Source organism: Colias eurytheme, chromosome 18 (genome assembly GCF_061535395.1).
Source record: "Colias eurytheme isolate Ceu_HAF_F1 chromosome 18, ilColEury1 Martin Lab GWU primary, whole genome shotgun sequence".
NCBI lineage: Eukaryota > Metazoa > Arthropoda > Insecta > Lepidoptera > Pieridae > Colias > Colias eurytheme.
The window spans coordinates 3,899,101-4,110,334 of record NC_142997.1 but is presented as its reverse complement, the minus strand read 5'-3'; the positions used below and the strand labels follow the sequence as shown (position 1 = coordinate 4,110,334).

The following is a 211,234-nucleotide window of genomic DNA, read 5'->3' as shown; positions in this document are numbered from 1 at the left end:
TCTCCAGTGTATGTCGCAGTTTTAGTTAAAAAAATAGATCTGATAATTTAGATTTATTGAATTATTCGTCAGTACGGCTATTAATTATAACTAACTACTGCCCTCGGCTTTGCCTACGTGGTTCAGGTTAATGAAAAAGTGTAAATAAAACTACTTGTATCTTGTGTTGAATGGCACCCAATGTGATTAAGCCATTTTAAGAAGTGACTAGGGAAAGGAAAAGGGATTGATGCATATTAAATAAAATAAAAAACACTATTTCGGGTGTACGTAAACAAATCTATATTTTCTGTTTTATATAATATATATTTTACTACATCTGGCGGTAATATAATAAATTTATCAAATATATTGCTTCGCTAACAATTTTATTTTATTTGCAAAAATACAAAAGTATTCTAGAAAGGCGTTACAAAATCTTTTAAAAAACTACATCTCGTTACATCTAGATGTTCATATTATGCATAAATGTTTTCAACGTATGCTAAAATATAAATTGTCGTATATAAAAGGCAAATCGCACCAGTCATATTGAATTAAGCTTCAAAATACATTTAAAATAAATACTCCGCAGTCATCCGCGTTCTAACCAATAATATAATAATTAATACTTTTCGGAAACGGAGGTTATGACTTAACCTAAAATAACGACGTAAATCAATATTTGGCTTAGATTTTAATTATATCTAAGATAAAGCACATAAAATAATAATTTGGTCTAAGTTATGCGTATAGTTAAACGGTTAAGTGCCCTTAGCCTAATTATTGCCTTAACTAATTATTCAGTATTACGAACCACTCATGCCTTTCCGATGCTAAATTTTGCTAAAAGAGCTATTAATATACCAAATGTACGAAATGTTCGATTATTATAAAAAGGGTTTATTTATCATAAGATATAAATTTGAGCTAACAAAAGCATGAGTGAACTACACAAAGGTACTCAATACAATTCCGTCCTCCCCACGGAGCGCTCACTGGACGTATCACAAATATTCCTTAAAAATAATTTTAACACTACCAGTACCTAATCCAATGGAACGGTAAGACATTACATCGACATTGAGCTAACTTACATTCAATATATTAATTATATATTAAGTATTATTGCTGTTAGTCTACGATTAACTAAATTCCGTTATCATAATTATTGTATTCCTGAGAGTAGACAGTAAATGGCACGAGGTTATTATGACAAGATTGACCGAGGATCATTGGATACATATTGTGCCTAGAGGTGTAAAAGAGATCTTTTACGTTAATATACAATAAATCTATTCTAGCCTCGCTAGATTAAGCACAACTCGAAACGAATCCCTGAAATGCTTCAAATAAAACTCTGTTTTATTTTTACATCACAATTATTATTAATGCAGAAATACAAATGTATCGTATAAAAATATTCTTATTTTAGGATATACTACAGCTCATAGAATTGACTCTAGAGGGCGTCGCCGCGCCGCTTGGGTAAAAATATTTAAATAAAAAGCAATAGTGAGCAAGTTCGCACCTCCGTAAGTGTTCGAAACGAAATAAATAGAGGGAAAGAGACGGCCGATAGACGGAGGTCCGAGAGTATAGAAAGATAGAAAAGGAGAGAATAAATAAGTCGCTTTTACGAACTAAGTTCAGTGCGGTCGCGTTTGACGCGCCGGCAACGAAGGCATTACCTACTTGCGTCCGGGCTCAGCCTGCTGAATACATCGAGATACTAATACATCGCTAAGATACCAATGAATTTTGCTATAGTAGAGCGGATACAATAAAAATACAATTTTAAAGTAGCTGAAAATTTTCATTAAGTTCTCTAAACTTATAAATTCAATTCTAAACTTTTTTCAAAACATAAATTTGTGGATAACAATTATATCATCAATCCGAATAACAACAAGAGTAATTTTGGACAGGAAGCCACGCCTACAAATCTGCGCCAGAACAGTTATACAGTCTACTATCCCCCGGACGCTAACGCTAAGCCCAATCACCGGCAGGCGGTTACATTCCACGATTATACATCTACAGCTCCCTTATACGGGGCCGCCTATAGATCTGCGAGCGGGTCGAACAGACGGTAGGCGGCGTCTAGCTGGTCTCAGAGGCTGACCAGACTGCCGTGGTCGGGAGACGCGAGGTCTGGCGCCGCGCGGGTCTGCTGCGCGCACGGGTGCGGGTGCGGGTGCACCGGCGTCAGACCCGTGCCGCCCTCCATCAGACTGTCGAAGTTGAACGGGATCCCGTTGCTTGGTGTGCTGATCTCGATGCCTGCTATCTTGTTGTTCCCTAGTGCTTTGTTGTTGTGTATCTGGAAAGATAGAGAGAGAAAATTTATGAATGTTTATCTAATATAGGTGATAGTTATTTAGATTCCTCAGTTGGGAAGGTAGATAGGGTATCCATTGTTCATATCTCTACTAGATATAATGACAATTCTCAAAATAAAATCACTATCAAGAGAATATCTAAAGATAAAAATTAATATAGATTGACAGCTCATGTATTCATTGAATTATTATTTAGATATAATAGTAGTCTGTAGAAATATCATTTGACCACCACTTTTTGATGGTTTTATACATCACATGTCAAACCCTAGATCAGAGAATCAGACTGATATGGTCTGATTATTACCTTTATTTATTTTATTATTTAGGGTTTCAAGCAAGTGGTGAACGTTGAATCTATTAGAATGTGTATTCACCTGTGCGGGGGTGACAGTAAGGGGCACTTGCAGGAACTTAGAAGCTATTGAATATACTAGTATCTTAAAGCCCTAAAGCCTATCGTTTGATTGTGTATCTCACCTGTGCGGGTGTGACAGTGAGTGGCACTTGCAGGAAGTTGGGTCTGTTGGGTCTGCTGGGCGCGTGCGCGGGCGGCGTGTCCAGCGACAGCCCCGCCGCGCTCGTCACCACCGCCGGGTTCGCCGCCGACAACATTATCCTGCAAATTTATACTTTATATTAGTATTTATATAACTTTCTTAAGTAGTAGACTAGAAAATATAGTATAAAAAAAGACGGGTTGCACTCCGGGAGTGCCGGCAGAAGTGAAAACTTGATTATTAACGTTGAGCATGTTTGATATTTGGAATGGTATCCGTCTTACGCTTTTTCGATCAGGTCAAGTGTCCTGACGCGAGTTTAAGATTTTATACCCATTATAGAAAAAGTGCTCAACGCCGCTAAAGAAGTTTTCACCTCAAAAATTGAGAAATATTCAATTTGGACCAAGTTTTTGTGAACTAGAAATATGGATGGTTGTGTGAGTAAATTTATGGTAATCATTTAGTAAAACTGTATTTATTATTAGAATGGAGTAGAAAAAAAGTAATGAGTTAAGAGTTGTATAAAAGATAATTAGTGAAATCAGATATATTCAAGTATTAACTGGTAGAAAGATAGAATAGTAGCCTAACTACTGTAAGAATACATGTTGAATTCTGATGTTTTGTATCAAGTTTAAGCGAACTATAGAAATATAGATACATGGTTATGTTAATAACAATGCAATGCTTAAAAGTTTAAAATAACATAGACGTGTAATTATATAATCTTTTATATGGTAGATGACGCTAAAATTACATCATATAATTATAGGTCAGATTCATTAAATCAACTTTTTGCGTCATGTCTCATATCATGCCTTCCGAAATTAATATTAATGATGGTTCTCACCTTTTGTCCGGTGTCGGCGAGGTAAAGATATCATTATCTAAAGCGAGCACGGGGTCGACCGCGGGATCCATAACTTCGACCTTCACTCTGACGCCGTCCTGTGGTATTTCGGGAAGCACGTACGAGTCTTGGAAGGGCTTCACGTCGGGCGGACTGCTCGACCGCTTGTTGAGCCGGCACAGAGGTAAGTGGTTGTGCAATATCGCTTGCAACTGATCTCTATCGGAATTTAGCTTTCTAATTTCATCCTGTAACGCTTGCTTTTTCTCTTCCAGCCTGTCAGTTTCCTCTTGGAGTTCATTTGTGTGATCGAGCCTTCGTTTTCTGCATCGAGCGGCGGCCATTTTGTTTCGTTCACGGCGTATCTTTCTGCGTTCCTCCTCTTCGGGCGATAAGTCCTGTGGGGCTTTTGTCGGTCTCCTGCCCCCCATGTTGCGTCGTTTGGGCGCGGGAAGTCCCGGACTACTGCTGCTATCTCCGCTCGCTGATAATGGGCCCGGCGACACATGGAGAGTCGTCGGACCCGAATCACAGTAGCCCACTGGATTCAGTATGCCTGCAAAAACAATACAGAAACGTTCAATAAACAACGTAGAACACGACGCTCGCACTGTATCGAGAGCGTTTATCAAAATAACGAGACAGATTGTAAAATAGAAAACACGTTTTGTATTTGCAATTGAAACGCGAACCGGTTTCACGTGGGATTTAGTACAATTGACATTTGTATCAACATCGAAATGACACGAGATACCCTGAGCGGAAGATTTAGAATAACTTTAGATGATGTAGGTAACAGACGTACGGTAAATAAATAAAATGTTATTGTAAATAGACGAGTTAACTATTTTGTCACAGTATAGTATGTGTATGTTGCAATCAAACGATACTTTTAACTTGTAAGTTATTAATTGCGTTGTAACTTGTATCTAATAAATCTACAATATTGACTATTGACTAACCAATTAAAAAAGCTATCAGTAACCCGATCGACTGCGCATAAGTTGAGAGTTTGATTCCCATACTAGAAAAAAATATTGTGTTTCGTGATTATGACTTATCGATAATGAATTATCGATTAAATAAAAAAAATCATAATATATGTTGATTTTTCCTTAAATGAAGATCGGCTTGCAATTAATCGTACCAAGAAATATTAAAGGAATAATTTCATGCTTTACAACCAAACGATGCATCGAGGAATCTGCACTTCTCTTATATGGTTATTACTTATGTCACAACCAAATATAGTATTATAAACTTATGAAGTATGCGTATTATATTATGTAATACACTAGCTTTCCGCCCACTTCTTTACCCGCTTTATCTAAAACCTTATAAATGATATACTGAAATCTTTTTCTTGAATCACTATTAAAAAATCCATCAAAATCTGTTGCGTTTAAAGATCTAAGCATACAGACACACAGACAGCGGAAAGAAACTTTATACTTTGTAGTGATTACCAACTCTATTAGGAACTCTGAAGTATATGCATTATGCGTATTATATCATCCATACCGTAATTGGGCTGCGTGACGGACGGGGGGACGAAGCCCGCGTGGTTCGCCTGGTCACCGTGGCAGTTGTTCAGCTCGATGTAGGTCTGCTCGAAGTTGCGCAGCTGCGTGGGCGTGATGGTCGCCGTGGTGCGGGTTGGGACCCCCGACTGGAGGCCCTCGAGGTTTGCCAACTGGAAACAAACATCCTGATTAGCACTTTGAAACATTCTTGCTGATTGGCTGGATGAGTATGAACGCTTGATACGTGGTTTTGTCTCTATATTGTTTGGCGGTTTAAAGGTTAACTTTAAATGTGTCTAAATGATAAAAAGAACGAAGAACTGATACGATTATGTGCATTGGGAGCACCAAATAACATTATTGCAGATTTATGATTTGGACCTGACGATAAAGAAAAAGTTAACATTCCGATTTTTTTAGTTACGGAGTGTTATACTAAAATTCCTATTTATATACACCTATTCAACATTTGCTATTGTGTTCTAGATATCGATTAAAACTCAACAACGACAACTCAATAAAGAACATAATATTAAAAACGTCTTGGACATTACACAATATTTGGTAATCAAACACATCCTTAGAAAAGCACAAATTAATTTCAATTAATTTCATAAGATATTTTTAAACATGCTGATAGTATACCAATCGCCATATTATTATGCAATGTTTGTTGTATTGTAAAATTGCTTTAGCTTCCACATTCCAATGGTACTTTTATCAACAAAACATACATGCAATATATATAAAACAATAACATACTTGATAAAGTAAACATAAATAACTATTTAACCAATATCAATTATTACAAGATTATCTCTTGGAAGTAATAATTTTGATAAAAAATTATTCGTATTTAACAGAATAAAAAACCTGCCGCACGTGCGCATTTAAATGATTATGATTTATGACATTCCTATTTAACTATGTAGTTAGCAGTGTTAGCACTACAATTAATACTAATACCTATAGATCATAATTTTAAAATTTTATTCCGTTTTTCGTGCGTATATTTAGACATTAGCTTTATGTTGGCCGAGGGTGTTTCAATAGGTTGGTACATTTTGAAAGCAAACTCATAAATCTTTCACCTATACGTCATTTGAATACGAAACATAAACATCGCATCGGAGCTAATTTTGTTTATATCTTTTATATAAATTGTATTTACATTTAACGCTTAGACTCTTGCACTTATAGATCAATTTTAAAGAGGTAGAACCGACAGATATAGTTGAAAGATCGACTTCGCAACGTGCGAAATTGCCGAGTAAATTGGTGACCTACTTTTATAGTCAGTAGGAGGATCTAGGTATATCTGCGGCTTATTCATTGGTAAATTAGATGGATGATTCGGTTGCACCGGCAACGTGAGCCGTAGCCCGTACCTGTTGGCACCAAAGCTCGGTGGCCAGGATGTTGGCGAACTCCAGCGGATCAATGTTCTGCATCTTCGCGGTGCTAACTCAACCACGTTTAAAATTAGACGCTTACTCTATTGTGTTGCGCTTTTTGCGACGCGACACCTTCGAGCGGTTCGTGTTTGTTAGTCGATTTATTCGTTATAATCCGCCCTCGCGAATATTAAAGATGGTGCACTATGTAGATTTTTTAGAGTTTAACGGTGCGAAAGAAAAGGGGTTCGTTTAGTTAGGGGCGGATCGGTATCGTTATTTGTTGCGATATATCGCAATGCAATTCGTGCGCGGGAGTGCGGGTCGTTCGTTCGTTGCGCGCGTGCGGCGTACGGCGGCCGGCCGCGGCGGATCGCGCGCTACTGCCTCGGCTCCCGCCGCCCTCGCCAGAACTCTTCGCCCACGAGCGACGTCGAATCATATATTTATAGAACACTCCTCTAACTCCGGAAATATTTCGCATCATTTCGCATCACACGCGGCTCAGCCGGTGCGAGTTATCAAAGATAACGTAGCGAAAACAAAACATCAACTAGATAACGACGCGACGCTTCCTGCTTTCGAGTGACATTAAACTGAGCATATTGGCACCTGAGTCATCCATATGAATTTGTATATTTTTGTTATAAACCTATCAGTTATACGATAAAAAGAAATAAGTCAAATAAGCTTATTAATTATATTGTTTGCGATAAAATTTTGAATCGAATCAAAGTAGGCGGGAGGCACGGCCGGACCTTGGGGCAAGGCCGTTCTTTTTCATCGTGGGCGGCTAAATTTTGATAATGAGCCTTATAAGGTTATGTATAGGCAATCACCAAAATTGGAAACACAATTATTAAGATGCTTATTTAAATGATTTAAATCATATCGATTTTGCATTATTATTTATTAAACTGTTAAAGGTTGGTAGATTCAAATGGTGACCTGTCACGTATTTAAAAAAATCTACTTAAATCAACATCATCTTGTACTAAAAATATTAAAAATGTTGATCTATAACAAATGTAACAGGACAAAGCTGACGAGCGCTCCGGAAGACGCGCACTCCGGCCAATTACTACAATTGCTTAAATGAATTTCGTCTGCGCAAGCGCAGGCTCGGGCCGTGCGTTAATTGGTCACGGTGCTTACCTAGCAATTACCTAAAGTTTGTTTAACGATGTACATTCCTTATGATTATTTCTTAAATCAGTTTCTTTTATCGTCTTATATAAACCTCTAATCAATTATTACGAGGGCATTCACTTTAGGAAAATTTTTATCACGGATCCGACTGAGATATCGTAAAACATGGTACGCATTCATGCATTTGACGTGATACAGTTTACTCGAAGGATGTGGCAGACGCACCTACGTTCAAACGGCACTTCGCCGGTGGTTTTGAAGCGGCAATATTGTTATCGCACCGCGTGGCCCATGAGATCACCGCTAAATCTAGTTGTGACGTACCTTGAGCCACAAGTAGGCGATGTTGACAGAGGCGTCGATTTCATTGCATTAAAATTAATTATACCGCACATATAATGGCTACCTTTATCTTTAAGCATATGAGAAATCGCATAGCGCGCAAAATCTCGAAACTTCCAACTAAAAACCATAAACAACATCATGTACTAATGCATGTCAAGCGTAAGCCGTGGAAAAAATAAATTCGAGACAAAGCATAATAATACGTATAACAGTTTATAATAGAAACTGAAGGGTGGTATGAGGTATCAATAAGTCGTAAACGATGAGCTAATATTTGCAGTATTTGATACACATATGCGAGCGTGTACCGCCTATCAGAGATAAGACCGGTCCGTTAACTGCACGTGTGCTTTGAGCTCACCCATATATCAGAATCGGTTTGAACTCTACATTAGCACAAACTCGTTAAGATACGTAGGTTCTTGGTTATAGAAACAATGGAAACTATCACTTGAATACATCTATAAATATAAATAGATAGCATAGTGATTCCTGTAGGTAAAATAGTCATCTTTTTAATACTGGAATCAATACAGAGTACCTAGTTATAAACTACACATTATGATCAATAACTATTTTTAAAACCAAATTTATCTTGAAAAATAACTATACAATATTAAAGTAAATCCTATTTATAATACCATTAATTTGAATTTTCCTCAATACAAGTCTTATTTTACTCGGTCGCAAGCACTGTCACCGTTTTATTTAGCTACGTATCATGTACCGTGCGTTCCGAGAAGCCAATTGCATCTCGATTGTTCCAAAACAAAATCCAAGCTCACATAATAATATTATACAGTATAAGTACATTCGAATTTATGAATGTTGATAATGTTATAAATCAAATCCAAATGCTAGAAGTAAATAACATTATCACAATACAAGAACATAACAATGATGAAATGCAGTACGATTCACGATTGTCAATAGTTTTTATAAAAAAAACAAAATTGTAATACAAATAAGTAATTAAAATTAGAACGCAATTAGAGGGAGGGCCCCGCAGGCCGCAGTGTTTTCATGTGATGTTTTCAACACCAATATAATGTGTACTTGTTATCATGCCCGCTGCGTCGCGTACTATATTATAGCAAGCACGTGGTGCCCGCGTGATCAGACAGGTGGGCACGCCCACTGGACAATTCGGACTTTTAGGAAACAAAAAATAAGTTCAAAGAATTGCTTTACATAAGGAAAACACGTACGCAGATTTATCATTAGCTGCGATGCTGGTGTGGCACGGCAACAGTCAAGTAGCAAGAATGTTGGGAAACATAAAAACAAAGAAGACTGCAATGCAGTTTTTTAATCCCTACGTAATTAAAGAGTAAAGAAAAAAAGCATCAGTCTGCATTTGAAGAACTATAGACATATTAAATAACACACGGTAAATTGAAAAGGCGTATTTGTTGTGGCCATTGTTAGTCCAAAGATAAGGTGACGTTTTATCTAGACGGAAAAGTTTATTGTTCGAAACATGGAACTGTCGAACTTATCGCTTGTACTGCGTTAGTTACAAGCGACGAATATATCAAGGCTTTTCCTTAGAAAATTTACAACAGCTCTGTCTTCCGTGAAAACGAGAAACAAGGCCAACGACCGTGTTCACCATAAAGTATGTAAATTTCCGAAAACAAATACGGAAAGGTGTGAAACACCTCCTGTGGCGAGGTAAACATTTAATCAAGTCTAACGAACCCGGGAAGGATTGAATACAAAAGAAAACTGCATCGATCTAAAACTTTTAGAACTGAAAATTATTTCACGTCTCTAATTAATCCGAAGGCATTTTGAGAAATTTAACATATTATGGTACCTATCGTATATATAGGCGTACAATTTAGTTTTTTACCAAACATTATACGTATTAGGTACATTCCACTATTCCTGGTAGATGTCAATGGTCATATTGGAACTACCTATATTCGACCTTTGTTCAATACGCGTTTCTGCGCAGTGGCTGGGGAGCTCATTAACAGGGAGCTAATTGCTAACACTTTTAACATTGCTCGAATTGTGAAATAAAACATTCCATTATTTTTATCTAAAGAACGAGGTATCTTCATAAAGTAGGTAGTTGTTTGGTTCCTTCCACGTTCTAGATTCTAGAACGTGGAAGGAACCGAACAACTACTATCTAGAATCTAGATATTCGAATCTAAAAGGAAAGGCGTCAAGGCTAACGTTAATTCAGTCATGGCTAAGGAGTCATTAACAGCTAACAAGGCTTGTCCATTAGGGTTTTTCATTACAAAATTATACAAAATTGTCTGCCTTTGTTATCTCACATCTAACTAACAATTGAGCGTGTACAAAGGAATCTGTTTGAAAATAATGCCTACAAATCAGTATGCGCAAATGGTGCTCGTGTACTAATCCCTACATTAAATGTACTGTTAATGTAAAGCATACGACACATGCAAGCAGTGTGTGGCGCCTGTAGCGACGGAGTGGCGCGACATTGACCGCCACCAAGCGAATAATAAATCGACTGCTGGCACCGAGCCAACAGCCCTTCCTTTACCTTTGTTGCAAACTGCATCCTACTGCACGTTCAAAACGGAAAGTGAACAAATTTGCGAGATATTGATTCAAGATAGTGAATTAAGGGGAAACAATTCGTTGTTTAACTTCGTCTTTGCTGAGTGCATTGTACATTTTCAGATGAGCGGCATGCGGATGCCATTCGGAGTATTTTATCAAAAAAGTTAAATACTATAAAATCTAGTCTTCGTCTAGATTTAAAACGGCATTTATTGTTAATCTTGTCTAGTTAATAGCAATTGATTTGTTCGACAGATTGTTTGTAAACACTCAGTTCAAATAAGTACCTACCTAGTAGTAACGATTAAACAGAATCCATTTGCATGTTCCATATAAATAATCAACGAAATAAATTAGACGTATCGGTACGAAACCATTTTAACAGTGATCGTTAATACACTAACAAGAATCGACCTTCATTTTCATGAAAACCGTAGCATAGTGCGTTTCTCGGAAAACCCGAGTGAGTCACCGTCACTCTCTACCGTGGGTCACTACGAGCCGCGCATTACATTCGTCGTCGGCTCAATTCAAAAACTCGATTACGTCAAGTGATTCATGCGAACTATGAATCAGCGCACGACACTGAAAATTTCACTTATGAAAATCACTACATGGAAACCATAACACGATTTCTATTTGACATGTTGCCAGTTGCGACCTTCAAGGTCGGTGACCAGGAAGCGTTGAACGAGAAAAACTGGTAAAATGACGGAAAATGATTATTACTTAGATATCATAAACATATTTTACATACATTATTGCTACACAACATTTTATGGAATAACTGATTAGTATCATATTTGTGTTCAAGTTTATCTAAAGCCGCAAAGTATGGCGCCATTCGGAGGACCGGATGTCGTCCGGAAATGGCGGGCATTCTTCAAGCCACTGCTCGTGCCAAACCGCGAATAAAAAAAAAACTATACATTCACTGTAGGTTGTATGTAGGATAAACAATTGCGAATTAAGTTTTATGCCGTATTACCTACAATCGTTACTTTGTAATAAACAAATCAATGTTCTGGGTATTTCCGAATGCATTTTATGTGTCTGGTCGAATATTGTCAACTTCCAGGTTCATTTGTATTTTTCAGTAAAAAAAAACTTGGATCAACAAAACAGTAGTATAACGTAGGTACTTACTTATTTCGTAACAATATCACCTACATCGGTAATGCAATCTAAGTTATTACAAGATATAATAATTGATAAGCTTAATTTAATTAAATTTAAATGCAAATTGTAAAGGGCAAGAACAGGTTATCTCTTTCTAAGAAATGTTTTAAATCGCTATTTATTGTTCGCCGACGATAAGAAACCGTTGAACAGCTGTGCGGTGTAACAAAGAATATTATACGCGTTAAAACATTGTGCAAATTCTATTGTCGTTTATTATTTATGCTACTTCACATTATAATTATACATTATGTGCATTATCTCAAATTAATTATCGGGGGATTGTGTCGCAATTATTTTTACTATCTGCTAACACAATGTTAAAAGCACGTCCCTGATAAAGCATTTTGTTTTTGTGCAAAGTCCTTTATAATGCCTTTATCTAAAAATACCCTCGATAATGTTATAGAACGCTACATTTAAACCGGAAAAATATTCATAAACTGATATGAAAGGAAGTTATTTATTTTACCATAACCATGTTGAAAACGTACTTGTTTATCTAATACCATAGTTGTACTTTGTTATCTTATAATAATCTATTATTATGTATTACATATTAATGGACTTATCAATATAATGTTTACAATAACGACATCAACTAGAAATCGATTTGTAAATATTTTTAAATTAATCCAAGTAGGTTACTTATACCTACGACCATAAACCTCAAACAAGATTTTTTACAGTAAAAAAAGATACTAATAAATATAATATTAAAGTAACGATGTAACTCCAGTATGTAAAAAATGTACGTAAGTTTTATAATTATACCGAAGCTTTAGTACAAAGACTCGAGTAACCCACGCACGTGTTCTTGCTTGTTTTATTTTATTTAATTTTTTAATTACGTCGCCCACATGAGCTCAAATAAGTAACACTCGAGTTACGAGGGAAAAGATCTTCATAAAATAATTTCTATTAAAACTTTAGGGTTCAGCATAACTTTTCAATTGAATAAATATAATTTCTTTGTTCATACACTATCCATAGGAGACGTCATTGCGATTAATCTTAATGTTTATACGCACGAAGTATATAATCCTCATTTCAAGGTATTCAGTAATTTGCAGTACGTACATTATGGGCAATAAAAAGTAACAAAGCACACATCATCCAGTTTACGAACGTCGCACTAAACGACAAAGGCTGCGTTTTCGGAATCGCAATGATGAATACATGCTCGGTCTCTTTGGCGGCAACTATTTCAAATTAGCAACTCTATTACAATACATAATGTAAAACAGTTACAACGTCGACGTGTAGACGTTTAAACAGACAAAGCCATTGTCTCCACAGCCGACGTTATGGTGTGGCTACACTGTTTGCTCAAGCCATCAAGCGATGCCTGTACTTATATAGAATTCTTTATTAAACTGTACTTAATGGAAGACCCTTCTATAGCCGAGCTTAATTATAAACAATCAGACAAACTTTAAACTTTAACGATAAAGGAAACAATGAACATACGATAGAATTACGACCAAGCCCGCAGCTTTTGTCTGCGCCTCGCGGACGGGGCGTGTAGCCAAAGCCTAGACAGCATTTATGCTAATTTCTTTTCAAGAACGCCACAACCTTCCTTAGCGGGTATACAAATACATACTTTATTGCGTTTAATATTTTACAAGCCATTGCCGCGAACGGTCGATGACATGCAGTAATAAGGATTTCTTAAATTATCGTCCTTATTCGACGTTTTCAATTTATGTGTGGGTTATTTTTGCACTTCATATATAAATCATTATAACACAGCAAGACTTATCATTAAGATTTATGAGCTTTATACTATTTCAGTGAAGTTTAGTTAGCATATAAGCTGCGCTCCTTAGTTCTTGGTTCTTCTTGGTCATTCTACAAAGTACAAACATCAGAAGAAGTTTAAATGTTATAGGTAATTTATATCAAGTACATATTACATGTAAGATGTCGTTTACACTTCATGAAAATGTAAAATTTAGCCAAGTGTTAGGAATGTAGGTTTAATAAATAATAATTATAAAGTAATTACAATTGAAATTAAACCAATCATAAAACCACCTTGAAATTACATCAGTTTCAATTGATAGTGGATAAAGCAAGGATAACAGGATTTTCCGTGCTATAAATTAGATTGATAATGTAACCACAATAAAACTATTAACTCGACACGTCCGTTTTCATTAATATTAGGTAGGTTTAGTATTTTGTGCTTTGTTCTTATGTGGACTTTGATTAGAATGACTTTGTAAAGGAAATATATACAGTGCAAAGGTAAATATTTTTCCAAATAAATAGGACCACATTATTCGTTCTCACACTTAATGAAATCCTAGAACAGAACCAAAAGCCTGATGCTTCAAAATATTTCGGTAGTATGCACAAACTATGGGAAATAAGTAAATAACTAAAGGACATGGAACGTTATCAGGTGCTGATAGCAGCGACCAAAAGGACTGCTAATACTCCGCACCAGCTTATCGGTTTCCACGAAATCATCGACAAACACTCAAACACTTGCCTTTATTGCGAAATAGTAACTAGTGCGTTAGGAAAGCATGGACAGTCGCATGGAAAAGAAAATTGTATGCCTAAGATAATTTATTTTATTTCCAAATAAGAGATATCACTGACTTTCTCTGATATTAAGTGGTATGGGATAACAATCAAATAGACCTGATTTAAAATAAATAAGCCAACAACGTTTTATTGCAAAAACGGAGCATACGGAAAATTCGTCTCAAGAAATCTACATGACTTGCATAAACGAAACGTAATTTAACTTTTCCCATTGAGTATTTTTCTTTGCACGAGGATAAAGTCACATAATCACGTATACGCTACTCATTAATAAACGATGACGTATGCCCCTTTTCATTAAAATGCAAGGGTATTGCCAGACCTTTTTTAGTCTGTAGCATTAATTGCAAATTGTGTTCTTTGTTTACATTTGGGATCGAAATCTTATTAATTCCCAAAATTATGATTTAGGAACCTAGTTAATCAAACATGTTTTCCAATTGGTAACATAAGGAATATAAGCCAGATAGTTCGTTAAATGTAAATTGGGCAATATAAGCCAGATAGTTCGTTAAATGTAACACGATTGGAGCATTAAATTATTTCTTCGCACTTTATAAATATACACTTTAAAGAGTATAAAGTACTATAAAGGGCACAGGTATTCTTTTGTCATTGGCTCAACGCCCAAGGATTTGTAGACTGTGAATTGTTCACACTCACTTCACACTAAAGGTACGATAAATAATCTTTGAGATATTATTAGAAATTGTAAGTTAGAGAGAGAGAAGAAGAAAGACTAAGAAGTTATTTCTTTAGTGTCTAATATTCTTCAGTTCTTCTGTCCTATACTATAAGCACCTGTATATATGTTTGCGGAAGATACATACAAGTTAATTGAAACGGAGGGCATATGAAGAATAAACACTTTTCTGCGTAAGTGTAAATATATACAAGAGGATAATGAGCATTCCCTTATTTGAGTGACATGGGTTTTTCCCTTCATTATAAATTGAAACGTAGTCTTTAAATTCCCATTAAAACATAACATTAACTTGCATTTCTTTCACTTAAAGTTCAGTTTATTTCTTGGTGCAATTATTCATTTTTCGGTTTCGAATATTGATAAAGTCAGGATGGACTTTTCATTCAAACTAAACGCTTGTTGCATACTATCTTATCAGTCTGATTATCTTTCCATGTAGGTAACCTAGATATTTAAAATATCTGTTTAGTTGACGGATCACGATCCGATTTAATGCTAAACGTAATAAAATTTACAACTTAAAAGATTTAGCGAAAAATAAAATTTTAAATCAAGAAATTCTTTCAATATGCATTTTAGCCTACTACGAACCTGATAATGAGGTACGAGGTAGCTATATTTTGTGAGATAAGAAGTCGGTCATTAGCAAGTGTGGATAACAAATGTACACTAATGACATAACTAGAAGTGTGCAAGTCTCGGTAGGTACGATGATGCAAATAATCTCGATTATGGCAAGGTTGACGTCGGTCGGCTGAGGGTTCGTTCAACTGACCGCGAACGATGACACGGGGCGCGCGCGCAACGTCGCGCCGACACATGCGCAGCGCAGACAACAGCCTTTCCGACCAACCTCGCAGCGCATTCGGGTGCAACACCTCCTGACCCCGCGTCCACATTATGTGCTCTGTGCATTGCAAGTGTCGGCGCAAGGTCAACTAGATGGTCTGACTAGCCTTCGTAAGAGGAAAATACTGATTTCCTCGGTAAACAGCCAATATAATAGAGTTTAATGACACCTCTTTATCTATCACCATAAAGTTGTTTACATAGAATTCACTCACCGAATAATAAGGACGTAAGGCAATCCAATAACATACACTTCACCACACCATAAATATATGAAAAAATTGCAAAAGATACAAAAACTTGTTGCAACTTGATCCGACAAGCACGCACGCGTGCGCGCAACAAAAACAATCGAGTGACAGATGTCGATCGGGCCGGAAAACCCCTCGGAAAGTGCGCGTTGCGAAATGTAAATATTGCTTCGACTGGACAAAGGTTTTGTTATCTAAACCGGTGGCAGCGAGCGTGGTGCACACGAGACGCGCGGTCAGCGGTATATCGTGGAGTGAGGCTCGCGCGCCGGCCCCGCCACCGTCTGATAAGCCTGGCGCGACGCCCCCCGGCGACGCCTACGCCCCACTCGGCGCCGCCATCGGTGCATCGTAAACACTCCACCACCGGCCGCCCCTCGGCACCCGGTGCCGCTACCGCCGCCGTCGACCAGACGGGCCCCCGCGCGACGTGCACCACACCTACGCACAATTTCACAATTGCATGTACCACTGCGCTCCTGCAAAATCGACAACTTTCGACTCCTTAAAAAGGCGTGGAAACAACGAAGCTTGCGAAACCTCGACGGCAGCCCAGATACCGATGCGATGGAACAATGAGGCGCAACGCGAAACCTTTTTAGTATCCTCCTAATTGGGCCGCGGTACTAACAACGGACAAACAGAAATTCAATATGCAACGCGATCCGTTCACTACATAAACAGAATAATTAAATGAGTAAAGTAATATCGAGCGCAGACTAATGATAACACTGACCACCAATGATGTTAAAATTGAATTCTTATTATTGTATTATGCAAGTGTGAAGAATACAAAACATATTGCATACACACAATGAGTTTGCTATTTCTTTAAGCTTTTGTTGTTTGTTTGTTTGTTTGGTCTTGGTTATTATAAAATTAACCTATGCTTATGCATTAAAATTTTAAGCTATAATTATGAAAAAATAATTCTTAAGTTTTATAGAACTTATAAAAACGCAATGTGCATTACAAGTAGGGAAGGCAGACAGAGATGCATTGAGGATAACTCGGTAGGTCATAATTATAGACACGCGGTACAAAAAGTTGGCTAACATAATTCGATCTCAAACGTTTTACCTAAAAACCTCTACATGCTATTATAGCCGCTTGCTGTATATGAATAATAATGGTAAGCACTTTAACTAATAATTGTAACATAATCCAATAAAAAATGTTAAAAGCGGATAAAATAAAAACCAATGCCAAAGTGTGTGGGAGCTGCAAAACGATAAATTGGTTTCAACGAAGTACAGGAATAATCGTGTACTAAAGTGGTAAAATGGTTGCATTTATCAATTTACGCATTAACTTTGTCTCTGAAAAAAGAGCAATCAAAATCCGTCAGTTTTTTATACCCGCATAGTAATAATTTCATAAAACAGTAATAAATTTACAATGATTCTTCAATAAAATCTGAATTGAACTTAAAAATGATTTAAATAACATTGACGCTCAAATGCAGTCATAAACCTTTTATTTACGAGTGCATTACTCTCTACAAACTGACAGTTCGTAAGATCCCTCGGAACAGTGCCCACATACAAGGATTTAATATAAACATTGTATTCATCACATCACAAACGACCTCATTAAATAGTATGATAATATTTCAAGAGCGAGAAGCGAAGGCCACTTTTCTGGTGATCATAAAAAATTTGAGGTCCTTTGAACCATACCACCAATGTCATATAACTCTGTCAGCCGAGAAATCTGGCGAGACGCATTAGGCCCACATAAATTACGAGATTAATCTTTTCAAATAATTTGACCTTTTCATCTGACGAGGGTTCATTAAATAATGGCGTCCGTATTGGAAGTGTGCTTATTGTGCCGTCTATCACGATTTTTGTTGAGGGATTGATCTTCACACAATACAGATTCCTATAACACCAAGGATGAAGTAGTTCATTGTAGTCGAAATTTCGACTACAATGAAATCGAGCGTTCCGGCATCCCATTATCTAATAATATTTCATATCTGAATAGATTAAGATTAAATTGATGCATGAAAACTTTGTTTTGTTTTTAAATGGAACCATTTGCCTCAGATACGTATGTTTTGAAAATATTCCTTGTTAATTTATTGTTCAAACGACGTGGTATTTATCAAACTCTTTAGAACACCTTTTAAATAAATGTGGCCATTGTGTTCCATAATAGGCGTACAATACTATGTAAATAGGGCACATAAATGTAGGACATGGATTTTATAACAATAATCAAATGCACGTGCACTCGATGCAAGTATGACATCCTTTAATAAGGTAGTCGAGGCGGAAATATAGAAAATGTCAGTAATCTATGGAACCTACAAGAGTCATGTCCATAATCGGTATAAGGACTCAGCAGCTGTTGTAAATATCGGTTTCATGCTTATTATTATGACGCAATTGTTACTTTGAACAACAAAGAAATAATAAGTTACGATGGGAATTAATAATCCTTTGTTAGTGAAGTAGTAAACTGATAAGTACTGCAGATAATATTCTACAGCAGTGCTTATATAAAACTATTATTTAATTCGTATCGTAAGCATACACGTGTTTTATTTCAACCTTAACAAGAAACTTATCGAATAAATGATTGACATAAAACAACAATGTGATCAGTAAAATTTGTGGAATGTCAGTCATGTACCGTGCGATCCGAACTTATGAGTCATTCAACACCCGGTCGCTGGGGTAAGTAAAATCTTGTCTTAACGGACCTTCACAATCTCACCGATGCAATTGTTAACACAATTGCCAAATCCCGTTAAAAGTGACATGATATTTCCAAATATTTTAACTGGCTACCATTATGCCCAAATGTAATGGCTTCATTGTATTCTATAGAGCGAGAATAGCTCTAAATAGTAGCTTGTGCTTTGGAATTGCCGCCACTTTAAACGACAAAAGGAAAGTGATAACAATTAGCAGCCTTTGTTATTTCTAAGAAACCTAATAGCTAATAAATAATGGTCCATTTGCGGCTACATTTTCAAAGATAATATTAAATAGAGAGGTAAATAATTGTAAACGATGTAACTTAAATTAAGTGAAAACCTATTTGCATTACCATGTCCAATTGTCAAGACCTGTCAACCTTCATCAGAACAAAAATAGATACATATATGGGAAAACCCGCGCCATCATCATCATCATCATGATATATTTTTAAGTTAATGCCGACAGGTTCCTGTTTTTCCGTGGAAAGAAAATAAAAATTCATATTCCTTGCCATTTGTCTGGTAGGACTTAAATTTCACTTAATCTCTGTAGAAAGTGTAAATCACTAATGCACTGACATGAAATTAAGTTTAATCAAATCATATTACTTAATATTTAATTCCCTTGGCCTTAGGAAACATTTTCACAAACATTGTTTTAAAATGAAGATTAAACGCTATTTCGTGTTACATGTTTTCTTTATATTGCAATTAATTGTTTTGTATATTAATCGAGCAATTTCAGGTTTTTCTTTTAATTTCGAAATATTATCACGAAAATTACCCTTGGTAACATTAAAGAGAAATATAACGACGTGGGAGGTGTGATTCCGACAAGCTCTGCGCAGGCGCAACAAAATGTCTGAATGACATATTGCCCGACCTGTCAAATAACAAAGCCTTAGGAAGTTGGAATCCGTCACAGGCATTATCATAGAGATTAATTATTTTGAGACTTCTTGAAATGTTTTTGTTAAATCAATTTTGAATAAAACGCTAAATATTTAGGCGGCTCATGAATGTTTCCAATTGCAATGTTTCAATTATTTCATAAGTATAATCAATCATCTTGTCATAAATAATTATCAATTAAGTGAATTTATTTTACAGAAAGATTATTATTGTGTGTTGTTTAATGGTAAGTGTGACATCTAGATTAGAACAAATTTAGCGTGGCAGGAGAGTACAACAACCCTCTCAAAACACTGCACCTTTTTTGTAAATATTGACGTCAAACAAAAAGCCTTTGAAACATTTACCATTATCTTTACAGATTTGTTAGAGGAATGTTCGTTACAGCCAAAGAAAGTGGAATGCTGTCAGACAATGGCCAACACTTTGTGTAATGGACCAAAATGGATAACATTGGTCAGGTTATCTCCAACGGAGGCAATAAAGAAGTCACTTTCAAATATTATTGTTTCGGCTTGTGCAACTGAAGTGACCACTTAACTTTATGGTGGCTACCAAGCAAAAGGTTGTACAAAATGTTATACATATTATGTTGCAACATTTTACTATTCAGTCTCTAAAGTCTACTATTCAAAAGTGATTATGACTTCGCATTGTATTAATTAGGTTTTTAAGGTACTTTGGGCCTTGGGGTGATGGCAGATGGTGGGATTATTTCACAACCACAGGTATTATTTTGCATTCCAATCAATAATTATTTGTTCTGGTCATAAACTTCTATGTAAATCTAAAGATACAAGGAGTAAGGACTTAGATCTAGATAGATTTTTTGAGATATTATGTTTAACACATACCTATACGTTTTCTAAGCATATACACAAAATGTAAACAAAAGATCTAAGTAGCATGATCGTTAAATAAAATGACCCATAAGTTACGGTTAAAAGCTTTTTGATTTGACTTTTCTATGGCAGATGGGCTAGTCTCTCGTTATGGTCACGCTTCTATTTTTTTCTTTGTTCATGTTAATGTTATGGAGAAAAATGTTCAATTATACATGATTAACATTGAAGCATATTTTTAAACAGACGCACGCTATATTCATTAGCACCTACTTTTATTGCTCGCTGTAATATGTTAATTACAGTTAAAAGTTCAAAGAACTGGCATGGTGTCCTCTATCGTTTGGTAAATTGAGAGGACTTCGTTTTTCATTATCTATACACGTATTCCCAATCAATCAGTTGTTAGTAACAAATATTTATGTAGTATTATGTTGTCATGCAGATGTAGAATGTTTTGTAGTTAAAGCACTTCCGATTTCGCGACATCTTGGCACATGACTCATACTTCTGAGAAGCGTGACACACAATTTTATTATTTGTATTATCTAACCACATAGTCTGAGACGAAAAATTATAAATTCCCAGCTCTATATTATTACTTCGTTCATTGATGAGTCTTTGTAGTACTATTAAATTATTACAATGTACAAGAATATGTTGATCTGTTTTTTTAAACACATAGGAATACTGCACCACAACGATAATTTTAAACCGATAGCATAGCGTTCACATGGCTCTATACCTTTTGGGAAATTTACAATATAAGTTTCTTAAGAAAATTTATTGCAAAGTATAAATAAAACGCTTTCACTTTTATGATTCTCGCTTCAGATTCGCTAAAAGTTCTTTTTTGTTTTTAGAAGTATGCAACAAAACAATGATAATAAAATGCAAGTAGGTAGGTAGTAGGTACTTAATGAGAATATTCAAGAGTGTGATTATTATCGATCATGGCAGTTACCTGTTATAGCCATATCTTTAAGGAAAAACCGGCGAAAACGTTTTTATATTTCCTTATTAGATAATTATAAAAGGTACTATAAAACATAGTGAGACAGATCCTTAAAACAGTGTATAGTCGTTGATCTTAGTACTGTACAATTAGAACAAATTGTCCACATCCGGCTTTTATTGGTCGCAATATAACCGTTTAATAGGTGTCGGCTAACCGAACACATCTGCTCAGGCACTACTTAAACCACAATCATTTACTGGAGACAAATTGATGGGTCAGTGTTTTCATATCTTTACCATGTTTTTACAGAGATGTTTTAAGCCATGGTCTTATTTTAGTATGTCTGACCTTAAACACTCCAGAAAATTCCCTCTACTTTTGAAGGTATGTAATACCATTTTTAGGTGTTGTACCATCGTAAGTCGTAACTCTTCTTGTAGTATTAAAAAAAAACTACATACATATATAAAAAAATTACGAAAAGCAGGTAAAACAAAAATTACGTCGTCAACGCCAACTATGTGGGAATTCCCAGGCGGACGTGCGTTCTTGGAAGTTAATATACGGCGCAGGAGAAATTTCACAAGCGCAATGTAGGTCAAGACAGCCGGACTTGAAGTTTTCGCCTCGGAAAGGTTAACATTGCTACCGGCGCGCCACCACCCGAGTCCGGTTTGGCTGTTGCGCAATTAATACTCATTTTATCAGATCCTAAAAGATCAGTTGTTCTAGAACAGTCCCTCCAATAATAGCATCCATTTAATAATTATTTTCCAACTACACCAGCATCACTCTACGGATATAATAGTATGACGACATGTCTATCGCCTGTAGGTACTTAACCAAACATTGTACAAATAGAAACCGATAAAGATAAGATAATAATAAAACCGAAGACGTAATTTCCAACAAATTTATACCTGTAAGTAGCCAGGAGAAATTTTGTTGTTATAAAACATGAAAGAAAATTAGTGACGTCAGTATTTGCAGTTTGCACCCTGGTGCCAGTCAATGAATCGTTTAAATGCAACCAGCAAGTTGACTAAACAATTGTTTAATATTCAAAAATTTTAATGAATGCCTTGAAATTGTGCAAATCTAGAACAGTAGGAACTTGATATTTAGGTATGAAATTATGATGTAACAAACTTATTACTATTTTGTAACAATTCATCAAAGTATTGAAGGAAATTTAGATACTATGTACTTGAGATACTAAAAGCTTAAAGGCTTTTTATCAATTAGTATTTAGTTTCCTTATGCTGTATTATCATCGATATTCAGAAAACGAATCCGTGTAAGTGGAACAGCTGCCAGCGAGTTCGTGGAACTCCGTGGAGGGGGGGCCTCATGACGTCAGAGCCGCGAGTGACGTCATCCACTCGTACGATTTATGACGTTTTCAAGGACTAGTTTTTTAACGAAATCGCTATAGGACCGATCGACAAATTTGATTTTGATAATAGAATTAAAACGATATTCAATCAAACTTTAAAATTCTTGGCTAGGTAGGTTGCAAACTAAGGCCCTAAATTATTAACTTTAAAAAATGTTATAACAGACCTATTCTTTCAGGGGAGTATTGTACCAATAATTATTGTTGATTTATCACAACTTATATTACATTAGTATTTAGTATATGTTTAAAAATCTAGGCAGTTAAGAAAAACACTAAACTAGCTAAGGTAACCGGAACTGCAACTTTCCATTCGCTAACCTTGAACACCAGAATTAGTGCTAAATAAAGGCTTTAAACCGATAGCAAAAGTTTTATCATAAACTGTTATCACTTCACAAGTAGCGCCATCTATCTTAAACGGTCAATATCATTTCACACTATCAAAAAAAAATACGGTATTTTCTGAAATACATTACAATTTTCCATGGAAATGGGCTAATAAATTGCGCTTATCATTTCTAGAAGTCTTATAGAATTAACTCCTAAATTTGCAAATGCAAAATTTGTGTAATAACTAGAAGAAAAAACTTTTTTATTGCATTATATTTTTATAAATATCAGAGAAATAAGAGGAATATATTTAAATTCAGTGTTCAGTTCATTCTTGTTGATTCAAAATTGCGGAAATATTTAAAACCTGTTGGCTTGGCATTTGTATACTAAGTGCAAAGGTTAAGAAGGCAGTTGACTGTATATTTGATGGGTTTAATTAATATTTTACAATTATGTTTAATTTTAATTTTAAAGGTTTATAAGTAAACTCACCACTGGTTTTGCATAGTCGTCGTTCTGGTATTCAAACATGGTAGCGAACATCAGACTATCGTCTTGCTCGCCGCTAAGAAGGTGATACGGCACCAGCTGAGACATGAAGACAGTTTTCACAACAAACGTTCCAAATCAATTCACCAATACCATTAATTAAGGAACCAATAAAAAATAGTCCGAATCGTGTAAACGCACTAACTGATAAGACGATGACTCATGAGTATCCAACGCATGTGATTGTATACACGTTCGCGTAGCTAGAATGTTTTATATCAGACTGACTCAACTCTCGCGGTAGCACCTCGTTTTGTGCGATTTCAAGCGGCCAAACCGCGCACGCGCACTACTCTTCAAAACGAAAATGTAGCAAGCGACAACAATTCTAGCAATCCCACTGTTGATGCCAAAATATTCAAACTTTGATAGTTCATGATTCAAGGAATACTTTCAGAATGACAATATCTTGGAATCGTTACAATTAACTACATCTTTCTGCATGCCGTTTTGCCGAAACTTGACAAATTTTGATGTTAACTACGAACTGAAAACGGGATATTCCCAACAATCCCAACAAACATTAGATTTTGATTTCAAAGAAACCATGTCTCCAGTAGTTCCATTTCAGTATATCACCACATATCACATAAACAATAATACATAATGCGCTAACACAATTAATTTGATATGGTAATGTGGGTCATGCGACTCATCCATTTGGTACAATGAATTTATAAACATCGGACTTCATAGTATTAATGCAAAAATGTTGGCAAAAATGTATTTTCCTCAAGTGTATAATGTGATTATTATAAACATCAATTAATTTTAGATTGCAACAAAGAAAGTAAAACCAACAGGAGCGTGATAAGAAAAAGTCGGTTAGAGAAGCGTGGAGCCATTCAGTCTGATTAAATCGTACGATAGTCAAGTTCTTTTCAATAACAATGAGCCAACGTTTTCCACGTAACAGTACTTAGAAAGATAACATACTGTAATAACTGCATATCTTTACCAAGTAAACATCTATTTCCGATAAATGAGGAAGTAAACCCCTGTTAAATTTTTCCTCCTGCAAGCAATTTACTTTAAAGTTTAAACTGTAAATATAATTTTCATAGTAGACATTTTGGCAATAAATGCTTAATGTACTTTGACTTGTATTATTCATCTTCAATCGTTTTAGAAAACAATTAATATTCTAAAAGTCAGGAGCTCTTTTTTATGACAAATCGACAAATCTGATAATCTGGACAAAATTTGTTCACTTTGGACAACTTCTCAATTGTTTGAACAAGGAAGTGTTTTTTTTTTTCATAAAATAACATCCTCATAAAACATTTCTGTCACAATTATAAAATTATGCATCTTGTAAAAAAGTTACCAGAAACCCAAATGTGTATGCCAGTATGTTTCATAGCGCGTTGCTACGATGCTTCTATATGGTTCTTATGATTTTTCTGTCTGGAGATAGATAGAGTGATTTTGGCAAAAGGTCTCAAACCGTTATGGTGCATATTTGAATCATTCCAAATTTTATTAATTGAACTTTAAAACAGCCTAAAGAGTATGGAATTAGGTGAGGTTAGAAAAAAAGGTATATATTGATAAGATATAAGTGCCAAGTCGTGTTCAAAAAAAATAATAGTATTTCCCCACACAAATGAAAACGTGATACATACAAAATTTTATTCACCCACTCATTCTACAGCAAAATTAGGGCTCAAGCACCACTCTAACTACAATTCCCAGAACTTGATATCTAGTTTATGGAATGTAATATCAATAACAAAACCATAGAGTATGTAAACAAAGTCAATAAGTTCAAGGGCAGCTCAGTAGACGGTCACGCGATGTACCCTCGTTTCCAGCTAGCGGTGTGATCATAGGCGATAATAAAACGTGTACTATCCGTAACCATGGCAACCGAGTAGGAGAAATAACAAACTGATGTTGTTAGTTGGTAGCTAGGGAGTAGGGATTTTATAGCATGGGTCACGAGATATTATAAGATTATAATATATTGGATATTGAGTTATACATAAAATATGACGATTCTTTGGGAATAGGTACTATGCACCACATGTTATCCAATAAATTGGTATGTGCATTGAATCTATATCATACCTAGGTATTATGAAAAATAAAATGTCGATTGCTATGAAAAATAACTTAAATAATAGACAAAAATAATACTTACATAATTAATTTTGTCAATAATGCACGCGTTTAAACTTTAAGTACGTAAAGAAGAAAAGTTTATGTGTTGTTTCATGAAACTTTTTCTATTTGCAATATTTCTAAATACAATTTTTTTAGCAAAACACACATTATTCCCATTCACATCACATGTTCATGAGGTTTCAATCTCAGTCCTCAAAATAATATTGTAACATATAAGTACATAAATATCGCAGCTATTATATTATATTCAAAAGGAAAATTATCCTTTAGCATATTATCCTTGTTATTAGCCGCAAATATAAGATAGCGTTGTTTGTATAATGTTCATGTGGTTTGAGCAAGATATTTTAATTTATTTGCTAGGTATAAGTAAACTAATTTTCGTCCCGGAAAATGTCAAGGCGAACGTTAGGGCGCTTGTGCACTACAAGGAATTTTACTGTCCGGCATTCCGATTTTTTACGGTCCGGTTTGGCATGAAAAAACCGATGAATTGCTTGTGCACCTGTCCGTCTTTACTCGGATCAGTGCGGTACAGTTCAAGGAAGTATGGCGGTATAATGCTATCATAAATGATTGTTTTCGCATTTTACAAGAAACGAGTAAAAATATAGAAGGTGAAATATTATATTACTTCGTTATAATAAAAAGTAAAGTTCCGTAAGAGATTTAAAATGCGTGTTTCACTTATTTATTTTAATCGGTGACGAGGAGCTAAATCTATTCCCACTGGAACTTTAACTTACCAACACTTACTTAGATAATAATTGAGGAGCTTCTGTTCAAAAGGAGATAAATCCACTTTACATTTTTATTTTTTTTTATTTTTTTTATTGTTCTCTATGTTCGAATACACCAACTTGTGCACACATTTTGCTTCAAAAAGCTATATTTCCAATACAAAAACGACGTTCAAATTTCAAGTTTCAATCAAAGGGAGATAATTCCGAACGATATTTTTAGAAATAAATGTTTTGAACAAAAAGAGATATATTTCATATAAAATGTCGACTAGACCAAAATTATCGGTACAAAAGGAGATATTTTCGTTTCGTTTCGACTACGATTATTTTAAAATCGATTTGTTATGTCAAAGACGGTTAAAAGAGCTTGTATCCAGAGCTACAAAATGTATCCTTCTGTTTTGACCTACAGCAGGTCCAACCTCTACCGAGAACTCCTATCCAGGATGCCTTTTACTCCCGGCAAGTCAGTCTCTACAATTTTTTGTATAGTTGACTTAAAGTCTAAAAAACCAACTTTTTTTACTTGGAATGAGACTCAAGCCAGTAGGGGGTCAGTGGAAATTGGTTCCGCTCTGTACACTTACTTGAATGGACTCGATATACCTGCTGAAATAACAACATTGAGACTGTTCTGTGATGGCTGTGGTGGCCAGAACAAGAACAACCATATCATTCATATGCTCTTGTTCTGGCTACATAACAATGCACCTCCACATTTAAGACAGATTAACTTAACATTCCCTGTCAGAGGCCACAGCTTCCTCCCAGCTGACCGGGTCTTTGGTCGGTTGGAGAAAGAAATTAGGAAATTTCCTGTAATTACTACACCAAAGGAATACCACAAAATTTTTGAAAACCATGGTAAGGTGCTGATCTTAAATAAACATTGGTCCCTTTATGACATTAAATCGTTAGGAGGCCATTACAAAAATATAACAGGCATTCAAAAAATGAAGCGTATCTTTCTAAAAAGAACAAAACCAAAAAGAGGAAATGTGGCAGACTGCAAGATAAAATCCTTAGAAAACTACAGATTTGAGTGTGACGGTGAAGCATATGAGTCTCTTCTGAAAAGAGGAAAGAGACATGCCTTGAGTTTGGATAACTTGGAAGGGTTTCAGAATGCGTTATCTGCTGCTAAAAAAAAGGATGTTGAAAACCTTCTAAAGAAGCAATTTGGAGATGAATGGCCTGAACTGACAGAATTATCTTGGTATAAAAGAATTTTAGCTAACAATGCTAATACCGCTGTTGATAGTGATGATGAAACTGAACAACACCGAGTCTGTGATGATGATGACAACAGCTGTATATGCCTCGAACCTGATGTGGGGCACGTCCGAGTGTAATTTTTATTTTTTTGTGTCTTTATATAATAATAAGAATAAAAATAAAGAATTAACCATTTTTTAATGTTTTATTTCGGTATTAAAATGTTTACAAGTTATCTGAGTCAAAAGGAGATATTTACAAAGTTATCTGAATCAAAAGGAGATATTTACAAAGCATATGAAACAAAAGGAGTTATAATCTGAAATTCGGACCAAAAAGCGATAATTCCGAATATTTTTATTTTTTTATAAAATACCATGCTATTAAAAAAAAATTTATTGCCATGATTTTGAACTGTTGTGTTGATACTTACCCATCACCTTTTTTTAAATATAACTATAACCTTTACTCAGCTAATTATCAGAAATATTGCTTTTCTGAAAATTCTCTTATGGTGGATTTATCTCCTTTTGAACAGAAGCTCCTCAATTATAGGTCAATGCTTGGTCAATAACAATAACAATACCGACTTCTCAAATCTCATTGCCAGCTAAAAGAAAGTAAAACAAGAGCTTGCTTTCAATTGGCATATGCAATAAAAAGAGTAAAATCCAAGCAAGTGGGCACTCGAAAACAATTATACCTACAGCGACTCGTAAACTCAAAAAACCATCCGGAATAGGGAAAAGTAAAATGTCGGACAGTAAAATTACGTATAGTGCACAAGCTAGTATTTAGATTAATTGCGTGCCATACCGGACCGTAAAAAATCGGAATGCCGGACCGTAAAATTCCTTGTAGTGGACAAACGCCCTTAGGGCGCTTGTGCACTACAAGGAATTTTACTGTCCGGCATTCCGATTTTTTACGGTCCGGTTTGGCATGAAAAAACCGATGAATTGGCTTGTGCACCTGTCCGTCTTTACTCGGATCAGTGCAGTACAGTTCAAGGAAGTTTGGCGGTATAATGCTATCATAAATAATTGTTTTTGCATTTTACAAGAAACGAGTAAAAAATATAGAAGATGAAATATTATATTACTTCGTTATAATAAAAAGTAAAGTTCCGTAGGAGATTTAAAATGCGTGTTTCACTTATTTATTTTAATCGGTGACGAGGAGCTAAAGCTATTCCCACTTGAACTTTAACTTACCAACACTTACTTAGATAATAATTATAGGTCAATGCTTGGTCAATGTATATAAAATAACAATACCGACTTCTCAAATCTCATTGCCAACTAAAAGAAAGTAAAACAAGAGCTTGCTTTTAATTGGCATATGCAGTAAAAACAGTAAAATCCAAGCAAGTGGGCATTCGAAAAAAATTATACCTACAGCGACTCGTAGACACAAAAAACCATCCGGAATAGGGAAAAGTAAAATGTCGGACAGTAAAATTACGTATAGTGCACAAGCTAGTATATAGATTAATGGCGTGCCATACCGGACCGTAAAAAATCGGAATGCCGGACCGTAAAATTCCTTGTAGTGGACAAACGCCCATAGTCTGAAAAAGACATGCGTTTTTTTCATTTATTAGTAATTTTAATATCTCCTTATTGAAAAAATATAATACATAAAAATACTTAGACAACTTAAATATTTTTTTTCAATTTGTTGATTTTTTGTTTTAAATTTAACAACAATGTAGGTACCTATTGCAATAAACAAGAATATGCATTCGAAAAGGAAACTTTTCTTCTTGGTTTAACAATTTACAATGAAAAATACAACAATTGGCGCGGATCCAAACACGAAGTATCGTTTTCTTTATTACTCTGACCTTGATAAAATGATTGTCAGCTAGTGTTGGCTATAAAAACAGTCCACTCATAAAGAGTTAGTGCAAACTGCCAACGTATGAAAATTGAAAAAAAAAAAAACCAAAACTATTTTCAAGTACATACATATTTATAATTTATATGCTTATAAAAAACAAATTATCACCAGCCAATAGGCTTAAAGCTGCGTTTGAAAATGCTGTATGCCCTATGCGCATGCGCACGTCGCGAGTTTTCCACGAATGTGTGACGTCAGTAACCTCGGTCAATGCCTGCTTGTACACATTTTCCTGCTATTAAATTAATGTGAGGTAAATTTTAAGTGCTTTTTTTCATACTGCTTTTACTTAGTCTTTCTGTGTCATGAAATATTAAATAAGTTTACGAAAATATTGCTTATTGACAAAATCGGAGATAGATAGAGCCCATTGTTATTTAGATTTCTATGATAGAGCCCAACAGTAGGAAAGTTAAATTTGATATAGAGTCATCAACATTTATTTACTAGTTACTACTTTGATTTCTCTTTACTGCCATTTAGGTACTGTCGACTTGCTTGCTAGCTTGTCGACTAACAAATTGCTAGATGAATAGAATACCTAAAGATAAATTAACCCTCAGGTCAATTTTTAAATCATGCCTAAGCCATGTAATAATTAAGTAAATATTATGTACTAAAAATATTTCAATACAAAGGTGATATTGACGGTACTTAATGCATTTACTGAAAATTCAAGTACAATAATAAAGAAAAATAAATGTAAACCAACTTTAGTTTGAATAACATACATATTCCCATATCATATTATATGTCTTTACAACATGTACTGCACACCTGTTTCCTTTAACAAAAACATTTACTGTAATTGTTTTAAAAGTTATAATATTATCATAATATTTCAGTTAGTTTGATATTGTTAGGATTATGATGTAATGCTATAGGTACATATACCTTTACCAACTTAATTTTCAATAAAATAAAAAACAATATTTTATAGCATAGTTCTCACACTCGCTAGATTCCTTTTTATTGTAAACTAGCTGTGCACTACGGTTTTACCCGCAGTGCTCCTCTCCTGTTGGTCTTAGCATGATGATATATAGTAAACTAGCTGTGCACTATGGTTTTACCCGCAGTGCTCCTCTCCTGTTGGTCTTAGCGTGATGATATATAGCCTATAGCCTTCCTTGATAAATGGGCCACATAACACGGAAAGTATTTTGAAAATTGAACCAGTAGTTTCTGAGATTAGCATGTTCAAACAAACAAACAAACTCTTCAGCTTTATAATATGTATTATTAGTATAGATTATTATAAGTATGCGTTATTGAGTCACATTTTAACAAAAATGCAAAATATAATAATATTTATTATTTTTGAAGTGTGTGTGAATAGTGAAAATGATTACATCATATCCAATTTTAAGAATAGAATTATTATTGTTCTTAGAATGGAAAGAAATAAACCTTATCAGATAAGATATTACCTACAGGATTTCAACAAAACATATGAGATAATAATTTTATCAACTTTTTACTGCTATATAAATACATATTATATTCACATTGTTTTAAACATAACTCAAAATGTGAACACTCTTTATTCCATACAAAAGGAACTAGAATGTGGTTTGTCTTTTTTTTATTCTTTTCTATATTCCCCTTAAATAAGAAATCAAACTAAAATATCATTAAAAGATTAGTTATTAGTTTTTAAAACTAAGCAATAGTAATTTCAAAGTTTTCACACAACTTGAAGATCCCCGAATGTGTTTAAAATTAAATCATTATGTTGCCAAGATACCTAATGAATAAGGGACATATTATAGAATAAGGATCTTTCGGGAAAGCCAATATTTAGGTCTATGTTAATGCAATAAACTTATATCTTGTTCTGTATATAAAAAAAAACTTTTATTTCCTAACCATAGAATCATACAATGAACAAATGATGGTCCCGTACTAGCTTATATTGTACTTTGTTTGCATAAAAATCCAATATGAACTGCTTTAACGGAGCTGTTATCTCAGAATAAAGAATTGACCTAATATTTAAGGTACTTAAGTATTTTTAGGTAATGGAGATTTAGATATAATATGACCCTACTTAAGTTAAATAAAGATCTTATAAAAATTCAACATTATCAAATAAGTTGCAGCAATACAAAAACTTTAGCAAATTAATCTAAATTACAGCCTACAGGTATTATTGCGTCATATTATTGCGCGATTATAACCAAACTGCAAAACAATAAACTTAAAATAACTTTAAATTTCGAATTCATTCATTTCGAATTCAAAATTTTAAAAGTTGAAGAGTTGATAATATATTATTTTACTGAAATGACAAAAGCAAACTTCAAAATAAAATAATTTCGAACTTACCGTGAGCAGGGATCTCGATGATCGAGCTGATGATATAAATTCATTTGTTGATGATCCTTGGGATGATTGACTATCACTTGAAAAGTCTGAATGGTTAGAATGACTGTCACTCATTTCCAGCTTCATCGTCATAACTTCCTTAATTTCTCTTAAGTTATTAGTACAACATCAACACAATTTACGTAATTTATAATCACTGCGTAGTAGCTTTTAGCTCCTATTATAACAATCTAAATGACAGTTCATTGATGACATAAACATCAAAATATTAAAACTCGCTGAAGAAATCACAAACGAACAAGAACACAACAATGATGAGTCATCAATGCAGTTTGTGCGATGAGTCGATGACGTCGTCGTCTCTTTGGGGATGCCCTTCTCCTGAGAATTTCTTATTGCGGCATAACAAAATGACTTATCCGCCCAAGTTTACTATGAATGTTAACACTTTTTTGTAATGCTATCCAACTTTGGCCTTAACCATTATTTTAAGGGTGATCTCATCGCCTATAAATAGAATATTAGCGTCATTTTAAACCAATGAGAGATTCTCTTCTGCATGACGTCACGTTTACTATTCGCGAAAGGCCGAGATATTGATATGAGATAGTTATAGGGTAATCTATGTGTGAGAGAGCAGGACAAGATTTAAGATAATAAGAGGAGTACATACTTTTCTATGTATTTCATTATTTTATTTAATGATATAATTAATAATCCTAACTTCTTTTCATTATATGTATATAAATAAATATTGTGTCGTCGACATAATATTAAAACATAATATAAGCTCATCAATATTAAATACATGTTTAATAAAATTTCAAAACTATGTTCAGGTATGATTTAAACTATAAAGTTGAAATATAATATAAAAAAATTAATAATAATTTTCATATTGAAATGTTAATTATGGAAGACTAGAATAAAATAATTTTGTGAAATGGAACAGCACGCAATTATTTTATGCCATCTGTCACCACACACCAATGTCAATAGAATCAATGTCATAATATAAAAGTAGGTACCTACCTATAATACGAAAGTTGAAACTGTAAAGCATGTTTATGTTGTTTTACACGTATATTTCAATATATTTATAGGCAAAACATTCATCGATATCTAATAAAGGCATTCGAAAATTATTAATTTACTTTAATATAACATAAAATAATGTATAAATATAGAACATTCTAAAAAGAAGAGTAATAATTCATTAGACAATAAAACTAAGGCTATACTGTACACACTATGTCGTCTGGTAAAAAGTGTAAGCATTGTGGATCGTCTGAAATAGAAGTAGATCCTGCCCGAGGCGATGCAGTATGCACAAATTGCGGTTCTGTGTTGGAAGACAGTATAATTGTCGCCGACATAGAGTTTCAAGAAACAGCACATGGCGGAGCCTCGGTTATTGGACAATTCGTTTCAGCAGATTCTAAAGGAGGAGCATCTGGCTTTGGAAGAGGTAAGTTTTACGAATAATTTCAATTTTATATTTATGATGGCATTCTCGTCTTCAGTAATTGTTTTGTACAAGAATTTAATTACCTTTAAGTTAATTAAAACAAATCGGTCTAGTACTTTGAAATAAATTTTTTTAATCACTGTTTTGACTTTTGAGTATTATACTGTTTTTAACACTATACTGGAATGCTTTCTCATTATGAGAAAAAAATAATAAATGATACTATACTCCTACATGATGGCCCACAATATATTTAAAAAAATATGAACATATTTTAAAATTATATATTTTACTGTGTAATTTAGATATTTTTTTATATATGTTTTATTTCAGCATACAGTTCAGGCATTGGACAAGAGTCAAGAGAAGTTACAATACGTAAAGCGAGAGATGGGATCACAGCTTTAAGCCAACAGCTACGTCTCAATCCACAGTGCATTGACATAGCTTGTAACTTTTTCAAAATGGCTCTGATGCGGCATTTAACAATTGGAAGACCTGCTGCCCACACTCAGGCAGCTTGTGTGTACATGACCTGTAGAACAGAGGGAACTGCACGTATCCTTTTTTTAAATCAGACTATAAATATAATTATTAAAATTTTTAGGTATTAATAATTATAGCTTTTAAATGTATACTTATTCCACTGTTATCATGATTAATTTTTACATTCTGATTGGTATCAATTGTAATAAGTTGATATGTATTTGAAATTATTCAATTTAACTAATAGCAATCTATTTGATTGTGTATATCAAGTTGAATTTAATAGGCAAATTCTAATTTTAATAATGAATGAATGAATTAAGAAAAATACTTTCAAATCTTTGTTTCTCCTGCAAAAAATCTATATCTTATATATAAAATTCTCGTGTCACAATGTTAGTCTGCATACTCCTCCGAAACGGGTGGACCGATTCTCATGAAATTTTCTGTGCATATCGGGTAAGTCTGAGAATCGGCCAACATCTATTTTTCATATGTACCACGGGCGAAGCCGGGGCGGACCGCTAGTAATATTTAAAATTTTGATTCAAGATGTAAGTTTACAGGACATATCCTATATTATATTACAATAGAACGCCGACTATCCCAACGCTGATTAAACAAATCGCCAATTATCCAAATCCTAAGCTTAATAAAAAAAATTTACTTGTTTTGTTTTATTATAACAAGTTGTTGATATATTTCAATGTTTAAGGCCTTTTGCTAAAATGTGCCTTTAAAATTGTATTTGAAGAACTGTGTTTAATCTTAAAAAAAATTGTTTTATGGGTGACAGTTCGTTTTTCTTCAAATCTGATTATCCGAATCGCCCCCGGTCCCAATTAATTCGAATAATCGGCATTTTACTGTATGTATAAAAATCTCATTTCCAGTATGAGTATTATGCTCATGTATGTTTTAATACATAGATTGCTTTAATGCCTTGTGATTAAAAGTCTACAATAATTCTCTTTAACCAACAGTACAGATCTTTTGATAGATATAAGTGACGCACTCCAGATATGCTGTTATCAATTAGGCCGCACTTACTTCAAGTTGTCCAGGGCCTTGTGCATCAACATTCCTCCAACTGGTGAGTAGATAATTTATTTACAGAATATATTTGATACTATTGAAAATATTATTTAACTAGCGTGCCCTTGTGTACCTCACATTTCGCACATGGACCAAAGTAGTGTAAAATAATATATTTCTATAACATGCATTATTCTGGTACATAGGCAACAGCGATGCTAAGTATCATCAAAATCCGTTCAGTGTCAAATAAATAATAATCAATATTTCAATGCAAGTTTATAATTTATAGAGACTATTCTAATGTTTTAAACAAAATTAAAACTTAATATATTATCTCCTTGCATGTAACAATCCATTGAACAAGAGACATTTACTAGTAAAAATTTCAATTATTTGGACAGTTGACTATGGCCATTGTTATGACCAATGGAGTTTAGTTAAACTTAATTATTTTTCAGATATTTAAAAATATGTATTTGTTCATTTTAAAATTTTCGTTCATAAATCTCTAGAGGTATTTTTCCACAAAGGAATGTTCAAAATTAAAACAATCCATAAAGCTACTAATCATTTATTGCAAATAACATTGAGTAATAATAATTAAGATCAATCTAAAATTTATAACATCTAGAGAGCTTTACAACACCCATATCACATTGTTATGGTACTTACACCAATATCTAATTAACAATATACATTAATTTAATATTTAACAAAATAATTTAATATTAGGGGAATGGTTGTGTCTTATGTGCTCTATAGAATTTAGTCCATAGTAAGTTTGAATATTACAAGTCCCATGCCCTACACTGAATAGAAGTTTATAGGACGTTTTTTCCTTGATTGTCAGTCATCGTTTGAACTTGCATTGACCAATGCAGTGTTGACTGTAGGTCCATAGTAGATCAATTCTGGAATTTGACCTCCTTGCACGCCTGTTCCATTTGTACTTTCAGAAGAACAATGAAATTGGAATGTCACTGTCCCCATGTAGACCTCACTCAGGCCTTCTTGTCCAAAATAGCTAAGTTCACTCCCATCAAGCACTGCAGATGCGGTGTATAAACATTCTGGCTCAATCTGTATTGGATGTTCGAAATACACATGGAATGTACTGCTTGAGCCGTCAGAGAAGAATTTCGTATTATTCTCAGCCAACACACGCCCCAACCTTTTCAGTTCAATCTTCACGTTATAATCTGCGGCGCCATTTGATGATCCGTAAAGACCAAAGCCGACAACAAATATCCTTTTATCGACACAGAACTGAATTGAGTCACATCTTCCTCTATACCTCCATTGGTTACTTCTATAAGCACAAGACTGAAATCTGTGGCATATCTGGAAAACAACAATTGTGTTAATTTTAACTGAATTTAAAATATTTTAATGTTAGTACAATGTCAACATCTCAATTAAATTATTTACCTGTGACTTAAGTCCTGCTCTAGTTTTAATTGGATATGAAAGTTGTGGTTTACTAGATGCAGTAAAATGTAAGAAAATATCTATAGTTTCTTGTGGCGTCAATATTCCCAATTGTGCTGCACTATTAGCAAACTCTTCTAAAGTCATTGTCGGAAATCTTATTAAATATATGGCACTGCCCAACATGGCTCTTTTGTTTGTTGGAGTCGGTTCAATTTCACGTCTAACGCATTCAGCTTGAGCCCAAGCTAAGGCAGCCTCAAAAAGATTAATTTCTTTACAATTTAGTGTTTCTCTCGCCAATACTGATTCCAGAGTTGATACGTCAATATCAACAAACCCCTCGGAAGTGAGAGCCATTTCAGCCTAAAAATAATTTTCCATTACTTGAGGTTAGACAATTAAAACTGCAATACAATTTGTTTGAATGTTTTATTTTCATCAATTAATATTAATTACAACATCGACACATTCAGCAAACGCTATCACAACATGCAAGTATGTATTACATATAAACAAAATGTATTGCAGTAAATCTATTTACAATTGACATATAAATTCTAACTCATCTTTGACTAGATAAACACATACAGTATTTTATCAATACTTTGTGCGAATACTTATTTTCTTAAACCTAATTCACAACCAAAAAAATAATGAGTATTACAATACATTAACACTTAAAAGCTCGTAACCTACAGCTAATTACAGCTGTTAATATTTTCATTAGATAAACCATTACTGGTACATTCGAGGATTGAAAGATTCTGACTGGATTCTGAGAGTTCCATTAGTAAGCTACTGTAAGAGGAGGACGATTGCATACCCAATGTCAGGTTTTCGGTAGATTCACATACCTGAGCGTCAATTACTTCCCAACATCGTTGCATTAATTCTGGCTCTTCAAATAATCTAGATTGGCTTAAAAGCAAACAGACATTTTTTGCTGTGAGACTAGTTTCTAAATAATTGACACATGCTCTCGCTACATGCGGTACAATATATTTCTTTGCTACATAAAGCGTTGATAGCACCGTGTCTGCTTCCAACTGAATTTCATCACAGTATAAATACCTGTAAAATTAATATATTTCTTACTATTTTTTGGACCAATAGTTATTGGTTATTGAGATATGTATTTTTGATGATGTTTGATCAATTTAAAATATAAATTTATAAATATTATTTGAATGTGATTAAACCAAAAATATCAAATTCAACAATTTAAAATATTTAAAAGCTTTTGTCTTATGTCTTGAAATTATCTTTTAAAATATATTTTTTTACTTACTTGAGTAATGTGAGAAATGCTGATGGTTCTACGTCAGGTACTTCTATTTCTTTTTTACATTCGGCTAAACCTCCATAGAACATGGCATAAAATACTGAACTGCCAGTAGCCAATACATATTTGTGCGCAGGGATTGCCTGTGTGTGACCTGTAATATGCAAAACATACATAAATTAATATTTTTGAAACACATTACTGTCATTGAGATACATAAAAAAGTGATGGATAAATACATGAACTCCATTACACTGTTTACATTGTTTGTTTGTTGTTTTTATATTACTCACAAGTCAAATAGCTCAAGTTTATAAAAATGTACCTGGTGGCCCAACTATGAATGTGACATCAGCCATCAATTGGTTGTTAAACATAGCCGCGTTTCTCTCACGAATGGTGGCCTTTGTGGCTTGCCAGTTAGGGTCGAGTGTGGCCGTGCCTGGTGGCGGGGTTTGCAACACCGTCGGGGAAGGTGTGGAGCTCGTAGATCCACAGGGCGATGACGGCACACTGTAGCACTGGGACACCTGTGTTCCCGTCTCTCGCTGTGATATCGTGTGAGGCGGAGACAACGATAAACCGCCACCATTGTTAATATTCTCGGCTGGAAAAACACAGAGCGTCTCATTAGCCAAGTGAATAATTCAACGCTTTAGCAACGATTTATCTAGAAAACTAATAGTAGACATTCCTATAATCCTTCTATAACCAGTTTTTAATTCAACTACGTCACATAAATACGAGTCTTATGTGACCCTCACAATAAATCAATATTTGCACAGCGAATCTCACCATTCATCCAAGTATTAGTTTGTGCAACTGACAAATTATCTCTGCCCTCTCGTAATCTTTTGTCTTGTTTTGAAACTATTCTCGAACATAGATTTGACATTTTTGCCGTCTTTTAACTTAAAATTAAAACATAAACAATGCGAGACGCTAGCTTCCACTTAACTTCGTGACGTTAAGTCGCCATCTTGTATAACCAACAGTGTGGCCATCGTGCGTATTTTCTTTCCCTACAAGAGATTCCAAAAGTGCCACCACATAAAATTATAATATCGTTTAAAACAAAAATTTAGTATAAATATATGTTTAAAAAAAAATATTTTTATACTCAATAAATACCTAAACCATTATTGATATGCATTCAGGGTTTTAAGTCGATCAAAATTTATTTTTTAAATTCGAATGGCATTAATGACATTGGACTTCCTAATCGTGATTGGATCACATACTACAACTTATTTAAAAACATTACTTAGCTTGAATATTTTGTAAAATTACTTTGACGATGCAGATGGTTAAATTAATACGCACCTACAAAATATTAAAATATATTTTGTAGTTGTAGTATACGTATTAAATTAATATATGTATTTAATTATAATATATTATGTACTTTATAAATAAGCCGTGATGTTGTCTTTATTTTTATAGAACGCGTTGTTTAATATCACCCGGCACCCCTGGGTTTAGGTTTAAAGTTTAAACGTCTTATTTGGCAACACTGACATACTGTCAAAGTTGAAATCCTGATTCTTGAGGTGTTCTTGAGAGTGAGACCTAATTGCCACATAAGAAAAAGAAGAAGAATGAGACTTGCTATGCGCCATTTTATCTCTGTAGTACAGTCTAAGTATGTATAAACTTTAAACTAGCTGTGCCCCGCGGTTTTACCCGCATTGCTCCGCTTCTGTTGATCTTAGCGTGATGAAGCCTATAAGGCTTCCTCGATAAATGGGCTATCTAACACTGAAAAAATTTTTCAAATCGGACCAGTAGTTCCTGAGATTAGCGCCTTCAAACAAACAAACAAACTCATCAGCTTTATAATATCAGTATAGATTTAATTATATAGACTGTGCCTAAACCTTATGTTTCTCAGATGATTTAGTTTTTCAAATTGGTCCTGTACTTTCAGAGGCTAGGTATTCCATGATAACAAACAAACAATCAAGTTTGCGACCCCATGCCATTTTTTAAATATATATCCTGTACATTGTTAGGAATGTTTAGACTAGTTCTTATACTGGGGATTATGGCAAGATTAATTATTTAAAGAGAAAGTTGATTGCGAAATTATATTTTTTACTGTATGAGACTGTTATAATTGTATTATGTGAGGAGGTCTCACGCTTTCATACATAAGCTCTTTAAAGTTTAAAAATTAAAACAAAATTACCTTGTACTTGTGGCCGTATCCTCTGCACGCTAGGCCGATGTCGCGGCGCGCGCTGTGTCGGCTCTTGGCAGTTTAGCTCCGAAAACCGGCCGTCCTCGTCGATAAGACTTTCGAAAAAATCCACACTGCTATTCATTGATGACCGAGTGTACAGTGCATACCAGACTATACTGAAATTAAATATGTTTACGTATAATAATTATCGTAGACTTTCTATGAGGAGGGGTCAGTGTGGCTCTCTTTAATGAATCTACGATTAGTCATCGCGCAAATGTAGTGTTTTGTAATCAGAGGAATGCTCAATGCAGACGTGATAGTGATAAGTAGAATCAGCGAATTGTGCGTGCATTTTTTTGTCTCATTTTTGAAATGAAACATCTCTAAGCTTCTCGTCCTATCAAAAAATTAAATAACTAATAAGTATGTCACTATTAAAAATTTTGCTGTTCAGACTCAAACTAGAACCACTTCTAACATTTCTCGTGAAGTTATTCGTGAAATCAGTACTATAGTTTCTGAGTTTATTCGTGCGTTACAGACATTCAAAAGCGTAAAATAAAAGTCTTTCCTCTTTATAATACCTATGTATAGGTGAATCAAATGTTTTATATATCGGTGGATTTGATTCGCCTTTTCGCATATACATACCTACATACTATATAAATAACATGCGAATTGAATGAACATACCTACATTGTAAAACTTAAATCACGTTTACCTACTTAACTTGAAATTGGAATAAACTCCAATGCTAACATTATACTTTCAGTTTTATGCAAAAATTATTAATGTAGCTTCCTTGAAATTAGAAAAGAAATTCACTTCAGTAAAGTCATTGTAAATTTGTAATAGAGTAATAAGAAGATTGTGTAAGAAATAATGAAAACCAAAACCAATTATAATATATTCCATAGAGCGCAAATATTTTTTAATTAGTCAGAAACAGTTAGTGCGTATATTCATTTGTCTTGTTTGTGTGTATGCTTAAATGTGGATAAACATAATCTATACTATACTAATGCATATTAAAAAGCTGAAGAGTTTGTTGGTTTGTTTGTTTAGTTGAACGCGCTAATCTCAGAATCTACTGGCACAGAATATATTATTACAATTGTACTACGTAGGTACTACTGCTCCGATTTGAAAATTTCTTTCGGTGTTAGATAGCCCATTTATCGAGGAAGGCTATAGGCTGTATACTATCACGATAAGACCATCAGGAGCGGAGCCACGCGGGTGAAACCGCGGAGCACAGCTAGTAAAAAACATAAGAAGTTACTTTTAGTTAAACGGTTTCCTTATTTATGTCTGACGCAACATTGTGTATTTTAAATAAATTATAATTGTTTTATATAAACGATTCTAGACGCACTAGAATCTAACCTTATAAAATACGATATTCAATATCTAGTGTTTTTAGTTTTTACTTTCAAGCGATGGCTATAATATTTCCAGATAGAATTTATGTTGAAAGTGGTTCAATTTAACCCTCAGTTAATTCGGCGTCTAAATATATGTACATAATTTAATTTTTAGTATAACTGGTAGAGTTCCAGGGATTCCTTTTTAACAAATCTGTATTTTATAAATTAAGAAAGCAATTTTAACAATCATGAAACTAAATTTTTGAATATCCAACCTTACAACAAGCTCTTTTAAATGAGACTGGTTAAACAGTCTGGTGCCAAAAAAATGGCACACCCCGTAGTCGTACATTTTTAATCAACGCTTACTCAGCTGCAGTTATGTAAAGTGGGTCACCGACCTGTGATGTATTGCATCTTCGACCAGATTTCATGCCGATTGTAATACACACAACAATTAGAATTTACAATACGATACAATAATAATGGGATATATTTTGATGTGCATGTGATGTTATTTTTAACAGGCACTGCTACTTGACAAGCGATTTGAGCTTTAAAGTTTATGTTGCAAAATACTAACAATATTTATTTTCTGGCATAATAATCTATTTTTAGAAAGCTTACAATAATTATTTCATGTAATTCAGATCGTTTTTTGAAATGCGGAACATATAAATATGTGCGGTAAAATTGAAAATGTAGAGATAGTTATAGGTACGATTTTTTTGCGCGCGAGTGAAGTTTACATAGGCGTAGCTAGCCATGAAATCAGGGTGGGGCAACAGTATAAAAAAATATGTAACCTGCAAACTATACCTACTACATAGATTTAATAATAACTAGCGGTCCGCCCCGGCTTCGCCCGTGGTACATATTTACGTTTTCTCTACATAAGAACCATCCTCGTACTTCAAGGAATATAATAAAAAAAAAAATTATCGAAATCGGTTCAGCCGTTCTCAAGTTATGCGCTTACCAACACATTTTGGGATTCATTTTTATATTATAGAGACTAGCGGTCCGCCCCGGCTTCGCCCGTGGTACATGTTTACGTTTTCTCTACATAAGAACCATCCTCGTACTTCAAGGAATATAATAAAAAAAGAATTATCGAAATCGGTTCAGCCGTTCTCGAGTTATGCGCTTACCAACACATTTTGCGATTCATTTTTATATATAAGATAGCGGTCCGCCCCGGCTTCGCCCGTGGTACATATTTACGTTTTCTCTACATAAGAACCATCCTCGTACTTCAAGGAATATAATAAAAAAAAAATTATCGAAATCGGTTCAGCCGTTCTCAAGTTATGCGCTTACCAACACATTTTGGGATTCATTTTTATATTATAGACTAGCGGTCCGCCCCGGCTTCGCCCGTGGTACATATTTACGTTTTCTCTACATAAAAACCATCCTCGTAATCAAGGAATATATTAAAAAAAGAATTATCGAAATCGGTTCAGCCGTTCTCGAGTTATGCGCTTACCAACACATTTTGCGATTCATTTTTATATATAAGAAGATTAAAAAAAATAACCGGCCAAGTACGAGTCAGATTCGCGTACCGAAGGCTCTCTATAAACATGTTTTTTTTCTGTTGTAACTTTAAATTTGTTTTTTTGCACTTTTTTCCTTTATTTGTGCTTTAGGGCGTTACTTCGGTGTAGGTTTTGATTCCTTGCAGTTGCGACCCTTGTGAATGTTGAAAATTTTTAGCAAAAACGGCTGTATCTCGTGCTGTATATCGTGATATCTCTGTTCATTCTTTGTATACCCACACAAAAAAATACTTGATTGACCTTTTGCGATAACCCTAACTATGTTGTGTTCTTTGAACTTTGAACGTATTCTTCCCAAAAACCGCAACAGTGCGAAGTGATTTTATTATGAGTGATAGGCCTTATTACGAGCAATATTTCTATACTAGTGCTAAGTCGCACTCTTTAGTTTATATGGAGAAAAAATAAAAACGAAAATTTGAAAAAGAAAATAGTACTCGGTATTCGGAGATGATTTTTTAAAATAAAAACTGAAAAATATGCGCCTAAATATGCGTTATCAGCCTATAATTTTCAAAAATACATTTTCACCTAAAGTTCTTCATTTAATAAAATAAAAAGTATGTTAAATTGGCACGTGGATAATCTACTCGTCTATTTTAAATGCATCCCTTGATCGATAAATACAATAAATAACAGACGGAATTTTTTTGATCAATTGGAACAATGATCTGTAAAACTGGCGATAAAAAATCGACGAAAATTGAAAAAAATACCCAAAATTTGTTGCTTTTTAGTGACGCTTAAATGACGATTTTGTTTCTCAAACCGTCGCTTTTAACTTTAAATTAAGGTAGCGTGAAAAAATCGGAAAAGGGGATAGTTCTTTGGATAAATACAGGTGAATATGTTGCTAATCTATTGTTGCAAAAAATTGTAGATTTTGATTTTTTCAATAGCACTAAAAATAACACTGGCCTCAATGAAAAGCTAGAATTGTTACTGATTTTCAGCGATCGGTTTGAGCAACAAAATCGTTATTTTAGCAACTAAAAAGCAACAAATATTGGTTTTTTTTTTAATTTCGTCGATTTTTTATCGCCAGTTTTATAGACCTAACAATGTGCATTGTCTAGTTTGATTTTTTCATATTAAGACTAGAGTATTCAATACGAATTACAGTAAGATACAGGTAAATTAGCTTGGAGAAATTTTTGCGTTTGTAGTAGTGTATGGTCAGCAAATAAAATAAAACAACATTTTATTTTTAGTTTTTATTTTATACAGGGTTACTTGTAAAACACCAGCAACCTCGCAGGACAAGATAGCTAACATCATAAGTAACAACATTTGTTCTACGACTTTTGGCATAACGCAATAAATTATTTTTAAATGATTTTTTAAACTTTTATTGTACTCTCCTTACATTTGTAAGTCTATGTTCTATTAATTATCGGATGGACGACGCGACGCCCCCTTCCCCCTCTCGTTCGCTTTTTGTTTACGTAATTTTTGGGAGGCGTAGAGTTTATAATATTCAGACGGAAAATTAAATGAATATTTATTTTTGTATGAAAATAAAATCTAACAAATTATCAAAAGTCGTAGAACAAATGTTGTTACTTATGATGTTAGCTATCTTGTCCTGCGAGGTTGCCGGTGTTTTACAAGTAACCCTGTATATATAAGGGATTTTAAATTAAACTATATGTGTTTCTCCTCTGAAAAAGATGAGACTTTATTTTAATATTTGCACATTTAACATACATATAACTTTTACATTAACAATGTTACTAAAATGAAAAATTTACTAACCTGAAAAAGAAACGACATTTAAAGTTTAATTCTTTAGTTTGAGAAGTCAAAGGCTTGCCTCGATCATGTTTTAACACTGGAGCCATATTGAATTAACAATATAAAGTTACAACACTTACACACAAATTAAACACTTGTTATGGCCCTGCCTTCATACAAAACTGCTGAATACGCCGTTCGCACGGGAATAGAATGTGGATGCGATTTCCCTTAGTTAGCATCCAAGCTTACGTCTTTATAATTATTAAACTGTATAAATTCATTCTTTAACTCCGGTCTGCATCGTGCAGACATGGGTGTAAAAGTCTCATTTTAGCTATTAAATGTAGTTTTTAAGTACATCTGAGTTTTCATTTGGGGCCTCCGGCTGCGGGAGATGTAATTCACTTCAACAAATATTATAACAATAATAACAAATAATAACAACAATCAACAAATACAAAATTTATCAATTAAACTACGTACTTATTAATTATAATTTTTGAATGAAATGTGCTTTATGTTCTAACGGTACCAAACGACTGCACGTGGCACCTGCGGACAGCGTAAACTGGTTTATTCTGGTTTTGTGCGTGTTTCCACTTTCCACTATCAAGTGACGATTTATTTATTTGTTTTGTTTCGTAATTATTATGGTCAAATATTAATTATGAAACAAATTATTATGGACACGATATTTTATTGTTTCACGGTAGTCGCCTTGTCGTTTGCTCAAGGACGTAAAATTGAATGATATATTTTTTTTTATAAAGTCAAAACCATTTTCTTTCAAATAAAAACTTGTTTTTATTGAAAACAAAAGTGTTGCTAGGAATAAGTATAAAATTAAATAGTAATGTTAGGATATCGAAACATTTTTGTATAGGCCAGAACGATATAGTGGAAACGCGCTCTAAGATCTGAGTAATATACACACCACTACATATGCAAAAATTTCTCCAAACTAATTTACCTGTACCTCTACGCGATCCTGAAAAAAAAGGGTCTTGACAGACAGACAAACGGACAACAATATGATCCCGGGTTTTCCTTTCGTTTCGTTTTTCAGGAACGGGTGGAGGTCATTCATCAAGCTGAAATTTAATGTACTCAAATCTACGGTCCCTCGTAGCTGTGAAAAAATCAAACTTATAAGCCAACGCAATTAAAAGATATTATAGCCGTTTATGCAATTTTCGACATTTGCAAGGTATTAAAACGTACAGGGTACCTACTTCCCGTGAACACAGCGTTCTGAAATTTGGTAAAAGCAACGTCTTAGGCATAGCACAGGTAAAGGAAAAATTCCCCCCCATCAGTTCCAAGCCTTGTCGTGGCCGGGGGGGCTCAGTAGCTCGGAGTACACTGTGTACTCTGGGTGAAGCTAATTGGACGCGGAGGGGCTGAACGGCCGGTCTGTCGTCTGACGACTCGATTGGCTCGACGGCCAGGGATCCATATAGCTGGCTGGCTGGCTTGAAGGCCGGCTGGCCGGGCTGGCTGGAACCGGCTGGTCACACCGGCTGCCTCGCAGGCTGGCTGAAACCGGCTGCTCCACCGGTTGGCTGGCCGGCTGCCTTGGGCGGCGGCTGGCTGGCTTGCTGTCACCGGCTGGTTGTCCGGCTGGCTGGCTGGCTGGCTGGATGGCCGGCTAGCTAGCTAGGGTCCTCCGGGGGGCCAGGTTTGGCTCAGGTGCCGTTGCGGTACGGTGATGGATGGCGGCCAGCGGTCGCGGCCTGGCGATTTGGCTGGGAAAAAATGAGGTTGGAAGGTCGATCGGGGCTCGTTTGGGACTCGTTCCGACTGACTGGCAGGGGGCCGCGCTTTTGCGGCGTCGGATGGCGGCCAGAGGCCGCGCGTGTGGTGTTGACTACCAACAAAGCAAGGGGCGGGATCCCGACACGTCACTTTGGTGACATGCGGTGACTCCTGTAGGTGGGTGTGGGGCGGCGGCTGTCCTGCGACAGCCGTCTGCCAACTCGTAATCCGGTCCGTGGGGCCGGACCGAGGGCCGCCATCTCTGGTGTGAGGTGGGGGCTGCGAGGGAAACCTCTATAAAAGTGCGCCGGAGGGTCCTTCGACGCGTGAAACACGTTTCGTAGGGCCTTTCGGCGCGCGCCCTCCGGCCGGTCGGTGCTGGGGTCGGGGGTTTGGGGAACGCCGATGATGGAACGGGGAACAATCCATCGTCGGCGAGTGGGTGGCGTGAGCTCGTGTTCCAGCTTGCGCCGCCTCGTGGTGGGTAATTTGGTGGAGGGCCTGGAAAGAGGCAATTCGCGGAGGGCCTGGAAACGGGCAACTGCTGGGCGGGACATGCGGAAGATTGCGATAGTGTCCCCGCATCCCGTCTAAAGCAGCGCGTTGGTACACAGTGGGGTTTTAGTCGGTAGGAATCCGACATAACCCACGGCTCCTTCCCCGGGAGCCGTGGGTATCTTAGGAAAGATTTCCCCACTTAAAAAAAAAAAAAAAAAAAAAAAAAAGGTAAAGGAAAAATTGCTAAAAGCATAAATTTTAAGTTAAAAAATACTTAATAATTAAAAGTCGACTCACGACTTTCGAGTGTGAATTTTCTTACGGATAAAGTATTGTAGTTAGTTCCTAGATAATTTAGTTTTTTAGGTTTGGTTAGGTACCTTGCAGGTCAGAGCCAGGGTGGGGCAAGTGCCCCACCCTGCCCCACCGTGGCTACGCCCATGGAAGTTTATCATTTAGCTTTTTATTAATTGATTCAAAATTACCATCTAAATTAAATCAACGAACAACAGTACCCGCTTCTGCCTTTAAAAAGACATCTAGGCCGAAAGTACCTACCAATAGGTATTTAACTTTTCACCTATGAATCAATGTCAAATGTTGTAAGGAGAGCGTTTCATGAATGAAGTAAAATCGATTATCGAATAAATAATAAGTATCCAAGGTTCATCCAAATACGCATGTTACTGAATTTCTGGATTTTTGATAAAATTGGTTATGCTGTTCGAGAGGTTAATCCGGTCAAACATGTATACTGTTGATTGACCTGCAGATCGTGATAAATTCGTGCCAGTAACTTGGGAAATCGAATTTTTCTTACAAATGATTATCTGATTGTTTTCCGATTTCACTTCTTATCTCCATAATATTTAAATGTTAGAATTTTTATCGGATGAAAACATATCGCAGGTTTATTATATGTTATGTCTAACGAGTTATATGTAGTACGTTATTTTTATACAATGCATTTTATAATGATATGTTTATGTTAATTTGTTCGTATGTTACTTTGACCATTTTAAGGGACATACCTGAAACGAAAATATTTATTTATTCGATTAGACTTCTTCTAGGGGCACTTTTGAATCGTTTACGAAAGCAGTTTCTTTAGGGAAAAGGGCCGGCAAGGAACTTAAATTTCCTATAATATTTATTTATTTGTTTAATTGTGAACTTTAACTAGCTTATCAGTTACCGCCCGCGTCTTCGTCCGCTTTGTATATAACCTAATAAATTATATGTTAAAAATTTCCTTTTGAATCACTCTAGGTATCTGAAAAAAAAATCTCATCAAAATCTGCTTAATTTTTAAGATCTGAGTATACAGACGCTAAGTCGGACGCTATTAATTCGGGATTATTTATATTATTATTTATTTGTAATAGTAGAGTTCAGGGTACTTTGTTTTTTTACCTACTTACTGAAATAATATTTATTTTATGGCCGAGTCAATAGCAAACATACCAAGCTTTTAATTTTTTTATTTTGTTTTACTATATTATTTACAGCTATTTTATTTATAACGTGTCCATATACTTAGTCGAATTATTTATCTATGTAAATTTTCAGGATGGTTTAGTCGACCAAAAATATCAGAAATTGAAACAAAATATATCAACAGTTTAATCTAAGAATTAACATAATACTTTATACCTACTATTACGACCGAGTTATCAAATTTAAATATGTTTTTCTGCTGCTCTACAATTACGATTGTCCTATATAAGTAGTACCTAGTAGTAGTAGTAGTAGTGTAGTATATTTTTTTGAATTTGGAATATTACCCACTAATTTTGTTAAATTTCACTATGCACCCAAAGAAACAACACAGACACAAACACAATTCACTTTCTTGAAACACTGCTATCAAACGACTCCCGTTCGATGCATAAGGCCAATGTGATTGAATACAGTTACATTACTTATTTATTGTATTTAATTCATTACACATACATGGAAATAGCAGGAATGTATGTGCAACTTTATCATATGGTAATCAGATAGTACAATGTCTACCTACGCCTCTTGTCATTAGAAATTAGAATTAAATAGACTGAATTGATTAGTGTTTCAAAACACTGGACACACCTCTATATGGAGCGCTTGTTATTATAATAAATGAATAACACATAAATGATCACAAACCGGTAAACGAAGAACACTAGATCCGCCTTAGTAAAGACCCAACGCAGAAATATCTTTCCCAAAACAACAGGAAATTTGTGCGACACTGCGGTGGCCCTACCCTTCATTTCATGGTTTCGGGGAACTGTGTATTATCATATCCTTAGAGTACACTGCACAGCACAAGATCACACACTTCTCGTCGACTAGAGACACAAGACTAGCACGGATTTGTTTATTGTACGACGTTGAGTGCGCGGTTTGAAATGCGTTGGTTCGAATGCGCCAGAGCGCCCGTCAGCTCTGCGCCACTCGAGCCACACGCTTGCGCAAGCCTCGCTGGGGATACCTGTCTCCCATACGCAGCCGATCGTGAAAGTCTGTGATGTCATTCCCTTATCAGTGCCTTATTTCAATACTTAATTATGTTACTTATCGGCTGTTTGTTGTAAGTTGTAACTCACGTTTGTGTCACCTTTTCGTTAATTGTATACTCCATATTTTGATTGCAGTTTCCTATCGAGACTTTCTTTATACGAGTCTTATAAGTATTAATTTTAGTGTCCAACTGTTGTTGTTTATCAGTTAGATACTTGATTTATTTTGTTTCCCATTCAATTTCCACCTATGCTCTGAGATTTATTATGCACTCAGTGACTACATCATTAACATCTTATTATTATATGCAACGATTGTCTATAGGACTTTGTTTGTATGTTAAATCATCGATATATGACGAATAAATTATTTCCATCCTCGTTCGTTATCAGTATTTACCTAAAAGTAATGTGCAATTCAAACGCAGATCACATCTCTTACGTGCAATACTTGGTGACCCACATGTCAGGGCTTAATGTATGCGCTCGGATATTGATGCATTTCTACTGGCGAATATGTTATGATGTCTTTACATTGGGTACGATTGCCGTTTGCAATTCAGAGCACGCAGGTGCGAGCGATAAACAGACTATCAACATGCAGTCACTTGGCAGGATGATGCTGGTTTTGATTTTTTATTTTCCATTTACACGGGCCGATTGCTCGCTATTGGCAGTGCGTTCAGGGACAGTGTGCCCAAGTTCTAAGAGTACGTGGTATGAATTTGCTCGATAGCTTGGTGATATTTAGCTTAGGAAGCGGAACAATGCTTGCGTATTTATGTGGAACCAGATGATGAAACTTGTTTTGGTTGCCAACAGCCTGTTTAACAATGCAAGTTGTAAAGGTTAAACGTTTTCTTTTTATTTCATGTAGGTATTCTAATACCGAATAATATGATAGTTGAAAAAAACACATTGCAAGATTTTTTTTATATTTCTTCACCACGTATCGTGGTAATTCTGTTGATGGTCACAGTTACCAATATTATTAATTTTAGCAATTTTGCATGGAAATTTTCAAAATGAATAACATTGAAATGATGTTGCATGCCTACATTATTGTCTGCCTCAACGATAGATTGCTCAATTCGTCTGAACTTTAAATCAATAATTTAACGGGTTTGACGCACTTGGTGCACTTCTCAACTTGTACACCATGCTCAAATGGTGAACTTAGCAACTTGTACACTTCTCAAATGGTACACTTCGCGACTGGTACACGTCTCAAATGGTGCACTTCGCAAATGGTGCACTTTTTAAGATTAGTTGAGATTTGTAAAAATTGTGTAAAAATGAAAGAATTTTTAGTTTTGGATGTTTAATTTTTATAATTATGTCAACACAATTATAATAACTAAACTATACAGAATCACCTTAAACACTATAACATTTTGGGTCATTTTTATTTTTTCAATAATAAAAATGTGACTCGGATATAATAAAAATAATATAATTATGTCAAAAAAAAAGTAGATTTACAGTAAAAAAATATCATAATAAAGATATGATATAATATCATATTATACATAGGACATAGGACTACTAATGCCTTGGAAGGATGGCATCGCCGCTTAAATGCTAGAATACCTAAACATCCCACCTTGTACATGTTTGTACACAAATTAAAAATGGAAAGCAAGTATTGGGACAAGTGTGCGCTTAATATCTTATTTCACAATTTCAGAAATAACCGTAAACAGCAGGATGTGATGTTTGATCGAAAATATAAAAAACTATTACGTAAATTAGAAGACAGAAGTATTGCGGTGGAACATTTCATGAAGAAGATCACGTTTCTCCAATTTTTCAAGTAATTTAATTAATAGCTATTTACTTAATTATTAAATAGTAACAATTACAAAGTTTTACTTATTATTACTTTTACTAATTTGTTTTTAAGAAACAGGTTATGATTTAATTTAAAGCTTTTATTTAATTAGTAATAGTTAAAAGTTAAATAATAATATTACAAAGGTTATTGATATAATATGATATTATATCATATCTTTATTATGATATTTTTTTACTGTAAATCTACTTTTTTTTTTGACATAATTATATTATTTTTATTATATCCGAGTCACATTTTTATTTTTGAAAAAATAAAAATGACCCAAAATGTTATAGTGTTTAAGGTGATTCTGTATAGTTTAATTATTATTATTGTGTTGACATAATTATAAAAATTAAACATCCAAAACTAAAAATTCTTTCATTTTTACACAATTTTTCCAAATCTCAACTAATCTTAAAAAGTGCACCATTTGCGAAGTGCACCATTTGAGACGTGTACCAGTCGCGAAGTGTACCATTTGAGAAGTGTACAAGTTGCTAAGTTCACCATTTGAGCATGGTGTACAAGTTGAGAAGTGCACCAAGTGCGTCAAACCCAATTTAACATAGAAGTTTGTGCGGCGGTTTGACCTTGTTAATATTGCAATAGCCACGTGAGGAAAATTTGAATGTGTTTTTATTTGAATTTAAGTTATTTATTTTTATGCAATTGATTACATTTTTGGGAACAAGAATCAAGGCTCAAAATTAATAGAAATATTAATAAAAATGAAATAGGACTTTCTGTATGCAGTTTGTGACTATATTTAGGCAGATTATTATGACTCACACCAACGTAACACACTCATTACACGTTTGACGAAATATAAAGAATATATTATACACTTTTCTCGTTAAAATTAATATTTATTCGTGACCATAACCTAAAAAGTTTAACAGCAGAGTAAAAGCAACCGCTGCACGGCCTTGCCTTGTGTCTCAGGTAATTATGTACATTTGTAATTAGTCCTACCATTATCTTGTATTATGGGAAACACTGGATTACAAATAATAGACTAAATATCTATTATCCACTCTTTCTCGGCATATTACGTAAAACGCAATACAATATTTAATTCTATGATTTAATTATACACTCGGTTATTTCTTGTTACTAGATTGACAATCGAAGTTTTTTGCGGCAGTCTGGAAAATTGGAAATAGGTAATAGGTAAATTGGTAATTACATACTTACTACATAATTAAGTAGGTACTGCAACGTTGTTAATTTTGTATCGGACTAGTGCAGTCTTCATCGTGAATGGTATATAAAATGCTTTTTTATTTATTTCTTATCGTATAGGGAATCTTTATTGCAAGATGCGATAGTACATTTTTATTTTTATTTGCTAAATATCAACATTAAAGTTGCCTTCTTAGTTATTTTATATTTTACTTTTTTGTGCTCAATCATGTTATAAATATTTTTTTTTTATTTCAAAACATGAATGAGAAAATGCTCGTGAATTATTTCCACCTAAATCTTACTGAAATGAAGGTTATTCCATTTTGTTTTTAAAGTTGAATAATAATTGAAATACATATAAAGTTTTATAGAATGATAAACCGTTATTTATGCAGTTTTGTGAAAGTGTATGTGATGTAATAAGTTTCACCATTAACGAAGCCTTCCGCCCCGCGATCACGCTCTGGCGCCGGCGCATTCTTAAAATAATACATTTTTGCACAAAATGAATTAAAATTGCATTGCTCATAAAGGAGGTCGTGCAACGGGACAGAAAGTTATGTAAAAACGAAACTTGTAAAGTGAATGCTCCACAAACTTGTAAACTGTTTCTTAATCTCAAAAAAGTTATATAATTTTACACCCCAGCTCTTATTACATTTGTTTGAATGGAAATTTTCAAATTATTGCACTAGAACAGAGTAATATTTGAAATTATAATTTGCTATTGACATTTTTCTAATATTTTAAATCAAAAATTGTTTGTGGATGAACATTAGAACCAGTTGCTGGTATGGTATGCCGGAAGATTATATTATATGCCCTACAAAATATAAAAGATAAGCTGCTTTTATGATTTATCCGAGTAGGCATCACAAGGCCCATGAAACATTACCTATACCTATTACTTACTTATATATTACACATTCAAAAACCCTTTCCAAAGGGTTTTTTATTGTTGTATTTGTTAGTGATTGGAATGTAAGATTTCGTTTATTTTTGCAATACTGTTTATGAAATATTAATATTAAATTATCACGTTTTATTACGCGTAACAACTTACAATACGATTGCTATATTACAATAATTCCTTATTAATTTAAAGAGTTACCTCATGGCTGACTTTTCTGATTAAATAAAGATATGATAATGTTTAATTAAATTATTTTGATGCGACTCAGTAACCTTGCCTAACTATCAGAAGCGTAGCGTGCCTTGGCGGGGCCCCGTATAAAAATTTGTTTGGGGGCCCTTAGGAAGGGTAAAGATTTCTAACAAAAGCGCACATTGGGGGCCCCCTTGGTGCGGGGGCCCCGTATAATTGATACGGCAGATACGGCGGTAGCTACGCACCTGCTAACTATTAACATAGTATAAAGAGACTTCTCTTTATACTACTTATGCTATTGACGTAGCATGCGAATATTATTTCATTGTTGTCCCATGTATGTCAACTATATCTTAGCTGACCCTTGCTATATCGAAACAGCTTATAGTTTATACAGTAGCTAACATCCGTCATCGTTCTCGTCGATTGAGTTTTATTTCGAACAGTTTGGAGCAATCGTAATCCTTTTTCGAAATAAAATCTTTTATGTTAGGTAAATCTTTCAATGAGTCCCGTAAACTATCCTGCCATTTCGGAAACCAGTCGAAATAAACATTTGTTACGTTTGTTTCGACTAAATAGGTAGTCGATAGGTATGTTCTTACTGTACATATTTGCATACTAAGTACCTTGAGTATATTGGTCGATGCTTAGTACTTGCTGACCGCGTCGTCCTTTGAGCCGTAGCTGTAGGGCGTCCAGTGCTGAACAAAGGAAACCGGGAGGGAGGTCAAAATTGACTTCTAATATTTAAATGTAGTTTTTCCTTGATTTACTTCAGATTCCATCGTCAGATCCTGTCTTGATGGACCACCTCGGTAGCACTTTCAAACTATTTTTTTTTATATAAATGGCAAAATTATCGACGATAACACCCAAAATAATGCATACAGAAGAAAATAGAAATCTTTTTTGCAAATAAATTATAAATAATATAAAATTTTTATTTCGTTACTTACTGGAACAGTTCAAACAGCATAACAAAGACTGCGGTGTGAAAATTAATTTTGGAATTTCTACAGCAATTACCTACTTAATAATTAATGTATGCTAATGTGAATATTTAAATCAAGTTGACCTGATTTAAATTTTCACATATTGATATACATTAGCATCAGAAAGCATACGCGAAACATACCCGTGACATTTTGCTTTAAAAAGTGGTGCTGTTTATTATCTTGGTCGTAAATACTTAATCCCTCTGAAACTAGTTGGAACCAGGTATACGATGTTTATAGTGATTTTATTTTAACGGTTAATTAATATCTGATCTCTATATTTTAAGGAGTGACGTAGGACGCTAGCTTTTCCCTTATTTGAAGGTTTATTTGGGGAATAAAATAATCTTATATATAAAAATGAATCGCAAAATGTGTTGGTAAGCGCATAACTCGAGAACGGCTGAACCGATTTCGATAATTCTTTTTTTATTATATTCCTTGAAGTACGAGGATGGTTTTTATGTAGAGAAAACGTAAATATGTACCACGGGCGAAGCCGGGGCGGACCGCTAGTCAATGATAAATATGCAGTACTAGTTCAAAACAGCTGATATTTCATTACAATTTACACCCCTTTATCTTCTAGCTATATCATATTATGATTACAGTGATTGACTGGTAGAGCTATTTATCGCGCTCGTCCTGTCTTAGCTCGCTCCTCGCAGAGTCGTATGCCTTATAGTATTCAGGGGATAAAAACAAACATAAAAATATCCTATTTCATTTAGCTGATGCAATTTTCAAACCAGCAAATTATATACTTATCTATTTATTATTTTAACATAGAGTGTGTCGATGTACATATGTATTAGGTAAAAAAAGTAAGGCAATTTTCTTAGTTCATTCACCTAAATGTGAAAAACGTGTGATGTTTTTGTTCAGTTTAATAAATTGTTTACAAATACATACCTGTTTTGTTCGTTAAAGGCCGAATAACGGTCTGTCTTTATAAGTATTTGCCAAAAACTGTATTTCTTTGTCAAATATTATACAATATGTATTGTGAACCCTTGTTTGTCCATATCTTGTCATGTTGAAACCCCGTTAACCAATTATTGATGAATTTCAGGAATAGATTAGATAGCATTGTCTCGTAGTAAAAATTTTAATATTGAGCAATTTCTAACAAGCAATCTGTTTAACAGCAATATGGCTTAAAATTTTACATACCTACCTGTGTAAACTTAAATAAATCCATCAACATTATAAACAATAAATAAAAACAAATAAATTGCTTTCTTTCATTCAATTATAGGTACATAATTTTGTTATATACTTATGTAAGTATAATTATTTTGCATAAATTTTGCATTCAAAAATATTATTATTATATTATATAATTGTGAAATTGAAATACAATAACATGCAAAAAGTATAAGTTAAAAACTATATCTATGAATATATTTCACACACAAACAATGTATAGGCCTGCGGCTTCACCTTGACACATAAAAGCCCAATATATCTATCGCATATGACGGTTTCGTAATATTTAGACTCATATCTCTAATTAATATGTCTCGATGTGCTAAGTTGTCCTTTGAAATATTTAAATTTTTATTGAGAATCGAACGGCAAACTATCGTAATAGGTGTGTGGAGATACGGTCCATCTATACGTTTATAGTATTGTTATGCAAAAATATTGTATTCTCCAATCAAAACAATTATAATATGTATACGTGTGGATTTTTTTTTGTTCCTATTATAAAATTACATATATGCATTTCAATAAATGTGTTGATCATCTTAACGGTGCATTTTACATTTACATCAAACGAACATAGAGCTAGAGCAAGAGTATTATTTCGTCATCTTTTAGTGTAAACGAAAACTCGTACCTATTCAGTATTAGAACGCACTAAGAACAACGAAATAATGCTCTACGCCTGTCTACACGAAAATAATTTGACATAGTGCAGTTAGAATGAGCATTCGCTCGTTTGATGTAAATGCACTGTAGATTTATAGAATCTGAGAGATTGGTTTAAAGATTCGGAATAAATTTAAGGACAGAACGATGATCAATATTGAGAAATGTATTTTTGCATATATTGCACAAGTATTGTCATATAAAAGCACTGCAATATATTTCTTTACCTTTTGATCGTATTGGGTGGCATTGGTAAACTTATGCCACCTTTGCCTTTATGCGTTTGCATTTTAATTTAATTTCAAATTGTCAATAGAATTTCATGTACTTTATACCTATCTACATATTAAGTAATTTATCTAAAGCGGTTATAATAGCTTCTTTAATGTTGGAAAAATCCTTGACCGGCCTTTAAAATTACTGTAATAACACACACCAATAATTATGCACAATTTAAATGTTTATGCAGATTCAATAATGAATCTAGAGCAATTGAAATTGATGCCATAAATGGTATAGAGTCAACAATGACTTTATTTAGTATTTATGTACCAAAATAATATACATATTACGGGTCATTTTTATTTGTGTTACAGAAGCTATAATACTATTGCCCAACGTGTTGTAGTCAGTAAACGATTGTTGCGAATTATCAACTATCATTCACAAATTGTATGGATCTATCATGACAAAGCAATTCTTTCTGTTTTTTATTTATCAACTACAGGGTGATCGATGCATCAACTATTTCACACTTGAGAGAGGCATGAATATTTATTGTACATACATAATTTAATGTAATTAATAAAGTATATAATGTATAACTAGCCAATGATACTAATCAGTTCTCGATACATTGTGTAGATAACTATTATCATCAATATTTTTTATTACACAGCGCGTGTATCTGCATTTAATATACTCACCTCCTGTCTCCTATGTATACAGTATATATGTCACGGCTAAAGGTAGGTGAGAACATAAACTTAAGATTAGCCGGCTAAACTTAGGTTTATTTTCGACGAGGTGTTAATGTTAGTTTGTTCTATCTTTAGCCGGCTAAACTTAAGTGTAACCGCAGGCCCGTGGCTAAAAATGTCGGGGTGGGTAGATTTGGTTAGCGCCGGGCCGGTGGAGGGCTTGAGGGGCCCGCACAGTGCCAGAAAACACTCGCCCTGTTCCTTACATGTATTATAGTAACCAAATCTACCCACCCCGACTCAGGGCAGAAAGCTGGTGGCTAGGTTAGGTTAGGTTAGAACTCTTAAGACCCGCACGAGCCGAGCGAGCGCAGCGAGCGTGCTGCGGCAGCAGCCGGCGAAGTGCCAGAAAACACTCGCCCTGTTCCTTACATGTATTATAGTAACCAAATCTACCCACCCCGACATTTTTAGCCACGGGCCTTCGGTTACACTTAAGTTTAGCCGGCTAAAGATAGAACAAACTAACATTAACACCTCGTCGAAAATAAACCTAAGTTTAGCCGGCTAATCTTAAGTTTATGTTCTCACCTACCTTTAGCCGTAACATATACACGTCTCGCGTGAATAATTATGTAAAATATTAAATAATCATTAAAATCTCAAATTGCTAAAATAGGCCGGTCTTGACCTTTAAATACTTAACGTCTAGGTAAATAATTCAATTTGTTCAGTTGATGAGATGGTTTTAAGACAAACAAGTGCACAATATTTTAAAATATTAGATCTTATATATTCCAGCCATATTTTATAGTGAAGAATGCGTTACAATTTACTTATATTACGTTTAAGTATGTCGAAGATATTAAATAACACAGTAATTAGTCCTGTCGTATGTCCTACAGACTACAGTACCACTACTGACTACAGTTTGCAGTAGGTATTACCTAAAACTCGGGCGGTCGTGCCATTTTCAGTGGCGGTGTCACCGATATTGTTAGAATTTATCCCCGAACCCGTAGCATACAGTTATATTATGCAAGGGGCTTTTATAATAGATAATAAAGTTCCCCGACGACTACAATATGGGGGTCTTCAAGCGAAGAGTGAACCGGTACCTTCTAGGGAAGCGCGCTCCATCTTAGACCACATCTCAGCTTACCATCAGGCGAGATCGTGGTCAAGCGCTTCCCTATCGTACAATAAAAAAAAAAATATTGCTATTAATTGTTGGAGTATTTAAAGAAATACATCTTTCTCAATGCAAGTTGCGCAAATTAAATGATGCTGAATGGGGGGATCGTGACCTCTAGTGTTGCTTGTTAGGCCTATTCGTAAAGTAGTTTATAAAAGAAATAATAAATTAAATGAAGTATTACGAAATTAAATAACTAACGCAAATAACGAAATTTTTTGCGTTATTCATGGGGCAATGGCTCTGGTAAAAAAGACGGAGAAAAAATGTTAGAGGGCAATACCTGAAACCGTACTTTTGCATTGCAAAAGAACATTGTACAATTATTTTCTCGTTGTCTTTTAATATGTTCTTCAAGTAATTCTTCAGAAAGTTAGGAGCAGCTTGATCGAATCTTTTTCAAAGCGATTGTCTCATCCAAGACCACATGTTTTAACTATCGTAAAACATAGGTACTCAGGGTATCGGTATATTGACCATTGCAATGATAATTATTAATTTGCATACAATCAAATTTATTACTAGCTTGCAGTCTAGCCAGCGAATACTTAATTTAATTTAAGTAGTAGGTATATATAATATAATGTTATTTACCACATAATGTTAATTACCAAATTACCTTTTCTTTTTCTACTAAAAGTTGACTTTCAACTTAAACAAAAACAATGAAAAAAATGTCTGAGACGCAAAACGAGTTCAATAGTCGTTGTGAAATGAAAATATTTGCATACAATATAACGTATAGTATAACTGTAATTTATGAAGCGATGGTTTCTAAATTACTCAAACTAGCTACTCCTTTCACTCGAAACAGTTAATATAACGTAAATATGCTTAATCTTCTAAACTCTATTCAATATTTGTGGGTTTAACAATTCCTACTAAAACGTGAGCTAATTTTGTCCCAAGCAGAGGTTGATACTCAACTATTTGCTATTTTAAAGGGTCTTAAATCTCATATTATTTGATTTCAGACCCATGTCTGTATATATTGCGTTTTGCGTCGCAATTACAGTTCGAAGACAAGCAGCACGAAGTGAGTATGACAGCGCTGCGTCTGGTGCAGAGGATGAAAAGGGACTCCATACACTCTGGGCGACGGCCGTCGGGTATATGCGGAGCTGGTATGAATCTTTTTGTCTAATAAACGTTATATTGTATTAATATCAAGTAAAAATTCATGTTTGATCATGGGCGTAGCTAGCCATGGGCACAGGGTGGGGCAAAAAAAAACCGGCCAAGTGCGAGTCGGAGTCACGCACCGAGGGCTCTGAACAAACCTACTTTTTATTATGTTGCAACTCTAAAATGTATATTTTAACCAAATTTTAAGACTTTGTGTTCACGGGAAGTACAATGTAGGTTTTGATTCCCTTGCGAATGTCGAAATTTGCGATAATTTGCAGCATAAAACGGCTGAATCTTTAGATTTAGATTTTTTCACAGCTTTAAGAGACCGTAGACTTGAGTATTCGATATAAATTTCAGCTTGATACCTCCATGCGTTCCTGAGAAAAAGGGTGCTGGGCGACAAACAGACAGGCAGACTTTTTTGTCCGTCTGTCTAAAAATACCTTTTTTTTCAAGAACGCGTGGCGGTACCAAGCTAAAATAATAATGAATAAATCAACACAAACAAAAGATACAGCCGTTTATGTTGCAAATTTCATCCCAATATTATTTAGTTTATCTTTCTAAAACAATAATATGATTCCTTTCTATCCTATTAGGTACTAAACATGTCTATGTAAATGGAAAAATAAACCATTTCAAATCTTAGAGCATTAATATGCTCTAAGTTTCAAATGGTAGACATAACTCAGTAAATAAAGCATTTAACTTCGCACTTCCAATTCAATTTCATTTTTTTTAGGTTAAGGGTCACTTATTGACCATTAAAACACAAAATGCTGATAGATCCAGGTGGAGCTTTGCTCGCAATCTTATAGTTTTTAACCGATATCTCGAAAACTATCCACTTTAGGGCAAAAGTTACGAAGACTTTTTTGTAGAAAGTAAAATTTTGCATCTTTTATATTATGTAAACTTTTTTGTAAAACTTACTGCTTACGGTTTATGGCCTATTTAATGAACCGATTTATCGTTTTTGGCTAATAACTCGCAAATATTGGATTAATCAATAAAATGCATGTATGTAGTTTTAGATAACTTTATTCTCTACAACTTTTGTTAGAAATTTTTTCTATTGCCCATATTTTTTGAGTTGTTTTACGTTCAATGTAGAAATGCCGCCACTCGGCGGCCGACGTGGCAGGCCAAAAGTTTTTTTATGGATGTAAGTAATGAAATTTCGAAACGGCAAATTTTTTGATTTTTTTTTACTTATAGAAATATTATTTAGTTGTACGAAATATATACGAAACATACATACCTTGAAATTTTCTATTTTTCACCCGGTAATCCAACATTAAGCGTTAAATAACTCAAAAAGCATTATAAAAAAAGTTTCAAATAAAGTAATCTTAAAAAATGATTATATGCATTTCATTGATTAATCCAACATTTAGAGAGTTACTTGCCAAAAACGATTAACCGGCTCATTAAATAGGCCATACATCGTAAACGGAAAGTTTTACAAAAAAGTTTACAACCTATAAAAGATGTAAAATTTTGCTATCTTCAAAAAAATTAAAATATTTTTTGCCTTAAAGTGGATAGTTTCCGAGATATCGGCCAAAAACTTTTATTTAAGATTGCGAGCGAAGCTCCACCTGGATCTGTCAGTTTTTTGTGCTTTTATGGTCAGTAAGTGACCCTTAACCTAAAACAAAAGTGAAATTGGATGGGAAATTTAGTGCAAATTAAAAAAATAAAAACAGCTTTATTTAATGGGGTAACAGTACTACACTACTTTTCCTGTCACCAAAGGTGATTTGAATTTTGAAGCGCAAGTTTTTTGTTACGACTGACAACTTTCGAGTGAGAATTTTTTAACGGATATTAAGTTTTGTAGTCGGTACTTAGATAATTAAGTTTTTTAGATTTGGTTAGGTACCTTCCAGGTCAGAGCCAGGGTGGGGCAAGCGCCCCACCCTGCCCCACCGTGGCTACGCCCATGTGTTTGATGCACCTTTAGTGATGTATCTCAATTATTATAATTGGCAATCAAATAATTGTGCACTAAGGTTTACCAAATTTTAAAAATAATTTATCGATTTACATGCTCCAATTTTGAAATAAAAGACAACTAAAAATGAGGAACCCAGCAAAATTAACACCTTGTATTATTATAACAACCATCCTTGATAGGTTGCTGTGCAACTTTAGAAACCTGAAATAATGTGTAAAAGTTGTTATTCTTATTATTTATAAATTTCACAATTCCGATCTTCCAGCCCTGCTTATAGCGGCCAGGATACACAATTTCTCCCGAACGCCCGCTGATGTGGTTCGCATAGTTAAAGTCCACGAGTCCACGTTACGGAAAAGGCTAATGGAGTTCGGTGACACGCCATCCAGTGCTCTCACATTGGATGAGTTCATGACAGTGGATCTGGAGGAAGATCAGGACCCACCAGCGTTTAGGGCAGCGAGGAAGAGGGACAAGGAACGTTTACAGAAGGTATGGAGTATGTAGGAACTAGGAACTAGAAGGTGTGATTAGATCTGTGAAGCTTAGGAATAAATTGGTTGTAATGTTTTATATGTTATGTCATTTTAATTGATAAGATATATGGATAAACTGGCAAAAAATCATCTTCAAATTATTAGTGTCAATTTGCATTGTAAGTTTTAATCCAACCAATAGGTTTACCGCAAATACGGCGACATTTTTTACTTGGTTATTCTGTCCGGTTGTTGTGTTAAATCATCATGATCTTAATTAAAAATAATTCATTGGTTGTGAATCAATAAATGACATATTGGATGAAATTAACCTGATAATATTAAGGCTCTTTTTATTTAGTTATTAGAAGAAGAAGACGGTGAAAAAGAACTGACAGAGCTTCAGAAAGAGATAGAGTCGCAGTTAGAAAAGGACAATATGAAACGGAAACGAGGGCCGGCCCCTGCTTCTGCGTCGTTACTACAAAGTGCTGGTAATAAATCATTTCTAGACTATGTATTACATATGTACTTACTAGCTGCGCTCCGCGGTTTCACCCGCGTGGCTCCGCTCCTGTTAGTTTTAGCGTGATGATATATATAACCTATAGCCTTCCTCGATAAATAGGCTACTTAACACCGATATAATTTTTCAAATCGGTCCAGTAGTTCCTGAGATTAGCGCGTTCAAACAAACAAACTCTTCGGCTTTATAATATTAGTAAAGATAATATTTACCATGCTTTTTAAAATTATTATGTGTAGGTATATTCTATAATCATATAATATGTTTTTGGCATTTTACTAAGTTTTTTGCGCTATCCCATTTACTTCTTATATTTCCCTTCCTATGGTCCTACCAGGTTGCCTGGCAGACATTGCTGTATAGCATTAACCCATTGAGCCCCAAGCGGCCCGATCGAACCCAGACACAATAGATTTTCTATTGTGTCTGTGGTTCCGGGGCCTGAGTTATTAGGCCGCCTATAAGCGTTATATAAACACGTAAATAAATTCTGCTACATATTGCATGTTTACAGAAATAATATATGCAATAACCCATTTCAGATAGAGAAGAAAGGGTATGTGAAGATGCGGAAGCGACTCGCTTCGCAGCGGAGAAGACGATCAGCATCATTGATGAGCTGGCCAAGCAGTCCGTGTCTAAGGAGGGCGAGGAAAAAGAATTAGGTTCGATTCTAAATATACACGATTTTATTTCTAACATTTGATGATCACGCTACAAAGCGGTAACACGAAAGTCAGGTAATTGCCCGACTCTTGTTGGCGAGTGAGATGTAATGATGTTGAGGACATCAGTGTACGTAAATTATCAAAGTAGAATTCGTATATTTATTACCGGAATTATAGTGTGAAATTAAATCTTTATTTCAAACTCAAACACCTAACGTAACGGCACCAGTCTTGTACAGATTAAGGAAAAAATTGAAGGTTTTTGCAAATTTCTCGTAGGTTTTTTAACTTTATTGGATATTGTTTAGTTATACCTTTAGTTCAATGTTAGTTTAACGTAACCAATGTTAGAAAAAAGATTACAATGCATAAATAATGAAGTTATTTATAAATTAAAAAACCACTTTTTTGCACCAGTGTTGGACAGTGAAAAATCTAATGATGGACACCCAGTTTTGGACAACATCCAGTTATGAACACCTATTTATGGACTGTACCTAATGTCGTTTCTCCAGTTATTTACACTTGGAGAAGACTTATAGTTATCAATAGAATCTTGAAAATGATGATTGGAATACAATAAATCGGGGATGTATTTATAAAAAATAGTACTTATTAATTATTTTGCATACTTATAATATTTAAAACAGTCTTAATTTCCATTTTCTAGGCAAAAATTGGACAAATGCATCGTTAAATACGAGTTATGTCCGTTAAGAAACACCAATATGGTTTTTTTTCTCAATAAGTCAGGGATGAAAAATATAACTAAAAAAAGTACTGCCATTCCATCCATTTTGGGACTTCTTCTTCTTCGTCATATCACTCTCGTCAGAGCGAACGTGGTCAACATGAGGTTTGGGGGTAGATGTTACCCGCTTCACGATGTTCCGCCATATCTCTCTGTTTCCTGGCATTCCGTTACACTCGTGAAGTGAATCGCCAATCTGAATACAGCCTTAATCTGATTGGTCCATCGATATAGATTCCAAATTGTAGCACGAGGCAAAACGCTTTTTTTAAACTGTTGTCAAGATGGTGTGGATGAAATTTAAGCGTGTGTGCTATATGGTGGTGGAATTTAGCAGCAGACAACGATCCAAACAGTTCATCAGAGAACTCTCTATGATAGATGAGTTATACAATACGCATAAGTATGCGACTTCTCTACGCAGTGATAGAGAATGAAGCCGAGAACGAGTCGCACAGCACATAATGACCCATTGTTCTAATATATATTCTTCATGTTTAGATAGATATTATGTTGTTGGACCCATTAGTGTAATTTTAACAAAAAATATCACTGTCCATTATAGGAACCAAAGCAAATCCAGTCATGGACAATTGTTGTACAATATTGGAACCCTTTGTTTGAAATGGTCGTGATAGGTATATTATTAATCAGAAAGAAAAGACAATACAGAAAAGCGCATGTCATTAATACCTTTAAAAAAAGTTTATTTTCGACATATGTCCATAAATGGATATATCCATAGAATTAAATCCAGTTATGGACACTGATGAATTTTATTTAAACAACATAACCTATCAAGATACTAAATCGTGTAATATTTCGTACACTTAACTACTATAAATAAAAGTAATATCAAATTTTGCTGACATTTATACAAAAATTCTTATAACCAAAATTGTGTCCTCACTTCCTTAAGGATTTTCTTAGTAAAAACGGATTTCTTCGAAACGAGTCGCAGCAACTAAACATAACGTTCTGCCATCTTCAAACATTTTGGCCGAATTAGATGAAATGTCGTATTTTGATAGCTTATGAACCAAACTTTTATTTTAAGTATTGCCAAATTATGTAACGTTAATTTTGGTCTTAATATTTAAATTTAATATTTATTTTGTCCATTACTGGATGCTTGTCCACGACTGGTGCCGTTACCTTAATTACACTCTGCAATTGACCATTAAAGCATTTCAAATTCATAACAAAGCATGTCAAATTGGAATGAAGCATAAATCCGCTTCTAACACACATAATACATTAAAATATCTACGAATTAGAGTAACATATATTTTGTAATATGTAGAGCATATAAAAATGTGTTTATTTTTTGGAATAAAGCGTAAACCTGTGTATAACCCACATTTCAATATCTACGAATTAAACTATGTATGTAATACTTTGCAGGTCCAGAAATAGCAGTAATCGGCATCACACAAGCCGACGAAAAAACAGACACGGATACATTTCTAAAACCGGAACCCAAGAACCAATATAACAGCAACATCCACAACTCAGAGGAGCTGGTGATGAGTGAGCGAGACGAAGAATATATTAGTTCATTGATAATGTCGCAAGAGGAAGCGAGACACAAGACAAGGATGTGGAATATGGTCAATGCGGGTTACTTGAAGGAGCAAAAGAGTGAGATATTACTGTTTTTTGTTAGCTTTTGATTTGTTTGCAGTTAGTTGTATACAATGGTACAGACAGCAAGATGATTTTGAAACTCTTTCAAAAATAGACATTCAATTAGTCTTTTGTATCCGGTTAGCAATTTTTACTATTAGACAGAATGTTGACTTGCTTATAATACATATATCATACTCCAGGATCCCAAGGAAAGCATTTGTTTTGCTTTTCTAAAGATATATTACGTACACGATAGAGCTTTCGTTCTATTTAATATTCCTAATTCTATAAATACACACCAATATTCACACAAAATAGAACAATGCTTATAAAACCTTTTAATAAAGTTTGTATAATTTAGTCAAAGAAGAAATGCGCGCCAGAGAGCGCGAAGAGGGCAAAGACAAAAAGAAAAAAGTTCGCGGTTCATATAAAAAGAAGGTCAATTGTAACGCTGCAACCGCGGGAGAAGCAATCGGCAAAATGTTGGCCGAAAAGAAAATGAGCTCGAAAATTAATTACGATATACTAAAGAGCTTGGACCAACCAGGAGTGTCAATACCGGTGACGTCATCGGCGGTTAGCAATGGCCTGAAGGAATTATGTACGAGTATTGTCACACCGGTGGTTATGGATTCGAATGATAAGTGAGTAGTTTTATAAGTTTTTAAAAATATACACATTTATTAATCAGAATTCACTATGGAACAAATAATGTATCAACAGACTATAGTATTGTGGTTGATGGTATTGTATATGTTTTGTAATACCTCATACCTTTTCATGCTAATTGGATACGTCATATCTAATTTGATTTGCTTCATCGAGAAAGGAATACATATGTATGTGTATTTAATGCAGTACTATATGCTCTAATTAATATACAGTATTGTATACACAAATTAACGTTATCAAAACTTTTCGAAATGATGTGATAGCAGGCGAAATAGATATATCCTTCCATCCCAAATATCAAACAATAAACTAATGGTAATGTGATAAATTTTTTATACAATTTTTAAAACAGGCCAACAAAAGAGCCACCCTTAGACAAAGCGCCCGGTCCCACACCAAAGAAGCGCAAGAAGAAAGCGGCTCCCACGTTACCCACGAACGCGGAAGCAAGCTCGGACTCCGCCCCCGCGACCCCCGCGCCCGCGACCCCCGCGCCCGCGACGCCCGCGCCCTCGACCCCCGCACCCTCGACCCCCGCGCCCGCGACCCCCGCGCCACACACGCCGGGACAGAAGGAAGCTGGTATGTTGAACATCCTTATGATTACTGTTACTAAATAACTACTTAACCTAAGCGCATTCGTACGAATCGTGCCTAGGGGCTCGGATGTTGTTTATACGACGTTTTGATCCAACTATCCTCACTTTGCTAATAGTTTTTGACTTGCTGTGATTTGTTATCAACTGTCTACATCAATTAGGCTAAGAATCGAAGTACATTCTTATTACATTCAAACTAATATTTAACCCGGCCTCCCGTGTAATTTCTTATAATATATGTATTATTATTACTAAATTACTATATTACTTAATAATACATATTATAATTAATGCGTGCGTGTGTTTGTATTTCTTTCACGTCGCATTAAAGACATTTTACAATATTATTTTTATGTCTAGATATAACTCCAGGCATAAAAATCAAATCATATCAACTTTACTTCGTGGATAGACTAACTATATCCACGAAGTGAAGTTCATATAGCGCTCTCTCTGTCACGTAATCCCATACTAATGACAAAGACCATACTAATACTAATGACATAGGCACTGGGCGTAATCCATTCCGAATAATCGTACACACTACGCTACTATTTATTAAACTATTATAGCTTTCTTTCAACAACTAAACTTGCATGTTTTATATAGACCGTAAAAATAAGACTAATAGAAGTTACTTAAAATAAAAAAAGCTTTTATCTGTGTTTAGTTCTATTTTTTTTTATTTCTAGAAGTGGAAGATTATGAAGATGAACTGGAAGCAGATGTGAATGAAGCAGACTCCGAATTGTCGCTGGCGGCCATGTTGCAAACGCAGCAAGAAGACGATTATTACGATTATGAAGAATATTAACATGAACTTCCAGATTTTAAACGTACCTTGTTAATAACGCTTTAGTTTTAGTAGAAATCTTAGAGAAAAAAAACGAATTATGCGTAATGTAGCTGAATTTGTGTTTTGTATTAAAGCCGTAGTTCAAATGTTTGCATGAGATATGTATATGACAATGAGGATTTGTATATATCTTATAGTTTTCGGAAACTTCTATTTTTTTATATACCAAGGCGATTATTAAAGTGAAACTTTTATTACATCGTCTCAAACTTTTTGGTCTGTGTAGCGCATGTCGCGTGTATCGCGGCTGCCGAGTAGGTATACCTACTCGGCAGCCGACCGACACGCGACATGCGCTACACAAAGCAGTGTTCGGAACCGTTCGAACAGTTTCACTTTTACCGTGGTTTCATAAAACCACACAACATTTTTTGTAATTATTGTTTCTTATGTAAATATTGCACTGTTTTCACTTCATTATTTTAAGATTTATTTAAGTACTATGTTTTAGTTAGTCGAGGCACTATTTACTTGTATATACAGATTTTCAGTTTAAAAATAATTCAAGAGCGTGTTATCGTTATTTGTAACATACAAATCAACGTGAAGAAATTAATTGATGGAACAGAAAAATTATAAACCTATAATAAATATGTATAGTAATTTATTTTGTATTTCAATATGCTTTGTTCAGTTAGGAGTAAAACTGAATTTTAGATGAAGTGTGAAAGCCCAGTATTAGCTCTTAAGTAACGCAAACTTTTTCTTAAGAGAAGTGTAAAGTTAAACATACTGTTGAATGTAGTACATTAGTTAGAAGTGGAAAATGTAATATAGTTATTTAGATCCATGTTTATCTAGGTATGTTTAATTTATTACTGGTGGCGGATATTACAAAAAATGAGAAATAGCTGCTCGAATGAAACTGTGGTTGCACTATGCCTTATTATTATGTTGAACCAAGACTTAAGTAAACAATAATGCAGTTTAAAATAATAAGAATTAAGAAAAATCTAGTTCCTCGTGAATGAAGCCATAGTAACGGAATTTTACTACAACTTATCAATTTTTTTCACTGTAAACTTTAAGTGATAGTGCCGTGAACTAAGTTCGACTGATACGTATTTTTAATGAAATTATTTGTAAGAGTAATATTTTATTGTTACATTTTGTACTATAAAGGTAATATTTTCAAAGTGAAAAGAATAAAACACATTGTAATGACTGAAAGCTTTCCGGGTTGTATTGCTTTAAAATTTTATGTTTAACATTGAAAAGATTACTGCTCAAAGGTAAATTAAACCTTTTAATCTCGCCATCAATTTTACAAGGCAAACGGATTTTAGTTAATTTTATAGCTTATTTATAGGTATTGATATTGAATAATTGTACCTAATTAGCATAATTTTACTAAGTTTTATTTTGTCTTATAATACAGGGTTGTATAATGCACACTACGCACGATAAAAAGATTCCGTATTTTTTTGTATTTTTTACGTAATCAGCGTATGAAAATCGTAAACCTGCAAGGTCTATTTAGCATGGTAAGCACATGCGAGACACCCTGTATATATAAGAATGGTAGATCTCGAGCTAGAAGTTATATTAGAATCATAATTTTGAACAACTTTTCAACCGGCATTACATATTGTAAGGTATTGATTTTATCGTTGTTTACTTTTTTATTTTTTCGCATCGTAAAATTATAAAATCTGTTGTTTTAATTTGTACCAATAGTACTAAATACATATTTTGTTTAGAAAAGCTTGTAAAGACTAATATAAAAGGTCTTATATTTTTGGATTTTTATTTATTTTAAGTACTTACCTACATAACTATAATTTTTTTTATTGTTTAGAAGACTATTTTCCTAAGAGCTTCTTAGGAAAATAGTCTTCTAAACAATATTTTATTCAAACGCAAATTGATTTTCTATTTATCTGCACATTATTCTTTACACCACTGTTGCAATATATGATTGGGAAAACATCATCACAAATATCCAAAATAAGATTTGTGATAAGAATGATATAATATACCTAGGTATGTGAATTGTGAAATTATTGTGAATGATCATGCCATTTATTAATTTGTATGACAGTCTACATACTAAAATTAAATAGGTACTTACTTAAATAGGTACGTACACATATATCTCGATGGTACGTACCGATGATTAAACTTTGACTAATATGAAAGAGTACGTAGGTATAAAGTTTACTTTTTAAGGTCAAGTTGAAATTAAAAAAAAAGTATATTATAGAGATAAATAATTATAAAAATGTTACGAAATAATATTCATTTTACTCATATACCTATGAGTAAAATGAATATTATTTCGTATATTTAGTTGATATCAAATTGACTAAGCACAATATTACGTAGCTGCACCAAACGTGTCGCGACATGAATGCTGCGCTAAAAGTCGACAACCTACGTTCGAGTCATGACTTTCAATATAAACTTAGCATCGTCCCAATTCAGACCCCATTTAATCTGCAAGTGAACATTTTAATAGTTTTATAAAAATAAAATTTGACTACGTTAACATCATAAATATTATGGGCTTTATGTGTAAAAAGGATGATAGAAGAAGAAAAAAATTAGTGAGAAATACAATTCTAAAACTCTTAAAAACTGAATTGGTTGTTCGATTTAAATGTGGTCATATTCCCTTTCAAATGATTTATTGCCCTAGTGAAACAATAATTGGAAGTCTAATACATGGGTAAGTTTCAGAAAACATATTAAGTATATTTTGCATGCTTACTAATAAATACACAGTTATTTAAAAAATGAATACTTAAATTAAATTCACGTTTATTTATATACTAGATTTCCGCCAGCGGCTTCGCCCGCGTTTGCAAAGGAAAACCCGCATAGTTCCCGTTCCCGTGGGATTTCCGGGATAAAAACTATCCTATGTGTTAATCCAAGTTACCTTCTATATGTGTGCTAAATTTCATTGTAATCGGTTCAGTAGTTTTTACGTGAAAGAGTAACAAACATCCATACATCCATACATCCATACATCCATACATCCTTACAAACTTTCGCCTTTATAATATATATTAGATCATACATAATATATGTATATGTATATTAATTAAATAACTTAATTTTACCATAACTTTACTCACAGAAAATGGAAGTTAAAAATTTAATTAAATAAACAAATTGAATTTCCCGCCGAGCAGTAAAGAAATATATCCCGCCTTTTTTAAAATGAGTACCCACTTGTAAAGGCGTATCTTCACATTGGTTTCTCTGTCTACGTTCACAATATAATATTAATAAATAGCATCAAATTGGTTCGCCATACCTTTGATAATATAATATGATAGTACTATGTATTAATACTCATATTAATACTACGTATTAATACTAATACAGCTTAATAATAAATTATTAATTTAATTAATGCCTATTCCGTGAAAATTTACATCGAGCCATAGATTATATATGATAAAGTTATATCTCTATGGTATATGTATAGTCTATGGGGATAATGCAGAACCAACTTCATGTCGCTGTTTATGGTCGACGAAAACGATAGACAATACAACTCGACGTCCGACGATCGTTCATTCTACCAGTAAATAGTGAAGTTGTCTGTATCTAAACTCACTCAAACAAAATTTTAATTTCGTTTGTGTTTATGAGTTCGTGATTTGAACAGTTCAATCGGTTTACCAGGCTTAAAGGTGTTTGTGATTTAATTAATGTTGATTGATGAAAATTATAACGAGAACAAAGGATTTTTCTCTCTAAAATACATGTTTTCTGAGGTGAAGTGCGCGTTGTTCAGCCACAGTGGTATTATGAAGAGATGTGTATTTATCGCTTTGTAGCGATGTGTGAATTAAATAAATTGATTTGATGGTGGTTTAATAAAATTCATGGTGTTTCCTAAATTGTTGGTGTTGTTATCAAAGTATAATTCGAAACATAGGGTCCACAAACGAGCAGACGGATTCTATCATGGTCGTAAAACGGTAAGTGTATAAATACAACGTGGTTTATCATGTAAATGTAACTTTTTTGTGTTTGTAGCATGTAGTCTTTGTCGAGGAATAATTTAAAGCATAGATATCGAACTTCTGATAATATTTATTCGAAAAAATGTGTTAATATTGTGTTTACATCGCGTCGTCATAATCTATACGCAGCTCTATGTGTAGGGATGCACTACGTATAAACCTGTTTGTTTACGTTTTTGTATTAAAAAATAAGGTTTCTTAATTAAACTGTTTCTTTAATTATTTTCTAATTACATCTATTGATATGTTTTTCAAGTAATAAGTTTCATTTGCGAACAAAATCTTTTGTTATTTTTTTTCAAAAATAATGTTATTCATTGTGTATTGGATTGGAACTAAACGAGGTTATAAATTATAATATTTAATTGTTTTTAAGTTTAACATTACACTAATAGCCTGCTCTAAATACAAAATAAATGTTTATTCTAGCCTGTAGTAGATTTGATATCACTAAAATCCTTGACATTTGAATCCACTTGTAGAAACAGAAAATATATCAAACTAGCGGTCCGCCCCGGCTTCGCCCGTGGTACATACCTATTTACGTTTTCTCTACATAAAAACCATCCTCGTACTTCAAGGAATATAATAAAAAAAGAATTATCGAAATCGGTTCAGCCGTTCTCGAGTTATGCGCTTACCAACACATTTTGCGATTCATTTTTATATATAAGAAGATAACATATTTTAATGGTCTACTTAGTATACTATCTGTAATAAGTACTATTTTTTTTAATACATTCCATAGTTTTGTTATTGTGTATTATGAATAATGTATGTTTTGTTTAGTTCTACTTTTCATTAAACCTGTGATAGTAGTGAAATCATTAGAGGACAAAAATTATCAAAAACATAATACATATTGTCAATTATTTGAAGCCTCAACTTGAATATATATTTGTGTATCATAACATTTAAACACATTACCAAAGAGAATTCAATTAAATTCAATAAATATCATGCCTTGCTCTGAATGGATCAACCAATATTACAAGCCAATTTTTAATGTTAATATATTAATTCAGTAGAAATAACTTCATACATTTTCAATAGTCTTTGATATAGCAATTCGGTAAGTAATCAAAACTTGCAGAGCCATATAAAATACGACCAACAAATTGTTTGTACACAGTTATTAAAAAAAATTAAATTCTTTTATACATAATATCACATAGTTACTAAAGAAAACAAAAATTATTCTATTGATTTTGAAGTGAATTAACTCTGAATTAACATTATGCTTATTTTATTTTCGTCTTTCTATCCACTTCCAAGTCTTATATACAAAGGCGCTACATGTATGGCAGTAGGAAAGTTTTGCGTAAGGTAAAAATGTATTTTGGTTCAATGCTTATAAAAATTATTGACATTCTTTATTGATCTTTTAGTTAAAGATATGACCCAAGATCTAAATAATATACCTACATATGCCTATGTATGACATTCAGTACAGTTAAAACGTTTTTTAAAGGTCATTTAGTGAGTTAAATCATGACTAAAAAACTGGCCAAGTGCGAGTCGGACTCGCGCACCGAGGGTTCCGTACAAACCTGCAAGGTTTACAATGTTCGTTCATTACGACAATCTAGTCACGCGTTCACGAGGAAAAAAGTAATAAGTTTATATTTATTAAAAAATAAATATATATTTTGTAATGTAACTAAAAATTTAAGGTTTTCGGAATTTTTCCTTTATGTGTGCTATAAAACGTTGCTTCATGCCAAATTTCAAGATTCTAGGTCGACTGGAAGTACCCTTTAGGTTTTGATTCTCTTGCGAGTACTTGCGAGTTTCAAAATATGCAGCTTATAGTAGAGCCATTTTAATAGGCAACATTTGACAGTTCAACATAATTCTACAACGTAACCTAGTAACGACAACATAGAATAACATGATATTTCTTTCTGTTAGATCTGCACATTTGCTTAACTTTTTTCAATAACGATTACATATTTATAATAATAATGACCGATACAAGTAATTTTAAGATTTCATTTTACTGATGAACCATTCTAAACATAATAAACAATTTCTGAATTGAAGAACTGACGTCGCTACAATTTTGTATCAATAAACCTTTTTTCTTTTTAAATACCAGAGATGTTACTCTAAAAATCGAGATCTGACATCTAGAATCGAATGCATTGATTACTTGTGAACAAAAATCATCATAAATTAATAAATTCGATTTACAAATGTTTCAAATCCGTATCGATTAATTCACTTTAATCGATGTTTTTAAGCAGGTTACCTCTCTTCGAAGATAAAATTGATAGACGTCAAATGTTGCCTATTAAATTGGCTCGACAATAAATTGCTGTTTCTTTTGATTGCGTTGACATAGAAGTTTGATTTTGTTACAGCTTAAAGGTATTATAGACCTGAGTATTTGGTATGAATTTCAATTTAATACCTCTACGTGTTTATGAGGAAATGGGTAGTAAGTTTAAAATTATTAAAAAAAAATATATTATGTGATGTAACTAAAAATTTATGGTTTTCGTAATTTTTCCTTTATCTATGCTATAAGACGTTGCTTCGTACCAAATTTCAAGATTCTGAGTTCACGGGAAGCACCCTGTAGGTTTTGATTCCCTTGCAAGTGTCGAAAATTTGCGGCATAAACGGCTGTATCTTTTGATTGCGTTGGCTTAGAAGTTTGATTTTTTCACAGCTTCAAGGAACAGTAGACCTGAGTAATTGATATAAATTTCAGCTTCATACCTCCACGCGTTCCTGAGAAAAAGGGTCTTGACAGACGGACGGACGGACAACAAAGTGATCCTATAAGGGTTCCGTTTTTTCCTTTTGAGGTACGGAACCCTAAAAAATATCTTTCCTCTTATAAGTTTAGATCAAAAGTGAAAATACAAATCCCTTTAATTTTTTTTGTATAATGGCCTTATTTTTTTAGAAATGAGTCGTAGGTTAATTTTTATATATTTCATTCAATTATTTTTTGTAAAATACCAGATTACAATAGATTGTTTTCTTGCAGGAAAGAATTCCTGGGAAGTCTCTATGAGATGTTTTGTTTTACATACATCTTAAACTAACGTAACACTGAGTAATTGTAAAATCCAACTCAATATGGAGTTTGACACGGTGCGGCATGATAAGAAGTGGTTCAACAACCATGTGAAAACCACAATACTTGTATGAAAGAGTAATCTAATAATTAGGGATGTAACGATACATGATTTTGCCGATACGATACCGATACCGATATTTGTAGTAATGTATCGGCGATACCGATACCGATACCGATATCGATGGCTTGGTAGAAAAATAAATAGTGAATTATGCATAAAAAGTTACCAACATTTAACAGAGACAACTGTTAATCGTATTCTTTTAAGGGCCGATTTTTTAATGCTTGGATAAAACTTATTCGTCGAATAATATATAAAACTACCATTTTAAAAACGTATTCTAATTGCCCGTATTTGACAGTTTACGTGACATTTTAATATTATCGTGTAATACTTTATTGGACGGATAACTTTTATCCAAGCATTGAAAAATCGGCCCTAAATAAAAATGCCAAATCAAAAAACAACAAAACCATTTATTTTAGTATTATTATTTTACGAAGTCAGTTAAACTTTAAGTAATACACATACAATCAGTACCTAATAAAAGTTTACTATATTGGTAGAGTTTTTTCAGAAAACAAAGTGCGCACGCGCGGGCGGCCTCCCGCATCGTTCATTGGGCGCGGATTTTTGAATTATTTGATATCAAAAAAATTGGTTGTTTGTAAAGTAGGTTTACGATCGAGATGTTTACGTGATAACATAATGCAGTGGCAGCGCTCGAGATGAAACGGGAGATCGGTCCGTCTCTCTCTCGTTATACCTGCGATCGCGCTCGTGAGGTTTTGGTGTGACACAAGTTTATGAACATGTCACCCGACTAAAACGATTTTAAAAACGTTATCACGTTAAAAATTAAAAAAATTCAAAATTATTTATTTCTTTCCTTTACATACCTAAACAAATTTGTGATTGGAACACTCCTAGTCTATACTATATACTATAATATTATAAAGAGGAAAAGTTTGTAAGTATGTATGTATGTATGTATGTATGGTTTTCACGCATAAACTACTGGACCGATTTCAAAAATTCTTTCACCATTAGAAAGCTGCATCTTTACTGAGCAACATAGGCTATATTGCATTTTCAAAAAAATTTGAGATCCTTACCAAAAATGCAATAATGTAACCCAAGGTGTAAAAAAATCCTCAATAAAACTTCTGTCATCGCGTGCGCTGCGGAATCTATTGAAGATAGAACAAAAAAATGTTCTACGGTATTATAGAATGGATCAATATCTACAAGAAAGTCCGCGATACCATATGTCCATCTTCAGTAGTTATGTTACTACAACAACTTTTTTACGTTTTCAAAGTAAATAGAAGTGCCGACAGTAATCAAACCATGTTATCCATACACATATATTAATCCTTATCCCATTAAATGATGTATTATTATAGACTGTTTTAATACCAGCAAAACACTTTTTAAATTAAAAGAATTGGATATTCCATTCAAAAGATATAACGAATTTTTAAAAGTGTCAATCTACAGAAAATAGTAGGTATACTGTTCGAGCAGGCCGTAGTGCGGGGGTCACGGAGGAATTCTACCAACATGCGTCTTGACGGAACACAGTGGGGTTTTGGTCGGTAGGAATCCGACATAACCCACGGCCCCTCCCCCGGAGACCGTGGGTATCTATGAAAGATTTCCCCACTAAAACAAAAAAAAGTAGGGCCGGAGTGCGGGACGGGGTAAAGGTGATTTTCATGTGATTAAAAATTAAACCTATAGTCCGACCTATAGTAGACTTTTCACTGTAACGATATCGCTATCTATGCGGGTGAAACCGCAGGGCATTGCTAGTAAGGAAATAAAATGCTTGTGTCAGGAGGTTCCGCTCTTCCTTAACACTATTACAGAAACAGAAATAAAACAATATGAATGAATACAATGCAAAAACATAAAAGAAAAGAAAGAATTTAATAAAAAATTATCGGTATCGGTTGATTTATTATCGGCGATACCGATATATCGGCTTGCCGATATATCGGCCGATATATCGGTATCGGTATCGGTATCGTTACATCCCTACTAATAATATAAAGTAATACTAATAACTGAATATTTTTGTCTTGTAGGGGAATTATGTTTTCAGTACTAACTACTGCTTTTAAATTAAATATAATAAAAGTCATTTGACAAAAAACAATACTAAAAATCCTGTTTGTTTTGTGATGAGTCCATAAAGACCCGATAATAATTATAATATGAAGCAGATTTCAAAAATTTCAATTGCCTTGATGTTTTTTTTTTGTTTTAGGTATGCTAGACCCTAGAGTAACATTCCATTCAAGTCTTTTCTTCCAAATGATTATGATTCATTTTTTAAATTCATACCGGCGCAGGCTTCATTCCTCGTAAAAAACGTACATAAACTGAGAAACTTAGCCAGGAAGAGGCAAGTCTACGATCATTATTTTAGCGCGGCGTGTCCCGTAACGATATCCGTTCGCGTGGGCCCCCACACCTGCCTTTCCTTTACGGGACACCTGCTCGGCAGATGTGGCGGCGGCGTTAGCCCCTAATACGATTATGAACAGCCGATCACGTTAGATGTAATAGATTTAAAGGTCTTCTTGGGAATAACGCTCTATCGATTTCTTGTACAAAAATAAACACACCTAAAGTTCAAATGTTGAATTTTGCGTACGAACACAACTCAAATGCTGCATTTTTGCTAACTGCTGTTATAGGGAATTCTTACAATTCAATTTTGTACTATCAGCGAATTTGAGTCATGGTAAAAACCGCCGCAACTTCCCTGCAGCTGCAGTATTATTACTCGAACAAACATGATAATTATTTTTTGCAATCAATATACTTGAATATAAAAGTGTTATTTCGAGACACTATTAAACAAACAAATAAAACTCCCTACATCTCATAAATGTTACAATATGCAATCAAATTCCCCTTCATGGCGCCGACGAACTCAAATTTGACCGCGGGGTTAAGACAGTTCCTTGATTCATATTAAACGGGATCGATTCAGATACATCGAAGGAATTAACCCCCATATGCAGTGCACACGAAAACTTGTGTTCGCGTGCTCAAGTTCACTGACCTCTCCACTGGCCCCGATACCAGCGCGGACTTCCAAATTTTGATACCTACAGACGTATTTTCAGATGTGTCGCCTACATGTTTCCCAGTTTTGTCAGCGGTGGCTGTTTTTCTATTATCTTTTATTTTTATCTCGATTCGATGTTTTATTAGACGAAATAGGTCAACCCATACATGATAAATGAAGGAAAAAGAATATATAATATTATTGCATAAGTATGTTTTTATTAAATCGAATGTTGGATGTCGTCATTATTTCAGTGCTTTTGTTATAAGGGCAAGGTTTGTTAATTGTTATAGTCGCGTGCAAAGGACGCGTCTATTGCAGTAACTAACGCTCGCTTGTTGCGCAGTAGCTATTTTTTATTGCAAAAAATGCTTTAAATACCAGCCCTATATACACATTAGAAAAAATTAAAAAACGTTTCCGCAAAAAATTACCATGGAGTAGAACAAAGGAATATAAAATGTTATACTTTACGTGCGTTAGAAGATTTTTGTATTAATTGTATTCTAATACCTACTCTTTTATTCAGTGCTTATTTCCGCTTGCAAAAAATTGACCGTTGGGCTGCCGAGCGTTGCCATCTACGGAATAACGTTCGTCATAGCATAGCAGGTAGCACGCTATTGGGTATTTTATATTCTTTAAAACACAAGTAGTTAGGTACCCTAGGCATTGTAAAGTCATTGAACCCTGTATGAAACGAAACATGTATAGAAACATTAAATAAATTCAAATTAATGTTTCTATCTTTAACTATAATATTTCTTTACCTACTATGCCAATGTCACACCCCGGACACTCCATACAAAATGATCGTTTTGACAGTCACACTGTAGAGACTGCAAATGTGTGTGTTAACGCTTTATGGTTGGCACATTTGTGACTAGCGTAAAAAAAAAATCGCGTTTTTCTGATGAAATACATCCGTAAACAGTACAATATCTAAACATTTTCTACGAAAAACGATAATCACAAATCCAAAATAATAAAATTACTTTAAGGTGATGAATTAATTTTTCTAACATTTACGGCCCTTTTCAAACCTTCGTAATTTTTATATTATTAAAGTTGTCGTGATGAAAATTCTTGACAAGAAAGTTCAATAGTAACACAATACGTCTACCGTTTTAGAAACATGATTCCATGATATTTTCTCGATAGAAAAAAAATACAAAGTTATCATTGTTATTTTTTTTAAATCTCTGGCATCTTCAAAATAACAAACGTAAAGTTACGACTTTTTGGATATTAACTATAAAATATACAACCTATACGTCTACCGTGTTAGAATTTTGAAATATGCGATGGTTTTGAAATAAACAAGAAATACTTGAAATTAGCGCGCGACCAGCCAATATAGCGAGAGCCGCCCTGTACCTTCCTACCCCGATCGCTGCACGAGTCATTCCCGCTACGGCCGTCACACGGGGAACTTGTGTCGCTCGCACAATCGTAAAAAAGGGTGACAACACGATAAGACAAAATGAGACAAATGGGGACAATAAAGAAAATAAGAAGAAGAAACATAAAGGTTGGAGGAAAAAGAATGCTTACAATTGGAACAAATTAATGAAGTAAGTTGGTTTTATTTTAAATTTGATGATAATTGTATTATAGACGATGTTTGATATGTACCCCTGTTTTAAGTACATAACGAATGTGTAAGATTTTTTCATTTATAGCATAAATAATCTGTTCAGAAATCCGGAATCCAGAAGGAAAATAAACCCACTGATTGTTCACAATGTGAATCCACTCCTTCGTAAGTACCTTTATTCAGTCAAAAATGTATGTTATCAAAGCTCTACTGGTTTTATCGCATGATTCCATTTTTAGCAAAAAGCAACAAAGTGCAAAGAAATAAAAAATCATGGTGAACTTAGTGGAAGTATGGCGGACATAATATGGAACAGGAGCTCATTGGAGTAGTATTATATTTAAAAAAAATACGAAATAATTTCAAGAATTACATTTCTTAGAAGGTGGTAGATAAGTATGTTGTACATATAAAGAATTTGATGTTGATATTTATTTCATTTATACTTACTACACCTGTGCGGGAAATTGCTTAGTAATAAAACAGGTTTATATTCATATTTACATAGTAATGTGAGTTTTCATTTCGAAAAATTTTGTGTAAGTATATTAAATTGAGTTCCTGGGTGATCTGGAAACACAATTGGGCCCGGAAGATGGCGCTGCAGTCACTCCTCCTAATGACATGAACCGATTTGGATGAATATTTGTGTGCACATTTCATTTTTGTGGGATGATTGGTTGATTCGCTTTCACATTAGCTAATATTATGTATTTTTGTTGTTAGAAAGTAAACTTAATTTAATGTTTATAATACATTATTATAGGTATAAATAAGCCAGTGTTCGTCTCACATTGCTGTACCTGCCTACCTACCCTACCAGGGCCTAACGTTGTTCTGGCTATTTTATTTTGATTATTTGTAATGAATAATTACAATTATAATAGAGTGCAAAAAATAAATACATGCGTCAATATATTTTGTGTTTTTTTAAACAATTTTTTTATTTAAAAAAATATCATTCCGACCGCGGCTTTGCCCGCGTGGAATTAGATTATATCGTGAATCCTGTCTTATCCCACAGAAGTGTTCAGTTCGGATAAAAAGTATCCTATGTGTAAATCCAGGCAATTAGCTATATTTTATCAAAATTGGTAATGTAGTCTTGACGTGATTAAGTAACAACTAACAAAAAAAATATACAAATTAACATCCAAAGTTTCGCATCAGTTTTACTGTATTAGTGATATCTTCCACTCTTGACTTTGACTGAGAAGAATTAGGGTTTATAACTTCTTTCAGAAATATTACCTTTCATTTCTGGGCATGACGTAATATCTACGTCAGCATCATATTCTATCTAAATCCATTCAGTAGTCCGCGTTATTGAGTACCATTTCATTTTTTCAGAGTAACAATATTTTTTGTTATTTTAAAGATTATTTATAACCTGTATTATTTTGTAATAAAGTAAACCTTACGAAATAATAATAATTATTAATAATGTCTAAGTAGTTGTTAAAAAGAAGATTATTTGTTTATAAGCAAGAAAATAAAACCAATAAATCAACAATTAAATATATGTATAAGAATATTATACCTAACTAATTAGAATATTATATAACTGTATGACGACTCCATACATGTTTGTCCCGAGTCGGCCAGCGGCAGCGCGGCGAGTATGCAAGAATGACTTCGCGCACACCCGCGTTCGCGATAGCGAGCTATTAGACTCCGCCCGCCAAGCAGTAGATTTTTTTTTGTGTATCGTCTTAAGTCAATTTGATTAATGTTGTCAATCTTCGTTGCGTATCGTCCTTGCAGAAAAATATGGCCCATTTTATGTCTGATCGCGCGGGGGTGAGGTAAGTTTAATTTTGGCGGGAGGCGGAGAGTGTCCGTTCTGTAGCGTTTGGCTACTATTATGTATTCTGTGCCAATGTTTCATGAATGTGAGCACTCCTTTAGTCTTGATATTGTAAAAATTAAATACAAAGTACAAACATAGGCACGTGCAAAATAACTGTTGACAAAAATACGGAGAAATCCCTAAAGATGAACATATTACCTACGATACTCATATACTTGTCTCAGTAGGGAACGACAGGAATATAATATGGCCAACGTAAATATTTAAAAGTCTGCTTAAATCTTGCCTTCATACAACCCCTATGGAAAGTGTCTTGTAAACAATATTGTTTGTTTAAATTATCGTCATTCTATTCGGTCATAGAAATAATAAACAGTAAACACACTTCAAGGCTATTGAATATTTACCTACATCGACTTGCAAATCGTGTAAACAAATTACGATCTAATTAACTCATACGATTTGATGATAAGCCAGTAAATTATAGGTATAAATATTAACAAATCGTTCATTGAAAATTTGTTGTTCTCATAATTATTTGTAAATATCGATATTTCGCCGTAAATGAGTTTGTTCAGCAACCGTAAAATCAATTGACACTGTTTAATCCATCAGTCCTCGGAATCACAGACACAATAGAAAATCTATTGTGTCGCGCCCCGATCGGGCCTTACGGTGGTCAATGGGTTAAGGTCATTTGCGGTGAACTAATCTCAAAGTGAGGCCTTCGTGTGCCAATTGAAGTAGAAAGTACAGCCAGAATGAGCTACCTTATGATCGTGATCGTGGGACCGGGGAAAGTAGTCGAACAATCCCTGTTTACGCACTGTATTGTTTTGGTAAATACGATTTGGTTGATTATTTCGCCCTTGACCTATGTTTTTGGTTATGATACATAAATGTATCGATACCACAATCGATACAATGTGTAGTGTGCGTACAGTTTGGTACATTTAAATTGATGAGCTGATTTTTACTTAAAATTTAAGGCAAAGATTCAGAGGGACAATAAAATTGTGTTGCGATGATAACATTCAATAAAGGGAATCATTATTTACATACCAAAGAGCTATTTAAATACACGTATACCTACGTAGGTACAATCTGCTACTAGTTGAGCAAGTTTATAGTTTGCTAAACTTCCTTCCGTAAGATATTTCATGCGTAGGATGATCCTTTGGTCTTTAATTTTATAATAAATAATTGATTTATAAATATGTTTTCAAATAATAAGTGGTGCGGAGTATATTTAGAAATTAAAACGGCTATATCTCTATAAGGATCGTCTATTTATTTTCTATTAAATAAGGTTAAATTAATTTTAATTTTCGTATAATAGTAGTCCTCAAACCCTTAATATCGTCATCATGGATGAGTCAATCGCAAAGTAGGTGTGACAGCGTAAACTTCCGTTGTACCCGCATTCTACTCATCGGCGTTTTTACGTCAAACCGGATGCTAAGTAGCATATTATCGCCACGTGCTTCGCTTGCTATAACCACACTGCTACAACCAACGCACCGCCGGCGTGACGCGTGAGCTGAATCACCGTCTATACCGTCAAATGATACTTGGAATAACGTCTTGGAGTTTTCCTCGAACTGTATGCAAAGTTTTGGTGATAGTCTGATAGAGGGGGCGTTGAACCGCCCTTTTTATCACTCATTTCCTTCCTATATTATTTTCACTGTTCGCCGGATCTGCGAAATTTCTGAACTATCGAGTAGAATGGACAGATTCTATAGATAATTTAGGGATATTAGAAATTTGATGAAATAAAGGTAACATTGAATTTCATTTCATCTTATCCATCAAATAATTATTTTATAATTTAATTTTCTTCCGTTTGATTTACTTGCACTTGTTACCTATGCGTTTTTAATAATTGAGTTAATTAATCTGCCAGATTTCCGTTCCTAGGTGAATTTGTAGCGTTATTTATGTAAAAGACTGCGGAACTGCCGGGTTTCTAGATTCGCGTGTTAGATCACGGTCCAATCTAAGGTAATCTGCAAAAATAGTTTCGCTAGACAAAGGCGAGACTTGTAAAAGCAACGTACGGAACAATTAGAGGTAGACACTTGAAATTGCTAGCGGTCACGAATATAATGATTGGGTAATATCTGCTAGTTGTAACTTTGTATGTTGAAGGATTGATAAAATAATTATTTATATTGCACGCATTAACGACGCAGTAAATAACGCGGTAATATGAAGACCAATTAAATACGACTGATAAGAGTGTCTTGATGAGATTTTATTACGTTCGTTTAGGATGATGTTTTTCTGAGTTTATACTTTATATGTTAGAATTAATACATTACATGCACGAGCCCCGTGCATGGTGTTTTCACGGAGAGGAATCAAATACATTACTACATTAACGAACAAAGTAACTACTAATGTTTTATATCTTAACGTGGTGTGTGGTGTGGCGATAAAACCCATAATTTGGTACCGTACCTATAAGTAACAATAAGTATCGTACTATTATCCTTTCTACGGCTAACTATGATCATCGGAGCTTGATAGATGGTTCAATAACCGCAATCACCAGTAATTATGGTTGGAAATCGGGCCTTGAGATAAATTTGGGGGGAGGTAAGCGGGCTTTGACCGAACAGAATTCACGGCCACTCGAGACGTCTTGATCTTTTTCCTTTTACGCTGCCTCTGGTACGACATTTTATCTTTTTACCCACATTATTCAATAAAAACGCTCCTTAGTTTTAAGCTTTTCAGCAGCGGCCAGATTAATGACGATGGTAAACTTGGTATACCAATTTAAAAATTCATCACGATCAATATTAAGGACTGGTATTGAGCTCGGGTTCACATGCTAATTTATTAAACACATTTTGGCGAAAACAAAACGGCAAGTTGTTCATGTGAGATACTCATGCGATGAGGAGATAAGTGCTAACTGCCAGTGTGTTTAGAGCTAAAGTGACCCAGATTTGCTTTGTGACCAGAGTGCTGTTGTAAAGGGTCGATAGCTTATCTACGCGATCGATAAACACTCGATGTTAATGACAGAAATGTCAAAAGAACAAATCCGATGTTTGAAGTTAAGATTAATCATTCTTCGTTTAGAATATGAACCAACCAATTTATGCTGAATAATGGTGTATGATTTATGAATATGCTTCATTCGATGATGATAAAATATACACTCATAACTCCTGAATTGAACGATTTAATATGCCAAGATAAAAAGTGTTCCAATGTGTATGTCGTTGCTCGTTTGTAAATTATGGTACTTTTTATCCACTCCCAAATAACTTATTTGTAGATGCTGTCGCGCTAATTACACGAGTCTGTAATTTGTTTGACCCTTTTGTATGTTTGATACACGTAGAAAATTTTAAAATTAAAAATTCTTGTATGTGATTCGTCAACTTTTGAACACGCTTAGATACAATTTACAATTTTGTCTGCTACAAAAATATGTTTCGTTGTTTTAAGTGGGATGTTGTCAAATCGCCAAGACATCACTAGCCCGTGAAAGCGGTCACTAAAATATATCTTAATGTAAAAAATTGCCATGTTCTTTATAGCCCATAAAAATTAAGATACAAATGTTGCCAAGTTTATCATGTTGGCAAGATGTTTTGACTTGCTTGAGAAACGATTAGACTGGGCAATCCTTTGTACGGAACTTTTGGTGTATTTACTTAATAAGGTGCCTACTTATTTAACTCTGAAAGCAAATAATGATTTCTTTAATTTTAATGCATAAATGATATTAATTATTTGTCGAGTAACATAAGTAGCTTGAAGATATAACTCGTTATAAAGGAAGTGACTTAAGAACATTTTATTTTTCTTAATATCTTAGATCCTTTTCGATATCTACAATGACTTACAATACCTATACTACTGCTAATTCCATTTAAAGAAACCCAATGCGATTTGATAGGTCATTAATACTCGACTTATCCGGGAAAATGCCACAAGAATTAAGTTTGTATTGTTATGTACACTTTGAGAAATACCTACAACATTGTCTCCGCTTGCAACTCAGGGTCTCAAACATTTTGTTTGTGAACTTATGAATAAATGTTACGTAAGTAACAACGCAGTGCTCCCAACCGGTTTTCACGGTAATCATAATTTACATCGGTCGCTCTGACCCACAACTTGCTTGAACCAGTTCTGTGGTGTTAGACTTGACCTCGGGTTATCAAAAATCCCTAACGGAAGTCATAAAGTATGGTGCGGTGGGTGGGTGCATGTGCTGCGGCGCTATTGAGATGACGTTTACGTGGCTTATAAATATGGTCATTATTGACTGTACTCCGCATGTGTGCACGTCCGTAATCCGAAAACGTCCATAGGTAGTTAATAGTTTATAGATGTAGAATTAAAGTAAGGCTGCCCGTTAAAGTTCGCTCATCAGGTGTCTCTACATTTTGTTGTTTTGTTCAAAATTCTTCGATTAATTTACTAAATTGACTTGAAATGATCACGGCGCATGATATGAGCTGTATGCTGTTGCGTGATTGATCCGTGGACCGTGAGCCATATTAATTGGCACAAATGGCATGCAAAAAATCCCACTAAATGCAATATTGACCGATCAGTGTCGGCTTTTAAATATAAAGTAGATATTATGTTCAGACACAAGAAATATCTTCTCACATAACATTACAGATTGAATTACTCTGAAGGAAGAATTATAACTGCGTTCGTAAATATAATATGCTTTGTTACAATTTGATTAATTAGTCGTGTAAACTTAATATATCCTCTGCGTGAAATACGCATGCATAAACCAAAGTCCTAATTGTTTCTATTTGTGTAAATTTAGAATGAAATTTAACTCTATTGTTACAGTGCTGCGGACAGTGCGGATTCACCAATACTGGAGGAGGCCGGTGAGAGCGGGTCGGAACAGAAACCAAAACCACTGGTCAAATACGGCGAACTCGTCATACTTGGGTAAGATTACTCATATATTTGATAAAACAACTTACTTAGGATTTAAATTAGAACGAGGGAACTATGAAAGTATTTTCTTATTAAAAGATATTAAATGAAGAGGGTATGAAAGCAAAAAAATATATACAAATCTAGTTGTAGTGTTAGCTGGACACATGGTGCTGTTGCACATTGTAGCTCTGCGGAACAATGTGGCTACAATGTTCCAATATAATATCATCTACATTAGATTTTCCAATGCGATCAATGTAGACTAGATTGAAGTCAGTGGTCGAGTACAAGGTTGAACGCAAGGCCCGGTTGGCGCATTCGTACCTATTCATCCATCGGCTTGCAGCGTGACGTCACAGCCTGGTAATGCGTATGTCGGGATTAGTTACTTTGATTGTGGACAAACGGACGTCATTTATATCCCTATATGGTGTTTACTACTATTAAATTTATGAAGTATGCTATGCGACATCACATTGAAATTTTTTTATATACACTAGTTAAGGAATTAGGAAAGTAAAAATCAGAGCGAATATTTGGTTTTAAATTTAGTGCCTCGTTAAATAATCCTGTATTGTAATTATTACTATGTAACGAAAGCAGTTACGTATTATTGTGAAATAATAACGTGCTTTATTACGCATTTTAAGAAACTAATTGATTACGTCGCACTTAATATTGTTTTAAGTGGCATTTCTTAATTAAAATTTAATAACCTCTTGATGCATTTTGATACCACTACAACGTTATTTCAGAAGTGGTTAAATGTCATATAAATATTATTAGATACTAAAGGTCAAGATCAATTTGCCGGTTTTTTGCGACTTTTCAAAAGAGTCGATTATAACGTTGTTTTTTTCCTTATTGACATACATTTTACAATGTGTTCGTTACTACGCTGTTGTTATTCTAATACAGTTAATGTACCTACCTACATCCCTAAGACCTTAATCGCAATGTCTTAAAGCAAATGCAACAGAATCGTGCCAACGTAATATTTGATTTTATTATCAAGGCGATTGAAATCTTATTATTGGGCTAATTATGGTTTTGTTATAAATTATTATAATATTAGTCGGAATCATAGGACTTTAAATTATCCTTTTTTTTTTAGTCGCTAAACGCTTGGACAATTTTCTAAAAGTTACGTCGTTGTTACCGCGATGCATGCAAGGTCCTCGGATAATTGAAGTGTCGCCAGTAAAATTCAAATGGGATGAATTTATTATAGAAGGTAGATTGTGGTAGTTTTATGAAGATTTCATATACCTACGGGCTTTTTTATAACCATCGTTGTGTAATGTAGGAAATAGAACAAAGGCGCATTTATGACGGGGGAAGTATTAAAATATTCCATAACTAGGTTATGCTATTTTCATGTTAAGGTATTATTGAGCTTTGAAGTTGTTCTTAATTTTGTTGAAGACGCACTGCATTCCTTGAATGTGTATTTCGATAGATAAATTAAAAATTTCATCTTATGTCGTATATATTAATATTTATGACTATATTGCTATACGTATTATAACTAATCGATATGATACGTGATTTTTACACATAATAACAACGACGCTGTTCATCATAAAATCATTACGGAATTCGATGTCTATATTCGGCATTGCCGTACGCGGCGTATGGCGCATCAAACAACAAAGAATGTCAATCAACTGCACAAGTACTCAATAAAATCTTAATGTCCTTCAGTATATACTGATAAAATGCAATTGACGTATGATACTTGAGCCTCATGTAAAAGTTAAAGGATGAGCGAATTATTTGATCGCTCTACATTGTGTTTCAAGTGCCCAAATAACGAGACATTTAGTATTCATGAGTTCGAAGCAGTTCTCTCTTGTTTGATTAGGTACAATTTGGAGTAGGTTTTCGATATGATAGTTTTCAATGGTAAAAGGTTGGATATAAACGCTCTTATTTATCTCAAGTGTCTTTTCGTTCCTATGCCTGCCATAACATTAGCGCTTCTGTAACTACTCACAATTGCGCTGTTTTTATCGTAGCTATTTTTTACTGTATTTTTCGTCTGGAGTCAAATGTGTATGAGTTGTAAGTTCGTTCTTCGATTGAGATTACAGCGAAGTATACCTATATTATAGTATAACTACGTGTAAACTTGTTAAGTCAACGGAGTACCTACTACCTACGTTAAAAAAAATACTCAAGAGTTTTCTTAGAGATAAGCTACACTTTAGTTATATTCTCAGAAAATTTTTGACTAGAAAAATACCATCATAGTGTAACAGGATTTGGGATATTGCCAACGTTTCCTCATAATTCTTGTAATACAATATTAATAAAATCTGTTCTATAATTTAACTGCAACGTATTCTTTACTCTTTGTAAAGTATTTTATCGTAAAGGAAAGGAAAAAATGTAGTGGATACTAGATTCAACTGTAACATTGTTTTATAAATCAACAACAATTGCATAATTAATTTATCAAGGAAAATAAAGACAAATTGTTCGTCAATCGTTATTAAAAATTTCTTCTTGTTTTTATATCAAGCCATTGTTGTCTGAATAATTTGTAAAACGTTAACAACTTTTTATTTTCGTTAGAAGCAAAGTTTTCCCTGTAGCCTATTATTCCTAACTAAATGATTGAGCTCAAAGTGCTAATCGATAGAAACTGAATGCTTTATATTTCTACTTCTTTTGGGTAAAACTAAAAACTGATTGGGTTGTTATTTTTTGGAAAAAATTGCTATCTTATAAATGATCTCAGAGATATGTATCAGTTAAAATATGATATGTATAAACCTGTTCCGCATTGCCAGGTGAAATTTTATACAAACCAAAACACAACACTTCATTATCGCTAATTACCATTTCAAGTTACTTTCACGTCTACCGTGTCAATCTTTAACCTCCCTTTATATTTTGTACTAGCGGTCCGCCCCGGCTTCGCCCGTGGTACACAATATTTACGTTTTATCTACATAAAAACCATCCTCGTACTTCAAGGAATATAATAAAAAAAGAATTATCGAAATCGGTTCAGCCGTTCTCGAGTTATGCGCTTACCAACACATTTTGCGATTCATTTTTATATATAAGATTGGTTAAGTATTTAAATTTTTGTATGTCTAAGCTAATATTATTAAGAGGAATCATTTGTGTTTTTGTTTGTATGTTTTAATGTTTTCACACTAATACTACCGGGTACCCATTCCAAAAATCCACAAGCAGAAAGCTACATTTTTTCTGTGTTCCATAGGCTGTATTTTATTTCTTTTTTATCCCTTGTCAACGTAAGCAACTTGTCCTACTTTCGATTATAAATACGAAAGTTTGGAGGGTGTATGTATGTTTGTCTTTTACGAATTGACTGCTGGATGTCAGAATAACATGAGCTATAGAATTACTTGATTTTGTCCGCGGGTTCGTCGTACCTATAGATATATGTTCAATGTCTCGTCATCGATACTCAGCCCCAGCTCGCGGCGTGGTGGTGGCGTTACGTAATCCTAGCCGCACTAATTCAATTAAACAACAAACTTCTATATTTAACTTGTTTTGTTGTAAAAGTTGAGTAATTGCGCGGTCTCGCTGCGAAGACCTGGTCTGCTGCTCGCTTTTAACGAACCGAGTTTACATGAAACAATATACTTAAACGGAATTTTTAATAAGGTTCGCATAATTTTTGGTAGAATTTTAGCGTAGCGTACTGAACAGTTAGTACCTACTTGTTTTTTTGAAATTATAGTATGAATTTTGAATAATTTTATAGCAATTATCTTTATACTAGTTTTTCTAAACTGTCGTTTATACTAGTTTTTCAAAACTGTCGGAATATTTTTTGACTGATTTTTTTCCAGTAATATTTTTATAGATACCTATCTAAAACAGTTAATTTATTAAACATTACAAACAATAGGCAAGAAAGTATTTCATAAAAGGGCAACTATGAGTTATGAACATGTGACGGTGTGACCAATAAAACCCGTCAACTTTACGAGCTCAACACATGCCACAATTTATGACGTAGCGTAGGTACACGTACGGTGCAAGGAATTAAAGTCTCGTCTTGAACTGCCTACGCATCAATTTTTCGGTGCCATCTGTCCAGACTGCATCACAGACACGTTCTTAAAATTCTCAAATATTTTTAAATTATCGAAATTTAATTTTATCTCCTTTAAGTTAAAAATATTTGTTAAAGTGTAGTTGTTACTTTGTGTAACTAAGTTCATTGCTGTCTATTTATATTTCAATTTCAAGAGAACACTCTGAAGCACATTCATAGAATTTAAAAATTATTATTATGTTGTACCGCACTTAAATAAAGCAACATTTTAACGTCGCTATTCGTAAACATCCAAACAAATGCAAGTAGCAACGTCCTCGTCGCTTACCAGACTTTAAATATCTATTCTTAATCGGAACTCTTGCGAGTGCAGCTGTAAAGGTTGTCTATACGCATTATGTCAGGAGTTACGACGGCTTACACAATAACATACAAAGGCCGCACTTGCTCGGCTTCCCATGAACCGCATCCAGCTCGACATTGTCCAATTTCTTGCTATCTTGTTACAGTAATGCTTCTTCGTACTGTGCATGCGAAATAAAAACAGTGTGAATAATATGAAGCAGTCATTGTCTTTGCCCTCGTTTCGGCCCACACCGTGTGGCGAACGGAGCGGGAAGCGATATTATCGAACTGTAAAGTATACAAAAGTTTCATTATTTTGGTGCGATTGATGGGAAGCGGAAAAGGAAACGTCGGAACTTTGGAACAAGTAGCGCACGTCTCGCATATGCTAAGAATACACAATTACGAAATTTAAGTGTGGGAATATTCTGTACGTCCACCAATTCAACTAGTTCGATAAATATGCATATAGCACGCAATGTCGTTGCGTTAGGCAAGGATCGTAGATGTAAGGATAATCCGACCAAACATGACAAATAGAAGACAGACGTATAAGAGGTTTTAGTCTTCCCATCTGTTGCTCTGGGATCCCACAACATTCATGTTAGTCGTCAATCGTCGTCGCTCATCGCTCTGTAGCTGTATGGATGATGTCTCTGTTATAACAATTTAACACAAACTCGCGGCGAATGACATCACTCCTGCAGGCACAAGCCGGTGCACGAAACTTCCGGAGAATAAGTTATATTGTAATATTATTATAAAATGTTTTATGGTCCATCAACGCCGTTTATATTATAACGGTTGTGGAGTCGTGATGGGAATGTTTATATTGTCCTAGTTTGCAGTACGGTAGTGATATACTACCGCAAGTAGCAACTGGTGCTTGTTTAAACTGTAGCGTAGCTGTAGCTGTAGTTTACGATTTGTTCTTATTATGATATTTTAAATATAAAAAGGAGTTGTAGACTATAGTTTATAGAGCAAGAGCATACATCAAAACTAGCCAGTATACATACCTATGGATTGTATTCTTGAAGTCTAGCATGACACAATTCATATTCAAAGAATCGAGAATGCGGTTGTATACCTAATCCTTTGACTAAGACAAAAAACTTTTAAAATGAAATTAAATACACTCATACAGACAAATGCTTTTTAATAATGGCATGTCTACTCTATTGGCAACTCCTGCTGCAATAATATTGTCAGTCACAGGACGAAAATACATTCTATCATAAGAATAATTTGCTATCAGTAACTTTTACAAACTGTATACTTATTTAATTTCAATAAAAATCCCATCTATTCAATACTTTACAAAGAGCTAACTAGCAAAACTTTTACATAAAAATACCCCAAGTCTATGTTTACACGGAAAAATTTTAATTTGATACATCGTGACGAAAAAAAATGCGCCCATTATACGCGTTTTCTATTTTCACTATACTTTGCTTTGCCGTCTGCTTTGAAGGCGATATTAATAGCATGGGCTATTTCAATTAAGCAAATGGAGCGCATTAAAAGCTTTTGTGCGATGCGGTGCAAGCCGTCATCGTACGGGCTAATGGCTCCAATGATATTATAAGTTAATCTATACTATGATATTATAAAGCTGAAGAGTTTGTTTGTTTGAATGCGCAAATCTCAGGAACGGTCCGATTTGAAAAGTTCTTTCGGTGTTAGATAGCCCATTTATCGAGGAAGGCTTTAGGTTATATATCATCACGCTAAGACGAATAGGAGCGGATCAATGTGGGTTAAACCGCGAGGCACGGCTATTTAAAATAATAAAAAGGTAAAGAACTGAAGGCTGATTATGAAATACTAATTAAATATAGCGGTCTTGCTTTGATAGGAAGTGGATAAGCCGATGATCCTATTGCATAACGCAATGAATACGTTGAAGTTTTGGTAATACGAGATAAAGTGGGATAATCTTACAATTCATTTATATGTGTTATGTATCTGTCCCTAGTTATAGTCATAAAGTGCTTTTATATATTATTTACAGTTAATTTAAATTTTATGTTGAGTTTGAGAATTGGTATTCCTCTATGTACATTTACTTAAATTATCTCGTATTTACAATTGCAGACTGACGATATTGCTTCATTTCTTATTTGTAAGTTCGCGTCTATCTTTCCCTTTGAATGAAATTCAAATGACGTTTATCTGTTGAGTAACTTTTACTTTGACGTTGAGAAACAGGCACTAAGTATCTCATACAAAAAGTAGGTCAAAAGAGTAATAAAATACTGTAAAACTATAAGGAAATTAGATAAATATGTACAAAGTAATTTTGTTTAATGTGTTTGATTGTTTTTCCTTATATGCTTGTGCCATATATGAAGATTTTTTTAAAGATGATTTACTTAAGAATAATTTTTACCTTACTGCATATTGGGTACCTATACAAATTTGTTTGATAAAGCCGTATTCATGTGTGCTATAACGAAAACGTACATAAAAAGCCCCATTACACTAAGCATTTAGTTTCCATAAATAAATTTTCATATCTCCAGTTACAATGGATTCCTTCCCGCCGGCGAGAGGGGCAGGCGCCGCAGCAAATTCGTGCTGTACAGGCGGCCGCAAGCGAACGGCGTGCGCCGCTCGAAGCACTATGTGGTGAAGACGCCGCACAGCAGCAAGGCGATACTCGACGCTAGCCAGCACTCGATATCGTACACGTTGAGCAGGAGCCATGCGGTCATTGTGGAATACACGGAGGACCCAGATACGGATATGTTTCAGGTTAGTGCTGTTGTATTTAAGTGTAATGTTGGTAAATTTGTGGAGGGTTGTGTACTGCAAATAAGTATCGAGGAAGGGATATAGGGTGTACTTCGATAATGTAGTTTAGACGTTGTGTTAGTGTAAGAGCGTATACGCACTATGCGGGTAGCCGCATTGCGGGTAGCCGTCCGGCTGACCGCAAGCACAATTATGTACGTAATATTCATTTCTATGCGCACTGTGCGGTCTGCGGTAGCCGCATCGCAGTGCGCATAGAAATGAATATTACGTACATAATTGTGCTTGCGGTCAGCCGGACGGCTACCCGCATAGTGCGTATACGCTCTAATTGTTTCCTGCTTAATGGTAACCATTTAACATGAATGTCTTAAAAACTTAAAATATTGGGAAGTTCTTTGCAGTGTAATGGTCTATCGTTGGCAGTTACTTGAGTTGTTTTATAAAAACAATGAAGATTACTTAAACGAGATAAGTAAATCTTAGCAGAAAAACGTAACTTATATAACATCTGCGCAGTTGTTACTTTTTGTGATCAGTTCTTAATCTGTGTGAATCGTCTAAACATGGATCATTAGAAGACAGTATATTTTCTTTCTTCGCGCGTAACTTCTTAGAAAAGTAAGGAAATAATGATCTTAACGTTTGTTTGATCATAGCATTGTTTCAATTTCACATCTTAAACTGTTCACATTGTGTAACAATTTACAATTCGAGATGTTACAGAGCAGACAATGCATGTCGTATTTCGAAATAATGTCAACGATCCCTAGAGGTAGTCCCACCCACGCATTCGAGTCGCTTATCATCCACCAGACGCCCCGTGTTTATTCCACAAGGCGCTTGAACAATATGCCACGTGATCGCAAACAATAGACACCCCAGTTGTTAGCTTTTAACTGGGGAGACAGCCATGTTACGATATAATAGCAAATTCCTATGACTTCACATAGAGATACCCTTTCTTCTTCCATTTATTTTTGTACGTTCGAAGCTTTAATTGTTATACGATCTTTAAATAGCCTAAGATTTTTGTTTTGGTGGTTTGCCAGGAAACACGTGTTGTTATATAACAATTATTATTCTCGGAGCAGATGTGAAAATAATTTGTTTTGTTTTAATAGTATCAGTATTAGCTATGAAAATATACAAAAAGTGTTTTGTCGGTTTACGTTACATGTGTTTACGCGGTATCCCAGCATGCATATCTAATCGCGCATGTGGGTTAGTGCCCCCTGGAGTGAGAACAATGCGTTGGTCCTTACTGGCGCGATGCGTCGGCCTTCAAGTGACAACGAACCTATCGTAACATCTCAATGAGTAAACACGCGTGTGCTTGATAAGGATGCAGTCGGCGCCCATTCGACAACTAAATTACTCTCTTTGAAACTAATTAGACGCGCGCTCGTCGACGCGTAACTGTCCGAGATAGCGATAACTTGGTCACTTTGCAGCTTGGCTCAGTCAATTGCATGCGATTCCTATGGGGCGTCGAAGTTCGTTGCCGCCGCGGTCGACGCACCGCTCCACATCCTGTTCATTCGACGCCATTTCATTGTTGTCGCTAACGTTTGCAAACCGCACCAACGAAACTTAATAACGTTCCAAGTCCCATTATTCAAACCTGTAGGCTCGATTGTTTCGAGCGCGTAAAACTGACGTTAAGATGGCTCAGTTGTTCTCCGAGAGAACAAAGTCCTTTGTCTGGTACCATTTCCATTATCTAGATTAAATATAAGCTGCGCTGTTACGCAAACGTAAACACACCTGTGCTATTTAGACTTTCCAGCTATCGGTCTTCCATATCTTGTTGTCTTGCGTATTTTTATCGTTCTTTCGCGACACGATAAGCCATAACCGATTTGAGAATTCCCACGGCGTAGTATCAATATAAACACCAGAATAACCTGTTTGCTTAGCAAACTATTTCTGCGGACATACCTACCAAAAGTATGTGCGTAGTATAATTTGCCAATTTTTTTTCGTATTGTTCAACTTGAATGAACCGACATTTACATGGGCCATGATGAATGGTACTGCCCCGCCCCCGGACGGTCGACTATTTAAATCATGAATTCATGACCCACTAACCTGAAACTAGTTTATGACAAATTCCTTATCAATTCTTATAATTTGTAAAATTTTTGTTCGATTGAGTGAACATTTAACGATGATCATGCATGATATTTATTACAAAATTGGTTGAAACCGACCCCAATCAAAATGTTTATGCTGATCTTATAACTTACCGGCACCAATGTTTGGTTAAATTTTTTCGAAATAAGCAGTGCGTGATGCAGGCGGTAGTATATTTTTTTAAGGGTGGTTAGGCATTTGATCTCTATGTCACCGGATCGTATAATTATAATATAGTTGATGTTTATTGCTTCGCATGTTTGCGCAAGGTATAAAAAATAATATGGATATTGGATATCAATAAACCGAAGATAAAGTTGACATTGACTTTGCTTCAAGAAGGTTGGAAAGATGTGTGGAACGGTCGGTGATAGAACTTTCTTTGAAACTTTGTAGAACCTCTTTGTTTACTTGAAAATTGTCAGATATATGAAGACGTTAAATTGAATAAGCAAATGGAATAGAAGCAGAATCTGAATCAAAACATTTTTTTATTAGAGAATATTCCAAAGCAATCGCACTTGTATCTCGCTCCGCGAAGCCGTCGCGTCGCAAGTCGTTATTGGTAAATGGATGAGACTTGTGACGTCACGGACGATCCGATTCGCATGTCAACAGGGGTGGGGTGTGACGTCAGAGGGGAGGGATAGCGAGACGGCGTGGTCGGGCCAAGGACGTCGCCGGGCCGACGGACCCGCAACATCGCGTTAATCGATACCTATACTTATAACATTAGATTCTAATACATTACAATTTATAATACTAACTATGCATTGTGGGTGGAATGCGGTACCTACATGTGATTTTTTAAAACAATCCATTTGAACTTCTGAATGCTGTCATTAACCTGAAGGTCAGGTTAATGCATTTCTATGAATCAATTTTGACAAAATTTGCACTACTGCCTAAAGTTATCCAACCCTTCTTTCATGCTGGGTTTGCTTCACATAACATGAATTACCAACTTCTTCGCTAAAACTCATAAATTCTAAGTAATAAAAAATACACTTCATAAAAAATTATTACCCAAAAAGAATTCGCTATTGGAATTCTGAATAATAATAATCAGCCGCTGAATTCTAGGCTAACAATATATGTATTGATAGTAAAAGAATATTACTGCTCTTTTATTATGTGCTAAAAAACCAATAGTAACGGTTCCGACGATCGTTAAACCATCAATCAAGACAAGCTATTAGAATTATATGAAAACAAAAGATTTATATCAGTTATATAATGTCTTTGTATTCCTGAATGTTGAACAAAATTTTCAACGGTCCAAGTAAAATTATTCTAACGATAATTTATATTTTGTGTTTATCTTCTTTTGTTTTGAATACGTAATCATTAGAAGTCAAAACAAAAGAAAGACTATTATTTATTACCTAAATGTCAACTTTCCGTAACCTTAATGTACCTTGATGATTTAGGAACCAGATTTAGGCCGAAAATACACATCCATGACAATTTGTTGAACTTTGGCAAATTTAATTTCTGTTTCCTAAATTTAATTAACAAAGAGAGATATGTATTATTACTTTTCCCGAAGTTCGGTTTACAAAGGAATGTAATCGGATAAAAGCATCGCGCTGGATAGGAAAAATAATTCGATATAGTTCCATGTTCCCTGGCCAGCGTCCAGACGGGCGAAAGTGCAGGCAGCAGGACGCATGATAGGAATCTATGAAAGCCAATGTCAGTATTATTTCTTATTAGATGTTTTCAATTCAGCAAACACAGTTTGCAGATAAAAAGTTAAATTCCTGGATAATAGCTTGCGTGTTATTTCATAGAACTAGTTTATAGTTGGTATGTTTTGTGGTTTTGTTCTATTAGTCGATTGTAGAGGAGGAATACTTTTTTCCAGTAAAACTTGTTTTATGTAGATATAGTCGTTAAATTAGCTTATTATTCGCGTGTATTAGCTCGATTTTATCGACTTTAAGGAATAGCAATATTCCTTCGTAAATGTATAAAATGACCCCTGCTATTAACACACACATAAAAAGTCTACAAGATCCTTTGTCCAAACAATACAATTGGATAGAAGACAATGAATTTGCGCGCTGTAAGTACTTTGCCTTAAGATTCACACAGTACATTCAAATTCCACCATAATATCATATTAATTGCACAGTCGCGTCCTTGATGAAACCAGTTAGGGTATATCACCGTTCCGCTATCTCACGGAAATCCACCTTCTCACTATTGTACTTGTCTTCAAAACATACACACACCTAGATGTAAGTAAATGACGCTCATTCATTGTGTGTACATATTCATTCGTATTTGTAGAATCCATTTAACTGTTCTCTTTTTTGCTATCAACGGTACAATTGATCTAGTTTAACGTGGGACACGATGATGAATAGGCATAGTGACATTTTTAAGATTGATTCAGCAGCGATTGTTTTCAATATTTTTATAGACTTGAAATGTCTGCTTTATTTTCCTATAGTGTAATAATAATCCCAAACTACAATGAGAAGGGTGCAATAAATTTCATTAGGGACATTTAATTGCAGTCAATATTGTTCTTTAATTTACGATGATATTGTACTACCAATACAAGGGCGAGACGGTTCATCGGACCTCATCCCTACAGGGGATGATGCGACATTATTCTGTCTAGACGAATCCAACTATTGAAATTATATCAACTAATATGAGGGGAGGTGTTGCGACAAGTTAGTTCTTCAAACAAACATCGTTACAGCTGTATGTATCTTCAACCCTAGCAATATTAAGATTGGACAAGAATTGTAACTTCATATTTCTTATAGAAACTTCAAGTGTTGTTTACAGTTGCAGTACGTTATTACTTATTATATAAGAAGAATTTGCTGTCGCGTATTTCAATTATTTAATAACTTATTTCTTTAATTCCCTGCATGAAACCTTTCAAATGCGCCATGCGATTCATAATACGGGCCGTCATAACTCTCTCGTTATAATACCAATGCACTTAGGGTTGTCACCTACCTAACACTTCTTTTATAAATGTTTTTAAATGTTCACAAAGAAATACTTATTTCAATGTTAAATTTATCTTAGTGTCCATTGTTGTAATCTTGGATGAAAAAATGTTTTGTTTGTTAAGGATTTACTAATAAGTAAAACTACCTTAAATATATATTTAAATGTACAATTGATATCTTTTAAAATATACGTTCGCTAGCCCTAAATGCAGTTGACCTCTCTGTGACTTAACTCAATTTACTACTCAATAGTCAATAGCGCAGCAAGGTTTGACTTCTTCAGATAAGCGAATTATTATTAGTTTACATTTCAATCAACTGCGTATTTTGTGTCTTCCAGAATCCAGACTGATAAGTGATAACAGTCGCGATTAGCGAACGTACTCATTTCATATTTAATCTTACAAACAAAGGCTAATCAGTCAATCTACCTTTATTGCTTTCCTCATTAGATATTCAGGTAAATGAACTATGATAAAAAGTATCTGTTTATGTTTTTAATTTCGTATACAATGTGACGTTATTTATTTTCTTGCGATATAAAAGACATTGCTTTACAATTAATTAAATCAATACATATCAACTCGATAACGACGTAAAAGCCAGTTTCGATAGCTGACAGTTGACACCAAACTTAAGTGTGATTTATATGTATTTATGGAAAAACCTTCACTTTACTTACTAACACATGTGCATATTGTATACCGCAGACAAATCCATTTGAGTCCAAACACGATATTCCATGGTATCTAGTAGAGAAATTCCTATGGCTTTCTTATTTAGCCATGGTTAGATCATCTATATTTAGAAATGTGTAGTCTTGTCTTATAATTCTTAATTATTTACATCAAATAGCAAACGTTACTTAATGACTAACTCAATGGCGTGACTTTTTATTTATTAACTCCATACAAAACAAAAGGTAATCTGTAATTGATACAAAGATTGATGTAGCCACAGCTTTATGTCAAGGGTTTGAAACCTGTCAGGTGGGTAAATAACGGCTTATATGTAATGCTGACAAGGCTTAGAATTATACAGGTAATATGTGTGGAACTCACAAGAGCTAGCTGCTAGACGCACTGGAAGTAACATTATATATTTGAGTGTAGACTGTAGATGGACATTCTTCGGTAATGTTATTGTGGTCGTGTAAACGATTCAGTATTATTGCTAGCATCCTGAAGTAGTTTTTGATATATGTTTTATAATTTGGATGCTTCTGGAATTTAATATATTCAATCTAGAAAAAAGTAATGATTTGAATACAATAATTTTGACTTGGTGCGGTCTTTAGGCTTACTAAAGATAAGACGAACTTGAATTTTGAGAACCACGACTATCAAACCCTATTGAACCAATGTATTTTCGGTAGAAAATACCGGGAATTAATAATTGCAATCTGATTTATAAAAATTGAACCCCAAGGCATGTTTATAGAACGTACGATTTACGTATTTGCCGCATTATTGAGCACGAACGTATTTCAAACGATTCCTTAAAACACTGCCATATAATGAGGTCATACGTGCAATGAATATTTTATGCCGCTTTTCGCACGCGATATATATGTATATATAGACGTATCTAACGTAATATGTGCAACGCGCATAGTGCATTATCATATTAAATTATGGATGTAGAATAACAGTATTTCAGCGGTGTTGTTTCAAGGGGATTAACGCACTTTTATTGGTTGTGAAAGTTATCAAAGGTAAATAGAAATTACTCTCTGATAATAGCATTCAATTATCTACAGGGTTTAACTTAAAGAAATAAATAAAATTGTAACGAAATCATGGCTCACACCGCTCACACAGTGTGCACGTTATTTTATCATATCTTCTTATACATAAAAATGAATCGCAAAATGTGTTGGTAAGCGCATAACTCGAGAACGGCTGAACCGATTTCGATAATTCTTTTTTTATTATATTCCTTGAAGTACGAGGATGGTTCTTATGTAGAGAAAACGTAAACATGTACCACGGGCGAAGCCGGGGCGGACCGCTAGTACTAAATAAATAAGCACTGTTTATATTCGATTCCATTTTCCATGGTTCTTATGTATCATTTTAATTAAAAGATCCTTGTAAAACGTAATTTGTCAACCTCTAACATAATATTATGCAGTCTTTGTTTAGTACACAATGGTGACGAGAATTGGGATAAAACTTCAAGGCAAAGTGATTAGGTACATGTATTCTCAACATTCGACTACACACTGTAAACGCATCAGTTTAATGTTTTATAATTTAACATGCATTAAAATTAACTACATGTATACGAATAAAAAAAGATTTATTGAAGTAAGAACTTCTTTAGCGGCGTTGGGTATAAAATCTTAAACTCGCGTCAGGACACGTGGCCTGATCGAAAAAGCGTAAGACGGATTTTTTTAGCCCTTAATATTCCATGCGTATGACGGATACCATTCCAAAATATCAAACATGCTGAACGTTAATATTCATCGACCCTTATTTAAGAGTTTATAGAAAAACTTAAAGAGAGAGCTTTTTAATTTATAAATCAACTACATTAGAATTTTCCTACAAACACAGATATGATATGATAATAGCACGAGCATTACCTACCGTGATTGTAGTACTTTTTTGTGAAAATTTATTTAGGTCTGTTCTATTTAATTTCCTCAAATAAAGCATTTTGAATTGGGTTTTCCCTATAGCGAATCGTCTATAGTCGGATGAAATGTCGGAACATGTGCCGACGTGATTGGAGGCACATTCTTCTCAAATGATGAATGCATAAGGGTCCTACTTGATGAGATTTTTTGTAATAAAGAGCTTATAAGGTGCGTGACATACAAAAAATAGCTAAGCGATTCATAATTAAAACTTTTTTTCTTTTACATTTATTATTTTCTCGCCATTAAAGCTCTGATAGAAACGCTTATAAATAATCAAGATATTAGATATGGCATGTATCGTCATAAGAATAAAAACTAAAGTATTAAGAGATGTAGAAAAACCCTAGGTACATAAACATTTTTATGTAAGTTGTCATAACAATTAAAACGTAAATGCGTTTCAGATAATAACTTTTCCCCGTAAACGACTTCCGGATGTTTTAATTATCTCAAAACATCGCCTAGTCTAGGTGGTCTATTGTTATGTTTTATCTGCAGCCTTAGTGAAAGTAGGAACGGCAACAACGGTGACGATAAATAAAGATTTCATTAAATACTTTCACTGCAGGTAATCGATTTAGCATTAGAAATAAATCGGCTTTGTACAATTTATCGTATAATTATAAAAACGGTAAGCTGGGACTAGAAAAAAGGTCAGGCATAAAATGCTCGACTTATTTTAATCTTTATTAGTTGTGTTCATACTTGTTTGTTTATATTTTTCTGAGATATATTATACATAGTTAAAATGAAACGTCATTAGTGGTTCGAGGTGTAAATTATTTTATGAAAAATATCATCTAAATTTAGCCCAGAATCCGTCTAATTAAACGAAACTACCAACCGTCGAGTATTCTTAAAAATTCAAGTTATAAAGTAGAGCAAGATGACCCAATTTGCCTCTCGGCGTCATTTATGCGACTCGCTTTACGTCTATTACGTCAGCCTTTTCAATTTACCCGCAGCTTTTCATTGTATTTATTACATTCTCGCAGCGGATGCATATTGACGTTCCCCTGTCAGGTCAGCCGATTCAAAGCGCTTCAACGGCACCTCCATTTCCCTACCTTCATATTTGTGTCACGTCTACCTACTATTCTATGAGACCTGTCTTCTCGGTTTCGAATAACCGTCAGCGGTCGTGTTTGTTAAGTTATTCAATAAAACCCACCCGTGTTCAATAGATGCCATCGCGGTAAGCCCTTCTCGGAAATATTGGGATTGTCATTTGATGTGTATCAGTACTTTTTCTTCTTCTTTATTATCATCATTCATCACCATTAGAAGGTGTCATGTGAATTTTGTGACGCCTTTATTCTTGTCAATGTTTTTTTTATTAATTTTTTTTATTAGTTAAACTCATTAAAACATCAAAATCAGTAAATGTCAGCCAATTTGTGCAACACATCGTACATCACTACAAACTGTACATCGCCTACTATCCACCTACATTACAATGATTAATTCTTCGAGTCTCCCACAATTAAATGTTTAATTTCTAAAGTATTCGTGCTGTTGATGAACTTTTAACATTTCAATGATTAGCTTTATTTCCGGGTCTTGCGTAAATATAACTAATTTTAATAAAATCAAGATATTTATCAATTATATTTTATATTTTATTTTATAATGATCTATCCAAAAAAACTTAAACGAACCTGATATTTTAAACATATCATTTACCTTACGATTCAGTATTATGTTGGGTTGCAAATGCATTTAAAACATTGATATAGCCTTTGTACACAACAATACGAAACGATTTAGGAAGTGAATACAAACACTATAATTAACACCCTTTGTAATTTCCATACGAAGAACTTCCAGCGTAATCTGGCCTCTTTACTCATTGCCCATACAACGATAGTCAGGCCAACTAAGTACATTTCTATTCTTTCTGAACAAAAGGAGCAATACTGTTACGTACAGAAAACTGACTAAAGTTGTAAAAATACTCGGGCCATTTCAATACGAGGTTCATTTGGCAACAGAAAAATGCCATTTGGGAAAGGTATCGAAAAAGTTAATAATGCGTGTCTCATTGGTTTCTCAGAATTTACAGCAGATAACTATACACAAGAGCATGTAACATCTGTTGAGGTTTTTTTCATATTGCACCTTTAGTCGGCTCCGAACTTGTCAAAGAAACATGTCTGGCGCCATTCTTGTAATTCTATCCATTCAATCTATGTTAAAAGCTTTCTATTGATAGGCGAGAGTGACAACGTAACACTATAAAATATGTTAACTGGTCGTTGGAAACATTTTTTTTTTTGTTGTGTATTTTAAAATTATTTTATTCGTCCTACTTTTACATTCTGATCACATAAAATTACAATATAAGCTTCTGAATATACGCTGCAGAATATGAATGTGTTTAAGCTTCATTTAGTACAATATTAACGTAATGCGGTATTATTTCTGCGAGTTAAGAAAACATCAATTTATCATAACGGCACATTTGCAAAAAATCAGGTGGACCGTTAATTTGTAAAGAAAACTTAACGGTCTCGTAAGTCTATGGAAAATTTATTTTCTCCAATTATCTTATTGTAGATGATAGCTTAATCGTATTTACGTTTATTTCACAAGATTTATTGTAATTTGACCTGTCGTTAAGATAATTTGCGTTGAAAATTGTCATTAAGAGGAATACGTATTTAACAAGATGCGATTAGCAAAGATAACTAGTGATGTGGTTATAAATACATTTTGTGTACTTTGAATGTCTCTAACTACTTACGTTAACGGTTGAATGAAGATATTTAATCAATAAATCGAATAGAATGTTTAATATCTTACCTTCAGGCTCGTTGCGAGCATAATGTGATCTAAATTACATAGAAAAAAAAATTGATCAAATAACTTATGGAGTTCAATATTTTGATAGTTATGAGTTTATGACTACCACGATGGCTTCTAAAAATGATTTTATTTTCATAAATTTAACCTCGAATACAAGACACTCGTGGCATGTAATGTTATATGCTATGAATAATATAATATTTATAAAGAATCTGATTTAAAACACGATTTAATATCCTTATCTTCATGCATGTAGCACAGCTGATTGTTTTGGTTATCATGCGTTACATTTGTGCATTAGCTTTGCTCTGGCTACTTTAATTACGTCTTTTAGTTCTAAAGTTTAAATTAGTTTTATTTTATAGTATTGCTATTTCTATGTGTAAGTATATGATTATGGTGTAAGACTCATGTTCCCTTCTTCTCTTTCTGTGTCTTTCACCTACAATTTCGTCGTGTACATTATGGTTTTAGTGATAAATATCTCTATTTATATTTGGATATCCGTTTTTAATGATTCGCTATATTCGCTAGATTCGCTTTATTACATGTAAAAAATGCCTATAACTTGAAATGATTGATGGACAATTTAAACAATTTTTTCCTTATTACATTAGTCAATTCTGCACCGCCGAAAGCTGTTGGGAATTGGGATATGATTAATTTGGATTTCAGGGAATTCATGTGATGCACAGAATTACGATATAATTTTGCCTTCTGGCTTCGATGATTTTAAATAGAATTATGTAGGCTTTGCATGTTGAACGCGCCAATCTTTGCGTCGTCACAATGGTCACGCTTCGTGATCCAATTTTGGGGGCCACGCGAAAACAAGTTTGATATTATAATACTGGTATATCATTTATAGATTCTCAATTGGCAAAACAATCTGTAAATGCTTATTTAGCTCCGAATAATAACGATTTCATAAGTAATCGTTGACGGTTACAAAATGTTTAAAAAAATACTCTTTCGCGGAACCAGTTTTTATTGGTGAGACTTTTTGTGTGGTCATGCCTTTGATTTGCTTATCAGCGCGCCCTTCACGCTTGCTTAGCCTAAATACGTTACAGTTTTTTTATATTCCTGGTTAAAAAGTTATTAATTATATTCTTTACATTGTTGCATATATTTTGCATGGAAAAAGGCAAAATGGATAACGTAGAAAATAAGATGGTTTTCTACGTCATTTTTTGATCCGTAAGTGATTTCATCTGAATCTATCATATTCCTACTAGTTTCGTCTAGAGCAGGTAGAGTTTATTTAAAGATTTATCTGGTAGTTATTACTAAGTCATTGTCGGTGCTCGAAACTATTTGCCTATATATGCCCACAAATAGATGTAAGATTTGAATCGAAATTACGAGGTAGCTATTAGGTGTAGAGCCTTCTTAGTAACCTGATGTCTTTGTGTGAATGTGCCATTACCATCCGTCTGCTAGTGAACTCAGTGAAGTCACGCATTCTATTGATATGCGATTCTATTCGCAATTTACGATTCCATATTAAAATACGAAACAGTCGATTCGTACTGCTATTTTTTGGTCTTTTTTGCTCGCCCTTGTACCTTGTTATGGCTTATGTAATTTATAGCGATATTAAATGGTTAACTTTTGGGGTAAGCCCTTCAGTTTATTTAAGTCTACACGATTACACAATGAAATTTATGATTTTACCGCAAGGTGTATAAAATGGAATTGTCAAAGATTTGCAAATGTCATGTACATAAAAAGAACTTTCTGCATGTCTTAACAATAAGAATAAGAATAGGAATGTCTCTGACATTTCCAAAGAATATATTGGCATATTTGATTAATTATACTGGGAATAAAAAAGGTAAATAGATGATAGAAAAAAAAACAAAACATTACAAATGCCTACGTAACCACGGCACGTTTCAAACGCGAGGCATTTAAACACCCTGGCATATTCATCCAAAGGTCACACGATCGATAGCACAAAATTTCACAAGTGCATTATGCAGGACTGAGCCATTCAACGTGGGTTTGCACCCCACGGCCATCGACGAGCTTTGGAGATTAGCGAGATTAACTATGAGTGATGCTTTCATTTAGTTCAGTCTATTTCTACATGATTTATGTTTATGGGATAGCTGGAAGGGATATTATTTAATTGGTCTCAAAGAACAATTTGACAATTGCAAGGCTATAATTAGGTAGGTAAGTTAGTCTAGGTTTTTCTTAATAATTGATATGAACAAATTATTTTTAATTCAATAAAGCTTTTACCTTAATCTGTACGTCGCGTTCTAATGAAATCATATTTTAGATAAAAAATGCATGAAATACCCACATCGAATATAGCAAACACTCAAAAGTTAAAACATTCGAATCTATTATTTAAATTTTTCAGAATTGCTATTCTTTACACTTTACCTTTAACACATAATATATATCATAATAATCATCAACATTAACTTATAAATCTGTACGACAGTGTTTACAATCATACCGGGAGCTACGTTAACCGTTACTCAACCGCATGCGGCCGGCAATAAATCTCCATTTGAATGATTTGAATAGTAGGAGTTAAAAACCTCGCTATTGACGGCCGGTGATTAACTGCGTTTACACAGATCTAGCAATATCCTATACATATTATATGTATTGTGTTTTGTACTAACTACTGCATACTTGACTACCTTTTCATAAAAGGTTGTCAACATCTTCAAATGTAGTATTTCAAGTGTCAATATAAATATATCTAAGCATGAGTTACACTACTGTGTGAATTACTAGTATGCCGGATTCACTAAGTACATGAAACATACTTATTGATTTAATGAGTATAATGTAATCTTTAAAATATGTTTGATTTATTATTGAAATTGCGATCATATGCAATTCTGTATTCTGTAATGTAGGTACAGCAAAATGTTGGCACACGATCTGGCAATGAATGAAGAATTTAAAACAAGAAATGTTTACGATGATAATCACATCTATTCTATTTTAGGAGTACTGCATAAACTATTGAATTGTTTTTTGTTATGATTGAAGGTTAGTGGATACAAAGAAACGCATATAACAATCAATATTGGTTGGTTATTATTTCGGTCAATGATAAATAACTATTGGGATATGTTATAGTCTGTGGTTATAGTGTATTCCAGTGATCAATTTAGGTACCTACATGTTTATGTTTTTTGTTCCTATGTTTCAGTTCTCTCTCTCTTTAATCACGATATATGTAGGTAGTAACGAAATAGCTTACGGTGCAAACAATTAATGTTACCTTCTTTCTAATTTTTGTTGTAATATTCATGATTTAAATAAACCGGAATAGATAAGACCGGCCTCCATCACCGACGCGTTCAGCTACGACCATGTCTTGAAGGCACAGTCGAGGTTAGTCGAGCTTCAATGCTTCATTCAGATCCAACCTAGATTTAATTAAAACCACAACAAAAGAAATTCTTCAAAATGTGAGCTTAAAAAGTTATGCGCCGAGACAACAACACAAGCTTCCGGTAAAGAAATATGAATTTGCGTAATTATTCCGTTTTAACAGAAGCGCTGCTTCGGCAATGAGCGTGCTGAATGTAAACGTTATCCATTATTCTTTTATGGAATTAAAACTTTTTAAATGGCTTTGTAATGTTGATAAAATTGACGTCCTTCCCTTTATGGAATACTGGACAAAATATAGGCTCTTTGGGCTAATTTTGCTGAAGTTATTGGAAAAGGAATATACATGTAGAGTAGAATTTTATTTATTCATCTTTAATTCTCCTTAATTATTTTTGGATACATCCTTAAAAAGTGGACTGTTATCGAAAGTTTTTAATTATTCCTTTGTGCCCTTCTAATATTCGCCTCTGCTGCGAACTTGAAGCGACATTTGTCGGATATGACGTCGTCGATCATATCAATTACATCGTTACCGTGGTGAGGTGTGAAGCCTCAATGTTACCTCCCCAGGAAACTAGTAGAGCGGCGCATTCGTTCAGCGGAACTTAGTGATGTAACGCAACCTTCACACTCGCCGCTCATGTGAGCCAATTGCCTAAGAATCTGTTAAATTGTTCTTAGCTCGTATACGTTGAGTGTTTTGTTATCACCTTTAATGGTAAACGTGGGAATGCTAGCACTTGTCTGGCCTTTTTGTGGACATTGATTTACATAATTAAAAGTTGGTAATGCTACTTGAAGTATTCATAAACAAGTATGCTCATATACTTATCGAGATGGTATTTGAAATAGCCTTAAACTAGTCTTAGATGTGATTTATGACGTAACTAAAGTCTGCTCAGTGAGGCACAGCTTTGTACTAAGATTTATTATGTGTCCTTTAGCTACATTTGCTCTATGTATAAACCAAGTTGTATAAACATGCATATTGTCCTTCCAGATCGGACGATCCTCCGAGTCCCCCATAGACTTCGTGGTGATGGACACAGTGGCGGGTGACAAGACGGGCGATACCAAGGTCCTGCAGAGCACCATATCGCGGTTCGCCTGCCGCATCATAGCCGACCGCAACGACGTGAATAACTGCCGCATTTACGCTGCCGGCTTTGACTCCTCGAGGAATATATTTCTTGGTGTAAGTAGCACTTTTTCATGAGTATATTGCAGGAAAGTTGGAGGGTTGGAACTATAATTGTAATAAACAGATTAAGATAAGATTACTTTTCCATTGATAAATTGAAGTTTGGGAATTGAGTATTGACTCAAACAGGGAGAATAGATTTCATAAAACAGTTTGCTTACCAAGAAATGCAGTAGGTCAGAATTTAATGTAGCTAGTTTTACATATTATATTCTTCACCAGTTTTACGTATATTATCTTATTGTAAGGAAAATAAATGCATACATTTTGAAATCCCAGATTACGACATGTTTACCTGGACAGGGTAGGCAGTCCTACTTCTCGAGTTTGTATAGTTTTATGTTATCTAGAAGAAAAAAAATTCCTACTCTTTTGTATTTAAAAAAAAACCTGTTATCGTTCAACATAAGTTATAAATTTCTTTCCATTCAAAAGAATGGCGTCATAGATTTTAACTCTTCAAAACTGTTGCTGTTACTTCTAATGATGTTAATTGTAAAACTGAGTCCGCTCTTTAATGTCGCTAACATGTCCCCGTCGCAGCGACTATGATTGCTAATGCTTACCATTACATGACCGGTCGTAATACTTACTCTCACTGTCGTAAAAAAATATTGAAACACCACTTTCGTCGAGTCGTTATCTCAATAGCAGTAAAGACCAAAATGGCAGGGACGTATCCCGTTTCTAAGCAAACGAAGTCCCTCCGAGGCAGGATATCGCGGTCTGTTTGCCGTATCATTGCAAACCACAATTACGCGGTCAGGGTTGGCTCCCTGGAGGTTTTGTTTGTTTATGATTGGATGGAATCGATTTTACAATGGGGAAAACAAACTTTCGGTCGACGAACTTGGTGTTGAAGTTGGTGTAAGAATGTATGAAAAAAAGTATATTTTGAAAGCCCAGAAGTTTTGCTAAGATTGAAATTATTATTATAGGCTATTCAACATACAGAGCTATTTTTACATATATTTTTTATTATTATTTTTGGCGATCGAGTTACATGTAATATAGGCTATTGTTACCCCTTATAACATCAAACATGCCAATTAAAGTCCCGTTATAATCTGTCCAGTCGCTTCGTGGAATTGGAGAAATATTCTGAAGATAAACTCAGCAACGGGTCTGACGATTTTGTCAAAACTTATATTATTATAGGAGCATTTTTTATCTAAATAATTGTATGGAATTTCCAGCAAAATATAATCTCATTTAACGAGAAGTGCCAGGCATTACCCAGTCATTACAGAAAAACCCCGGTTTGTTTCATATTGTATTTTATGTGTTTAAACTTTAGTTGATTGTGATACAAATAAAAAATAACAATTCAATATGTACAATTTTCTCTTTAATTTCCAAAGCTGAACAATGGTTACTTTATTACCTCGCCATATTACTCAAACTAGCGACCCGCCCCGGCTTCGCACGGGTGCAATGCTGATACTAAATACACTACAGAAAAACTGTGAACGTTGTATATAAAAACATAGCGGCCCGCTTCGGCTTCGCACGGGTATAAAATAGATATAGCCGGGCGGCCGGCCGCGCCGGTACCGCCGCAAACGCTACGTCCGGCAATTTTTAAATCTGTAATATCTTCGAAAATATTCACTTAAATCATACGGTGTAAAGGGCCATATAGATCTATATTAAATGAACAATGTATTCAAGGTATTTAATTGGTTAAGGATTATTGCTGTATTGGTTAAAATCGCATCGAAAATTAGCCATTATTTGTCGTAAAAAGTAAATGACAAAAAAAAGTTATTGTGGGTTAGCCATAAGAGATAGACATATACCATCACGGACTTTTCTGTAGACCTTTTCAATGTGTATAATACTTAGTACATTATTTTGATAAAACTCGTAGGGTTCAGCCTGCGTTTTCAATGTAAGCAGAAAAAATGTATTTTTTTACGACATCACATTAGAAACCTCAAAAATAACAGTACTTCTCCACTATTTAATGGATGTTATTATACATATAAACCTTCCTCTTGAATCACTCTATCTATTAAAAAAAACCGCATCAAAATCCGACGCGTAGTTTCAAAGATTTAAGCGTACAAAGGGACATAGGGACAGGGAAAGCGACTTTGTTTTATACTATGAAGTGATATCTAGCCTTGAAAGCAATTTAAGATTTCCTCGTTCGAAATAAACTTATTAAAAAAATTACGTGATATTGTATACGTGTATATCGATACGAGATCTGCAATCACATAATGTGATATCCTATTACGTTAGTGGACATTCATTTTAATTGCAAGGAAAATACCAGATTAGTTATTATGTGAGAGACAATGCGGCGACCCTCCCTTGACAAAGACCTTTGATATAATATACAATGAGACAATAGATTTTTTTTCATAATCCAAATCCACAGCGCTTAGTTACATTGTAGGTTGAATCGTGAAGTTAATTAATGTTGATAGTGGATTTACGTTTTAGAATGCGGCAGTTGCATTTGAGTTATGGGAAGGTTAATGAAAGAGCATTTTAATTAAACGATAGTGGGTCATCGAATCTTATTAAAAAGAGAAATTAATAGTGTTCACTTATTATAGTTCAATTTGTCCTTGACTGAGATTCTTAGTCCTATTTATGTTTTTATTTAACTCTTACTCCTAATATATTTTAGGTATTTTTTTTAATTTAACGATTGCATCTTTCTATGTGTAACTTCTGTTATCCATAAAGTAAAGGACGCGTCAAGTGATTTTTATAATAAATCGCAGTATCTATCAGTGTTTACGTTTTGGAAATCAATGTTGTCACTAAATATAATATTAAACAGTAAATTGAGAAGGTTTTACTTCTACATTATTTAATTTAAATCAACATATTACAGGAGAAAGCGACAAAATGGTCAGAGAACCACGAGATAGACGGTCTGACCACGAACGGTGTGCTCATAATGCACCCGCGTGGAGACTTCTGCGGCGGCAGCGCGACGTGCGGCCCGTGGCGCGAGACCTCAGTGGGTGGGGCTGTGTTCTCGTTACGGGAGAGCCGATCCGCTCAACAGAAGGTAAGGAACTAGTGGCTTTACTTGCAGGGGACATGTGCGAAGGCGAAAAAATGGTCAGAGAACCACGAGAAAGACAGTCTGACCACGAACGGTGTGCTGATAATGCCGGTTGCATTATCGCAGCGACTATTAAAAGTTCATGAAAAAAATGGCCAAACATGCATTGAAATTAACACCTTATTTCATGGCAGTTATGTGGAACGTCTATTATATAGCTTATTTAAAAACTCTGCCTAATACATGCGAAAGCAGAGTTTTGTTTCAGACACTTTGATTTTGACTTTAGTCGTTTATTGTAGGTTAATGTTCTTATAGCTTCATCAACATATTAATAGACCATCCAAAGCTAAAAAAGTATTATTTTTCGTAGCATTTACACTGTTATTAATTTATTTCAGGGCTTACCGTGTCAGGCGGAGACAAATGTACTGAGAGACGGAACAATGATAGATTTGTGTGGAGCTACACTACTATGGAGAAGCGCTGAGGGACTCAAAAATTCACCGGTACTTAATTATTTTTAACTATTTTTATACATTTATCGAAATAATATTTTTTATTTGGTCACTTTATTGTTCAATGACAGTCTCTTATTCAATTAATCTTCCATACTAATTTTTTCTTCGTGATAGAGGAATTTTTTTAAAACTTTATTCCAAGTGAAAACTGCAGAATTTGATAATTGTACTACTTACAGGACCAGTGAAAATTGAAAAAATTGTTTTGGTCCAAGTAAAGTACTTTCCTTATTCCATCTATACTAATATTATAAAGAGGAAAAGTTTGTAATTATGTAAGTATGTATGTACTATGTATGTATGTATGTATGGTTTTCACGCATAAACTACTGGACCGATTTCAAAAATTCTTTCCCCATTAGAAAGCTGCATCTTCACTGAGCAACATAGGCTATATTGCATTTTCAAAAAAATTAGAGATCCTTACCAAAAATGCAATAATGTAACCCAAGGTGTAAAAAATTCCTTAATAAAAATGCTGTCATCGCGTGCGCTGCGGAATCTATTGAAGATAGAACAAAAAAATGTTCTACGGTATTATAGAATGGATCAATATCTACAAGAAAGTCCGCGATACCATATGTCCATCTTCAGTAGTTATGTTACTACAACAACTTTTTTACGTTTTCAAAGTAAATAGAAGTGCCGACAGTAATCAAACCATGTTATCCATACACATATATTAATCCTTATCCCATTAAATGATGTTTTATTATAGACTGTTTCAATACCAGCAAAATACTTTTTAAATAAAAAAAATTGGATATTCCATTCAAAAGATATAACGAATTTTTAAAAGTGTGAATCTTCAGAAAATAGTAGGTATAATGAGCAGGCGTAGTGCGGGACGGGGTGAAGGTGATTTTCATGTGATTAAAAATTAAGCCGACCTATAGTAGACTTTTCACTGTCACGATATCGCTATCTATGCGGGTGAAACCGCAGGGCATTGCTAGTTTGTAATAAATTCATAATCACATCATACAATGAATGTATGTATGAACATGTCATGTTCCACGGGTTGATTTTCTTTTTAGCAAAATTATATTAATTTAGTCTTTGCCATGCCAGATTGAAAAGACCTATTTACTTCCAAATTGCACCTCTTATGTTTTGAATAAACCGAAAATCATGTACTATATACAATCCGTATTAAAAATTTTAGACGAAACGCGACCTAGAAGCGCTAGTGGACGAGCTGAACGCCGGCCGGCCGCAGTGCCCCGTGGGGCTGAACACGCTGGTGATACCGCGCAAGCTGTCCACCGCGCACCAGGACCTCAACCAGCCGTACGTGTACCTCAACTGCGGGCATGTGCAAGGTAAATAGCAAAAAAAATGGAAAAAAAATATGGATTTTTTATAAGTTACCGAAGGTTAAACGGTATCGTGATAAGTAGACAGTTGAAATTTTCACAGATGATCAATTTTTGATGCTGCTATAACAATTATTAATAATGAAAAAATAAACTTAAGCAACGGTTGGCCCGGTCATATATTGGATGGGTGAATTTTTTTTTGCAGAACATTCGATGTTCGTAATCCATACGGCACACCGTCGCGAGTCTGACTCGCACTCGACTGATTTAAAATTTTTATGTGTATTGTATTTTTTTGCAGAATATTCAATGTGCGTACCTAAGTTACATTAGTGTCGCGAATCTGTCTCGCAATTGACCGATGTATACGAAATTTTCATAAGAAAGTTAGATCCACACTTTTTCTTAATACGAAAAAAATTGTTATTTTTTTTAAATCTCTATATATTTATTTGCAGGCGAGCACTCATGGGGCGCGGAGGGCAGCGAGACGGGCGTGCGCCGCTGCCCCATGTGCATGACGGCCGGGCCCGTGGTGCGCGTGTGCATGGGCATCGAGCCCGCGTTCTACGTGGACGCCGGCCCGCCCACTTACGCGTTCAACCCGTGCGGACACATGGCGTCCGAGCGGACTGTCAAGTGAGTGTGTTGTTTGTGTACTAGCTGTGCATGACGGCCGGGCCCGTGGTGCGCGTGTGCATGGGCATCGAGCCCGCGTTCTACGTGGACGCCGGCCCGCCCACCTACGCGTTCAACCCGTGCGGACACATGGCGTCCGAGCGGACTGTCAAGTGAGTGTGTTGTTTGTGTACTAGCTGTGCATGACGGCCGGGCCCGTGGTGCGCGTGTGCATGGGCATCGAGCCCGCGTTCTACGTGGACGCCGGCCCGCCCACCTACGCGTTCAACCCGTGCGGACACATGGCGTCCGAGCGGACTGTCAAGTGAGTGTGTCGTTTGTGTACTAGCTGTGCCTCGCGGTTTTACCTTGGTCTGAAGTATAATAAACTAGCGGTCCGCCCCGGATTCGCCCGTGATACCTACATGTTTAAACTATCCTATCTCTCAAGTTGGATCGAACTACACATGGTGTGCGAATTTTATTATAATCGGTTAAGTGGTTTAGGAGTCCATTAAGGACAAACATTGTGACACGAGATTTATATAAAGATACTATCCTTATCCTATGCAACCTTATCTATATATTAAAAATTCCCATCAAAATCTGTTGCGTAGTTTTAAAGTTTCAAGGACAGCACCTTAGTTTTTTTCTATGTAGTGATAACAATGTGTTTCGTCAAATGTGTTGGTTACCATAAAAGTCTAGAAAAGCTCGATTAGTCAGGTTATTTATTGTAGATTCAAAGACATTGCAATCGAACAAGTTAACGTTTAAAGATATTTTTAAACGTTAACTTGTTCAATTATACAAGAAAAATGGTTTTCCTACATTTTAATTTAATGAACACACGAACGTGTCACCAGATACTGGGCGAGCGTGGACATACCGCACGGCACAAACGGCTTCCACGCGATCTGCCCGTTCTGCGCGGCGCCGCTGCAGGGCACGCCCGGATACGTGCGGCTCATCTTCCAGGACAACCTCGACTGAGTGAAGGTATGTATACCACGCACACATACGCGACCATGTAGCAAATAAGCACGCATAGAGGTACACTCCTATATAACACACGCATACATGCGCGCCTGTTCCACACGTGCACGCACACACGCGCGCCTTTATCACACACACACAAGCGCATAGAGGTACACCGTACATGACTAAATCACACACGCACGTATGGTACATACTTTTGCCACAGACACACCTCTACATACATACGCCCGAGCATATTATGTGCATGCACATATTGAAATACATAAATTAAAGTAATTTTATTTTAATTTGCAGATTCGCAGATGTGCGATACGAACGAATAATGAAGGAAACATCAATGTGTGACGAGACAGCGACGTAGTTCGGTGTAACTATATTTTGTTTCGGTTATGGGGCCCTCCGACTTTTGAGGGCACATTCATGACTGCGTTAGTTCACTAACAGCTAAATTTTGTACCAAATACCGATTCATGTATATGGAATCTCATTTGTTTACTAAATCCTATTTTGACGTTTATATGTATTCAAGTTTATTTTCATTCTCCCCATATACGCCGAAGGATGCTTTGGTAAATGAAGTAAGAAGTGTAACGAATAAAGTACAAACAATACTTGCCTTGTATTTAAAGCGCTTTGCGCCGTTTTCCCGTCGCATTCACCGATAAATGGTACAACATTGTAAATACCAAAAGCATCCCGTTATATCGATACACTTTTTAGTTTTATGAAGTTCGGATGAATATATTTTAGGGCCGATTTTTCAATGTTTGGATAAAACTTATCCGTCCATTAAAGTATTACACGATAATATTAAAATGTCACGTAAACTGTCAAATACGGGCAATTAGAATACGTTTTTAAAATGGTAGTTTTATACATTATTCGACGAATAAGTTTTATCCAAGCATTGAAAAATCGGCCCTAAATAGTATATTTTTTCATGTTAACACGGAACGATTTATGATGTTCCTAATTAGTGTATTTTTTTGTCCCCATATTGAATAATGTAGGTAATGATATCGGCGTGTTCGACTAACGAAATATTTATTTAAGAGTCAACGTTGTAAGATAAAATTTGATAATAAGATAATTTAAAGCTTTGTATATTGCTGTGAAGAATTTATAGGCGATCACATCATATACAATCAATGCTATAAAACTAATCGTGATTTTTTTTTCTTTTCAATGATAGTAATTGCAATCGATTATAATAGATATAGAGAAAAAAAATGGTATAATAATGAAATGTAAATATGACTGTTCATTTAATTTATGTTCGGTTTTCGTAATGTGGCTTCGTCGGTTTAAGTGATGTTAGTTTTAGAATCCTTTAGCATTTGTTTCCATTTAGTTTATGCGATAGTTTCAATACATATTGAACTATAATTTACTAGTTATAAAACAATAATAGTCAATCACATGCAAATACAAAAATATTGATTTACAAAAACATGGATTACACTATAAGACGCTTTTTAACAATTTCTAATCCGTGTTATTTCCATAGCTACTTTCATGTTTTTGTGAATAAAAATATATGTTTGTGCGTTAAAAATGTTTATTTTTGTGTCAGTGATTTAATTACAAATAATGATGAAATGGTCTATGATGTGAAATATGTATGTATAAGAATGTTTCCCATAAAGCGAAGGGAGTTCAAAAGAGGTTATATATTTTTATAATTAAAAAAGCAGCCTCGAATAAACATGCATTGTAATTTTGACAAATTCATAGCACTGTACTGTGATTATAATAATTATATTCTTTATCATACATGATTTTAATAATTTCTATCTATACAGGGTGTCCCACTGTCGGTATTCTAAGCTCAATGGAGGTTTAAGTTTTGCATACGCTGAGTACGTAAAAAATATATATAAGATTCCAGATGCATTTTTTTTTCAAATAGATGAATTCTAAAAACTCTTTGTGTACACCCCTAACAAGCAACCCGCCCAACTTTGCCACCCGCACGTGAGCTATCGTTTAAGATTATGTTTTCATAGACAAAATGCTCACATTAGCGTATCGTTATATATACCGGCTGTGCGAAGCTAGAGAAGAAAACATGAATTTTAAGGAAAAATTTGGCAAAAAAATTTTGGTGTCATTTTGTGGTTTAAGTATTTTTTACGTGATCAGTGTATGCAAAACTACAAGTCCCTTCCCGCTTAGTATACCGATAGTGGGACACTCTGTATTAGTACAGGTATAATTTCTCAATATGTGAGTTGAGAAATACCTACAATAATGCATTAGCAGTTCTCATTATTGTTAAACTTGAAGAATTGTGCCTACATCATTTTGAAATTTATAATTCTCTAATTAATTAATCTTTTATAATAATTTATTTGGATCTCAATTTCAGGTTTACAGTTTGATTTGCGTTAATACATGCCCTAGTTAAAAATTGTAAATTACTGTAAGTTTATAGAGGGTAGACGGTAAAAGTTTACAAAATTGGAAACAATTAGTTTTTGTACAATTTGAATCCACTAGCTGTAGTCGGCAGTTAATATAGAGATCATTCGGTAAGGCTTCATTTTTGGCCGTAATATAATCTGTATGGGTAGTCACTTATATAATTTTTTGTATTTTTCATGTTATAATATGTTAAAATCTGCAATGATGTAATTTTGTAAGGGATCGTAACTATCAGAGCAAACGGGACAATTAGCGTTAGCGGTTATTTATCTACACGTTGGGCGAAGAGATTGAAAACGTGGATATTTTGACAAGTTTTTTGAAAGAAACATCACTTTGATCACATTGAATCTCTTTGCTAGCTTATAGATAACGTGTCTTATACAATAACAATAATAATATGTTTAAAGCAAAAAGTGATAGTAACATTACATTGTACCTTAGTGTATTATATTGACCTTTCCTGAAGTTATAGAATATATTGTCATTAAATCTACCTTCAATTTAGTGTTCATTTAGCTTATAATGAAATACTTTGTCTGTTTTACGCTTCAATGTGTTAAAGATTTCCGTTTGAACATTTAGCATTATCAGTTAAGTGTGGGCTAAGTGTCACTTACGTATAAGTGTATCGGCTTGGATTATGAAATAATTAAAACTTAGTTGTATGTAATAATAATCCCAAGCTTTGGTCGCTTTACGGAAGAATAACAAGGCAAAGTTACAAGTAAACTCAGTATGGCTATTTGACCACGGCTTAACCCACGACAAACCAACTGCTCTGACGTTAGTCTAAAATAAGAACTGAATGCTAGCCTTAATTTTATTTATGATAAGTGCTAAGATACAATAAAACGCTCTTTTGAGTTAGAAAATTGACATGTTGTTTTATTTGCTTCAATAACAAAATACACACTCTGTGCTCTATTACAAAGCTCTATAGTTTATAATAATAAGTCATATAGCTTACATAATTAAACTGTAATTATAATTTAAGGAACATCTTAAAATGTACAAGCGACTCGAGTTTCGTGTATCTGTACCTACTTTAAAAGTAAGCATAAAAATAAACTTAAGTAATTCTCACAATTCGCATTTTAATTTAACAACAATATCCATTTTTTGTAGTCATTTTGCAATGCTATTTAGTGCATTCAAGACAAGGCCACTTAGGAAGACACATTTATATTTTTTTTACTTATCCATCTCAATTGTCAAATATAAAAAAAATTAATGTAAATTCAGCTTCGTAGTGACTAAAACCCTAACATACTGGTCATACGCCGTAGCTACAGCCAGACCGAAGTGATCCCTATTCCAATCCCAAGCGTTTATCGGCTGAGAGCTGATCACCATGCGTTGTAAGCGATTCAATTTACCGGGAACTCCGATAGCCACGCCTTGAGAATCGACGTGGTAGCGTTGCTCTGGATATTCACTAAAATATTATTAATATTAATAAATAAATGACGCAACTTCATTTGCTCTGAAAACATATTTTTTTTCTCGCTTCTGTAATATGTTTTATGTAGTTATCAAATGAAATATTAATATATTTAATAGTGACAAAATCAAATTTCTATAGCTCATGTCTTATTCTAATGTATTAAACTTACATTAGGTACTGTAAAGTTTCATCTAAATCTGTCCAGTAGTTTTTTCGTATGAGAATAGCAAACATACATCCATCCCTCCTCACAAACTTGCATTTATAACATTACGTTTATGTAGAATGACTTATAATATTTTGAAGTCAATACTTACTACTTCCACAATGAAACATGTCCATTACCAGCACAAGTAATAAACAAGTCACGATTTTGTGGTAAATGTCGAGCCACCCATATTGTACCACTCTTGATAGTATTATCTAGCACCTAGAAATTCATTTAATACTATTATTGCGAGTAAAAATAAAAAAAAAACTTAGTATATAGCCATGTTGAGGTTTTAGTTTGTTAAGCTTTTTTTAAAGATTTTTTCCTGATTAGATATATCTAATATAAAATTGAATAGCCAAATGTGTTGCAATTCGTAAAACTCGAGAAATGCTCGACTAATATGACTAATTTTTTAAATGTTTTTCTTGAGGAACAAGGAAGGTTCTTATGGAGAGTAAACACGAAAATGGGACAATAGAGCAGAACAATGACTGCTGGGGCACCTAATTAATTATAAATCTACCTTTTTTAGGGTTCCGTAGCCAAAATGGCAAAAACGGAACCCTTATAGTTTCGTCATGTCCGTCTGTCCGTCTGTCCGTCTGTCCGTCTGTCACAGCCGATTTACTCGGAAACTATAAGTACTACAGTGATGAAATTTGATGGGAATATGTGTTGTATGAACCGCTACAAAAATATGACACTAAATAGTAAAAAAAAGAATTGGGGGTGGGGCCCCCCATACATGTAACTGAGGGATGAAATTTTTTTTTTCGATGTACATACCCGTGTGGGGTATCAATGGAAAGGTCTTTTAAAATGATATAAAGTTTTCTAAAAAACATTTTTCTTAAAGTGAACGGTTTTTGAGATATCAGCTCTCAAAGTCGTAAAAAGTATGTCCCCCCCCCTCTATTTTTATAACTACGGGGTATAAAATTCTAAAAAAAATAGAGGTGATGCATGCTAATTAACTCTTTCAACGATTTTTGGTTTGATCAAAGTATCTCTTATAGTTTTTGAGATAGGTTGATTTAACTGTAATTTATTATATTTGCTGCTACGGAACCCTTTGTGCGCGAGCCCGACTCGCACTTGGCCGGTTTTATTTTATAGTGGGGAAATCTTCCAAAGATACCCACGGCCCCCGGGGAAGGAGCCATGGGTTATGTCGGATTCTTACCGACTAAAACCCCACTGTGTTCCGTCGAGCCGCTTTAATGACGGGGCCGCGGGTATTGGTTAATTCTTCCGCGACCCAATTATAAACCTACCTGTGCAAAACCTTTAGTAGGATTCTGTGTTCTAACATCAAACACATGAAACTTCCCTTCCAAGGTAGTTGCTACTAATTTGTTCATTGGAATGTCCTTACGATCAAATTCTGCACAGCATACCTTTAAAAAATTTCAATGACTGTGTTATACAATTATCTATTTCATTTTAATATCGACAGACAATTTGTAAAAATTAATAAATATTCTTATTAACATGCAAGTAAAAAGTAAATATTATTTGTTTAAAACTCAAAATTTAAATATTTTTTCATTCAACTAGATCTCTTTAGAAGCACTTTAAAATAGTTGAAATATATAATTTAATATTTGCATAGCATGCTTAATCAATTAACATAGGTCTTTACATAGAACTAACCCCATTTCTTAAATTGCATTCCCATCTCAAAGACATTGTGCGCAGGTCAAACATTTTCAAATCACCATTATCATAACCAGCCGTAACAATTCTTTCTGCATCATTGAATGAGTTACCAAATGCCACAGCCCAACAATCTCTTTTTGTCTCCCCTTTTGCTGGTTGCATGTTGGCAACTGGCTTACCCTTTTGCCGAGGATCCCAAACTTTGACAGTTCCTATTTAGAAAAAAAAAATTCATACTGTACCTTCTACTAATTACATTAACAGTAACAAACATACTAAAATGCAAAATTAATTTGATCATTCTACATAGATTAATTTAAATGTTGATACATAATATTATTGACATTTTTTACCATCTCGACTTCCAGTTACAATTTCAGGAGCTCCACAATTAACAATATTGCCACCAATGCCATCTATTGAATTAATTATATCTGAGTGTTCATTTGTTATGTATACTTGGCAAGTTTTTTCAAGATCCCTGTATAAAAATTAAATATATTATGTTAGTTTATGGATAAAAATGTGGTTGTTAGCTAGTAGCTACTTACAGAAGGTTAAGTATTAAAACAAAGCAAGTCCTATAGGAAATGTGACTTTAACTAATGAATTTGAAACAAATTAATATATTACCATATTTCTAAGGTACCCTTGAAGTCACCAGTAGCAAGCCGTCGTTCAACATCACTGCTAGCTCCAAACGTACAGCACTTATAAGAATTTGGACGTTCTATCTCCTTTACTTTCTTTATTTCACCAGATGTTATTTCAAATATTTCAATTGTACCACTTCCTTTAGGTAAAGATCCTATAACAACAAATTTCGCCGAACAAGGAATCCACTTGCAATCGAATAAGGAATGATCAAGATTATGTTCTATGTGAGTAATAATTTGAGGCGTATCTGGGTTCTCCATATTTTTGTATCTCGTAATCTATCGTGTAATCGAACAATTAAAAATTAAATATGAAACATGAAATAACCTAGCAATCACAAACAAATTCATCGTTGCTATGGAAACTGTATTAATTAGTATTAATGAATGACAGTTGAGTTGTCAATGAAAAATCAAAAAAAAGTCGAAAAAGTCTGTCTGGTGATCGTTGGGTAAATGGTAAATTTAATTTTATTAGGGAATATGGTGGGAATATGCACGGAATATGCATGAAACTCGAATTAGTCTCAAATATTTTTTTTAATTAACTTTATTACTTCTTAATGAAGCTCCTGTAAATATTTTTTGGTATAATTTAAAATTAATTGAGAAATTAATTTCTAAAAAGTCCTAAAAAAGTCAGGGAAATTCAAATATATAAAACGCGACACCATTGCAGCATTGGTCAGAGCAAACGCATGAACTATCATTGTGTCATAATATGTCAGTGGTGAAACAACCCATGGTAAACCTAAATTTTTTTTGTATGCAACAGCTTATGCCGAACGAAAAAGTCAACCAATTGATCCAGTTTTTCTCAGTATTTTTCCTAGGCTTTTATTAAAGTAGGCAGTTAGCCAAAGTTTTTATATTGATCGTTACGTGTATGGCGAATTTATTATAAAACTTAAATTTTAAACATCTGTATCATAATATTACTCTGTGTGTCATCTGTCATCTGTATGCAATGCATTGTGTCAAGTGTCAACTGACAGTATGGGACTTTCAACTTAGCACTCGTAAAATATTTGTGTTGTATTATATTCAATAAAAAGTTTAAAAATGTTTTATTCGTCAGAAACTATTTTGTAAATTAGTTCATTGCGTTGAATTCACGATGAGTGATAAAAAGTACAAAAAAAGTGTAAGCATTAGACATAATATTCTCTTTAATATTACTCGAGACCAAAGCTTTTGAGTGATGCATAGGGTATTTGCACAGTTACATTAATTTATAAAATGCTTTTAATTTACAGAAAGCTGATATAGCAAAACAGTTTGATCTACCAGAACGACAGTCGAAGATCACAACTTTACTCAACCAAGCTGGTCAGGCATATTGCATATGTCGTTCGTCAGACAGTTCTCGGTTTATGATGTGCGTATATTTGTCTTTTAAGATATTACATGAATATTCAAACATAGAAACAATAATGTTGATTGAGGTGTATTCATATGTAAAATTTATAATCATACTTGTAAAAAATGTTTACTATAAATATAATTTTGTTTTAGAGCATGTGATGCTTGCGAGGAATGGTATCACGGAGATTGCATAAATATCTCAGAAAGAGAGGCAAAGTACATAAAGAATTATTTCTGTGATCGTTGTCGGGAAGAAGATCCAAGCTTAAAAACAAGGTTTAGACCACAAAAGAGGGAAAATGAAGGTGATTCTGGTAAGTAGAATTTTCTCAATAAAAAAGGTGACATTCACAATATTTGAAATTATAATTTTCTCACTACTTTTTTATATTAAAGTTATTGAAAGTGTTTTGGTTCTAATTAGGGATGTAACGATACATGATTTTGCCGATACGATACCGATACCGATATTTGTAGTAATGTATCGGCGATACCGATACCGATACCGATATCGATGGCTTGGTAGAAAAATAAATAGTGAATTATGCATAAAAAGTTACCAACATTTAACAGAGACAACTGTTAATCGTATTCTTTTAAATAAAAATGCCAAATCAAAAAACAACAAAACCATTTATTTTAGTATTACTATTTTACGAAGTCAGTTAAACGCCGACTTACACACAAGAGTAGGAGATAGACACTGTTATGGCACAAGGAACAGAAATAGAATTGAAATGCCATTTTTCCGATTAGCTAAAGTTAAAAATTCATTTATGGGTCAAGGTATACGCTTTTACAATAGAATTCCTCATAATATTAAAGAGTTTAGTAGTTCTAAAAACTTATATAAAAAATGTACTAGTTCAGAGAGCGTACTACAGTATTCAGGAATATATGGACGATAAAAACCCATGGAGGGTTGTCGCGAAAAAACCACAGGACAGTTCTTTGGCATGTTATTATAATATATTATGATGTTACATATGTATTTTGTAAAATTGTAAAACTGACATGATTTAAAAGAGCAACTATGGAGTTTCATGCCGGTTCTTCTCCGTAGATACTGCTTTCCGAATCGGTGGTAAATTTTAAAATATGTAATGACGTTTCAAAAGTGCTTCTATAAGAAGTCTAATTGAATGAATAAATGTTTGAGTTTGAGTTTGTAAACTTTAAGTAATACACATACAATCAGTACCTAATAAAAGTTTACTATTGGTAGAGTTTTTTTAGAAAACAAAGTGCGCACGCGCGGGCGGCCTCCCGCATCGTTCATTGGGCGCGGGTTTTTGATTTATTTGATATCAAAAAAATTGGTTGTTTGTAAAGTAGGTTTACGATCGAGATGTTTACGTGATAACATAATGCAGTGGCAGCGCTCGAGATGAAACGGGAGATAGGTCCGTCTCTCTCTCGTTATACCTGCGATCGCGCTCGTGAGGTTTTGGTGTGACACAAGTTTATGAACATGTCACCCGACTAAAACGATTTTAAAAACGTTGTCACGTTAAAAATTAAAAAAAAATCAAAATTATTTATTTCTTTCCTTTACATAAACAAATTTGTGATTGGAACACTCCTAGTAAGCAAATAAAATGCTTGTGTCAGAAGGTTCCGCTCTTCCTTAACACTATTACAGAAACAGAAATAAAACAATATGAATGAATACAATGCAAAAACATAAAAGAAAAGAAAGAATTTAATAAAAAAAATATCGGTATCGGTTGATTTATTATCGGCGATACCGATATATCGGCTTGCCGATATATCGGCCGATATATCGGTATCCGTATCGGTATCGTTACATCCCTAGTTCTAATAAATAATATATACTTACTACTTACTGCTATTATTAAAGTAATACTGCTATTTACAATAAAATGTTTCAATAACGTACCAAAAAAGCCTTATTACATTAAGCCATATACCTATCTATTATGTAAGAAAATATTGTTCAAAGGTCGAGATGACAGAAAGAAGAAGAAAGAGAAAGAACATTCAGAAAATAAATCGTCCAAGAGACCAGCTAAGGATGGGTGCGGGGATTGCGCTGGCTGCTTACAAGTCACTGATTGTGGACAGTAAGTATTCATCCGTGTACAAGTGATTTAGATTTCTATAAATATTTTTGTCATTAATATGTAGCGAATAAGTCATTTTATTTAGTTAAGATTAAGTGGCCTTCTGACAATTCTTAAAAAAAAATTGTATATCTCTATTATCATATTGTGATAATTGTTTATAGATCTATGAAAATTTTTAACGTTTAATTGATTTTAATAATGATTTGTATTATTTTATAGTTGTGACGCATGTGAAGACATGTACAAATATGGTGGGAACAATAAACTGAAATTGAAATGCAAACAGAGATTATGTGTGAAGAACAAGAAGAGTTTGAGAGTGTCCAGGTATGATTTTTGATAATTATTTTGTATGTGAAAAAATTTATTTATAATTTTGTAATGTAAGCATATTATGTAGCATGTTTAAATTTTCTAAATTTTTTTGTTTGACATGAAGCGCAGCTTAGTTTGAAGTTGAAAGCTTTTTTTCATTAATATAGTGTAACTTTGATATTGTGTATTTACTATTAGAACGAAGTTCCTTATCGTGCGTTGCGAAGAGGGGCTGGACGGAAGACCAAAGTTGTAAGAACACTGTTTGCTATAGTTGTAAACCATGCGGCTTGCTCGTGTTTTTCTATCCCTTGACACCTCCCAACTTGTAGCTACATAATGGTACTAATTAATGAGTGAAAACCTTAAGTGATGTTTCACCCACAGCAGCAACCGCACGAAGAAGAAGCACCACGAGCGGGAGCCGTACGAGCCGGAGGAGTCGATAGCGCACCTGCAGACGGCGGCGCCGCGCCAGTGCCACGGGCCGCAGTGCACGCGCGCCGCGAACTTCGCCAGCAAGTACTGCTCCACGCAGTGCGGCATGCGCCTCGCCACCGCCAGGATATACCAGGTTCTCACCTGGTATGGGGTCTCCCCCACCGTGCCAGTCGATAGAACTTACTTGTGTTATATTAATTACTAGCCGTGCGGTTTTACCCGCAGTGCTCCACTCCTGTTGGTCTTAGCGTGATGATATATAGCCTGTAGCCTTCCTCGATAAATGGGCTATCTAACACTAAAAGAACTTTTCAAATCGAACCAGTAGTTCCTGAGATTAGCGCGTTCAAACAAACAAACTCTTCAGCTTTATAATATTAGAATAGATTAATGCAATGCGGTCTTGGACTAATTCGTGCTGATGCATAGCCGACTTTCTACTCCAAATATAATTTGATTCAATATTTTTATAAATTTTTAAAGAATAGAAAATAATCGAGCACGAGGCGGGATTCGAACCCGCGTCTTCCGCCAGTGGCACCGCCAGTTCCCTCAATGTCAGAAAACGCAGGTTCGAATCCCGCCTCGTGATCGAATTTTTATATTCTTTAAAAAAAAAATATTTATAAAGTATTTGAATGCTATAAAGTTAAAAAAAAACAATATTTTTCCAACAGGTGCTACCGCAGCGTATCCAAGAGTGGTCGCTGTCGACCTGCGTAGCGGAGCAGCACAACCGCAAAGCGCTTGAAGTGGTCCGCAGCGGGCTGGCCAAAGCGCAGGCAGCGCTGAGGGCGCTGGATAAACAGCACACGGAGCTAGATGCGCTGCTGGAGCGAGCCAAGCACGCTACTATACAGCATAGTGAGGAAAAGGTACATGATCCAGAATTTATTTATTTATTTAATATAGTTGTACGAAAAAACCTTACAACTACTTAGAAAAAGACAGAGCGCTGCTTATTTGGCAGCCTTATAACTAGACATCTTTTCCAGGCAACTACGGTAATAGTAATAATTGTCGTAGATTGTGGGTAGTTGTAAAAAATTAAAGATACTAGAATTGTGGGGTCATTGTTTACTGTAATAATTATTTTCATTTTATATTGTCATAAGACAATAATCTATATTATGAAAATATATGGAAGGTATTAAAACCTATAGAATACCTATAGAATACACATTTCGTGTGCCCCGCCGTTTTACCCGCAGAGCTCCGCTCCTGTTGGTCTTAGTGAAGATATATAGCCTATAGCCTTCCTCGATAAATGGGCTATCGCTGAAAGAATTTTTCAAATCGGACCAGTAGTTTTTGAGATCAGCGTGTTCAAACAAGCAAACAAACTCTTCAGCTTTATAATATTAGTATAGATTTAGTACACTTAAACACATTTAGTGTTTTTTTCTTAACCTTTTTTTTACAGGAAGCGGACGACGAAACATCCATGTACTGTATAACATGCGGGCACGAGATCCACTCTCGGACTGCGGTGAAACATATGGAGAAGTGCTTTATAAAGTACGAGGCTCAGGCGTCGTTCGGGAGCCGACATCGCACAAGGATAGATGGACAGAGCATGTTCTGTGACTATTATAATAGCGCTAATGGGACATACTGCAAGCGGTTGAGGGTAAGATTATGATACAATACAAGTCTTTATTGTTTAGTATATATAGCATTCTATACCTTAAAAAATTTTCATCTTCATTGTTACTAAAACATACATGATTGCATATTTTTTTTTAGTGTAGATTGCGGGTAGTTGTAAAAAATTTAAATTTACGTTGAGGCGATTGTAAAGATGTGCTACAGAGCACGTAGCACCTGTCTTCGTCTAAAATGAATTATTTTGTCAAAATGAGGTTTTGTAAATTTTCATACAATTTTTGCATATCAAATAATGCTTCGTAGTTATATTATGGTGAATTTAATGTGGACTGTCTAGTAATTACGCAGAAATAATTATTAGTTAACTGTTTGGTGTTAATTATTATGTTAATGTCATTGTTTTTGTGTATTTTATTATTTTGTGTCAATCGTAGCTCCGTCTATAAACATTTTTTGGTCCTTCAAGCCGTTTCCATCTATAATTTATATTTTTTTATCAGGTTATGTGTCCCGAGCACTTCAAAGACCCGAAAGTGAGCGACACGGATGTATGCGGTTGTCCCCTAGTGAAGAATGTGTTTGAGTTAACCGGCGAGTTTTGTAGGGCGCCAAAGAAATCCTGCTTGAAGCATTACCAATGGGAGAAATTGCGCAGGGCTGAAATTGATATGGAGAGGGTCAGGCAGTGGCTTAGGATAGATGAACTAGTGGAACAAGAGAGGAGTATACGGCTGGCTATGGCTTCCAGGCAAGTAGAGACGAGAAAGATCTTTAATTAATTGGGTAGATTTAGTAAATGAAGTTTATTGGGAACAGGGGAAACAACTCCAAATTATCTTTTAAACTCCAATTTTTTTTGTCCATTTCACAATTAAGTGAAATATTTTTTTTATGTACAAAATTTTCGTTCGCAATTTCGAAGAAAAATGTATCAATTAAAGGAGATTTTGTAAACTATTATCTTTAGATCAGTAAGAATGAGACAAGCTTTCATTGTTTATAATTGTCGTCCAAAATTAACAAATTCTACTTTTTCCAAATAATAATTTAAAATTATTTTGAATTCTAATATAACTTCCCTCCCAAGATAATATTCAATGTCTTTAAAATATTCAAATTGGTAAACAAATTACTTTTCGTGCTTCGTCTATAAAATTAAGATCATTAATTATCCGACTTCAAAAAAAGAGGATGTTTTCCATTCGTCTGGTATATTTTTTATGTATGTACACCGATTTCATGAGAATTTTATTTAATACTTTTTTATTTATTTACAGAGCTGGAGTATTAGGTCTGATGCTGCATTCAACATACAACCACGAAGTTATGGAGAGAATCACGAAGGCAAACGAGAACGGAAAACTTAAAGAAGCTTCCTGACGTCGACAAAAAACAGCTCTTAAACAAGCTGATAAACAAACAGCTCATAATGCAGCTGATAAACATGATGCTTTATAATTGTGTATAAGTAATAAATATATTTGATTCGAATCCGTATTTTTATTCCTTTTTTATCCGCATTGTACCTTTTTGTTTAGGCCTTACCGAAATGTATATTTCGTTAGATAGAAAGCTAAATTTGAGAAATGTACTAATAATGACAATATTTTATAGTAAATCAGTAAAATCCTATCCTATCCTATCCTACTATCCAAATACTACTGAACTGATTACAATGAAATTTAGCACACATATAGAGGGTAACTTGGATTAACACATAGGATAGGTTTTATCCCGGAAATCCCAAAGGAGCGGGAACTATGCGGGTTTTTCTTGGAATACGCGCGGGGAAAGCTAGTGAGGAATAGATTACAAAAAAATAGTATGACAAATAAATCTCATACAATAACAATTCCAATAGCAGTTCAATTTATAGTGCTATCCTTATAATATTATATCTGAAATAATAATGGGGTGGACAGAGCGTAAGTTATCGAATTAACTTCGGCTTGCTTCGGTTTCGTTTAATCAAAATCATATTATCGCTTTAGCGTCGCTTAGGCAGAAAATCACCGTGACGCCCGACATTTAATTCATTATCCTCCTTTAGATACATAAAATAAGTTTATTTTTATTATGTTTAAATAGTATTACACGATTTAAACTCGTGCCTGACGCTTCTAAGGCAGAAGTCCTGCATTAAATTTAGATTTAAGTGACATGACGGATTGAAAAAGTACTACAAATGGCTCTCAAAAATAAATAAATATTTCAGGACATTTTCACACACGGCACGATCTGATCCCATACCTACTAAGCTTACGCTTGTTTTATAGAAACCCTTAGAGCATTAAACCATTAATGCCTTAAGTAGAAACCAGATGGCTGACAAACATCGATACATAGACCACGTATATAAATTTTTGAAATAAATACACAGAGCAAACATCTATGTTCATCACACAAATATTTGCCCTGGGTGGGAATCGAAACCTGTGATCGAAACACAAAAATGTAAATAACAGAATTGTTGAGAAATACTTTTGTTAAAGATACAAACGTGTCAATAAGTTTCCAAAAGCAATTAGACAACAATACGTTTTCTTCTGTATTATTTATCATATCAAAACATATTTAGGCCTCCCCCTGGCGACACGTGCGGCGTCACCCCATTCATCCCTCGCTTTTAATATGACGACCCTTTCTGTAATTGAAGCGTGTAATACGGATGACATGTTTTGCTAAATCTTTTAATTTGACACAGTTTAAGACCCTCTCGTTATTTTAAGGAATATTCGATGGTCATTGCTAATCCTACTTGGAGTAGGAAAAGATAATTCTGGCTCATAACTCATAAGCCACATTACAACATGCTGCTCCCGGATCACTTTTAGCCTCACCATCCCGGTCACTTTAAGCGACATAAAATATAATTATTGGCCTGTGTGCATGATTATGAATTAACCAATTTTTTGTGAAAATAATTCAGTAAGTAGGTAGATATTATTGCAGTCTTATTTTTTAGTCAGGTAAAATAAAGGGATTTTTTTTAATTTAAGATTGATGATTTGATATCATCATCACCAATTTAACAGCTATTTTTTTATTCCTAATAGACTACTTACGTTTCAAACAATACAATGACGATATATTTTTTGCTCTAATTAGCAGTGCACCCCCATGCGGATTGAATGCGGATTTACTTCACTTCATATTATTATAGTACTCTTTGCTTCACTTGCGCTAATTTTGTGTCAAATGCGTCAAATGTGACAAATATCCAATTTGAACGGAAGCCGTGTCGAATCTCCATCTGTCCCTGCCTGGTCACGCCTCGGATACTAATGCGATTGAGCAATCAATAAGAGATTAATTTACGCGTTTAGATGCATTTTATGTTTGCAGGTGCAGGATGATGATCGTATTTTATTTTTGATATTATAATATCATAAACAAAGTTTCAAATTTTTACCAACCTACGAACCTAAATATTGAGCCCGCATCTATGAGTTATTTAACGAGTTATTTCAAAATTCAAATCTTTCTTCCATTTATGTTTGTTGTGTAATATTATGTAGGTACACTTTAGAATACATAATTATATACAGGTGTGTGTCATCTATACTAATATTATAAAGCTGAAGTTTGTTTGTTTGTTTGAACACGCTAATCTCAGGAACTATTGGTCCGATTAAAAAAAATCTTTCGGTGTTAGTTGGCCATTTATCGAGGAAGGCTAGGCTATAGTCATCACGCTAAGATCAACAGGACTGGAGCAATGCGGGTGAAACCTCGGGGCACAGCTAGTGAGTAGATAACTTGGTTAAACTGGAGATTGAGGACGTTGTGGCGGTTCAGAAAAATGCATATATTGTTCTAAAAGTCCCTCGGTTCTCGAGATATTTGACATTTTTAGGAAATTTTATAAAATCACACCCTGTGCTACTCTTTCTGGTACTGTGTCTCCTAATGATGGAATTTTTCAATTTGTTTTTTGCATAGTATTACTGGATAAATGCACAATTGAATATTTAACCATAATTTCAAAGGGCGCATACATAGTTAATAAAGATATAACTCAATCTAACGCAACGTGTAACAATATAAGAAAAAACATGCCTGTCATTTAATACAAATTAAATTCTTAATATAATTAGCTAAATACAAAAATCCATAAATTTATTGCATTACCTATTTTAAATTAACACAAAAACATTGATTTAAAAAATTTGGAAAGCGAATAAATTCATTTAAAACTATCGTTTTATTCAATTAAATTTAAAAAAAAGTTGTCAAAGCAGCTACCATCATATCATGTCAGGTCTTATGGGTAGGTACAAACTTGAATGATTGCTTCAAGCTGCTTGCTACTTTTAATACCTATTATAGATGAAACAATAAACTTGCAATTCATAAACAATGGAATTGATATTTATATGGAAGAGGCCTACGTAACCAGTGCAGTTTTAACTACATACCTACCTACTTACATTACACGACTTCATATTTTTACCTAGAACTTAATTTCCATTAAAGATCTAGTTGTTGACTCTACTTAGACGGATCTAAAGGAAAATGGAACATTTGGTAAATTAGGTACTCACCAACCTGTACCAATAAATTTAAGCAGACGAAAAATAATCTTATAATATCTATTAATCTTTGCATGTTTGTGGATTTCTGGAACTACAATAATCTAGTAAAACATTTTAGAAGTCAATACTGGCCACGCCCACTGCACCTGCTGTGACCAATGAGCGAGCTGCCCCTTTAACCACCCTATTTTGATCCAATCAGATGTGTAAAATCTGGTGCCAACTCTGGTAAGGGTGAGTTTTTAGCACGCAAAGTAAAATATACCTAAAAGCAACTGCGTAAAGATGAGTTTTGAGTAACAAGTAAAATTAATAAAGGTTCAGAAATAATTCGTTATGGTTCGAGATATGATATTTTGATTTAGTTCAGTTGTGCGGTTGCTATTGTTGAGTGCACCAAGACTTGGTGTTGGTTGTGGCGGTGACAGGCCATAACGTTTTTGCCCAAACGTGTAAAAAACAGGTTTCAAGATTCATTTCCCGCTGATGTCCTACAGTAGCGAGACGCCGCACGTCTGGAGTTCTTCAGTGAGTGTATTTTTTGAGAAAATCTGTTTCTGAATTATTGTGAACTTTGTTATCAGCCTTCTAGAGGCGGTGGTTTAAGGGGGCGCATAAAGCAAAATAACCAATCTTCTATTAGATGATACGTGTAATATGCAAGACCAAATCTAAAAAATAAAATATATATCAAACTAGATGATATGTTCAACGATTCTGTTTAATCAAAAACATAAAATATTAAAATTTACTCGATAAAAAAAAATCACCAAGTTAGCTCTAATTTTCACACTTTTACGTTTTCTACTTGACATGGTAATACTTATTATGTTTTTTTTTCATAAACAATTATATTAAAACATTTGCAAGATATTTGTCAGAGCATTTTGTGTAATTACTTTTAGTTTTGGTTTTATCTGCGATAAACCACTTTTATTGTGACAAAATCAAACGTTTATCTCGAGAAAAAAAGAGCGCCAAAAGTGGTTTATCGCAGATAAAACCAAAACTAAAAGTAATTACACAAAATGCTCTGACAAATATCTTGCAAATGTTTTAATATAATTGTTTATGAAAAAAAAAATCATAATAAGTATTACCATGTCAAGTAGAAAACGTAAAAGTGTGAAAATTAGAGCTAACTTGGTGATTTTTTTTTATCGAGTAAATTTTAATATTTTATGTTTTTGATTAAACAGAATCGTTGAACATATCATCTAGTTTGATATATATTTAATTTTTTAGATTTGGTCTTGCATATTACACGTATCATCTAATAGAAGATTGGTTATTTTGCTTTATGCGCCCCCTTAATAAGAATATTTGAAGACGTTCAGACACGTATACGACCACTACAGAAGTCGATGTTATATTATAGGATCTTAACTTCAGCACGGGTCGATTTTGCGAACTGTGGTAGCAATTTGGTCTAAGTGACTACGATCAAAAACTTTTTATATTATTCAGACAATAAGTTACTAAAGTGAAAAGTGTGCATAAGTTCATTTCACAGTAGAAGTGTTGGGATTCGAGAGAATTTAGTCCATGGCCTGTGTTAAGTTTGTCTTTAAAGCATCGGTTGATAGTGGATTATTTCTGTAGACATGCAATTTCAAGAATAATTCTAGGAGGTTCGCTATCGCTAATTTGAAGTATATAGAAGCCTAAATTAATCGTAGTTACTCTTCGTAAAGAAAGGGGATCAAGCCCATTGGAATGTTTATGGTCATTGTCAATTCAAGCTGCTCTAAAGACTTCATAATGGTTTTTAAATACTGTTTCGTAAGTAATTAAAGTGTTTTATTCGTAGGGCAGCGAAGTGTCCCCATACGGACCCCTGTGGGACGCTCCACCAGCGTCGGTACCGTATCCAGACATCCTGGCCTTCCCACCAGCCGATCTGGGTAAGCAATATACACTATCTATTTGTATCGATTGGTAGGTATAGATGAAGAATTCCAACCAATACCCGCGGTCCCATCATTAAAGCGGCTAGACGGAACACAGTGGGGTTTTAGTCGGTAAGAATCCGACATAACCCACGGCTCCTTCCTCGGGGGCCGTGGGTATCTATGCAAGATTTCCCCACTTAAAAAAAGGTGTAAATTCAATCTTAATTACTTACATGTATTTTTTTCAACTAGACTTCTTTGAGAAGCAGTTTTGAGTATATATATCAGTTTATTAAACAATCTATTCTTTGAATGATAAGGTTTCAATTCAAATTCTGATTGCAAGTATTTGTTTGTATGAATTGTGGTTAAAAAATTACCTATTCAAATGTTGCAATTTAATTTTTGCACCTAATTGCCAATAGATGCATGCAAATATTAAAATTATTACAATACATTATATTATGTACCTACATTAAATTAAAATAGCATATGTTATTCCATCTAACATTTGGCAAGTCATAATAATTAATTATTTTCCTGCTTTGTAATCGTAAAAACATTTCCCGTGTTTTATATCCTTTCCTTTCTACCTTCTTCATCTTCATCTTTTTCGCTTCCAGTGCCATAGGTATTGGTAAAAATTTTACTACGAACGCTTGTTCGTTCCTACGTTACCTACGTTCCTAACTCTATTAAATCTATATTTTACGAAAAAACCCAGCTCGTAAACGACCGGGTTAAAATTAGGACAATTGCAGTCGGGATAACATTTTTATTTGTTTCAAGTTTGATTCTGTGATGAAGCAACTGTTGATGTGATGAAGGGTGTTCCTGGCACTCCAGGTTCTCTTGTTCAAAGCGAATGCCTGTTTTGGAAGCCTTATTCTAATTGGTAGTAACTTTGTTCTATGTATTTTTAAAATGTGATTGTTCATCGGAGCGGTTGAAGTCTGGCGATATTACCTAACATAGGTACCAGCTTTCCACACCGAAAGCTATGTAATTCAATAACCATGTACATGTGGAAGGAAATAAACCATTTATTTATTTATTTAGTATGGTCGGCAGCGGGATGTGGCCGCGGGGCTCGGTCTACTCCCGGCGGCAAGAAGCCGCGGCGGCGAGTCGCATCCGTCGCTCAGCGGCGCGCCGCGAACATTCGAGAACGACGTCGAATGTTCAACTTGAATGAAGCGTTTGATAAATTGCGACGAAAGGTGAGTGCTATTCACTTACTATTAACTATTTAGTAATTTCAATAACTGTTTTATAATAATTATAGTTACGGGTAATACGGTGCATTTAGATCAAACGAACAGAACTACACTAGCTGTAGCTCTATGTTCGTTAGCAAGAGCATTCTTTCGTGATATTTTAGTGTAAACAAAAACTCTGTGTTCTGTGTAATGTTCAGTATTAGAACATTGCACAATCTTTTCGAACGCACTAAGAACATCGAAAGAATTCTCTACGCCTGTTTACACTAAAATAATTTGATATAGTGGTTAGAATGAGCATTCGCTTGTCTGATGTAAATGCACAGTTACACAAACTTAGATATATTAATAACACGATTGTATTAATTATTGTTCACCAGGTACCAACGTTTGCGTATGAAAAGCGGTTGTCTCGCATAGAGACGTTGCGACTGGCCATCACCTACATAAGCTTCATGTGTGAACTGCTCCATGGGTCCCCACAACCACACCACTCCCATTCCACATTACATCCTCCTAGACACGTCTTTGATGCAGAAGTCTCTTGGTGCGCGTAATTTACTTCTCGAGTAGATTGTAGAACCTTAAACCTATGATGGAAAAGGAGGGTAACAAATTACAATGGTCTTATAGCATATTTCCAGTGTAATTAGTTGATCATCCGTTTCACTGATAAATTTTTCTTTAGGTACAAGTAGAGATCAGCCTTCTGTATCCTGCCAGACCGAGACATTTTTTTCTTGGTCTCTAACGGGAATCGAACCCAAGAGCCCTCGGTTCTACGTGAACCAAGGAGGCGGTCTAATCTTAATCTTAATACTATTATAAAGGCGAAAGTTTGCAAGTATGGATGTATGGATGTATGGATGTTTGTTACTCTTTCACGTAAAATAAACTACTGAACCGATTACAATGAAATTTAGCACACATATAGAGGGTAACTTGGATTAACACATAGGATAGGTTTTATCCCGGAAATCCCACGGGAACGGGAACTATGGGTTACGGAAATCCTACGGGTTTTCCTTAGAAAACGCGGGCGAAGCCGCGGGCGGAAATCTAGTGACGCTATATAGCGCTCTTAAGGTATGCGGGCAGGACTATCTTGGAATGTATTTTGGTATGGCTATGTAATTCTACTTTTAATGTATTTTTTTTTTTTATTTTTTTTTTACTCTAAGTGAAAATTAAACTGAAATTTAGATAACAATGTCTCGCTTATTCGATGAACGTTTCCAAATATATAGTTTAGTTCAGCAGGACGAAGGTGTTGAAAAGTGAAATCTAGTCAGTATATTAATAATTAAAATTAAGAACGTATTAATTACTTACATGTACAACTCTCTCATCCTAATGAACTGTTTTATATAAGTAATGAGCGTATCTAAGTTCATAATTCTGACGTTACAAATACGTGAATTAGGTTTATTTAAAATTTGCTCTCAAAATTAATTTAGATTTTATGTATGTAGGTATATGATAAGCTCATCCAATAAATTAAAAGCAATATTTAGAGAATTTGTCGTCACCAAGAGCAGAAACGGATTATAGCTTTCTCAAACTGTGAACTTTACTAGATACAAAAAGCAATTCCTAAATTTTACTTAATTTTGTACTAGATTATGTTTTGTAAGTGATCTTAAACACTTATTTAACTTTTATTTAACAGACTATACTATTTATATTCAACAATAAGTAAATTTTATTTGTATTGTATGTGTTATGTAAGTTATAACATTTTATTGTTAGAACAAGTGGTCAAAGTCTTCCATTTAAATGATATACTGTAAAAATTAGTTATATTAATAATTAAATATAATACATTATAACCTAAAAAATGTTGTTTTATTACCATTTTACTGTATCTATTTAACTCGATAGATTAGGAAATCAACTGGGCTGATTTTTCAATCCTTTTAAATCTTATCTGTCAAATAAAGTATCACAATAATATACAGATATGTCACCTAATATTCTGAATGAATTAAATAAAAATATAGAGTTCATGTCAGATAGAGTTAAAGTGGAGTTAAATTTTTGTACACCGTCTACGTACCTATAGTACATATCTGGTACTAATGAGCTGATTTGATAATGCAGTCAGGAGGATAATGGAAATCCTAAACTTAGGATTGGGTACTGGGTAGCACTTATAATATAAAAGGTTTTGAAAAGGGTTTTGAAATTTGTTTAATTTGTTTAAGTTTTGATAAGGGTTTTGAAATTTGTTTAATTTATTAATTATAGATGTTGGTAGAATCACCATCTGGATTAGGACGAAAATAAAACAAACAAATAATTAAAAATATTTTAATAATACGTAACTACGAGGTATTTTTCAACAGAATCATTTTGTGAAACTTTTAGTAGGTAGGTACATATCTTTCTTATTATCTGTGTCGATATAAATATCTTTAAGTGTACCTTTAATGAGATATACTACAATTTGATATCTGTATGAAAATCAATAATTTTTATTCAGTTTGCGTCACGTTAACGTTCCCTAATTAATCACGGTTCTATTTTTTCGAGAATCCAGTCAACGTATTGTCTAACATCGGTGTATATTGCTACATTGGATCCGCCGCATATTTGGGATCCATAGGATACTATACCGAATTGAACCATACTAATTGAATCGCCATAGCTTTCTTCTAAAACTAGTGGTCCCCCTGAGTCTCCCTTGCAGCTATCTCTGTACCTTTCACCAGCGCAGATGCGTTTACTGTTAATAATACAATGTGCATTAAATATCATTTTTACAAATACTTTAATGTGTAAAGGTAAACAAACATACCTAAATCCTTCCTCGCAGGATACGATAGGTACGGTAACTTTCAATAAGACAGCAGAAGATTCTCGTGCTTCAAATGTTCCCCATCCACTCACGGTAGCTCGCTCACCAATCAAATTTTTGGTTTGTAGATATGGATATATTGGTAGACAGATGGATTGAACATTAGCTGAGTGAGAGAAAATATAATCAAACTCAAACACAAACATTTATTTATTCAATTAGACTTCTTCTAGAAGCACTTTTGAATCGTCATAACATAGTTTTACCATTTAGCACCGATTCGGGAAGCAGTTTCTACGGCGAAGTACCGGCAAGAAACTCCGTAGCTCCGTAATCAACTAAAATACTTAAGGTTTTACTTTTTTAATTATGTTTATAGTGAGAGTATGTGTGTTTATTAAATTATTATTTCTTTTTCTTAAAAAACTTGAAAAATACGCTTTAGTGAAAATTTGCAATGTACTCGAGATATGCATAGAATCTGCGATTGCAGACTGCAGCAGACCAGGGCTTTTATTTTTCGCAGCTGACCTAATAGAAGTTCAAAAGATTTTACGGCTTATGTGATTGGTTTAAAAGTTAATTCTGATTTCTGGATAAGCGATGTTCAGAAATGAACACCGAGATTCTAACTGATAAACTTAGCTGATAAATTGTACCAGAATCCATCGATCAAAATTGGGGGAAAATACTTACAAGACGATAGGTCGATGTCTTCGTCTACACGTATCAAAGCAATATCATTAATTTTAAGTGCTCTGTTCCATTTCTCGTGTACAATTGTTTTTTCAATGCCAACATCCTAAAAAAAAAATCCGCATATAAATGCTGTCTTTAGAAAACTCCCTAAAAGGAGAGTATGAAAAAGATCTAATTTCAATTTGTTACGATACTACAGGATTAGATTAGTTGAATTTTAGTGTCTATTCAATAAAACTCAATAGAGAAGGTATAACGTAAACAACTGAAAAAAAATCACTTCATGCAAGTTAACTAGCTCTTTTTTAATGCAAGGAGGCCACAGTGCGGACGCGTCACCCACCTTATGGCAGGTGCTACCGCAATGCCTGAGACATTGCATTTGATTGGATGTTAAGTAGACCTTTCAGTTTTTTTTTCTAATTCTTACCTGTATATGAGTCTCGCACATATTCTGATAACAGTCTTCACGGGTACTTATATCATATTCTCCGAGACGCACACCATACAGTCTGTTGTTTATACAGTGAGCGGCAGTCAGAATATACCTGGGGTTTATTACACTGCCACCGCATTCAAACCCCTTATCTGAATCAATATAAGCGTTAATATATAAAATGTATTGAGGTACAGGGCATATGCATCTACTTACTTTGTGAATATTAGCTAAATTAACAAACGTTTAAAATAAAATACGTAGCCGTCTATAATTAATAGACCGTGTAAACTACTGACCAAACAATTTCAGAACAAATGCCACAAAAGGATAATAAAAAAGAGCACTAATATATAATAAAATCTAACAATTCGTTATTTTATCAAAATAAGCAAGAAGGGCCATCCAAGGGAATTCATAGAGGCCTGCGACGCTGCCTCCAACAATTCGGTCGCCGTTTATATCACCGCATGATTCTGGTAACAACGACTTTTTATCAATGGTTTTATTTTGTGTGTCCTGAGGTTCTATACCAGACTTGACAATTATTTCCATTGTGCCAAAATCGGAACAGCAGACCTGTAAAGAAATGATCTATTGATAAACATAGTTCATCATGAAATGCCTGCTTTACCTAAACATTATAGTTAAATCAGTTACATGTTCACTTTCAAACACTTTTTTTATGTCAGAGCAAGCAAAGGGGCAGGTGGGCCACCTGATGTTAAGTGGTCACCACCGTCCATAAAAACTAAATTAACAGGATATGCATGAAAATGAAATGCTATCATTCTCATATTGCAAAAATACAGAGATATCTCGTCGGTCACTGGCCGACCTGGCCATAGATATCTCTGGCTTCTTGGTTTCAGGGATATTTGGTGATAATAATATTAAAAAAATTCTCGCCAGTAGAGGACTACTTTATTCCTCAGTTCATACGACTATATTTCTTAGTGATTAACCATAATATATTTAAGTGTGAAATAACTAATATTTTTGGACTCCCAATGATGAGGCAGGTATATCATAATAATAATGTAAGTAGGTATTGTTTTCACCTGATACTGTTCTTCAGCTTGATTGTAGCCGCAGAAAGCGTTCGTAATAATCTTCCGGGATTCAGCATCTCTTTTGTATTTAGTCAGAAAAAAGGCGGGTGGACACTTGGTGATGTCTTTACAGTCACTGCAGTCCCCTGCAACATGATTATCATCATTATCATCTAGGCAAATTCGGAATAGCTAAAAATCTGCTACAAATTATAAGTAGGTATTAATATACCTTTTTATAATTTGTGAATAAATTTAACTCCCATGGACTTCTTCTTGTGGGGGGGTATCTTAAATCTAAAGTGTATGCCAACAAACCAACTTCTCTAGTGCATTTTAAAAGAAAATATCTGCCCGAAATGGCAGCCATCACTGTTTCTACCTGCCGAGCTGTCATAAATACTGTAATTTTACTGTTCGATTAAATGAGTGCCGTAAACGCAATGGACTGCATTTAGACGATATTATTTTTAAGAAATAAATTCCCATATTATTCACTTTAATAATAAACTAGCTTACCGCCCGCGGCTTCACCCGCTTTGTCTAAAACCTAATAAATTATATACTAAAACCCTCTTGAATCACTCTATCTACTTATTAAAAAAAAAAAACAAAAAAAACCGCATCAAAATCCGTCGCGTAGTTTTAAAGTTTATTCATACAAAGGGACATAGGGAAATAGGGACAGAGAAAGCGACTTTGTTTTATACTATGCAGTGATAAACATTTTTTCAATACACCGCTTACTTTCTTTTTATTCATCCACAAAATATAAACTTTCTTTTGAGACATCTTGTAACCTTCCTAGATAGGAAGGCTTTAGGCTATATATCATCACGCTAAGACCAATAGGAGCGGAGCCACATATGACAATATTTTAATGATCATAATAAATTGTATTTTTAGTCATACAATTTAAGAGTAATTTAATATAAAATTATTATTCCGCTCGTCCCGACTGTCCCAGTATAAAAACAAAATTAAATATAGCCTATGTTACTTCCTAATAAAGTAGCACTCTGTTAGTGAAGCAATCATTAAAATCGGTCCAGTACTTTTGTAACCCATTCAATAAAAAAAAAAATATTCAAACAAAACTAATTCCACTTTATAAGAAATATTAGTATGTGTTGCAATTAATAATAATCAGAAAATAATGCTTCATCAGATCTTGACTTGAATTAAAATATTTTTTTTTTTATAATTTTGTAGTGTAACTATATACATATAATATTATAGTACTTACTAATGCCTGACACATCTTTTAAAATTTGCTGCACAGTAACGATGAAAATTATTATTTTGTAGAACATCACGTGATATAATATTTAGAAATGAGAATAAAACTGTTGAAATGGAGTATGCAACCTCCTCTTGTAAATGAGTGCTGCTTATTAAGTATGCTTCATTTAAAATAACTGTTATCACATCCCACGCTTCTTATCACTAGAATGTTTTACTGAATCATGTTTACAGGAAATCTGTACCCATAATTAATTTATTAAAGTGATTCTGTTCAATACCTAGGCAATGTAAAATACTATCGTATCGTAATATTATCGTTCATTACATCTGTTTCCTAGGTAATCTATACAATGCCTAGTGAGTATAGTATCTAGAGTCTAGACTATAGAACATCTAATACTACGACAATGAGTTAAATAAATAGATTTGAGAGTGAACGTAACGTATGTGTAGGTCCCCAATGGTAGATTGAGTACTTTCATAGCATAGTAATATTTCCAGTGTAGTTAGTTGATCATCCGTCTCAAGTAGAGATCGGCCTTCTGTATCCTGCCAGACCGAGACATTTTTTTCTTGGTCTCTACCGGGACTCGAACCCAAGAGCCCTCGGTTCTACGCTGACGCGTTAACCATACTGAACCAAGGAGGCGGTCTAATGACGCTATATAGCGCTCTTAAGGTATGCGGGCAGGACCAACTTGGAATGTATTTTGGTATAGCTATGTGATTCTACTTTTAATGTATTTATTTTAAACCTCGAAGTGAAAATTAAACTGAAATTTAGATTGCAATGTCTCGCTTATTCGATGAACGTTTCCAAATATATAGTTTAGTTCAGCAGGACGAAGGTGTTGAAAAGTGAAATCTAGTCAGTATATTAATAATTAAAATTAAGAACGTATTAATTACTTACATGTACAACTCTCTCATCCTAATGAACTGTTTTATGTAAGTAATGAGCGTATCTAAGTTCATAATTCTAACGTTACAAATACGTGAATAAAGCGCGTCACACACGGTGAAGATACTATAATATTTTATCTTAAAATACTGTAAAATTTTATATTACAGTATCTTAAGGTATCCAGTATCAGCGTTCTGACCATCATTTTTCTTTTTGTCATTGCGTACTAAGACCCCTGTAGAACCGCCATCCTGTTACAAATGACCCGAAACACTGACACACGGGTCATAGTATCTTCACCGTGTGTGACGCGCTTTAGGTTTATTTAAAATTTGCTCTCAAAATTAATTTAGATTTTATGGATGTAGGATAAGCTCATCCAATAAATTAAAAGCAATATTAAAAGAATTTGTCGTCACCAAGAGCAGAAACGGATAAGCTTTCTCAAACTGTGAACTTTACTAGATACAAAAAGCAATTCCTAAATTTTACTTAATTATGTACTAGATTATGTTTTGTAAGTGATCTTAAGCATTTATTTAACAATAGGTTTTTGTATTGTATGTGTTAGGTAAGTTATAACATTTTATTGTTAGAACAAGTGTTTTCCGTTTTCCATTTAAAATGATATAATGTAAAAATTAGTTTCTTATATTTATAATTAAATATATTATAACCTTAAAGAATGTTGTTTTATTACCATTTTACTGTATCTATTTAACTCGATAAATTAGGAAATCAATTAAATAAAAATTTAGATGGAGTTAAATTTTTGTATACCTACGTATGATATCTGGTACTATTGAGCTGACTTGATGATGCAGTCAGGAGGATAATGGAAATCCTTAACTTATGAGTGGGTACTGGTAACTACTAACTGGGTAATACTAATAATATTTATATTATTATTTAATTACCTAGTAGGTAGCAATAAGGGTTTTGAAATTGGTTTAATTTATTAATTATAGATGTTGGTAGAATCACCATCTGGATTAGGTCGAAAATAAAACAAACAAATAATTAAAAATATTTTAATAATACGTAACTACGAGGTATTTATCAACAGAATCATTTTGTGAAACTTTTAGTAGGTACATATCTTTCTTATTATCTGTGTCGATATAAATATCTTTAAGTGTACCTTTAATGAGATATACTACAATTTGATATCTGTATGAAAATCAATAGTTTTTATTCAGGTGCGTCACGTTAACGTTCCATAATTAATCACGGTTCTATTTTTTCGAGAATCCAGTCAACGTATTGTCTAACATCGGTGTATTTTGCATCAGTAGATCCGCCGCATATTTGGGATCCAAAGGATACTATACCGAATTGAACCATACTAATTGAATCGCCATAGCTTTCTTCTAAAACTAGTGGTCCCCCTGAGTCTCCATCGCAGCTATCTCTGTACTTTTCACCAGCGCAGATGTGTTTACTGTTAATAATACCATGTGCATTAAATATCATTTTTACAAATACTATAATGTGTAAAGGTAAACAAACATACCTAAATCCTTCCTCGCAGGATACGATAGGTACGGTAACTTTCAATAAGACAGCAGAAGATTCTCGTGCTTCAAATGTTCCCCATCCACTCACGGTAGCTCGCTCACCAATCAAATTTTTGGTTTGTAGATTTGGATATATTGGTAGACAGATGGATTGAACATTAGCTGAGTGAGAGAAAATATAATCAAACTCAAACACAAACATTTATTTATTCAATTAGACTTCTTCTAGAAGCACTTTTGAATCGTCATAACATAGTTTTACCATTTAGCACCGATTCGGGAAGCAGTTTCTACGGAGAAGTACCGGCAAGAAACTCCATAGCTCCGTAATCAACTATAATACTTAAGATTTTACTTTTTTAATTATGTTTATAGTGAAAGTATGTGTGTTTATTAAAGTGAAACTTTTATTACATCGTCTCAAACTTTTTGGTCTGTGTAGCGCATGTCGCGTGTATCGCGGCTGCCGAGTAGGTATACCTACTCGGCAGCCGACCGTCACGCGACATGCGCTACACAAAGCAGTGTTCGGAACCGTTCGAACAGTTTCACTTTTACCGTGGTTTCATAAAACCACACAACATTTTTAAATTATTATTTCTTTTTCTTAAAAAACTTGAAAAATACGCTTTAGTGAAAATTTGCAATGTAATCGAGATATGCATAGAATCTGCGATTGCAGACCAGGGCTTTTATTTTTCGCAGCTGACCTAATAGAAGTTCAAAAGATTTTACGGGTTAAGTGATTGGTTTAAAAGTTAATTATGGATAAGCGATGTTCAGAAATGAACACCGAGATTCTAGCTGATAAACTTAGCTGATAAATAATTGTACCAGAATCCATCGATCAAAATTGGGGTAAAATACTTACAAGACGATAGGTCGATGTCTTCGTCTACACGTATCAAAGCAATATCATTAATTTTAAGTGCTCTGTTCCATTTCTCGTGTACAATTGTTTTTTCAATGCCAACATCCTAAAAAAAAAATCCGCATATAAATGCTGTCTTTAGAAAACTCCCTAAAAGGAGAGTATGAAAAAAATCTAATTTCAATTTGTTACGATACTACAGGATTAGATTAGTTTAGTGTCTATTCAATAAAACTCAATAGAGAAGGTATAACGTAAACAACTGAAAAAAAATCACTTCATGCAAGTTAGCTAGCTCTTTTTTAATGCAAGGAGGCCACAATGCGGACGCGTCACCTAACACCTTATGGCAGGTGCTACCGCAATGCCTGAGACATTGCATTTGATTGGATGTTAAGTAGACCTTTCAGTTTTTTTTTCTAATTCTTACCTGTATATGAGTCTCGCACATATTCTGATAACAGTCTTCACGGGTACTTATATCATATTCTCCGAGACGCACACCATACAGTCTGTTGTTTATACAGTGAGCGGCAGTCAGAATATACCTGGGGTTTATTACACTGCCACCGCATTTAAACTCCATATCTGAATCAATATAAGCGTTAATATATAAAATGTATTGAGGTACAGGGCATATGCATCTACTTACTTTGTGAATATTAGCTAAATTAACAAACGTTTAAAATAAAATACGTAGCCGTCTATAATTAATAGACCGTGTAAACTACTGACCAAACAATTTCAGAACAAATGCCACAAAAGGATAATAAAAAAGAGCACTAATATATAATAAAATCTAACAATTCGTTATTTTATCAAAATAAGCAAGAAGGGCCATCCAAGGGAATTCATAGAGGCCTGCGACGCTGCCTCCAACAATTCGGTCGCCGTTTATATCACCGCATGATTCTGATAACAACGACTTTTTATCAATGGTTTTATTTTGTGTGTCCTGAGGTTCTATACCAGACTTGACAATTAAGTTTTCCATTGTGCCAAAATCGGAACAGCAGACCTGTAAAGATATGATCTATAGATAAACAGTTCATCATGAAACTCCTGCTATACCTAAACATTATGGTTAAATCAGTTACATGTTCACTTTCAAAATTAACAGGATATGCCTGAAAATGAAATGCTATAATTCTCATATTGCAAAAATTTCAGGGATATTTGGTGATAATTATATTAAAAAATTTCTCGCCAGTAGAGGACTACTTTATTCCTCAGTTCATCCGACTATATTTCTTAGTGATTAACCATAATATATTTAAGTGTGAAATAACTAATATTTTTTGACTCCCAATGATGAGGCATGTATATCATAACAATAATGTAAGTAGGTAATGTTTTCACCTGTGCTTCAGCTTGTTTGTAGCCACAGAAAGCGTTCGTAATAATCTTCTGGGTATCATTATCTCTTTTGTATTTAATCAGAAACAAGGCGGGTGGACACTTGGTGATGTCTTTACAGTCACTGCAGTTCCCTGCAACATGATTATCATCATTATTAATTAGGCAAATTCGGAATAGCTAAAAATCTGTTACAAATTATAAGTAGGTATATTATGTGTTATAGTTAAATCCCGAAACACAATCTCTTCGCGGAAGGACTGGTTTATCTTAGGTTTGGCAAAAGCCATCGGGCAATCCTCGAAATACATTTTAATATCACTCTTTGAGTCAAAGGGTGATATTAAAATGTATTTCAAAGGCTTTGACTGAAGTCAGCAGCAGTCTCGGGCGTTGGCGAACGCAGCATAGGCATCGCACGCGCATAAGACGCCTCAGCTAGACAACGACTGCCGAAATTTGTTTAGTAAAAGGCCGAAATATTACATTTATTTGGGCTATGACAAAGTCATTATGCCAGACCTAAGGTTTGACTAGTCTAACCTACGAGTGCCCGAGCTTCGGGGTTTGACTATAACATAATATGTATAAGAAAGCCGTGTTATAAGTTATTCTATTTATAATTCTCAAGAATGGCTCAACAGATTTTGCCGAAACGAGATTTGGAACCAGGGTTCAAAGCTACCTCCGCAGAAGGACATAGGATACTTTTAACCCTAAAATAAAAATAAAAAAGGACAGACACAATTACTGGAACAGAGACGCTCCAGGGCTAACAGCCTAGTGTTATATGAAGGAATGTAATTGAGCTCTAAAACGGAATATATTTTAAATATCAACAACAATAATTAGTACCTTTTTAATAAAAGAAATAATAATAATAATATTGGAACGAGTGCGATATTATGTCCAACCAATGTGTACTCCTAATGAATAATAATTAATTGTATCTTATACTAGGTAGTAGATAATATAAATTAGGAAAAATAAGTATTAGGTATTTATAATATACATATACTAATATTATAAAGCTGAAGAGTTTGTTTGTTTGTTTGAACGCGCAAATCTCAGGAACTGTTGACCCGATTTGAAAAATTCTTTCGGTGTTAGATAGCCCATGGAATTACATGAATGGGCTATCTAACACCGAAAGCGTGATGATATATAGCCTTAAACCTTCATAGATAGGAAGATATGATATAGGCTATACCTATATCATATGACAATATTTTAATGAACATAATAAATTGTATTTTTAGTCATTAAAAAGAGTAATTTACTTAATATTAAATTATTATTCCGCTCGTCCCGACTGTCCCAGGATAAAAACAAAATTATATATAGCCTATGTTACTTCCTAATAAAGTAGCACTCTGTTAGTGAAACAATCATTAAAATCGGTCCAGTACTTTTGTAACCCTTTCAATAAAAAAAAAATAAACAAACAAAACTAATTCCACTTTATAAGAAAAATTAGTATGTATGTGTTGCAATTAATAATAATCATAAAATAATGCTTTCATCAGATCTTGACTTGAATTAAAATAATTTTTTTTTGATAATTTTATAGTGTAACTATATAATATTATAATACTTACTAATGCCTGAGACATCTTTTAAAATTTGCTGCACAGTAACGATGAAAATTATTATTTTGTAAAACATCACGTGATATATTTAGAAATGAGAATAAAACTGTTGAAATGGAGTATGCAACCTCCACTTGTAAATGAGTGCTGCTTATTAAGTATGCTTCATTTAAAATAACTGTTATCACACCCCACGCTTCTTATCACTACAATGTTTTACTGAATCATGTATATGTCGTGGCCATATTTGCCAATTTGCTCATTTCATGATATGATCAATCATTCCACGAAATGGTCGCATTTCATGAAATGGCCAACATAGTTTGATCAGATCGTTAAATCGTCAACGTTTCACGATTTGGCCATCCACATTTGGCCAGATCGTATAAAATATAAAGGGTCCATAAAATATTAAAAAAAATCAGAATATTCTAAAAACTTGTTTACCTAATGTCATTTAAGTTAGTGCCGCGGCAGCGGCCGGCGAATGCCAGAAGGCGTTTTTGCAATAAAAAACAGTTAGGTTAGGTTAGACTTTGATAAACAACGAAGCGGAATGCCAGAAGCGGGTCGCCTTTTAAAAAACAAACAATAATTATAATAATATAGTAAAATATATAAATATATGTATAATATCCTAAAAGAAAAAATGCGTCTTAAATTATTTTATTTTAGACACATTTTTTCTTCTTTACATATAAGATATCCACATTTTCCATAGTACTCGAACCTTTTCGTCGTAAATTCTTTGCTATGACTTTCTTCATATTGTTATTAAACGAATTATGAAGTTTTTAACTGTGAATAATTAAATTTTCGCCAGCGGCCGCCATCTTATCACATAAACACAGAGCTTGCAGCGCCTCTACCAATGATTAATGTAACTATGTATTTTACGATATGATCAAATAATTTTGATCATTTCATGAAAAAACCGCGCGTTTAGTTGGCCATATCGTGAAACGATTTCTTATCATTGATCTGCTCAAGCCACATCACGATGTGGCCAAACTAAATTGGCCATTTCACGATTAGCGACCATTTCGTGAAATGGCCAATCATTTCATGAAATGAGCAAATGTACGATATGGCCACGACATATTATACAGGAAATCGGTACACATAATTAATTTATTAAAGTGATTCAGTTCAATACCTAGCCAATGTAAAATACTATCGTATCGTAATATTATCGTTAACCCTCTACTACCTGACCCTAATTTCTTATACGTAACTACCTACTTGGAGTCTCTCAGACTCCCATACTTTGAACTCTTAATAAACAAAAACTATTATAAATGAAAATAAATTAAAAGAAACATGTTATAGCTTGAACACTTCTTTATTTCTTAAAAGTAAAAAAAATACATATAACCTTATGGCTTATACTTAAAAACTACACTTTTTTTTAAAGTAAGCAAAATTTTTTAAAAAATTTTACACTTTTAATAAATGAGATCTTTAAAAAAACTAACAAAAATTAGGAACTCTCTTCATAAATTGTTTAAAGTTTAGTAACTAATCAACATAATGTGACACAAATTTTTGGCAAAAAAGAATTTTTTATTTTAAAATTGCAAGGCTCAAACTTTACAATTTTTCCCGGCACATTGAGCACGCCGTGTAGGAGCACTGCAGGCATGTAGGCTTCTTATATATGAAACACAAGTACTGCGTCTTAAGTTTTTTTTTTCGGGTCACATGTGAAGTAGTACTTGCGTATTGCCAACTTTTCAGGTGCTTCATAACTACATCCTGCATCTGCATCTCTGTATCAGATGCAGAATCACAGGGAAGAACACAATTTTCTTCAATATCTTCCTCGTGTCCACTGCACAGTTCATCAAAACATTCTTCTTCGTTCGAGGAAAGGTCCTCCTCCAACCAACGATCAATATTTTTATCATTCGAGGTCATTTTGAACTAAAACAGAAAAAAAAAGTTTCATGAAATAGTCACGTAACTACCTACCTGGAGTCTCTCAGACTCCACGACATAGTTTTTTACTCACCAAAACACAGCGCGCGCGCGTATGACCTCGACGAGTTCAGGGGCGGTACTGCAGGCAGAGGGGCGAAGGTACACGGACGCACACCGTTCAAATACATTTGCTTGTAAAGATATAGACAAAAATAAGACTGCTGGAGTCCGAGAGACTCCGGTCAGGTAGTTGAGGGTTAATTACGTCTGTTTCCTATAGGTAATATATATGTAATCTATACAATGCCTAGTCTAGTATCTAGACTATAGTAGGGTAGACTGGGTACGGTTGAAACAATTTCACTTATAACGACCATAACTTTGCTTTTTATAACCCGAGCGATGAAAAATATATGTTATATAAAAGAGCATGTATATCTGTCTACTAATAGGCACTGTGGTTTTAGTTCCAGGTGTATTATTTTAAATAGTAGATCAAATTTAAAAAATAAATCCGATTTGTTTCAACCGTCCCCATACCAGGGGCGGTTGAAACAGTGATTGGGGTCAGTTGAAAAATATGCGAATAATACAAAATATAATTTGGAAAATCCAAAAGTGCACGCCTCATAATTTTTTTTAATAAATATTTATTAATTATTATTTTTGTTTATTTAATAACAATTAAACCACATCGAATCAGACCCTGAAAAATGAAAGGGTTCTATTCCTGAGCATACTCAAGCGTAAGAGAAAAAAAAAGACTCGATTAGTAAAGTATTTCGGTCGCTATCGTGTTAACAAGAAAAAGGATCCGCACATACAGACACACGGACGTCCAAGACAGAACTTTTTTAAACTGTTTTTTAACTAGTTTAAATAACAAAAATGACATCAAAAATATCATGAACGTTAAAAATAGTGTTTTTTCTTAATATGTGTGTGTATGTATTATCTTACAAGTGCAATGTATGATACATAAAGACATTTTAAGTTTGAAAAATCAGATGTTTTGCGCGAAGTGACAGTAGTACCCACCTCAACGCTTCGCTTATGAGGCGTGCAATAGTATTAAAATATGTTTTATTGATTGTTTATTTTAAATCTAATAATAATTAAGTAACTCTTTTACACTAAGGTCTGCTCTCTAAATATGGTGACATAAAAACAAGACGAAGAATAACCTACTCCTCAACTTGTGATGATATCTCCTCTTGTACATTTTTCTTTTTTGCTTTTATGGTGTTTCTTTTACATTTTCCTCCATCAAATATCTTCCTTTTTCCTCTATCCAATCGTTTCTTCACTTGCTTAGCTCTTGTTCGTTTCAATATTTATTCTTGCTCTTTTTTATCTCTTCCTTATCTGGTGTGTCAGTGTAAATAGTAGACTTCCTGATTTTTCGCCCTCTATTATTATACCTTATATTGTTATATCCTCTATTATATCCCATTTTTTGATTTTCTTGCTCGCCAGAGTCATCTCGCATTGGAATTTACCTTAGAAGCTAATTATCGTGCTTCTCTGCTAATTATCGCAATCATTTTCCGGTTTTCACCTCCTCATATTCGTCTTTGTACTTCGATAAGTCTATTTGTCTTCCCGAAATCTCTCTTACACGTACTATCGGCATCTAAAAAAACAAAAAATAATTAAAACAATGTTTTAACCGTACCCAAAAAAATTGTTTCAACCGTCCCCAACTCCTACTTTAGGTAAAATACAGTTATAGTAATTGTAACAACAATGGTACACAAAAACTAGTCACAATGTCATATTCCACAAGATTCACTTCAAACAAAAACGCACACTTCATACTGTCACTTAAATAGAAACGCCAATAATTGGAAAAATCTCCAAGCAAAAATACTTACCTACTATTGGTCATAAAAACACAATAGGGTCTTATAAAATCAGCTGAAGCGCGCGGAGATCGACGCAACATTGTGGTTCGTGTTTAGAACAGTTGTGCGCTTCTTTTTCCCCTTGGACCCCTAACCCCCCCACCAACGGTTTGCGAGATATTCGTGTTGTTTCAACCGTCCTTTGTTTCAATCGTACTCAGTCTACCCTACATCTAATGCTAGGCGTCCACTAGGCGGATCGGGCCGGGCCGCATCGCAACGCAAAAATACGCCGGCCTATGTTTTGTATGAAACATCGTCCATTAGCGACGGATCGGGTCGGGGCGGGTCGCAACGCATTGGCGGATATCGCTTCGCAGGCGGATTTCTGCCGGCGGTGCGCTGCGGCCCAGCCCGCCCCGACCCGTCTAGTGGACGCAGGATGTGAGCGACGAGCGTCTGTTAGATAAAATCCGCCTAGGCGGTCCGCCGCGCCCCGTACAGGTGGACGCAGGAGCAAACAGCGCGTCCATTAGAGACGGCCCGTTGCGATGCGACCCGCCCCGATCCGTCTCTAATGGACGCCTAGCATAATACTACGGCAATGAAATGAATGTTAAATAATTTGAAAGTGTACGTAACGTATGTGTAGGTCCCTATCAGAAACAAATGTATTGTATGATATTTTTAGCTTCGAAATTGACACTAAAAGTGAAATTAATTAATCATCGGCTCAGTTATCTTGATGATATTCACAAACACTGTACATATTAATCGAAAAAAAAAAACATAGACAGTAACATTTCTTAAAATTATTAGTAATTTATATGTTTGTAAGATAAGTGGTTGATGGACAATCTGGTTTGAAAAATCACATATTTGAGCCAAAAAGCGCACGGACCGCGTAAACGCTCGTACTAAATCCTGAAATAATTCCTTTACGCCACTATTACGTCAATGTTGAAATATTTGCATTAAACATATTTTTATTATCACAAACTAATAATTATAAAGTAATGCAATAACTATGCCATGTTAAATGTGTTTTTTCCTTTTCGCAATCGTTCTGTTCTGAATTTAGTAACAGGAAATAATGTTTTATTTTCTTTGTTTCCCTGTACCAAATTAGTACACAGATATTCTAGATTTTTACAATGAAATCGTCGCACAGGCTCCAAAGATAGAGCCTGTGCGACGTCTGAAAATAGTAATTTATCTGTTATACGATTATATGGGAACCAAATAAAAAGATTATAAAAATTTGGCAATAGTTTATTTGGAAAATGGTATGATGGGAAACAAAAAAAAAGTATTCTGAGAATCTGGTATAATGAGATCTGGATTATGAGAATACCGGAAACAAAAAAATACTTTTTAAAAATCTAGTTTTCGTGCATCTGGAAATTGATTCATCTGGGAAATTAAAAAAAGAATTTAAAAAATTTGTCACTTATTACATCTGTCTTTCAGTTCTAACAACCGTTTTCGGGGTTTTAAGATTCGGGTAATAGAAATTCGAGTTTTTAACAGGTTACCTTATGAGATACATTTTAAAAAATACCTATAAGTAGATGTTTGATTTAGCCGAAAATAATAAAGCAAGTTTCAAGCTCCTTTTAAATCTTCTTATAACGGTGCATTTACATCAAACGATTGACTGCTCATTCTAAGGGCGTATTCAGAAAGAAAGCTTGAAACTTATAAGCGCTTATCGGCGCTTATAAGCGCTGGAAACCCGAGCAGGAAAATATATGAACATGCGCTTATAAGCGCTGATAGGCGCCGACAAGTTTCAACAAGTTTCAAGAAACTTGTCGGCGCCTATCAGCGCTTATAAGCGCATGTTCATATATTTTCCTGCTCGGGTTACTAGCGCTTATAAGCGCCGATAAGCGCTTATAAGCGCTTATAAGTTTCAAGCTTTCTTTCTGAATACGCCCTAACCCTATTATGTCAAATTATTTTGGTGTTAACAGGCGTAGAGAGATATATTATCGTTGTTCTTAGTGCGTGCAAAAAGATTCTATGCAATGTTCTAATACTGAGAAACACTGAATACGAGTTTTCGTTTACACTTAAAGATCACGAAAGAATTATTTTGCTCTAGCTCTATGTTCGTTTGATGTAAATACAATTTGCAACTCAAAGCAATATCTCACTTTTGAAGCAATAAGGTTATCTCAAAATGAACTGGAAAATTTTATCGTCTTGGGAATCCTGGATGTGAGAGTTCAGGGTACCTACATAAAGAAACAATAATATATTCGTATAACACCACATATTATTAAACAAAGTCAGAAAGTGTTTAGATTTTTATAAATTTGCATCGGATTGTGATGAAGGTTTTTCTTAATAAACTATTCTAGATATATAAGAACCAATAGTAAAGCTTCATTTACCTTGCCTCGCTTAGTACAGCTGGTGAAAACGGCTCAGCGGTGCTAGATTTTTGCGCATACAAAACAAGCGAGAGAGTGTGCGAGTTATGTTTAGGTATTAGTTCTATCATTAACCGACTTCAAAAAAGGTGGAGGTTCTCAATTCGACCGTATACATTTTTTTGAGTAAATAGATGACATTACAACGCATTCTCGCACCGCACGTTTTCCTCGCACAGCTTTGATGGAAACCCCCACAATTTTTTATAGCACAGCTAGACATCGTCGCACGACTCATTTCCCTCAAACATTACTAGTGGAAAAGCACCCTAATCCTACCATAATCGAGAACAGAAAATGTTATTACTTCTTTTTTCCTGATTAGGGACTATGTACCTAATCGAAATAAATTTCGAGATTCGTGTTATATAGTGTGTGCTAATTGTACTTAGTCTGTCTTCCGCGTAAAAGCCAAATTTATCGTGGGTTTTTTGATCGGAATTTCAAGATGGTAATCAGCCTTAACCTTATAACCTTTTCTATCTTCCAGTGAACTGGATTAAAATCGGGTTAGTAAGATGTTGTCTGGGAAAAAAAAGAGAAAATTATTTAAGAAGTATATGTTTATGTATCGTTTTAATAACAAGTAACAATAATAATTGCATTCAATTTTTTATTTTCAATATTTTTTGTGGATTTTCGAAGAGGCAGCATTTTGAGGAAGAGTAAAGATTTTTTTTCGACTTTAGGTCTATTATTTCAAATTCTTTCAAATTTTAATTTAAGAAAAAAAAACTGTCTTACTTAGAAACCTCTATCTTATTTCACATTTTCGCGAGTTTTTTTTCTCTCAGTTTCATGTATCAATAGCCAGCCACCTTTTATGTTGCTTTAATACCTAGCATGGAGATTAGCCACCAAAATGTATTTAAACTATTAGTAAACAAGGTTTGAAAATTCGTATTATCAGGCAACGATCTCGCCTGGTGGTAAGCTGAAATGTGGCCTAGGATGTAGCGCGCTTCCCTAGAAGAGCGCGTTTCCATACAAAAGTAACGGAATCTCAATGAAATTAAAATTAAAAGAGTATTGTAATAAAAATTTATATTCAGGGCTCGCTAGGTTTCACTCTAATTTTAAATAAACCATTATGACTTCCTATTTTAATTACCATACCTAAATTATTAATATGAAAAGAACTCATGACGTAAATATAAATATTTTTGAAAAAGGAAAAGAAAGTATTCCAAATTAACTGATGGATACGATTAATAAAGATCAAAGAGTTCAGAATAACTAATTTTTAGAAATTAATTAAAACAACACAGATGTTCAATTATATATTTACTAACTAATAAAATATTTCAATCTTTAAAATAATATGTTTTAAGGCTTCATCTTCTCCAAAATCCAGTCCACAAAGTTTCTGACATCTGTGTACACTCCTGGAAAGTTGGAGCCACATCGTTTCGGTCCATGTGATACAACACCGAATTGGACAAATCTGTCCACACCATTATATTCCTCTTCCAACATAAGAGGACCCCCTGAGTCACCATTACAGGTATCTTTGTTGAGGTCACCTGCGCATAATTGGTTCTGCGTTCTGTCTTCGTTCCGATTTGCTTTCCTGTTGGATAACACATGGTTCATGTAAGTATACCTAGTATTAACAATGATCTGGAATAAAAGTTTTTATAGTTGTTTGTGTCTTATTGGAAATTGACTGTGAATAATATTTCCATCCTCATGATGAGTAGGGTTAATTTGGCATGTTTTCTAATACAGTTTGTAAAATCTGATGTTTTATAGCATATGATTATTATCACGATTAGTTGATTGAATGTGATCTCTTTGATACAGTTATCGCGAGAGCCAGCAATTATAGCGCGACACAGCTCTGTCTATGTGTTTACATAGAGTCTTATACGTTCATAATAGATATACCTTTGTATTTCAATCTTGGATTAATAGCGAGTCTTACCTGTTATAGAAGTTACGGCAAACTTGTTCGCTCTTGATAGGCACAAGCACCTTCAGCAGCACGGATGACTCCCGCCCTAACTCGGTGAGACCCCAACCAGCTACAGTAGCCCTTTCTCCACTCAAAGTCGTGTTCTTCAAGCTTTCAGACACCGGAAGGCAGATGGGGGCAACATTTTCTAGAATAGATATATAATATTATAAATATATTATACAAATGATGATTATAACTGGTGTGAATGTTTTTTTTTGAACGACCTAAGTGGACGCTGGACCCTTTTGTTATCTTTCCTGATATATTATATAACATTTACGTGTTTTATCGAAATAAATAAAGAAATACACTTACTATGATTAAAGTCAATGTCCTCCGAAAGCCGTAATAAAGCAATGTCATTATTAACCCATGGTAATGTTTGGTATTCATCATGTATGATTTTTTCTTCGACATCTACATCCTGAAAAGAAAACGGTAAGGTAATTTAGAAATTCTACATAACACACCTACTTAAAATTATCAAATTTCTACGATTTTGAAGAGAAAAGTATAATATCCATTGTCCATCAGTGTAGGAGTGAATATTGAAACAGTGAAATGGGATTTTTTATCTTAGGACAAATACAATTATCAATTTGTTTTGTTCGTTTTGTCTTTACCTGTAGATGCGTCTCACACACGAAGTTCGGTTCCTCCCCCACACAATCTGTTCGGTAGCGAACGTCAAATTCGCCGAGACGAACCCCAGCTATGTCCTCCCCTTGTACACAGTGAGCCGCGGTCAGGATGTATCGCTTGTTTATGATACTACCACTGCATTTGAATTGAAGACCAAAACCTGAAAATAAGTATTTTGAAGTTAAACTTCAATAAGCGCGTTGAGAGTAAAATTTCAACGTCGCGTTATGGCAATACTACATGGTACTCCAAGGCGACGATTTTGGTGTCTTTGAATCTTGCCAAAAAAGTTTCAATTCTGACATTTATACTCGGCAAACACACCCTTTTTTGTCTCTTGTCATCGTCATCTTTATTAAATCTTAAGTGTTCCGAAAGTTTCTGCTTTATTAAATTCAATGACTACAGTAAAACAATCAATTGAATCTTACGTGTGTTGTAGGATATCAGGGCCATCCAAGGGAATTCATACAAGCTAGCTACTGTTCCACCGACGATACGAGATCCCTGAATATCGCCGCATTCCTCGGGCAGTAACTTAAGTTTTTCTGTATTGTCCACGTCAGATCCACTCCTATCACTTAGGCTTGCAGGGACCCTGGTCATAAAATCCGAGCAGCATACCTGAAAGTATGCCACGGAATGATGGAACAATATAAAGTTATTTTATACTAGCTTCCGCCCGCGACTCCGTCCGCGCGGATGTCCGTCTTCGCGTGGATGGTTTATTTCTCCATTTTGAGTAACTCTGACAATGACATCTTACAAAAAAAAGAATCCACTGCGGGTAACGCAACGTGTGTTCGCGGTTCTATAGAACAACGTCTATAGATAAAACTGAAAAATTAGGTTGGACTAAAGCAAAGGGGGCGCAGGACTTGGAAAATTTTTGATGGAGTTGGTGTCATTATAACACCTATTTATTATTGTTTTATCGTAAAGATTACGCTAATATAAGCATGTTTTATAGGAACAACTTTTCTCTAAAATCAAAAATGGCCGAGATATTCGCCCTCAAAGATTGACGGTTTTCAAGGGAGCTGCACGTAGGCAACTAATCAACAGTTACGTTAGGTTAGGTTTAGGTTAGGTTAGCCGTTAGGTTAGGTTAGGTTAGGTTTCTTAAAAAAAAACTACACAGTAATAGGCGTCGACGCGCAAAATCAATCTTTGAGGGCGAATATCTCGGCCATTTTTGATTTTAGAGAAAAAGTTTTTTCTATAAAACATGCTTATATTAGCGTAATCTTTACGATAAAACAATAATAAATAGGTGTTATAATGACACCAACTCCATCAAAAATTTTCCAAGTCCTGCGCCCCCTTTGCTTTAGGCGGACCAAAAATTAAGATATTTTTTTTTCTACGTATTTTTCCAGGATAAAAAGTATCCTATTTTACGCCCAGGATAATAAGGTATAATTATACCAAGTTTCATCGAAATCGAACCGTTAGTTTTCACGTGATGTCTTCACATACAGACAGACAGACAGACAGACAGACAGACAGACAAAAATTTTTTTAATCACATATTTGGGTTTGGTATCGATCCAGTAACACCCCCTGCTATTTATTTTTTCAATATTTTCAATGTACAGAATTGACCCTTCTACAGATTTATTATATGTATAGATGTTCTATTTACAATATGAATCGATGCACCCAGAAAAAATGCCAGTTCGTTTATTATTGTGACACACAACATGTTCTTTTGTGGAGAATTCTTGCACGACTCATAATGGAACTTTTGGATTCCATTTTATTACATTAAATAATTTTCTTACATAGGTACATTTAATTTATAGGACTTAAAATAATATGTTACCTTGTACACTTCATCGAATCCGCAATATGCTGACGTAAATATTTTTTTAGTTTCGTCATCTCTCCTTGTTGATAACATAGTTAGGGCGGGTTGGCATAATGTATACTTTTGACAATCGCTGCATTCTTCTTAAAATAACATAATTATTAATATTAATTTTGCTGAACATATCATTTCTATGAAAGAGAGATTCCAAACACTTTAAAAAATGAAAACGAAAAAGAGGAATTACAAACACTGTGTCAGTTGTTGTACAGACTGCTATGATCAAAATGTATAATAGACACATAGATATCTCTTTTCATTCGATATATTTAGTTAAAATAAGGAGTATTTATTTATTTATTTAATTATAAAACATGTGGCTTACATACACTTACAGTACTCCAAAATTAATAACACTAATAATGCGCATGCAGATCTTCGCTAATAATTAACGTATTTCCAGAAACACCCGAATCATTGAATCGGAAGTGCCCTAAACAATGCACTTGCATCTTGCACCTTGTTTGAAAGAAATAGGAGTGAATTCAGAGTCATAAACAATCGAAAACAATTGAGGCGATAGGTGAAGGTAGCCTGTCAGTCATTCAAAAAACCGTCAGTCGTCTTTATATATTGGTGGTGACCGCAAGGATTATCTCTGTATGGAATTATATAGAGCTGCTGTTACATACCTTCTTAGTTTTGTTTCAAAGTTGAATTTTCCGGTAAAATGATTATTTACACAGGTAGCAGATAGCAGTGGGGAAAGTGAAAATGAATAAGAGCATAATGAAAGTTCTGATCATTCTACGATATCAGAAATAGAGATAATCCCTGATTCTGTAAATCCATTGTACGGAGGATTTTAATGATTAGATTTCACAAATATTTTTTTAAATATAAACTTTGTCTTATTTTAACCTTCCATACATCCATCATTACGCCAGCTTCAGTAACGCCACTTTAATAGTTCTAAGTACATATAGAATTTTCCAAGTAAATTAATACAACATTTATATATTCGCAATCGTGTAGCTTATCCTCGCTATTAACTTACATTGAATTATCGAAACAAATTTCGTTACTTATCTCTTTTTTTTTTTTTTTTTTTTTTTATTAATTTACCATTTAGTAACACTATATAACCTTTACAAATTTTCGCCAAACTGTAAAACACTATAAAATCACAATAAAACTAATAAACTATGCATGAAGAAATACATTTAACCACTCTATATACATTATACATATTATCGTCTTCGGAGGCTCGGGGAATATGACAGATGCCGAACAGTCACGAATTTTTCTATGCGCATTATTAGTTTGGGAGTACTGTACATACATGCCAAAGCACCACAATGCTATACTCTTAGATTACAAATGGTCCATTGAAAAGTTACATTTGGGGTCGCATTTTTTAGAGGACGCAATTTTATTTTTTTGATGTGTAGGGGGGGTCAGTGTGAAGCTATCACCAAGTTTGTGGGGTCGCCACCCTTGTCCCACGGCCGCCATCTTGAAAATAGCGGTTGAAATGGTTTTTACGATATATCTCTTAAGTGTGAAATAACTAATATTTTTGGACTCCCAATGATGAGGCAGGTATATCATAATAATAATGTAAGTAGGTATTGTTTTCACCTGATACTGTTCTTCAGCTTGATTGTAGCCGCAGAAAGCGTTCGTAATAATCTTCCGGGATTCAGCATCTCTTTTGTATTTAGTCAGAAAAAAGGCGGGTGGACACTTGGTGATGTCTTTACAGTCACTGCAGTCCCCTGCAACATGATTATCATCATTATCATCTAGGCAAATTCGGAATAGCTAAAAATCTGCTACAAATTATAAGTAGGTATTAATATACCTTTTTATAATTTGTGAATAAATTTAACTCCCATGGACTTCTTCTTGTGGGGGGGTATCTTAAATCTAAAGTGTATGCCAACAAACCAACTTCTCTAGTGCATTTTAAAAGAAAATATCTGCCCGAAATGGCAGCCATCACTGTTTCTACCTGCCGAGCTGTCATAAATACTGTAATTTTACTGTTCGATTAAATCAGTGCCGTAAACGCAATGGACTGCATTTAGACGATATTATTTTTAAGAAATAAATTCCCATATTATTCACTTTAATAATAAACTAGCTTACCGCCCGCGGCTTCACCCGCTTTGTCTAAAACCTAATAAATTATATACTAAAACCCTCTTGAATCACTCTATCTACTTATTAAAAAAAAAAAACAAAAAAAACCGCATCAAAATCCGTAGTTTATTCATACAAAGGGACATAGGGAAATAGGGACAGAGAAAGCGACTTTGTTTTATACTATGCAGTGATAAACATTTTTTCAATACACCGCTTACTTTCTTTTTATTCATCCACAAAATATAAAGTTTCTTTTGAGACATCTTGTAACCTTCCTAGATAGGAAGGCTTTAGGCTATATATCATCACGCCAAGACCAATAGGAGCGGAGCCACATATGACAATATTTTAATGATCATAATAAATTGTATTTTTAGTCATAAAATTTAAGAGTAATTTAATATAAAATTATTATTCCGCTCGTCCCGACTGTCCCAGTATAAAAACAAAATTAAATATAGCCTATGTTACTTCCTAATAAAGTAGCACTCTGTTAGTGAAGCAATCATTAAAATCGGTCCAGTACTTTTGTAACCCATTCAATAAAAAAAAAAATATTCAAACAAAACTAATTCCACTTTATAAGAAATATTAGTATGTGTTGCAATTAATAATAATCAGAAAATAATGCTTCATCAGATCTTGACTTGAATTAAAATATTTTTTTTTTATAATTTTGTAGTGTAACTATATACATATAATATTATAGTACTTACTAATGCCTGACACATCTTTTAAAATTTGCTGCACAGTAACGATGAAAATTATTATTTTGTAGAACATCACGTGATATAATATTTAGAAATGAGAATAAAACTGTTGAAATGGAGTATGCAACCTCCTCTTGTAAATGAGTGCTGCTTATTAAGTATGCTTCATTTAAAATAACTGTTATCACATCCCACGCTTCTTATCACTAGAATGTTTTACTGAATCATGTTTACAGGAAATCTGTACCCATAATTAATTTATTAAAGTGATTCTGTTCAATACCTAGGCAATGTAAAATACTATCGTATCGTAATATTATCGTTCATTACATCTGTTTCCTAGGTAATCTATACAATGCCTAGTGAGTATAGTATCTAGAGTCTAGACTATAGAACATCTAATACTACGACAATGAGTTAAATAAATAGATTTGAGAGTGAACGTAACGTATGTGTAGGTCCCCAATGGTAGATTGAGTACTTTCATAGCATAGTAATATTTCCAGTGTAGTTAGTTGATCATCCGTCTCAAGTAGAGATCGGCCTTCTGTATCCTGCCAGACCGAGACATTTTTTTCTTGGTCTCTACCGGGACTCGAACCCAAGAGCCCTCGGTTCTACGCTGACGCGTTAACCATACTGAACCAAGGAGGCGGTCTAATGACGCTATATAGCGCTCTTAAGGTATGCGGGCAGGACCAACTTGGAATGTATTTTGGTATAGCTATGTGATTCTACTTTTAATGTATTTATTTTAAACCTCGAAGTGAAAATTAAACTGAAATTTAGATTGCAATGTCTCGCTTATTCGATGAACGTTTCCAAATATATAGTTTAGTTCAGCAGGACGAAGGTGTTGAAAAGTGAAATCTAGTCAGTATATTAATAATTAAAATTAAGAACGTATTAATTACTTACATGTACAACTCTCTCATCCTAATGAACTGTTTTATGTAAGTAATGAGCGTATCTAAGTTCATAATTCTAACGTTACAAATACGTGAATAAAGCGCGTCACACACGGTGAAGATACTATAATATTTTATCTTAAAATACTGTAAAATTTTATATTACAGTATCTTAAGGTATCCAGTATCAGCGTTCTGACCATCATTTTTCTTTTTGTCATTGCGTACTAAGACCCCTGTAGAACCGCCATCCTGTTACAAATGACCCGAAACACTGACACACGGGTCATAGTATCTTCACCGTGTGTGACGCGCTTTAGGTTTATTTAAAATTTGCTCTCAAAATTAATTTAGATTTTATGGATGTAGGATAAGCTCATCCAATAAATTAAAAGCAATATTAAAAGAATTTGTCGTCACCAAGAGCAGAAACGGATAAGCTTTCTCAAACTGTGAACTTTACTAGATACAAAAAGCAATTCCTAAATTTTACTTAATTATGTACTAGATTATGTTTTGTAAGTGATCTTAAGCATTTATTTAACAATAGGTTTTTGTATTGTATGTGTTAGGTAAGTTATAACATTTTATTGTTAGAACAAGTGTTTTCCGTTTTCCATTTAAAATGATATAATGTAAAAATTAGTTTCTTATATTTATAATTAAATATATTATAACCTTAAAGAATGTTGTTTTATTACCATTTTACTGTATCTATTTAACTCGATAAATTAGGAAATCAATTAAATAAAAATTTAGATGGAGTTAAATTTTTGTATACCTACGTATGATATCTGGTACTATTGAGCTGACTTGATGATGCAGTCAGGAGGATAATGGAAATCCTTAACTTATGAGTGGGTACTGGTAACTACTAACTGGGTAATACTAATAATATTTATATTATTATTTAATTACCTAGTAGGTAGCAATAAGGGTTTTGAAATTGGTTTAATTTATTAATTATAGATGTTGGTAGAATCACCATCTGGATTAGGTCGAAAATAAAACAAACAAATAATTAAAAATATTTTAATAATACGTAACTACGAGGTATTTATCAACAGAATCATTTTGTGAAACTTTTAGTAGGTACATATCTTTCTTATTATCTGTGTCGATATAAATATCTTTAAGTGTACCTTTAATGAGATATACTACAATTTGATATCTGTATGAAAATCAATAGTTTTTATTCAGGTGCGTCACGTTAACGTTCCATAATTAATCACGGTTCTATTTTTTCGAGAATCCAGTCAACGTATTGTCTAACATCGGTGTATTTTGCATCAGTAGATCCGCCGCATATTTGGGATCCAAAGGATACTATACCGAATTGAACCATACTAATTGAATCGCCATAGCTTTCTTCTAAAACTAGTGGTCCCCCTGAGTCTCCATCGCAGCTATCTCTGTACTTTTCACCAGCGCAGATGTGTTTACTGTTAATAATACCATGTGCATTAAATATCATTTTTACAAATACTATAATGTGTAAAGGTAAACAAACATACCTAAATCCTTCCTCGCAGGATACGATAGGTACGGTAACTTTCAATAAGACAGCAGAAGATTCTCGTGCTTCAAATGTTCCCCATCCACTCACGGTAGCTCGCTCACCAATCAAATTTTTGGTTTGTAGATTTGGATATATTGGTAGACAGATGGATTGAACATTAGCTGAGTGAGAGAAAATATAATCAAACTCAAACACAAACATTTATTTATTCAATTAGACTTCTTCTAGAAGCACTTTTGAATCGTCATAACATAGTTTTACCATTTAGCACCGATTCGGGAAGCAGTTTCTACGGAGAAGTACCGGCAAGAAACTCCATAGCTCCGTAATCAACTATAATACTTAAGATTTTACTTTTTTAATTATGTTTATAGTGAAAGTATGTGTGTTTATTAAAGTGAAACTTTTATTACATCGTCTCAAACTTTTTGGTCTGTGTAGCGCATGTCGCGTGTATCGCGGCTGCCGAGTAGGTATACCTACTCGGCAGCCGACCGTCACGCGACATGCGCTACACAAAGCAGTGTTCGGAACCGTTCGAACAGTTTCACTTTTACCGTGGTTTCATAAAACCACACAACATTTTTAAATTATTATTTCTTTTTCTTAAAAAACTTGAAAAATACGCTTTAGTGAAAATTTGCAATGTAATCGAGATATGCATAGAATCTGCGATTGCAGACCAAGGCTTTTATTTTTCGCAGCTGACCTAATAGAAGTTCAAAAGATTTTACGGGTTAAGTGATTGGTTTAAAAGTTAATTATGGATAAGCGATGTTCAGAAATGAACACCGAGATTCTAGCTGATAAACTTAGCTGATAAATAATTGTACCAGAATCCATCGATCAAAATTGGGGTAAAATACTTACAAGACGATAGGTCGATGTCTTCGTCTACACGTATCAAAGCAATATCATTAATTTTAAGTGCTCTGTTCCATTTCTCGTGTACAATTGTTTTTTCAATGCCAACATCCTAAAAAAAAAATCCGCATATAAATGCTGTCTTTAGAAAACTCCCTAAAAGGAGAGTATGAAAAAAATCTAATTTCAATTTGTTACGATACTACAGGATTAGATTAGTTTAGTGTCTATTCAATAAAACTCAATAGAGAAGGTATAACGTAAACAACTGAAAAAAAATCACTTCATGCAAGTTAACTAGCTCTTTTTTAATGCAAGGAGGCCACAATGCGGACGCGTCACCTAACACCTTATGGCAGGTGCTACCGCAATGCCTGAGACATTGCATTTGATTGGATGTTAAGTAGACCTTTCAGTTTTTTTTTCTAATTCTTACCTGTATATGAGTCTCGCACATATTCTGATAACAGTCTTCACGGGTACTTATATCATATTCTCCGAGACGCACACCATACAGTCTGTTGTTTATACAGTGAGCGGCAGTCAGAATATACCTGGGGTTTATTACACTGCCACCGCATTTAAACTCCATATCTGAATCAATATAAGCGTTAATATATAAAATGTATTGAGGTACAGGGCATATGCATCTACTTACTTTGTGAATATTAGCTAAATTAACAAACGTTTAAAATAAAATACGTAGCCGTCTATAATTAATAGACCGTGTAAACTACTGACCAAACAATTTCAGAACAAATGCCACAAAAGGATAATAAAAAAGAGCACTAATATATAATAAAATCTAACAATTCGTTATTTTATCAAAATAAGCAAGAAGGGCCATCCAAGGGAATTCATAGAGGCCTGCGACGCTGCCTCCAACAATTCGGTCGCCGTTTATATCACCGCATGATTCTGGTAACAACGACTTTTTATCAATGGTTTTATTTTGTGTGTCCTGAGGTTCTATACCAGACTTGACAATTATTTCCATTGTGCCAAAATCGGAACAGCAGACCTGTAAAGAAATGATCTATTGATAAACATAGTTCATCATGAAATGCCTTCTATACCTAAACATTATAGTTAAATCAGTTACATGTTCACTTTCAAACACTTTTTTTTATGTCAGAGCAAGCAAAGGGGCAGGTGAGCCACCTGATGTTAAGTGGTCACCACCGTCCATAAAAACTAAATAATTTGGAAAATCCAAAAGTGCACGCCTCATAATTTTTTTTTAATAAATATTTATTAATTATTATTTTTGTTTATTTAATAATAATTAAACCACATCGAATCAGACCTTGAAAAATGAAAGGGTTCTATTCCTGAGCATACTCAAGCGTAAGAGAAAAAAAAATACTCGATTAGTAAAGTATTTCGGTCGCTATCGTGTTAACAAGAAAAAGGATCCGCACATACAGACACACGGACGTCCAAGACAGAACTTTTTTAAACTGTTTTTTAACTAGTTTAAATAACAAAAATGACATCAAAAATATCATGAACGTTAAAAATAGTGTTTTTTCTTAATATGTGTGTGTATGTATTATCTTACAAGTGCAATGTATGATACATAAAGACATTTTAAGTTTGAAAAATCAGATGTTTTGCGCGAAGTGACAGTAGTACCCACCTCAACGCTTCGCTTATGAGGCGTGCAATTAACAGGATATGCGTGAAAATGAAATGCTATCATTCTCATATTGCAAAAATACAGAAGACTGACCTGGCCAGTGACCGACGAGATATCTCTGGCTTCTTGGTTTCAGGGATATTTGGTGATAATAATATTAAAAAAATTCTCGCCAGTAGAAGACTACTTTATTCCTCAGTTCATCAGACTATATTTCTTAGTGATTAACCATAATATATTTAAGTGTGAAATAACTAATATTTTTGGACTCCCAATGATGAGGCAGGTATATCATAATAATAATGTAAGTAGGTATTGTTTTCACCTGATACTGTTCTTCAGCTTGATTGTAGCCGCAGAAAGCGTTCGTAATAATCTTCTGGGATTCAGCATCTCTTTTGTATTTAGTCAGAAAAAAGGCGGGTGGACACTTGGTGATGTCTTTACAGTCACTGCAGTCCCCTGCAACATGATTATCATCATTATCATCTAGGCAAATTCGGAATAGCTAAAAATCTGCTACAAATTATAAGTAGGTATTAATATACCTTTTTATAATTTGTGAATAAATTTAACTCCCATGGACTTCTTCTTGTGGGGGTATCTTAAATCTAAAGTGTATGCCAACAAACCAACTTCTCTAGTGCATTTTAAAAGAAAATATCTGCCCGAAATGGCAGCCATCACTGTTTCTACCTGCCGAGCTGTCATAAATACTGTAATTTTACTGTTCGATTAAATGAGTGCCGTAAACGCAATGGACTGCATTTAGACGATATTATTTTTAAGAAATAAATTCCCATATTATTCACTTTAATAATAAACTAGCTTACCGCCCGCGGCTTCACCCGCTTTGTCTAAAACCTAATAAATTATATACTAAAACCCTCTTGAATCACTCTATCTACTTATTAAAAAAAAAACAAAAAAAACCGCATCAAAATCCGTCGCGTAGTTTTAAAGTTTATTCATACAAAGGGACATAGGGAAATAGGGACAGAGAAAGCGACTTTGTTTTATACTATGCAGTGATAAACATTTTTTCAATACACCGCTTACTTTCTTTTTATTCATCCACAAAATATAAAGTTTCTTTTGAGACATCTTGTAACCTTCCTAGATAGGAAGGCTTTAGGCTATATATCATCACGCCAAGACCAATAGGAGCGGAGCCACATATGACAATATTTTAATGATCATAATAAATTGTATTTTTAGTCATAAAATTTAAGAGTAATTTAATATAAAATTATTATTCCGCTCGTCCCGACTGTCCCAGTATAAAAACAAAATTAAATATAGCCTATGTTACTTCCTAATAAAGTAGCACTCTGCTAGTGAAGCAATCATTAAAATCGGTCCAGTTCTTTTGTAACCCATTCAATAAAAAAAAAAATAAACAAACAAAACTAATTCCACTTTATAAGAAAAATTAGTATGTATGTGTTGCAATTAATAATAATCATAAAATAATGCTTTCATCAGATCTTGACTTGAATTAAAATATTTTTTTTTTGATAATTTTATAGTGTAACTATATAATATTATAATACTTACTAATGCCTGAGACATCTTTTAAAATTTGCTGCACAGTAACGATGAAAATTATTATTTTGTAAAACATCACGTGATATATTTAGAAATGAGAATAAAACTGTTGAAATGGAGTATGCAACCTCCACTTGTAAATGAGTGCTGCTTATTAAGTATGCTTCATTTAAAATAACTGTTATCACACCCCACGCTTCTTATCACTACAATGTTTTACTGAATCATGTATATGTCGTGGCCATATTTGCCAATTTGCTCATTTCATGATATGATCAATCATTCCACGAAATGGTCGCATTTCATGAAATGGCCAACATAGTTTGATCAGATCGTTAAATCGTCAACGTTTCACGATTTGGCCATCCACATTTGGCCAGATCGTATAAAATATAAAGGGTCCATAAAATATTAAAAAAAATCAGAATATTCTAAAAACTTGTTTACCTAATGTCATTTAAGTTAGTGCCGCGGCAGCGGCCGGCGAATGCCAGAAGGCGTTTTTGCAATAAAAAACAGTTAGGTTAGGTTAGACTTTGATAAACAACGAAGCGGAATGCCAGAAGCGGATCGCCTTTTAAAAAACAAACAATAATTATAATAATATAGTAAAATATATAAATATATGTATAATATCCTAAAAGAAAAAATGCGTCTTAAATTATTTTATTTTAGACACATTTTTTCTTCTTTACATATAAGATCTCCACATCCACATTTTCCATAGTACTCGAACCTTTTCGTCGTAAATTCTTTGCTATGACTTTCTTCATATTGTTATTAAACGAATTATGAAGTTTTTAACTGTGAATAATTAAATTTTCGCCCGCGGCCGCCATCTTATTCTTATCACATAAACACAGAGCTTGCAGCGCCTCTACCAATGATTAATGTAACTATGTATTTTACGATATGATCAAATAATTTTGATCATTTCATGAAAAAACCGCGCGTTTAGTTGGCCATATCGTGAAACGATTTCTTATCATTGATCTGCTCAAGCCACATCACGATGTGGCCAAACTAAATTGGCCATTTCACGATTAGCGACCATTTCGTGAAATGGCCAATCATTTCATGAAATGAGCAAATGTACGATATGGCCACGACATATTATACAGGAAATCGGTACACATAATTAATTTATTAAAGTGATTCAGTTCAATACCTAGCCAATGTAAAATACTATCGTATCGTAATATTATCGTTAATTACGTCTGTTTCCTATAGGTAATATATATGTAATCTATACAATGCCTAGTCTAGTATCTAGACTATAGTAGGGTAGACTGGGTACGGTTGAAACAATTTCACTTATAACGACCATAACTTTGCTTTTTATAACCCGAGCGACGAAAAATATATGTTAAATAAAAGAGCATGTATCTGTCTACTAATAGGCACTGTGGTTTTAGTTCCAGGTGTATTATTTTAAATAGTAGATCAAATTTAAAAAATAAATCCGATTTGTTTCAACCGTCCCCATACCAGGGGCGGTTGAAACAGTGATTGGGGTCAGTTGAAAAATATGCGAATAATACAAAATATAGTATTAAAATATGTTTTATTGATTGTTTATTTTAAATCTAATAATAATTAAGTAACTCTTTTACACTAAGGTCTGCTCTCTAAATATGGTGACATAAAAACAAGACAGACGAACCTACTCCTCAACTTGTGATGATATCTCCTCTTGTACATTTTTCTTTTTTGCTTTTATGGTGCTTCTTTTACATTTTCCTCCATCAAATATCTTCCTTTTTCCTCTATCCAATGGTTTCTTCACTTGCTTATAATAATAAGTTATTCTGAACTCTTTGAACTTTATTAATCGTATCCATCAGTTAATTTGGAATACTTTCTTTTCCTTTTTCCAAAATATTTATATTTACGTCATGACGTCATCAGTCTGTCTTGAGATCTGTGTGTGCAAGAACGTAGTTTTTGTCGTAAAGTGGAATTTAAAATTTAATATTTAAAAATATTCTTGAGTGGATTTGAACCTGGACTCTGTGACTTCTCGGTCTGCGGTGCCGCGCGCGACGCCAAACAAGCTAAGAATCACTACGTGAATTGAGTCATCCGTTTCTTGTTTCGTCCTATCTACGTAACACCAGTATTCGCAACCTTCGGCATGAACTCGTGTAAGCGTTGTAATGAGACTGTTTCTGATGGTACCGCTTGCTCCAGCTGTCGGTGTAATTACCACTTTCAATGTGCGGGATATTCAGAAATCGGTTGGCGGAGACTCGGGATTGAACGTCAAACCTCATGGCTTTGTCAGGATTGTAAAAATACGTTATCATCTGGATGTACCACAAAAAACTTAGAAGACTTAAGTTCTTATCAATTATCATTGAAGAGAATCGAAGACATGCTTTCGCCGCTTTCTTCACTTCCGGAACAAGTTGAAAAGCTTCGCTATGATTTAAATGAACTAACCTCTACTTTTAATACCAGTGTTATTGAAGATATTTATAAAAGACTTGAGGACATCGATTCAAAATTAAAAATAGCGGACACAATTAAAGAGAATATGCAAAAAATTCAATCACAGGTGCTTATTATGGAAGACAAATTTAAGGCTTATGAAATTGAAGCTTCTAAGAGAAAAGAGGATCACGAACGTCTTCAGAAGGCTATTGCTGCCTTGGAACTCGAGCAACGACGTACTCAACAAAAGAACAGATTCTTAAACGTTGAAATAGTTGGCTTACCGGAAAAACCCAATGAAAACTTAATTGAAGAATTTTTACGCTTAGCAGCTGCCTTAGACTGTAATCTGAAAAAAGAAGACTTAGATTTTATAACCAGAATCCAACCTTTACATGGTAAACAAGGAGCTTCGAAAAAGATCGTGGCGAAGTTAAATAATAAAATGAGCAAGGATGTTTTAATAGCCAATTTTAAAAAATGCAACAAGAATAAAGGTCTATCGTCGCACGACCTTGGTTTTGGAGGTAACTCTGTAAAGATTTTCATTAATGAACATCTCACTATCGCGAACAAAATCTTGTTAAATACCTGTAAACAACGTGCAAAAGAACGTAATATAAAGTTCGTATGGGTTAAAAATTGCGTTATTTACTTACGCGCCAGTGAGAAGTCTCCAGCAAAGGCTATAACTTCGGAAGAAGACTTGAATATTTTTTTAGAGACTTTAAAATAGTTTTTTTGTTTACTGCTACGATCGAGTCACAATTAAAATATAGCTTTCTATATTGTGAGCCACATCACATTAATTTATATAATTTTCCAAATTACTTTTACTTATACTATATATACACACACTTTTCACATACACTTTATTTACAGAAGAATGCACTGATTAAATCTTCCTTTAATATTGTTATACAAATATCAATGAACGTTGTTGTAATAATATGTTTACCACCCCTGACTGCTTTAAAAAGTGAACGCACAGTAACAATATTGAACAAAATTTTTTCACATACCCTCAATGACTATATTTTTTCGTGTCTGATGTTCTTTGTGAATAATGAATCTACTTGTTTATTATGCATTAATAGAATATATTATTTGATGCGTAACCGCGATATTAATATGTGTTATTTTGTTATAAAATATTGTCAATTATTTTATTTCAGACGGAATTAATTCCGGTTTTTTAAATAATATAGTTAAATATATAATTTCTTCCTTCTTATATAATGCCAATAAACAATAGTTTAAATATTTACTATCAAAATGCACGCGGATTACGCACAAAATTACCAATCTTCTTTAAAAATGTTGAAAAAAATAATTACGACTTAATTATTATTACTGAAAGTTGGTTATGTAACGGGATATTGGATACGGAACTATGTGATAGGCGTTACGATGTATTTAGATGCGACAGAATAACCAAAAAGAAGGGCGGGGGTGTTATGATTTGCATTAAAAAAACATTTTTGAGTCATAACTTGCATAACGTTCCTGATGACCTTGAAAGTGTTTGGTTGACGATACCCGGGAATGTTTTTAAATTTAAGACACAGGATATAAAGAATTTGCACGTTCTTGCGCTTTATCTACCCCCTAATTCAGACGCACATAATACCCTAAAAATATTTAATCAAGCTTTACGTAATCTTTATGATCGGCATACGAATGACCTATTTCTTATTATTGGCGATTTTAACTTACCTTTTATTTTATGGTCGACTGACAACACGTATAAAATAAGCAAATATTGTAATTCTAATTTACTTGAATCTGCATTAGATCTGCTCGATATTATAAATTTAATGGGAGCTCGACAGTTTAACGTCACACAGAACCACTGTGGCAATACTCTCGATCTTGTCTTCTCGAATTTTTCTGTCGATTGCACGGCATGTTCCGATGCACTCGTAAATATAGATAAATTTCATAGCCCATTGTTTATTTGTGTACACGATATATGTTTTAAAAAATTGCGACCTGTGTTTTCTAAGCTGAGGAAATTTTATAGAGCAGACTATGATGCCATAAATTCTGAATTGAATAAAATAAACTGGCACGAACTTCTAACAATAGGTTCTTTGGACGAATGCGTAGACATATTTTACAGCAAGATTAATACCCTCATCGATACGTTTGTCCCATGTATAAAGATATCTTCTCGACGCCATTACCCTAAGTGGTACACGCCGGCTCTTATTAATGCAATTAAAGAGAAATCTAAATTTCATAATCGATGGAAAATTTTCAAAAACCCTAATGACTACGCATCCTTCTCTCTACTTAGAAAGAGAGTTAAAAACTTACAGGATGAATGTCATTCCAACTATTTATCTCGTTGTCAAGACAGCATCATTAAAGACCCAAAGCAATTTTGGACTTACGTTAACAGCAAGCGTAATAACTCAAATTTACCATGCAATATGAATTATAATGGACGTGTTCTCACAAATGGTAGCGATATTTGTAATGCTTTCAACGAATATTTTCATAGCGTGTTTCAAAGGACTATCTCCTCCAGCGTAACGCCTAATGCCTATGAATCTGATGTAACTGACTGCTTACACACTATATCTTGTAATGAAGGAGAAATATTAAAACTACTTAAGGATTTAGATGTTAAGAAAGGCGCTGGTTCTGATGGTATACCAGCTATATTCGTCAAAAAATGTCAGTCTGGTCTTCTTTTGCCTTTAAAAATATTATTTAATCGTTCAGTCACCGAAGGAGTTTTTCCGAAACGTTGGAAGGAAGCCTTAATTGTACCGATCCATAAAAAGAATTCTAAAAAAGAAATAACTAACTATAGGGGTATTTCATTGCTTAACATATTCTCAAAATTGCTTGAAAAACTAGTGTATAAAAGTATTTACAAACATGCTCTGAATTATATTCCACATAATCAACACGGTTTTATAAAATCACGAAATGTCTTAACGAACTTATTGGATCTTACCCACTATCTCAACATCAATATGAGTGACAAAGTACAGGTTGATGTAATATATACAGACTTTGAGAAGGCATTTGACAGAGTAAATTACGATGTTCTAATAGGCAAGCTTTCAGACGTTAATATCAAAGGTAACCTACTAAGATGGATAGATTCTTACATAAGAAATCGTTGTCAAGCCGTTGTAGTTGGAGGTTATAGGTCTAACTTTGTAGATATCCCTTCAGGTGTGCCCCAGGGTTCGCACATGGGGCCTTTGCTGTACAATATATATCTTTATGATATAGATAAATGCTTTCATAGTTCTAAATTTCTTTTATATGCGGACGATAAAAAGATATTTACTAAAATAGCTAGCTTAGATGATTGTCTATCACTTCAAAACGACCTTAATAGATTAACAAACTACTATAACATAAATAAGATATCCGTTAATATTAATAAATGCCAAAAAATAACTTTCTCTAGAAATAAAAAAAATATTATAAATTTTGAATATTCAATCTGCAACGAAAAAATTCCTTCCACGAATACAGTAAGGGATTTGGGCGTGATACTGGATGAGAAACTCACGTACAACGATCACATTGACTACGTCACAAAAAAGGCTTTTGCTAATTTAGGGTTTGTTTTGCGCACAGCCGAACCTTTTGATGATATACGATGCTTAAAGGTTTTATACTTCGCATATGTTCGGAGTATCCTTGAGTTCGCATGTGTAATATGGCGACCAGTCTACAAATGTTATATCCATAGGCTAGAAAAGATACAAAAGATATTTTTTAAGAAATTAAATTTTAAATCTAAACATTTCCCTGATAGCTACGAGCAAGCTTGCCTACATTATAATATTAACGCACTATCGGATAGAAGAGATCTAATCGACGTAATGTTCTTGTTTGATATTTTAAATAATAAATTTGACTGTATCTCTATTTTGAATCCTTTAAATTTTCGGGTTCCAAGTCAAGGCACTCGTCAAAAAAATCTGTTCTTAGTGCCCTCAACATCTACAAACTATCTTAAAAATTCTCCATATTTCAGACTCCCTGAAGTATACAATAATAAATTTTGCTCAGCTGATATATTTAGTTTGTCACGTCCCAGATTTAAAAGTGCAATTCTTCAGATTATCAATAATTTGAATAAGTAACACACACACACACACACACACACACACACTCACTCACACTCACTCAGACATCCACTCATTCACTCACACAGTCACATTATTAGGCTCATTTTTATTTTTGTTTTTTCTCAACTTTAATGTTATTTTGTTGATGTTGCTTGTTTACTAGAAGTCACATTTATTTTTCATGTACGTTTTATGTTTCATCAAGAACAATTGTTGTACTTTTGTTAAAGAAAAAGAAAACAATTATTGTTCCCTTTTAATTTACCTCTTGTTGTCACACAATTGGACTATTATTGGTGTGCCTTGTAATTGGCGTTTTTATATGTAATTTGTATAATTTATCTTAATAACAGCTGTAAGGTGCCTTTTATGAATAAAATAAAATAAAATAAAATAAAATAAATGAGTTCTTTTCCTGTTTTTATAATTTAGGTATGGTAATTAAAATAGGAAGTCATAATGGTTTATTTAAAATTACAGTGAAACCTAGCGAGCCCTGAATATAAATTTTTATTACAATACTCCTTTAATGTTAATTTCATAGAGATTCCGTTACTTTTGTTTGGAAATGCGCTCTTCTAGGGAAGCGCGCTACATCCTAGGCCACATTTCAGCTTACCACCAGGCGAGATCGTGGCCTGATAATACGAATTTTCAAACCTTGTTTGCTAATAGTTTAAATACATTTTGGTGGCTAATCTCCATCCTAGGTATTAAAGCAATATAAAAGGTGGCTGGCTATTGATACATGAAACCGAGAGAAAAAAAACTCGCGAAAATGTGAAATAAGATAGAGGTTTCTAAGTAAGACAGTTTCTTTTTTCTAAAATTAAAATTTGAAAGAATTGGCACCTAAAGTCGAAAAAAATTCTTTACTCTTCCTCCTTAAATGAACGAAAAATGAAAAATGCTGCTGAAAAATATTGAAAATAAAAAATTGAATGCAATTATTATTGTTACTTGTTATTAAAACGATACATAAACATATACTTCTTGAATAATTTTCTCTTTTTTTTCCCAGACAACATCTTACTAACATTGAGATAATATTACTACGTATGGAGGGGACACCACGAACAAAATCTGTGCGCCATTTTTTTGCTCTAACTAAGTTTTAAAAATTATTATCTATTTAGGTACTTAACGATGAAAGTTATTCCTTTGCACTTTTCCGTATTATTTGTATTATTTGTGCAATATCGTAACACACACGAAGGCATATTTGATGCGTTTCACTTTAAAACCATTAAAAAAACATAAATGATGTAGGCGGTGTCGTCTCCATATTAATATTATCTCAATGCTTACTAACCCGATTTTAATCCAGTTCACTGGAAGATAGAAAAGGTTATAAGGTTAAGGCTGAAATTGGCTTGAAATTCCGATCAAAAAACCCACGATAAAATTATAAAAATTTGGCAATAGTTTATTTGGAAAATGGTACGATGGGAAACAGAAAAAAGTATTCTGAGAATCTGGTATAATGAGATCTGGAATACCGGAAACAAAAAAATACTTTTTAAAAATCTAGTTTTCGTGCATCTGGAAATTGATTCATCTGGGAAATTAAAAAAGGAATTTAAAAAATTTGTCACTCATTAACTACATCTGTCTTTCAGTTCTAACAACCGTTTTCGGGGTTTTAAGATTCGGGTAATAGAAATTCGAGTTTTTAACAGGTTACCTTATGAGATACATTTAAAAAAATACCTATAGATGTTTGATTTAGCCGAAAATAATAAAGCAAGTTTCAAGCTCCTTTTAAATCTTCTTATAACGGTGTATTTACATCAAACGATTGACTGCTCATTCTAACCCTATTATGTCAAATTATTTTAGTGTTAACAGGCGTAGAGTATTATATTATCGTTGTTCTTAGTGCGTGCAAAAAGTTTCTATGCAATGTTCTTATACTGAGAAACACTGAATACGAGTTTTCGTTTACACTTAAAGATCACGAAAGAATTATTTTGCTCTAGCTCTATGTTCGTTTGATGTAAATGCAATTTGCAACTCAAAGCAATATCTCACTTTTGAAGCAATAAGGTTATCTCAAAATGAACTGGAAAATTTTATCGTCTTGGGAATCCTGGATGTGAGAGTTCAGGGTACCTACATAAAAGTAAAGAAACAATAATATGTATATTCGTATAACACCACATATTATTAAATAAAGTCAGAAAGTGTTTAGATTTTTATAAATTTGCATCGGATTTTGATAAAGGTTTTTCTTAATAAACTATTCTAGATATATAAGAACCAATAGTAAAGCTTCATTTACCTTGCCTCGCTTAGTACAGCTGGTGAAAACGGCTCAGCGGTGCTAGATTTTTGCGCATACAAAACAAGCGAGAGAGTGTGCGAGTTATGTTTATTAGTTCTATCATTAACCGACTTCAAAAAAGGTGGAGGTTCTCAATTCGACCGTATACATTTTTTTGAGTAAATAGATGACATTACAACGCATTCTCGCACCGCACGTTTTCCTCGCACAGCTTTGATGGAAACCCCCACAATTTTTTATAGCACAGCTAGACATCGTCGCACGACTCATTTCCCTCAAACATTACTAGTGGAAAAGCACCCTAATCCTGCCATAATCGAGAACAGAAAATGTTATTACATCTTTTTTCCTGATTAGGGACTATGTACCTAATCGAAATAAATTTTGAGATTCGTGTTATATAGTGTGTGCTAATTGTACCTACGTCTTCCGCGTAAAAGCCAAATTTATCGTGGGTTTTTTGATCGGAATTTCAAGCCAATTTCAGCCTTAACCTTATAACCTTTTCTATCTTCCAGTGAACTGGATTAAAATCGGGTTAGTAAGCATTGAGATAATATTAATATGGAGACGACACCGCCTACATCATTTATGTTCCACTCAACATACGCCATGTGGCGTATGTTGAGCGGTTTTTTTAATGGTTTTAAAGTGAAACGCATCAAATATGCCTTCGTGTGTGTTACGATATTGCACAAATAATACAAATAATACGGAAAAGTGCAAAGGAATAACTTTCATCGTTAAGTACCTAAATAGATAATAATTTTTAAAACTTAGTTAGAGCAAAAAAATGGCGCACAGATTTTGTTCGTGGTATCCCCTCCATACGTAGTAATATTATCTCAATGTTAGTAAGATGTTGTCTGGGAAAAAAAAGAGAAAATTATTCAAGAAGTATATGTTTATGTATCGTTTTAATAACAAGTAACAATAATAATTGCATTCAATTTTTTATTTTCAATATTTTTCAGCAGCATTTTTCATTTTTCGTTCATTTAAGGAGGAAGAGTAAAGAATTTTTTTCGACTTTAGGTGCCAATTCTTTCAAATTTTAATTTTAGAAAAAAGAAACTGTCTTACTTAGAAACCTCTATCTTATTTCACATTTTCGCGAGTTTTTTTTCTCTCGGTTTCATGTATCAATAGCCAGCCACCTTTTATATTGCTTTAATACCTAGGATGGAGATTAGCCACCAAAATGTATTTAAACTATTAGCAAACAAGGTTTGAAAATTCGTATTATCAGGCCACGATCTCGCCTGGTGGTAAGCTGAAATGTGGCCTAGGATGTAGCGCGCTTCCCTAGAAGAGCGCATTTCCAAACAAAAGTAACGGAATCTCAATGAAATTAACATTAAAGGAGTATTGTAATAAAAATTTATATTCAGGGCTCGCTAGGTTTCACTGTAATTTTAAATAAACCATTATGACTTCCTATTTTAATTACCATACCTAAATTATAAAAACAGGAAAAGAACTCATGACGTAAATATAAATATTTTTGAAAAAGGAAAAGAAAGTATTCCAAATTAACTGATGGATACGATTAATAAAGTTCAAAGAGTTCAGAATAACTAATTATTAGAAATTAATTAAAACAACACAGATGTTCAATTATATATTGACTAACTAATAAAATATTTCGATCTTTAAAATAATATGTTTTAAGGCTTCATCTTCTCCAAAATCCAGTCCACAAAGTTTCTGACATCTGTGTACACTCCTGGGAAGTTGGAGCCACATCGTTTCGGTCCATGTGATACAACACCGAATTGGACAAATCTGTCCACACCATTATATTCCTCTTCCAACATAAGGGGACCCCCTGAGTCACCATTACAGGTATCTTTGTTGAGGTCACCTGCGCATAATTGGTTCTGCGTTCTGTCTTCGTTCTGATTTGCTTTCCTGTTGGATAACACATGGTTCATATAAGTATAGTATTAACAATGATCTGGAATAAGAGTTTTTATAGTTGTTTGTGTCTTATTGGAAATTGACTGTGAATAATATTTGCATCCTCATGATGAGTAGGGTTAATTTGGCATGTTTTCTAATACAGTTTGTAAAATCTGATGTTTTATAGCATATGATTATTATCACGATTAGTTAATTGTATGTGATCTCTTTGATACAGTTATCGCGAGAGCCAGCAATTATAGCGCGACACAGCTCTGTCTATGTGTTGGTCTATGCAGAGATCCGACTAATACGATTGATTTAATCAAACTTTACATAGAGTCTTATACGTTCATAATAGACTAGATTTCCGCCCGCGGCTTCGCCCGCGTTTGCAAAGGAAAACCCGCATAGTTCCCGTTCCCGTGGGATTTCCGGGATAAAAACTATCCTATGTGTTAATCCAAGTTACCCTCTATATGTGTGCTAAATTTCATTGTAATCGGTTCAGTAGTTTTTACGTGAAAGAGTAACAAACATCCATACATCCATACATCCATACATCCTTACAAACTTTCGCCTTTATAATATATACAGGGTTACTTGTAAAACACCAGCAACCTCGCAGGACAAGATAGCTAACATCATAAGTAACAACATTTGTTCTACGACTTTTGATAATTTGTTAGATTTTATTTTCATACAAAAATAAATATTCATTTAATTTCCCGTTTGAATATTATAAACTCTACGCGCATCCCAAAAATTACGTAAACAAGAAGCGAACGAGAGGGGGAAGGGGGCGTCGCGTCATCCTTTCGATAATGAATAGAACATAGACTTACAATTAATGTTAGGAGAGTACAATAAAAGCTTAAAAAATCATTTAAAAACAAGTCAATAACTGCGTTAAAAACAACCGACTTCAAACTTGCACTTGCAACATTTACAAATACAGACAAAAATGCTCATAAAACAAAAACTACTGGGCCTATCCGAATAAAATTTTTATGGGACCAATTCGACACCATACCGCATCGAACAAAAAAAGAATCACGTAAATCGGTTCAGAAACCACGGAGTAATCGGTGTACATACATAAAAAAAAAAAAAAAAAAAAAAACATACCGGCCGAATTGATAACCTCCTCCTTTTTTTTGAAGTCGGTTAATAATTTATTGCGTTATGCCAAAAGTCGTAGAACAAATGTTGTTACTTATGATGTTAGCTATCTTGTCCTGCGAGGTTGCTGGTGTTTTACAAGTAACCCTGTATAAGATAATATAATATATACCTTTGTATTTCAATCTTGTATTAATAATTATAGCGAGTCTTACCTGTTATAGAAGTTACGGCAAACTTGTTCGCTCTTGATAGGCACAAGCACCTTCAGCAGCACGGATGACTCCCGCCCTAACTCGGTGAGACCCCAACCAGCTACAGTAGCCCTTTCTCCACTCAAAGTCGTGTTCTTCAAGCTTTCAGACACCGGAAGGCAGATGGGGGCAACATTTTCTAGAATAGATATATAATATTATATATTTATTATAAATCTCGTGTCACAATGTTTGTCCTCAATGGACTCCTAAACCACTTAACCGATTATAATAAAATTCGCACACAATGTGCAGTTTGATCCAACTTGAGAGATAGGATAGTTTAAACATATGTAGGTACCACGGGCGCAGCCGGGGCGGACCGCTAGTAATATTATAAATATAACGGAACGTCGGAAGGCTCGGCGGTATGATCTCCGTTATCAGACATAGCGGTGGTTTAGTAGTGATGGGAACACCGAAATAAACTCACTACTTTCTCAAACGCCAATCAGATAGTTTATTAAAGTTTACAGTACTTCACAATTTTGCGTAACAATCAAGATGGAAACAGATTAAGAGCCAATAGGTTAGTACGCGTGCGCCTCTGTGCACAACTGACAGTAGAATGTCAGCTGTCACCATCGTGCCAACCCACTACCCTATTCGGGACTACCCGCTCTTATTTTTATCATGTCATGTGTCTACCTTACTTCACAATATTTTCATTACTGGCAACCCAACATAATACTTTGACATTGACAATCAAAACAAACAATTTAACTACGTGAAATCAACTATGCTAGATAATTATTATTTAGTACAGTAATTATCGGCGCGCCGTCACGGCCGTCCTGCATATTCACACGTCCTCGTGTGTGAAGTCATTTCGCTCATGTTCATCATCTGTAAACAGGCAAACGAGAATGATTTACATCAAGCACCGCTTGGGCATCCTGACCAAAGTGGGTCACACTCAAATCTAGGCACACAGTTCAAAAGCGCAATATAAGTCCAATTACGTCACATAAGCTTAATTACAAACTACGCAATATTTTGAGTGTCACACAGACTATAAATCGTCATAAATTATCACACACAGCCTACAAACTGCCACACAGGCTCCAAGCAGCCACACGGGCTCCTAACTGTCACACAGGCTCCTAACAGCCACACAGGCCCCTTACTGCCACACAGGCTCCTAACTGCCACACAGGCTCCTAACTGCCACACAGGCCCCTTACTGCCACACAGGCTCCTAACTGCCACACAGGCCCCTTACTGCCACACAGGCTCCTAACTGCCACACAGGCTTCTAACAATGCCACACAGGCTCTTATCTGCCACACAGGCTCCTATTTGCCACACAGGCTTCTAACACTGCCACACAGGCTTTTAAAATACCACACAGGCTCTTAAAATACCACACAGGCTCTTAAAATACCACACAGGCTTGCAACTGCCACACAGGCTACGCATCGTATAATTATGAAAAGCCACACGGGCTTGTATTCGCCACTTAGGCTAACTGGTACTACCAAAATAGTGATAAACTCTAAAAATAACTAATTAACTCACCATTGCCGTCACTGGCGCATTCTGACTCGGCCTGGTTGACAGGGACTTCTAGCCAAGCGCTAAACTCCAAGGGAACATAACACTCAGGCATAGCACGAGTAGATCTTTACTTACCATTGTGTCATGCGAAATACTACTATCCGGCACTATATGAAACAATAACTTTACCGTATAAGCTTGAATCGAGACCGTTGATAAAATTTGGGTGTTACAATGTATACTAGCGTTACCTAGCCACAGCAATGTCACTGCACCATATAATCTTTTACCAGAAAGTCGTTCTGCTAAGCTCTGCCTTATCAAAAAAACATTCGACACCAGAATCGAAACAAAATGAAAACTTCTCACCGGTTTCGTACGAAAGATGATCAGTAGCTGGTTTGATAGCGCAGATATCCACACGACGTTCCACTCGAGTCTCGTTGGATTTCGCCTCCTTGCCGGGGCACCGCGTTGCGATATGGCCCTGTTCACCGCAGTTGAAGCAGGTTGGAGTGATGGTCTTCTTCGGTGCACTGCCCTCCTTTGAAGCATGAGTTACAGAGTTGCTTGAAGTTTCGGTTTGTGCTTTAGTGTCATCACGATTACCAATCCATCGACATTCAGTAGCCACGTGTCCGGACTTGTTGCAATTGTAACACCTACGAGAGTTTTCGGGACGCGGCTTCTTTGCTTCTACAGCTGATGTCGCCTGCTCTTGAGCTGGAGGTCCTCTTTTTCTAAACGTAAATGCCATAAGTTCTTGTTGTAATTTTATACGGTTGTCTATTTCCGTTGTAAAAGCCAATCTCTGCAATCTTGGGTCGATTTTTGCAGCGTGTGCTAGTGTAACAGCAATGGCAATTTGTTCCGTTGATAAAGATTTCCATCTTGCCATTATTGCACTCATAAATCGGCAGGCATAAGAGGATAAGCATTCACCTTCCTTTGGATTTCCATTAAACAATCGCCATAAGTTTGCTGCAGGAGTTTCAACGAAATCGAATCTAGCTAAAAATAGATCCTTTAATTGGGCCCATGTTATTCCAGGATAACTAGACTGTGCTAGCCATGATGCCGCAGTTCCTTTGAGTGCTTTACTCATGGTTATTATCAGGTCTCCACCGGAAAGTGGTTTTTTTTGCAAGCATAGGTCAACTGTTTCGCACCAAGCACGAGCATCGCTACCCTGAAGGTCAGGATTAAATTCGGGTAAAGCTATTTTTGATACAGATAGCCGAGGTTCTTGAATTGCCCGTATCAAATCTGTCAAACTTCGTTGCTGCAATTCAAACAGTGTTTTCCAACGGTCGCACTCTTTTTCTAAAGAAGGTTGTTCAATCTGACCTGAGTGGGCTGCATGCTGCTCCTGAGATGCACGGAGTAATCCCACTTCTGATAACGGAACGTCGGAAGGCTCGGCGGTATGATCTCCGTTATCAGACATAGCGGTGGTTTAGTAGTGATGGGAACACCGAAATAAACTCACTACTTTCTCAAACGCCAATCAGATAGTTTATTAAAGTTTACAGTACTTCACAATTTTGCGTAACAATCAAGATGGAAACAGATTAAGAGCCAATAGGTTAGTACGCGTGCGCCTCTGTGCACAACTGACAGTAGAATGTCAGCTGTCACCATCGTGCCAACCCACTACCCTATTCGGGACTACCCGCTCTTATTTTTATCATGTCATGTGTCTACCTTACTTCACAATATTTTCATTACTGGCAACCCAACATAATACTTTGACATTGACAATCAAAACAAACAATTTAACTACGTGAAATCAACTATGCTAGATAATTATTATTTAGTACAGTAATTATCGGCGCGCCGTCAAATATATTATACAGATGATGATTATAACTGGTGTGAATGTTTTTTTTGAACGACCTGAGTGGACTCTGGACCCTTTTGTTATCTTTCCTGATATATATTATATATAACATTTACGTGTTTTATCGAAATAAATAAAGAAATACACTTACTATGATTAAAGTCAATGTCCTCCGAAAGCCGTAATAAAGCAATGTCATTATTAACCCATGGTAATGTTTGGTATTCATCATGTATGATTTTTTCTTCAACATCTACATCCTGAAAAGAAAACGGTAAGGTAATTTAGAAATTCTACATAACACACCTACTTAAAATTATCAAATTTCTACGATTTTGAAGAGAAAAGTTATAATATCCATTGTCCACAGTGTAGGAGTGAATATATACAGTGAAATGGGATTTTTTATCTTAGGACAAATACAATTATCAATTTGTTTTGTTCGTTTTGTCTTTACCTGTAGATGCGTCTCACACACGAAGTTCGGTTCCTCCCCCACACAATCTGTTCGGTAGCGAACGTCAAATTCGCCGAGACGAACCCCAGCTATGTCCTCCCCTTGTACACAGTGAGCTGCGGTCAGGATGTATCGCTTGTTTATGATACTACCACTGCATTTGAATTGAAGACCAAAACCTGAAAATAAGTATTTTGAAGTTAAACTTCAATAGGCGCGTTGAGAGTAAAATTTCAACGTCGCGTCATGGCAATACTACATGGTACTCCAAGGCGACAATTTCTATTCTGACATTTATACTCGGCAAACACACCCTTTTTTGTCTCTTGTCATCGTCATCTTTATTAAATCTTAAGTGTTCCGAAAGTAGCAGAACTTCATTAAATTCAATGACTACAGTAAAACAATCAATTGAATCTTACGTGTGTTGTAGGATATCAGGGCCATCCAAGGGAATTCATACAAGCTAGCTACTGTTCCACCGACGATACGAGATCCCTGAATATCGCCGCATTCCTCGGGCAGTAACTTAAGTTTTTCTGTATTGTCCACGTCAGATCCACTCCTATCACTTAGGCTTGCAGGGACCCCGGTCATAAAATCCGAGCAGCATACCTGAAAGTATGCCATGGAACAATATAAAGTTATTTTATTTGTTCTATTTACAATATGAATCGATGCACCCAGAAAAAAATGCCAGTTCGTTTATTATTGTGACACACAACATGTTCTTTTGTGGAGAATTCTTGCACGACTCATAATGGAACTTTTGGATTCCATTTTATTACATTAAATAATTTTTTTACATACATTTAATTTATAGGACTTAAAATAATATGTTACCTTGTACACTTCATCGAACCCGCAATATGCTGACGTAAATATTTTTTTAGTTTCGTCATCTCTCCTTGTTGATAACATAGTTAGGGCGGGTTGGCATAATGTATACTTTTGACAATCGCTGCATTCTTCTTAAAATAACATAGTTATTAATATTAATTTTGCTGAACATATCATTTCTATAAAAGAGAGATTCCAAACACTTTAAAAAATGAAAACGAAAAAGAGGAATTACAAACACTGTGTCAGTTGTTGTACAGACTGCTATGATCAAAATGTATAATAGACACATAGATATCTCTTTTCATTCGATATATTTAGTTAAAATAAGGAGTATTTATTTATTTATTTAATTATAAAACATGTGGCTTACAGTACTCCAAAATTAATAACACTAATAATGCGCATGCAGATCTTCGCTAATAATTAACGTATTTCCAGAAACACCCGAATCATTGAATCGGAAGTGCCCTAAACAATGCACTTGCATCTTGCACCTTGTTTGAAAGAAATAGGAGTGAATTCAGAGTCATAAACAATCGAAAACAATTGGGGCGATAGGTGACGGTAGCCTGTCAGTCATTCAAAAAACCGTCAGTCGTCTTTATATATTGGTGGTGACCGCACGGATTATCTCTGTATGGAATTATATAGAGCTGCTGTTACATACCTTCTTAGTTTTGTTTCAAAGTTGAATTTTCCGGTAAAATGATTATTTACACAGGTAGCAGATAGCAGTGGGGAAAGTGAAAATGAATAAGAGCATAATGAAAGTTCTGATCATTCTACGATATCAGAAATAGAGATAATCCCTGATTCTGTAAATCCATTGTACGGAGGATTTTAATGATTGGATTTCACAAATATTTTTTCAAATATAAACTTTGTCTTATTTTAACCTTCCATACATCCATCATTACGCCAGCTTCAGTAACGCCACTTTAATAGTTCTAAGTACATATAGAATTTTCCAAGTAAATTAATACAAAATTTATATATTCGCAATCGTGTAGCTTATTTCGTTACTTATCTCTTTTACTATAAAATCACAATAAAACTAATAAACTATGCATGAAGAAATCTGAAATACATTTAACCACTCTATATACATTATACATATTAACGTCTTCGGAGGCTCGGGGAATATGACAGTTGCCGAACAGTCACGAATTTTTCTATGCGCATTATTAGTTTGAGAGTACTGTACATACATGCCAAAGCACCACAATGATCTCTTAGATTACAAAATGCTATACTGTACAAAAAATTATTTTACACATTACAATAATTATACGTAATAAAAAACGGTTTCGGGTTTCGGTTACTAAAAAAGACGGTTGGACGACGGACGGACAGAAAAACAAACATCGAAGTTTTGAGGTAACAAACATAGAGGAAAAGCCGTTCATAACTTCTCCTTTTTAAAGCTGTAACCGATTTAAATTTAACTAGAAATTTAATTAATAACAAGTATTTAAAAAATATTTTAATCACTTAGGTATTATGAAAGGTGCCTATAAAAGATTAAAATTTTATCAGTTCTTGTTTATTTTCTTAATTCCCTGTTGCGGACCTTACGTCCTTTTATAAAATATGTTAATGATCATTTTATCCGAATTAAAGTTTAGTTGAGGAAAAACAAAGTCTAAATGAGATTCTGGGGGAAAATGATGTATTTTTTTTAATAAGAAGCAATTTTCCTGTAATTTTAGCAATATAATTATGTAACTACATTTAATCATCATTTAATATACAAACAACGGGTTATCTCATATCACGCGCGAGTAAAGTTTTTATAAACAACATAAATATTATTAATAAATCATAAAACAGGTTGAAGATCCCAACATATTATGATGTCATGAATACAAAATTCTTTGCTTTTTATTCTATTAATTAGGTAATGGATCAAACACGCAAAATATCATGTATTGAATAAATAGTTTAACTGAGTACTTACTGCTTGACACGTCTCTGCAAATATGTAAGAATAATATGCTAAATAATAATGTTTTTATCCACATTTTGTTAATAATATAACTACTACAAAGATATGTTTACTCCACAGACGTCTTGAAGCGACTGTCATGCCATTCTATATGTATATATTATGAGTATGAGTATAGCAAAAACAAGATATAAGCAGCTTTGTCTGTTGTTATTTCCTTAATGCCCGCTATAAGGATAAAATTATCGGATGCTCCGAATATAAATATATAATAGAACTAGTGGTCCACCCCGGCTTCGCCCGTGGTACCTACATGTTTAAACTATCCTATCTCTGAAGTTGGATAGAACTGCACATGGTGTGCGAATTTTATTATAATCGGTTAAGTGGTTTAGGAGTCTATTGAGGACAAACATTGTGACACGAGATTTATCTTAATATCTATATATAAATCTCGTGTCACAATGTTTGTCACCGCTAGTATATATTAAGATGTATACAGACTAACTCGATACAAACTTACAATTTCAAAATTTATAGATTAACAAATTCAGAAGTTATAAATAAATTACTAAATTAGTATTTCTAAGTTCTAATAATCTATGTAAGTTTGTATGTTGGCTTCTCTACAAGAGGTTATCATTTGCATAAACAGTTGCAATACTTGATTAAATTTATAAAACGTTTTAAAATATACAAGAAAATTGAAGTCGGCATAAAAATCAACCTTCCAGTTTCATTTTCTGTACTTAGATCATTAAGTAATCTAAGTTTCTGTATGATATACGATTTAACGAATGAAAATATCTTTATTGAATTGAATTTAAACGTAGTCTGAATTATTTGTTTTTAAATTTAATGTTCTTCACGATGTATCTGAATGAATCACTACAGAGTATAAAACAAAGTCGCTTTCCCTGTCCCTATGTCCCTATGTCCCTTTGTACGCTTAAATCTTTGAAACTACGCAACGGATTTTGATGCGGTTTTTTTTAATAGATAGAGTGATTCAAGAGGAAGGTTTATATGTATAATAACATCCATTAAATAGTGGAGAAGTACTGTTATTTTTGAGGTTTCTAATGTGATGTCGTAAAAAATTACATTGTTTCCGCTTATATTGCAAACGCAGGCTGAACCCTACGAGTTTTATCAAAATAATGTACTAAGTATTATACACATTAAAAAGGTCTACAGAAAAGTCCGCGATGGTATATGTCTATCTCTTATGGATAACCCACAATAACATTTTTTTGTCATTTACTTTTTACGACAAATAATAGCTAATTTTCGAAGCGATTTTCACCAATACAGCATTAATCCTTAACCAATTAAATACCTTGAATACATTGTTCATTTAATATAGATCTATATGGCCCTTTACACCGTATGATTTAAGTGAATATTTTCGAAGATATTACAGATTTAAAAATTGCGGGACGTAGCGTTTGCGGCGGTACCAGCCGGCCGGGCCGCTATGTTTTTATACTATACAACGTTCACAGTTTTTCTGTAGTGTATTTAGTATCAGCATTGCACCCGTGCGAAGCCGGGGCGGGTCGCTAGTACTAAATATATTCCAACAGAATTGTGTTTATTTTCAATTCTCGTAAGATTTATCGACGGAAACTACAATCTTCGGGCGAGCTTCGAACTGCTCTCGGGTTTATCAGTCACAACATTTCATCTGGGAAAATCCAAATGTATACAAAAATCAACGTGCAGTTATACGATATCTATTCATATAATAAAATCGTAGAAAAGTCAAAACTATACATCGAATATATTTTTAAAGAATTCTAAAAATATAGTTTTAGATACATATTTTGTCTGTTTACAGTTTAAACTCAGAAAATACTGTATGGATTTTACATGAACTCCAAATTTTACATGAATATTTCTAACTGGTCGGGCCAATATAATATAGAGGCCGACATATCACGCTTAGTCCAATAGGAGCGGGGCAAACCGCGGGGCACTGCTAGTCATATCATTAGAGGAATCAGGAATGGAGCAGTAATTATAATCGTGAGCAGGTTCAGGATCCCACACTTTTAACAAAAGACTCGGGGCTTATGCTACTCAGGTCACTCACTTGCGAGCCAAGATTCGTGGAATGTATGAATGTTTGCGCTCATGTAGAGAAAAATCAAAAACCTTAAAGTATTTGCAAATGTCCTAAACTTGTTGTTTGCGTATTCTTGCGAATGTGAGTGCACGGCATAAGATTAGCCTGCGAAAAGATCGGCTTCTTAAATCTAAATGATTTAAGAAGCCGAGATTTAGACGAAATCTGCATATATTCTAGATATAGGTGATCTATAACTAGAATAATATTATGCAGATTTAGATTTAGATTGCTATATATGCCGCTGAAACTGTATACTATATATTACCAGAAGAGTAGCACAATATTTACTAGTAGACATTATTTATAACAATAGTTTGTATTTTTTATCGTTGAGTAATTAATAAGTTTATTATATCGTCCAGATGATTTCTTCTATACCCTTAGATACCCAATAAACCTTTCTGTAATTGTTTCTTTCGTTTACGACCTACTTGTAAATTCGTCGATAAGTCATAATTATGTTAGGTACCGATAATTCAGTAAAAATGCACAGAAAATTTCATGAGGATCGGTCCAGCCGTTTTTGAGGAGTATGGTAACTAACATAGCGATTAGCGACTAATCGCCCTAAGGAGCGCTGGTGCAGTGAACTCCCATAAATAATTATAATAAAATCATACTCCTTAATTTCATTATTAATATTAATTATTACTATTTAAAATCAATCGTAATCGTAAAAAACTACTGTCAATACCAATGAATATATCCATCATTCCATCAACACCTGTATAATACTGTAATAAGTATCTAACGCTCGAAGCGGAGCGCTCACGATTGCGCTCCAATGAAAAAATATTTAGTACATTTCCTAATACGAAATCCAATAGGAGTGAAAGAGAAAGTTTACCAGAGCCCTGCGCGTGAAACAAAAGATTTTCTATGGAAAAATAGCAAAATTCGGAGCGCCACTCCCGCAAACATTGCCGGTTCGTTTTTACCGCCGCGCCCGTACACAGGACAGCGATTGCGCGCGACGTTGCCACTCCTATATAAACAAACACTCGAGTCAACTTCATTGCACGCGCGCGAATGCGAATTCGGGAATTTTCTAATTAAAATCATAAGATACGTGTTGAAATAGCCTGTAGTTATCAGTATTACTTGTGAGTGTTAAAATGAACAATTATAATGTGGCGTTCATTAAAAAGTTTGTTAAAACGTTTCAAATTCGGCTGGAATTGAAAGCTAAGGGAACGCCACGGCCTGAACTTGACCTTACGCAAAAATGTACGATAAAAACAAAAACAAATACGCGTGTGTTTAAATCCGAACAATATGTGAAAACACCGTGGTTGTGTGGTTGTGATGAAAGACAAACTTTTTTGTTTTCCGTTTCTTTTATTTGAAGCGGGCGCGGCCGGCGGAGGTAAGAGTGCTTGGACTGAAACGGGCGTTGACGACTTAGCTCATCTTTCAATCAAGTTGAAAAAACATTCACAATCTCGGTAGGTACCATTTGTTGAATGAACTGCAATTGGCGTCTATCGGACGACAAGACATTCGTAAAGCTAGTATAGATATTTTTGCACACCAAAAAGAAAGACGTACCTATGCATTTCCTTTAAATAAGTAATTTTTTTAATAAATTGTACTGCTTTACACCATGTATTTTCAGTGTTTTATTTCAAGTGAACACCCATAAAATTTTGTCACGAGCCGCCTCTGTTTATGATATACAGCCTGGAGACGGACAGACAGACCATGACCATGTAGTATGTACCCTTTGGGTACGGAACCCTAAAAATGAATCGCAAAATGTGGTAGGTAAGCTCATAAGAACGGCAGAACCGATTTCGTTAATTCTTTTTTTTATATTACAGATTACAAATTGTCTTGCAAAATTTCATTTAAATATTTCCTAAATATGTTTACTAGATAGATTTATTATTATTACTTTAATTTATATTAGGTAATATTAGGTATGGGTAACTTTATCATATAATAAACAGAAACAACAAGTTTAATTAATTTATTGAATAACTAGCTTTCCACCCGCAGCTTCGCCCGCGCAGTCAAAGAAAAACCCGCATAGTTCCCGTTCCCGTAGGATTTCCGGGATAAAACCTTACCTATCTCCCGGGATAAAAAGTAGCCTATGTCCTTTCTCGGGTATCAAAATATCTCTATACCAAATTTCATGCAAATTGGTTCAGTAGTTAAGGCGTGATTGAGTAACAGACAGACAGACAGAGTTACTTTCGCATTTATAATATTAGTATGGATAAATGATGTATATATACATTTCAAATATTTTTATTTTATTTGTGTCAAAAACTTACAATTATGGTTACAAAAAGTACAATTAAACATAAATGGAGAGGACTGGCGTCTGCGATAGGCCTTGTTATGGTTCAATCTTTTCTAGAATCCAGTCAACGTATTTTCGCACATCTGTGTATACTCTTGGAAAGCTTGAAGAGCATTGCATCGGTCCATCCAACGCAATGCCGTACTGAACAAAATGTTCAAAGCCATAAACTTCTGCTTCCAACATAAGAGGACCACCCGAGTCTCCTACGCACGGTCCCTTATTACCTAACGAAATATGTGCAGGTGTAAGTCCACCGGCGCATATTTTATTAAATTCTCTTTCGCCTCCATTTCTGTAAAATAAGATACGTTAAATTATCTATCACATATTATAAAAATTCAGCGCGTCTCTCTATCTATCTATACGCGATAAATTAAAAACTACTGCATAGAATTTCATTCTGTTTTTTTATACAAATGGATAGCGCTGTTCTTGAATAACAATTTAGAGGAAGATTAGAATATTTGTACCTAGTCTTACCTATTATATAAACTGCGACAGACTTCATCGGTTTTGATCGATACAAACTCATCTAATAACACGTCAGATTTGTATTCTGTGAGACCCCAACCAGCAACAGTAGCCCTTTCTCCACTCAAAGATTTGTCACTTAGGACTGCAGTTACCGGAAGGCAAACGGGGGCTACGTTATCTATAAAAATAATAAAATATATCATACGTGTGTGTAGGCCACGATCCATGCTGTTTGTAGGATTTTTTTGTATTATAAGGTACCTTGAATTATTTGTACATTAAATACATAGCTTAATAATACTAATAAATAAATAAATATTCAGGACAATTTTCACACACGGCACGATCTGATCCCATACTAAGCTTTCGCTTGTGTTATGGAAACCAGATAGATGGCTGATAAACAAACATATTATACAATTTTTAAATAAGTATTTTATGTGAATTAAATGAAGAAACAGATTACTAAGATATCTAAATACTTACTATATCTAAAGTCTATGTCTTCCCCAAGTCGTAATAAGGCAATGTCATTATAAGCTCTAAACTTCCCGTATTTTTCATGTATGATTACTTCTTCGACAGCAACATCCTGAAAAAATATAATGAAGCTAGTCAAAACTTCACTTCAATTTACTTGTACTATAAAATTCTATGATATATCGTGTAGTTTATGTTTCCTATGGAATATAGAGTGTAGTATATCTTAATATATATAAATCTCGTGTCACAATGTTTGTCCTCAATGGACTCCTAAACCACTTAACCGATTATAATACAATTCGCACACCATGATCCAACTTAAGAGATAGGCGGACCGCTAGTTATACTATATTCCATAGTTTGTTTTTTGTTCAGAGGTGTCGGAGAGGGAGCGCGAAAAAAGACAGAACTAATTTATCGAAAATTATGTTCCTTCTATGTTCCTTAATTACCTGTATATGCGACTGACAAACGATGTTCTGCTGTTCTCCTATGCAATCCTCATTGTAGCGGAGGTCATATTCGCCGAGGCGAACTCCAGCGATATTCTGCCCTTGGACACAGCGTGCCGTTGTCAATATATATCTCTCGTTTATGATACTTCCAGTGCATTCAAATTGAAGGCCATTTGCTGAAGAAAACATCAAGTACCATTCAATGAGTTTTAAACTTATGACTTTAGTTTCTGCGATGCAGCTTTCAGATAATGTAGTGAGTCAGGGTGGTCCCAACCTATTTTTTTTCCATTTAAAACTTTCCAGGGTTATGTTACAAAACGGAAAATTAAAAAAAAAAAAGTTTTTTTTAATAAGTAGATAAATTGCTTCCCCTCAAAAATATTTCATCAAGGTTTGGGCCACCCTGTATAGTGTATATAGTTAATAATATACTAACGTGTGTGATAGGATATTAGGGCAATCCAGGGAAATCTGCCGGGATAAGACATCTTTCCACCAAGTGTACGAACAAATTCAATTTCGCCGCATACCTCGAGCTCGGGTAGGAGCTTAAGTTTCTCTATTTTGCTGTCAGATAGCGTTTTTGAGGCATTCTTATCAAAATCCGAGCAGCACACCTGTAGGAATATTAAAAGGGAACATTCAATCTAATATCAATACTAATGTTATTACAGACGTAACAAGAAGCCTCCATTTATATCCTACTAATATAATAAATGCGAAAGATTGTTTGTATGGATGGATGAATGTTTCCTTTAATAATGAAATTTAGTATGTAGGTAGCTGAAGACCCAGAATAAGACATAGGCTACATACATACAGGCATACATCTCGTAAATCCCACAGGAACGGGAACTATTCGGGTTTTTCTTTGAAAACGCAGGCGAAGTCTCGGGCGGAAATCTAAGAGGGTTTTTTTATGGACGGACAAATTTTAAATGAAATAAGTAAGATGTGTGTCAGGTATTTACACTTTTTTGTTTTAATTTGAAAGACTCTCGTTATCACGCTATAAGACACCAACGTTATAGTTAATACTATTTCTTATATCTTACTTACCTTGTATATACTGCCATGATAGCCGCAACGAGCCTTTTTAAGAATTTGTAGTGTATCATTATCTCTTTTTTTCCATATTAGATCTAGCGCGGGCTGGCATGATAAAATATCTTGACAGTCACTGCATTCCCCTGAGAATTTTTAAGTGTTTTGTTATTTATGAAAAGGGGACTTTCAACGGCATATAAAAAGAAAAACAAATATAAAAAAAAACAATTTGGTTTCATCATATCATACTAATTAATTATAGTTTACTTACTGCTCATATCATATCATAGAAATTATTTATAGTTTACTTACTGCTCGATACTTCATAACAAACGTAAAACAATGGTATACTGAAAAATAAAATTTTTAATAACATTTTAAATTGGTAATAAATAGTTAACTATTAAGAAGTGTATTCAGCACGAAATTCTTGAGACAACTGACGCACCATATTACAATATGTAATTAGATAACATAATATGTTGTTCCGTATTATTTACCTATCGGTTATGTTTTTTCCTTAAAATAATGATCATTTTTTAAGGATAAATTAGAATGTTTATGTATCGCAAATGTGCCGTGAACGTTGACCGAGCTAACCCGGTATGACCCGGGCTAAAATAATAAATAAAATCGGCCAAGTGCGAGTCTCTCGCACAGAGGGCGCCGAACATACCGCTTTTTAACTTGAAATTTATGTTTTTAGCAAGGCCGCCATATGTACAATAATAATTATATTATTTTCTAATATTATGTTCTTCCTGTAGTTATTTTTATTCTGTGCAATAAAGTATTAAATAAATAAAGAATACATTTTATTTGTAATACTTAGTTTTTATTCTGACTAAGAGTAAGAACTTTTGGTGATCACTCACACATATTATACAAAGCTCAGCTTTTGGACTGTAGCTAATACTGTAGCTATTTGTGCTATTAGATCCATACTAATATTATAAATGCGAAAGTAGATAACTATGTCTGTCTGTCTGTTACTCAATCACGCCTTAACAACTAAACTAATTTGCATGGGTATAGAGATATTTTGATACCCGAGAAAGGACATATGATAGGTTTTATCCCGGAAATCCCACGGGAACGGGTTTTTCTTTGAATGCACGGGCGATGCCGCGGGTGGAAAGCTAGTTGTCCAATAAACAAATTAAACATATACATAATTTATATTCTTTTAAAGTCAACAACCGTCGAATTTATGATAAAAATCTTGTCAAAATCGAATTTAGTAAAACAGCAATAGACTACATAATATTATGTAGGTATTTTTTTTAAAGTGGGGAAATCTTACCTAAGATACCCACGGCTCCCGGGGAAGGAGCCGTGCGTTATGTCGGATTCCTACCGACTAAAACCCCACTGTGTACCAACACGCTGCTTTAGACGGGATGCGGGGACACTAATATATAAGGTATACATTGACTCTATTGCTGCCAATTGCTGCATGCATCTAATAATAATAAAAAATTATTTATTGCACACCAAATAAAATAACAGAGAAGAAAAAAGCACATAGGAACATTGTAAAAAAGGCGGTCTTATCACTTACAAGTGATTTCTACAACCTGTGATATTGGAAAATGCTGGAAGAATACATTTATGGAGGACAAAATTCACTTTTTATTCTAATGATTGCATGAATTATCGCATCATGAAAAATCGGTTCATTGGTAAAAATGTGCAAAGGACAAAAAACACATAGGTACCAGCGATACAGAGATACAAACAGATAGAGTTATTTTCGCATTATTAATGTTAGGAGGTATGCTACCGGTGCGGCAGTTTATTGTTATCGCAAATAAACGTGTTATTGTACTATATACTTAGTACAATACCCTATGAATATCCAAAAGCTAGCTAGCTTAGCTTTTTTTAAGTTTATTCATTACAAGCACAAAATACCTCTTTACGATATTAGTATATAAAATATACAAAATAAGAATTATTGAAGTAGCTATTACTTGTATACGTAGTATATTATTATTAGTCTGTGCTATTACTGTACTATTTAATATGTATGTTTTTTTTAAAGGCACCCTTCATCACAGAGTCGCGCGCGCCATCTCTGGATTATAGTCCAGAGACATTTTTTGCTTTTATTTTTATTTATTTTTTGCACAAATAATTTTAAAATACAACTATGTATGTTAGCGAAGTATCTACAGTAGACTTTCAGATTATACCTTGTATTATGTAAATTAAATAGGTAAAGGACAATTCTCAATATTAATATTTTATTCGAATTTAATATTAGTTGTATTTATAACGGAAGTCAGTTATTAATTTTATGTGACCAATGCTATTTTTAAAACTGCTCTCGGGTTTTACCGAGATACAAAATGTTGCTATGTAATGTAATACAATAAACAAATGAATCATTCCTAACAAAATAATATAATTATACTAGCGACCCGCCCCGGCTTCGCACGGGTGCTATGCTGATACTAAATACACTACAGAACAACTAAACTGTGAACGTTGTATATAAAAACTTAGCGGCCCGCTCCGGCTTCGCACGGGTATAAAATATATAGGCCCGGCTATATATATATGCCCCTGCTGCAGGTACGTGATTAGCCGGTTTTACATCAAGGATCTGCATGTATTGTGTACACTGTACACAAAGAACATAGACATCCCTTTTCCGTGTACCTGTTGCAGTTGTAACTAATTTATATTAGAAGCCATAGAAGTACGCCGTTTTTGAAAAAATCATATTGTGTTCATATTTTCCAATTAACACGCACTAAATTAAAAATTGTTATCGTTAAATTTATTAATAAGGTACGAATATAAAACAAAAGACGGGTTGCACTCCGGGAGTGCCGGCAGAAGTGAAAACTTGATTATTAACGTTGAGCATGTTTGATATCCATCCGTCTTACGCTTTTTCGATCAGGGTCACGTGTCCTGACGCGAGTTTAAGATTTTATACCCAACGCCGCTAAAGAAGTTATCACTTCAAAAAAAATACAAAATTATTATGTTCACACACACAAACATGATTACATAAGTGTGAAAAAAATTAATCAAATGTTGTGGGTTGAGTTTTGTTATTAACGTTTGACGGTTTTTGTCTTGAACTCTTTGTCTTTTATTCTTCGTTTTTTCACTTTAGTTGAAATACTTAATATGTATTTTCTAGTCTTTGATTTTACGCGAGAATTATATAATACTCGACTCGTATATTTAGAAATTACGCGACCTCGCTCGCTGCAATGCAATAAGTGAGCGAAACGTCGGGAAAATAATATAATGAATAAATCGTGTTTACAATCCGTTAAAATCTTTAATTTCTAAATACTTAGATGTACTCTGTTATTAGCGTATTAATAATAATTATATCAACATGTCAGTAGGAGAGACTATCCCCTGTCTCTGTCTCTATTATGTGTCATTTGATAAAAACAACAGTAGATATTATTAGAAGAATCATGTGCCTTAAATACTAATCTGTCGTACCTATACGTTTATCATTTACACAATTTTATCATCATCTATTTGTCTTTTTCTGTATTTATTGTTAATCTTGTGTGTGCAATAAAGAATTATCTATCTATCTTTAGTCGACTTTTTAAACCGCTGGGTTTTATACCCACGCCACGTTGGCATGTTGAGCCATACTCATAAGCATCATACCGCGATACTTTTCCTTACTTTATTTATTTATATTTAATACTTAAAAATCGAATTAGCGACTAGCTAATTAATAAAAAAATTACAGACATTCTAAAATATGTACTTTGATTTTTTTATTAAAACTAAATAAAAAATTGCGTATGCTTAACAACAACAATTAATATGTCTGGCAATAACAAATTTATGTCTGGTGGATCTAGATTCTAGAGCAAGAAGGATAGTAGGTATATCAAAAAGCCACCTGTTCTAAAATTGTCTCTCGAAAACGTTGCTACCTCCTATACTAATAGTATCCTATTTACCTACCTAATATATAGTTGACCTAGGAAGTCAATGTAAACGGAGGTATAGTATAAAATAAAACAGAATAATATGAATACTAATTATTTAATTCTTAAAAAAACCATTCTCGGTAACTAAAAATACAAGAATAAGTATAATAATAAGGCATACCTTATTTTTACAAAAACAAACATTTTCAGTCTTCTAAATTGGTAATTCTAATTTAGAAGACTGATTCTTCTTAAATTAATGCAATAACAAATTGCATTTTGCACATTTACAATGAGTCCATAACTTGCTAGGTTTACTAGAAAAACTGAAATTTTTAATTTAATTTGTAAATTTAATGTATGATAGATAATATGATTTTGTGCATTCCAGACAAATTGCGTCATCGTTTCATCTCTTAAAGATCATAGTTAGCTTTTACTTACTGGTTTGCGTATTATTTCTATATTTATCTTTTTTGAAGTATCCTTATATGAATTAGATTTATTTTGTTTACAAAAAGATTTTATTACGTTTTTGCATGTTTTATCTCCTGGGACGTTACAATGATATCTGATAAGTCATAACATTTTATACTGATTATAAATAATTGTATTCCGAAAGCGGTATCACGATAAGCCCCTGTACTATGATGTGTTGTAACAGTATTATTTCCGGTGTGGAAAAGTGATGGAACTAGACGATCTATAATATGGTCCCATCCCAAAGTTTAAAATATTATTTATAACAGACAGAGAGAAAAAAAGACGTGTGGCACTCGGGGACTGCCGCGGTAAAGCTTTTGCATGCTATGGATGCTATGCCTTCAAGCCACACCTCGGGAGCGTGAGGTTTTTTCGTTACGGAATTTCTGGATTCGGTACCCGCCCTCAAAGCCTGCGATAGAAGCTATGCAATAGCTTAAAATTTTTTTTTAAATCGTATAAATAACTACATAATTATAAATCCATTCAACACTCAAAAATTTACTGTAATTGATTCTTAACATTTTATTAATAAAAATCAATAAAGGACTAATTACAACCTTTTAATAATTTACATATCCAAGTTAAACTGAGCAAATATTCATTTATTCTCTTATGTTTTCCAATATCCAGTCTACGTAATTTCGCACATCAGTGAATTTTGTGGGGACGTCAATACCGCAGATCTTCGAGCCAGTGGAGATTATGCCGTACTGCACTATCCTGTCAATACCATTATATACGCTTTCTACTAGCAGTGGACCGCCAGAGTCACCCCTACAGGTATCCTTGTGGGGAGCACCAGCACAAATCTGACCTTCTAGTTTATCGACGCCTTGCTTTGGATCCCTGTTAAGTAAGACCACAGATATTATAATACTGGTAAAACGCCTTGATCAGAACACAGAGAATCGAGCCACGTAGAATATGCTTGTTTAAATATGTGAAAAGCGTACCCTAAGTAGGTAAGCGTAATTCCTTCTGTGCAAAGCTTACGAAAGAAACATATTATTCAAAATATAATTTAATTTTTAGGGTTATGTTTGTGACTGAGCAACTAGGTAACAAAGAAAATGCCTCATCTTCAGACCACTGAAAAAAATCTATTAAGGATTATTATGCTCTGGTTAGATTTAGACAATATCGTCTTATTATGTTTGACAATAAGTAATGGGTGAGACAGGATAGTTAAAATTTACTAAATTTGGTAAAAGTGGTGGTGGAAAGATCGAAATGTAACTTTAATATGTTACAGAATAAGAACTTGGCATAGTTGCATTATTTATATAAATAATAATTAATGGATCCTCTTCACCAATTTTAGTACGAAATTCTATTATAGTATCTTCTATCTACGAAACTATTGAAAGCGTTTACATACCAATCATAAACACTACGACATTTATCCATAGTTTTAATCTCAAAATTGGCTTTATATAGCAGGGTAGATTCTTGACCAGTCTCTGTGATACCCCATCCTGCTACAACAGCATTCACATTGTCCAGATTCATGTAGCGTAGTTCATCAGTTACAGGTAAACAAACAGGCAGAATGTTTTCTGGAAGAAAGGAACAAAAGTGTTTCATAATAGATAGCAACACAACAACACACACAAAAACACAGATGATTTGGAAAGAGTGGCGTATTTAAATATTGGGTTCGTTTGTTGTACATATAAATTTGGCGAAACTCTTAATACAATTCTACGAAACTATTTTTTTATACCTATTCATTCATTGATCGGAGAAACTAGAGGAACCAAAGTCCAGTCCGTGTATTGTTTTTTTTGAAGTGAAACTTCTTTATCAGGGTTGGAAAAAAATTTAGTGTAACATTTTTCCGTTACGCGCCATCTTTGTCTTATCCCTACCACGCGTGATTGACGTATTTCTGTAAAGTTGCATATAGTAAATTATTTTTTGAAAAAATAAGGTCATAAAGAAGTTTCACTTCTTACGTGTGTACACTAGTACACGCACACATTTTTTTTAGTTTACTGAAGCTTTAAACGAAAAAATTGCTCACAAGGTGCTTGTGCCGTGGTGACAGCTGTTATAATATAAACGAAATTCGTGTTATGGCTCAAATGAAAACCCTCACGATGCGTTGTGACAATCATAGAACAACTATCGAAATTCGTTCTGTGGCTGATATGCTATTCAACAGTGAAGAAAAGCCACGATGTGTTTTGAACATAAATTGATTTACCAATTACCATTACACAACGTATAGGCTTTTATTTCTTTAACTAAAGAACGTTCGATTTTAATAATTTTTGATAGTTGGATTTGTCTCTACTTTTATCAAAATTAGGACAGAAGTTTATCCAAGCGGAGCAGGGGCAATCATCTGCTAGTAGCTATTAATAAATGAGGTTACAAATGATTACTTACTGTGATTTAAATCTATATTCCTCTCCAACCTCAGCAAAGCAATATCATGACTACTTGATAAATTATTCCATTTTTCATGAATAATTATTTTTTCAATACCCAAATCCTGAAACACATTTAGTTACTTTATATGCAGAATAAACATATCACTACATAGTATAAAGCAAAGTCGCTTTCTGCGTCCCTATGTCCCTTTGTATGCTTAAATCTTTAAAACTACGCAACATATTTAGAAGCGGTTTTGTTTAATAGATAGAGTGATTCAAGAGGAAGGTTTTAATATATAATTTATTATGTTTTAGACAAAGCGGGCGAAGCCTCGGGCGGTAAGCTAGTTATAAATAATTTTGAGTTAGATGTAACGACAAAATACTATGTTAATTCTATTTCAAAGATAGGACATGCAGTTATGTTAAAGAATAAACATAAATTTTTGTTCACAATTACCAAGGATACAAAAAAAATTACTCCGAAAATTACTAACTTCAACATGGCTCTCGCAAAACCTTGGCTTTACACCTTGACAGTCCTCCTTGGTACTAATGTCATGATCACCAACCCGGACCCCATTTATGTTCTTTTTGGCCGCGCAATGTGCAGCAGTGAGAATATATCTTGAATTAATTATGCTTCCAGCACACATAAAGTATTGTCCATCACCTGAAAGATAAGAGAAAATAATTATAAGATAGGGGATGTTTTATATGATGGCTCTTCTTACATCTGCAGGTTTAACAACATGAAACAATATCCCTACATAGCATAAAACCAAATCACTCCTAAGTCCTAGCTGTCTGTTCCCATATTCTGTTCCTATGTAAAGATCTAATGTTTAAAACTATGCGACGGATTATGAGACGTTATTTTTTCAAGATACCTAGTGCGGTTCTCAAGGAAGGTTTTAGTATATAATTTGTAAAATTTAAGACATATCGCAATATAATACCGGCTATTCACGTACCTGCCGCAGGGGCGATATTGGTTAAATCTCGGTTGGATCAATTTCAGTTGTTCTATCGATTTCCCCTGCTTGCCTATACGCATCAAAATTAAGGAGTCAATTCAGGGTCCAATTCCAATATTGCCCCTGCTGCAGGTACGTGAGTAGCCGGTCTAAGTCTCGGTCGGAAAGCCAGTAAATTATAAAACCCTGTCTTACGTCGTTTATAAGAGATCAGAGCCATCCAGGGGAACTCGTACAGGCCAGCCACATCACCACGAATGATACGGGAACCATCGATGTCACCGCAGGAAGCTGGTAGTAACTTTAATTGTGGATTTACGACTTGCTTCTCACTCTGGAAACCGGACATTCCAATTCTGTCGTCTATACCTGATAAGGTAAAATGAGAGCAACACACCTGTTGAATTAATTTTGATTGTTATAATATAATAGTATAGGTACATAATATTATAATGCGTAGTTTGAAAAAACTCTCAACAACAACTAATATAGCTTTCCAAAAATTAGGCACTATAGGTATTAAAAAATTCTCAGTAAGGGCTTCACTTACAGATAATTAATCTAACCAATCAGTCAAAACTGTTTACCTTTTTAATAAAAGATGAAGGATATTAATAATGCAAAATATAATTACGAGACATAATATGTTAAGTTAATATAATAATATTATGTACTTAGAAAATAATTAAAAGATGAATAAAAAGGTTGAATAAAAGTTGAATAACCTTAGTTACTCTTTCTAATTGAATGTATTCAACACCACAAAATGCTTCTAGGAACATCGTCGCAGTTTTCGAACTTTTGTGGTAAAATGCTAATTGTTTTGCCTCTTCACATGACGTGTAAGCCATACAGTCACTGCATGTTTCTGGAAAAAAATATACATATGAAAATACTGGAGCTAGGAAATTCTCGCGTTATCATAAGTTCACGTTATTGCATGTTGTTTCAATATTTTCAAGTTTTGTTTTGCTTAAACTATAATATAGTCTTAATAAATTACATACTAGCTTACCGCCCGCGGCTTCGCCCGCTTTGAGAGCTAACTTAGAGCTTTTCACACGCTGATTACGTAAACTAATATTTATAAAATCGTTGACGCATTTATTTCTGTTCTTAAAACTTTATACTAACCCTGACTGATAACGTGCCGACTTTTGCCATTCGCACGCGATTAAATTCATAATCTGAATAATCACGTTATTTCTGTCTTTAAATTATATTTTACTTATTAATCAGGGTTAATTTATAAATTATTTATATTAATATTCATAATATCCATCAATAATAAATATAAATATACGATCTACTGATAAATTATCTATACTAATATTATAAAGCTGAAGAGTTTGTTTGAACGCGCTAATCTCAGCAACTCTCAGGTCTGATTTGAAAAATTATTTCGGTGATAGATAGCCCATTTATCGACGAAGGCTTATCCATACTAATTTTATAAATGCGAAAGTAACTCTGTCTGTCTGTTACTCAATCACGCCTAAACTACTGAACCAATTTGCATGAAATTTGGTATGCAGATATTTTGATACCCGAGAAAGGACATAGGCTACCTTTTATTGCGAAATAATGTACCACGGGCGAAGCCCGGGCGGACCTCTAGAAGGCTATATATCATCACGCTATGACCAACAGGAGCGGAGCAATGCAGGTGAAACCGCAGGACACAGCTAGTTAATAATGTGTGTAGATCACACATACATACAATATATAGTAACATGAGTGAATGGAGTCCAAAATATTTGTACATAAAAAATTACTTCATTGAAGCTCACATGTTTTAGCTTTGTTAATGCTTACTTACTCATTGATAATGTTATATCAGCCGCATTTAAAAATACCGCCAGAATAAGAATTCCGAGCATTTTTAATGAATTTTATGAAATTTATTTTTGTACACAGAACACATTCACGCCACTTCAACTCTGAGGTCTTACTACCGGGCGTGTACGGATTGAGGAAAATTACAATAAACTTGTTCTATGGCTTATTTTGCTGTTTATATACATAAAGCTTCGAAGTATATTAATTGTATTCTTATGGACTTAGGCCGTCAGATATATAAGTATGACATCGGCATAATTAAAAGTAACTAATATTGTAGATGACGTCTTGTATTCTCTTGAATTCGCGTAGCCATAGAATACATAATAGTAGCTAAACGCTACCCTAGCTAAAAGCTCATAGTTCTCCGAAGTTCATATTAATTCACGTTTTTTCAAGTCTTAAAACTTCCTTCGGACATAAAGGCCAAGTCAGTCAGTGGTTGTTTTAATTTTATCTGTAAACTAGCTGTCCCTGCGGTTTTACCTACTTCTTCGCTCCTATTGTTCTTAACGTGGGGATATAATAGCCTATATACTTATATAGCCTTCTCCCATAAATGGGCTATCTAACACTGAAATAATTTGTCAAATCGAACCAGTAGTTTCTGAGATTAGCGCGTTCCAACAAACAAACAAACAAACTCTTCAGCTTTATAATATTAGTATAGATTAATATTATAATAATATGTATGGTATAGATTTATAACTTTGTAAACATGCTAATCTCATATAAACAGTTGAACTTTGACATATTATATTAAACTCATATCTATAACTATAATAATTAATATGTAACATAAATGTGAATTGTTTCCTGATGTATTATGTCATGTTTTGCTACTTCTTTGTCTGGAAGGCTAGGATTTGGATCGGACACTAAAGATGATTAAAAGTTGAAGAAGTAACCAAAAACTATAAATTGCTATCGATATCGATAAAAAATTCTACCGAGTAGACTATAACCTCTCAAAACTTATAGAAATATATATGATACACCGCTAAATATATTGAAACCATAGCCAGGCAATGTAAGTCGATGATTCATAATAAATATTTTACATACTTTAGTCACCAATTCTGAAGTTGGTTATTCCTTTTTAGGGGCGGGCGGTTTAATCAAGTTTTTAATACAAAAAATCCTTCGAAAGGGATGTGTGGCATTTTAATGGAATAATTCTAGAATTTAACAGATTTCTCATAAAAAATTAACATGTTTTTAATATCGTTTGTGCCCGCTTTACAATCAATTATAAATGTGTAACGAATATTATATAATTGTTTATAATATGTAACTTGTGAGTATGCTGTAGATAATTCGTGCATAAATTATTATTGATAAACGTTTCTCACTTACGGCAATAATGTTATGTCTTTCATTTATACATTTGCGAAAATATAATAAGAATGCACTAGCCTTCAAATAAAAAATGAATCATCAAAATCGGTTCACCCAGTCGTAAGTTCTGAAGCAACCACAGTCGCATTGAGAAGAAGTTGAAAATGCTTTGAGGAAAAAAGTATTTTTTTTAAATAAAATATATGTAATATATATGTATGTTAATATATAATTGCGTATCAGCTTGGATTAAACCGGTCAACATATAATTTAATTAAAACGGAAGGAAAATATAAAAATGTTTATAAAAATCTTTTATTTTCCTAGGATTTATATTTCCTTTTATGTGCGTAAATGAGAATTATTATCAATTTTATGTACCTATAGGTACCTACTGTGATCTATGTGTGATGATTTTCATTAATTTTTATAATTGTATTGTCTTGATTTGAATTTTATTGCTTGTGTTTATTGTATACTAGGTAGATGTCCGCCCGCGGCTTCGCCTGCGTTTTCAAAGGAAAACCCGCATAGTTCCCGTTCCCGTGGGATTTCCGGGATGAAACCTATCCTATGTGTTAATCCAAGTTACCCTCTATATGTGTGCTAAATTTTATTGTAATCGGTTCACACATCACAAACTTTCGCATTTATAATATTAGTAGGATAGGATTATGTGTAGATATTAAAGGTATTGATTACGTATTTTTACGTGTTATAATGGTATAATTGTTTATCACTAAAATTAATAAATGAAACGGAAATAACACTAAACAGTAAAACACTACATGTACTTAGTGTCTTTATTCAATAAAATACGTATTGAAAGTAGTTCTTATTTTATATATTGTTTTATATAATACTCAGGCTTCCTGTTCGATACTGCTGGCGCTTTCTATAAAATCCTATTTCCATGGTTTCTTTATACTTGAATTGTATCCAAAATCCAGCCAACCATTTTGGTGACGTCCACAAATATCTCTGGTGCGTTTCCAATACATTCTTTAGTACCGTGTGAGTATATTCCGTATAAAATGTAGCGGTTTACTCGGTTGTATTTACGGATTATCATAAAGGGATCACCCGCTATGGTGTTGCATAAACTATTCGGGTCTGTGATCACACAAAACGTGTTTTCCATCGATGTCACGTTTACTTTCAGCCTAAAAAGATAGAAATTTGAGGTTGTATATTTTACCTTTTACGATATTAATTATTATATTATGAGGTAATTAAAAAGATTCCACTAAACTAGTTAACACTTATTTAATTATTTAATTCTATACAAATGAACATTTTTTCAACATTTATTTGGTTGGATTAGGTATAGTATTATTTTATGTCTAGCGGCCTTACTAATAAAAAGTTAAACAATGCATTTTAAATTTCTACCATTTTCTACCATAGCTGTGTCCTGCTCTTGCTCACATGAAACGTCAATCATAAAAACAAGACAGGTTATTGCAATAACTAATCCATTGCATAGCGAATGGGTAACATTTTATTAGTAAGACCGTATAAGTTTGACCAATATTACGATTTACGGTATCAATAAATACGTCATTGCAGTTTAAAGAACTTTGAAAAACAAAAAACTATTTCTAAAATTAATCTTAGATAATAATATAAAGATTAGCCACACAAACCTAGAGAGAAGGGATATGCACAAAGCCTCAGGCTTAATTTCGTGTTGAAATTTTTGAAGTTGTCCATAATTTCTTTGCTCATATATACCATTATGGGACCATCCTACTACTGTTCCTGTTTCATTGACTGAACTCAGGTTTGCGTGTATCGGAAGGCATATTGGTGCAACATTTCCTGCAAGATAAGTTATTAAAATTATTATTCAGTGTATGCTTAGACCCAAGCCTTGACGTCATTATTTTTTTAGATTCCTCAGATCGTGGGCTATATACCCCATGTATAATAATTTTGATTACTTAAAGTTCCGTTGTGTAAAACAATCCTGGAAAGTAGCCTATGTCACTCTCACCTAACCTAACAATCTTGAGACATAAAAATCATACTATAAACTATATTATAGCTTCATATCGACATATCGAAAAACAAATGCACACACTTTTGCTGTGATTTCGCTTTGTTTTCCTCCATTTCAAACAATTGTCACTCATCGATTAACTAATTATTATATTTGATTGACTCATCTTGTATTCATAGAAGTCGAGTTACGGTATTCATGGGATTAAGAAAAACCCCATTATTACATTATTACATAAATATTATACTTGTACTTACTAAACGAAAAGTCTATTGGTTCCCGAAGTTGAAGGAGTGCTAAATTGTTTCGAATTTCCGGTATACTTCCAACATATTTTGGATGCTTTATTATTTCACTAATGAAAATATTCTGTAAAAATAAATTGTCACTGTTAGTGCTTACAACTTAGTATTATACGAACAAGCTTTATTACATTATTTATTAACAAAACTTCAAGATTATGTGTAATATACACATTTATAATTAAAAATTAAATTTGTATATTAATACTTAAATATTTTATTAAGCTATTGCATAGCTTCTATGGCGGGCCTTGAGCGCGGGGACCGAATCCAGAAATTTAGTAACGAATAACCTCACGCTCCCCACTCCGACGGGCGCGGAGGTGTGGCTTGAAGGTATAATGCAATAGCTTTACCGCGGCAGTCCCCGAGTGCCACACGTCTTTTTTTGTAAAAAGTAAACCCCAAACCTGTGTATGATCTTCACAAACTTCCGAATTATCTGGCATGCAGTCAATCGGAGTGTTAGGATTGTAGTCGCCCACTCTAACGAAAGTGACGGAAGCGTCGGCGCATGATGCCGTCGTCAGTATATAATAAGAGGATATTATGACCCCATCGCAAACGAATTTTTCGCCAAATTCTGCAGAAAATTAAAACAAAAATTCTATGAAAAACACGCTCGCCGCACGGGACAACAACAGTAGGTAAACATTGTCATTACAACTTTTGGTCTTTTTTTTCGTCTAGCTCCCTTTCGCAACGCGCAATAAGAAACTTCGTTTCAAAATCGTCAGTTTATTGGTACACAGAGCACTGAATGATACAAACTGACGGTCGGTCAATGCGTATCGTCAGGGCCGATGGTACGCACTGACGGTCGGTGAAGCTCTGTAAACGATCTAAAGTTTGTGCATTAACTGCTAGTCTCAATTAAGTATTTAGAATTTTCTGAACTCCTAAACGTTTAATAATACCTTTTTACCTAAATTAGAAAAAATAGGCTATAATAATTAGTAAAAACTTACGATATTCAGTTCCTATGAGAGCTATCCACGGAAATTCATATAGTTTTGCACTCGGCGAGTTATTGGGAGTCACATTTATGATTCCGCAGCTATTCGGCAGAAGGTAAAAATTTCGATGTTCCGTGAAATCCTCATTTGGCGGTCTGACAAAATCTGAACAACATACCTATATAAACAGGGTGTTGTTATAAAACAGTATAATATGGTTAATTATTGACGATTAAATTTTTAAAGATGACTTTTACCTTCACTACATAGTATAAAACAAAGTCGCTGACGCTGTCTGTTCGTCTCTATGTGCGCTTAAATCTTTAAAACTACGCAATGGATTTTTATGCGGCTTTTCTAATATAAATCATACATCATTTTTTTAGCATTTAACAAATTAAAGTTACCCCAGGCTCCCAAAATAGTTATAAATGTTTTTCAGGACTTTCTTTCTGTATTAATACCGGATTTTCGAGGAAGGTTTTACTACCTTTATTATAATTTATTAGATTTTAGATAAAGCAGGTGAAGCCGCGGGCGGAAAGCTATTCGTTATTAAACTTGAATATTCTCCTAATGTCTCAGTTGATTAGAATATAAAATGTTTTGTGACTAATTTTGAAATACACAATTATTGGAGGGCTGATTTGAAATGTTATACAGATTTTTGGTTAGTCTTACTAATATACAGTGAAGTCCCGTGTCCCCTAGTGGGGTAAGGGGCAGATGCATTATTCATACATCTGTTTCACTGATCGATTTTCTTTAGGGACAAGTAGGTGATCAGCCTTCTGTGTCCTGCCAGACCGAGACATTTTTTTTTTCTTCGTCTCCACCGGGAATCGAACCCAGGACCCCTCGGTTCTACGCTCACGCGTCAACCACTGTACCAAGGAGGCGGTCAACTACTAATATACATTCAATTTATAATACACTAGCGGTCCGCGCCGTGGTACATATTTAGCAATAAAAGGTAGCCTATGTTCATTCTCAGGGTCTAAAGATTGTCTGTGCCAAATTTTATCAAAATCAGTTGAGAGGTTTAAGCGGGAAAGCGTGACAGACAGACAGACAGAGTTACTTTCGCATTTATAATATTAGTAGGGATGAGACATGGAAATATGTTGACTTAAAGACTGAAAGCTCACCTTAAGAATCCTATTTCCGTTTACGTACTTTACTCCACAAAACTGATTTTGGAAGTCTTGCTTAGTGTCACTATCAGCATCTTCTGATAATACTTCAAGGGCCCCTGGGCATATCGTGAATTCCATGCAGTCACTACATACCTCTGTAATATTATATGAACTTTACTATTTTTACTTCCTTATTAATATTCTAAATGCGTGCGTTTTATTTTTTATTTGTTTGTTTTTTATCTTTCTTTCACTTCATAGACAGCGATTCTATTTTATATTTATTTTTATATTATTGAGGCTACGTGGCTACGGCTACTCTTTACACGGATGATACATAACATTCGTAAGATATTTTCTTTGAATACGCTGGTGGAAAGCTCCTAATTAAGCTTTATAAGCTAGAAGCGAAGAATAAATTTTTCTAGCTTTCTGAAGACCAGGGCCCGTAGACAAAGTAACAATTAAAAAACGATAACGAAGTTAGAAAAGGAAAAATGTATGGGATTGACATTAGATAGACCACGTGATCTAACGCGGCGTATGTCAATCCCATACATTTTTGCCTTTTCTAACTTCGTTATCGTTTTTTAATTGTTACTTTGTCTAAGGCCCCTGTTCCAGGTAAGTCTTCTTTCTCTATTGTTACGTTGATTTCACGACAAGTAGACCGATATTCCTCTTCCAGATCTAGTCTGCCTTTATGCTCTATAACGTCTTCTTTCTCTATCTCAGTTTTAAGTTTTACGTTGATCTCATGACAAATAGACCGATGTACCTCTTCCTAATCTGCCTTTATGCTCTACTTAGGGCTGATTTTTCAATCCTTAGTTAAAACTTATTCATCGAATAAAATTAAATTATTAAATTATAAAATTAAATTAAATTAAATTAAATTATTAATTATTAAATTAAATTATTAATAATTAAACTACCATTCCAAAAATGTATTCTGATTTTTCGTATATGACAGTTTACAGGTGACATTTTAAAATGTTCGTGTAATACTTTATTGGACGGATAAATTTTAACCAAAGATTGAAAAATCGGCCCTTAGTCATTCAATATATGTATTTTCCAAATCTATTCAAGTCGTTATGACGTAAACAGTTATAAGTAATAATAAGCATGTGTTCTTGTTATAAACATAGTAAAAGAATGCGTGAGTGTAGATACAACCTTTTTCTATAAATAAATAAATTAATCGTTTATTATACACCATTATAATATGTTAGTGTTATATAAATTAATCACCCAGGCTCTATAGTACATAGTCCATTGAAAAGTTACATTTGGGGTTGCGTTTTTTAGAGGACGCAATTTTATTTTTTTGATGTGTCAGTGGGGGGTTTGGGGGTCAGTGTGAAGTTATCACCAAGTTTGTGGGGTCGCCACCCTTGTCCCACGGCCGCCATCTTGAAAATAGCGGTTGATATGGTTTTTACGATATATCTCTTAAACTATTTTTAGTATTATTATTTTGTTGCAAATTAAATTCTCTACAACTGTAGTCCAGTAAAATCCAGTCCTGAAATATAGTCACTTCGGAGCGCTGTAATACCTTAGGATTTGGAGTTAAATTGTGTAACATAAGTTCCTGTTATGCTATTTATTTAATTATATGTTTGTTCGTTCTATCGTGACTCCTAAAAGAACGAATAAAATGTTCACTCAATAGTATCAAACTCGTATTCTGTAGATAGTTTTTAATAACTGATTAGAAGCATGTGTAATATATACAATTTTGTTGTTAATACATATTTTTTTATTATATATCACTACATAGTATAAAACAAAGTCGCTTTTTCTGTCCCTTTCTATGCTTAAATCTTTAAAACTACGGAACAGATTTTGATGCGGATTTTTTTAATACATAGAGTGATTCAATAGGAAGGTTTTAGAGCGTATACGCACTATGCGGGTAGCCGTCCGGCTGACCGCAAGCACAATTATGTACGTAATATTCATTTCTGTGCGCACTGTGCGGTCTGCGGCTACCCGCATAGTGCGTATACGCTCTTAGTGTATAATTTATTAGGTTTGAGACAAAGCGGGTGAAGCTGCGGGCGGTAAGCTAGTTGTGAATATAAAACGTTTTTGTTTTCATAATTATATTTATATATTTATAAGATAAAATGTGACAAGATAATAACATGCAACTTTTAGTTAAACACGCATATTCAATCTTACATAAATCAAAATATATACTCGTATGTATTAAAAGAATAGGGATACTGACTGCATTCAATTTTATCTCGTATCAGAAGTAATCCAATCACTATTAAAATGTGTATCATTTTATGTTTCCTTCATCACTAAAGAACTCAAAGATGTTAACAATACATAATATTTTAATTCGGAACAGATTCTATGTAATTTCTGACCTTCAACACTGAGCGCTGGGTGGCGACTGATTAACATTATGTTATTAATAAACCGGAATATCTGATGTCTGTGCAGTCATTGCCATAGATTATACACATATATAGTCATTGCCACCGCTCTGACCGGTCAAGAGCTATCCAGTTCACGCAAACATCGTACGTACAATGCACGAATGTTCGTGCGAATGTATGGGAAGCCATTTGGTAATGTCGTCGTACAATCGTGCGTATGTGAGTTACCGGTATTAAATCAAACAAATATAATATCACTATCACTACATAGTATAAAACAAAGTCGCTTTCTCTGTCCCTATTTCCCTATGTCCCTTTGTATGCTTAAATCTTTAAAACTTCGCAACGGATTTTGATGCGGTTTTTTTTAATAGATAGAGCGATTCAAGAGGAAAATTTTTGTATAATAATTATAATTTATTAGGTTTTAGACAAAGAGGGCGAAACCGCGGGTGGAAAGCTAGTGTTAGAATAAGTATTCGTA

General features: G+C 34.2%; 15 protein-coding genes across 22 annotated transcripts; 4 read left to right on the top strand and 11 right to left on the bottom strand.

Moving 5' to 3' along the window:
* Positions 1–258: 258 nt before the first annotated feature.
* Positions 259–32,679, bottom strand: kay (transcription factor kayak). 3 transcript variants are annotated; one of them, XM_090112508.1, is made up of 5 exons: positions 32,195–32,679; positions 5,196–5,367; positions 3,675–4,230; positions 2,802–2,940; positions 259–2,302 (listed from the first exon to the last, which is right to left on the bottom strand). In XM_090112508.1, the coding sequence occupies exons 1-5, from the start codon at positions 32,324–32,326 to the stop codon at positions 2,093–2,095; spliced, it is 1,209 nt and encodes a 402-aa protein (XP_089968634.1). In that variant the 5' UTR covers positions 32,327–32,679; the 3' UTR covers positions 259–2,092. The 3 variants fall into 3 exon arrangements, with proteins under 3 accessions (XP_089968634.1, XP_089968635.1, XP_089968636.1); XM_090112509.1 differs by lacking the exon at positions 32,195–32,679 and adding an exon at positions 23,823–24,091; XM_090112510.1 differs by lacking the exon at positions 32,195–32,679 and adding an exon at positions 6,586–6,974.
* Positions 32,680–33,224: 545 nt separating this feature from the next.
* Brf (Brf RNA polymerase III subunit) lies at positions 33,225–68,066 on the top strand. Its single transcript, XM_090112263.1, has 11 exons — positions 33,225–33,662; positions 33,996–34,220; positions 35,137–35,241; positions 59,597–59,746; positions 61,979–62,205; positions 62,551–62,683; positions 63,258–63,380; positions 65,539–65,775; positions 66,125–66,410; positions 66,791–67,020; positions 67,730–68,066. The coding sequence occupies exons 1-11, from the start codon at positions 33,446–33,448 to the stop codon at positions 67,849–67,851; spliced, it is 2,055 nt and encodes a 684-aa protein (XP_089968389.1). The 5' UTR covers positions 33,225–33,445; the 3' UTR covers positions 67,852–68,066.
* lute (BTB/POZ domain containing protein 3 lute) lies at positions 35,742–49,444 on the bottom strand. Of its 2 annotated transcripts, XM_090112257.1 has the most exons (7): positions 49,149–49,444; positions 40,088–40,257; positions 38,225–38,506; positions 37,906–38,053; positions 37,472–37,688; positions 36,615–36,980; positions 35,742–36,527 (listed from the first exon to the last, which is right to left on the bottom strand). In XM_090112257.1, the coding sequence occupies exons 1-7, from the start codon at positions 49,253–49,255 to the stop codon at positions 36,033–36,035; spliced, it is 1,785 nt and encodes a 594-aa protein (XP_089968383.1). In that variant the 5' UTR covers positions 49,256–49,444; the 3' UTR covers positions 35,742–36,032. The 2 variants fall into 2 exon arrangements, with proteins under 2 accessions (XP_089968383.1, XP_089968384.1); XM_090112258.1 differs by lacking the exons at positions 40,088–40,257; positions 49,149–49,444 and adding an exon at positions 38,695–38,891.
* A 2,216-nt stretch (positions 68,067–70,282) lies between the features above and the next one.
* Positions 70,283–118,460, top strand: Pli (E3 ubiquitin-protein ligase pellino). 2 transcript variants are annotated; one of them, XM_090112261.1, is made up of 10 exons: positions 70,283–70,561; positions 86,291–86,395; positions 93,302–93,533; positions 108,472–108,666; positions 111,524–111,703; positions 112,102–112,209; positions 113,387–113,543; positions 113,999–114,179; positions 115,025–115,157; positions 115,452–118,460. In XM_090112261.1, the coding sequence occupies exons 1-9, from the start codon at positions 70,395–70,397 to the stop codon at positions 115,149–115,151; spliced, it is 1,452 nt and encodes a 483-aa protein (XP_089968387.1). In that variant the 5' UTR covers positions 70,283–70,394; the 3' UTR covers positions 115,152–115,157; positions 115,452–118,460. The 2 variants fall into 2 exon arrangements, with proteins under 2 accessions (XP_089968387.1, XP_089968386.1); XM_090112260.1 differs by lacking the exons at positions 70,283–70,561; positions 115,025–115,157; positions 115,452–118,460 and adding an exon at positions 71,395–71,828 and having other exon boundaries at positions 113,999–114,344.
* On the bottom strand, positions 118,442–121,993 carry Wdr92 (dynein axonemal assembly factor 10). Its single transcript, XM_090112262.1, has 6 exons — positions 121,535–121,993; positions 121,255–121,382; positions 120,896–121,113; positions 120,517–120,639; positions 119,346–119,458; positions 118,442–119,019 (listed from the first exon to the last, which is right to left on the bottom strand). The coding sequence occupies exons 1-6, from the start codon at positions 121,816–121,818 to the stop codon at positions 118,812–118,814; spliced, it is 1,074 nt and encodes a 357-aa protein (XP_089968388.1). The 5' UTR covers positions 121,819–121,993; the 3' UTR covers positions 118,442–118,811.
* A 552-nt stretch (positions 121,994–122,545) lies between these two features.
* On the top strand, positions 122,546–128,864 carry LOC149900545 (CXXC-type zinc finger protein 1-like). Of its 2 annotated transcripts, none has more exons than XM_090112546.1 (10): positions 122,546–122,701; positions 122,814–122,935; positions 123,073–123,236; positions 124,886–125,006; positions 125,229–125,336; positions 125,715–125,898; positions 126,443–126,640; positions 127,189–127,395; positions 127,874–128,121; positions 128,651–128,864. In XM_090112546.1, exons 1-10 carry the CDS (start codon positions 122,675–122,677, stop codon positions 128,751–128,753), a joined length of 1,482 nt encoding a protein of 493 aa, XP_089968672.1. In that variant the 5' UTR covers positions 122,546–122,674; the 3' UTR covers positions 128,754–128,864. The 2 variants fall into 2 exon arrangements, with proteins under 2 accessions (XP_089968672.1, XP_089968671.1); XM_090112545.1 differs by having other exon boundaries at positions 125,712–125,898.
* A 3,530-nt stretch (positions 128,865–132,394) lies between these two features.
* Positions 132,395–135,866, top strand: LOC149900544 (protein Fer3-like). Its single transcript, XM_090112766.1, has 4 exons — positions 132,395–132,442; positions 133,719–133,812; positions 134,860–135,020; positions 135,401–135,866. Exons 1-4 carry the CDS (start codon positions 132,395–132,397, stop codon positions 135,575–135,577), a joined length of 480 nt encoding a protein of 159 aa, XP_089968892.1. The 3' UTR covers positions 135,578–135,866.
* A 1,481-nt stretch (positions 135,867–137,347) lies between these two features.
* Positions 137,348–141,403, bottom strand: LOC149900543 (melanization protease 1-like). Its single transcript, XM_090112199.1, has 7 exons — positions 141,251–141,403; positions 140,014–140,150; positions 139,321–139,531; positions 138,947–139,104; positions 138,514–138,619; positions 137,818–137,983; positions 137,348–137,745 (listed from the first exon to the last, which is right to left on the bottom strand). Exons 1-7 carry the CDS (start codon positions 141,315–141,317, stop codon positions 137,532–137,534), a joined length of 1,059 nt encoding a protein of 352 aa, XP_089968325.1. The 5' UTR covers positions 141,318–141,403; the 3' UTR covers positions 137,348–137,531.
* Positions 141,404–143,170: 1,767 nt separating this feature from the next.
* On the bottom strand, positions 143,171–161,114 carry LOC149900541 (melanization protease 1-like). 2 transcript variants are annotated; one of them, XM_090112197.1, is made up of 7 exons: positions 160,962–161,114; positions 159,739–159,875; positions 145,346–145,559; positions 144,972–145,129; positions 144,542–144,647; positions 143,667–143,832; positions 143,171–143,594 (listed from the first exon to the last, which is right to left on the bottom strand). In XM_090112197.1, exons 1-7 carry the CDS (start codon positions 161,026–161,028, stop codon positions 143,381–143,383), a joined length of 1,062 nt encoding a protein of 353 aa, XP_089968323.1. In that variant the 5' UTR covers positions 161,029–161,114; the 3' UTR covers positions 143,171–143,380. The 2 variants fall into 2 exon arrangements, with proteins under 2 accessions (XP_089968323.1, XP_089968324.1); XM_090112198.1 differs by lacking the exons at positions 159,739–159,875; positions 160,962–161,114 and adding exons at positions 145,901–146,031; positions 147,496–147,638.
* Positions 154,956–158,257, bottom strand: LOC149900542 (CLIP domain-containing serine protease HP8-like). The gene is made up of 6 exons (XM_090112200.1): positions 158,113–158,257; positions 156,719–156,911; positions 156,269–156,447; positions 155,961–156,069; positions 155,613–155,790; positions 154,956–155,258 (listed from the first exon to the last, which is right to left on the bottom strand). Exons 1-6 carry the CDS (start codon positions 158,188–158,190, stop codon positions 155,015–155,017), a joined length of 981 nt encoding a protein of 326 aa, XP_089968326.1. The 5' UTR covers positions 158,191–158,257; the 3' UTR covers positions 154,956–155,014.
* Positions 161,115–162,881: 1,767 nt separating the features above from the next.
* Positions 162,882–167,586, bottom strand: LOC149900540 (spaetzle-processing enzyme-like). Its single transcript, XM_090112343.1, has 7 exons — positions 167,443–167,586; positions 166,211–166,347; positions 165,057–165,267; positions 164,683–164,840; positions 164,253–164,358; positions 163,378–163,543; positions 162,882–163,305 (listed from the first exon to the last, which is right to left on the bottom strand). The coding sequence occupies exons 1-7, from the start codon at positions 167,507–167,509 to the stop codon at positions 163,092–163,094; spliced, it is 1,059 nt and encodes a 352-aa protein (XP_089968469.1). The 5' UTR covers positions 167,510–167,586; the 3' UTR covers positions 162,882–163,091.
* Positions 167,587–177,861: 10,275 nt separating this feature from the next.
* LOC149900539 (CLIP domain-containing serine protease HP8-like) lies at positions 177,862–186,285 on the bottom strand. Of its 2 annotated transcripts, none has more exons than XM_090112422.1 (7): positions 186,126–186,285; positions 184,169–184,296; positions 183,748–183,940; positions 183,326–183,504; positions 183,020–183,128; positions 179,493–179,670; positions 177,862–178,164 (listed from the first exon to the last, which is right to left on the bottom strand). In XM_090112422.1, exons 1-7 carry the CDS (start codon positions 186,187–186,189, stop codon positions 177,921–177,923), a joined length of 1,095 nt encoding a protein of 364 aa, XP_089968548.1. In that variant the 5' UTR covers positions 186,190–186,285; the 3' UTR covers positions 177,862–177,920. The 2 variants fall into 2 exon arrangements, with proteins under 2 accessions (XP_089968548.1, XP_089968549.1); XM_090112423.1 differs by having other exon boundaries at positions 184,169–184,293; positions 186,126–186,273.
* A 4,200-nt stretch (positions 186,286–190,485) lies between these two features.
* On the bottom strand, positions 190,486–193,451 carry LOC149900538 (CLIP domain-containing serine protease B4-like). The gene is made up of 7 exons (XM_090112528.1): positions 193,330–193,451; positions 193,030–193,160; positions 192,407–192,587; positions 191,965–192,143; positions 191,516–191,621; positions 191,036–191,207; positions 190,486–190,847 (listed from the first exon to the last, which is right to left on the bottom strand). Exons 1-7 carry the CDS (start codon positions 193,391–193,393, stop codon positions 190,589–190,591), a joined length of 1,092 nt encoding a protein of 363 aa, XP_089968654.1. The 5' UTR covers positions 193,394–193,451; the 3' UTR covers positions 190,486–190,588.
* A 3,606-nt stretch (positions 193,452–197,057) lies between these two features.
* On the bottom strand, positions 197,058–202,745 carry LOC149900537 (serine protease grass-like). Its single transcript, XM_090112658.1, has 7 exons — positions 202,601–202,745; positions 201,507–201,649; positions 200,977–201,178; positions 200,302–200,477; positions 199,818–199,923; positions 198,805–198,982; positions 197,058–198,272 (listed from the first exon to the last, which is right to left on the bottom strand). Exons 1-7 carry the CDS (start codon positions 202,659–202,661, stop codon positions 198,029–198,031), a joined length of 1,110 nt encoding a protein of 369 aa, XP_089968784.1. The 5' UTR covers positions 202,662–202,745; the 3' UTR covers positions 197,058–198,028.
* Positions 202,746–204,763: 2,018 nt separating this feature from the next.
* LOC149900536 (serine protease ea-like) lies at positions 204,764–210,752 on the bottom strand. Its single transcript, XM_090112599.1, has 7 exons — positions 210,594–210,752; positions 208,367–208,509; positions 207,231–207,396; positions 206,673–206,845; positions 206,218–206,329; positions 205,605–205,779; positions 204,764–205,121 (listed from the first exon to the last, which is right to left on the bottom strand). Exons 1-7 carry the CDS (start codon positions 210,649–210,651, stop codon positions 204,881–204,883), a joined length of 1,068 nt encoding a protein of 355 aa, XP_089968725.1. The 5' UTR covers positions 210,652–210,752; the 3' UTR covers positions 204,764–204,880.
* Positions 210,753–211,234: the final 482 nt, after the last annotated feature.

Bases quoted from the DNA above. Each gene is read 5' to 3' on its own strand.
- kay (XM_090112508.1), bottom strand. From the start codon at position 32,326: ATGACGATGAAGCTGGAAATGAGTGACAGTCATTCTAACCATTCAGAC. The intron at 5,368-32,194 runs GTAAGTTCGAAA...GTTTGTTTCCAG, and splicing joins CATCGAGATCCCTGCTCACG to TTGGCAAACCTCGAGGGCCT. The intron at 2,941-3,674 runs GTGAGAACCATC...ATAAATTTGCAG, and splicing joins TCGCCGACACCGGACAAAAG to GATAATGTTGTCGGCGGCGA.
- Brf (XM_090112263.1), top strand. From the start codon at position 33,446: ATGTCGTCTGGTAAAAAGTGTAAGCATTGTGGATCGTCTGAAATAGAA. The intron at 59,747-61,978 runs GTATGAATCTTT...CCGATCTTCCAG, and splicing joins GTCGGGTATATGCGGAGCTG to CCCTGCTTATAGCGGCCAGG. The intron at 62,206-62,550 runs GTATGGAGTATG...CTTTTTATTTAG, and splicing joins ACAAGGAACGTTTACAGAAG to TTATTAGAAGAAGAAGACGG.
- lute (XM_090112257.1), bottom strand. From the start codon at position 49,255: ATGAAGGGTAGGGCCACCGCAGTGTCGCACAAATTTCCTGTTGTTTTG. The intron at 37,689-37,905 runs GTAAGTAAAAAA...TTAATTTTACAG, and splicing joins GCATTTCTCACATTACTCAA to GTATTTATACTGTGATGAAA. The intron at 36,528-36,614 runs GTAAATAATTTA...GTTGTTTTCCAG, and splicing joins GAGCAGGACTTAAGTCACAG to ATATGCCACAGATTTCAGTC.
- Pli (XM_090112261.1), top strand. From the start codon at position 70,395: ATGGGCTTTATGTGTAAAAAGGATGATAGAAGAAGAAAAAAATTAGTG. The intron at 86,396-93,301 runs GTAAGATTACTC...TCATATCTCCAG, and splicing joins GGCGAACTCGTCATACTTGG to TTACAATGGATTCCTTCCCG. The intron at 112,210-113,386 runs GTACTTAATTAT...TAAAAATTTTAG, and splicing joins AGGGACTCAAAAATTCACCG to ACGAAACGCGACCTAGAAGC.
- Wdr92 (XM_090112262.1), bottom strand. From the start codon at position 121,818: ATGGAGAACCCAGATACGCCTCAAATTATTACTCACATAGAACATAAT. The intron at 121,383-121,534 runs GTAATATATTAA...ATTTTTATACAG, and splicing joins AAGGGTACCTTAGAAATATG to GGATCTTGAAAAAACTTGCC. The intron at 119,459-120,516 runs GTAGGTTTATAA...ATGAATTTCTAG, and splicing joins CTACTAAAGGTTTTGCACAG to GTGCTAGATAATACTATCAA.
- LOC149900545 (XM_090112545.1), top strand. From the start codon at position 122,675: ATGAGTGATAAAAAGTACAAAAAAAGT. The intron at 125,007-125,228 runs GTAAGTATTCAT...ATTATTTTATAG, and splicing joins CAAGTCACTGATTGTGGACA to TTGTGACGCATGTGAAGACA. The intron at 128,122-128,650 runs GCAAGTAGAGAC...ATTTATTTACAG, and splicing joins CGGCTGGCTATGGCTTCCAG to AGCTGGAGTATTAGGTCTGA.
- LOC149900544 (XM_090112766.1), top strand. From the start codon at position 132,395: ATGTCCTACAGTAGCGAGACGCCGCACGTCTGGAGTTCTTCAGTGAGT. The intron at 132,443-133,718 runs GTATTTTTTGAG...TTTTATTCGTAG, and splicing joins TCTGGAGTTCTTCAGTGAGT to GGCAGCGAAGTGTCCCCATA. The intron at 133,813-134,859 runs GTAAGCAATATA...TTATTTATTTAG, and splicing joins CTTCCCACCAGCCGATCTGG to TATGGTCGGCAGCGGGATGT.
- LOC149900543 (XM_090112199.1), bottom strand. From the start codon at position 141,317: ATGTTCTACAAAATAATAATTTTCATCGTTACTGTGCAGCAAATTTTA. The intron at 140,151-141,250 runs GTAAGTACTATA...ATCATGTTGCAG, and splicing joins AAAAGATGTGTCAGGCATTA to GGGACTGCAGTGACTGTAAA. The intron at 137,746-137,817 runs GTATGTTTGTTT...TATTATTAACAG, and splicing joins TCCTGCGAGGAAGGATTTAG to TAAACGCATCTGCGCTGGTG.
- LOC149900542 (XM_090112200.1), bottom strand. From the start codon at position 158,190: ATGTTATCAACAAGGAGAGATGACGAAACTAAAAAAATATTTACGTCA. The intron at 156,070-156,268 runs GTAAAGACAAAA...TTTTCTTTTCAG, and splicing joins TGTGTGAGACGCATCTACAG to GATGTAGATGTCGAAGAAAA. The intron at 155,259-155,612 runs GTAAGACTCGCT...GTTATCCAACAG, and splicing joins TGCCGTAACTTCTATAACAG to GAAAGCAAATCGGAACGAAG.
- LOC149900541 (XM_090112197.1), bottom strand. From the start codon at position 161,028: ATGTTCTACAAAATAATAATTTTCATCGTTACTGTGCAGCAAATTTTA. The intron at 143,833-144,541 runs GTAAGTATTTTA...TCTCTCACTCAG, and splicing joins AGACATCGACCTATCGTCTT to CTAATGTTCAATCCATCTGT. The intron at 143,595-143,666 runs GTATGTTTGTTT...TATTATTAACAG, and splicing joins TCCTGCGAGGAAGGATTTAG to TAAACACATCTGCGCTGGTG.
- LOC149900540 (XM_090112343.1), bottom strand. From the start codon at position 167,509: ATGTTTTACAAAATAATAATTTTCATCGTTACTGTGCAGCAAATTTTA. The intron at 164,841-165,056 runs GTTAGATTTTAT...ATATTGATTCAG, and splicing joins TTTTGATAAAATAACGAATT to ATATGGAGTTTAAATGCGGT. The intron at 164,359-164,682 runs GTAAGAATTAGA...TTTTTTTTTTAG, and splicing joins TGTGCGAGACTCATATACAG to GATGTTGGCATTGAAAAAAC.
- LOC149900539 (XM_090112422.1), bottom strand. From the start codon at position 186,189: ATGTGGATAAAAACATTATTATTTAGCATATTATTCTTACATATTTGC. The intron at 184,297-186,125 runs GTAAGTACTCAG...TGTTATTTTAAG, and splicing joins TTGCAGAGACGTGTCAAGCA to AAGAATGCAGCGATTGTCAA. The intron at 183,505-183,747 runs GTAAGATTCAAT...ACTTATTTTCAG, and splicing joins CCTGATATCCTACAACACAC to GTTTTGGTCTTCAATTCAAA.
- LOC149900538 (XM_090112528.1), bottom strand. From the start codon at position 193,393: ATGTTATTAAAAATTTTATTTTTCAGTATACCATTGTTTTACGTTTGT. The intron at 193,161-193,329 runs GTAAGTAAACTA...AAAAATTCTCAG, and splicing joins TTGTTATGAAGTATCGAGCA to GGGAATGCAGTGACTGTCAA. The intron at 192,588-193,029 runs GTAAGTAAGATA...ATATTCCTACAG, and splicing joins ATCATGGCAGTATATACAAG to GTGTGCTGCTCGGATTTTGA.
- LOC149900537 (XM_090112658.1), bottom strand. From the start codon at position 202,661: ATGCTCGGAATTCTTATTCTGGCGGTATTTTTAAATGCGGCTGATATA. The intron at 201,650-202,600 runs GTAAGTAAGCAT...ATTTTTTTCCAG, and splicing joins TGATATAACATTATCAATGA to AAACATGCAGTGACTGTATG. The intron at 198,273-198,804 runs GTATGTAAACGC...CTTACTTAACAG, and splicing joins TGTCGTAGTGTTTATGATTG to GGATCCAAAGCAAGGCGTCG.
- LOC149900536 (XM_090112599.1), bottom strand. From the start codon at position 210,651: ATGATACACATTTTAATAGTGATTGGATTACTTCTGATACGAGATAAA. The intron at 207,397-208,366 runs GTGAGCTTTCAG...CTGTTTATATAG, and splicing joins ACGGAAATAGGATTCTTAAG to GTATGTTGTTCAGATTTTGT. The intron at 205,780-206,217 runs GTAAGTACAAGT...CTTATCTTGCAG, and splicing joins ACCAATAGACTTTTCGTTTA to GAAATGTTGCACCAATATGC.